Genomic DNA, 282,925 nt, shown 5'->3' with positions numbered 1-282,925 from the left:
CGAGTAATTTGACTTTTCAATAATCTTGCCATGATCCTTAACAACTTTGTCTGAGACCCTTACAGAGACACTGGCCCCAGCTCTCCCATGGAACCTGGCACCTGTCACCCTGCCATCGCCTAGATGTCCCTAAGCCGAGCAAGTACAAAGAGACACTGCTGTGGCTATGAATGCTGTGGCTGATAAGAGCATGAAATAGCAGCCTCAGTAGCCCAGAAAGGTCCACCGCACCCAGCTCTGTCGAAGGAACTCAGGACTTGTTGGGACATTGGGAACTCGGGGGAGGGGATGCCTCCCTCCAGAGGCTTTGCGGGTGTTCCTGGTTGTTCTGCCATCCATTCACTGTTTGAAATACTGCCACAACCGTGGACCCTCACTGTCAAAAATCAAAATACACTTTCCCCACTCATAGACAGGGGAAGAATGATTCCCACTTTGGTTAGTTCCGAGTAAACGGAGGAGGCCTTCTTTTAAGGTAAATTAGGGGGAGATGTTGCAGTGGCTAAGTCCACTTTACACCCCCCAAGTTGCCTTAAAAGTGGTCTCTCCTTACAACACTGTGCTAGAAGGTTCTCCATTTGTCTAGATCCTGCTGGTCACTGGCCCTCTCCCCCTCCCATCCCTTTTCCCATTGGCCCCTGTTATGCCATTCAACCTCGCCTCTGCCCCCGAGCCCTCAGACCATTGGTTTTGGATGCTCTGCCCGCCTTTGGGAGTTTTCGGGATAAAAGTGGCTCGGGCTTTCGGTTGTTGTTCTTTCTTGCCTCTGTTGGCTTCGGGGTGTTTGAATTGCATGCAGAGAGCCCCTCCCGCCTCTGTGTCTCCGGTTCGTGCCCAGCCTGTGGCTGTGAGCGGCTGTTCGTGACCACCTGCGCAGGTGAGGTTGTGTGCACGCGTAGGTGCCAGGAGAGCGCCGCCTGAGCGCTCCACGAGGGACCCGGCAGGGACAAACGCGGCATCCATCCACCGAAGCCCTCACTTCTTTGTCCCAGGCCCTGTGACTGGAAGCACCACCCTCCAGCACTTGTGCTGGCAGCCCAGGGCAGGACAGAGCAGGTTCTCACAGAGCACCACAAATTCCCTGTGGATGACTGTCCATTCAGTACCTGGATGAAGGAAGCAAAGATGTGGCCCAATAGAGATTATCACTAGAAATGTGGTGGCGCTGGGACTGTGAGTAGCTTTAGTAAGATCAGTAAACTCTTTTGAATGCCATCTAGTTAGAAGATGAATTTTTCCCTATGTTTGACTTCTGAGAGCATTGAACCACACTGTAATTCAATTTGATCTGACAATTAAGCTTTTCAGGTATTACTATACTCTTGTCTGTACAAAGTCAAGAGAAAGTCGAGTCTGAGGACAAAACCTGCTCTTCATTACGTCAAAAAGCAGAGGTTCTGCCTTGTGTTCCTGGCAGGCTCATGTGCACTGTAAGCCAAACCATGCTGACATCTTTCAGATGTTTGAAAAGCTAAATAGGGTGTAACAAGATGCTGCATATGTGGCATATGAAATCAAATAAAAAATGAGTGTGCATGATTCCTAATGAACCAGAATATATTGTCATAGATCTTTACCGTTGTCAGGACTGCAGGAATATTCCATAAAGTCAATTCTTCAAAAGCTGGTATCTTTAAATAAACAACCATGTACTTAATTAGAAAATAAATCTATGGTAACATAATAAAGCCTTTCTGAACTCTAAAAAGCAAAGCATGTGTGTATAGAATATATAAGCCTATATATATAGCTGATTTTTTTTCAGAATTTTATGGCCCCTACAAAGGAAGCAAAGAATAAACAATTGGTGTAATATTAACTACCTCAGCTTTCAGCTTTGAACATTAATAACTTATTTGAAATAGCTCAGCCTCCCGTATATGAACCACCCTGTAGTGTTTCAGCTGATTCTGATTCTCTTTGTGCAGAAACCTTTTAGCTAATCATTTTCATCTCTGTGTGTCAATAAATCTTGCATCTCTAGGGCAATGACTTTTACTCAGCAAATGTTAAGCAGAAATAAAACCGCCCGGAACAGTCTAAGCATGAGAATTTCAATAAGAATTCAGCAATATATTGATCCACTTCTCCCCCTTCTGACTTTTCATTACTATGTCACTTTCAGCTCCTAAATTTAATAAGATAAAAAGCTCAAATAGCATGTGACTCATGGACTTCAGTCAACCCTACTAAAATTATTTTCAATAGCTTCTTCACCAACAGTAAGCTCAAAGAAATGGTCAGTAATCTGTTCTTGAAGGGAAGAGTTGGCAATCACAGACTACAAGAGAGTGACATCATCTAGAGACAGAATAAAAGGTAGAAATTAGAAAATAAAAAATTAATATACGCGATAGTAGGAAAACAATGAAAGCAATTAAAAGTCATGTTTCTATGGATTTCTAAATGTAACATATTTGTTAAATTGTAAATGCCCTACATTTCCTCCTTCTTGGAAGCCAATTGACTAAGTACCTACATTTTACATTGTTTCTTAAATGAAGTAAAATTAAGTTAAAGTAACTCTTATGTAATTATTTATAAGGATCTACCACCTGAAAGCCACTTGGTTGTGTCAAATCACATTTCCTGCACACCAGATGAACAAGTACTATTTTATTTCCCTTAATATTTATCAAAAAGAACCAGAAGATAATCAATAGTCACCCAAAAAAAAAAAAAAAAAAAGATTGAAAACCCACTCTGCCAGTAAAAAGGGTCATTGAAAAGCTTCTCACTACTCTTATTTTCCAAGTTTAAATTCTAGTCCAAACAGACAGCAGAGATACTATGGCTCTTCAGCCCTAACATCTGAGTGTGGTAAACAGTAATGACTACCAAATCTTAAGTCCACAACATAGATAATTGTCTGTTTTCATGGTCATCCTGACAACTGAGGAAATGTCCATTAACATTTCATAGACATTTACTGCTATGGTACCCTGTGAGAGGCTGAGGCACAGATCAGGGAATGGATGTGACAACAGGATTGGGAAAATCACCATGCTCTCATCAACAACCTGCGGACTGTGGCTGAAGTAATGTACAGTTGCATTAACAGTGGCTGCCAGAAGAATTAAAGTATATACTGTATAGTGCCACAGAAAGAGATGTTAAAAATTTTTAAATTATGTTCACTGATAAAAAGAAGTAACAGTATAAGTTACTTTGAATCATTGCCTTAAGAACACAAACTTCATAGAAGTCAGCATACTTAGCTTCTTTTTTTTCCTTTTTTCTACTCCCCAACATGAAAATAACTCACATTATCCAATTATACAGGAAACATTTAAGAAAATAATTTTTTATTAAAAAAAACCCATATAAAATCATTTCCATCTATGTAAACGTGAAGTCTGGGCTTCAAGATACATCCATGTCACTGTATATTGCACCTGGCAATATAACAGAAATACTGGGGGCAGCAGTTTTCAGCAGGTTTTGCAGAAAGGTTTGCCCAGACAGCAACAGATAACCTATAATCTCGCTAAGATCTAACATGACCAGTGTGACTGACCATCCTCTGTCAAACAGAGCCACAGAACAATTTCACAGAGATGGTGAGTTCTGGGACAAGGTCTCTTTCCTTTCAGATATAGAGCAGACCCATCAGACTGAGGTCATGATCCAAGATTTATACCCCAAAAAGTTTTTCCTGAAAATATTGAAAAAATGGCAATGAAAATAAAGGAAATTGGCCATTAAATGGAGTTTGCAATCCAAAATGTAGGAAAATATAAAAAATCCGAAGTAAAAAGTAAAATTTGTGACCTTTTTACGAAACCTTAGAAGTAAAACTTACAGTGTTCATAGTGTCCTGTGTGTTTTATGACAATGGTATCACTTTGTTTCCCAAAGGACAGAGGACACAGAGTTACATACCTGAAGTTTCCCAGAATACACGAGAATGAAGTTCTACACAGCAAAGCAGCCACAGGAAAAATTATGTTGGGCTATCACAGACCATTTTTGTCAGCAACGTGTCAGTTTAAACAAAGCTACGTTGAGAATTATTTTGGAAATTGCATTGCTTTGTATCCTGAGATGAAAACAAAACATGGAATTCAGAACATCCCACAAACTGAAAATTACAAGTTTGTATCAGCTCCATTCTGTACAAAAAATGCCAGCTAGGCACTGACTGAAACCTCCTCACAACATCGTTATAAACATAAGTGTCAGTAACGCAAAGCAATCTAGGTTTGTGTGCTGCAGTCAACCAGAAGGTTTCCAACCCAACTTCACAATGGTAAGTTGATCTCATCCTCTCCAAGCATCACTTTCAGCCATCCAAGTGTTGATCCCATTTGTCCTCATACATAACATTCCCACAGAATGCATAGCAATGGGGGCTTTACATAAATATTCAGAAAGGTTCCCTGGTGCATTTACTTTTGCAGCACTTTATGCAAACCTGTGTATTAGTTCATTGATTTTGGTAGATATCTTGCCCAGAAAATACCAGGAATGGTTTTTACTTACTTGAGGAAGAAATGAGAAAATGGGCTTAGAGTTGCTTTGCCTGTGTTTAATTACGAACACAACCATATTTTCCAACATCTTTGACATGAGATTTCAGCTTTGCTTTTCATAACAATGGAAATGTCAGGAAGAAAAAAACAGATTCTGATATCCCAATAATTTTTTATAATACACGTGATATGGTACCAATTAAATTACAAGTATGAGAGAACATTTAATGTTGCCCTCTCAAATAAAAGCTAAATGCACCTCAGGCTCCTGAGCACCTGAAGTATTTTTCAAGATCACACTGCAAATTCATAAACTTAACCAAAATAGAAGTCCAAATAATCTGAAGTTTGATGCAGAGTCTTTCACAGATTGTTCCCGTAACATTCTCACATAACAAAGGAAATTATGTAATTAGTCGTGACAATGGACTTCTTAAAAATGCAAATTTAGCTGCAGTGTCAGTGCACTTTATTAGTTGCAGTTCAGATGCATGAGCTACAAAGTCTGCTTGTTCACTCACTGTATGTGTCCCTTCTGAGACTGGGAAAAAGAACAATCTAATTAGAAATAATCCTGCCAATAACAAATATCAAAGAAGAAAATCTAGAAGAAACACTGATGTTTTTTCCCTACTTGTCAGATGAGTCCATTAACTATGATGTGGACTGTGGTCTTTATCTCATGCAAAGATGCATTAGGCCATTTCACAACTATTTGGTTATTATATCTTTTAAAAATATTGTGATCTTTTCTAAACATACTGGGACCTGCACAAAACCTGCTGACTGTTATAAAAACCTAACAGGACACGGTGTCAATGCATAGAATATATTTAACACTAAGTAAACTGAGCTGCAGAGAAGAAACAAGTTTTGCTTTATGTAATGTTGTTGCCTAAACTCCAACTCTTGCAATGGGAAATAAAATGCTTTTTATGAGGTTCTAATACTTCCAGCTATTTGGTAATAATGACTTAACAGCAAAGTTTGAAAGTAAACCCAATTTTTAAGTGAGCCAGAATCCTGGGTCTTTGGAGATTATCACTGGAGATCAAAGTCAGTAACAAATATCCAGAGCTGAGCAGAGAATGTCAGGGTTGTTTTCTTAGTTCATAGAAGCTTCTGAGTTTTATATGGTCTCCCTGCTAATTAAGATTCAATATACCAGTTAGATGTGATCTGTGGTGTCTTCTACACCTGAATAATATTTTCTGACATTTAAGTCAAGCTGAGTGTCTTAGTGACAGTAATGAACTGTATACTCAGAACTATATTAAAAGAAGGTTTCCCAGGTTGGGTTTCCTAAGTTTCTTTTGTAAATGTGCAGGTAGCAGCAGACTGAGGTCCTTTCCAGCTAATCCCATGACTTGTTACAATATTTCAAGATTAAAATAAAAATCGAGTGTATCTCTGTAAAGAAAAATGTCAAACCTTCTGAAATCTGGTTTTTATTTCCTATTGTACAATGCAGTGTTTCTACAAGTAGTACCAAAAAAAAAAAAAAAAAAGCCTTTTTTAAGACTGGAAATCTGGGAGAGACAACAAATTCAGTCCAGCAAAAATCACTTCTTCTATCAAGGCATAGCTCTTATTTCATAATATTTTCTATTATCATTATCAAAAACCATAACATCAAGTTCTTTCTTTTGACCTTTACAATTCAATGTATTAGTCAGAAATAACTCAGAGAAAGAGGTGTGTGAAACATTGTCAGATTCTGAAAAGGAGACCACTGCTTTTAAACACTTATTTTAGACTGATACTAAAATAACAGAAAAAGTCAGGAGAAAAAACAGAAAAGTAGGAGAATGTGAAAATTAAAAAGAAGGCACAATAACTCTCATACCATAGTATAAATTTTTTCCAGCAAAAATATAAGCCATTAAATTGCAAACTCAGGAATAACAACTTACTCAGCAGAACTGTAGGGCTCCCTGCCAGCTCTTGAGTCATCACAGAGTCTTGGTGCCACATGTTTCTCACAGCAGCTGAATTTTCATCAAACTCTGCAGTAGAGCAGGTAGGAAACTATCACAGTCAAAGGAAAAAGTCAAGTATGTGTAGACAGTGATATGGAAATCACATTGGTCTAACTATGACCATAACTGGTAGATCAAACCAGTAGAAGGAGAATTAATCAAAAAAAGGGAACATGGCATTTCCTGAGATGCTTCATTTTTTGTGTTGGCAAGGCTCGAATTCTGACTATTTTATTCCTAAGCAAAATCACTCAAATCAGAAAAATTAAGCATATGCTACAGAAAAGTAGATTAAGTGCCACCTATAGAACAGATTTCTCAGACTGCAGCAGATACTGAAGATGTCCTTGCCAGCTTGCATGATTCACAAAGATTAGATTTTTGTATTGATGGTCTTCTAAAAAAGAGGCAAAAATGTAACATTCCAAATTAATATTTGACATATTTTTTTTTAAAATGCATATTGTAACATTTCAAAAGTTTTTAAATTGTGAGAGGGAGAGACTTACTAAAAAATAAAAAGGATTGCACCTAGAGTTTCAATTTAATAACCGAAGTTCCTGCCCTGTAACTGAAGTGATATATAACCTCCCATGGAGAGAATAAGTGCCTCTCTCAATTACGTTTGCATCCTTACACGTTCTCTGCCACTCAGTTCATTCAACCCTCCAAATAAGTAGAAAAATACTGAGGTTTTGGGGTGGGGAGTGGTGTTTGTTGTTCTTTGGTTGGTTGGTTGGTTGGTTGGGGTTTTTTGTGATGGTTTTTTTTTTTTTTTTTTTTTTGAAGGCTGTGGTTTTCTGCTCATTTAGTCAGATTTAGCTGCATCAGCTCATGATAAGTGTCAGGTGAGTCCCTGAGCCAAGGGAAGAAGACGAAGAAAGGAACATGTTGATTACAAACATGCAGAAAAAAGAAGTAGGAAGTGACATTGCTCTTTTAGAGGCTGTGAGTTCCTGCTCTGGCTCAGACATTGCAAAGCTTAATACCAAAAATGAACATCTATTAACCTGTGCAGGAAAACATCTGAGGATTTTTTTGTTTCTTACAATTTATTGTAAGCCCCAATTCAATCTCTTCTTCCCATGATCCCTAAGAACAATGCATGTTACATTTGATTTGTCCTGAAATATAAAGGATTTCTGGAATTTTAAATTAAAGTAACAATAAGCCACACAACTATTATCATGAGGAAGGTCGCTATCCTGAGGAAAATTCTCGAAGCAAATTCTTACCAGCTTCTTGTGGCTTCTGTCCTGTTCATGAGTATAAATTAAATTTACTTCACAGAGATTTGGATCTCATATCAATTATTCAGTGCAGAGATTGAAATTTTGATTAGCAAGAACTAAAATCACTTGGTTTTTTGTTTCCTTCTCTAAAAGCAGGGATCATATCTTTAATTAATGCCAGTGAAGTTCCTCTTCATAAAGCAATGCAAATTTTAGTTAAGACAGCAATGTGATCATGACACCATCACCTCTGCTCACTTAGAGACCATAAAGGAGGAAGATAAATACAGAAGGCAGAATTGAGGATTAAGGCCCAAATTTCAGACCTAGGCACTACCTCCAAACTATCGCAAAACTGGTTTTAATAAATTTCAGAGATACTTTAGGCACAAAGCAAGTATTTCCCTTTGGACTCTGTGCTCAGTGCATCTCAGAGCTGCTCTAGAAGTAAAACTTTACATAATGAGTTGTCATGGTTTAACCCCAGCTGGCAACTAAGCACCATGGAGCTGCTCACTCACTTCCCCACCAGTGGGAAATCAAACAACTGACTGCTCTGATTCTGATCTAAAATTGAATTTAAAAAGAAGTTAGCTAATTAGGAATCTCTACAGAGTGTCATAGTCAAATAAAATGAGATTTGTATCAGAAACTACTTCGAAAAAGTTAACTTGCACCTAGATCCATAGCTCCATTATTGTTTTGTATCTGCACTAAGCAGAGGCTAGCCTGAAAAAAAAGCTGTATTTATGATAAAATAGTGGCCATGGCTATATCAGGAATCAAACCGATTTTTCTTTAATTGGGTTTTATAAAATATGAGCACAGTGGTGAGAAAACATAAGTCATAGAAGGAAAAAAACAGAACTTTTCTCTGTTATGCTACAGTCCTTGTCTTCCAAATTAGTTCAAAATCTTCTCTCACATCCAGTTAGTTCAGGACAAAATTTTGCTCTTTCCTTCCCTCCATTTTTCTTATTCTGGGATCCATCATATCTACATAATTTCTCAAGCAGTTAAGGATTTTGCAGTTCAGCCTCTACAAATAACAAATAACTGAAATACTTTACTTTCCAAGACACATAATGAGCTGAAGTTAGAAGCCTGTGGCAAATTTAGTTCATTTTGGTTAATGAAAATTTATAGCTTTCACTGTGAAACATTTTCTCTACAACCAGACATAAAAGTAACTTTAACTGGAAGCATTCCAATTCAACAGCAGCGCTTTACAATAATTTTTTAGAAACAGTGGCATTAAATATATATCTACTTACCCAAACAACATTAGCTCTGGTCGTGCCAGGCATGATACATGCATTTAGTAATACAGTGAGAAGTCCCTGTTCCAAACAGCCTGCAGTCTACATAGACAAAATTAAGGAAGATAGTGACCATTCTGTAGAAAGAAAACTAAGGCAAAGTTTGGAATCATAAACAATATAAGTGTCAGGATATAAATAAACTACCTCAGACCTGGGAATAGAACAAAGATCTAAGTTTCCCTGCAGTGTCTCAGCCATAAGGCTTCTCCTTATGAGTACAAAGTAGTATCACTTAATAGTAAACTGTGAAGTTTTTTAATCAAGCAGTTTCTCTCTTGCATATAAACATAACATTTTCTCCAAAAAGCAAAGCCAACTATTTTTCTGACACCATGAAACTCCTCAATGACTTTTCAATTTGCAACTAAAATACAACCAATATAACAGCCTTTAAATCCCATTTACTCATCTTCTTCCACGGCATCTCCAGATTTTCTCCTTTACCTGAAACTGGTGGTGGATTTTTAAGAAAGAAAACACCAAGAAGTAACACTGAGGTCCTGGGAGGGGATGCCCGACTGGCAAGAACCATCATAATCGGAACTTTTGGGGTTGCACCTGAAATGTCAGTCTGTTGTGAGAGTTCCAAGACAGCAGTGGTTACCCACCAATATGATACAGTGAAAGAAAAGATCTTTTCCTTCCGTGTTTACAGACTGCATATGGCAACCCTGACACAGTTAAAGACCAAAGCAGGGCCTCAGTATTATGTGACAGTGCCTTGGGTGGCCTCATGCTTTCAACCATTATAAAGCATTGATCCAGGGGAGATCAATACCAACATATCCTGGCAGTACTGGAGTTGAGAGCTTATGAATTCTGACAAGATCAAAGCCTGAAGTGATAATTGGCAGAGAATGTTGGGATTTTTTATTGCTCTTATTGTATTTAAAAACAAACATGTTTTGTTTATGTTTATTGGAAAAACAACAAAATTCTTCAACTTAAGCCTTTATTACTACATTTGGGCTTCACATTTTTCTTCCTCACTTCAGCCAATGAGCCATTTTCAGATGAGGGTTTGGGGGTTTTTTTGCTTTTTAAAAGAGGTCCTGAAAATTTTGTTACAGTTACTAATACTAACACTATTTCTATTTCTAATACTAATAGTTACTAATACTGAAACAATTTCCAACAGCAGTCAGGGCAATGTGTAAAATCTTCTGAAATTATTAGACCAAAAAGGAAAAGGAAAGATGGAAGACACTGTATCTTAACAGTGGGAGGCCAATTACCACTCTGTGTTAACAAAACACAGCCATCTACCAGAGGTGTTTTTGCCTCCCCACTTGCACAAAGTGGCAATTCAATTAGAGGTCTTTTTCTTTCACACTGCTAGAAATTTTAAACAAGTTTCACCTACAAAGATTAATAATCTCCACTTTATTTCATTGAAGCCATCATTACATTTCTTTATTGCCACCCAAGTTATTATAAATTATGGTTCTTTCACAATTCCGTAACTTTCATCTTTGTGTGCTTTTAAGGTTCACCCCTAAGAAAGTCTGCTGTAGAAAAAGGAATTCTCTTGATTATGTGAGATAGTTTAAAGAGATCTGTGTTACATCAGGTGAGGTGTCAACAGAAATTTCCCATGGTATGCACTTCTAACAATGCCACCTGTTGCACACTAAATGTATTTGGCATTATTAGACCCTCCTATTTTTTTTTTCCTAGCTGAACCTGTCATGGTTCCTTGGTTGCTCTGTTTCTCAGTATTTGAGGAAGGAAGTTATATCTGCCTATATGACAGTACCATCAGCATCCAAGGTTAATGTGTAAGTCAGGAACAGTATAAACTGAGGATCCAAATGGAAAAAATTGAAAAATAATGATTTGGAGGTTTCTGGGGAGGTTCTGCTGTTGGGCATATGAGCCTTCAGTCTACACCCACATCTTGTTTTCTCTATATTCTTTATCTAAAGATGGCTGCTTCAGATACAACTCCTAATCCCAAAGTCTCTGATCCATTGGTTACTAGAAGCTTTTGGGATTTACCAAAGCAATGCTTCCTCTTTCTATTTCTGGTCCTTTTTGCCCCTGTGCTGGTATGATGCCAGGAGTCCCTATGACGAAGAAAAGATGGAAAGAAGGATCTTTAAGATAAAAACACTCTAGTAGTAACTCTGTCATCTGTTTTGCATCATCTGTTTGCACATCTGCCATGTGGAGCCTCTGTGAAGAACACAGGGCAGGCAGAAAACTGGGGGTTGAACAGAACATCCATATAGGAAGTGATTCTCCCAGCATACAATTTGGAAAATATGAGCTGTTTCAGTGCATTAAATCAGCAGAAAAACTATTTGCTTTTGTTGTATTAGTTTTCTGCTAACTCAGTGCACTGAAATGGCTCAGCAAGCCAGTGGCCAAGGGAGCTGAGGAAGGGTTTGGCCAGAGGCAAGAGGTGGCAAGAAGGCAGCAAGCAGTCAGATCGCCTTGGGGTGCTACAGAGCCCCAGCCTGCATTTCCTGCTGCTTTGTCAGGAGGCTTGTCAGGAGGTCAGATGGGGAGCAGTGCTATGTAAGGAAATGGGAACACACAGCTGCAGAAAAAGGAGAACAGCAGCACTCCAGTGGCCCTTTAAACTAGTTTAAACCACTAAAGTGACTACTGCCCTACGTTTTTCAGTTGTTTCCGAAGGTGACATGCTTACATATGATTAATTCCCTGAAATGGATTAGTGAAGATATTTCAAAAGGATTTCTGGTGAGAGATCACTAAGCAATCTGACTGTTAACATCTAACCTGCCCACTCAAGCTTCCATCAAGCTCGGAAAGGCCTGACGAGAAATTAGCCTAACCTGTAATATGAGGGGAACTGATAATAGAGACATGGTGAAGCTGAGCTGCACACCTGCATTAACCAAAAGCTCAGGTTTCCCTTTGATTTTGTCAATGACTAAGGTGCTTTTGTACACCTGTGAAACACATAGCTCATTTTTTCCCTTTTTCACCCCATAAAAATTCCTATTGAATGAAAGGGTCTGTGAGCTATCCCTAAGTGTGGTGTACCAAATTTAAATTACAACTCTGCAAGGAAAAACACTCTGAGGAAGGAAAGGAAAGAAGAGAGAGAAGATATTGTTTCTATTTAAAACAAAGAAAAGTCTAGCTAAAGATTTATTGACTTCACTTTTGGTTTAAGTTCTCTAAATATCTTACTAATTAGTATGCAGTGTCACTCATAGAGAAATCAGAAAATGAGAAAATCAAAGGCAGCAGAAAAGTCAGGAATTGCACTTCTCACACTACTAGTTAACAATCTTTTCCAACTCTGCACCTTACAGAAGGGACTCAGTCATAAAACCTCAATTCTTTGTGGAGAAACCTGAGCCAGTTTGTGCCACATTGTGCCCTCAAGTGCATGACTACAGTGTCACCAGAACTGCATGCAAGCACCTAAATGTTCTTTAGTTTATGGATAATGGAGTCCATTTTTTATGAACTTCCAGTATTTGCTTTTGAAACATGATTAAAATTACTACAGTGGTTTTGTATAGCATAAAGGTGTTTTTCTAAACTTGTCTAGGGAATATATAATTTTTTTCATTGGCTGATATAATAACTAACAACATTTTCTTATGCAATTTGCATAATTTGTTACACTAATAGAACAATATGAGCCCATTTCTTCAGCTAATTAAGTCACATATAAGTATTCTCATGTGTGTTAGTTGAAAACTGCATTAAGTAGCAAAAATGTCAGCACATTTCAAAGATACTGTGTTCATATCTTACTAGGATTTGGCCTGTAATCACATTTATAATTCCTTTGACCCTATGCCCCTCAGTCGAGTCAATTTACAGCACTTTTATAAAACCTTCAAAATCGTGCTTGATACAAAACTGTCTGCAAGGAATAGTAGGAAGAATTTAAAAAAAAAAAAAAAGCTAGTAAGAACTAAAAACACAGGAAAGGAAGCAGGGGGGAAACAAAACAAAACACAAACAAACAAACAAACATACAAAATACAAACCCACAAAATAGATAAGCCATGAAAAATTTACCCAAAACCACACAGGTCATGAAGTCTAGAAATTAAACTGTTTAAACAGATGTGCTCTGACTTCTAATTTAGTCTGTAGACTGGACCAAATTATACCATTTATCCAAACCTTCCTACTCGTAACGTCCTTGGAACATTATGTAACAACTACTAACAGAAAAAAATCTTTCCTAAAATACTACTAATTTCATAATCCCACATGAAACTCTAGAGCTGGTAAATGACCCTGATACGTGAACAGGTAGGATTCCATTACTCCATTAGAGAGCATTCCTGGACACTCATTCAACAGTCACAAATTGAAGCTCCTGTAAAAGAAGCCAAGCAACTTCCCCCCCACAGGTCTCTATTAGCACGGCCTCTATCACAGAGCAGCTTCAGGGGTCGCTTGTTTCTTTTCTTTTTCTTGGGAGCTCTCCGGTATTTTCTCAGGTGGCTGCACAACGTGGTGTTCGCTGGGCGTTAGAGGCTTCTCTGTGAATGAAGTGGTGCCATAGTGTCACCTACTGGGAAGTTCTGCCTCTGCCTCTTTTTACAGAGCCAACAAACGTTAAATGACTAAAAGGAAAATTGGTGTGTTTGTTTTTTACCTTCTTTCTGATACTCCACATTCTAGTCCTCGATACTCCGATTAGAAGATTTTTTTTTTCTAAAATCCAGGCAGTAGTTCAGAGTAGAACAATAAATACACGGGACTTTTCTTCAGACTGTCATTCAACATACATCTGGTGGGTATTTGGTCTTACTGGCTGATTTCAACTTATACTGAGTGAGTTGCTGGTCTTTTGATCCATGCCAACATCTCAAAGCAAGTTTCTCTTCCGTATTTTACTGTCTTTTCCTTTATTTACTACAATGACACACATTTCCAGCTATAAATATTTCCATGTCCTCTTAGGGACTCTAACGGTTTTAGAAAGGAGTTTCAAACAGATGATTCTGTCAGCACCAATGAGTTTTTGCAAGGATGGCACTAGCTGGTGCAGTGGGATCAGGGAGCATAAAGCTGTGGGTTTAAATTTTTTTTTTAAATATTTGACTCAATACAGCTGCAATGACACAACTGGAATTTTTGTTTTTCTTTAAATCACTTTTTAATTAGAAGTGATAGGAAAGTATCTTAACTAATTAGCTGCACTAGAAGTAGAACAACAGCTAAAACTGTCATCTCTAATTACTTAATCACTGTTATAATGGAGGAATTTATTCTTGGCTTTGGAAAGTGTTGAAGGTCTGGGGTTTTTTTGATGATGTCCTAAAGGAAACATGTTATCATTTCCTAATACTGTTTTTCCTCAAGTGGCACTCAACCCAGTACCCACAGGGAAGAATGTTTTAGTGGTTTGAGGAATGGGGAGGGAGAGAAGAGTACAAGGAACTGCTTACTGCTATTTGATGCCACTGCAATTACTGGGAAGTGACTCTGGATGGCTGCTCGGTGTCCATGCACAGCTTCTTGCCTCCTGCTTGCACAAAGTGGTGGCTCAGGACTTGTGGACGCAGCTCTACTCAGCAACCACTGAATTCTTCTCCACAAATACTGTGATTTGTATTGCTCTGTAGAACTTCTATAATATGCTGTCAAACACATAACACACCAGGGTTTGGGGGTTTTTATGTTATTCCCAACTACAGCCACACTTGGTATTTATTCCTACCAGCCTTTTAAAGGTCAAAAACTCAACTAGATCATTTGTAATATAATCTGTTTTGCTGACTGAAAAAGTTATAGAAATGCAAAGTATTAATAACAGCTAATCACAAAAGTTTACCCTTTAGCACACAGTGGCATTTTGCTGTTTTTAAATATTTATATGTATGATTAACTCGAAATGTTAAATGGCAAAAAAAGTTCCTTAAAACATTGTTCCAAAAAAGCAATAAATATGAGATAAAGAGGAATTAACCAAAGTAACAGTCTTGCTAAGTATCATTGAATAAGAATTAAGTTTCTCCTATTCTGAAATTATCTTCCATTCTGCTAACCACACTTTTGTATTAAATGTACAATTTCCTGATTAAAATAGGAATTCTTTCAGAATAATCTTTTTCTATACTTTGAATTCACTATTTTTTTAGGTATTTCAGAAGTGAATTTTTATCCTGTCACATAAGAGTACAGAGAAGAGGGAGTAACAGTAAAACCGAACAAGGCCATGCAAGATCTGTATGAAAAAAGAACTGAACCTTCCTTATCTCAGCTTCATAATGGTATTTTTTCTTTAGAAGCACCTTGATTTCTAGGGTTAGGAAAAGCAAAACATAGTAAGTGGGTCACTTAGTCCGCTGACTAACTTTTCGATGAGCCCTAACTATTTTAAGTATTTTTGTGATTACACAGAACTGACGTTTATGACAGACCTAAACTAATCACAAAATGGGCTTTCAAAAGAAAATATTGCTCATCTTCACCTGAGTAGCAAGAGCTGGACCAGTGGTCTGCAAAAAGAAAACAGTGGTGAACTATCATCATCTGCAGAAGACAAAAATAAGCCCAGTCTCAAAGCTAAAAGCAAGTAGTGTTATTCATGCATAGTGCCCCTCTTTGATAAATCAGTGAACCGAAACCAAAGTTACGTCACTTATGGTTTTGAGTTTTTTAATTTTTTTATTTAATGTGCTTAAAGTTGTATTCTGTAGTAACTTCACCCTCCTTGGCTGCCCCAAATGACTCCTTAGGAAATTGTACTCTGTAAGCAAAACAAATCTCTTTAACTTAGGGCTCCCTTGCAATGTCACAAGACTTCTTGCTTGCCTTAAAATAAAAAGTGTGAGGACAGAGGGCATTTAAAGCAATCAGTGGCTGATTAAGTAATTTTGACCAAATAGTAGTAAGGGAAGCAGAATTAAATCATGTGTAGCAAAAGTTTTAGCACATTTATTATGCACAGTATAAACTTTCCTCATCAGACATCTGAAATAAAATGATCAAATGTTTCTTTAATAATAACATAAGAAAATATAATCACAGACTATGTGATAGCTTCATATTTTTACAAAATAGCTCATTGTGAGGCTGTAAAGAGAAGTCTGGGGCATCATTATCTTAAGGGAGCGACATAATGAGGTAAAGAGGAGCCTTGGTTAACTCTTATTTTCTCAGCCACAAAACTTTTTATGCCCTATTCCTCAGATGCATTGGAATAAAACCTATTATTTTAATGCTTAGAATTCTGCTTCTAGCCAAGACTCTGATTCTCCGCCCTGACTCTGATACTGGGTAGTTAATGAAAGGCAGAAAATCGCTATCAAGTCTTACTCCAGTCAAGAGGTATATTCATATATTCAACTGCAAGATAACAACCTGCAGAGCTGAGCTGTTCCTTTCCAAACAGCCCAATACTGTTGGAGTCCACAAGATGGAGCAGAACTTATCTCTAGCAGCCTTTAGCAGAAGTAGCTTAAAGCCTATACTTAGCTTATCTGAATCATGCATGAATAAGAGGCTGCTGATCTCTGAATTCTCAACAAAAATACAAGAGCTTCCGTGTCCTTTGTGTAACACAAGTTGTTAAATTCTCAGTGTCTAAGAAGCCAAGAAGACAGAATCAATCACAAAGTAGCTTATATTAGGAAAAAAATAAGATATAGACCTGAAGATTTATATTGCTGCAACACTAAGCAAATTGACTTTCAACTCTCCTATCTCTCCTATTCTCGCCTCCTTGTCCTATTTCTTAACAAAAAAACCAACCAAACAAACAAACGAAAAAAAAACCACACAACCCACCACAAAACCCAAAAGATTTTCCCCTATATAGCACAAAAAGCTCATATGCAGCATCTAAAGCCTCGTGACTAACGAGTGACAAATCTCAAGCACATGCAGTTGCTGGATGGAAAAACAATTAACAAGCCATACATCAGTACGCTACATCCATATTTGCGGCACACAGCAAGATCAAATTTTCATACTGGGGTAGTTTCAGTTCCCCGTCATGATAGGTCTTTCTACCAAACACAGCCCACATACATTAATGAAGTGGCTTTACTGAGTAGCTGTGTTTCCATATCAGTGACGAGGACAAGCCCTTTTCACAGCAGTGCACCTGTCATACCAATCCTCCACTTCAAGTTACAACGACTTGAATCACAGGCAGAATAATAGAGATCTTTTAAAGCTGTCACAACTTAACTGTGTAAATCTAAGATGTCAAAACACATGAATTTTTTATTTGAAAATTATGTCTGGGGACACAGATAGCAGTAAAAACCCGTGCTTTTTCTTACTTTCCTAACTTGTTCAAAGGTAAACTCTTCCTTCATCTTTCACGCCCTTTAACTCTGAACACCAAGCGAAGTGCTCAGTCCAGGGCGGGCCTGCCTTGCAGCCCTGCCTTTGTGTGCAGCTGCTTCACGCTGCCTCCGGGACATGCCCTGGTTCCCGGGACCTGCCCGGGTTTCAGCACCTGCCCCGGTTCCTGCCCGGCTCCAGCACCAGCCCCCATTTCCCGGTGCCCTCCCGGTTCCCACCCCTCACCCGGGGCGGCGGCGCCTTCCTCGCCCCTGGCCGCGGTCATGTGACCTGTCCAAGATGGCTGCTGGGGAGCGCCGCGCCGCGCCCGCCGCGGGAAAGGAGGAAGACTTTGAGGTTATTGACAAAAAACAGCTCCCTGACGCGGCCGAGCTGAGGAACGAGGAGAAGGCGAAACCGGAGGAGGCGAGGTGGTCTGCTCCGATCTTGTCGCTGGCCAAGAAAGCCTCGGAAAACTTGGCGCTGAGCTATGGAAGCGCCCTGAAGTCCGCATCCCTGGTGGGATTGGTGTCCAAGTCCGGCAGCAGTGACAGCCCGGCAAAGACAAGTACGGCTCCGCTTCTTTAGTAAACTCGCTTTTGTGGTGCGCAAATGAGTTCGCTCCCGTAAGTGCTGCTGGGTCGTGTCAGTGGTGCATGGGTGTTACTTTGAATTTCTTTTTATAGGATGCTGCAGTTTTATATTGAAGTAAAATTAAACAAGCGACACAGATGTAGAACTTCAGAAATGCATTATAACCAGAAGAAACCTAAACTCTTCTATTTGAAGAAATTTGCTTTTGTTTTATTTGCTGCCTTCTCTCCTTCTCCTTAAAGCTCCCCTCACCATCAGCCTGGCTGCACTGAGGGATCTCTCAAAATTCCATATCCTCCCTCGTGTGCTGCAGGTTCCGGGAAGGAATTTGCTGTAACTTTCCTGTCAGAGACTAGACAAGCAAACTAAGATACAGATTTGTTATAAGTTACTTTTTAACTATACTAAAAATGCCTTCAGTTTAACCACGACTTGCTTTGTTCAACATTGGCATTTGTGGATCTAGCAGCCCTACAGATTTGTGGAACAGGTCTCTTAGAACTGAACTAAAAGGGCTTTAGTTGAATCATATGGAAAATAAATCTCAGTAATATTCATAAAGAGGAAAAAAAACCCAAAACCATTCAAATGCAGCAGAAATTGGGCCTGAAGCCTTGTACTCCAGAGTCTCAGACTGGTGCTTAATTGTTCTGGAGCACTGGAGCTCAGCTTTGCTCTGTTTGGTGCTGACCTTTTTGATTTTAATGGTACTGAGTATTCAAAGGGAAGTTCCATGGGGCTGAGTTGGGACAGCATGGGGAAATGTTACTGCTGATGGACTTCATTTTCTGTAAAAATTCCTCAGTGTTGCATAGTCAGAGTTGAAGATTAATTGTCCTGAAAAAATAGACTCTTTTCTTTTCCTGCATCTCAAAGTCTCACACCAAACTTCTCGCAGGTTTGTTTCCTCGGTGCTCATCTTGCGCACCTGGGATCTAACCTGACAAAGTGCAGAATATCCCATTTTCTCTGTTTGCATTTGGAATAATGCTGTGAATAGATGTCATTCAAAACAGCATACAGCATTTGCCAGGGAATAAAATATTCTCTTACTTGAAATGAAGCTACTACACTTAATGGAACTTTTACCATAATCTTTCAGCTTCTTCCTTGTAAATTAAGGGAACACACCACCACCTCCAAAATTGTTCAAAGGATTTGGATAATATGTTGATGAGTTTTATGGAAAATTCTGTATGAAAAATCTGTTAATAATTTTATATGAAATGTGAACAGGCACTAAGGCACCTGTTCTACCTGTTCAATATTATTTACCTTTGACCAAGCACTATAAATTTAATTTAAAGCAGGTATTTTTAAGAAATAAGCCAAGGCCTGCAAGGCCACTTGTGGAAAGCTTGGAGCTTGTTCCCTGCTGTCATCTTTTTCCAGAGATTGTATACTCTACCTGCTACTTCAGATCTATTGATCACATGTTCTAAACACATAAACCCCATTCTAAAACCAGTGTCTTCCACTGAGGAAATTGTGTCCTGCCTTGCAGAGAGGCCAGAAGCTCCAAATCTAAAGAAAACAAATCAAGAAAGACTTGCAGTCCCAAAGACCAAGGGATGGAGAACTGTGAGCTTTCCTTTGTGCTTCAGTGTTTTCTGACTTCAAAGTGTGCTGAATAATTACAGTAAACAAGGCATGTGGCTTCAAAAAGATGTTGAAACAAATCTCTTGAGTTGAATAAGATACAAAACGGTGTGACTGCATTCTTAAAGATTGCAGCATCATGTCTGTGATCTTTTGCACTGGCATAACCTGGTTCCTAATCTTTGATGCTTGGCTTTGGTAGTGTGTCTAACACCTGTTTATTTTGCGTGTACCAACCTGCACAGTTTTGCAAAAGATGTGCTTGACTGTGTAAATTTGCAACAGTCTAAAAAATACTGTTCAAGTAATTATTTAGCTTAATGCAAACCCATATTAAGACCCTTCTTAGTTTAAAATTGTGTTCATAAAGAGCATTTCATTCATGGTATTTTATTTTTTTAAGTCTTGTGGGTAATACGTGTATCTTGAGCAAGGCATAGAGGGAAAGTATTCCTGGTAAGTAAAAATTCAAATTCAAAAAACCATCAAAATGGTTAGCAATGCTTTGAAACACCCCACAAAACTCACTCATTTTCTGTTTGTGCAGCTTTTTTTCCTGTTCCTAATGTGTACCCTGACAATATTGAGATCAGAATTGTAAATATTACGGTGCTTTTAATCCTGAGCCTCATGTCAACACATTATATGCAGTTTTGAGGTATCCACTGGCTGTAGACAATATACAGTATACTCTTTATATATACATATGTATATATAGAGTATACTGTATCTTGATTATACACTATATATACTATTGTATATAGTGTGTATAATATATATACAATGAACTATACAGTAGCCTGCAGAGATTACAGCATTTTGTGTGTATTGTAGATATTAAGGTCAGTTAGATTAGAATGACTCTGTTTTCCATCTTCTGACACAAGGAGGAGTTTTGCTCATTTTTAACCCTAAATTAGCATTGTGTGCACAAAAAGAAAGGTAAAATTAATGCCAGAGACTTTTGCATGGTCTTAAAAACGGTGTTAATCATCTTGAGTGTGACTGACACAGGGCTGGGGCTTCTGCCACTGCTGTTGCTGCAGAGTGTGGCCATGTGTGACCCACAGGTGGCAGCAAGACTGTCCTACTGAAACAGCAGTGGCTTAAAACGTGATTTTGGTGGCCATTGGGCTGTGGTTGGCAGTTCCTGTCAGAGCGTGTAGGTGCCTTAAGGAGCAAGGGGGCTGGTCCCGGTCTTGGTCCCACTCCTTCTGTTGCCCCAAAACAAGTTCTTTCACTTGGTCTGCAGGAGGCCAATCCATGCGGAGAGTGGAGGGGTTTGATTTATTTACAGTTTTGTACAGAAAAGGGGGCTGGGTGGTAAATCCACAAAGCCAGCATGACTACCAAAACTTTTCACTATTTTAGCAAACAAAGGTATTAATGTTCATTGGCTACAAATTCCTGGGTTCTTTTATTAATTTCTATTCTATCTTCTATTGGCCAATGATATCCTCGCTTCGCATGCTCAGTCTACCTATTCTTTTGGGTCGGTGGGTTTCTTGGGGTCGGTGGTCACAGTCTGCCCCTGCCAGAATTACCTTCTACCCAGTCGGAGCAGATTGAGCACAGTTGCTGAAATGGCTTTATGAGTTTCTTCCTTATCTCGGAGGTTCTGCCAAATGTCATAAAATCATAGAATATGCTGTGTTGGAAGGGACCCACCAGGATCATTCAGTCCAACTCCTAGACCTTTACAGGACCATCCCCAAGAGTCACACCATGTGTCTGAAAGTGTTGTACAAATGCTTCTTGAGCTCTCTCAGGCTTGGTGCTGTGACCATTTCCATGAGGAGCCCTTTCCAGTGTCCCACCACCCTCTGGCTGAAGAACCTTCTCCAGATCGCAACCTAAACCTCCCCTGACTCAGCTTCCGGCCGTCCTTGCGGCGCATGAATTCTGCATCCTTTGAGTCCACTACCAGTGCTAACATCCTTTTCTTAACCTCCCCTAGGTCTGAGGTCACTAAAGCATGTCCAGCCCTAAACCTTAACAAGGCAATTCTACCGACAAGTGATTCGCCCTTGTAATACCTAGGCGGCACTTACAGCTTGCTCGTTAGCTGATATTTCACGGGTTAAATCACCCTTCCTGTTGCTTAGGCTGGAAATTGTACAAAGATCGAAGAACATCCTTTCTTAAGTAAATCTGTACATACTCCACATTTTGCAACACGCCCCGGCCGGGCCGAGCCCGCCCCGCGCCCCTCACACTGCTCTAAGATGGCGGCCGGCCCGCCCCCGCCCCCGCCGCGCGCGCTGTCGCCGTGGTAACGCGGCGGGCCGGGGTCCCTCAGCCCCGCGGGTCCCCCCGGCCCGGCCCCGCCGCTCAGGTAGGGACCCCGCGGGCCGGGGGCTGCGGCCGCGCTCCCCCGGGGGCTGGGCGCGGCACTGCGGGGGGGTTTACCCGGCTCGCCCCCGCCTCAGGATGGAGGCCCAGCGGGGGCACCGCGGCGAGGGGTGTCTAAAAGCTGCGCAGCGTCTCCGTGCAGATTCTCCCCAGGTACCTGGAAATGGGGAGGCCACACCTCGAGTGCTGTGACCAGTTCGGGGCCCCTCAATGCAGGAACGACATTGAGGGGCTGGAGCGGGCCCAGAGAACGGCAACAGAGCTGAGGAAGGGTCTGGAGCACAAGTCCTATAGGGAGCGGCTGAGGGAGCTGGGGATGTTTAGTCTGGAGAAAAAGAGGCTCAGGGGTGACCTTATCACTCTCCACAAGTCCCTGACAGGAGGCTTTAGCCGGATGGGGGTCGGTCTCTTCTCCCAGGCAAACAGTGATAAGAAGAGAGGATATAATCTTAAACTGCAGCAGGGGAGGTTTAGGTTGGACATTAGGAAGTATTTCTTCACAGAAAGGGTTGTTATACATTGGAATGGGCTGCCCAGGGAGGTGGTAGAGTCACTGTCCCTGGAGCTGTTTGAAGAAACACTGGTCTGGTACTCAGTGGCCTGGCCTACTTTGATCATACATTGGACTCAATGATCTCAAAGGTCTTTTCCAACCTAATTGCTTCTGTGATTGTAAAGCAGCTTTCCTTTCCCCACCCGTGTGCCTCCAGATACACGGTGTCACACCATGGAGGAGCGTGCCAACCTCATGAGCATGATGAAGCTCAGCATCAAAATCCTCATCCAGTCAGCCCTGAGCCTGGGCCGGACCTTGGACTCCGACTTCCCACCACTGCAGCAGTTCTTCGTGGTGCTGGAGCACTGTCTCAAGCACGGGCTCAAAGGTGGGCAGTGGCTGCCAGGCTGAGGAGAGGCACGTCAAGGAGTCTCTGTCATGTCCTGATGTGGCCCCAGCTTGACTTCTGAATGACATTATTAATTCTGTAAACATACAGTGCTAATTAGTATTACAGATACAACTATGTGGTTACCCTTGTAAACCCTGTATTTAGTGCCTCCTAAACTGTCAAAGTGTTTTTAATGCCCCCTTTCCACAGACACTTTATAAGCTGGTAAGACAAGGTGACAAAGTAAAATTTATCTAAAATTCTGGAATTGGAAGCCTGTCATTTTTCCTCACAAATGTCTCTGTATGCTCCCTTTAGTGAAGAAGACATTTATTGGACAGAATAAATCGTTTTTTGGTCCTTTGGAGCTAGTGGAAAAACTTTGTCCTGAAGCATCAGATATAGCAACTAGTGTTAAAAATCTGCCAGAGTTGAAGTAAGTTAATTGTTGGGGATGATGCATTTTGTTTATGTGGCTGGGAAAAGGAATCCTTCGTGTAGTCTCTTGGCTTCCTTTAACGAGCTCTTGTTACCAAAGAAAAAAAAATAGGGCATGTAGGAGGCATTGACTTCTCCAAGAGATGAGGAGGATATCTCAAAATAATTCAGAGTTTCTGACTCAAACAATGCTGTGAGATTGAAAACAGCATTTGGAAACTTTTATAACCTTGCTAAAAGTAACTAAAGTCTTCACAGGTATTTTTTTCTTCTTCTTTTCCCCACTTTCATGATTTTATGTCATTTTGTGCATGTGCTGGTAGTATTTGGTTTGAGTAATTCAGGATGGTTGAAGTAGACTTGATTTTAGTGCTAAGATGTATCAATGGTTGGGTTATGGTGCTAATAGACAATATATATGGTTTTTCAAATTAGGAAGATTTTACAATATACTTTCCCTGAAGAATGGAATATACTTAAATGCTCTTGTGTTCTGGAGACAACAGTTCATTTCCCCAGAGATTTGTTGTTGTTGTTGTTGTTGTTTTTAGTAAATAATGTCCTTCCCCTCACTTTGTAAAGTGAGAATTTTGAATTGCACAAATCTAGTTAATAAAACACCTTGATTTTACCGAAACATGCAACTTTTCATTTTAGGACTGCTGTGGGCAGAGGGAGGGCTTGGCTGTATCTAGCACTCATGCAGAAGAAATTGGCAGATTATCTCAAAGTACTCCTGGACCATAAACATCTGTTAAGGTAACAGCACAGACATGTATTCCTGAATTCCATTGTATTCCTGAATCCCTGACACCTCCTGTGGCTCCAGGGAGAGTCATTAATTGACCAGTTTAAGCTTGTTCTTGCAGCCTGCAGAGGAGCAAGTGGTTAATTATTTTTGCAGTGAATCTACAGAGGAACTTGCAGAGTATTTTCTGAGAGAGTTCTAAATCTTCTGCTTTATTCAATGAATTAGTGAGAGCTCAGCTGAGTTTTGTAAAGGCTGCATTATGGTTCATATGATTTCAGTGATGGAAGTGCCATTATAATTGTTTGATGTGCAGTGATGCCTTATACTATTTCTTCCAGTGAATTTTATGAACCTGATGCATTGATGATGGAGGAGGAAGGAGCTGTTATTGTGGGTCTGCTGGTTGGACTGAATGTTATTGATGCAAACCTCTGCTTGAAAGGAGAAGACTTGGATTCCCAGGTGAAGATTAAAGCTTAAATAGGATCAGTTGGTATAAGATTCTAGTAGAATTAAGTACATCTATAAATACTTTATTGAGATGGCTCCAGATTTCTTTCCAGCATGGCCTGTGTTGGAGCTTCTTGGGTTTCCCTCAGTGACTCAGAAGTATGTAAGTCGCAGTTTATGGAAGTACTGTCAAAACTAATAACTGCCAGGAAACTGGTCACACATAATATGGTTACTTTGATGCTTTTATGACAAATACTAGCTTGCATATTTGCATCAGCTGGGAAGAATATAGGTATTATTTGTCTCCCTAAATCTAAACCTCAGATTTTTATCATTTTCCAAATATACAATAATGCCTGCTTCTTTGTGTAATTGCACTGTGAAGGTCTGTTAATATCTTAAATATATTTTTCAGGTTGGAGTTATTGATTTTTCCTTGTACCTTAAGGAAACTCAGGACAGTGATGGCAAACAGTATGTATGGTGAATTAATAATTCTAAATCATTACAGTTTTTGTAGAACAGACCTGTCAGTCTGTGGGAGGATGGGAGTGCTGGAGATCTCAAACTATTAATCATCCAAAAAGGAAAACCCAAACCATATTTTGTTACCTAAACAATTCAGAGACTGAATTTGTGGTAGTTTTAACAACAGTTTGGAGAGTTTGAGTCTTGAGCTGGGACCAAATTAAAAGTACACAAAATATTAGATTGTGCTTTTATTTGGTTTTAGAAGAGATGATTTGCAAGTCACCCATTGCTAACTCACTGCTTTGTTTGTAAGCACAGTTTCAGAAACCCTGTCAACTAAGTAGCTGTCTTTGAGGGAGACATCAGTTATGGGGGGGAAAAATGTAATTTTAAGTGAAATATTAGATTTGAGACTGCAGTTAGCAGCACTGGGTCAGGTCTTCTAAGGTCTTCTAAGACGTGTAGCAAATGAAGGGATCTTCATATTTTATGTGTTTCTGTCACTTCAGAGCACTTCAATGTGGAGCTGCTGAGAAGCAGCCAAGGAGCTGCTTCGCCTTCCTGGTACTTCTGATCCAGCTCAGACACAAGTATTTTTATAAGGAAAGGATATAAGATTTTAGCTCTGTTTGCAGGTCTGTGCTGAAAGCCCTAGTACAAAATAGCACTTTAGAATGAAGGAGTTTATTCTCAATCAATAAATTCTCACTTTTGTAACTAGAGATGGAGGGATTACAGCTGTCCTTGACCAGAAGCATTATGTGGAAGAACTGAACCGACATCTAAGGTGGGATTTTCATCTATTCTCATATACAAAGAGTTGTCCTGTTTAGCCTTTCCAGCATGACTTTGAATGTCTCTGCTGTCAGTCTTGTAGATTTTGGGTTGATATTGAAATGCCTTTTCTGATTATTTCCCAAAAATCTTTGTTTCATTTTGTAGTCTTACTCTTCTGCGGGCACATGCAATGCAGAAAGCAAGTGTGTGTAATAGTTTACTTTTTTGAGACTGATTAACAGAATATTTCGGAGCTATTTTTTTCAAGAGAAACTATTACAAGTGCACCTGGAAATTCATTCCTTGGAGAAAGAGTCTTCCCCCATAGGTTGCTCAGTGGGAGGAGCAGATCTCCCTTACCCTCTTGAGCAGGAGGGGTGTTAAGACTGCGAAAGCTGAGACAGAACAGGGCTGCCAGCAGAAGGGCATGGTCCTCTCAGTGCTTAAGAGGGACAATTGTTCTTCCTGAGGACCTTTTCCCAGCTCACCAAAGTACTTCGTAGTTAACAAATGCAAGACTGTAAAAATACTGTTGGAGGATAGGAGTAAAAGTTAAACATTGACACTTCATTTATTGTTTTTATGCATCTCTCTTCTTTGCTGCAGTTGCACAGTTGCAGATCTCCAGAACAAAATAGACTGTTTAGAAAAGACCAATTCAAAACTCCAGGAAGAGGTTTGTGTCTGGTGTGTTAAATATTCCTCACAGCTCTTTTCCATCAGAGACAAAACTCCCTAAGACTGTACCTTACACCTAAAATATTTGAGTAGATACTGGTGAGATGTGGGGACTGGATGGACTGGCATGGGTTGGCATGGGTTGGTATGGCTCCTAGTTCATACCACAGATCCAGGGTGGGTATTAGCCTTTTACACTACAGTGTGTTTCTTTGCTCAGTTAATATTTAAAAATAATTGATGAGGATGTGAAGCAGAAGATGGTGAACAAATACTGGTGGGCATATTAATTTTGGCTGACAGTGGGTACAGCTGCAGAAGGGTCAGGCAGCTCCTGGGGAGAACAAAAGGGGAAGTGAGCAGAGAGCTGCTGCAGAGACTGAGCTACTGACTTTAGAATTGCTCCAGATGCTGCATGATTTCACAGTGATTAGATACAGATCTGTTCTCTTCATACAGCTCGCAGCAGCTACCGACCGAATTGGATCCCTTCAGGAGGAGCAGCAGCAGCTAAAACAACAGAATGAATTAATTCGTGAGCGGAGTGAAAAAAGTGTAGAGGTGGGACACCTATTTAGAGATGATGAGGATCCTTAAAATAAGTGATCTCTTTTGATCAGCTGTAGGGAGTTCTCCCAAACCTGCTGTGAACTGGAACGCTTAGCACACTTGAGCATGTTGCTATGCAGGTCACTGGGTTTGGGTGTTGTATGCTCAGGCATTAGATTTTACTGTTCTTTACTACACACCCAAAAATACACTTGCAGAAGGAAGAACAAATTCAAAGTATTAGTAGTAAAGTAAAAAGTATAAAATATTAATGTATTTTTATCATTACTGTATCTTTGAAATTTCAGCTTATTAATGTTTGCCATGTCATTGATTGTAAAACAGTAGGATTTTACTTGAAATAGCACATTGAAATACTCCTATTACACACAAGAATTAAAGGGATACTTTAAGTACTTTGTGATCTTATGTAGCTGATGTTTCTTGTAGGTAACAAAAGAGGATACAAAAGTAGAACTGGATACTTACAAGCAGTCACGCCAGGGTCTTGATGAAATGTACAGTGATGTTTGGAAGCAGTTGAAAGAAGAAAAAAAGATCAGGCTGGTAAGGAAACTTAACTATAGAAGTGAAGTGAAAGACACGGGATTCAGCCTACTGTAACATTACAAATACAAGATGACAGCTGTGCACCTTTTGCAGCTGTTTGGAATTCATTGAGCAATTGCAAGCAAGATGCTGGGCATTGGTCGTTAATAGTGTCTGTAAGGTACTGGGAATTGGGGCTTTTGGAGTATTGGAAATAACAGGTCTCTTTTTAAGAAACCACTGGCATTATTACAGCAAAGACACAGTTTGTGTATGGGATTATCTGGGTTTTATCCCTGACATATGGCTACGTAGCAGTAACTAGGAAATCTCTTTGTAAGGAACTAGAGAAAGAGTTGGAGCTACAAATTGGAATGAAAACAGAAATGGAAATTGCCATGAAACTTCTGGAAAAAGATACTCATGAAAAACAAGACACTTTAGTTGCACTTCGCCAACAGTTAGAAGAAGTGAAGGCCATTAACTTGCAGATGTTTCACAAATCTCAGGTGTGTACAGGGGGCTGGGGATGGTTTTTGTGGGGTTTCTCATTTGGGTGGGTTGTGGTTTTACGTCTTCTTTTCAACTGGATGAAACTGTATGGTAGGCATTTCTACAAGGATGTAGAGTAGTGGAGTAGTAGTAGTAATGGAGTAGTAGTGCTCACACAAAATATACACGGCTTGTTTCCATTAATGAAATAAAACTTTAACTAGCTTCTCCATGCATGAAGTAAGAGTTCAGCAAGCCTTCCTCTCCCACCCCTGGTGCCAGAATTCCAGAGGGGATTTCTCTCCATTTTTATGGCCTATTTCCCGATGCCTGTTCAGACTTTACCCAGGTCTTTGCCTCCTTCCCAGACACTTGCAAGACAACAATCAGTGAAACCCCAGTGCTGAGGTGTGCCTTTACTTTTGAAAGCAGTATTTATTTGGGGTTATTTTTTTGCTTCGTGGTTCCATGCCCACTGAATGCAGTTGTTACATTCAAATCATCATTGGTATTCTTACCCTGTCAATTTAATCTGATCTTATTTCTTCAAGCATTTTCTGAAGAGAACATTCTGGCTTGTAGCTGATCTCTTAGGTCAAAACTTAGTTAAGGTGGTTTGGGTTTTTCCGAGGTTGTAACAAAACAATTGGAGCAATGTCTGCTCTGGCATTATCAGCATTTTGTTTGCACATTCCAGTCAGACCCAGGCATGGCCTTTAGCAAGCTGAACATTCTTTTTCTGGTGGCAGACTTTAAACACTGTTCACTATTTCCTACAGAATGCAGAGTGTTCGTTACAACAGAAAACAGAAGCAATATCCTCTTTTGAAGGAAAAACAAATGAGATGATGTCCTCTATGAAACAAATGGAAGAGAGGTAATAATTGCAAGATCAGAAAGTCAACGCTGAAGTCAGTAGAAAGTTTCCAGTATAAACCTTTATAGGATGACCTTCCATATGCCCTATAGCCATTTGGGCCTATGTGCCAGCACGAGCTTTTTCACTTTCTGCTCTTCATCCCTCTGTGCTTGCTGTTCTTTCTTCCCAAACATGCCCATAACTGACCCACTGGAAAACCATAGTTCTTTCCATAAGCAGGCTGTTGAAAAACATGTTCACTTCACTTCAAGAACAGGTGTGACTTTGGTTTTGGGGTTTTTTCAGAAACAACTGCTTTCAAAAGTCTTTTTTTTTCTCCACTAGCATTTTCAGTTCAAGCTTTTACAAAGATCTCTGTGGTAACTCTAAAAGAAGAGGGTGAGAGGGTGCAGGAAAGGAGTGAACTAGAAACAGATGTCCGTGTTCCTTCCTGTGTAGGCTGCAGCAGGCGGAGAAGGCCAGGCAGGCAGCAGAGGAACGGTGCAATAAGATGAAGCAGGAGCTGGCTGGGAGGCTCAACTCGTGTCGGCAGCAGATGGCCCAGCTGGACAGCAAATGGTATTTAATCTGAGCAGGTGTTTTCCTTCCCTTTGCCATTTCTTTAAGAAGTGTTTTCTCCTCATTTTATGTTCAGGTCTAAGGAGGGGTAGGTTTGAAATTTTGTTGGCTTCAGCACTGACAGACGTATGCAGGAGCCAGGGAAGCACAGCACTTCTGTACAGTGCACAGTTAGCATCAGGATTTTGACATGTTTTTTCCAGAACATCCAATTTAGAGCACAGAGTGGCTGCAAAAATCTGCCCATTCCAACTAGCAATGGAGCTTTCAATTGCTTTTTTAATAAATCAGGAGATAGGTATGGTCATGCTTGTAGGCTAAGCTTAGAACTGACTGTGATCCAAAGGGACTGGGATTTTTGAAGGGACTTGTGGGTGTGTTCTTAGGGAATGTTAATCCTCTAAAGATTTCTAATACCAATAGAAAAAGCTTCTTTCACTTCAGGGTAGGGTGTCCCTTTTAAACACAACAGTTTAAACCAGGTAGTGAAATAATTACTCGTGGGGATTGGTTTCTTCGGGGGTCTTTTGGTTAGTTGTTTTTCTTCTAACCCTTTATTGCTGTTTGTTTTCTGTGACCTGAAGATGTTAACATATGTTAAATGTTAACAGTGTTAACATTTTTGATGTCTGCTGCCTGTTCTTTCCTTTCCCAGAACACCCCTCTAGTTTTTCCCTCTTTTGGACAAGATTTCTACTTCTTACACTGTTGCTATCCTTAAGTGCTATAGGATATTCTTCTGCTATAGGGTTTTTTTAGAATGAATTATTTTTAAACAGCTCAACTCTGGAAAAGGAGTTAAAATCTGAAAAAGAACAGAGACAAATTTTGCAAAAAGAACTGCACCAAGAGAAAGATGCAACCACTCTGCTTAAAACAGAATTGCAACAGATGGAAGGACTGAAAAAGGTATGCACAGTTTCAAGCATTCAGAAAAACTGAATGGGATTTATTTTTTAAGCATGAACATTCTTCTTAACCTGAAGAGGATTTGCTGCCATGCATGGAGCAGTTTTGGAGGACACGATTGTACCCCTGTATCTGTCTGTGTGCTCCTGTGTTGGCACAGGACTGCCATGTTCTAGCTATGTTCAAGGATGTTCAAAACCTGAAAATCTTCCTCTTTTTGGTAAATATGGTTAAATGATTCTATTGTTTGTGCAGAACCTGTGGGTAGTTCCCCCATGTAATTTTAAAAGTCAAGCCTTATAAATAGGGGGATTTGCAAAGGAGCTGATTCTCGTGAATTGCTTGAGTAGTTTGGGTTGACTGATGGAGGTTATAGGTCAAACAGTGCACAAAAACTTGATTTTGTGCTTGATTTTTTAGGAACTGAGAAAACTGCAAGATGAGAAGCAGCAGCTGAAGAAGGTCCGTGAGGAGCAGGAGCAAGCTCTTCAAGAAATGGGGCTTCATCTCAGCCAGTAAGTTCTAGGGAACAGAGCTCCTGTAAATGACATAAGCTGGAGTATCAGACTAATACCAAGAATTTTAAACCTCATCCGCTTATAAAAATGAATTGATGTGAGCATTCTAGGAGGCAATTACTATGTATGGGAAACTAAAGAGCCATGAAATGAAAGTGAGGGAGGATGTTGTCAGAGTGACCTGGCTGAGATGAAACATTAAAGGAAATGTTTAGTTCTTATAGTGAAACTGTGCTTTTCCTACATTCTTCTGCTTATACTGAAAAAGGGGCAGACCCTGAGTTGACAGTTTCCCAGTGGTAGTGAGTGGTTCAGAGGGGTAAGAGGACTGAAGAATTGGGCTTTGGGTTCAGTGGCTGGACAGTGGAATGGCAGGATAGACCAAACATAACTAAATTAAAAGTCATGCAGGGCACAATTTTTTTTTTCCAGATCGAAGCTGAAGATGGAAGACATTAAAGAAGTAAATAAAGCACTAAAGGTACTCCACATCTTATGGATATTTTGACTAAGCATATGAATTTCATTTAATACCTTCAAATTTCACCTGGTTATTCTGCTTTAAAAGGTAGTTTTGTAAAATACCAACAACGTTGGTAAAGTTTATTTGTATCTCCAGTGTGGGTTTCATTCCAATTTTCCAGGGTCATACGTGGCTGAAGGATGATGAAGCAACACACTGCAAGCAATGTAAAAAGGAATTCTCCATCTCAAGAAGGAAGGTGTGTTGTTCAGTGGATTATTTTTAAATAAGCCATGGAAAACAAAAGTGGTGCTGTTGCATACTTTGCTAGGAAAGACTGAACCTGTTCAGTTCTGAGTCTTGTTGGCATGATAAATACATAGGGAATAATTTGGCATTTACCACCCAAAAAAATATTACTGCCCCCTGCTTGGGTGTTCTCTTTGGTGGGGAGCTGCTGTGGCTGTGTTCAGGCTCCCTTCCCGGCTGAGCAGGTGCTGCTCAGTGCCCGGCCCCTCAGTGTGGGACAGTGCGGGGACCCGGCAGCCGCGGGGGCCGGACCGGGCGGGCTGCCCTGGGCGCGGGCCTGGCCGGGCCCGCTCGGGCTCCTGTTCCTGGCTTTCCCCGAGCCGGGGCGGGGGCAGCTCTTGACCGCGGAGGGAGGGCGGCTGCGCCTGGGATCGCACCCTGTGCTCGGCCCTGCGTGGGAGGAAGTGCTGCTGGGAGGGACTCGGTGGACTCGGACGCAGTTCCCGAGGCCTGACTTCTCTCTTCCTGATGCTGTTTGTAGGCAGCTGTGCTCATTCTGACTCTGTTTTTGTAGCACCACTGCAGAAACTGCGGGGACATCTTCTGCAACACTTGTTCCAGTAACGAACTCGCGCTGCCATCGTACCCGAAACCCGTCCGTGTCTGTGATAATTGTCACACGTTACTGCTCCAGCAGTGCTCCTCTAACTCCTCCTAAGGCTCTCCCACCCTTGACAGAGCCACTTTAACATTGGAAAGTAGCCATTATTTTTTTAATTCTGAATTGCAGGTGTCTTCTGTGCAGCAGACTGGACTGGCTGGTCTGATAATTTCCACTGTAAGAGCAGTGTAAATTAATTTGTAGGGATTGTGCAAGCTAATGCTTCTCCAACTGGAATAATTAAGAAGCTTATATCAACTGTAATTTCCCCTAAAGTTCTATTTGAAACTAAGATACATTTTTCTGATTTTTATAGATATTTGTATTAAAATTTGTATATGGCATTTCTACATTTATTTGATCCCTGTAGACATCACCGTCTCGCTGTACATGAACTTCATTTCTTTACCTTCACTGTAGGTGCTCCTGTGTGTTCCCTGACTTGTGTACAGTTTTGTATTTGCTCTAAGTTAGAGAGGGAAAAGGTCAATTTATGAATTGTCTATAGAAAGAGCTTTATAAGGAGTGTCAATGAATGTGCCTTCAGTTCACTGCGGAGTCAAAAACTGCACATTATACTTGTTCTGGAAGTCGCTGTGACCACAGTGCAGTAGTTACACAATAAAGTCTTTTGCAAAAACTGAAAGCAAGTGAAGTTCTAATTTTTAACACCTGTCAGTCACAGATCCTAGAAGAGAATGTCCTTGTCATGTGCCATGCACATCCAGGGTTTAAGCTAAAGATACCAGAACGTGTCTCAGACACCTGACCAACACTGTGGCATTCTCCTGGAAGGTGCTGGATGGAGCCACTGCTCTGCAGCTGCAACTGCTTTCACCCTGTTCCAGGAGAAAAAGAGAGCAATGACTCCAGCTTGCTGCATCCACCCCCGGGACAGAGAAGAGCGGCTGCTGCCCCAGCCCCAGCAGTGTTTATGGGCACCTGCTTCCTGTTCTGCCAGGCCTGGGCTCGCCTGCAGCAGGGAGCCCAAAGCAGTTTGTGTTCCATGTGCCAGCACACAGGGCTGTCACCTCACACCAGGAGCAGGGTGAAGGCAGCACTGTCCCCAGGCTCCAACGCAGCTCTTTGACCAAGTGAGCTTCTCCCAAAGGCTCCATGTGCAACACTGCAAAGCCAGGGGTGATGCCCACTCTGCCCTGAGGCTGCTCAGATCTCCCCAGCTCTAATAGAGGCACAGCAAGGCCACGAGGCGATTGAACTGGGCTCAGTCAGCATTCCCCTCAGGAAGCCGGTTGCTTTCATGGCAGACACCATTCCGCCCTTGGAGCTCCCCTATTACAGAAGAGGAGGACATTTCTGTCACTGTAGAAAGGGGCCTCAGGTTCCCAACCCTTCAGGAAAAACGGTTCAGTACCAAGGGCAAATAAAAGTACTACAGGCACTGTACAGAAGCAGATTCCATTATTGTTTCAGGGGAAGTTGCAGTGCTCAAAAAGTTGTAACTAAGTTGCTTACGAAACCACATCTTTAAGCAGGATGTTTGACAAGTTGCATTTATTGAAACATGGTTGCAGTAAGCTGCCACGTCCACTGATGCCTACAGGAAAGTACAGCATCACCTCGCACCCCCCCCAGCAGTTTCAGGGCCCAGACCCCTGCCCAGGGCACAGCCATGCAGTGCTTTGAACCAACGCACACTGGGCACCCCCAGCAGTGGGGGTGGTTTCCTTTGCTCCCCCCCAGTTGTCACAGTAACACTCTAAGGGTCAGTGCTCAGTGAGGAGTCACTGCTCAGCAGCTGCATGGCAAGAGCACAACAGTCAGAGGACACGGGTGCAAGTGTAGTTACAAGAAGCTGGAGGCCAAGAAGGAGTGAGTTCCAGTTTTTAAAAGGAAGATTTATTTAACAAGTTTCACTTAGCGCAATACACCTAAAAAGGAAATCACAATACAATGAAAGATTAAATCAAGGCCTCAGAATTTTATACGAACACCAAGACCAAAATCCTAAAGTAGCCGTATTGCGTCTCAACGTTTCCCCCATTAACTTAAAAAAAAAAAGCTTTAACATGCCTTACAGGATATTAAAAGAAATAAACTAGAACTAACATGCCAAATGTTCACTTTGATTTTCAGACACAGCTCCTATATCGGTTCTTTACAAAAAAGCATGTCTCTTTCAACATGTATTCAAAACAGTGTTGGATGTAATATGGTATAAGAGCAACATTTAACATAATTCAAACAGCTTTAACCTAAATACGCTTACTGCTTAAATACACTCCTACAACAAAACTAACTTGAGAAACGCTCCAAATTGTTTAACAGTTATAGTCTTTACTTGGTTATTACATCCTAGATGAATGTTCATGTCTGTATGTTCAAAAATACTGAACCTGAAAGGTTTTAAAACAATCCTGAATTCACTTACAGTAAAGCATAAATCACAAGCTCGTATTGCAAAACTGTTAAACTTAGTTTTTTGTTTTTTTGTTTTTTAAAAAAGATGTGACCAAAAGTCAGCGATTGGTTACATTCCCCAGCCACCACTCATGTTGGACATGTTGGACATGCCGCCCATGCCGTTCACTCCCATGGATGCGCGGTTCCCACTGCTGTAGTAGCTGCTGTTCATGGCGCCCTGGCTCCCGGGGTCTGAGGGGGAAACCGACAGCAGGTTCACAGCTGCCTCAGGCCGACTCGAAGCATCCTTGCCCCAACGCCTGTCCTTGCTGGGCCACCTCGTAAATACCGTCTACCGTGCCCAACGCTGCAAAGTGTCAGTTTACAGCTCCGTACCCAAAGTCAGTTACCGGATGTTCAACGACAGCACGAGCTCTGCCTCACCACCCCCCTTCCCAATCCAGAGCTTTACCACTGCTCTGGGGGAATAGGGAGGACCCAGCCTCCCATGACCCCCTCCCCCACTTCTAATGTGTTTAAACAAAGCTGGTCTCCAGCTTTCAGATTAAGAAAAGAAGTGACCAGAGCAATGCGAGTCTGGAGACTGGCATTTCCTGTCCCTTCCAGAAAAGTTTTCCACATTTCCCCCCTCAGCTCCCCATTGCTGCTTTGAATCGATTCCCCCCCAGTTCCCCAACATTCACAGTAGCCACATCTTCAATTTTCAGAGCCTGTGCTGCCCAAGTTATAACAGAACCCTTCAACACCAGTGAAGGGCATGTTAAGCCAGCTGCACCTGGCCCAATGGAAACCAGAAAAGAAATGCTCTTACCATAGCCACTCATGCTGCTTTGACCTCCATATCCTCCTCCGTAACCCCCACTCAGCTGCTGGTTGCCTGGAGCACCATAACTGGATTGGCTCCCTTTTAAGTTAAGAGTAAAAACATTAAAAACTTGCCAGTCAAGATCTGCTCATCATCAACAAACCCAGCCCTCACCCAACCAACAGCCCCTGCACTCTGGCACTACCTTGCTCACACCAAGGGAAGTTTAACATGCTCAAGGAAAGTGATGGGGTTTCTAAAGACATCCCTGCAATCAAGCAGCAACAAGAACTTTAGAAGTTACTTTTACAATTTCTATGGACTATAGTAAACAGGACTGATCTGCACTGTAACATACCCCAAAAGACTTAAACTTGGCTTTAAGTGACCTCACACAGGAGTGTTGCCCTTCCAGAAGCACAGCAGCCCATTAACTGGAGTCACTCATTTGTACATGGCCCTGCAGACTTACTCCTGCTCCAGACTGGTTGTGCATCACATCACAGCAGTGCTGTGGTTTAGCACCCAGACGCCTCTGTTTAAACTAACAACTGCTCTTCACCTCATCACTTGTCTACACTCCTTTCTGTAGTTTCAGTATCAGCATTAAAACTTCAAACATTTTGTAACCAAGTACTATAAAAGCAGCAGTGTACCCACACACCCCCACCCCAGCACCCTCAAGAAAGGAGCCCCCCAGAAACCAACCCCACCTTCATCTCTGAAACCAGCCCAGCTCGGTGTCAGGAGGGTATCTGTCTTATAGGCACAACAGCAACAGGCATTAAAGACTTGTGCTGCAAACACACATTTTATATTTTTAAGCGATTTTGAGGTTTGCCAGAGCAATTCAGACAGTTTCTCCCAATTCCAAATCTCTCTCCCTCACCACCAAGACTCAGCTTGAATGGCAGGTCACGTGCCACAGATACATCCTCCATCACCGAACTATGTTCTGGTGTCCCCAATAGGGAAGGAGAATAAAAAGGACAGGCATCTCCCAGAATTTCCACTACCACATTTCCAAGAAGCCACGCATCCCACCAGGCACACCACGCTCAGCACCACAAGTCAATTCAACCTATTAAAACTCAAATGTATTCCCAAAAGGTTCATATACCTGGCAATGTGCTAGTGTTCCAATCTTGGACTACCCCTTCCGATTCCTTGACTGTGTGATTAAGACAGAATGTTGAATTTCAGTTTTGATGCCAGGCACACAATAAGCAGGAACTGTACAAAACGAGCCAGCTTCCTTCAATAGGAAGTGCTTGTTTGGAAGTGCAGTGAGACTGTTACATACCCATTGCTCCCATCATCTGACTGCCATAGGCACCACCAGTTCCTCCTGCTGTAGAATTCAGGAAGAGTTCTACGTATCTGTGTTCTGGAAGAAGGAAGTTTTCCTGTGAGAGCATTTCACACCAAACCCATGCAGCTCACTGCAAGTGAAGCTGCAGTAAAATCTTTGGCACTCCAGTTGCAGGAGATTCACTACAGTGCAGTGCTGTCAGCTCCCTAAAGCCACCTATTCCGAGCAGTCAGACTTACGCATATTTGCTTTGTCTTTGGACATAGCAGCCACTGCGTCCTCGTGAGTGGCAAATTCAACGTCTGCCTCTCCAGTTACTCTGCCATCTGGTCCGATTTCAATGTGTACTCTTACAGGGTTCAGAGGTGAGAAGAACTACACACAGAACAGTCACACAGATTAAAACGCACCAATGCAACAGTTCGGGTTTACAACAAGCCATTTTCTCCGGAGGAACACTCCAACTGCAGTGCAGCCAGCATGTCCCACAAGGACCCTGGGACCTGAAGCCATGCACTGGGGAGCAGCATGTGGCACTCACATTGTAGATGTCGTTCTCCGTGGCTCTGTAGGGCAGACCTCGCATGTGGACGCAGTGGCCGGTCGTGCTCTGGAAGGTGGACGATCCGTCGCCGTACCTGTGGTCCGACATCCCTGCGGAGAAAAGAGTCCATTCTAGGTCTTTCAGATGTATTTTAGTTTCTTTTGGGACATGTCGTAAGTTCAGTTACTGTTCCTATTAGAGATCTCTTACCTCTTCCAAATCTATCAGAACCAAACCCATAGCCATCATTATACCCATTGTAGTCATCATAACCTCCATAACCTAGAAACAGATTGGACATGTTCATTTCAACTACACAAAGATCCAAATAAATTTTCATTTCGACTACAGAAAGATCCAAATACACAGTACAAACTGCAAACAACAACTACAACAACATTTCATTTCTTCTACAAGAATTAAGGCCAAGGACACATACACAGCTGGGGAGACACTACCAGGTCCAAGAGTTGCTGCTTTTCAAACGAGCAGCTCCCTGGGCCTCCGTGCACTTACCTCCTCCGTAGGCTCCACGCCTCATTCTCTCCAAGCTACTTCCTCTACCCAGACTGTTGTATCCGCGCGTCAGGCCGGGCCTGTCGTACGGACCAGGTCTCTGCATTGCCAACAGCTTGCGGGGAGGGTCGTAGTGAGTGCGCACCTCTGCTCGACTACTCTTGAAGATCTCAATGTACCTGCAAGTGTTTGCACAGGGAGAAGTCAGTCTTTGCTGCCTTCCAAAACCACCTCACAACTTCACATTACAACAAGCCATTTAGTCATAGCCTTGACACTGGCAGTAATTTTAAGCCAGGTTTCCTTACATTATGTAGGCAATGACATTCTATTAAAAGCACTACACATTACATTTAAATCAGGGTATTTTCAAGAAATTAAAATTACTGAAGGGTTTATGTGCTCCTCATACTTTGCAGTATCCCAACCTTAAGGGTGGGGGAGCAATACAGATTCCCCACCCACCTCCCCCCAGTTTAAGGTGTTAGTCAAACAATGTAGGAGGGACTGGTGTCCACTCAACTCAGCACTGTTGCTCAAGGCAACGGAAACAGAGGGTTAAAAACCCGATCTCCACCGAGAGTTTAACCCATCAGAATGCCACAAAAAGCTCTGCATGTACTACTGAACCCAGCCTATGCTTCAGTGATTCAGCATAGGCACGAGGTGCATGCTTCAATGAAAAATAGTCACAAGTAAAATAGAATAAAAACCCTTTGTGACAATTTCTTGAAAGCTATGCTTATTACATTGAAGATTAATACAAGTAAGTAAATTTGTTACATTTCAACTTATAAAACAAGTTTAGAAAGTATCACATTTTCTTATGGTAGTAAGAATACTGTGCATGTCTTTAGAGCTAAAGGCAGAATTGGTGCTATTTGAGAAGTTAAAGCCATAGTCTCTCAACTTTGTCATTTCCAAGCTATAGTTTTGAATGCCTGTTATTACTCATTTTCCAAAATACATTTTAGTTTAGCCCAATTTTATCTTGTATTTTTGGGTAGATCTAAACAGTCTGTGCCACATGCACTGTAGCAATCAATGCCTTCAACTCATCACCGAGTTAGAGACCAAAATACTATTTTGATTTGGCTGTTAACACTTTCAGAAGAGAGAATATGGATTTAATTGTTTACCATAAGAAAAGTGACAGAGCCAACCAACCATCCATCCCCACCTGTGCCCTATTCTTTCCTTGTGTTTCTTTAGAGCCTTTTCAGCTATTTCCTGTGAAGCAAACTGCACGAAGGCCTCCCCCGTACTCCTCCCCTGGAAGTCCACCGGCAATGTTATCCCATTTGGCACGATTTCCAACCCTTCAACCCAAGGACAAATAACCCCAGTAGGGGGGCAATATTAACATCACAAGCCCAGTCATGAGTTTTTTCTTATAGCTTTAAAAATACCAGAATTTAAACACTTTTAAGTGAATGGTATGTTGATTCTAGAACACCAGAATAAAAAATGGCACGTCAACAAAGAGCTCCATGATCACATACCATTCAGTTCAGGTTCTTAACCCACCCTGCAGAGCTCAGAAATGCTCTGAGGGTCAGGGACAGCCCCTCAGAGAAGGCATCTAATGCAGGGTGTGTTAAGAACTTCACACATCATTACAAACCTCGTCAATTCTGTGAAAGTATTTAAGATGAACTTTTAAAGAGAACTTAAATTCAAACACAGCAAGTTAAACAGCTTTATACAGAACAAGTAATTTACTAGAAGTCACTCAGATAAAATAATTAAGTCTTATGCAAACATCAAGTTTCAGCATTGATTTTTTTTAAATCTTTAGAAGCACTTAATTAAGAAAAAAATCATGAAGTAGTTTTCAAGTATTAGTTCCTGAATAGAAGAGACACATTTTGCATATTAAGTACATTAACAACTTACAAAGCTTGAATTACTTCACCATGTAAGGAAAAAAACAGCTTAAAATGCATATGCTTAGAAATTGCTCTTGTTCACATCACCAATTCAGAAAACAAAAAACAAGTTCTGAGATTTTAAAATTGGAAATGTTTCTACTGTATTTTAAAACAAAACAGTAAGCTCAATCATATCTTGTTATAGCAAAACATTTAGAAATCTAATATTTTGAAAATAATAACAAGTGAAATCCTAAACAATCAACAGATTTAATTCTTAGACATTTTAATGGTCTAATTCCAGTTTGTAAAACATAAAACAGCTGCAAAAAAGTAAAAATTAGTCAAAACAAGACATTATCTCTTCATCCACAAAAACTTTGAGCTAGGCAACATCAAGGGTTTGGTGGAGTTTTTTCCCCACAGGAAGAGAAAGGGGCAAATGTGGAAATCTGTTCTTGGGTAGAGTTCAGCAGGTCGTTTTTCTCTGGAATTTCATTCAATACTAACTCTATGTTGGGAAGAGGTCATGGGCCCTTACTGAGAACCTGCTCCTCACACAGAGCCCAGTGGTTAGGGTATTCTACATCCTTCACTGATCAGGGCCAACCAGCCAAGACTGAGGATGGAAATATCCTCCCACCTGAACTGTTCAGCTTTACTTGGAAAGCAAGACACTTTTCTACAATCCTTACTTGGAACAGTATGTCTCACAGAGTATAAATTAGAGCAGCTTTTTGGCATTCCCTAAATTATTTAATTATCAAGTACTTTAGGTTAGGAAGTGATCCAAAGGATTCCTCAAGCCCAGAAAATTAGTGCAGAATTGGTTTATTTACTTTTAACACCCATGATAATACTGTTGGAAGTACTACTGGGCAATCCATGCTTGTTTGGTTTGCTGGGGTTTTTTTAGCATAAACCAGTAGTGCTATAGCTACTACTTTTATCCCACATACCTGAAAAAAACTGTACAATTTCTTCTTTACTACAGCCAAATGGGAGTCCTCTAAGACGTACAAAACCATCATTAGCTGTATCAGGGCTGTTGGGACCAGTATGCTTCAGAACCCAATCCATTTCAACGTTGTTTGACTTGAAAACTGTAAAAGGCACTTAGAATTAATGCATTCTGGAATAAGCAAGAGTTTTTAAAGTCATTTGCCTTGAAACTAGTCAACTTATGATATGCAAGTCCATTTGTCCTTTCACATGCATTTTAAAGAGACAAAAAAGCAGTTAACCAAAAACCCATCAAGCACAAACACAACGTAGTCAGTTACTAGACCAACTGAATCAAACCTTCAACATATCTGTGTCCCATTGTTTCTCTGTCTTTTTTCAGGGCCAATTTCACATCCTCCTCTGACTCAAGTTCAGCAAATGCTTCTCCACTTGGTCTGCCCTCCCTGGTGTAGATGAAACGGATACCCAAAGCCCCGTTCAGAATTTTGCAATCTGAAAACAAAACAGGAAGGCCAGAATAAGGTTAATTATTACAAGAACAGTATTACTTTAGAAGTTTCAGAGAGCCTAAAAAGAAAAATGTACTGAGTATCAGTTATATCAATGCAACAAAACCAGCAGCATTCTTGTTACAACTTTTAAATGAGCAATTAACTAAAGAGACGAACTAAAGTTACCCTTCTAGTCAAGCCTACAGATCAACATTAAGGATGACTGCAAATTAGCTATTTCCAAAGCTTTTCTGCCTCAAGTTGAATGTACTACCTGCTTTTGATCATAACTTTCTTATTAGCACGAAATAAGAAATAATAACAATCAGTGTAAGTGTAATAAACTAAATCAGAACCAAATCCAATATGCCAAATTCTTGACGCAGTTTTAAAAGCTCCAGTTTCTGCCAAAAGCATGTATTTATCACCGCTATTTACTACTGCGGAATGCTAATAATCTGGGGAAGGACACACACACACTAAACACTTAACAAGAGAGTCTGTTGGGACAACACCAAGAACTAAACTGATTTAGCTTCAAAATTCTTGCTTCAGGTTGAACTTTAAAATGGAAGCTTCTCTCTCCTGGTTGCTCAAGCAGCAAAGGCAGCTGTGGCTATTCCAGCAACTCTGAGACTAAGCCCCTTTGTGTTGAGTTTGTGCTAGCACAAGCGTGGCTTTGCATACCAGGTTCTGGCTGAAGCACTTGTTGCACTACAAACTTCACTGAATGCCTGCTGGAATCACTCGCTACAGTGCTCCCACTGCCACAGTGCCCCTGGGAAGGGACCCAGAAGTGACAGCAGAGCCCGGCCCCTCTCCCACCCCTCTTATTCCCCCACAGCCCCACTTACCGGAGAAGAACCTCTGCACCTCCTCGGTGGAGCAGGACCAAGGCAGCCCCCGGACTTTCACCACATATCCCTCGCTGCTCTCCGTGTTAAGCATCACATTGGGAGTGAGGCTCTGCTCCGTCTCGGCTTCTGTGGTTGCTGGAAAGACGAGAACGGGCCCTTTGAGATGCTGCTCAGCACGGCCGCCACCCGCACCCCCTCAGAGCGCCCGGCGGCCCCCCTGGCCTATGCCCCGGCCCTCCCCGAGCCTCCTCTGCCTCGGGCGCTGCCGCCTCACACACACGGCGCCGCTCCCGCCCCCGGCCCGCGCCCTGCCCCTTCCCCGCACGCACACATGGTGGGGCTCCGCGCTGGTTCTAGGGCTCCGAGCCTGATCCGCTGTCCGGAGAGCGCCTAGTCCCGGTGAGGCGGCAGCGAGCGGGCGAGCCTGTGGCGAGAGCGCGCTAGGAAATGGCGGCGGGTGCTCCCGCTTCCGCTGGGCCGGGCCTTCCGCCGCACAAAGAGCGAGGTTCCAGACGCCGCCCTGGCGTGCCCGCGGCCCCCGGCGATGGCGCAGCGCCCGCGGCCGGCTCGCAAATAACGGCGTGTGGCGAGCGGGCACCGAGCACCGCGGACCCTGCGCCGAGCACGGAACCGGCTGCGGCGTGGCCGGGGCGGGTGCGGGGCGCGTGTGCACCGGTGGGGCCCGGCCCCGCCCCCGAGACCCCGCGCGCCGCCCGTGCGCACGCGCTGCCCGTGCCCGCGCGCCGCCTGTGCGCACGCGCCGCCCGCCCGCCGCGCCGAACAAAGCCCCGGCCCCGCGCGCCCTGGGCGCCGCTCGCCGCACTGCGCATGCTCCGCGCTCTGCCGCCCCCGCCCCGACCCGTCCCGGCTCCCGCGTGGCGCGGACAGCGGAGCGCTCTGGCTGCACACACCGTGTGTGGGAACTAGCACTTACCAGCTTCAAAGGCTGACGCTACCCCACGTGAAACAATCTGCTCGCTTCGGTCACTGAAGCCTGGTGTGTTTGGAGGAGATGGGGAAAGAAGAGACAATGGGTCACAATTATCATAAAATAAAGGAAAAGTTAATTCCCTCCCATTTCCTCCAAACACACCAGACCTAGCTAGATTTCACCCTGAATCTCAGTATTACCGAGGAGGAAAGAGGAAACTGGAATAACTCATCATCTAAGAATCCTCCATCCCCTTTCCCCTTGAATAAGCAGCTCATGTTTCAACTTGTCTACGCGGGTGATAGAGGGCCCATGCCTAGAGTTATGCAGGCTCCTGGAGCCCCTGACACGGATATTTGGAGCCCAGAAGCTGCTCTGAGCAGTCTCTGCATGAACACCATTCACCCACGAGTGTTTCTTCTCCAGTTAGTACCAAAACAGACTGAGAGCCTACACTGCGCCACATCTCTCACGTAACTGACGTGTTCCGGACTACTAACTCCCCCACCCCCACAGCTGGAGGCTTCCTGACAATTTTTTTTTTAACTGCATGCTCAAGTTTACGTTAAGTAAATCAAACAACATGGCGAACTTGTTTACAGTAATGCAAATTAAATCAGTGAGTGGAACCTTGCTACAGCCACTTCCTGCACAAAGCTCTCTTCTCCATTTCACTTGCCGAACGCCCATTTTAAAACACCGCCGCGGTAGGAACTGGGCAGGAGCGGCAGGGGAGGGGGCAGCGCCTCCGCCTCTTCCCGGGGAGGACTGGCGGGAAGCGGCCATCCCGCCCACCGGCTGGCGGGACGCTTAAAGCGCGCTGGAGCATCTGGGAACTCCTTAAGTTCCCGCTCGGCACCGCCATGTCCACCCCGGCCAAGAGGCACTGCCAGAGCCCAGCCGGCTCCCTCGAATCCAGCTTCCAGAAGCGCCTCAGGAAGGTTTCCATCGAGGGGAACATCGGTGAGCTGGGCGGCGCGGGGAAGCTCAGAGCGGTAGGGAAGTCGGAGGAGGGATGGGAGGGCGCCAGGCCGGGAGCACCCCAAGGGGCTGGGATGCTGGGGGAGATAGAGAGAGAGGCGGCTGTGGCGCTCGTCAAGCCGGCTCTGCGGGCAGCGGGATGCTCTGCAGGGAGAGCCGCACCAGGACCCAAACCCGGAGCACGGCTGGGGCGGATGGGGAGCCCGGCGGGAAGAGTGCCCATCTATCACACCGAGGCGCAGGGCGGACTGGGGAGCACAAACTCCCGGTGCCCCCTGGCCCGTCCCGGGCTGCAACGCCCGTTAGCGCGCGCCCGCCCGCGCCAAGTCCCAGCGCCTGCGCGGCCGCTCCCCCGCTCCCCCCCCAAGCTCCGCCCGCCGCCGCAGCTCCTAAAATGTCGGCTGCGGCTCGGCCGCCCTTATCGCCCGGCCGGCCGGGCGCGGCCCCTCTGGCGCGGCAGATTAGCGCTGTTTGCTCCACGGCGCACCCGGCCGACCCCGCGCCCCAAGAGCCGCTAACAACCCTCACAACTGCCCCCCCACGTCCATCGGTAGCCCCAGAGCAATCAACCCCCACCCCTCTCTGAACTGCTGTAAATCTTCCGCAGCTGCGGGGAAGTCAACGTTTGTCAGGCTGCTGGAGAAACACAGCGATGAGTGGGAGGTCATCCCCGAGCCCATCGCTAAGTGGTGCAACATCCAGACAGCTGAGGATGAGTATGAGGTAGGTGCGCAGGACTTGGGTCGGAAGAAACTGCAGGGAGTTACACAGCCAGGGAGCTATGCCAAAATCCAGCTATACTTAAGTCTGCAGCAGCCAGAGTCATCCCCGCTATCATACCACAGTTGGTCAGACATTCAAATTGTAAAGGCAAGATACTACTGAATGTATATTCCAAATCACATCACCTACTCCACAGGAATCACACTAAAATCTGGAACTCAAACAAGTTACTCAAAGAAGCTGTTATGAAAACCACCATCACCTCAAGAAAAAAAGTTCCTAAGGTCCTATGCCTAAGCATTTTCTTAGTGATAAAAAAAAGGCCATGAATTCTTACATAATACCAGAATTCAGGATTGAGAAAAGCAGTACGTTCATATCAACGTTTTTTCTCGTCTTCTAGGAACTTTCAACATCTCAGAAGAGTGGAGGAAACTTACTTCAAATGCTGTATGACAAACCCACAAGATGGGCATACACATTTCAGACTTATGCTTGCTTGAGCCGAGTAAAAGCACAATTAAAACCTGTCTCAGCCAAGCTACACGAAGCAGAACATCCAGTGCAGTTTTTTGAGAGATCTGTGTACAGTGACAGGTAATTACTCTCACAGCACAGTAAGAACTCACATTAACAGCTTCCAGGTCTTTAAAAAGATGGAGCTGAGGAAACACTTGATATTTAAACTAATACCTGCAAGGGAGCAGGCTTGACTAAAGCATTTTTTTCAGTATCATCATTCTGTTCTAATGACAAGTGTGTTTTGGTAGTTCACTTTTGTCATTCCTGGCATAAGACTGATGTGTTTCATTGCAGATACGTATTTGCTTCTAACCTGTTCGAGTCTGGAAACATTAATGAAACAGAGTGGTCTATTTATCAGGACTGGCACACATGGCTTTTGAATCAGTTTCAATCAGATATAGAACTGGATGGCATGATCTATCTCAGAACCACACCTCAGGTATGCTCACTAAAAATTAAGGTTTTTTTAGTTCCAACTTCATTTTCCAGAGGCTTAAGACGGTGTAAAAAATTATTCTAGATTTAACTCGTTTATGCTCAGTCAAGCATCTAAAATTAATGCTCACTAATATCTAGCATTAGTCCTTCCAAGTTAAGGACCACGTGATCCATTTAGCTGATGACCTACAACACATGATTAATGACCAGGTTTATACTCCTCTTTTTTTTGTTTCAGAAATGCATGGAAAGGCTACAGATGAGGGGAAGACATGAGGAGCAAGGAATTGAGCTTGAGTATTTGGAAAACCTCCACTATAAACATGAAACCTGGCTTCATGAACGGACTATGAGGTAGGAACCCATTTTCCGTAGCAAGTTTCAACTTGCAGGCAAGGCTCTTTCCTACCTTAAACCTTAGTTTTATCAACTTTAGCATTTAGTCTAGCTTCACTCAGGCAGCTGGATAGACTTACACCCACTTCAGGCTTCAAGACACAGAACTTCATCTAATTTAAAACCTTTGTTAAGCATTAGCTTCAATTAGGAAGCTTTATAGTTGTAACTCCAGCAAGGATATGGATTCTCCTAATTGGAAGGACACAGGAGTAGGACACTTAAAATGGTGTTCAGGGGCCAATCACATGCATTTCTCACCAATTTGTGTTGCAATGTAAGGGGCACACAAGACCCCAACTACCTTTAAACTACCAGGACTGTATTTCACCGAAGTTTAAATATTAATCCTAACTTCAATTTAAACAATAATCATAAAGGCTTTTGGCAGACCTGTTACACACAAGAAACCTAATCAGCAACTGAGTGATCTCTGCACACCTTTCCTCAACTTCCTTATTGATTCTTACTGGCTTTCCCATCTAAGGAATCTCTAAACATGAAAGCAGACTCTACATTTTCCCCTAGAGGAGCTCAAAATAGTCTACTGAATGGGAAGCACTACAATTCCAGGAGAAGTACATTATCAGTTTGATCTACTTGCTGAAGTTTCACACAGAATGACCCAAATGCTTAGGAGACAGTGCATACTGTGGAATTTTGGGAATGTTTACATTGTGTCCTCATCCCAAACTTGTAAGCGAGCACTTCCTGTGTTTGTAGTAGAACACTGAAGTCCGCAAGCACAAGTTAGAATGTTGTTCAGCACACGTACTGCATTTTAGAAATGCCTTCCACTCTCAGAAGAAAGACTAACTACTGCTTCCCATCTATTCCTAAACTGAAGCCAAAATGGTCTTGCTTATGTCCAAGACATCTTAAATACCAGTCTTACAACCTGTTAAAGAGGTCATTCCCATGATAGGAAGCTTTAAAAATGCACCTTGGTAAGTGGATTAGGTGAGGGAGACACAGATCAAGGGAGATTTTTAAAAAAATACTCCATCTTACAAAATCAGTTCCTGGTAATTGATTCTGTGACCAGAATGAGAGAAAGGAACTAAAGGTAAAAACTATCTTTCCCCCCACTTGTACATAAAAGAGAGATACTAAGAGTCCAGATTTGTGAAATATAAGAAGAGCAATTAAGGGCAAACTTGACATGGGCTTTATATTTACATTATGGGCATCAGCTTCAACAACTCGGGTGTACGTGGTAATCAAGAGCAGAGGTCTTGTACACACAGTATTTTATGTAGTTTTTACTCAAACTATGTTCTTCCATTTAACAGAGTTGATTTTGAGAACATTAAGAAGATTCCTATTCTAGTTTTGGATGTTAATGAAGAGTTTAAGAACAATAAAATTAAACAGGAGTACCTAATTGATAAAGTAAGTATCAAACGTTGGGGGATTTGTATCTGCTTTTCTTCTGCAGTTATCATGCATGCAGTGACACCTCCAGAGGTGGGAGGGAGAGTAAACAACCATTTAAGGAAACAAGGTGGTAATACAGAGGTCACTTCAGTCAAAACGATGTTTATCAGTTCCAAGGAAAGGCAAGACTTAGGAAGTAAATGTCAAAAGAAATTCTTATGGAGTTGTTTGGCCAGTCCATGGGAAAAAAAACACCTCCTCCTAATACCTAAATGCATGAGGAAGTGCTCTCCTAGCAAACCCTATAAACCATTTTCTTCATCTTGCTCTGGGTCATCAATTTGAGATTACTGAAGAATGACTCCTTTAAGCCAAGCCTAATTCCCTCAATTAAACAGCTCTAAATAAACTGGGAAGGGGAGCACAATGATCAGTTGTAAAGGTATTTGTCATTACATCCTCATGGAAACCAGCAATTAATAGCTTCATTTTGAACAGACAATGAGGCATGCCATCTTCTACCTTGACCCTCTGAAAGCCCACATGGATTTCAGGTCATGAATTAAATATAAGAGCAAAACATCACTGGAAAACTATAGTAGCAAACCATTTTTTCCTGAAAAAAGGGAAAAGCCTGGTACTTTAGCTTTTAGTGCACCAAATAATACAAATGCTTTTTTCTGATAGGTCAAGTCTTTCCTGACTTCTTTAGAAGATGAAAATTAATTTGAATAACAAGTTACTGAAGTTCACCCAACACTCTGTGTGTTCAAAAATTTGAAAAACAAATGTATTACTTGTATAGCTTATTTTAAAGTAAGCCTGAAATGTTAATATATGGTTTGGTGTTTGATTTTTTTCCCCTTTGTATGATCTGTGTGGGTTTTGATAGAATTTTTTGTACAGCCAAAAAAAACAAATATGGGGTGCTTTGATAATGTTTTTTTTTCTGTATATTCTCTGCTCTTTAATAAAGATTTAAAAGTCATATTGCCTCACGAGTGGCTCTCCCCGCGGGGGAGCTCAGCGGTTGTCAGAGGCCGACACCCAGTAAACAGATAGCAGGCGCTAAACAGGGTTGTTTTGCAATAACTGGCACGGGTTCACCATTTTAAGACGAAACTGTTATGGCGTCCAGAAACCTTTAGTTTCAACTTCTGCTTTACTGAGTGGCCGTTTCCACCGGATTTACGTTAGTTAAGGCTGGACGTTAGACCTGTAATAAACTGTAGTTTACGCTTATCTCGTTTGCGATCTCACCCCCACCCCCCCCCCCAGCCCGGGGAGGGACCCGCGGGCGCGGCAGCGGCGGAGGCGGGACAGCGACCCCGGAGAGCCCCCGCGGCCCCGCCCGGCACGACGCACGCGGCGGGGGGGGGTTGAGCGGCGCACGCGGCCGGGCCCGTCCCCGCCGCCCCCCCTCCCCTCCCCCGCGCCATCGTGAGGCCTTCGCGGGGCCTCCGCGTCACCGGGCCCGGACAGGCGGCACCGCGACGGTCAGATCGCTACCCCCCTCCCCCCCAGGTTCCCTCCCGCCACCCCCTCCGCGCCCGCCGTCGCTGGGTCTTACCCAAGCCGGGGATCTCGCCCTCGGTCTCCTCGGTGTGACAAGGGTCCATCTTGGCCGCGCCTTCCCCGCAGGGGCCGCAAGAAGAACAAAGCTGGGCGGGGGCGCTCAGGCGCTGCGCGAACAGAAACAAAAGCTCAACGGCGGCCGAAGGGACGCTCAGGGAACGTGGATCGGAGATCCGCGGGGGGTTTCTCAGCACTCCCGCGGGGATGGGCCGCGATGCAGCCGCCGGTGCTCCCGGTACCACCCGCTCGCTCCGGCTGCGCAGCGCCTGTTCCGCGCCTATAAATGGCCGCCGGCCGCGCAGGGCTGCGCGCTGACGTCACGCGCCGCCCGCCCCCGCCAGCCAATGGCCGCGTGACAAATTGAACGCGGCCAGTCACGTCCAGCCCCCCGCGCGCGCGGTGGGGGGGGGGGGGGGGGGGGAATCATGGAGGGGGGAGCGCGCGACCGCCCCGGGGGTCCCGCGAGCCCCCGTGCCCCCAGCGCCCGTCGCTGGCCCTGGGTTCGAGTCCCCGGGGACCCAGGTTCGAGTCTCACCCCCGCCTTGGCTCCGATTCGAGTCCCGCCCCCGCCCGTTCCGCTCCCCGGTTCCCGAACAGGGTGGCGGCCTTGTCCCTCCCCCCCACACCCGCACCGCCGCCCCCTCCTCGTCCCCGCTCCCCCGGCACCCCCGCTCACGGCGAGCTGCAGCCGCGGGGCTCCGGCGGCGATCGGCGGCTCCGCGCACTGCAGCACCGCCCGCCGCCGGTGTCAGCTGGGCTCGGCTCCGCCTCCTGCCGCGGCGGGGGCCGGGTACGGCGGGGCTTGCGTGGGCCTGGCCGGGGAGGCCTTGGGGGCTCATCCGCACCTTTGAGGGCCTTGTGTATCAGCCCGGGCACGGGGAGCGGAGCCCGGCCTGAGGAGGCCCCGCTCGGGCACTGCTGGGGCTGTTTGGGTTTGGCGCAGGCGGTTCCTGTGCTGGAGCTGCCCCTGGGAATCCCCGAGTGGGTGCTGGGAATGGCCGCTTCCCACACGCCCTCTGCGCCCTCAGATCACGCTCTCCCAACCAGACCGCAAAGAATCATGAGCTGAGGCAACTTCAGGTTAAAATAGCTGCAAGGGAGCCGGTGGGATTGAGCTGATAACAGGTGACTTTAGGACTGTGGAGGTGTGGTATCGATTCCCAGCTTTGTTTCTGGCCGAGTGTTTGTGAGTGTAAAGCAAATCCCTTTGCTAATCCCTGTTGAAGCCTTCGCGTTTCTAGCAGCAAGATAATTATATTTTTTGGCTTTTTATAGTGTGTACTAATATTCATACACTGGGGTACATTTACTATATGTCATTTTACTAGTCTTGATTGGTATTTTTAGTCCCCATTACTGCATTTGAAAAAGGACAGAAATTTTTTTGTTGTTGTTTATGCATCATGATCCATGTGATTAAATGGCTTTAAAGAGAGCTGTAATGGCCGTTCTCTTGCTATCTAATTTACAGTGAGAAATGAAGCCTGATTTGCCTAGTATTTTCTTGATGTTTATTTAGTTAAACAGGATTCTGATTTAAAACCTCTCCTTAGAGGTCTCTTAGGAAATTAAAATCATCCCGTGTTCACACTGACAAAAATTTCTGGATATCCTTCCAGTGTTAGAAGAAAGGTCATATGACTTCTTTTGGCAAATATGTAACTGCTACAAATCTTAGGCAAAAACTCAACCTGCCTTTGATATATCCCACAGTAAGTTTGGTACAGCCACTTCCAGGGGAAGAACATGACTGTGAGCAGCAGGGGCAAGCAAAGACATAGACAGTTATCAGAAGAGTTGTGATTAGCCAATGTATATGCTGTGTTTGAAAGACAAAAAGTAATTAACAATTAAAATGGAATTACTGCTGACAGAGCAGCCCTTTTCCTCAGAGGCCCTGGCTGGTTAAGTGCTTTTGCAAATAGGGGTGGTCCCATGATATGTGAGCACTTGCAGAGAGGGACACAGGAGATAAAAATCTTCCTGAAAACATTGCTACGGGATCTTCCTTCCATGATTTCTTCTAGAACTCAAGCATCGTGTTTACCTGGCTTTTTGTTTTATGGTGCGACCCTGACGCACCTTCCCCTCCAACAGAGCCAGTTGAACTCCAGTGTGTGTGTCACAGCTCACGCTGCAGCTCTGGATATATGTTAATTTCCTGAAAGGGATTCAAAATTTCAGTTTCATTCCTGCGATGGGGAAGGCACACCTGCTGTCCAGACAGCAGGGGAGAGGAGCTGCTCTCATTTTCCTATTTGCATTCCCAGAAGGTTTTGCCTCATTCAAGTCAGCTGGGGCACTGAGGGCTGTAATCCAAGCTGAGCTCAGCCTGCTGGGTGTTGTAGTGCATCAGGTAGAAAATGGGCAAAGAGATGGCCTCCAGAGCAGAAATCTTCTGGAAAAGCAATCTGTCAGATAGTCACAGCCCCTGTGAAACATCCCAAATTCCCTACAGGTTCATGGAGAGGAGCCCCAGTCCAGCCTGCAGAGAGATGCATGAAGCTGACTACACATGTGGAGTGTTACACTGGACCAAAGTAAAGCTCTTGAAACCTGCTACCTGTTCAAGAATTTTCTGGTTTATACCAGTCTCTCTTTGTTATCTTGCTTACGCTTCTTTCCAGGGCAAGAAAATAATGGAGAAAATCTGCAGCTCTGGTTTAAGGGTTCCATAGTCATGCAAGCATATGGAGACACTTTGTGTGTCTGGAAGTGAAGCAGATGCTCATTTCTGAGTAGGTTTTGGAGATATTTTTGCAATGCAAAAAATAATTACCAATGATTCTTCATGGTTCATCATTTGCTATTACAGGGAGAATTGATCAGAACTTAAATACCTAAACTGAAGAGATGACAGAACTCATTGTCCATCATCACTGCATGCACCTTCCCTTTCTTTCTTAGCTAAATGTTATCCTTTTCTTCTGCTGCCGCCATCACAAAGTTAATTTTTCATGTCTCAGCTACATGTGTTGCATGTGCCTCATGTTTGCATGTAAGCACCTATAATTCAGGATCTTACAGTTAATCTGCAAACCTGATTAACTCTCAGCAGCTGACTGAAAAGCAGCTGACTTGCTTTTCATCTGGGATCTGAAAACAGGGAATACATGGAAGTCTTATACTACCAATGCTTTGTATGTTTCTCTGTGTGTGTGACCTCCAGTCAAAAACCCTACCATTCAATTATAACCTTTCTGTTATTTCCCATGGCTTTTGAAACAGCCTCTAGCTGTGACGCTGTGACAAATAGAAGCTAAACAATGCTATTAAAAATGCATGATGTGTGTCCTGCTATATTAGATAACACGGCCACGTTCATCACCCACTAACGCTGCCAATTCACAGCCTTGCCAGTGCAGCCTCCCTCCTATGTTTGCTTTGGAGAATTTAAGAGGATTTTTGACTACACTTCACCTTTCTTCCTTTTCACCCTTTTTTTTTTTTTTTACCTTTATTCATTATTATTCATATAGCATATTATTATTCATATAGCACAGATCTGATAGAGCTCATGTTTCCCAGCTTTCCTAAACTGTAATTCACTAAGAAGCCAAGCTGGAAAACAGTTGGGGAGATTAATAAACACTGGTTTAGTGAAAAGCAGAATCCCAAGTCCCTTGTTTTCTCTGGGGCCACTGCTGCACTGTTTGAAGCTATCACCCTTCTCTTTGTGCCAGCAGCTTATCCACAGCTCGTGCTCACCATCCTTTGCCATCGTGAGAATGACGAGTTGTCTCTCTTCTACTCCCTCGATGGTTGCACCCTCTCAGGGCTGGGCTGAAAGTTTACCAGCCCGGTGTTTCTGCGTTTGTCAGTGGAACCCAGGCCTGTCAACGTTCTGGTTTTGCAGCATTAGAACTGGGCAGAACACCTGGTTTTTACAGCTGGAGCTGCCCCGCTGTGTGAGCAGGGCCAAGCGGGGTGAGGTGTCTCCTACAGCGTGCTGCGGGTATCTGCCTGTTCTGCTGCCTGAGCTCTGTGGGCATGAGTCAGCTCTGGTCCAGGAGCCATCTGGCTGAGCAGCGCCGTGCTGAGCTCATCAGGCTGCTCCCGGGAAAGGTTTCTTCACTCAGGCAGAACATTAGCAGCACCTTGGCAGTTCATCTGTGTGCTGCCCGGAGAGAGGTGGGAAAGTGGCCACTCACATACCTCCAAGGAGCCTTGTCTGCATTTCTTTGTGCCCTCCCAGAAGGAGAACGAGCTGTAAAGCTGTAGATACTCGACGGTGGGGTGACTCAGTCCAATGCTGGGAGAGAGTGTGCTGTGGTACTGTATCAGGGCAGGCAGCAGTCCTGAGCTCGTTATCCTGGCCAACCGCATTCATGAAATGGATCCTATTTTAGCCACTCGCCAACTGCAGGCTCAGAAGTAGAGACCACAACAGCTCTCATGATGATCCCTTTTACCCCTTGCAGGCAATGTCGCCTTAGTAATTTGGGGTCACCCAGCTTTCTCTTGTCAACTGTTGCAACATCAAAGCAACACAGCCGATGCACATGCTCAGGCACAGATCTTTTATTCTCTCACTCCAGAAGTGCTCTGTGAATCCTCCTGAGTGCTGACCCTTTTGCTCTTCTTACATAACTTTTACCTTTAGTCCCTGAACAGAGAGCCTGGCACAGCATCGGTGGGGGCTGGAGCTGGGCATGCACTTCTCTAAGGTTCCACAGCAGGTGGTCAGTTTTCCTTTGCAGGGAGGGCATTCACAGAGCCCTGTCCATCTTATGTATACTGTGGCTCTGCCCTCACCTGGGGAAAGGTGAATTCTTGGAGCTATCTTACAAGTGGTAATTGCTGGGAGGTAGAAAACTGATGAGAATGAGGCAAATTGTAACTTCAGAGTGTGGATTTTCCTGGCCTCCTGACCTGCTAACATACGGAGTTGCAGATAGCTTTGGTTTTGCTTAGACTTTACCCCACTATCAAGTGCAGGAACGGTTTTTACTGCACTGGGTTATGGTCTGTGGTTAATGTAAAGGGAGAACTTGCCTACGGGTGAGGGGCCTGCTCTCACTGGCCTGTATGAAACACCCTGTGCCTGCATCCGCTGCTGCATCTCCTCCGTCATGGTGTGGGGGTGATGTTTAAGCCAAGCACGGTGTTCTCAAACCGCAGGTATGACACAGGTCAGCCACAGTCATGCTCTTCACCCCAGTCCATCTCAGCCTCTCCGGTGAGGGTTATGCTCTTGCACCCTCACTTTCCAATTCCCACTCCAAAGCGCTCCTTCCCCTGACCTTGTTCTGTTACAGGCCCAGCAGGTCTGTGTGTCCATATGTTTACTCGGATCAAGAGGGTTCTGGATCTCACTGCCCATAATGTTCTTCCTATTTTTGGCATTGATGGACACTCATCCATCAATGATGGCTCAAAACGACTGTACTGCAAAGCAGGCAACCCCCAAAATGCTGTGACAACGACAGTGAGGCCTCTGCACACTCAGCACATAAAATGGGTCACTAGCAGGAGCATTCCACTCACACAGCTCCCTGTGCCCGCCTTTCTTTTTCCTTGCCCTTGAAGTCATTTGCATGTAAACAAGTAAAACCTAGACAAGGGGTAACAAAGTGACGGTGAGGAAAGGTGAGGGGAAAGGAACGTGTCCCACAGTCCTGCTCTGGAAACTGTATCCTCACAGCTCCTGCCGGCTGGCTCCCCAAAGCTCTGATCCTGGTGCTGCTGCAGAAATAAAGGCCCATTGAGAACTCTGGCTCCAAATTAGCATTTGAATTCCCTTGTAGCCCGTTGTCAGATGGGCAGGAGGTGGGTGCTAGTCTCGGTTGCTCAGCGCTGATACACAAAGGTGGCTTTAAAAGATCCTTATTTTTCTGAGGGAAAGATATGCATTGCTCAGACTGAGCATACTTTGTGTTTTCCTTTCTTTTCGTTTTTCCTTTCCGTCTCCCATTCTTCTCCATTTCACCCCTTTCCTGGAACAGGCTGAGGCACAGATATACACGTCTGGGTATTGTTAGCCCTGTCTGACCTACTTCTCTCCCTCCCCTTGGCCCTGTGTTATGGATGCTGGTGCTATGGAAACCTGGTTTACATGCCAGTGCCAAAGCCGGGGCCACCAGCTGCACCCTCCTTTCCCGGCCCCACCGGAGTTTCCCTCCCAAACACCCCCCAAAGAAAGTTAGCAGCCCTGCTTCCCGGGGAAGTTCAAGAGTGTCCTCCATCCGTCCCACCAAGCCGTGCTCCGGAGGGACTGGGGTGCTCTTCTGTGGGCTTGGGGGCACCAGTGCTGTTCTTCCTCATGCCAGGGCACAGTATTTCAGCCTGGCGGCCGCTTGTAAAGCCACCACTACCCGCACTAGACCTGTCCGTGCCCGTATCCGGCAGGGGCCAGCACGTCACGGATAGGGAAGTACACGTGGGTGCCCTTGAAATTTTCAAGATAATAAGCTACAAACTTCTGCACCGTAATCCAAAAGTCTTGCAGGAACCTGGCTGGGATCCTGGGAACGCGGCGGTGGGAGCACGGCGATGGGAACACGTGCGTGCGGCGGTGCCTGCGGCGGGTGGCAGCTGCTCTGTGCGGGGACGGAGCTCTGCACTTCCACCGTCACTCGCGTGGAACCCGCCCCGTCGGGGACTGAGGCTTGTTTACAAGTCCAGCCTCTGCATCTCTTGTGATAAAAAAGTTCTCGCTGGTTCTGCGGGTTTCCTTTGCTCTCTGCTGGCCTCCCATCCGGCTGACTGCTTATCCTGGGAGCCTGCGGCACTATCAGAGTGGATTTGCTTCCAAATATCGCACGCCAAACGTTTTTCTCCCCGTTGCTGGCAATGAACTGGCAGCCGTAAGGGGAGGAAGCAGGAAGGAGCTCTGGAGACCGCAGAGCGGTTTGCAGGGACTCTTTATGTCTGTGGTAAGCGTCCCAGGAGATTCCTGCGAGGCTCCAGGACTCACCAAAGGCGAGAAGCCAGAGCCTGGCCCAGCATGGATCAAACTTGAAGGAGGCGGATTTGTGCATGAGTGCCAGAAGCCGTGTCTGTGCCGGCTGCCTGGTGAGCGCTGCCCCGGGCACCTCTCGGGGTGCAGCCAGGGATGCTGGGGCACAGGTGGCGGGCCCGGAGCTGTCGGTGGTCGCTGTCCTTGGACACCCCCGGGCCCCCCGTCGCCCTCGGCCCCCGCCCTCGCTCAGCCGCGGGGCACCGGCGCCCTCTCCCGACGCCGGGGGGAAGCGGCGGGGGCCGGGACGGCGGGAGCGGTCACAAATCCCGGGAGGAGGGGGGACAGAAATCTCGGGGGGAATAGGGACACGAATCCCGACAGGAGCAGGGCTGACGGCGTGGGCCTGTCCCCTATGGCGGGGGCAGCGGTGGGACCCTCCCTCTCAGCGCTGAGAGGGAGGATCTGAGCCCACGGAAGAGCAGCAGTGCCGCTGGCAGTTGATCGCTCTTAGACTGGTGCTCACAAGGGTGGCTTTCACACCTGTGACCCGGGGTGGCAGGCGCAGCCCCCCAGCACACCCTGTGCCAGCCCAGCGGCTCCTCAGCACCTCTGCAGCAGGTGCAAGTGGGCAAACTGGTGCCATACAGCACCAGCACAGCGTGCTGGGCAGCAGCAGCATGGCTTGGGTAAATCCCAAAATCATTGTCTGGTTGAGCCGTGGATCGGCGTAAAGTGGTTTTGTTCGACTGATGAAGCAGCAGAGCAATGACAGCAGCCCTGGTGGAGGGGAGCAGCTTCTCTTCTGCTCAGGGCACCTGAAATGGCCCCTCTGACAGTGGTTTGAAGGGCTGATGATGTGCCTGTCAGATTTTCTGTGGCAGAACTGGTGATGGCAGCCACCAAGGCCAGAGCCTGACTGTGCCGTGCCAGGATTTTTAATGGTCTTCTGTGCATCCAAGGGGAGAAGGCAGCTACAATCTTACTGCTGAATCATTAATTTCCCTCTCTGAGTCATCCTGCGGCCCTGTCACACACAGAGCGGACACAAGCAGGGCTGAGGTGGGCAGTGGCTCCAGGTTGATACAGCAGGTTTAGAAAACTGGTTGTAGGATAAAAGACAGAGATTGTGTCTGCAGAACGAGTGAGCACCCAGTCGGACTAACCCCAGAAAGCAGGGTTTTGACATGCAGTCAGGACCTGCACCAGCAGCTGGGGCCGGTCCTTCTGCATTAACTCTCTGTGAGGTGACTGGTTATACTGGTAAAAAGGTGAGGACTGGAGGCCAACTTCAGGAGATGGTAGGACCTGTTAATGCAAAGGCTAAGTGAAATCTCCCTGCGAAATCTGTTCCTCCCTGACCTTGCTAAGGCAAAGCCAGGGTTAAACGATGCTCAGACTTTCCTGAAATGTGTCACCAAAGTTGTCAGGAGAAAAAGTTGTTGTTTGTCTTGCTGTGACATCTGAGGATTCCTGTGAGGATGGGGCCCTACTGCACTGAAAACTTTGCAGAGACAAGTGTTATACAGTTATTTTTGTTTGGCTTTAAGCCTTCCCCTGCAGTGTTTGCCAGTTTCAATGCAGCAGCATGACTCCAAGGCAGGAGAACCTGAAAGGGAAATGGACTGGGGGCTTTGCTGGAGAAGCCAGTTTAAAATGCATGGAAGGAAAAGAAACAATGTGAAAAATGAATCAGTTCCTCCAAAAAGCCCCTGTCGTTTGTTCTTACAGTCCAGATACGCCTACTGCTGGGAAAAGGAGGGGAGAGCAGTGGGCTTTACAATGTGGTTGGACTGGCATCATGCTCATGCAATTACTTTCAGTCTCTGGATTTGGTGTGAATTCCCCCTGTGATGACACACAGCACTGCTGGCATTTCCCGAGCTGTTGCACCAACATGAGGGCACCAGTGGCCAAAAGCATCAGTGTTGTGAATACAGGACTCGTGAAAATCCAGCCTCTCCTGATGCAGGTGGGACCTGAGCACTGGGCAAACCACTTTTTGGTGCTGAGTGGCTCAGCACTCAATCCATGAGCTCAACATCTCCAAAAATCAGCTTCTCCCTCCTCAGAGCTCTCCTCCCACGTCTCCCAGGGTTGCAGGCTGCCTTGGACTGCACATCAGAGAAACAAAGGCAGCCACCTTGCACTCACACACTCATGTTTGTGTTCTCTGCTAGCTGCAGACTCACAAAGAGACACCCACTTCAGCAAGTTCAGTAACCTTTTATTTGTGCCCGTTGTCACTGGGCTGAGTTCGAAGTGGCACATGCAGCAGTGGTGATGAGTTTGCATAGTCCGATTTACAGCAGTGGCTGATAACCAGCATGAGGGCACTAATAGACTTTTACACAACATGTTGGTGGCTGCTCCAGTTTATCCCTCACCTCTTTTGTTATGTCTCAACCCACATCTAGTTCTAAACAAATACGTTCCTTAGGTGTGGACCTTGGAAAACTGGCATGAATCCATGTTCTGTGCCATGGGCTGAAGGCAGAGCTGCTGGAGAATAGGCAACACATGGCACTTCCCTTTGGCAACTCACTGGGAAACTCAGACTGAGAAGAAATTGCTTTTATATGTCCAGTTTTTCTAAAACTGTCCTTGTTTTGGATTGTTGTTTCTGCATCAGACACAATGGAGCCACCACATGTGGAGCACTTGGCACACAAAGTGCCATGGGGGAAAAATATCCCCCGAAGAGCTCAGCAGTTCCTGCCAGTGCTGGGCAGTGAGCAAGGAGGTGTTAAAAGCTCAGGTGAGGGTGGATTTCTCACAGGGGGCTGTCGATTTGCAGGTGGTCTGTTAAGGCAGGCAGGAGGGAGCAGCACTTGAAGATGAGGACAGTGATGAGGGACAGAGGAGTGGGTCATGCTGTGAGAAGCTGGAGGATGTTCAGCCCTACATAGTGAGAGAGGAAGAAATGCAGGATGCCCAGGGCTGACATTGCAATGAGAATCCAGAGAACTCCAGCGCTGAAGTACATCGGGGCGAGCCTGGTGGGAGAGAGGCAGCTGCTGACACTGAGCTTCCCGCCTGGGAACAACCCCTTCCTCCCTGCAGAAGTGGGGTGGAAAGGCAGCCCCTGGCTGTCCCCTGCCTCCTGCGTGGGGTCCCATGCTCTGCTTCCACCTCAAGGGAGCAAACACACATACCCAAAAGGGCTTGGGGAAGCTCCAGCCTTGTCCAGTACCTGTGTTGCTGCCCAGCCCTGTATCCATGTTCACATTATGCCACAGAGACAAGGCTGAGTCATGCAGGAACCCCAAAGCATCCAAGAGTCCTGAGCTTCCCCAAAGCACATTATGTTCCCAAATACAAACCCCTCAAGGGTTACCCTGTGCTCCCCTGAGTGCTGCTGTATGCGTGTGTGTGTGTGTGCAAGAGTGTATCAGTGTGTGTGTGCAAGAGTGTGTAAGTGTGTAAGTGTGTAAGAGCATGCAAGAGTGTGTGTGACTGTTTTCACCTTTCTGAGGATGATGTCTTGTATCCCATAAAGTAGCAGTAGCGGGCGCAGAGATAGAGCAGACCCAAGGCTGCAGCCAGACCTGTGATTAGGAGAGATGACAGTGACCATCTCCAAAAGCTTTTCAGAGCTACTTGGAACCAAGGAGGTAGCCCAAAGTGAAGGAATAGAGACTCTGTGTCCTCTGGCTCTACCCTCCCATCAGAGACAGAATTACTGCTGAATTTATTGTTCAGACATCGAGCAGGACCTGAGAACTGAGGCAGCACCCAGGGGAACAGATCCAGTGACAAACCAGGTAATGGGATATTCTCACCTTGATGGAAGAAGAGCCCAGCCTGCCACAGAAGTGCCAGGAAGATAGGAAAATACTCAGAGGAGTTCACCCTGGCAGGAAAGAGAAAGGTCATAAACTAGGGAAAGGAAGGAAGTTCTTCCTCTTTTGCTTCCCCTAGCAGTTTCCAGACCCTGGAGGCTTTTGCTTTTTAGACCTGATGTTGTCATAAAAAGCCTCCAGGCTTGCACCTTTCCCCGCAGTTCCTGTCCCAGCTTTATTCACAGAAATCAAACAGTGGAAGGGTCTCCAGGGCACAAGAAATTAAGTGAAAGATTCCCAGGTCTGACTGTGCACAGAAAGGCTCTATGAACCACTGCCACTGCCCCTTCCCAAGTTCTGCAGCTCAAACCCTGTTGTCAATGCCCCAAAGCCTTGAGCAGATAAGGCCAGAGCAGCCTGGGCTTTGTGCAGGAGTTGGAGGGAGCACATAACTGTTGGGATTGTTTGAATGCCATGCCCTGTCCTCCCAAAGGCACAGTAGCACCAAAAGATGCTGGATGAAGCTGAGTCTAGGCTGGTGAAGGAGCAAAGAACGGGATGGCTGAGGGGATCCAGCTCCAGCTACTCAGTTGCTTTTTTTCCAGTGGTCAGCTACAACAAAAGTGGAAGCTCCTCCCTCCCCAGTGCAGCCCTAGCACAGAAGTCACAGCAGAGAAGCTGGATTATCCTCATCCCAGCTCCAGCTGAGATCTCTCTGGGAACTTGTCCTTCCCCGTGAGTGAGATTCAGAGCAGGGCTGAAGGTGCCTGAGGTTTGGACACCACTTGGACAAAACCAACCTAAGTCTCAGGCACCAAGGGTTATGTCTTTAGGAGCCCTTCACTGTACAGCAGATTCCTGTGTAGTTTCTATCAGCAATGGCTGGTTTAGGACTCAAGACCCAACCCAATCCTGATGTTGACTCTTCAACCCATTAATTAACCTCGAGGGAGGTGAGTAATTGCTTAATTACAGTCCCAGGAAAGGAATAGCAAAGCAGGGGAAAGGCAGTGTGATTACACGAGATCTGACAAACGTCAGATAAGAGGAGTTTCTTACTGTGCTCGAAAGATCCTTTCAAATTCAGGAGGGCCTGAAATCTTTGGAGGTGAAATGCCAAACAGCCTCCTAGAATAGATCACCTGGAGGAAGAAGTAAGCTGCAGCAAAAGAGAGAAAAGTAGCAGTGGTCAGTCAAGGTGGGGTCAGGAGCTGGCCAGAGGCTGGGGAAAAAGATCTGCAGTCTCCTCCTAACCCCACACCCCCACATAGCAGAGAAAGTTAGAGTAAAGTCCCAGGTACCTTTTAGATAAGCAAAAGGAATGACCCAGAGCTATACTGAAGCAAGGAATATCAATCACGTACCACCAGTGTTATCTGCTTTCTTGCATAACCTGCAGATGGTAATTTCTACAGAAATTGTTACACAATTCAGATGCACTTTGTTACTGACAATTTCAAGGTTTTTTCAATCTCTGAATTTTTTTCCCCTTCTGTATTCTGATATCTGTGTAGGGATGGAACTAATGCCGCAGATAAGCCACCCAAACACTGAATTAAATTGTCATGCAATGTGGACCCATGGCTGGGAGATGTTCCATGTGATCCACCACAGCCCATCCTTCCACCTTTTCACATCGCAGAGCTCTTCGTATGCACACATATTCATGCACTGCAGGAGCTGCTGTAAGCCCAAAGAGGGAAAGCCTACATGTTTGTAGAGGGAAAGATCTACAAAAAAATTTCTGAATGGAGGGGGTAGGTCAGTTCAGAGAAAAGGCTTCCTATTCACCATTTGGTTGAATGTTTTCCAGAACCCAGACAAGATATCAGTTCACTGTCTGAAAAGCAGTGCCAGTGCCACAGGAGACATTAAATATGAAAGGAAAAGAAAATCAGTGCAGTTACAGCAGATTGATCCAGCAAGTATTTGAGCACACACATCCGATCATCCCTACCTTGCTCCAGGACTCCCAGGACTGTCACAGCGGCCAGCCAATGAATCTGATCCAACATACTGACTTCTCCAGACCCTAGAAAATCTTATTTCTTGATCAGAAGTTCCTCTGGCCAGGTTCAGTCCTTCCTGATGTGGCAGTTGGCAATGGTAGCTGGCAGCCTAGGTTTGTTCTAACTGAACAAACAAAGCAAAGATTTTGTGTGTGTTACTGACACCCAGGAGGAGCCTGGCTTGCCCATTATCATATGCACTGTGGAAATGTAAATCAGTGGAGACAGGCTTAATGGAGTATTTCCGTTCCCACCCACCCTTTTCCAGGAACAGAGTTATGAGGAAGTGGAAAAGCCAAGAGAGAGACGAATGTGAGAGATAAGGGAACTGGGAGCTGAATGGATGGACAAATCTCAATAGCCCACTAATCCACTCCCCCCAGGGCATCTGCTTTAGGCCAAGGCACATCCCTTTCGATGATGTTGCAGGAGGTACCAAAGCCCTGCTTGGGCTGTTAAGTCACGCCAGAGCACAGGCAGCATTCCAAGGTATATATCCCTGTGTACATAATCCGACGTACACTCTGGGTAGCATGTGTTGGGCACAGAGAATGACTTCGGGCCACAACACTGAGACAGCCTCAAATAAAGCCCCTGCATGAAAAACCCTCTGAGAGGGTAAGACAGGATGTGATAAAGTATAAAAGGTCTTTAGATCTGTCCTGCACAATGATGTTTTATCTGATGATGGGTCCTGCAGAATGACTGTCACCCACCAAGGGAGTTTCAGAGCCAACCCTTGTCCCAGAAAGGCTGGGAGATGTGCACTTAAGGCTTCTGATCAATCCTCAGCCCAATGAATTCTCATCATAAACACCAGAGTGAGTTCTTTGTGGGGAAAACCTGCAGAATTCATCAAGACCTAGCAAAAAGAAAATTACATTTTCACGTGTCAGGAGAGACCCATTTATTTAGTTCCCATCTAACAGCACAAAGCTGGCACAGACAAAAGCTGCTGGGACCACCAGGTTTGTTTCCTTCCTCTCTCTTCATTTGAAGAATTCTCCCACCAGACCAGGGAAAAAGGAAAGTGGATTAACACAAAGTGATCGTTGAACACCACTATATAGAAATTTATATTAAAGCAGTTTACAGAAATTACATCATATGCCTGATGTCTTTGATAGGCTTTCTAAGAAGCAATATGCTGGTTCTGGTTTTCTGCCTCTCTATAAGGTGTAAAGGCACCCGAAATGGCTATAACAATGTCCCAGCTTAGTATTTTTCCAAATATCAAATACACGCCCCATTGTTTTTCAAACACCAGCTCTAAGATTAATTCCTTTATTTCAGAATTGAACCTTTTTCATTGCAGTGACTGTTTAGAAATATGAGGAACATTGTGTTTTGTTTTCTTCTATTTAGTTGTCAAAGAAATTAAGAACTCCCCTGTGTCAGCTCAAGAAGGGCAGAGGCCTTGCAGTGCATAATGATGTTTGATTTCCCTCTGCTCCTGTCTGATAACAGACTGTTAGTGAAAGAAAATAAAGAAAACAACTGAACAGAAAAGATTTGAGTTTACACCTCCATCAGATGACAGTGCAGTGTAAGCTGCATCAACAGTGTGAAATGTGTGTAACGGAATCTGGGCCAGGAGGAGCTGCACAGGCTGCCATAGAGCATTCCTGGTCTCCAGATCATCATCAGACACAAAACACTTCTAGTGTCATCATCTAGCATGGTCTAAATATAATAAAGGCCAACAGAAATATGAATGAATAAACAAGCACAGATGTCTCCCCCCTCCTCCTCCCTCCTCCGTAAGCATAATTTTTCAAGCTGTTTTTAAACTCCTGAAGAGCACAACGTTTTTCTTGTCCCTGTTTCTCACCATCAGAACTCATTTTATTTTCAATTCTCCCTCAGTGCTTACAAGGAAGAGGCACAAGTATCCCGGTCCCAGCACCAAATGCCCCTGGATGACAGGCTGTCGTGGGTGGGCAGCCTCCGCACCTGTGGACCGCAGCGGATTGCAAAACCTTACCTTCCGAGGCTGACACGGACCAGTTCCCTTCTAGGCAAAGACAAATCCTGCAGTCCTAGGTGCACCTCAGGATGGATTTGTTGAGCAGGAGCTACTGAAATGCTGTAACCCTGTCCCAATCCCCAGCTCTGCACTCCAGGTTATGCCCTGTGAATGTGTCCCTGCATCAAACGGCACAGACCAAAGTCCTCATACCTCCCACTGAGTCATCACTGGAGGCATTACTCTGTGCCCACGGCTGCCTCTGCCACCTCTTCCTGCAGCTAGTAATCCTTTCTGCCTCCTAATTTTCACTTCAGGGATGCACTTTGAGGTGGACTGCGACACCAATAGGGATTAAAAATCATCTTTGGGGAGAAAAATGATCAACACAATGCCTTGGAGGAGTTTTAAGCATCCATAGAGTTTGCAGCACCTATTACTTGCCCGGAGCAGCAGGGCAAGGAGAAGCCAGCAGTGCTGAGTCCAGCACCATTACATGCAGTAAGATTCCCTGGAAATGTATTTCAGGAGCGTACAACAGCTTGAGAGTTTTCTGTCAGTGGAAGGGAGAACAGTTTGCAGATGAGCAACTTACCCTTCAGCTGTGAAGCATGGAGGTGCCTCGTTCTTCCAATCCTATCGCACAAATATGGAAGTATTTTCTAATGCAGGTCATACTTGTGCTTCCTTTCCTCCGAATCCTTTTGCAGCCACTGTGGATATCCAAACCCGTGACTGTGGAACTGCTTGTGAGAACAATTACTGTCTTTGTAACAACCACACAGAAAAAAAGAGGGGAGGGTTTATTCAAAAGAATTTTTTCTCACAGAGAAGAAAGAATTTTACTAGTTCAAGAGAAAGAAAGAGAGCTCAGCTCCCAGCAACTCAAGTCTGTTCAAGTACAGCTCCTCAGGGTGGGGTGGTGGGGTTGGCGATGCGCCTTCCTGAACTCCCATTCATTCCCATGGAGGCTTCTCTTAAACTCAGACTAACGTGTTGAGATTTTCATGGAATTCTTGGATTTTCCATCTGTGAAAGGAAGGACAGGCTAAAGATATGGCAAGAAAAAACCCCAATTCATTATTTTTCCCCTTAGGAACTGGCCACATGTTCCCAGGAACTGCAGAACAGCTGCATACAATTTCTGCTCTGTGATTCCCAACAGGACTCAGAGGAAGCCATGAGCTGGCTGAGATCTCCTGAGTGCTTTGAAATGTGTCCTGGGTTCTGCATTTTGATATAACCATAAAAACTCTGCATAACAAGAATTACCATATCTTCCTAAAATGAGCATCTATCCAGAGGTTCCTCCTCTCACAAAGTAAAAGAGCAGGTGGTTGGTTTTATCAGCAACATCCAGGTTGGCATTATACAACGCACTTCTTGGAGTACAAACTCAGTGTGTATTGGAGATGTGCCTTAGCCTGTTCATCAAGACTGATTTCAGACCATATTCCTGGCATTTATATATCTATGGTGGATCAAAGCGATCACATAAATGTTCACAAATATTTAGTTACAGCAAAATTTCTAGGGGCCAAACCAATCTCTGGGCTGTTTGAATGCTACTACTGCATGGAGCAGGACCACAGCCAAGCACCTATTGACAGCACTTCTCATCTCAGTAAAGGTGAAGGGCTTCACTTTAGAGATCAAACAGGGAAAACATACAAAGTAATTTTCTAAAAAGCAAGATGGAAAGCCAAGTCTTTGGAAAGAATATATATACTCATTTATTTAGGGATAGTTTGGAGATATTTTTTTAAAGCTTTCTTCTGATGGAGTTTGGTGAGCTTTATCCATACACACCTTAAGTCTGACTGGAGGGCACATCAGTATAAAAGCAATGCCAAAAACTCTCCCCTTAATTCATCATCAGAAGGCACTGGTATATGCAAATGAATTATATCCCTTCATTTATGATCAACATCTGTTAAAAATATTAATTAAATGTCTCTCTTGCCCTGCCTTGTCTTGTGTTATTGTCACACAAGGTAAGCCTTTTCCATGTGTTTTGCCAATTTTCCTACCTCCTGTTCAACAGAAAGTCAGGAATAGCTAATAAACAAAAAGGAACAATGCCAGAAAGTGGCTAGCTCGAAGAATAAATCTCTGGAGTGATAAGTGCATATATCAGGGAGGGGACGGATTTCCCTTTGCAGAGGGACAAACAAGCCTTTCAAACATCTTTGGAAGCTCTTATGTTAACATACACTTAGTATTATCCTATAATGATGTGGGGGGAAAATTGCAAGTGTACAGGGTACATCAAAATACATCAAAGGCTGCAGAGTGGTCATGGAGTACAGCTTCCCTTTTCCTAAATTATAGAGGTGAAGAAATAGAGCTGTTTAGCATTTCTATCTTGTTTGGACCAGCACACCCAGATGCTGGCTGGCCCTACCTGGTTATGAGATAAAGCTGGGAAAGGCATTGGAGAGGGGCAGAGTGAGGACAGCTCTAAGGAGACATTTTTCAGGGGGAAGATTGGAATTCCTAATAGGTCTCCTGCTAAGAAGAGACTCTTGGCTTGTCAGAAACAGGGAAAGAGTCAGGGGAATTTGCCTGAAGTGGGGAGGTGTTGCTGTGCAAGGTCGTATCTTCACGGATGGGGCAATCAGGAGGGCACTGGTCCCTCTGCATTATGGTGACTTTTCACACCAAAGTTCTGTGCCTCATGGGGTTGGGGGAAAGGAGATGGTTTGGGGGGAGATCTGCCATAGGTCCTCACTGGAGATGCTCTTCTGTCCTTGCTTAGTGCTGTGGGACTGTGCCTGAACCCGAGTCCTGCTGAGTGTCCTGCCCTCTTGTCACCCTGCCCATAACACTGGGCCACAGCTCAGCCAGACAAAAACAGAGGATAAGACCACAGACTGTCCAGACGTCAGCATGAGGCCCATGGACAAGCTTGTGCAAGGGCAGAAGGCACCAAGGGCAGGAAACAGGCATGTTTCTGTAAAGCTCCTCTGACATCAGCAGTCTCAAAAGTTTTGAAATATATCTTCAGAATGAATCATAGGCAAATGCTGTGGATGAGAGTAGATCATAATTTGGACTGTTCTTTTAACTCCTTTACTGTCATGCCCCCAGAAGATGCCCCAAGTGATGTGCTGGCAGGGAATGGAGCCCAGGTACCGGGTGGGACACTGCCAGTGAGGTGCACACACACCGTGCTGCAGCTGTGAGGCTGCAAGTGCAGTGGAAGCAGAGTGAGGAGTCTGCCTGGGTTACATAAAGCCCTGAGCACAGAGGAACACAGGCTCTGTTTCTGCTCTCATCTCCAAAGGAGAAATTAAACAGAGCCAGCCACTACATCTGCTGGCACAGGACCAGGGAGACAGCAGCAACTACGGGTCCTGGGAGCAAGATGTGAGTGTGGGAGCAGAAGGGTTTTTGGTTCCTGGCCATCATTTCCTGTGGCCTTTGTGTGTCAGAGACTGGCCAAGGTCAAGCTGCCCTGTGTGTACTTGACGCTGGTGGCAACTGCATGGAGGGTGGGGCAGGGGACAGTCCCTGGGGAGAGCTGCCACAGGAATGTGACTGCTCCAGCCTCATATGGAACCCAGATGCTGTGTGAAGGCTGACCCAGCTCTGCTGCCCCCCAGCAAGGGCAGGTAACTCCTATCCCCAGCATCTCAAGTTAGGGGGCACCATTTAAGGTATCAAAAGTGGAAACTTCATCTGAGCCTTTCCCTTTCTGTCCCAGCTCCTGGGTTGCAAAGTTGGGCTAAGAGCAGTCCCAGAGGTGCCACTGGGACCAGACACCCATGCTGGCACCAGTCTTCTTCCAGCATCTTCTGAGCAACTTCAGCCTCCCCAGCTGTGGGGGTGCTGGCCCACAGATGCAGGCAGTGAGGGGCTGTGCCCTGGGATGCCAGGACAGACAGACAGGGTTAGAAAATCTTTCTGTTCCCAGAGGCCTTTAAGAAGTATCAACAACAGGGAGCTTTGGCCAAACATGAGAAGCCACCTCTCAGCAGTCGTAAATTGGTGACCAATCCCACACTGGGACAAAGGACTTGCTTTAGAAAAAAGCTGGGTTTATTTTAAGGGTGTGAAATGGTTGCATGACACAATAGTGTAAAAGAATTTAATGACCAGAAACAGTGCTAAATACCAGACTTGCCTGCACACCCTTGCTTTTAACCACTGGGAGGCTGAAATGGCAGTTGAAGCGATGCTAATTTGGTCACTCTGCCTCCCAAAGCCTGGAAGCAGGATAGATGGTGTCTGTAAGTGCTCTGACAAGAGGAGGATTCATTGAGTGACATGGGGCTGTTATTGAGCTCCTTGCTAGAGCTGTTCTACTGGCACCCTGGACCTCTGCTGGGGAGAAAAGCAGAAAGAACCTGCTGTAACTCCAGAATTTCCTGTAGCCTTTACACAAGAAGTATTCCACTGTTCCAGTTTCCTGACATAATTCCACTGCCCTCTCATAGCGAGGTGCATTCAATGTCTAAGGAAGACTTTCTTAGTGATACAAATCCCTCAGAAGCCATCACGCTTGTCCTCAAACCATGTGGTCACAGTGGTTTAGATTTTTGCCTGTGAGGGCAATAAGGTGAGATGGACAGTACTGGGATGTCCATCCCGCTGCCTGTTGCGCCACACTTTAGAACACCCATTTTCCAGCATCCACCTATCTGCTCCATACTGCACAGGACTGGGATGCTGCCTAATTTGACATGTCTTGATGGTGGCCACTCCTGTTAGGAAAATTCTCAGTGCCAAGCCAGTGCTTGATGCCTCCTGGCTATGCCAGCTTCAGTCTGCAGGACAGCATCCATTCCCTGCCTCCCAGCACTGCAGGATTGGAGCAGGCTTTTATCCAGGGTCTGGGGAGGCAAAGCACAGTTCAGCACAGCACACAGGAGCCTGGGCTGTGCTGTTTGAAAGCCCTGATGTGAGTGCTGGTATTAGCTGTTTTACATCACAATTTAGTGCTTTTGTTCAGTACTTGCAGAGATGCAAAACGAATACAGTCTTTTGGTACAGCACTTATCAGGGACCAGTGTTAAAGTTATTACTAAAGCAAACAGAAAAATCTCCACCTATAATTTCCAGAGGTTCAATATTTACAATAACACAGTTAGCTACTATCTGCAGAACACTTTTTTTTTTTATTCCTGTGAAAATCAGCTAAAATCACTCCCAAAGTCCTCAAATGATCAACACTTCTGGAATTTAACACTTATCATACCAGTGGATCCTCTTCATCCTAAATATAGGGTTTCTTATCCAGATACATACAGGTAGACTTTTTTATGTATATATATGTTTTTAATATATATATAAAAATCTATGAAGAGCTGGAAAGCAGACCCTGGCTTGTAATCAGTTAAAAAAATTACTAAACAATTAGAAACAAATTTAATGCCAAATTTAATTTGGGGATTTTTGAGTTTGCCTCAGATTTACATCTGTATATTCATAAAAGGAAAAGGATCTCTGATTCTTTTTGGTGCCTTGTAAAAACATATCAGAAAACATCCTATAACAAAAGTCTGCCTAGGATTGCAGAAAGCTCACAGCTCAGCCCACTTTTACCTTGGATGGGGCTTGTCCAGCAGAAACAAAAGGAAAGGCCCTTGTCACTGAGTTGATGGACAAATTAAAAATGTACCCATGCACAGGACAAAGTCTTAGATTAAAGTACCCCAAGAAAATGAAGAGAATGTTGAGCTTCTACAAAGTAAGTCAGTGAGTGATTCCAGTTCCACGTATATGCACTTGCAGAAAGGAGAGTCTGGTGGGGGAGACATTTAGAACCAATGAAAGAAATGAATTGGAAATGTAAAATCAAAATAGTGAGCTTATTTAATATGCACTTGATAGTTATAACCCACAGTTTCTACAAAGTCGAATGAGGGGGTAGCTCAGCTCAGCCTCTTCATCTTGGGGGATTTAGCCCACTCTGAAAGAATTCAAGCTCTTACCTAGGCCAGTTTCTTGATGGAAAACTAAAGCACTATATTTTTGACTTTGGAATTTGTGTTTGAGAACACCAACATTCCCTAAGGCACAGCTGGTATTTTTATTAATCTTAATCAGATCTCTCTCTTCATTCCTCCTCATTCTTTCGAGTTTCTATTGAGCTTGGTAGCAACTTGCCTTTGTAATTTGATCTATTTCTTTCAGTTATAATACTTGCCCCATGATTAATTCAAGTCTCGAGTGATAAGATCTAATTCTGAGCTATTCGACTTGAAAATGAAAGGAAAGGCTGTCATGTTTCACTTGTGCAACCTTAACCATTCCCTTGCCTCTTGTGCCAAGCACGTTCTGTGACTGACTAGACCACCTTCATTTCCCTATCTGTCCAAGTAGTAAAGGAAGCCTCTCATCCCCCAACTTCTGCTTGCTTTAATAGCCAGCCAGTTCTAAATCACCACCTCTGCATTCCCTTGGGTTTCTGCATCTCCTAACTCTGCAGAGACTACTGCACCACTTGTTGTACTTGCACACAGCCACAGTGCTGCTTCATAATCCCTCACTCACCATTTTTCCTAGAAACATTGTTAGAATGGCCATGTTTATGGGGTTTTAACAATTTCCAGCTTTCCAGTCAGCTGCACTGAAGACTGGGGTGAAGCTAAAACCAGAACAGTAAAGAACAGCAAGAACATCACACCCTTAGGGCTATGCTGCTCAGTCTCCTTACTCTGAACTGGAAGAAAACCCTGCGGATCCCAGATTCTCAATTACTGTCTTCTTAGGTTGATATGCTCTTGCCTATATTTGCTTTTAAAAAAGGTTATTCGATTGCTGAAATAGCACGAAGCATTGTTTCCTTTCATTCCCCCTTAATCAAACAGCAGTGGCAGCAAGGCTCAAACTCAGTAGGTGAGCCTAGAGGACAGGCTCTGCTATTCCCTTGGAATGAGTCAGAACGGGCAGAAATGTTTGGTGTCAATACAGTTATCAGGGCCCTTGTCTCTACTTTGCCATGAACAAGCAGCTCCAAAGCAAAGACCTCTGGTGTGGAGTAGGGCTGCAGGGTTCTCAGGGTGATTGCTGGTGATGTGGACAGCCTTGGCTTCCCACCCAAAGGGTTTTCAGTTGTCTACAAAGATAATAAGGACACCACAAGCTGTATCTCAGGTTCACCCTACACTTCGAGGGCCTCCTGGGCAAGATACAATAAAAACATAGACATTCTCATAAAAGAAACCTCCAGCACATCTCCACAGTGCACACCTTTTGCCCATTTCTAGACACTTTTTGGACAGAAGTTCAGACTGACAACAAATGAATGAAAATAAATTTTCCTCTGTAACCAAGGGAGGGAATGCACACATCACTGTAATGTTATTTTGGTTTTGCCAGCCACAGCAATGCAAGAAAATGCAGCATATTCCCACAGAAAATTCCGGAGGATCACCAGGTTGGACCTGCCAAGGTTGCTTTCACTGCACACAGCTCCATGCAGTGGGTTGGAAGCAGGGGCTTGACGTGGTCCTTCCCTTCACCCTGCTGCCACATCTGTGTTGACCCACTGCTGTCCCTGGGCACAGCATGGCTTGGCAGCCAGGCATCAGGCAGTGACAAAGTCCTCAGCACACTCTTTGTTCCTGCTGGGCTTCGAAGGCCAGGCAGGCGTGGGACCACCTCCGGACCCCGCAGCTAATCCTTTCCTAGGAGATGTCTATGACAAATAAAAGCAGCAGCAAATCCTGTAAGCCCTTCACTCCTGGCTGCTTTGCTCCCAGCAACTGGGGGTGGAAATCTGTTCACCATTTCTGACCAGCTAACCCTGGGCATCCGGAGTCTCGGAGGTGCCCACACTTTTTGGGGATGTTGACAAAGGGCTGCCGGGAGCTGGGAGTTCCTGCGAGGCAGAGAAGCGCTGGAGACATGTCTCATTTCTGGAGGCAGAGTTGGATCCTGCAAAACACAGGGATTGTTTACCCCCTTCCTTCCTGGCACACAATAGAGCCTTTTCCTGCAGAAGAGAGGCGGAATTTTAGCACGGCTCTGCAGGGAGGGGAGGGCAGGCGAGACCAGGAAGGGTGTGAGACGGGCCCCAAACCACACGCCCAGTGCAAGTGCCTTGGCGCCGGCTTGGGAGAATCCCGGGCCACGAGGGAGAGCCATAATGCATTTTTGCCACCAGAAGGCAGCGGGGAACTGCGGCTGGGAACAGCTGGTGTTCTCAGGACCTGCCCCCGGGAGAAACAGCAGAAGGAGCTTCTGCCTCTGCTGACTATAACCTGCCATGTTACACTTCCCTCGTCTAGCCCCTTTCGCTGTCCTTAGGAAAGCACAGGAGACTACAGTTTACAGAGAAAGCAATTTTCTTATGAATTTCTTTGGAAAATAGATGTGCATCAAACTTGCCTTGCCCTCCCATCTGCTGAAAGCCTCCGGGGGGAGCATAGGCGTGGATTCCACCCCGGCATGGACCACTCCCCTTGAACAGCTGTGGCACTGCTGTTGTTTTCGGAGAGGGAGCTGAATATGCGAAGTCCCTCTGTCCTGCAGCTCCAATCTGTGACTCAGTGGTTATTAGGGATACAGTGAATGTACATGAAATCCTTGCTGGCTGGTTGCAGTCACCGTAGCCACAGTGCAGTTGTGCCGTGAACCCTCCCTGTGGGCACTTACTGCTCCCTACATCTCATACAGGATGGGGAAGGAGCCATTACTGGAAAGAGGTTTTCCCTGGGAGGGTTGTTTCTCAGAAGCAAGTGCCTCCTGCACCTTACAGAACTCTCTGACCTACCAAGCACTTGATGGCAATTTAGTAGGTTGTCAAGCTCAGTTTTCCACGTGGGCCATCCACCAGAAGATAATGCTCCATACCAGGGACAACTGAATAGGACATATGTCCCACCTGGGCCGCTCTGACGTATTTCAGCACTTGCCTTCATCAGCAGTTGCACTGGGCATTAGAGGTTCAAGTTCTCAAGTTGCTCAGGCACATCTACATCTGTGCTGCTCCTCAAAAAGCCAATTCTGCTTATCCAGCAGAGATCAAACCATGTGCCTTTTAGTTGATTTGCTTTCAGCTGGGACAGGTGCCCAACACCAGCCACGGAACTGCCACAAGAGCATGCAGGAGGAAGCCACATGGAGGGTGGAACGCTGGTAATAGAAAGAGAAAGAGGCTCAGTGTAAAACCACATGCAAGATTTAAGTGAAAACAGTAGGGAAGTATAAAAAATAGGGATCAAAAGGACAGCGTGCAAAGTACCGGCCACATCTGCATTTCTGTTTTCCTTAAAAGAAGAACGTGGTGAGGTTTGATCAGACACAGACAAAGACCCATTTAAATGACTGAAATACGTGTTTTCTGTTGTCCAGCGTCTTCAGCTGCAGGAGCTGATGAGTGCAAGTGGGAGAGTGGCCAGTCTGCAGAGGTTACTGAGTTAAGTACAGCTAATTGCTTGTTTACTGACTTCAGTAAATTGGGATTAGGATGGGCCAGGGTTCCAGGTGGTGGCCTTGTGCTGTTTACATAGCAAGTCAGGAATGCAGCAACTCTACATGATTTTGCTTGCTTTTTAAGAGGATGTGATGGGGAAAGCAGGCAGCTGAGAGGGAGCACAGTGCTGAGGCCAGCTCGGTAAGCCCAGAGTTGCATCTGGCTCCAGATGCCTGGCTTCTTGTGCAGGGCTGGAGCAGTTCTTGTCCCCTGAAGCCAAAGGGTGAGTGGGATGTGGGTGGGGGGCTCCTGGCCAATCCTGGCCATGGGGCCTCACCGTGCTTCAGAGTAATCACATGTTGTTATGGGAGAAGAAGATCCTTCCTTTCTTCCTTGCTTCTTTCCTAGAGTCAGTCCGGACATCATCCTGCCCCTCTTCCCCCTAAATAATAAACCCATTTACCTCTTTCCTTTCTCCCTGGGTTATTCTATGTTTTAATGGAATTTCAGTTGCCATTAATCACATCCAATCAGTCTGTCAAAACTTAAGACATTCAGCAGCTTGACCATTGAAAACCGATTTTGTGTTTGCTTGGGGGGCAGTTGTGGTTGGTTGTTTGTTTTTGTTGTGGGTTTGTAAGGTTTTTTGTGGGGTTTCTTGGTTTTTGGGTGTTTTTTTTTTTTTTTTGTTCCTCAAAACGAAGAACTGCTTCCAAACAAAGAAAGCACAAGCCCTGAGCCAGACAGCCCCCAGCAGTACCGTGCAAGGTGGTACCGACTTGTAGAGGAATTATCACAGAGCCATGAGCAGCTGGGGGAGAGCAGCTATTGTCAGTCACTCTGCTCCAGTGAATTTGAAATGTGTGAGCTAAAGTGGAAAGACTCTGTTCCAGCATAGTGTCTCTCTTTTGGCCTTGCTGCACAGCCCCTCTCTGTGTCCTGGCTCTCAGCTATGGGGATCAAGTGTTTTCTTCTTTGCAAAAGGTTTTGAGCATTGCTGATGCCCTCAGGACACCAAGGTGGTGGCACCTTCTTGCTGTTGCTGGCAAGTCTTCAGCTGGTTGGAGGTTAAATCCAAAGGGTAACCTGCATTTCCCTAGTGAGGGAATAACTCCTGTTGCATGAGTTGCAACCATGCTTGGATACAAATGCCTCAATTATGAGACCCTCAGGGAGGACACAATTCTGGGGATATATGAGGGCCACTCTCAAGCAAACCTTTATCAGGTCCATGAAAGAACTGGTGGAAAGAGGCACAGTAGAAGCCAAATGGTGCCCAGCAAACTGGTGCAATGCCTATGGGAGCCACAAAAGCTGTGTACAACCCATAGAAACCATCAGCATTTCCCTGCCTTATGTCCAGACAAAACCTACACCTACTGTCTTGTCTCGGGTAACTCTGAATTTGTGGGTCCCAGAAGTCTTCTGTAAAGTTCCTGTTCTCAGGGACACTTCCCAGCTTGCGCAAATGGTATCAGGTGGATAGATTGTCTTCTTCCACCTCAGTACTGTGTCTGCCTGTCTCCTTCCACCCCTCTGTGAGTGCTCTGCTACTGCTTCTCTGCTGATTTTTTCTTCTATTTATCTGCTGCATCTCATTACAATTAATTTATAACACTTCTTACATTCCTGTTTATTAGCTCTGAAAATGGCAGGACTTCATTATTACCCTTTTAGATTATTATCCTCTCCCCCTTGTGATAATGTCCGTGCATCTTTTCCCATCCTTTTCTCAAGCATGCTCTCCAGAGACGTCTTTGTATTAAAATGTGTTTTCATGGAAAGCATTCCAGGGCACATGGAGATGTGAGCTTGTCTTCCCTCCTGCAGTTCAAAGTTTGAAAGAGCAAAAGTCAGTGTTCTCTCACTAGTTGTCTGCCTTGACTGCCTGCTCTCTGCCAGTGTGGTGTCCTTCCTGTCACACTGACCTGCTGGATTTTCCACTCACTTCTTGCCAGTTTTCCAGAGGAGATGAGTCTGAAAAGATGTACTACTAGTGCTTGAAATGCAAGGAGAACTCTAGCAATGTGGCAGTGCCCCACAGGGATTAAGGAAGGAGAAACTCTTCAGAGACTGAGTTAGAGGGAATTAAAGTACCAGTGGAAAGCACATGAGGTTTCTCTGTCTGATAACACTCAGGACAAGAAACATTCCCCAAAATGGAATTATTTAAAGTTCTAGTGCATTTATAGACTGAGCATTGCCTCTCACCTCTGAGGTGTGCATATTCAGGCTCTGCCAGTCTCACCACACTCGTTGATTTCTGCCTTTCCAACTGTACTGCCAAAGTCAGAGAACAACACACTTTCCCAACTGTTTGTCAGTGGGACAAAGCAAATCTGCTGCAATAAAGCCTGAACACACAAAAATGTTTTTCCTTGACAATGTCATGTTTGCCATGTGGTATCTGCCAATCTCTTTCTCTCGTCTTCTCTGCCCTGGCACTGCAGAGTCTAAAAATACCACCTTCTCAGCTGCCAAAGCAGTTAAATCTCTATGCATGTTTCTTCTGTTTCCTTTACTCATCCATTTTGTTTTCCTTCTGGATTATCACTCTCTTGTGTTCATTCTGTATTCCTTTTATCTAAGTTCAAACATCTCGAAAATCCCTGCATAGGATATGCTTTTAGCAGATTTTTTTTTTTTTTTTTAACTTACATTGCTCTGTTCTCGTGGATGACAAAGCAGCACAGGCAGGAGCCAGCTCCAGGGCTGCCTGCCTGTGCCATGATTCAGCAGGTTGTAAAAGGAAGGAATGTGTTCTTTTTTGGGAAAGGGTGGGAGAGAAAGGGGAAGCACGCGTGACAGGCATGTGTGTATATTTGACTTCCTGGTGCTTCTGTGATTTCAGTGGGAGTATTATGCTGTCCTGCAGTGGTGTTGGAGTTAATAACCTGTTTCAAAAGAAAGGCTTGAAAGACACTTGGTGGAAAAATGGGTTTACCTAGATTGAGGAGGGTGCTTGCTAAAATATACCGCTTTGTTACCCTTTAAAGTATTTTTGCATGGTGTTTTTAGGTTCTTCTTTAAGCACTTGGTATCTCTTGCACTGCCTGTTGTTTGTGACTGTTTCCCTACCTGTCTGCATCTTCTGCTCAGTCTGGGTATAGCTCAACAGAGCAGTTTAGGAGCCAGCTTGGTGTCTTTCCGGAAAAATGTGTTTGATTCCAAACTTCAGTGCAAGCAGGGATTTGCTGATTTCATTTATGCTGAGCCTTATTTCTGAATGCTGGGGCCCTGCTTGTTTTGTCCTAACACGGTGGAATTTTCTCTGTGGGGAAACTTATACTGCTGACTCATTGCATCAACTCAGAACAGATTTATGTTTACAGAGGAAAAAAACACCACCCATTTCTTTCTTTTTCCTGCCCCTCCTAGTAATACTGGATTTGTTATTCCTGCAGAATACCTCCTATCTCCTGGAACAGGCTGCAGCCCACAGACCCCACAGAAGCTCGTTTTGAACTGGGTGATTCAGACACAGCTTTTTCCATTGAACTGTTCTCAGCTGGTGCAGCTCAGAGACAACTCAAAGGTGCTGTAATTTCCAGGGTACCAGGAGCCTGTTTTCCTCAGGCCGTGGGGCCGTGTTCCCTGCCCTCCCACATGGCTGCGTGCGTGGCAGGACATGGAGACTCCTCAAGTTTAATCTTGACCACGTTCATATGGTCCCATTAAACCTGGCACCTCCTTGGCCCGTCTGTCCCATCGGCACAGCAGGGACACTTATTTCTGCATTTTCCTGTGTTTCTGTACTGATTCGATGTACAAACATTCAACATCTACATGGTATTTCACCTCTAAAGAACTACATTACTTTCATTTTCAAAATACAGAACGGCTTAAAGGTTCCAGAATTGCACAAGGCCTTTGGGCAAGCAGCTGCTGAGCAGAACTGCCATGTTCCGAACACACTGGAGTGCGTGTCACTGTTCACTATTTTATTAAACCCACGGCTTGTAATTGAGGAAGAAAACCACCGGATACACTAAATTTTCTGAAGAGGCAAGAAAACCTGAACACCTTTTCTAAGGAACGAGAAGACATAAAGACGCCTTTTTAATACAACGGTATTTTTGAGGCAGAGGGTGAGGGACGTGAGGGGACGAGGGGGGGGGCTCGGGGAGGCCGTGAGGCGGCGGTGGCCCCGCCCCCACCGCCCCTTACCGCCCCCTACCGCCCGCAACACCCTGTCAGCCGCCGCAGAGCCCCAGGACCGAGACCCGTTGGGACCCCGCCCACATCCCAACGGCCTCCCCGCGGCACCCAATCAGCCGGCACTTCCTGCAACCCCGCCAACCAATGACAGCGCTCCACGAAGGGCAGCGCCGTTGAGGGCGTGGTTAGAGGCGGGCCGGCTGTTGAGCGGCGGCGACCTTAGCCAGTCAAAATGCAGGATCGGCGGCTGGGAGGGCGGGCGGCCGCGCCGTCCGCCAATGGGAGAGGCTGAGCGCCGTGAGGAGGGGGTGGGGCTGGCGCGCGGCAGATAGGCGGGTGGCGGCGGGCGCGCGGGCACGTGACGGAGGTGAGGGGAGCCCGGCGGCGGCGGCGGCCGGGGCGGTGGAGGGTGAGTTTGTCCGTCCGTCCCCTCCGTCCGCTGCGGCTTCGGAACATCGGGGCGGGGAACGGACCCGCCCGCGGCGTGAGGCAGGGGGGAAGCCGGGCCTGTCGGAGGGTGTGCGGCGGGGCGCTGCTGGGCCCTGGGGGGTGGGCGGCCCGTGCGTGGTCCCGGCCCCATCCCGGGGGTGGGAGGAGGCGGGGACCCCCGGGAGTCAGGGCGAGAGGGACGGCCTGGGGAGGCCCCTGCGGCCGGGGGCGGGCGCGGGGCTGCGGCGGCGGTGCCGGGTCCCGCTCGGCACTCGCTCGGAGCGGCCTGGGGGGAGCGGCGGCTCTTCTGGTAAGTTCTGGGAGCGCCGCTCTGGGCAGCGGCCGGTGCCAGGGCCGCGGGGTGGAGGCGAGGGTCGGAGGTAGATGTGGGCAGCGCGTGGTTTAGGTTTTATCTGGCTACGTGTTCTAGTGTCGGAAATAATGTTGAACGTGTTCCTCATGAAGCCCCGCAAAGGGAGAACAGGAGGGGCGTGCTGAGCGTGGCGTGGGCCTGGTTGGGGCTGTGCGAGGGGAAGGAGAAGCCTCTGGAAAGGGGGAGCTCAGGGCGTGGAGCTGGGGGCCCAACAGGTGAAGTGCGGGCAAGGACTGCAGCAGGAAGATCTGAGAATTTGAGGGAATTGAAATGCATGCTTTGATTTTTGTCCCCCAAATATTGTTCGCGTTGAGTGTCTATAAAATTGTGTATAAGTGACATCTCGGTTCTCATTTCTGGCTGAGGATTGTATTGTGTGCTTTCAAAAGAAAAAAAACCCACACCTTTGAATTAAAGCACGTACAGCACACTGCTTTCTTACCTATACTGATTCTGAAGAGTGAACTTACACATGCAGGTCTGTGGTTCAGAACTTTCTAGGCTGCAGAAAGAGAAATGCTGCAGGTGATTTGGTTGTGAAGGGAAAAAGACATGTAGTAATGGTAAAGGTCCAGACATCAGTATGATGAGTACTAACATAATTAATGCTGCAGAGCCTCTGCAGATCACTGTGGAAAACTCTTTCTGGAACTTATTTAGAGTATGTTAGATGTCTGAAAACTGGTCTCTAGGCATGTAATGTATTTCTAAATGCAGTGTGTTTACTTAACGTCGCCAAGTAAGCATACTTAACACATGGGTTTTATGGGACAGTTTTGCACATTGTGGTCTTGGTTGTTGCTAAAATACCAGAAAGAGACAGCAGAACTATAATAATGTATGAGCTAATGCAGATAAAATAATGGTTAAATTTAGGTTGAGATATGTGTATATATATTGCTCTAGGTTCATGCTGAGGTACCTGACTTCAAAGACCACCTTATTGTTAATTTAGCTGTATTTGATGGGCTTATGCAAAATACTTAATAAAATTAGGAAAAGCTTTGAGTAAAACTTCGTATTAAATTTTAATGTTTTAAAAAAAACAACGTTATGAAGAAGATACTCATACAATTTACAGGCAACATCACAAGCTGTGTATAATGTGTAAACTGCTTCTTGGGATCAACTGCCATCCTGGGAAGGGAATCTAATGTAAAATAGTAAGAAAGTTTGCGACTTCCATCAGATTACCCTCTCATTTGGTGTGCTGCAGTACTTTCCCCTGAGCAAGTGAATAAATCTTTTACAGAGAATACACTGAGACTTGTACTTAGCCCTGCCTTTTACTTCCTTTTCAGGCCTTTGGTTTTCTGCCTCTGGTAGTAAACGTGGTAGCAGCCTGTTCTTGCTGGAATCAGTTCTGTAGCAAGGCAAACTTCAGTCAATTTCTAGGTGTGATGGTCTGAAAGATCTTGGGGTGCCTCCAGATGTGCCCCCACCTAATATAATTTTCCTAGCAGCCTATCTGTTTTATGATCTAAAAAACTACAGTTCTGTCTTTGCCCTCCAAGGACTTCCAGTTCTGCAGGAAGGATATCTGTGCTGACAAACTGTATCTGCTGTTTGCTCCTGTACTGTATCTGCACTGTTGTACATTATTTTTAGAAACTGGCATATTTGAAATGCCTATTAAAAGCAAGCTTTGTTGCTGTCCCTTTTCACACCTAATCCCTTGCCTGGTTTGTGCTCTCTACAACCCAAACAGGAGGCAGCTTTTTTTGTGGGGCTCTCCAGGAGAGGTTTGGCTAATCCTTTCCAGGAGACTTCTTTCTCATGTAGCAGTGTATCTTAGCCACCCCTTACTTAAGAAAAAAATAAAAGGGGGTAGGAGGGCAAACCATGGAGAGTTATTGCCTTTTCTCTTGTTAGTAAGGTGGTTTTCTTTAGCCTTGTCTGCTATTGATTGAGTTATGATGTTAAAGGCAGAATCTTAGCAATGCTGGAAGTTGTCTAACTGTAAAACAGTATTTCAGGGGAAAAAGTGTTTGTCTGCATTATATGAGTTGTTGTATATACATGAACATAATTTTATTCTATCTCCTTCAGAGGTGTGCTGAGGCACTGTACTGGTTGTTGAAATTACAGTATTTGGCCACACAATGTTCAGCTTCACCATGGTGTCCATCCCCCAAGTCTGCCTAAAGACAGGTCAGGCAGGTGCAGGTGACAGGCCTGCACTTGAAACTGTGGCATTAAGATGACTCTGCTGCCATCAGCTTTATTTCCTCTATCCTTGGCTACTTACTTTCACTGATACTGCTACAACTCTTTCTGCTTTTGCTGCTGGATTGGCCTGGGATATTGATTCAGGGTTAAAATAACATGGCAGGAGGACTTCGAGCCTTCTTAAACCAGCGGCTGGTTCATCATGAGGCTGTGTAAACAGTTACCCTGGCACCGCAGAGGAGGCAGGATGTGGAAGGCAGAGGGATTGTGAGGTGTAGAAGAGATTTCCTCTGCTCTTCAGTAATTCTGACTTTAAGAAATTAGTACACTACCAAGTAGGGTAACCAAGCCTTTGCTCAAAACCCACAGAACTCTCATTTGAGAGGGAAGATGGATATCTGTGTCTCAGCCTTTCTGTTCTTGTCTCCTTGCAATTTTTTTTTGTGTTGTGATGAATCGTCTTTACATTTGACTTTAAATTTTTCTTCCCTAATTCTTGCCTTGAATGAGACTGCATTGTGCTTGTTTTCACTGGTGTGCTTCTGCTGTAAATACCACACTGAAGCCCAGTGTTTGGAACACAGGACTTTGCTAGTGGGTTTTGCTCTTCCTTTGCTTGAGTCACTCAGCTGAGACTTCGGGTACTGCTGAAATAGAAACCATTGATGCTCATCCAGTTAAATTGCCTAGGTGTAGTTCATAGTAAGTGACTTATTTTTATAAGGTCTATTTAGTCTGACTGTTAATTATTTTTTAAAAAAGGTAAGTAATAAACTAGATAGCCAGTAGCCGTTCAAATATATATTCTGAAATAATGCTGTATTAAGAACTGGCTTGATGAACCACTGAAATAGATTAGTAACCAAGGAGATGATTAAACTGGTTTTGCAGGCTCTGTTTGACCTGACAGGGAAGTTACTAAACAGTATGTTCTGGAAGAATGATAGCAAAGGACTTGAAGACCCTTTCTATGGGCAATTTCGCTCTCTTGTAGGGGACATGTATGTTAGGGAGAATAGTGACAATTGTCTGCTGTATGAGTGTTTCCAGTGTTGTGCCAATAGTAAAGAGGAACTTTCTCCTTTATCGCCAGAGAAAGGGGAATTCTAAATAAAACTTAATCTTTGAAGATGCACGACTTTCTTGAAAGCCTTGAACTCCAAAGGTAGTAATCACTTAACCCTACATGTTAGGAGTGCTGCTTTTGGGGCAAGAAGCTGATTCTGTTTCTGAATCTCACTCCAATTTGGTTTTGATTTTACTTTGTGAAAAAGTAAAGTCTGTGGTGCAGCTGTTCCAGGACACTGCTTCCAGCACTCTGCTATAGATCTTATAAATTCTGGGGTAAAATGTTTTGGCCTTTGGACGATCAGGTGAACAGTGCTTAAATGTCAGCTCTGAAGTTTTCTGGGATAGAAGCCGGCCATGGATATGTGCAGAGAGAGAACAAGTAATCTGTAGCACTGACAGTCTGAAACTCTCTTCCTTGTTAGTACTTTGGGATTACAGTAGTTGTCCCTCGGATCTGAGTGGTGTGCTAATGTCTGTAAGTGACTGAAGTCCTTATTAAAAAAAAAAAGTACAAGTAGTTGTTATCTCTGACTTGAAACGTTGTTATGGTGAAAGTGATGGTTGCACTGAAGTAGAATGGAGACATCAGAAGCTCTCACCTATTATGAAAGTGTTCTTTTGTTAATGGCTTTCAGCAATTGCATGATCAGAAATACACCAGCCTTCAGAAATACTGTACAGATAAACGTGAAGAAGGGAGGTGCAGGCAAAGTAAAAAATGGCTAAGGATGGTAATTGCTTGGAAATTGGACACTTGTATAAGGGAGAAGTCTGATCATAATAGAGTAGGTGTGTGTGTCTGAGGGTTAGACTACGTTTTAGGTGACTAATTGAACACCTGTAGTTGCCAGCAACTTAAAGTTCCACTGAAAAATTGATTTATGCCTGTTCTGTATAAAACCTGAGCTGCATCTCTCTCCCCCTCCCCTCCTCTTCTGTTTAGGAATAACCTAATTTACTAGGGCATAATTGTGTTTATGTTGTGTCCCTAAGGATTGAGTAAAGTGAATTTGAAATTTTCTCCTGTAGCTGTACATCCATTATGGATAGAAGTAGCTTTTTAAATATCAAAAATGTGTGCTTCACTTAAATTGCTCTTCTGAGAACATAGTGCCTTTTTTTCTATAATTTAGTCAGCTTTTTATATTGTTTCAGGTTAAACAGAATAAGGAGATTGGCATGATAACTGGCAGTTGCAGAAGAAGCTACCAGCCTGTACTCAAGGTATATGAAATGGTAGCTTATGTTGAATTTGAGGCTGATTTAATATGTAGGAAGTGTTCTAAGCAGCTTTCTGCAGGGATATAAACTTGTGACAACTGCTTGCTAATGACTGTAAAGAAGTAAGGATATGAAACTGGATTAGCTTCTCTTCAGACTTTTTTAGCTTGCTTTTTTTTTGGGAGGTGAAACTTGACCAGAAAATACTTTTCCCTTGAAATGAGGTTCAGCGAGGCCTCAAATTCAGACAGAGCATTAAACAGTAAGTGTAGACCTGCAGTGTAGATACCTGTGGCTGTGTCAGGAGCACGGACGTGCAGCAGCAAACTTCTGCCCCTGCTGTGTGGTCCCTGGCAGAATTGTCCAGTTTCACTGAGATGCTTTGACAGAAGAATTTCTGAGGCCATGCACCTTTGCCACTTGGGTGTGAGCATTTACCAAGGTCCATTTGCTGCTGACAAGTATTTCCAAAGGGTTGTAGTTGAGGTGGGATTGTGAAGTAGGTAATTTATTGCATATGGAGTCAGTACTGGCAGGAAAGTTGTGGGGAATGATTTAATTCTTTCACCAAAACTTTCATGCTGGTTGGCTACTGGTGAGATTACTTAAAGGATTACTTGCATGCTAAACCATTAATACCCTTTCCACAAGGTTGGGAGGAAGGGTGCAGAAACTCCTCCTTCCTCTTAGGAGAGGAGAGAATTGGCTCATTTTTAATCTTGCTATACTTTTAAGATTAACTTTGTTGTATCACTTTCCAAATCATGACATGCTCATTCTATCTTCATAGTATAATTTGAAAGCAGTTATAAAACTGTATAATCTTACTGAATTTAGCTCTATTTAAAAAATATTTAGTGGGGCCCTATTGGTAAGGTAAGACGAAGTGAAACCCTTTCTGTGGAAAGGTGTTTTTGTACCATCTCATCCATGGTTGCTTCAGTCACACAGGGCACATCCAAAGATCTAAAGATCACTTTTTCAGATGAAGTTTCAGGCTCTCATTTCTGTATTGCTTTCATGCTGGTGTGTATGAGTTTATTCAAAGAACACGTTATCTGTGCAAGAAGAATTTGCAGCTCCAAGGGTACTGATGTCTGACTGTTTTCAGTCCTTGGTTTTGTGTTGTGGCTCTTACACTAATATTAAGAGCTATGAGCTGTTGAGAGGTCTGAAACTGTTTTCAGTTTTGGCTGTACACTGTGCATTAAGCAAACAAGCTGTGCTCATATATAACAGCCCTTGAAAGTTTTTGTCAGCTATTCCTTCTGGAATGATTGTCCTTTTGGCTCAGAGGTGTTTGAGTGCAGTTGCCTGAACTGAGGGGGGAAGATCTGTGCGTATGGATTTGGACAATAATCCTCAAGGCCATCACTGTTGTTGGAAAACTGGCTGCAATTGCATGTTGCTGTAGTGACAAACTGGACATGACCTCAGCTCAAGTCTTTAAAATACAATTTTGTTGTAGTTATAAAACATCCTCTCTGTCATTAGAGGTAAGTTAAAGAATAATCTAAGAATGGTAGGTCTGGTATGCAGCATAGTTTTGGAATATTGGCTAGTGCTGATAAGCCTTTGAGAATGTAAACTCTTTTAGTTGCCTAAACATGCTTTGGAAAGTTGAAAGTTTGTTTCCTATCATGATCTTAAGCCCCTACAGGCACTGTTAATTCTGCTTGAGTTATGTTTGAACGCCTGCAAGGCTACAGCGGGAGGTAGGTGTAAGGGAAGGAGGAGGGGGTGCTTTATTTTATACTTGTTTTCAAAAAAATTTAGTCTCAGTTATAACTCTGGTTTTGGAAGGAAAATTTGGAGTGGGATTCAAAGGAGAAAAGGTAAGCAAGGCGCAGGTTGTTGTGAGGTTTTTGGGCAGATAAAACTGAGCAGTGTTCTAGGAGTGTTGCCTTCTGTATCAACATAAAGATGCAGTGATACTGTTTTTCTAGGTGGAAAGTCAAAACCCATTTTACTTACAAGGTATTTTAAGCTGTGGCTTGCCAATGTCTATCATATTTTAGGTGTGACAAGGTGCTGAGCACATTATGAATTAATTTAAGTGTGATATTTTAATTCTGTAAGGCTTCAGTTAACAGCTACTCTCTTTGGTCATCTTGTTAAATTAGAGATTGAAAGAAGGGAATTGAATCAAGTGGCAATTTCTAGGAGCTTCAACTGCTTATAGGTGTCTGGCAGTAGTATCAATGACTGTTGGCAGTAATTCTACAATAAAACCTGGGGAAGGAGTTTGATGATTGAAAACACCGGAGTTCTGCATTTGGAAGGACAAAAAGTATATTGAACAGCAGACGAGGACTGATTATTCCACAGGTTGCTCTCTGCTTGAAAAAACTAGGAAATTGTATTTCAATTTCTGGACTGAATGGAAGCTTGAGTTCCTGCATAGTGTATTTAAAGTCTTTCATAAGCACAAAATAGATTTTCTTTTTAGGCTTTTATAGCCATGTATGTTGTGGTGTCATGTATGTGTCTGCTGTCCTGCTTGTGGGCTGTGGCAGTGTAAGAGCAAAATTATGACACTTCTGCAGCATGATCTGCAGAATGTGCATATGTGGTTCTCCACTTAATTAACATCTGTTTGGTATTAAATACTTAGCTTTATGTTGTGTTCCTCTCCAGCTTTTAGAGCTGTCTCAGACAGATGCAGTAAATAACAGAGTTGGAGAGATAAGTTTGCACTTCAGCTGTTGCCTTGGATGGTCGGATTTGTACCAAGAAGCAACGCGTTGCTCTGCTTGCAGTGCTGGCTTGACCTCTTTGCCTTGTCTTATTTATTCAGAACATGGAGCTGAAATGGCTACTGTGTGTGACCCTGCTAGCCCTTGGGATCCTTGCTGCCCAAGCACATGATATGGATGAAGACAATGATGCTGATGATGTAGTTGATATTGAGGATGACTTGGATGATGGTATTGAGGAGGTAGAAGAGTCCAAGTCTGAAACAAGCAGTCCTCCTCCAGCTCCAAAGGTTTGGCATAGAACTTCTTTTAACAGTTGAATTACTGCTTGTGTTTCAGTTAATGTGGGTCTGATCAAAGTTGTCTTTACTTTCTTAACCTTTAATATGTTGTAATGTTATTAAAGATGTTATCTGGGAGTAGGGCTTGGAATTAAGGTTGGCTGCTTTGTTCCTGCTCTCGTGTCCCCCATGTTCTTCCACAAGACAGATCTAACCTTGAAATCTGTGATGTGAGTATAAAGAGTTAATGCTAGTATTTCCAGCTAGATATATACTTGAGTTTTAGTTGCAGACAAGAGCACAACAGCTTGGCACAAGCAGCAATATTTATGTAATTTCTGTATTTATGCTTCAAGAATGTCCAGGTGAGCTGTACTCAAGTGTAGGAGGGAGTGCGAGCTTTACATGCTTGTATTTCTGTGGAATAAAGAATGTGTCTTGAAAGGTGCATAAATGCCCCTCTTTTCCAATAGGTTACTTACAGGCCCCCCGTCCCAACTGGTGAAGTATATTTTGCAGAATCTTTTGATAAAGGAACTCTGGATGGGTGAGTATAATCTGAAGGATGATTCAGTACAGCAAATCATGTAAAATCTTGGCGAAAGGCAGAGAAACCCTCTCTGCAGAGCCCATGTTATTCAAAACTGAATCAAAGGACCCCTGTTCAGTTGGGATTACAGTAATGACTTCTTGAGGCTAGCTGTTCAAATGCTGAGTTAAATCAGTATTTCCTTAAGTTCTCGTAATAAAGGGGAGGTGAGGCCATTACATGTGGCTTTTTTACTTTCCTCAGGTGTTGTGAGGATGGTAAGGTGCCGCTCCTGTTTTTTTACGGGAGCGAGGCACTTGCTCCTGGGGCCATGGTCCTACCTGAGGGTGGGAAGTGGCAAACACAGAAAAGTTTGCAGGCTTGGGAATAGAACTCCTCAGGGGATCAAGATACTGGGGTGTAGTCCTGAGACAGCAAGGGCTGCCTTATCTTAAGGGCAGGGTTTTTAGTGTGTGTGTGTGTGTGTGGAGAATGTATGGTTTTCCAACCACTGGATATCTGTCTTCTAGATGGATCCTTTCCAGAGCCAAGAAGGATGATACAGATGATGAGATTGCCAAATATGATGGTGAGTCAAACCCGGGTTTTGGATGATAAATGTTTCTGATGTTGTTTGTCATATATAAAAAAGAGGTGCAAGACTTTTCTCTTTCTCAGCTAAAATTATATTCACTGAAGAAAATGGGGGGGGGGGGGGTGTTTATATAGCTGGCTAACAATATAAAACATAGTTCTGGTTTAAACAAAATAGCCACTTGGAGATCTTAAAATAAATTAGCGTTTGGTCAATTTCTTCCCCAGGTAAATGGGAAGTCCAAGACATGAAGGAAACTAAGCTTCCAGGAGACAAAGGGCTTGTAATGGTAACCCGAGCCAAGCATCATGCAATTTCATCCAAACTTTCCAAGCCATTTGTGTTTGATACCAAACCCCTTATTATACAGTAAGTAAATAATAATTTAGTGTTCTGTTGTTTCCAGGGTGACATGATAGCAGGCTGAGGTTAATTCCATAACTCAGCTTTTGTTGACTGGGGGTCTAGATGACACAAGTTGCTGTAACATATTATTACACTGTTTTGAGCGAGAGTAAAATAGTAACCCAGATTCCCAAAGTGAGGAGTTAGTAACACCATGGGTCCTTCTGAAGCCTGAAAAAGGAAGAAGTCTCTGCAAACTAGACTTGGTAACCTGTCTTTTGGCTTCAGTGCACTTGATTTAATTGTAGTAACAAGGTCAGGCAACTGACTTTTGTACAGCTAATTGTGGAAGTCCTTGTCCTTTTGAATGAAAGCTGGTCTGTAAATAGGTCAGTGCACTTCTTATGCAGTAAACTGCCCCTTGTTTCTGAGGGGAAGTGGACAGAGGGATAAAGATGCATTTGTTTCCTCCTTCCTGTGTCTTAGTTCATTTGCCGTGGAAGATTAGCACCTTACATAGCTCTGGTCATGACTGTTGTAGAAGAATCTACTTGCATGTGTGTTAGAGAAGCAAGTCGGGGAAAAACGTAATTCAGTGAGAAGAGTTGAATTGTGCATTATTAGCAATGTTATCAATTTTAAACAAAGAGTAAACTAATTCATGTTGGCACAAGATAATGAATTGGTCACTTTGCTTTGCACTGTTTAGTTTTGGCTCAAAATACAAGGCTAAAAATAAAGCTCAGTGGTTATCCACTCCAGCTGCTGGCATTGTGAGAAGATCAAGCATACTTAGCTTATTCCTGACAGAGATGTTCTGCCTGTTTCAGGCTCCTTGGCATCCCTAAATATAATGTTGTATGCATATAACCCTGAAGGGGCTTTTCCTAGAATCCAATTGTTTTTGCTTTGGTAGTCTTGCACATTGAGTTGTCTGTCTACCACAGTAGTTGTGGGGAAAAAAATTGGTTTGCCTCAACCCCTCTTGAAGTGTTACATACTGGAAAGCTTTTTCTTCCTTCTCTCTACTTGTAGGTCATTATCTTCTAGGCCAGCACTCAATTTCTTTAATCTTTTCTGTCAAGATAAGTCTTCTAAATCTTCAATTTTTTAACTGTTTCTCAACCTCTTGTGAATATTTTCTTAGTCTTTATATCTTTATATATCTGTATGTCTGTATCTTTAATATTCACTGGGTAAGTGATTCAAAGCAAACAACAACAAAACAGTGTTACTGTTAATTTGTACTGCAAAAATTGTAATTGTGCATTACATAAATAATTTTTCCTCATGATAACATATGTTCTCCCTTTTTCTATTCAAAACTAAAATTAGGTATGAAGTAAACTTCCAAAATGGAATAGAGTGTGGTGGGGCCTATGTGAAATTGCTTTCAAAAACCCCTGAGTTGAACCTGGTGAGTAATGCTACTAGTTTTGAGTATTAGCTGTGAAAGAACTTGAAATTTTTTCACTTTGCTTCTTCCTGAACAAACCCTTTTAGCGAAGGCAGTGGGGCCTGATTGCCCAAGTGCTTTGCACTCAGCATTTTCCCAGTGCTTTCAGTTGGAGAGGTTAAGTACTGAAACGTGACAGCCCCTTGAGTGGAAACTCTGAAGTTCCCTAATAGCTGAGCGGTTGTGCACCTTTGCCAAACTCTGCAGTACTTCAGATTTTCCTGGGTTCTAGAACCAAACAGGAGGTGCTTAGGAAGTAGCCAGCTCCTAAGGCCTAAGAACTGCTTTTTGTCCTCTCATTCGTTGCGTTGAAGTGGTTTAGCCTGCTCGGACAAAGCTGAACTGCTGAGTAACCTTGTGTAGGCTCTTGTAGCCTGTGGGTTTTCTTTAACCATTTTCCTAGACTTTATAGGATGTACCTTTTATGACTTGTTATCCATCTTTCTTTCCTTCTGCAGTCTCATTGGAGTTGTATTATTAATACAATTTCCAAACTATTAAAAAACTCCAAAACAACCATGAACATCCAAGAACACAACTTGGCTGCCTAATCCGTTTCATATATGCATTGAATTTTCAGATAACATTAGCAAGAACAAATAGACTTGAAGAGTTCAATGGTGATTATATCCAGTTAGATTGAGGCAGTGCCCCAGTTCACAAGTGTAGACTAAATGCAACTTGGCCTCACTTTTAGTGCTGCTTATCACTTGTGTGAAAGAAACTCAGTGGCCTTGCTAGTCTTTCTTTATTGCCAGTAACTGATACGTCTAATTGATAGCTTTTAAAATACTTTATTGTAATGTAGAGCTATGCTTAAACATTGTGGGAATCACTTACACTAATCTTTTGGATAACGCTTGAATAGCTGGTGTTTTCCATGTGGAAAATAGAGCCCAAAGGTGCAAAATGAAATAGCTGGGATAATTCTCAGCACATTATTTTTTTCTGGAGGCTTATATGAGGAATATAAGCTTTAGTGTGGGGACTTCATGGGCTTGATATCCAAGTTGCAGAATAATGTCTAATGAATTGGGAATTCTTATGACAGACAGTGACTTAAGTTGTATTTTTAAAGTATTGCATTGTTTTAAAAGGATCAGTTCCATGACAAAACTCCATATACAATAATGTTTGGCCCTGACAAATGTGGAGAGGACTATAAATTGCACTTCATCTTCCGGCACAAAAACCCAAAGACCGGCAAATATGAGGAGAAGCACGCGAAGCGTCCAGATGCAGATCTGAAGACTTATTTTACTGATAAGAAGACTCATCTTTATACTCTAGGTATGGTGACTGCTAACTATGAGTGTTAATAACTACTACATTTCCTGCACCAAAAGCTCATAAAGTGAGCCAGATGAACAGATGAATACTTGTGCCAATGCACCATACAACTAAAAACCACTTGAAAGCTTCAAATGCAAAAACTGATTGTCTATACAAAGGCTTATTTCATCCTTCCAGAAAGTCTTGATTCATGTAGGAAAGGTCATGCAACTTGAACTTAATACTTAAAGGAGAACTGAATTTCAGGGCAGTTGTAAGTAACTTGAACTAAGTATATTTGAAATAATTATCAGCATTTATAAGCTGCCTGAATGCTGCCTCTGAGTAACACTAGCTTTAGATGTAGAGGCATCATGGTTTGTTTTGGTTTTGTTTGGGTTTTTTTCTGCTTTCATGTATCAGACAAACTCAGGAGTTCTTGAAATAGTGTTTGGTATATTGGCTATGATCAAAATCTTTCAGGAAGTACTTTTAGGACTATCTCTAGCTTTTCCTGCTACAGAGACAGCAGTAGATAAAGAAGTGAGATTAAAATCCTGTCAGTAGTAGGAAGTCTCAGTCTCGAGTAGAATATGAATATATACATTCTTACTAGTAAAGCAATTCTTACTGTGCCAAGGTCAACTTAGCAGTGGTAACTGCTAAATCACTCTACAAACCTCTGTGCTTTTAACATTTAAAGTAGGACTTCTGCCAGGAGTCTGCTTTCTCACAGGGTGAGATGTGGTACATCATCACTAGTTGTATTTTGGCATAAGGAGAAAGGTTCTTAACAGTTCTTTATAGCAGTTGATGGGTAGGTGGTAGCTTGGGTTGTACAGTGCAGATGAGTGATGCCTTATGACTCATGCTTTGTATCGTACATGCAATGACTACTTCAACTTCTTTCCTTACAGTCTTGAATCCTGACAATAGTTTTGAGATACTGGTCGATCAAACAGTTGTCAACAGTGGGAATTTGCTAAATGATATGTCTCCTCCTGTGAATCCACCCCGAGAGATTGAGGACCCAAATGACCAGAAGCCTGAGGACTGGGATGAGAGACCAAAAATCCCAGACCCAGATGCTGTTAAACCAGATGACTGGTAAGGTGTTGGAAGGGTGGAATTTGAGGAGTCCTTCGCCTGATGATTTGGTGCTGATCAAAATGTCTTTCTCATGTGACTTATGGAAGGTTCTGAGTCTCACCCTTGTAATCAGTACACTGTCAGTTTAGGCATCTTAACAGCACTTCAATAGGCAGAGGCAGACAGGTTCCACCTGCTCTGGGAATTTCTGTTTAGTGCTCCTGTTCCTGTGTTGGCCACAGACAAAGATTTTAGGGAAATTCCTATGCTACCTGTTGCTTTCATCCTTGATGAGATCAAAAGATGAGCTGCAGAAGGTATAACTGAAGGATCTTTGTACTTGTTTGTGCAATGTATAGATAAGGTAATTGAAAAACCTGACTTCCTAAATCAGAAACTGATCCTGGCTTTCTGGCTTTGTACCTGTGCTTTGTAAGTGATAGACTCAATATCAAGCACAAATGTGTTTTTGCAGCTGTTGCTAAGAATGGCATTTGCTGTAATATGCAATTTTTAGGCTGGTTTTTAAAAAAATTAGTAGTAGTAGTACTTTGCAGTTGGCACCTTGATATGTCATGAGGCACATGTGTAGGTAAGGGATTGCAAGGCAATCCCTTTCTGAAATCATGGGGTGACCCTGACAGAAGGGAAGGTGGCTGGCTGTCTAGAGCAGTGGGCTTGTTCAGAGTCTGTAGAATCATGCCTTGGGCTTAAGAACTCTTACGTGTTTTGTATGTTAACACATAATGCTCTGCTCTCAAGGGATGAGGATGCTCCTGCAAAGATTGCAGATGAAAACGCTGTGAAACCAGAGGGCTGGCTGGATGATGAGCCAGAATATGTAGCAGACCCTGATGCTGAGAAACCTGAAGATTGGTAAGTTTGCTGCCTGTTGCAAATGGCAGCAAGTATTTCATGACTCTGGTACTGACGTTTGCAGTTCATTGTTGCTTACTGACAAAGTTGCTGTTCAGGCTATTTTTCTTCAAAAGTACAAGGCAGTGATCTGAGGACTCATGTCTTGCATTCACCTTTGCATTTTTCAACTCTTCTGTGACTGTAAGCAAAACAGCAGGGATGTTCATCTTGAGGTAGAGCTTCTTAGAAAAGACAGTGGGAGACGCTGTGCTCAGGGACTGGCTTTTGTTGATCTGTGCTTCACAGTCTTTGAAATCCTCCTTCCTTCTGCAGTATATGTATCTACACACTTATGCTATATAAAGTTTCAGAATCTCCATTTTGTGGTAGGAATTTTGATTTTTCCCAGAAATCAGACATTGCCTGAGCCTTACTCAGGGGTGAACTTCAAAACTGAGCTTGTCTTTTCAGGGATGAAGATATGGACGGTGAATGGGAGGCACCTCAGATTGCAAATCCTAAATGTGAGACAGCTCCTGGCTGTGGTACCTGGCAGCGCCCAATGATTGACAATCCAAACTACAAAGGCAAATGGAAGCCTCCGATGATTGATAACGTGAACTATCAGGTTGGTGTTTTTTTCACTGCTTAAGCTGGTGGCCAATGCAGCATTTCCCTTACAAAAAGCAAAATTATTTAGATTAAGCAGATGTAATTAAGAATTCAAGTGCTGTCATGGTTGTACTGTGTTTCAAGTGGACAGATTCAAAGTGCTTTCTTACCAGGCATCACTTAATTGTAGTGATTCCCAAAGCCTGGTAAGTTGCACCTGTAGATGTTGTAATTGAGTGCAATGGATTGTTATATCTCTTCATTCATAATGGGCTGAAAACTAAAATTTGTCTTCTAGTTAGTGAGTCTTTTGTCTTTTCTAGGGCATATGGAAACCTAGAAAGATCCCAAACCCAGATTTTTTTGAAGACTTGGAACCTTTCAAGATGACTCCCTTCAGTGCTGTGGGACTTGAGTTATGGTCCATGACATCTGACATCTTTTTTGACAACTTCATCATCTGTACTGAAAGAGCTGTGGCTGATGATTGGGCAAGTGATGGATGGGGACTGAAAAAGGCAGCTGATGGTGCTGCAGAGGTGAGAGAGGAAGGTTTAATTGTGTGCTGCTGAGTGGAACTGGCTGAGAGGAAGCACCTCCACTGTTCTCTCTCACAGCCTTTGTCAGTATATATCTGTATGTGCCAAGGCTGAGTATTTTGGTAATCCAGGTTTGAGCCTTAATTCATAATGATGGTATGTTAATGGTTGCTATAAGTAACTAAGTACTCGCTGCTCTCTTCTGAGTTTTTGCTCTGATATTTGGACTGTTTAGCCTAATGCTTAATTTCTAAGCTATGGGAAAAGTACTTGTGCAGGTTAGCTTGAGGGTTTTTTGAGGTCTGAAATATAATGTTTAAAGTTGCAAAAAGCCTGTTTGAAAATTCTGTAGCTTAAACTTAGCTGCTACAACTTGCTGTATGGGATGAAATTTGACAGTTCTTTTGGTCTTACAGCCTGGTGTTGTGGGCCAGATGATGGCAGCTGCTGAAGAACGTCCCTGGCTTTGGGTAGTCTACATCCTCACTGTGGCTTTGCCAGTGTTTCTTGTTGTCCTTTTCTGCTGTTCTGGGAAGGTAATGCATTTCCTCTGATAATTAGTATCATGTTTAAAAGGAGGTTCAGTAAAATGTGCCTGAATGTCACAAATAATTGCCTGGGTTTGATATTGCCTTTCAGAAACAGCCAAGTGCTGCAGAATACAAAAAGACTGATGCTCCTCAGCCTGATGTGATGGATGATGAGAAAGAAGAAGAAAAAGACAAAGGGGAAAAAGAAGAGGAGGAGGAAGAGGAGGACACAAATGAGGAAAAGCTTGGTAGGTAAACTAGATAATCTTGAACAATGTTCTCCTTGATAGAATAAACCAGCTGGATTTGCAGATGTAGAATAAAGCCAATGTGAACTGAAGATAAGTCAGAAAGGAGAATTTTTTTTTTTTTTCCCCCCTTAGAAGAGAAGCAGAAAAGTGATGCTGATCTAGGAAGTGCTAGTCAAGAGGAGGAAGAAGAGGAGGAGGAAGAAGACAGGAAACCTGCATCAGAGGTAAGAGTGCTTGATCTTTGAAGGAAGCTTGTGCATTTTCTTTCATAGGCTATGTAGAACAGGCCTTAACTACAGTGTTAAAAGTTAACCTGGCTCATGTCACCCCCCTCCCAGTTAAGAACTTTGGAAAACTTAGTCACCCTGAAGAATAGGAATTGCTGTGGCTGACTTCAGCAGTTGGGCACCCTGCTAAAGGCACTGCTGTAGAGCCTGCTTTGAGAGAGGAGTGGGACTGTTGGAAGGTGTCTTCTTGAGGCAAAAGGCTTACTCAGCTTTGAGTGCAGTCAGGATGTGACCTTAAGTGCTCCCCACTGATAAAATGGCTGGCTTAAAAACGGGTGGAGTGTTGCTTGAAGTTAAAGGATTCTCCCAGCAGCAGAGTGTTGAGCGCTCCCAACAGATAGTGTACATCCACTGTGAAAATGAGGAATTTGCCTGTTTGCCACAAAGTACTTACAGCAGTAGGTCTTTTCAAGAGCTAAATTCTAATGTAAAAGTGAAAGTAGATTATTCTTCATAGATTTTCTCAAAATGGTTTTTAAGGGTATATTTAGGTTTTATTTTGTTGATGTTTACACAAATTGCTTTCTTGCAGGAGGAGGAAACTGTGAATAGATCACCCAGAAACAGAAAGCCAAGGAAAGATTGAAAAAAGTCATAAGAACTTGATCTGTGATTTCTTTTTTTTTTTTTTTTTTTTTTTTTTTTTTTTCGGTTGTTGTTACTTTCAAACGGGGTTCTGGGAGAGGACCTTGGACACCTTACATTGAAACTTGGACAAACCTCAAGATTTCACCATCCACAGGTTCCAGTCACACTATCCAATGTAATGGAGTGTCTAGCAGTAAAATATTTGCAATCATCTGTTTTAAAGAGCATCATTCCTGTAGAAAGAAAGCATTTAATATAATGGGCTGTGGATTTTGGAATGTAACATAACTAACCTTTTCATTTTTGGTTTTAAATATTCTTTTCTGTTCTTAAATAGATTGGTAGAATTTTTCCAGTCTCAAACCTTGGCTTAATTTAATATATTAATTAGTGAAATATAACAATGAATCTTGAAAGTGCTAGGTGATAAAAATGCAGTTTTATAACTAGTTTTTTTTACAAATATGTAAATTCCTAAATGCACCAATGTCTTTATACCCCTTGAAATTTGGTAATTGTTTGAAGAAAAGTTGTCAATGCATTTGACACCCCCCCTGCCCTCAAAAGAAAAGAAAACTAGGGGGATGTATGGGGAAACCAGTAGTGAAACTCTCTAATCAATCAACTTCATTCTTTTGGGGGGAGGGGAAAGAGGAAGAAGGGGTGGAAGGGAAGGGGTTAGGCAGTCTATAGAATATATGCATACTGTGCATGGCTAAAGCCCTGTTAAGTGTTGACAAACAATCTAGGATTTCGAGTGGGTCATCTTAATGTGGCATTTATTCCTGCAGAGCTTGCAGACAACCAATTTTGTTTGTTCTTGAACTCTTTTTGTAAAGCTGAGGGTTGTTGGGGAGGTGTGGTTAGGCTACTTCCCCCTTTGCCCTCTGTTCAGCCACTGGTGTTTTCCTCTCTGTGACGATACAGCTCTTCCTGAGAGCAGCTTTGCCTCAGTTGCTGAAGCACTTCATGTTCAGCTCATTGTCAAACTCGATTTCTCAGCTAGGCCTATTCCTTTGTAGGGCCCAAACACTGAATAAGACAGTGTCCCATATCCCCTCACTGTTGTCACTGTATGTCTGCTGTAGAAATGGGGGAGGTAGGCAGGTAGACAAGTTGAACTGAGTATTTGTTAGGGAAAAAAACCCACAACCAAGATGTCGGTATTGTAGGTGGGGAAGGAGCATGTGGAGTATCTTAACTGGTATGTGAAACTGTTTTAAGTCCTTTTATCTGCTCTTCATGTAACAAGTGCATTCTAAATTATATTGTGAATGTTAGGAAGTTCCAATTCCAGCTGAATAAATTTTTTTAAAGTGTTGAGTCTACCATACTACACTGTTTCAAACACTTTTTTTTTTTTGTGGAATGCAGGTGAGCACTACAAGAGCATTACCTCTGAGGGTGAGATGGATGTAATTCATTACACTGTACCAAATATGTTGGCATTTGGATGTCTATATAGATAAACTTTTGCCTTTGTTTAGAATGAAATTAAATGTCCTGAAATTATTCTTCTTGCACTGAACTTAAACACTCCAGTGTTGTTTGGTCATATGATAAGGTATAGTGTGTGGAATTATTCCCAGGGGTTATGGGGGGAAGAGTGTTCCAATTACCTTGCAAAGAATCTAACCAATTACTAAAAGACTCTTGTTTAGGGTTTGGATTTTTTTTTTTTTGTAAAACACCTTTTGCTGCCTGTCCTTATGTTGTATCCCTTGGTTGTTGTGTTTGAAATATTAGTGATCACAAATGCATAGCAGGATTTCTTGATCTCTCTGCAGTGTACAAATAAACTATTGTAAGCAAGATACTGGAAGTAATTTCAGACTTCTGTTGGGAGCTATTGCATGTTTAGAATGCCTTTGCCTGTTGAACACCTGGTCAATACTGCTCCTTACTGCAAAAATAGCTTATACTCTGACATGGAAGATGTCATAGCTTAAGCATTGCTATTAGCTTGTTCTCAGGACTGTATTTTTATCAAGGAGCAGCTGCTATTTATGACTCTCAGTCCTTTGAGATGATCTATGTGTAAATGGTTTCAATTCAGCTAACATTTTGAGCACAACATAAAAATCTAATTAATCTAATGGTTTTTTTATCTTAATATGCAAATTGCCTTAAACTCCCAAACAAACCATGTGCATACATGTTCTTTCAAAGCATCAAAAGTGAACTTGAGATCTGCTATCAGCTTTTAAATAGTATTATATTAAAGCTAATTGTAAATCTACATTTGCTTCTGCTAAATCTCCTGAAAAAGTCTCCTGTCTGCATGTTATGGCTTTTTTTGATACCATAGTGTATGCTTTAAATAATTACTACAATAAATGAAGACTTTCCAAAATGGATAGACAACTCAAGTTACTTTTTATCCTGCTTTCTGGCTTGGGTGCCTCAGTTTGACCTTAGAATTGCTCTTATTTTTAAAGTCTTAGAGGAAAAAAAAAAAGCTACCTGCTTATCCTGAGTGCATAAAGCATAGCTGTGTTTTTTCGAGTAGTGAAGCTCCACCTGGCTGTAACCTGTGAACTGGGTTTGGAACTGTTACAGATACTTGAAGGTGTATTTGGGCCTTTTATGTCTGTGCAGCCAAGGGTGGCAGCTCTTGAAAAGGATGCTGAGCTTGACGTGCTGTGTCTGACAATAGCGGGGGAGGGGGGGGGGTTGTTAGGCTGAATCAAAACAAAACCCGTGGGCTCTGAAACACAAGGCAGAAGTGCTGAGAGCAGTTTTTCTCCTGGAGCCGATGCTTGGTAGGGGCAGTTCATAGATCACGTTGCATCTAACCAACTAACCCCTTCCAGCAGTGTCCCTGGATGTGATCTACCCTCGCTAGTGCTGCTCAGTACTGAATTGTCACAGCTGGAGGCTGTGACCTCTCCACTGCATTATGAGTGTCTGTTTTTAAGATTGACTCCTGGGCCTGAGGAGCGTTTCTTGCAAGTGCTGACTACTTGTACATGTCCATGGTTTTGTCTTGCTCTTTCCTTACTCCTTCCTCACAAACTCAGCTGTGGCTACGTACGTGGGGCTTGTGACTGCTCTGCTCATCCTAAACTGATGGTTAATACCCCTCTTCCCTCATGGTTTGTAAAGGGTGTTTTTGGTTGATTGGGTTTTTGTTTTGGTTTTTTTTGTTTGTTTGTTTTTAGTGTTGCGGGACACAACTACTGTGATTTCATGACCATTTCAAACAGGTACTTGTAGAAGCAACTTGAAAAAAAAAATGTAAAAACTAATCAATAAAGAAACTTAAATCTGTTTGGATTTCTTTGTCTAATTAGCAAAGCTGGATGAGTTTTCATCAGGGTGAGGGTGAGGTGAACCGTGCCTCTCCTCCAGGCTTTTGCCAGGTAAGCTCGCGCTTTGTCCCGAACGCAGCGGTTGTGCAGGGCCGAGCCGTGGCTGCAGCGGGCCGGCGGTGCCCGGGACGCGGGGCGGACACTCCGGCCGGGCCGGGCCGGGCCGGGCTCCGCTCCGGCGCCCGCCGGGCTCCGGCTGCCCGCCCCTCCCTGTCAATCACCCGTGGCTCCGCCTCCCCGCTCTTCTGATTGGCTGCGTCGTGGCCGCCCGGCCCCTTCCCTACCTGTTCCTTTTAACCGCGCCGAGCACCGCCTCCAGCTCGCCCCCGCCGCTTAATTCGCGCCTCCGCGCCCTTCTATTGGTCGGGAGGGGTGTCGGTCACGGCTCGTGACGCGCCGCGCGCCGTGACGTAGCCCCCCACCCAGGAAGCTCCGCCCATTTATTCTCAACTCGGCTCTGGAGGGGAAAAACAATTTCAAGATGGCGGCGGCGCGGACAACAATGGGGGGCCGGGGGTCCGGGCCGGCCCGCGCCTGAGGGCGGCGGCGGAGGAAGCGCGGCGGCCTCCGCCAGGCCCCGCGGGGCGGGCAGGGCTGAGGGAGAGGGGGGCAGCGTAGCGGCATCGGGTTCAGGGCAGAAGGAGGAAGTGGGGCGGGGGGGAGCGGAGCGGGCGCCGGGCCGGGCGGGAGGAGGACCCGGGGCGATCCCGGCGGGCAGCGCAGGTAAGGCCGACGGGAGGGGCGGCGGAGGCCCCGCCATGGCGGGCGCCGGAGCGAGCAGCCGGTGAGCGGCGGCGGCCGCCCCTTCGCCGCCCGGCCCATGGTGCTGCCCCCCTGCCCCATGGCGGAGTTCGTGGTGCCGCGGCACAGCGCGGTGATGGAGCGGCTCCGCCGGCGCATCGAGCTCTGCCGGCGGCACCACAGCGCCTGCGAGTCCCGCTACCAGGCCGTGTCTCCGGAGCGCCTGGAGCTGGAGCGCCAGCAAACCTTCGCCCTGCACCAGCGCTGCCTGCAGGCCAAGGCCAAGCGGGCCGGCAAGCACCGGCAGCCGCCCCCGGCGCCGCCGCCACCCGCACCCCCTCCGCCCGCCGCCGCCGCGGGGAGCGCCGAGAGGAGCGGAGCCAATGGGCTGGACGGTGAGGCGGCGAGCGGAGAGCAGCAGCACGGCCGCAGCAGCGCCCTGATCGCGGTAAGCGCCGCCCGGGGCCGGGTGCTGGGGCCGGGGAGGGACCGGCGGTCGTGCCCGGCTGGTACCGGGACCTCTCGTCTGGAGCTGGATAGGGGAAGGAAAACAAGCTCTCGCGGCTGGTGTGGTGGCCTGCGGTGCGAGGGCTGGGGTTGGGGCTGCTTTGGAGAGTACCCTGTCCGCTCTGTTACAACTTCGCAGCCGATAAGGGCTGTTTTGTTTTCGCTCGTCACCTCTGCATGCTGGAAGAGTAGATAAAAACTGTGGCATGGGGGGGTAGGGATAGTGGCAGGATTTCTATTGATGCTTAAATAATTCAGAATATTTTGTGAGTTATATTTCTGGCTAATTCACCTAAAATGCCCCTGCAGAAACTGTCAGAAGGGCATTAATACTGCGGTGCCTTTGGATTTTTGTTTGCTTAAGTCTTTAATTTGGGTTTTCAGGGTTTTGTGGAGTCATTTGATAAGGATATGCTTATTACTGAGGGGGAAGTTCTAAGACAAATAATGTGTCTGTTAATTTTGGTACATATTGGAAAGAATTTCAGTGGCAAGGCAGCTGCTTGTTTGCCACTCACTCTAGTGGGTGTGAACACTATGAGAATCCCACTCCACCCATTAAAAACTGGCTTAGCTCAAAATCTTAATGTTTCTCTGGCTTCTCTAGCATTTCTGGTTGTCGGGACATATTCACACAGCCCTGTTTGTATATCTAGATAGCTGTTGCTTAACTTATTCTAGGCCCTTTAAATATACTGCTGTGTGCTAATGTGTCAGTAATGTAGGTTAGTAGGATAACCTCTTAAAGGCTGCCTGTCCTAATACCTGTCTGCCTTAAAACCAGGTATTTTTAAATGGTGGCCTGCATGAAAATGATTCAGTACCTCTCTGAGCGTCTTTAAAAGGGGACACTGGATTAGCCTAAGACATCTTCAGGTCAATATATGGAATAAGTCGTATTTTTAAGTTGCTCTGTGTATTTGATTGGATTAGAAAGGAAGGAGGATATACATCTCTCTGTCTTGGACCTCATTTATTGTTATTAAAATAGAAACACGATAGAGCTTATTGTATACTCGAGTGTCCAGGGCATGATGTGAAATACTGAAACACCGGGTGTATCAATGTCATACTTACTGTGACCAGCACTAGGCAGCCTGGGTGCAGTTTGTAGTATTTACAAGATAAACTGAAAGCGTTACTTAACTGAATTACTTCTGTTCTTGCTAATACACCTATGAGACTCGAGGACTTGCTGACTGTTGAGAAGACTGAGGTCCTTGTGACCCAGTTAGAGCACTTCAGAGGGCTGCTACAGAAGGGTGCTTGAGGAAGAGAGGAAACCTCGTGCATTCCTGACATTGATTCTGCAAAACTTTACAGTTAGCTGTTGTTTAGCAGACTGATCTTGAATCTAAACTTGTGTCAAAACAAAAATTACTCAAACTTGTTTTTTATTATCTAAAGACTTGGTGGGAGATTCTGTTTATTTCCTGCTGGGCTCTGAGGCTTTTTGCATATGGGGCTCTACCCCTTAATAATGTGTATTTTCATTACAGTCAGGGCTCTTTAGCATGTCAAATCCTGTTGCTTAAACTGCCACCACACGACTTCATATTGATCTTCTAAAAGAAAGATGATTCTAATTCATTGGTGTTGTTTCTCTTAAATCACTTTGGATGTGGATTTGATCTAATTAGCATCCATTATAATGAAGGCTCTCAACAGCAGCAGGTTCTGAAGTGCACTGCACATCTGGGGAAACCCTTGTACAGGAAGCTGCTGCCAGTGGCCAATTTGCACAACAGAAGAGGGTTTTAGTGTATGAATGACTCTTCCTCGGGCTGGCCTGCTGTTTCCTTCCTAGGATCCATGACTGTGAGCTTAATTGCAGCTGCTGATTCATCGCCTCGTTACTGGGGTATAAAGTTGGTTTGCTTAGTAATTCAAGTCTTGGAAAAAAACACAACAACAACAACATCACTTCTGCTGCTAATTTAATTCCCGTGGCCCAGAAGGTCCCTCTCTAGGTTGGCATTTTACCTCTACCCATCATGTTGCCATTATCAAGACCGAGCATGTGCTTTGAATGAGAAGGACATGAGCTTGATTTCCAATGTTCAATGAAGTTTGGATGAACACCAAAATTATCTTGTGTTAAAACATCCTGAACACATTCCTTTCCAAAGAATGCTGCTAGCTCAGTGCAACGTGCATTATATCAGCTGTTGCTGCTGTAACAATCCAGATTTTTCTGTGAATCTGCATATGAATCTACTCTTGGAAATTGGTACTTTGTGTTGAACATTAGTGAAGCATTTATTTTGGTCCCTGAATGAGAGAGCAGTTCATGTAAAGGTGAAGGCTTCTTGATCTAGCATCAGAGGGCTTGTAGTAGTAGGACATGAAGCTGCATTGCCACAAGTGTGGACAGTGTGGGCACTGCCAGGTGCTGTGCTGCAGAGCACCTTCTGTAAATCCACAGTAGTCACATGGAACAGGGTGGCACCGCCACTTCCTCCTTAGTGTCTTGTATGATTTGTCACGTGGACAAAATCAGATATTTTCTCTTCCAATTTGAGCTATGGAAACTGAGAGAATACAGTATTGATACAGAAGTACCTTGGATTTTTTGTGCGTCATGTAGGCCTGTCCTTCCTTTGAGAAAAACGTTGAAAAACCTTCTAGCTTTCTACTTTTAAAAAACTTCTAGACCATTATTTAATGGGAAATCCAAATGTTGACATCCATTTCCCATTTCTGTTATTTAATATGACACTATTAAGGCTGTGTTCAAAGTAGAAGATGCTTGATATTTGGATAATGTGTTTGCTCTGTTAATCTTACATTTTTGAGAAACAAGGAAGCTGGGAAGAGACAGAGCTTGTATCCTAGAACAATTTTTCTCTGCCAGGTTCTGATACATGAAAGTTCATCTAATAATGCTGTTTAAATTCTCTACAGGAGAAAGGTTGACTTCCTTATATATCTGTGGTAGACTGTAAGGCAGTGTATGGCTCAGCTGAACCAAAGGCATTTCACTGACGTGAGTGAGGAGAATGGCAAGATCTGGATTTTCATCTCCTTGTTTTATGATGTGGTGTCTTGGAAGGAGAGCTGCTCCCTGTTTCTTACTGGGTTTTTTTTCCCCACCTGAGAGCAGTTGTTGTGCAGAGAGCTTGCTTTGTCTAGGACTGCCACAAAACCACAAACAGTATTTCTGGAATGAGCACTGAAGGTCTAGTCAGTGGCCTGTCTTGAGAATGCTTTGTGTTAAAGCTGAAGAGCAGCATTTATTTGGGAGTGATAGATGTTTTACATTAATATTAGTTAAATTCTAAATTAAGCAAAGGCACCAAGTAAAAAGTTTAAAATGAAATTTAAATCCGAGGAGAGCAATGCAGTGTTTCTTGGTTGAAAGACCTAAAGTAATAAATTAAGGGGAATAGATTGCCCAGAGTGTACTGACAAGCATTAATGACATTCCTCTAACGAAGCTCAGGCTGGTACTCTAACAGTTCGAAAGACCTCATTTTTGTGTAAGCTGTGGTATAGGGGTGTTAAATTGTGAAATTATGTTTTACCACAAAAATAGCAAATTATTTGCATGTTATTTATATATAGCTATGGTGCAGTGTAGTCTTGCCACCATTGTTTGTTTTTGCTGACAAGTCTGATAGTTTGTTGCCCAACAACTCAGACAGGTTTTTCTTTGTCTCGTTTTAATTCTCTGTGAGGTATTGTTTTATGTTTGAAACATTTCCCTTACCAGATTAGTTAGATATGCAGTGATGCTTCCTAAGTTGTAAGGATCTGGGAGTGACTGAGCTGCTGTGGCTGCTGTTTAAGTTCAAGTGAGGTGGAGGATCTGGCATTGCAGCTGAAGGCACAGGAGTTTTTTTGATTCAGCAGAACAATTCCTGTAGCAGAAGCTGCCCCTTGTGACTAATGCAGGCTTGGGATATTTATAGACATGCCTATCCACAGCCCTTCTTTGCTCCAGCAGGCAGTCACCCAAATACAAAAGTCTGCTGGAATTAAAGTAAAAATTAAAATGAGTCCAGCAGTTTGGTTCTGACAGCACAGTGGAATGCAGGAACACATTGGGTAATAAAATGCTTTCCTTGCAGGGGGAATGCATCTTTGGAAGCTGTGGGTAGATGCACAGTAAATGGAGAGTTCTTACTGTTGTGTGTACTCAAAATGTTATGTTTTCTATCCAAAATTCATACACTACTGTCTGGTATTTGCACTGTTATTCCAGCTTAAGCAGTTGTCATCTTTGTTGCTCCTGTCCTTGGCGAGGCAGGGGAGGAGAATCAGTGTCTATAGAGGACCTACTGTGAACTCTGGTTCATGGGAGCTTATCTGTGCTGCAATACTGCCACTTCCATGGCAGAAAAATGGATGTATTCTGATTTGGTTTCCTCTTCTAGATGAGAATGCTAGGAGCCGTATTTGAGCTAGTTTTTTATTATGCTTATAGGCTGATATAGCACTTCTTCTTTGAAAATGTCCAGCATTATGTTTCTCTTGCTGGCAGATCAGGACAAGTCTTTATAGACTTAATTCTGATATTGAAATGGTAAACTAATTTGAAGTAAAATACAAAAAATTGAAGCTCTACTGAATCCTGTAAGAATGTTTAAATCTCTGTAACAGATGCTTTAAAAAACTAAGTAAGAACATTATACAGAGCCTGAAAGGCACAGTATGAGTACCAGATTTTTAAGAAGTTTCTTCTCTGTCATGTTCACTAGGTGGTTTGGTTTTTTTTAAAATGAAACCTGCATGCAGTTTGTATTTTTATGTAGATATATTTACTGTCTTCAGTTACAGGACGCAAAGTATAGCAAAGTAGTGGATTTTTGCAAAAGGACTTTAGCTGACTGTCCTCAGTTTAACAGTCCTGACTGGTAAAGGATTTCTTGCTTTCAAGCAAACAATGTGAGCTAAACTTTCATGCTTGTTAAGTTCTAACGCATTGAAATGTCACTGGTTTCAGATGATTATCTAAATCTAGTTTCAGGTATTGAGTCCACAGAAAAATAGCCAACACCAAACAAACAAACAAACCTGAACCAAAAAACCAACAAAACCAATCAGAACAACTTTGTACCACTGTTTTGGTCAGTGATTCATGCCCCTTCCCACCAAGGCAATAAGAGAGCACTGCCCTGGCCTCTGAAGTTTTGAACTCGGCCAGTGCTAACAGACAAGCAATAGATAGAGCAATTTGAAGCTTTTCTGATTTCTTGTTGGGCTTCAGTAGTAGGTTTTGGACAGCTTTTACAAAGTCAGGCAATTTGCCCCTGCAGTGAGACTACAGTAGGGCTGAGCATCATTGTGGTAAAACTGGTGGGTTTTAGACAGAGATTGAATATATCAAAATGCTTTGTGTGCTGTCTGTTTTCTGCTGGCAGCCTTGTCATTTGCCTGGGCGTGCATCCATCTCTGGCATTGCGGGCCTGTGTCCTTGTCAGTGTGTGAGTTATATGGCCAGAGGCTGCTGTGTTGGACACCTTTTGTTGTCATGGATGGCACCTGGGTTTTGTCAGCTTGTGTTCTGTGCATGAGGAATCCACAGTTGGGCATGTGTGCTCCTGCCAAGGAAGTGTTTATGACCACATTGAGGACTGTGTGTTCTGCTCACGTGAATAAAATGCAGCTCAGGTGATGTGATGTGGAGGAGGTGCAGCCTGTGGCCCCTCAGTGGCTCTTTGACAAACTCTGTGTCCTGTCCTGGGCCAAAGGACGGAGGCCTGCTCACATCCCCTGCCTTGCATTGCTCCTACAGTGATATAAATACTTCAAATAAATGCTTTTGGGGTAATATTTTTAGGCATAGCTAGATAGCAGTGATCTCAGAAGTTCATCTTTTGTTGGAAAATTGAATACGCTGAGAAAATGTGAGAATACACTACTGTATCTGATCTTGTGACAGTGGAAATTATTGGCTCAGTGTTATAAATAGAATTGATTGATTCTGCTTGGGAAACCATGGACAGCGTACCAGAGGACCACTGTGCCTTACAGGATGGTAATGAACAAGAAAATGAAAGCTGAAGGGGTTTTCTTAGTGAGTAGCAAGCTATGCTTTACTTCATCCGTGTGTTGGTTGGTTTTTCCCTTGAGTTTTGGCAGAAGAGAACAGGTTTTTCTTGCCTTGAGAACTCTGTTGGAGCAGCTTGATATGTAGATTGCTTGCAGTCTGACTTGTATCTCACATGCAGCTTGTTTTTTCCCCCTCAGACCAGATTATTTGGATAGACACAGGCAAACTGGGGAGGAACTTAATCTCCCTTTTTTTTTGCCAGAGGAATACAGTTTTAGGTGAAAGGAGGATTTTGTCTCGAGCAACTTACAGTCAAAATGTCTCCAAGGGTCAGATATCTGAGTGTTATGACTGTTAAAACCCATAGAGATATGAGAGTTCCTGTGCTGGATATTAGGGGTCTGTATCTTTTTCTAGACTGCAGTGAATGTAGCTCACAAAACTAAATTATTACTTTTATGTAAGTTTTCAGGGAGTGGGTTTTTTCCCTAACTATTTAGAATTAAGGAGGACCCATTCCCAAACTTTGAGTAATTTGACTCATCATATAACCTTGGGCAAGTTACTCATCCACCTTGAGCTTCAGTTTTCCTGGTGGATATTAAGTAAACAACTGGAAACTTGCTGAAAGCCAAATGTTGTGATGGAGTTGAGCTTCTTTGCTCTCTGTTGTTTTGCCTTTTTGCAAAAAAGTAAATTTCCACTATTTTTTCAAGTTGGTATTTGAAAAGTTCACTAGAGAGCTGCTACTCTAAGCTGAAGACCTAATGTTTAACTTAAGAGATTTCAAGTTCCAGCCTCCTCTCCAAATGTACACCTCACCTCATCCTACTCAGTCTTCTGCTGATCTTGCTACTCTGCTGCTATTTCCATGAGCCATCTAGAAGATCACAGTCTCTGGGGAAGCTGGAGGCTGTCCCACAGATAAAAATACGACTTAGCTCTTACCTATGCAAGCATTAAACAAATAATGGGGATTTTTTGCTGTTACCTGTGCAGGAATTAAACAGATGGTCTGAGGTTGTTTTCCCCCAAAGAGCAGCTAACTGTAGACTGTTAAAAAAAAAAACAAAACAACTATTAACTGTGAACCAGTCCTTCTGTCTGTAAATCAAAGAATGCTGTTGCCCAGGCAAGTGTGTAAAATTCTTCTGATAATTTATGCTGGCCCTACATACAACCTCTTGCTTGAATGCTGAGATCTTGAGGTTTCCCATTTTTCCTTGGATGAGACAGCTTTCCCCAGGGGTTAGTGGACTGCCTTATGAAGACTGCAGGTAATATGAAAAGAACCATACTTGTCTTGAGGTTTGTTTAATGAGCTGCTTTCCTGCCATCTGAGAGGGCTGTTGTTCAGCGACCCCATGCCTCAGATGGGTAGCTCTTGGTGGGGATTCCTGTCGTGTGTCTTGCTGAGATGTACCACGGTGTCTCACCCGGGTCGGGAGCTGATGGCAGCTCCCTCTTTAAGTTCCCTGCGCTGTCAGAGCAGTGTCTCTGCCCTACAGGTTTGTCTGCGTTGGTGGAGCGTTCCAGCACCAGCAAAGCTCAATTTTTTTTATAGAATGCACCCGAGGGAAGGAAAAGTTTATAGTCACCTTTGATGTGCGCAGGAATTCTGTTTTCAGATGCTTTTGAGGTCAATAGAAAGAACTTTATATTTGCAAGAATGCTGGCAGGAAGGAGAAAAACAGGGAACAAAGGTGCTCAGGCTGTGGCTGTGAAGCTGCTGCTGTAGCTGCTGGTCGCTTCTAGGTGGCACCACGAGAAAAAGAATCTGTGCCTTCACCATCTGTGAGAGGCCAACTGTGGAGCTGCTTGGGGCTCTGGTGGTCAGAGCAGCTGGAAAATACTTCAGCAGAAAGGAGGAAAAGAATGAACTTGCTCTGCTGTAATAGAACTGGCTGAACTCTGAATTGCATTTTCCACAAGTGTGAAGCAATGGTCGCTAAGTGACAAATTGGTTTTGCTTCAGTGCCAAAAGTGTGATTGTTTACAAAATTTATATACACAGTTGTTCTCTAAAAGTTATCACAAGAGAATCACTTGTTTTTTCTGAATATTTAAATGTGAGACTGCTTTATAAAACAGTCTCATGGAACAATTACACGGTGTGTGTACATAGATCAAATAAAATATGGGGTTTTATTCTCATCTAAAATTTGATTCTTAACATTCTTCAATATTTTTTTCATTTTGAATAGGAAAAACCATAACGTATTCCAGTTCACAGCCATTTCTCAACTTTTTGTTGTTGTCAGAGTATATGGCACCTTTAGTTTTGTCTGAAAATCACACTACTTCTCTCTTTGAAGTAGTACATGTTTTTTGAAAATTTTCCCTAAGAGGTTATAGTGAGGAAGTCATCTCATGTGCTGACTTGTAAAACAAAATGTTACCAGAACAAAGATATAATCTTTGATTTTTTTCTGAAGTGTTTTATTCAGAGCTAGACAATGTTCTGGTAAGAGATAAAAATCCAGATCTATGTAACATAGAACTACATAAGTAAAATATTCCTTTTCTTTTTCAGCAGCTCCATGAGACTGTGAAAAGAAAGCTTGACAGTGCTGCTTCCCCTCAGAACGGAGACCAGCAGAATGGCTATGCCGATGTGTTTTCTGTGTCCAAGAAACTGCGTCGTGATGATGGTCTTGGAGTGAGTGGTTCTTCCAATGGAATACCCCCTGTGTCTCCACTCCATCATCTTGACAAGAAATCTGGCACTGGAGATACCTTACAACTTAATGGGAAACATCCGATGGGGCTCGATGGCATCAACAAGAAGTGTCTTCCAGATTCCAGCCTGCAGATGAATGGAGGTGGTGATGCAGATGACTCATTTCCTCTGAGTTTGAACAAAGAGCTGAAGCAGGAGCCCGTAGATGAGCTTCCCTGTATGAATCCTGTAGCAGGAGGTTCTATATCTCAGAATAATTTGATGCCTGATCTTAACCTAAATGAGCAAGAATGGAAGGAACTTATTGAGGAGCTCAATAGATCAGTGCCCGATGAAGACATGAAGGATCTCTTCAATGACGACTTTGAAGACAAAAAAGATGCAGATTCTTCAAATTCAGCTGCACAGACTCCATTGCCACAAGATATTAACATAAAGACTGAGTTTTCCCCAGCACCCTTTGAACAAGAACAGCTGGGATCTCCCCAGGTTAGAGCCACTTCTTCAGGTTCAGCATTTATTGGTGCTGCTTCTGTACCTGTAAGTGCTGCTTCTACAACAGTTGGTACTTCCCAGGCTATGTTCCCATCTTCCAGTCAGTCAATGACTGAAAATCCTAATCAGCCCATGATGCAGGCATCAAACCACTCTCAGAATGTCCAGAGGCCTGTGCTGTTACCTGGGAAGTGTGCAGGAAGTGCCAAAGAAATGTCTTCTGCTCATCAACTTCAGCAGATTGCTGCCAAGCAGAAGAGAGATCAGATGTTGCAGAACCAGCAACAAGCTTCACAAGTCCACCAAACAAATCAGATGTCTACGTGGCAACAGTCTGGGTCTTCCCATAGTCCACTGGCTGTCCCATATACCATGGAAAATCCCACTAGCCCATCGGTTTATCAGCCAGACTTCAACAATCAGAAACTCATGATGCCTAATTTGGGAAATAAAAGCTCACCGAGAGCTGGAGGCAATTACCATGTGAACATTTTGGGTCATCAGCAAAACAGCTTGAACCAGAACCCTGTGAATAGTCAAGGCTCTATGCTGGACTATGGGAACACCAAACCTCTTTCCCATTACAAAGCAGAGTGTGAGCAGGGGGTGGCAGTGCCTGGGCAGAACAAGACTCCCATGCTGGCATACCTCCAGCAGCGCCAGCAGCCACCACTATCCCACGTGAGTGATGACCAAAATGGGATGATCCTGTTGAAACCCAAGTCTGGAAACATTGCCTACCGACTGCCACATGGTCAGGTGAATGTCCTGAATTACCTTTGTTCAGTAGCAGATTTAAGGTTGTTGGGTAGGTAAGGCTGGAGTACAGATTCCTTGGTGTAGTTTCAAGTGTTTTCATTGATTTTAAAGAGAAAATTTCTGTATACAATAAGCTGAGACAAGAATCATAAGGTCTTTTTTCCACTGGGGACAGTTTTTAATATTGGGTTCTAGGTCATGTAACGTGTGATTTCCAGCTTAATATACTTTGTGGGCAACAAATTATGTCATGCTTCACAGAAGCCTCTGCTTAAAAAGATAAATAGATGCTTTGTAAACTTTTGACTAAAATAACTCATATAAAATGGTAGTGTTAAACAGTGTTCTCAAAGAAGCTTTGATTTCTTTACCTTGTTTTTAGTCCCTACTTGTGTCAGAGTTGGCTTACTATAAAAAGACCTACTTTTGCAGAGAGGTGGAAGTGGGGGCTGCATTCCTCATTTCTTGGGTGTTCCTTGGCACCTTTCAGTTCTAAGGATTTTTATTGGCTAAGTCTCTGGGCATTGGGGAAACATGGCATAGGAGAGAAATACATCATTAAGAATGAATAATAGTAATGTTTGTTTGCTTGAAGCATATGCTTCAGGTTTTTCTGTAACAGAAAATTCCAGGTGGTGCTCCTTTGCCTTGTATATAACTGTTACTACAGGTGTGCTGCAGGTGAAAATTTATGTAGTGGGTGGAAGTATAGACTCATTGGGATTCTGTAACATGTACCTGCAATGCACATACGAGAGGGCTTGTTAAAAAAAAGGTATTTGTTACAAGGATTAAAGCTCCTCCAGCAAAAGCTGTTTGAGATCCAGCTCTAGTCATGTTTCCCTCAACAAAACAAAAAACCTGTGAAAAGGCTCTCAATAGTCTGTGATAAAGACCACACCGGTGTACAAATAAAAATTTGAGATCAATGTTTGCTTCATAAAGCACAAAAAAAAAAAGAATCTCTTTGAAAGCTGGCAGAAGTAACTGTCTAACAGCATTTTGATGGAAGAAGGAGGGTAGAGACGACTGTGTGTGTCACATCTCCTCCTCACTGAAAAACAATGAGGGTGACCTTGCATCTACACTGCCACACTTGCACTGAACTAACAGAAATACTGATGAAAGCTTCTGGAGAATTTCTCAAAAACTTGCACACAGAACAACTTAGCATTCCTTCTATTTGGTCCATGATTCCTTGTGAAACTGCAAAGTGAGAGCCAACAGCCAAACCCATTAGCTAAATTCTTAACTTGAACATAACATTTGTTTGTGCAATTAGAGATGAGGCTGAACTGTGCTTTTTAATGATGAAAGCTGTCAAATTTCAAAGGGATTTGCTGGTACTAAGAGGGCAGTATCGGATCTTGAATGATAATTGTTACATGTTATTTTTGCTTATCCCAAGTTCCAGTCTCAAAAAAAATGCCAAAAAATGCAGACTTAAGAAAAACGAATACTATCAGACTTATCTTTAGTAGTATTTTTGTCTGTGGAGTATGGTGATGGTTGGGCTGCTGGAAAAATACTTTAAGACCCATTTTGACCAGTGGAAGCCTTCTCCCCTTCACCTGCAAATAGTAAATTCTCTGATACTAAAAGAAAGCAACTTTAGGGTGGGAGACATAAACACTTGCAGTATTAAATGTTGACAGAAGAGGCAGGATTTAAATAAATGTTTCATATAATGAAAATAGAAAATGTAGTGTTTGAAAAGCTGCTACCAAAGTAAACTAAAGCTGGGGTGTGTGAAGTGCTGTTTGTAACTGCCTGAAAAGGAGCACACAGAGCTATACTCACCTGTTTGAGCTGGAGTTTGGGAAGTACTTTGAGACTGAAGTTAAAGCCTCTCTTCCTAAATGTTGTGGAGCTTCTGACCCTAACTCCAAACTGGCAGTTCTGTGTCTGGCACTGTATAGATGGGTGTTTGGTTGTCTTTAATTAGCTGAGCTTCCATAAGAAGCTTCACAAGTGAAAAAGTTACTGCATTTCTGTAACTTTTTTTGCTTTTCCTGTGTTCTGCAGGATCAGAACCCTGCTCCTACTGTTCCTCGTGTTCCTGTTTCTGTCCCAGGCCCTGGGGTGGGTGCCCAGGCTCCAAACGTCTCCATGGCAGGTAACCACAGCAACCCAGCTTATCAGCAGCAAGCAGCAGTGATGAAGCAACACCAAATGCTGATGGACCAGCAGAAGCAGAGAGAGCAGCAACAAAAGCATCTGCTCATGGAGCAACAGAAGCAGCAGCAATTCCTAATGGAACAGAGGCAGCAGCATTTGCTGGCAGAACAGGTGAGAGCAGCCAGCTATCTGTTTTTTTAATTTGTGCTGCTTTGCTTTGGTGCATAAAATAGCTTTTGATGTTTTAGAATCAGAGAATGGTTTGCTTGGGAAGGACCTCAAAAATCATCTCAGTTCCAACATCTCTGCCATGGGCAGGGGCATCTTCCACTAGACCAGGTTGCTCCAAGCCCCATCCAACCTGGCCTTGAAGCATTTCCAGGGATGGGGCAGCCTCAGCTTCTCTAGGCAACCTGTTCCAATGCCTCACCACACTCACAGTAAATAATTTCTTCCTGACACCTGATCTGAACCTAACCTTCTTCAAATAGAGGTCATTCCCCCTTGCTCTATCACTTTTGAGACACCTTCCCCCTCCAGCCTTCTTGTAATCCCCCTTTAGGTACTGAAAAGTGCTCTAAGGTCTCCCTGAATCAGCTGCCCATCAGAAGCTTTAAGAAGGAAATGATACAGTCTCCTCTGAACAGAAAATATATGAAAGCTCATTTTGCGGGGGAAGGTTGTAGTAGAATCTGCAGGACTGTGGAGCTGTGGCTGTGCCAGGTCCTAGCCAATGGCTCTTTTATCACCTGGAGACATCCAGTTAAAATTGAGGTCTCAACAGAGGTGACACAAAAGCCCCTTCAGTTCTGGAGCCAGTGTAGACAAAACATAGTAATGTGGTTGTCAGTGTTTGAGTGTGGTAAAGATCTGTTTTTGATATTTGGGTTAAAACAATTTGGACTAAGGGAATACTGTGGGGGAATTACATTATCAAAGACCGAAAGACAGAGAATGCCCAGATCATCAATAAAATCACGTTTCTCCATGAGTTATGTGATCTGTGAGCTTAGAGTACTTTTTAGTAAATCAATCAGTCTTTGGTAACTTGTATGTTAATATCAAATGTCAGAAATGAGTAATCATTACTCTCCCAAAATGTTAACAAACAGGTATTCTTTGAGAGCAGGTGGGGAGAAAGGAAATACAGGGTGTGACCTCCTGCTTGTGATTTTGCATGTCTGGTGGATGGTGGTTATTAGAGCTTTGTTAGAGCTCTTAGAGCTGTGGCCCAGTAGGTTTCCTTAGGACAATAATGGACCTAACAGGTGTTAGATATCTCTGAACAGTGGGGAGATGATAAGTAGCATATCTCAAACACAGCATTGAAATATTTTTTTTCCTATCTGTTTGCTTCTGCTTTGCCAGCACATGTTGCTGCAGTAAATATCAGTATTATGAAAATATTTCATTCATGTCCTAGTAATGGTAACTACAACTAACTTCTGTAATTTCCATTTGTGTATAGTGATGCTGGGACTCTGGTCCCGAATAAGGAGCAGCTTTGCTTTGCAGCTCAACAGTTTTAGATACTGCATTTGCCACATTTATTGGCCCTGTACTGCCCAGTCAAGCTAGGTCTTGTTAGCATTCTGATTTGATGTTTTTTTCTTTGGATACGCATGATACTGGATGCAGTTTTACAAAAAGATTTCTGAACTTGCTGATGTCTACTTTGGAGGTTTGTAGTTTCAGGTAGCTTCAGTGCCATTCCTTGCCACTATAAATTTGTCTTTTCACTTGGTATTCTGCGTATTTTTTACTTTTTTTCCCCAAGCCAGGTTCTGCAGTTCTTGGTTTCTCTCAGAGCTATGGCATCTCTTGTTGGCTTCCGTGGTCAGCCTCTTTCAGGTCTGACTGGTCCTGCAAGCAGCAGGTCCTCTGTCAAGCGGCCTGCCCTCTTCATTCCTATGCATGTCTCAACAGCTTCGCAGCTGGAGACATTTGGGAAGGGTGGTAGAGATGTGTATCTGCTTTTGTTACATTGCACCAGTCTCTTGTTTAAAGTGTCTTTGCCCCAACACTCTTGGAAGGGAATTTCTGTCCCCTGCTGTGCTCTGTGTAACTTTTTGGATAAGTAGGTGGTTGTGCATTGTATCACTATGGGCCTTTCTCAGAATTTCAGTCTCGCTGAAGGTATCTGAGTAAGAAGAGACAGAAATGCTGTGCCTGATACATTTCGTGTTGTAAAAGCAGCCTATTGGCTCTTAAGACTGTCAAGATCTGAGTGTACTATCACTACATCTACACTCCCCTCAAGATTTTAAATTTCATTTTTCCCTAAAGTTTCCTAGTAGAAAATTCGTTTGGTTTATTTTTCAAATGGCTTGATCATAAATTTCTGTGCTCTTTAAAATGTGCTTTTAAAGAGGCACAATTATTTTGTGTCATGAGTAGGGTTTGTTTTAGTTGATCAGTGTGTTGTTAAGAAAGCGATTTGAAACAATGGTTGCAAAACTTGTATGACTTGTATTATGGACTTAGTTCTGCAGTTTTCCATAATCTTGTAGGAAAACCTGTGATCTATGATAATATGGATTTGTGTATATTTTTTCATATTTGCAGACAAGGATTAGAAAATATTTACATGTTCGGTTTTTGTATTTCTGTGTAATTTTTTTTATATTTCTGACTTGCACTTTTACTGGTTTCTAAAGAGGCATCTAAAATACATTGGAAATAAAGACCAAAAAAGTAAATGTTATTATTTTTATACACTCACTTTTGCTCTTTTTGTACCTGTACCTCTTTTTGTCTTTAAAGTGTTGCTAAAAGTGCCCGTTGATTATGTTACTGATTAGGCCACTAACATCTCAGATTTTCGAAGTTTGAAAGGCTTCAGACATGCACTGCAGTAACTCTTGTAGTGCATGCTGTTGTCTCTGAGATCCTGGTCTTGTCACTCATCAAAGTAAATTGACTGTGTTTGAGCCTTGAGAACAAAGCCTGAAGTGACTTTAGGGCTGCAGAAGCCCCTTTGATTACCAGCTGTGCATAGAAATATGCAGACAGCTTGTTTTTATCCAAGATAGCCCTTGGAAAAAGCTTGATTAGTTTTCAAATTGTCTTGCATTGGACCTTTCTTAGGAGAAACAGCGGCAGCAGCAGGAGCAGCAGCTGCAGCGGCATCTGACACGGCCTCCTCCCCAGTACCAGGATCAACCACAGAATCCATACCAGCAACAGGTTGGACAGTTCACAGGTGAGTAAACGTGGCAGTTGAAATAATAGCAGAAAAAATATCAGGAGTAAAAAACAAGGTGTCTTCAAATTTCCTGGATTGGGTAGCTTTTAATTAATTTACTACACGTCACTCTGCCTTGAAAGCTCTTAACCTATACTCTGATTCAGTTGCAAACAGCTTCCCTGGTCACAGGTATTTGGGACAACTTAAGCTTCTGTTTCTTAGTGTTGTTTGGGAAATGAGTAAAATTCTTCAGTACCTTTATTGTTCAACAGGCCTTTTTTATACTACTATTTCGTTGTGCAGGTTGGAAATTCTCTCTGTCTTTGATATATTAGGATTCAGAGGGTTTTTTTCTGAAGCCTGACGTCACTACTGCCTGTATCTATCACAGGCCCTCATTAAAGAAAAATAAGTGGCGTATTATTTCTCTCATCTCTAGGATGAGTTTAAAAGTCTCTAACGTTCTTATCCCTGCTACCTTTAAAAGGGAATGCAGTTTGAATTCTCTTCGTTACATGTTAAGTGTCCTTCGTGGGATTTTTTGTATGAGAAGCAGCTTAGTATGTCTGTAGTGTATTAACTCTGATAAAAAATGTTGTAACTGTTGATCTGGAATAGCTTCAAAAATGTAGAAGAACTAGAAAACAATAAAAACTCATCTTCTTACTTTAAAAGCTGTTAATTGATGGGGCATCAAGAAGTCACTTGCCTTTTTTTCATAAACCTAGAGTACAAGAATAGTGCTAATTCCCTTTGTTTTGTTTCCTTACTCTCCATGTTCCTTCAGAAATAAATACTGAAGGGGAAGGATGCAAATGGAAATGTAATACCTTCACCCTGGCAGCGTTCATGCCTGTGCAAGTGTCAAGTGCAGTTACAACTGGGTTTTGTTACTTAACTGAAAGAACTTGATACCAATACAACAGGATTGTGTGCTAACAGAGGGACCAGTAGCATCCTTCAAATATTGCACTGAAATATTTCTTTCTCTTACCACTTTTCTACAGAGATAGGCATACAGCTATTAGAAATAGAGTAGGTTTTGCTATAATGGACATCAGTATTATTAAAATTATTTTTTCCATGTAATGATGATTGTAACTATTTTTTGCACCTTAAATCCTGATATGTGTACTATCTTTTCATTGTAAATATTTTTATAGTAAGACTCTTCCCCCACCCATCCATTCCCCCAACACTGATCTTTTTATGATGTGCTTTGTTGATAATGAATTCAATCTAATTTGAATTCTATTTTAATTTGTTTTTGATAATTTGGTTTTTATTCAAATATAATAATAATGGAGAGCCAGTACTCCTTAGCTATCATAAAACATGAAAAAATTCTGCAGCTTTTTGTTTTGAAAGTAGAGAAATTGTGTAGGTAGGTTTCCCCTGGTCAGCTGTAAGGAGTGTGGAGGGTGTTACATGCAAACTTTACAGAACTGTTCTGCTATTTTTGCTTCAAGTAGGGGGCTGTTTCTTCTACAGGAAGAAACTTTTTAACTCAGAATTTGCAAAAACAAAGGACCGTATTTGGTTTACTGAGAAGACATTTTTCCAAATCACCTTGCTTGGTTATCAGCATTGCATATTGACATAGTGAATATTTCACTGTGGAAATCCAAAAGATAACTTGACGAAAAATTTCTGAATTAGATATTTCTGTATTAGATAAATAAAAGATATTCCTGGAACTGGGAAAATGCCAAACTGGCAATCCTACAGTTGTCTGATAAGAGATGCACTGTGTATGCATGGAATGACTGACGCTGTGTGTATGTGTGTGCAGTTAGAGGTATTTTTTAACAGCTTAGTAAATTGTGCATGCACTTCAAAGTATATGTGGTAACCTTTGTTCACAAAGAAATATCAGAGTCCTGCCTTTAAAGTCATAATTTTTTTTTTAATTAATGATACTGAACTCTTAGAAGTGGTATTCAGATTTTTTTAGGATGTTGGCATATCTGTGTTTGAGATCAAGGTGGAGGTGCTAACTGGAGCAACAGTTGACACTCTGTAATTAAACCCCTGCTTTCTGTGTGTTGCTTGCAGAGGTCAGTTTACACTAATGTAGCTGCACCTCCTTTCTGGGTTACTGTGCCTACAAGCCTGGCTTGGCTCTGGATGAACGTGAGGTATTTAATGTACAAAATATTTCTTCGTATTTCAGGGTCATCTTCAGCCATGCCTGGGGTCGGTAATTTAGGACAGTCCAGCTCCGGTAGTCCGCGGATGTTTCCTCAGAGCCAGAACATGATTCAGATGGGACCCGGCCACACTCCTGTTGCTCCACTCCAGTCGGGCTCCAGTCAGCAGGACCGGGGGGTGTCTCAGTACCCCAGCATGCAGAACATGCAGCGCGGGGGGTTGTACAACCTGGCATCTGGCATGACCCAGATGGTTCCCCAGCACGCGACTCCGAGTGCCAATGGACAGACACCGATGCAGAGACAGGGCAGCTTGGGCCAGGGCGCTGCTGTTCCTACTGGCTATGGGCAGAACACCTTACCAAACTCAAGTATTTCTCAGCAGCACAATAAAGGTGCACTGAATCCAACCTTATCTAAGCCACAGATGGCAAGAGTACCAGCTGCTATGGGGGCTCAAAATCCATCTTGGCAACACCAAGGTATCCCTAATATTAACAACCAGACACAAGCAAACAGTGGCTTAGGACCATTTACTGCCAACTCCTCTTTCCACATGCAGCAAACACATCTAAAGATGTCCAACCAGCAGTTTGCCCAGGGAATGCCTCAGGTAAGCCTAAGCACCAGCAGGCCCATGACCTCGATGAATGCTGCTGTCTCTGGGCAGATGTTGTCGTCGTCTTTGGGAGCGCAGCCGCGGACAAACCCACCCGCACAGCAGCAGGTACCCTCACAGCAAGTCTTGCCTGGCATGAACCAGACTGTTCCAGACCTGAATGCTTTCAACCAGAACCCAAATCAGCAAATTCCCAACAGAGGAAACCTGCACTGTAGCCAAGGGTACCCTGTGAGGACGACTAGTCAGGAGCTGCCTTTCGCCTACAGCAGCCAGTCAGGCAATAATGGACTTCAGAACTTAACTGGTGACACAGATCTGATAGACTCTTTGCTGAAAAACAGGACTTCAGAGGAGTGGATGAACGATTTGGATGAGTTGTTAGGAACTCATTAAAATGGGGCTGGGGGCGGGGGTTCTACTTTTTTTAATTATTTCATGAGATATAAACAACTGTTGGACCAAAAAACCTGTGGCATTGAGGAGACTTGCAGGCATTAGAGGTAAATGGTTGGGAAAAAGACTGGAGCTGCTTCTCAGCGAGTGTTGACACGTGGTCACGGCGCACCAAGCAGGTCTGCAGGAGGAGTGTGCTTTGTCTGCGGTCTCTGAGGAGTCGCACACTTGAACAGGTCAAAAAATACTGTGTCCTAGCCAGCCTTCCAGAAATTTCACTTGCAGTGTTCTAAGACTAAATTTTTTTAATTATTTAAAAACAAAACAAAAATTCCACAGAAATAGTGCAGAAAGAACACAAATAGTTGCACAAATTGTGTTTAGGGCTTAGTCTGCAGCTATTACTTGCAATAATTATTTGCTCATAGCTTGATATGCTGTTATAGTAGTGTCCATCAAACTTCTGACTTTTTATTTGAGAAGAGGCTGTATGCACCTGAGTATGCTTGCAAAATGTTTGGAACTGTTTCTTTTCCCCATTGCTGAAGCATGTGCCTGTACTCTCAGTAAGCAAGTGATATTTCACAGTAAATATTTCTAGATGCTGGTAATAGTTGAGAGAAAGTATTAAAACCTGGCCAGTTAGTCTAGATAGTCATCTTCATAGATTGTAGTCTTTTAAGCTGCAGTTTGCACTCTGTTGTAGAGAGGCACAGTTCCTGGCTTGTACCTTGTTGTGTTTAAAGGGGGAATTTCTTACGGGAGAACTTTTAAACTATAGTAGGTTTAACGTGAATTGTAAAGCCATTTACTTTGCACCTGTTTCTTCATAACTTATTTCCAAAGGTAGTTGTATTTAAATGAAGGCTTTGCTTCATGACAGCTCATCTAGTTTTCTTTGTTGTAAAAAGTAAAACTAACCTTCGAGATCAGTTCATCCCCCGAAGTTAGCAATGAGCACAAGACTTTGTCACTTCAGGATGAAAATGAGGAAAAAAGAATTTGGCTGGGAGGTGGAAAGTCCTTATTAGCAATAATAGCACAGGAAGCCAGGGAGAATACTTTTATCAGGGTTGCTCCAATGTGGAAGTCTCCCCCTTTAAATGCTTTGGTTTTTTAATACTGGGTTACAAGTTTGATAATCTTTCTATAGACTGGTGGATTTACTTTTTTAATATCCCTTGAAGCAGATGCTGGTTCTTCAGCTCAGCCCAAGGAGACCTCTTATCCATATGTTGGGGTTGGTCCCAGAAAGGACAACAAGAACCACAATGGGAACGAACAGTCAGTGTTCCGAAGTCCTTACTCTCTACCAAAAAAATCCCTTATCCACCAACAAACCACCTTGCCTTAACGTTTATTTTAAAATGAAAATAAAGTTGAAAGCTTTTGTTTTAAATGCACAAATACCTCTTCCCTTTCTAAATCCACTTTCTTGGAAAACTCCTCTAAACTTTGTAACCAAACCCAGCATAGTGATTTCAAAGCAATTTCCTTCAACACAGACTGGCTTCTCCAGGAGTTTTCTGCATTGCAGAATTGTGAGAGAGGATTTTTTCCAGAGGGGGTGAAGGGAAGTGAATGATATCATTGGTTTCAAAGAAGGAAAATATTTTACTGTATCTGCAGCTCCTTTATGAGACAATTTGCACTTTTGAAAACTGCTTTTTTAACACTAATACTTTAACCCTTTCCAAATATGCATGGAACATGGTTTGTCCAGCACACTTAACTAGTGTGGATGAATTCCACTCTGTTGATCAGATTTGCTGTTCTATCATATTGAACTGTTGATGAAAGATGTGCATTGATCAGTGGATCCCACCTTTGAACAGTGGATAAAACTTCACTGAAGCAGGCCTAATCCCTCATAGAGCTTTTGAAAAGATAACATAAAGATTGTTTTTGGATGGGAAGATGAAGGTGTTGGTGACTTTGGTTGTTGACACTTCTGATATTTTCTAGAATAAGTAGTTGAGATGCAAATAACTGATGCTAGCTTTTCTTATACTGGCAATCTAAGAAAAGAGCTAGTGAGCTTGGTTTACTATTAAGTTAAACCAAAAACTGGTCCAAGGTAAGTGTCATTAGAAGAGTATAGATATAAACTAGCAATGGCAGGGGAAGGAGTGTTTGCTGTATTTTTAATTTTAAGGGTTAACTTTGCACCAGTGTGCCTTCCCTTCCTGTTGGGGGTGCTTGGGACCTCAATTTCAAGTGGCATCCTTCCATGTCACTGGTTTTTTTCTCCCCCTTACAAACACTTGACAGAAATAACAGGGTGGTAGGATTCAGCTTTTCTTTCTCCCTGTTTAGGTTGTGGTGAAATCTGCTCTGTTTTCCAGTAGATTTTGCACAGACTTTGTTCTGAATAAGTCAAAATATGATCCATCCAGTTGTGATTTCTTAATTGGAGGACAAGAACATCTGCTGTTTGCATTATTACTACCAAAAAGGCAATCCAGCAAAATGTCCAGGAAAACGCAGGTGTGCTCTTTCCTCCACTGTTTCTGGAAGCTAAGGTGGATATTGCTCTGCTTGACCAGAGGGTTTGTTCAGGAAGGTATCTGGGTTTGATGACAGGGCCTTTTCATAGTACTGTTGGAGTAAAATTAAGTGTGATTCTAGACAAACTGGCTTACAATGCCCATTGGTCTCCATGTGTGAACAGGATCCAACAGCCCTTGGCTCTGGCTTTGGTCCCTGTGCACAGAACGCTGTGGGACCCTTGGGAATGCGGTGCCACTGGAACAAGGTTGGAACAGTTCAATGGAAATGAAAATATGGTTTTGATGTACATGGGTGCATGGGCAGGGCTGGGCTCTGCCCTCATGCCCTGTAACGTGTCACTGTCTGTGTCTGCACTCGGGCTTTCCATTTGCTGCAGCTTCAGAGCAATAAAACCAATCTCCCCTGAACTGAACCCAGCCGGCCGCCCATGGCTTTATTTATGAACTGCGGTTTTGGTTGGGCAGGCAAGGTGAGAGTGTCACTGTGCAACATCCACTGCCTTCCAAAAACCACGATCCAATTGAAAAGGGTGCTCAAAATTTTGTTATACACATTTCCTTTGTGTAAATAAATGTTTACAATTTTATATTAAAGATTTGAATAAGAGTTAGATCTTCTGACTGTATATTTTTTACTTTTTATAGATTTTAAAACTATAATTCTTTATATATGTGTTTGGGGGGTATTATGGTAAGTTTTATGCTTGTAAATGGAGAACAGTTGAATTTGATGCTAACCTTTATGAATTTTTGTCATTGAAATGTATAAAGAGTCCATTAATCCCCTTATTCTTTTACTACAATTACTGGTGCACACCAAAAAGAAATCCTTCACTTCTGTTTTATCATTATAAAATAAATATTTTGCTAGTGTATTAAATATACATGGTGTGACTTTATACATTTGCGTGAGCTGAGCAGAGTTCAGCATTGTCATTCCTAGCGAGATGGTTCCTTCCCTTCATCCCAACACACAATTTTTGCTCAGCCTATTACTAAGGCTCTCATTCTGCTGCTGTGTCTTACCAATTCTTACAGTTTCAGAAAGTCCATTTAAACAGGCCAGAACTGGATAAAAGGGCCTTAGAAAACTTAACTTTGAAAATTAAGCTTTATGCTACTCCCACTTCTTTCAGGCATTTGGTTCTTTTCTGGAATGCAGTTGTAGGCCTTAAGCTGTGCAATTCAACTGCAGAGGTGGTTGTTAGTAGTGAAAAAGATGTTAACTACTGAGACCTCACATGTGCAAACTATAGAGTTCCAAAAATGTGCCAGTTCCCTCAGAATAACAGCCTTTAAAGGTTCACACTGATTTCCTCAAGACTTGTCTGATGCAGGCACATGGCACACACAGGAATCCAGCTGAGACATGGGACACGTGCTGCAAGCAGGAGCTGATGTTTCTGAACAAGGAACAAAGCACTGGCAGCAATGTGTCTGGATATTTTGGCTTAAGGCTGGTGAGGTCCCATAGCCAGCTTCTGACATTGATGGATCATTCTCCAAGCCTTGGAGTTGCTGTCTTTGTCTAGCTGTATTTGCAGCCCCAGCTCAGCCTCCTGGTTTCCTCACAGCATCCTGACTTACCAGAGTGTATTTTTAGTGTATTCCTACTCTACAAGTTTTGTGTTCTGTTTGGGAGAGGAGGAGACCTGTAACTTCAGAAGCTTATAAAGAACCAAATGTAATAATAAGCAGCAGTACCAGAATCAGCTGCTTTTTGCCCATTGGGAACTGTGAAATTACATTAATTCTTGCTTTATTGTCCCATTGAAAATGCTGCATTTTAGTTATTGTTGAGTGAAACAGAAATTTTCCAAACCATCCCCCACTGAAATGACGTGTGTGGTTTTCCAAAGATTTTAAGAGTCAGTGGCAGCTTGTGATGAACCTTTGCTAATACCCTATTTTGATTATTTTTTTCTTGATGTCAGTGTTTTTCCTGAGAGTAATGGAAATCTGTAATGGAAATGCTTTCTCAAGCCTGAATTGTTTGTTGAAATATGGTGTAAGAAGACCCCTGGTGACATTTCCCCTCTGACTTTTATATTGGACACCCCAGATGCAATCTTTGGTCACCAATAGGTTCGGTTAAGGTTAATTTTTAGGTTTTAGTTCTATTTTAGTCTGAGCCTGCTGCACCTTGGAGAGTCTGAAGTTACATCATATGAGTGTTTTTTAGAGAAAGGGAGTGGTTTTGCTATTCTACATATGTGGTTATTTATAAAAAGTGTAACATTGGATATTTGATTCATTAACTGAAGTTTTCAACTTGATGAGCTGTCACAATGAGGTTTTGAAGTGATGAAGAGCCAAACCAGAAAAAAAACTTGCTGTGTCCCACTTGGGAGAAACTATAGATCTGGTATGTGCACAAATTCTGTAGTGAGGGTTTGTGTGTGTGACTGAACAGAGAGAAGTGCAATGGCTCAGCACCAAAATTAAGAGAAAACCTTCCTCCTCTTTGATTTCAAAAATTTTGAAGTCACAGTAGTCTTGTGTATAAAGTTGCTCAAAAACATAAAGTAACTTTTTGAACTGATGCCTGTTTTACTTTTGTGGAGCAGGGAGAAGAGTTACTCAGGGCTAAAACATTGGTTTTCAAATTTTATATTTTACAGTTATAACTCTGATGTCAGTGTAACATTTCTCAGGGTCTGTATGTTTCTACATCATCTGCTGCCTTCAGAACTGAGAACTTCTATTTTGTATGTTCGCCAGGAAAAGGTTTGTGTTGCTTTAAAACATTAGAAAACTACTAAGGGTGAGTGGGTGCTAGAAAAGACCTCCTCTTTGGTAAACTTAGAGTAGTAATGAGTAGGATAAAGTATCTGAATGTTCTTCTAAAATTACAGAATCTGATAACAGAATTAAGTTACTTCAGCTGGAGTGTATCAAATCTTTCATGGTCAACTCCACTACTTGAAATAAGAGCAGAAGGTCAAGTCATTAATTTGTAAATGCTTGTTAATAATTTTTACAACCTTGCACATAATTGAGATGCTTCAGAGCTCATTAAAACTAGCAACAAAAGGGCTGGAAAGAATTCCATCATCTTTCCATTGCTGGCAACATATAATTCAATCATGGTATAAAATCTGTAAATGTTATTAGGAGAATTTCATAGTTTGCTCATGCAAAATTCTTCCCCACTCCATTGGTCAGCTAAAGGCACTTGGCTGGAATAGGTATTTTCTCGTGGGTGGCTGCTTTGGAAAACCACGTGGTGTGGAGAGAGTTAAGGTGAGTTAAGGTGTGGGTGGAGGAAACACCTGTGCTCAGAGGCAGCTCTGTGGAATTTGGTGGTGGTGGGGAGATAGGATTGGGACGGCTGTACCCATCGCATCAGGTTGGGGTTTGCTCCACAGTCAGGAGCATGAGAGATCAGATAGACCTGCTGGCCGTGGTCACAGTTCTGGGAGTCCTGGAGCAAGGTAAATGTCCTTTGTACAATGCCAGATAGTATTCAGCTAATTATGTTAAACTTTGTGGGGTGTGGTTCCTGTATTTTCCTTGGAGTGTCTGTGGAGTGAAAGTCACTGTTTTCCAACGTGGTAAAATGATACAAATGTTTGGGTATCCATGGCAGAAGTGTCATGCCTGAGGGTGATCATTATTTAACAGGGACTGAAACGATCCTCAAAGCCAGCAAGTAAAACTTTCAGACTTAAAGCAATTTCAACAGGATGTTCTTAAAGTACACCAGTTTGTGATTGAATTCTAGTAGGTAATTTGTAACTTGCAGTGGCTGGAGGTAGCCAAAATAAGGGCAGGTTAGTAAATGTGCTGGTGAGGAGGTCAGTGTACAGACATGGAGGAAAGAGCCTCGTGCACACAGGTGTTTCTCTGTGGCCGATCCCCTTGTATGTTCATATGGCACAGCGTAGATGACAAGATGAACTGAGAGCACAGTAATTTGGAAACTAATGCAAGTTCTGGTCAGAAATAGACACAGAGCTCTTCAAAGGAACTCAGTGACTTCTAATTTAAATAGATGCATTGTGTTTAGACCATTTCGAAAGAAGTGTTGTTGCCAAGCTCTTTGTTTGTGGGTCCTTTGGGCAAAGTCTCTCCCTCTTGGGCTTCAGGACGGTCACTCCCCTGCCTGGGATGGGGACAGAGCCCCCATTTTATTAAAATCTTCACATTTCTATAAGGGAAAGTTTGTGGGGTTTATTTCTGTATTAATTCACCATACAGCTATCACATCTCTGCTTGCAAATGGATGTGAATCTATGAGCAGCCTGATGTGCTTTTAGCCATCAGATGATAAATCTCTTAATAGAAGCATTATTTAAAACAAAATATGCCACCTAAAAAAAAAGACCTCAGGACTTCTGAACTATCTGTAATTTCCACTCAATTTACAGAGAAATGCTGTGACTACAAATAGAAGAAACTTTTTTACTATGAATTTTTTTGTTATTTAACTAAGTGGAGGTGGAGCGAGTGTTTAGTGTGCAAAGAGAAGCCATGAAGAAAACTTGAAATTGAGTCACAGAAATCCTGCTGAGCCCTTTTCCTTTGGGAAACCCTCAGCAGCAAATCCGTACATAGCAGTTTTGTCTCAAATGTTTTTGTTTAATGAGAATTTCAAGTACTTTGTAAAGGTTGCAGCCTTAAGCATTTTCCTTTCATGGCATGCAGGCCAGGTGTGAAGCCAGCAGATAAATAGCAGGCATTGACACCCTCCTATCTGTGTTCGATCGGATAAAGTATCCTGGGTTTATGGTCTGTGCATGGGAAGCCAAGGAGCAATTGCAGAATCCTGTGTGTTTCCTTTCCATCCACTATGAAATACGTGTGCCTGTGTCACTGGGGTTCTGAGCTGTGCAGTGGCTTTCTCTGCATGTTTTGAAAGGGCATTTGTGTAGGTGAGTTACAGGTCTGGGGCTCGCTCTGAGCACGGACATGGGCTATTCCCTGTGACACTCCTCCATCACATCCTGGTGTGGGAGACGTAATTTAATGGCTGACCTTGGTACAACGTTGGTTGATTTTTATGTTTCCTTTTAAATTTCCTGGAATCCTGCAGTTTCCACATTCTTTTAAGTAACTTTCCCCTTTTTAATTTAATCATTCTCAGTTTAGTGAAACTCTTGAGCTTAGCGCTCTATAGATACGTGTCCCAGCCTTGTGGTGAACATTGTACCACAGAGCAAAATTATTCTACCGGTTTCCCCTTCCTCCCCTCCCCTCCCCCCCCCCCCCCCCCTTTATTTTATGGCTTCAAAGGAAAGAAAACATATGCAATGTCACTGTCAGGCCCCACAGGGCTTGTTTGCCAGGTTCACTCAAATGTGGCAGATAGCAGCTATGATATGATTTGACAAGTTTGTGGACATAATCAAATAGAGAATGAAGAATATTTCCGCTGAGGAGCAAAGTTCAGGGAGAGCTGAGCCCCTAAGCCACATGGGAATCCACACAGGTGATTAACCTCGAGACATGAATCACAAAAAAAAATAGTTTGAAGGGTCCTGCAGAGTAGATTGAACACTTTTTTCTAAAAGTCTGTGCTGAGAAGGCTCATGCAGTGTGGGTTTTTTCAACGCCTCATTCTGAGAAATGCTTTTGGGGACTGATTCTTCATCCTTAGTGCTTCACTGTTACACCAGGTTTGGGGAACAGCCAGCCATCCTCCAAAAGGCTCCTGCTCCTCTTGGGTGGTTATTTTGTATGTTACCCATCCCTAAGTGTCAGGGATCTGGGTAGGACTTGTCTGAATATTAACCCCTGTGTAGAAGCAAGATGCTAATTGTAGAGCTGATGGAGAGGTTTGATCTGAAATGACTCTTACCTCACTCATCAGTCACAAGAATCCTACGCTAGGAAAGCTGCAGATGGCACAAAGCAGGATGAAGAGCATTGCCCAGTGCAGTTTGGCTTATGCCACAAGCAGAGCTGCTCATGATGCTGTAACTTCAGCTCAGTCCATTTCTGGAGAGGAGACCGGGATGAGACCCTGAGAGCATCAGGGAGGAGGAGAGGTGATTACCTGAGGTGAGGAGGTAACAGGATGAGTCATGGTTTCATCTTATTCCCAGAGCTCTGCCAGCAGCTGCTGAATTCCAGTTGCGTGTTACATCTCTCTGGATACAGAGAGGGAATGCTGGGTCATGTCCCGCTGGACCTCTGGGGAAGGAGAATACCCTCACCCGTGACCAGTGCTCTACAAATGAACCCAAGAGGGGGGAGCATTCTTGTTTCTCCCCACCCTGCTCTGTCAGCACCTTTTGTTTAGGGCTGGGTCACCGTGGAAGACGCTAGAACGTGCTTAATTGTTCTTAAATGTGTCTTTAAAGGAATGACTGTTGGTATTTATGTTACTAAAGCCTTGTGATACACAAGTCACAGAGCATCAGATTATTTACATTTCTAATGCCCTTCTACGTATGTTCTAATGCTTTTCTGCAGGCACATGTCTTTCCTCTAATCTTGGAACATCTGTTCCTACTTCCCCTTCTCTATCCTGCTGTTCTGCTTTTATCTTTGTTACAATAAGACAGTCCCCAAGGCAGGCCTTACTCCTTGTCTCTATGTGAACTCTGGAAATGTTGCTACGCGAGGACTTTACTCACATAAGCATCTCAGTGACACCACCACAGCCACCAAAGTAATTGTTTTCATAATTTAGTTTTCTCCTATAAGTAAATAGGAGTTTTCAATAAAAGCAACAGTGTAGTAGTGCACCTAAATAAAACACTTGGAGCATCAGCAATTGCCCGTGGGAGTAGGAGATTTCAATAAATAGTGAAACACTCCAAATTTTCATATTGGCAAGTTTTCATTGTTTTGAAGTGACTTTCCATGTCCTTTACGAATGTACAAAGGACTGATGTAGCAGACACTGAGTCAGTGCCTTGGCTCAAACGTGGCACAGGCTGATAGCAGGCATGGGAGGCACCTCTGCTCCTTGAACTGCTGGACTCTTGGGGCTGCCCTGCAGGAGCAAGGGGCAAGAAAAAATTGCCCTCTTCCCCATTTCCTTTTATTGCCATGATTAAAAGCATCTCTAATTGACTTAATGATACCCCAGTGCTTGACAGTTTGGATGCTGCTCTGTGATGTGGACCATCCTTTGCATCCACTAGGAATAGCAGAGTTTTGCACATCATTCCCATCAGACTGGCTGAGGGTGCACGGATGCTCTAAACACAAAGGGCAAGATTAAGAAATAATTCTGTGACTCGGTGTGGACTTGGTAAGGTTTTATTCTTTGTTTGGGCATGACATGATGCAAAGTGTCATCCAGCACTGGTGCTCAGCTGGGATAACCAAACCTGAATTTAAACTGATGCCTTTTCCTGGTCTTAAAATCAAGAGTCAAACACGGTTAGAAGGGAAAAATGGATTTTACCTTGGTATTTATTTTAAGGATCCTTAGGTGCACTATGTCTAGGTCGAATGCACCTCCATGCGCACCACAATGCACACCCCAAAGATTGGGTATATCATTAAAGGTTTTACTAATTAGCACATCTATCAAAAATTCCCCAACGAGAGGCTCGAATGAGCCCCCTTCCCCAATGAGCCTTCCCCTGGATGGTTCTATCTTAGTTTACAGAATGTGTTTTGGAGAGGACCTTGGGGTCTGGGGCACACTGATCCCTACCTACAAAGCTTCTAAAATGTTTAGTCTTCTAGCTGAACAAACAAGTCCAAGAATGTAGGCAATAAGCACTAGGAATACAGAAGTTGTAAAAAAGTATAACAGGGGTATAAAAGGAAAGGCAAAAAATCTCCATGGCATCAAAACGTGAAATAAATGGCACATTTATTACAGGTCATATGTGACAGCCCTGGACTGTGGACCTAGATCATATTATCTCTTTTATTCTAACCACTTGCTTGATTCTAAGCCAGATAAAGCTTGGCTAAATAAACACTGCTGGTCTGTTACCATTCCTGTGTTCTGTTTTTAGCCTATTTTGCGATGCAGGTGATCTACACCCGTCGGAAGTACAGGATTTCCCCTCCTGAAACAACAGGTCACCCTGAATTTGAGCGGACCTTCAGAGCTCAGTAAGATTTTGACTTTTTTGTAGTGACTTTGTCTAGATAAGACTTGAGTCAACTGTCACTGTCGGGAGACACTGGTCACCCTCAAGTCACCTTTTCACTTACTGCTACTGGTATTAGATTTTTCTTTCAATGCTTTGTGTGCAAAGGTCTGAGTTTTGATTTGGAGCACTTTGGCTGGGGTGTTTCTGCAGATCCATGATAATTCTCCTTCTGGCATTGTGAGGCAGCCAAATTATGAATTAGTGGCCGTATGGAGGAGGTGCAGAGCATTCATGATTAGCATCATTAAATTTAATATTACCGTTGGCTCCAAATGGTGAGAGCAGCCAAAGCTTTATTAATAACCTGGTATTTTCTTGTAGTGTTTTGCTGTTGAATTGAAGCAAAGGGCTTTGCTGGCAGAACCAGCTACAAGAGCATTTTAATTTTTTCCCTTTCAGAAGCCATTGTACTGTGAGAGTCAGCACTCGTGGGGCCCTGCTGAGGGCTGTTTCTTTTTGCTCTGTTCCTATGGAGAGAGCAATGCTGGAGGTAAACTGGAAATGTTCACAGATCCCTTCGGCTTCCAACAAGCACCAGATTCTGTCTTTCATCTCAGTCATTCTGTTTTGTAAGCGATTGAAAGGAATTGGCTGGGGCTGGTGTGAAGGGTAGTTCCAGCACAGCACTAAATCCCGAACAAAGCAGCTGCGTTCCCTCGCCAGTGCACAGGAAGCATTTGTGGAGTGACAAAAACACCAGCTTCAGTCCTTCTGTGGTGCCATGGAAGGCCAGCCTGCCTGGAGACATCAGCCTCTGTGAGCTGGGGAGCTGCTGATGTGGCTTTTAATTAAATACTTAACTATTAAATGTGTGTTAACCAAGTCATGCCATGGGCTGTGGTGTTCTGGGAAGCCCTGGCTGTAATTGGCAGAGAAGGTGACCTCGGGGAACTTGGACTTGAGAAGGTATTGCTTCTTTGTGGGTTTTTCTCCTCTTTTCCTTGTGGAATAGTACACAAATGGATAAATTGATATATTGAAAAAAAAAAAAGGGGGAAAAGTGGTATTGACATACTACTCACTTGGAGAAACCTGGCAGCCTCCCTTCACTGAGGCTCAAACTGCATTTACAGCATAAGGTTCTACAGACTTTTTCCAGCTCCCAGCCTGGCTCCATTCTCCAAAGGTTGGTTCATTTTTGGCCAAAATTAAGATTAAATTGCCTAGGGAATAGTAAAATGTAGGAGAAGCAAAACCAGTGTCTTTAACAGCACAGCTCCTAGCCTTCTTGCAGAAAATCAGTATTTTTGCCACTAAAGGAAAAAGGAAGAAGAAAACCTGGCTGCAGATCTGATCACCTTCTGCTGAATTTTATCTGAGAGAAGTCTCCTTCTTAGAATGTGACGTGTCACTCCCAAATTTGGGCTGTGCTCACTTGAGGGGAAGAGAAAGCTCCTTAAATACTGACATGGAGGCTCTCCCGCAGCAGCTGGCGGTGCAGCAGCTGTCTGTGATGGTGCTGTGTACGGAATGGAGCCTGTCGCGGGTCCAGCAGAGACAAATCTCCATCTCAGCCACAGCTCATCATTCCAGGGCCATGTGAATGCAGGAGAGGTGAACACTGTGTGTTGTTTGGGTGCTTTTTTTCTCTTAAATACAGATATTGGGTGTTCTGGATCACAGAAAAGGCTCCTTTCCCACAGCACAGTAATGGTTCTTATCAGCTCTGATGTGAGTTTCCCATTCCCTACTCCAGCCTTGGTTATCCATGCTCCGACATATAAGGAGGCAATTTTAACTCTCATCTCTGGTTCTCACCAGGGCAAACTGCTCAGAGTACTTCCCAATCTTCATTTCACTCCTCTGGGTTGCTGGAATCTTCTTCCATCAAGGTAACAAGGATGTGGGGGGGAACTCCAACCCAAACCACGTGAACAAACAAACAAACAAAAAAACCCCAACCCCAGTTTAAATCCTATTGTGACTCAGGCACATTCTCTCTGTGCTTGTGAGGCTGTTGTTCATGGAAAACAAATTTCCCCTTTAGCTGGATTGACCATGAAGTGCCCCAGCTCCTGTTGGGAGCAGCTGAGCCCATTCCTGCCTGGAGGAGCAGGCACTGGCAGCCCTTGCTCCTTCACCAGAGCCTGGCTGTCCCCTCGTGCTGCTTCTCCTAGACAAGGTCAGGCTGTCCAGGGTGCCAGCAGCTGAGGCAGTGCTGTGTCAGAATGAGAAACCATAACCCAAACAGTTACTCATCCACTGTCTATCACTACCAAGTGAGTTTAGGGGATTTGGTTGCTGCCACAGGAAACTTGTGAGGAGAAATCATTTAAGCGAACGTTGCCAACCCAAGTCCCAGGGCAGCTCTGTGGGGCAGAGAAGTTCATCTCTCACAAAAAGGGAAGGAAGAAAACTCATTTAAACTCCCACAGTGGTTTAAAGCCAAATAACTCTGTATTTGGTTTTCTGGTCATGCCCCATCTGCTGGGGTGACAGTGCTGGAACACAGCAGTGTCCAGGCATCCCCAGCTCCCCTCTTCCCCACAGGTGTGACTGCGGCGTGTGGGCTGTTGTACCTCTACGCCCGCCTCAAGTACTTCCAGGGATACACCGTGGCTGCACAGGGACGGTGAGTACCTGACCAGGGCCGTGGGCACCCAAAACCAGCCCAGGGAGGCTGGGAGCAGGATGTGGCCCCTGAACAGGTTTCCTTCCCACGGGTGGGACTGCAGGCAGATTTTCACCACCTCCTCCTCCTCCTCCTCTCCTGCGCCCATGTGCTCATGGCTGTGTCACCTCTTCCCTGTCTCAAAGGAGGGTGGGGATGCTCAGCCCTGCCAGTGTGCCTTGTGCCCTGGCTGGGCTGGCAGTGCCTGACAGGGTTCTCTCCCACTCAGGTTGGCACCACTGTACGCCAGTGCCTGGCTGCTCTGGCTGCTGCTGGGTCTGGCGCTGGCCGGGCTCCTGGCACACTTCCTGTGGCCCAGCTCCTCCTCATGGATGTCAGCACTGGCCTGGCCTCTCCAGCTACGCAGTGCCTGGTGAGAGGGGCCACAGCTCTCCCAAAAACCACTGTTTGCCCCTGGCACAGGGGAGCCAGTCATGTGGCACCATCAGAGAGAGACTATTTCCCTGTCTCTGTGCTCCCCTCTGAAGGGAGGGGGATGCTGGCACTCCTCTGCTCTTCAGAGATAATTTCCCTTCTAGAAGGCAAGTGCTTTCCAGCCCCTGCTCCTGCTGAGGAGCTTCACCGCTGAGCTTTGTAGCACTGTCTGCTCTAAAATGCCTCTGGCTCTGCTTCATGGAGCACAGATCGACCCACATGCTGTCGTCTCTCCTCCTTACTGCTGTAATGATCTATGTTGAAGAATCACACCATGGATATACAAAAATAAATTATTTTTCTCACTAGAAATCACCTGTGATTGTCAAAGGTGCTCAGAGACTGCTGTGAGAATATCTGAGTTGGGGACTGTGTTTATAGGAAAAGCTGCTGTGACTAACTGAAAAGGATGGGTAAACTTGCCTAAAACCACATCCAAATATTGGGAGAAAAGCCTGACCCTAGTCCAAATACTAAAGTCTGTGTTTGGCATTGATTGAATGACCTTTACCTTGCCCCAGCCTCACTTATCTTCACTTACCCACCCTGCAGTAGTACTTTGCCCTCCCTGGATTACACCCTCCACTGTGAACCTGGGGTTTGCAGAAGCCTAAAGCAGCCCTGCTGCAAGTGACTCTCACTGCTGCACCAAAGGTTTAAATTTAGCTTTTATTACAGTGCACATTATTTTATATATTTATATAGAGAGATGTACTTGAAAAAATCAAATGTATCCAATAATAAAAAATACAGCACATTAAAGTAGTATAATGCATTCCAGTGTATAGCTGAAAGGACATTGGGATTTACACTAATCCCTACTATTTTTGAACTGGGCTACTTCTGCTATTTTTTTTTTTCTTCCCCAAAAAACCCACATCAATCAATAACTGAAATAGTTATTTTAAAAAAGACAGTTTCTGCACTCAATCTCAAGGCATGAAGACACTGGAGACTTCACCATGAGTTAAGGGGCTGTTGTTCAATGCTGGCAGGCACAGTGTGGCGTATTTTATTTTTTGTTTTCCCTGCCATAATCATAGCTCCAACCCCTTTGGATTCGTTCCTCCTCTGCTGAAGGAGGGTCAGTCTTTGCCCTCACTTAATCCTCAGCTGTGGCCAGGACTGTTGCCTGGGAGAGGGCAAGGCAGACCTTGGTCCCTGCCGCCTCCATCCTAGCGCGCCGGCGGGGTCAGCTGGCAGGACTCAGTGTGACCTGCTCTGTCCCCAAATACAGCCAAAGACTGCCCTGTCCAGGGCTGAAGGTGCTTTTTGTCCCCACGCTCGCTAAAGCTCATCCCGACCCCAAACTGTCCCGTGTCCGTGTCCCGAGCGGCAGCCGGCACCCTGAGGGGCCGAGGGAGCGGAGCAAAGCCACCCCTCTGCACAGGGGGTTGGGTTCTGCTTTTTGCTCCTCTTCAGGAGAAGTCGATGCCCGTCCTGGCCCCGCAGCCCCGCTGGGGATGGTGGGGCCGGCCGAGCAGCAGCTTTGCTGCAGTCTGGCGGCGAGTGCTGCCTCCGGCAGCCGGCCCTGCGCTGTCCTGGTCCGGGCAAGGCGCCGTGGGGAGGAGGGAACAGGAGGGAGGGAGCAGGACCAGGGATCCAGGAGTGTGTCCATTCTGCCTCATACATGTTTCATTCTGCTTTTTTGATAAAAATCTGAAAGAAGAGAGGGATGGGATGAGAGCGATGAGCAGGGCTGGGCTGGGCAGGTGCTGAGGGAGCTCGGCTTACCTCGCTCAGGATGATCCACACCGGGGAGTCGGTCTGGATGGACAGCCTGATGGCCTCCAGCGGCCCAAAAGATGGGTCCACCTCGCCCTCTGCGATGCCCTTGGAGAATGAGCCTGGTGGGGAGAGCATGTGGCTGACACAGGGATGGTCCTCTGGCATTGCCCCTTCACCTTCCCCTCTCCCTGAGGGGCACCACCAACAGCCCCAGCAGCCCCTGCCTGCCACTCCCCAACACAAGACAGGCTAAAAACCAGCAGCGTGGATGGCAATACAGTGCAAAATACCACACTTTGGAGAACAAAAATCAGGTAAACAAAACAAAATGGGGAGTATTTGGCTAGATATTGCTGCTGGGCGAAAGGGGACAGAGTGGCCTGACACACTTTTTGCGTGTGATTTGGTTTTTTTTGAAAATGCAACTGGGAGAAACCAGCCAGCATGCAGAGGAATAAGAAAATGGCAAAACACTACATGTACCAGGAAATTTTTCTTTTATTTGTCTACTTAATAAAAAAAAAGATATCTTAGCAGGGACACCAGGGCTGTACCACACACTGGCAGGTCTCTGGAGGCTGCAATTGCTCCTTCTTGTACAAGGGCAGGGCAAGCACTAAAACAAGCTCAGGTGGCAGGAGACAAAGTTTGACCTGCAAGTGCTGTGAGTACACAGACTGAAAAACTGCCCCTGGTGGAGGTTTTTAACCCCATCTTAAGCAAATGGATAATCTGCATCATTTGCTCCCAGCTCTGAGCAGAGACTGGCAGAAATGCAAGACTGTAAACTATCTGAGGAGGACAACCTGGTCTGAGAGGGAGGGCAGTGTAGGAGAGGAGACAATGACAATTAAATCCTGTTCCAGCCTGGCTCCTGGCAAGCAGAAATTACTCTTTGCCAAGCAAACAGCTCTAAGGTTCTTGACTGATGTGCAGGTGAGGACATGGGCTGTGTTATCAAAGCCAGCAGGCACTTTACCACCTGACACCCCGCTGTACCTATCTGGATGTAGCCATCCGCTGTCCTGCGGTATTTGACGACTGCGCCTCTTCCCTCCTGCAAGGCTTCCTTATCTGACTGCAGGCTCTGCAGAAGGAGAGGAGTTTTGTGCAAGGCCAGAGGCAAGAGTCACCCAAAAGTCCCAAGGCAAAGTAGCAACCCCAGAACTGTCCTTGCCAGCAAACCCTGGCATCCCGTCCCATACCTGGCACCCTGAGACACGTGCCCAAAAAAGAGGACATTTGCAGTCCTCATGCTGCTGCTTCCACTGCACCATTCTGGCTCCATCCCCTCCTCTGCAGTCATCCCACCCATTGGAGCATCCCCTCTGCAGGCAGGGATAGCTCACACAGACGTGCTCAGCAAAGCACCTCGCTCCCGAGGTGGCATCACACCAGGCATGACCCCCTGGCTCCCTGCCAGCACCTCAAAGAGGCACTCGAATCTTGTAAAGATTTTCCTGATGGCTTTAAGCAGTTCCCTTCTCTCAAGCTGCTTTTGCTTCCCACTCCACCCTCACCTCAAGTCTCAATCAAACCCTTACGTCAAACGGCAGAACCTCCACGGTCGTGTTGAAGAGTTTGTCTTCTGGGTGCTCGATGTTCCCGCTGCGGAAGAAGAACCTGTGACAGAGACCAAATCCAGGGAAAGGCACACTGAGCGCGGGGGCACATGATGGCTTTCACCCCATCCGAATCATCAAACAGCTCAACCTAACAGGCACCTTCCCGAAGAGCCCACAGCACGATTTGGCAGGAGACTTTCTGTACCAGATTAGTGAAACCATGGACTGCTCACAAGTGCAGGAAAGCAAAGGGCTCTGGCAAAGGTGGCCCCACTGAGAAAGGGTCAAATTGTCCTTCCCTTAGAAGAGCACTGCTCTCTCCTCCTGGGCAGCCAAGCAGGAGACAGGCAAGGAATTTGATTTAAATTGCCAGGAGAGCAAAAGTCAAGTGTCTCCAAGTGCTCTGGGGTGTCCCCACACCCCCCTGCTGACCCCCCAAGCACTGGCCTTTCGATACGGAGCGGTTTGAAGAATCGGAATCGGATGAAGTCTCCAGCAGTGGGAGTGAAGGCCCAGAAGAAGTCCTCCCGCAGGTAAGCCTTCTCCAAGGTGAAGTGCTGGTAGGTTTTCAGGCTGGTGCTCACCTCAGCAGGAGGGTTGACATGCTCTTTCCGCAGTGCCTGTTTTCCAAAGTCCTTGTCCTTCGTGGGCACAAAGCAAAAGGGCAGAGAAGGGCCATGAGCTGCTCTGGCCCGTGAGGGCCCCAGCTACAAGGCACTGCAAATTAAAATTTTGTGATTTGCTGGGCACAGAAGGATGAGAGATGGAAGTAATTTGGGGAAGGCATTAGGCAGGGGAATATCTGACTGGATCCCAGGACACAGCTTCAGGAGAGCCAGCTCAGAGAAACACCCCTGCTCTGTGCTCTGATCCAGCACACCAAGGAGCCCTTCATTGTCCAAATGTCCCTGAATGCCTGTTTCTGCCCCAGGAGCTCTGGAAACAGTCCTTACGCTTGAGGAGAAAGCGGCTGGGAGGCTGACAATAGCATAAAATGACTGGATTACATGGCCTGACAGCACTGCACTGTGATACAAACTGGATCATACCATCCATTTCCCTGGGGATCACACAGACAGCACAGTCCAGGGATGTGTCTCCATGGGCTCTGCACTTGTAGTTGTGGGAAGCTGCATTTTGTTCATGTTGAAACACACATCAACAATTCCAGCTCTTCCGCAGTGAGTTCTAGCTCACCCATCACCAAATCCCAGGAATACCGAGTGGGGTAGGAAGGAAGTCAGATCAACCCAGGAATCACCTCTCCAAGGTGCATCAGCAGATTCTTCGAAGTGACTTGCCTGGACCACGGGCTGGCACTCAAGATGGGTGTCCAGGACAGGTTCCAAGGCTTAAAATCTCGCAGTGACTCTTGGTGCATGTCACTGCCATTCTGAGGAGCAAGAGCTACCTGAGCTCACTGTAACTCAGAATAAAACACAACCACTGCACAGAAATCCAGCTGCCACCAGCTGCTGTCACTGATGTCCCCACCCAAAGACAGCCAGTTCCTGGGTGCCTGCAGGCCAGGCCACCTGCAGCTTGGGCAGCTGGTACCCACCTTCAGCTTCTGTATCTTCCCAGCCAAGGAGGAGTGGGTTCCCACATGCTGGAAGAGCGAGGGCTTGAAGCGGATCCTCAGGTTTGCCTTCTGCCTGTCACAGTGTTTCTGAAACGAGACAGCCCCACAGTGCCCCAGGCTCAAACCTCTGTGGGCCACTGTGACCCACAAGAGGGATGGACAAGGGCACAGGGAATGACAGACAGCCCTGCCCTCCATCTCTATGCCCTTCTGTGTTATTTAGGCTCTAATTTGGCAAGAGGGCTTTTAACCACACTCTGGACAAACTGGACTGTGACTCTTGGCCACTCACCCCCCAGGCTCTGCTGGGCAGTGTCCGGGTTCAAGTGCCAAATTTCTCCTTGCCAAGCATAGCTTAGAGCACTGAGCAAATCCCCTCTGTACTGTCAGGAAGGGACAGCCAGATAATTGAGTTTCCTTTGCCCTTGGCTTATTGGGAAAGCCTTTTTCCTACAACTCAGAGCTTGGGATCCCTGATGTCTGAAGGTACAGTAATCCTGGGATGATTCAGAGCCCAGGTGAACAGGTACCAAGTGCGGGCTCTCTCTGGATGGGCAGCTCCCAGTTTGCTGGCAGGAGCTGTGAGCAGATGTACAGCACATGCCATCATCAAAGCTGCTCGGCTGTTTCACGCCTATCCACCACATAAATAAACTTGGAGATGCAACTGCGATCCTGGCAGTGATTTACCGTGGAGTGGAGGGAGAGAGACGATGGAGAGGGAATAAAGGACAAAAGGGAAAATCACTGAGAGCGTGGGGAGATGAGAACTCACATTTTAAAATAGCTCATTTCTCTCAGTTTGGGGGAGCAGGACAAAAATACAGGTGAAAAGCTGTATGGAGAGGGTATTTGTTATCCAACTTTGGCTTTTTCCAAGAAAAGAAATGCCTGCACATCCCTAATGCCATCTGCTCTCTCAGCCTCCCACCCAGCAGAAATCCCGCGGAGGGCACGGCGTCGCCGGATGCCTGGAACAGACAGGGTGCCACACCAAGCCCCCACCACGGGCCAGGAGCTGGGAAATTCCAGGCATGACCCTTGCGAGCTGCAGAAGAGATAATCCCCTAATCCAGCTCACGTTACATTAGAAAATTAAAACTAGCCGTGCTAATGGGACAGACCCTACTCGCTGTCAGCAACTCTGGATGCAACTCCATCATGGCTATCTCACTCTGGATGGGGAGAGGAAGAGGAAAAGGGAGCTACAGCATCTCTTGATTTATCTTTCTCCCCTTTTTCTGTTCTGCTAAAGAAACATTTGCTGAAATGTTTCTTTAGCAGACAAGCCAGGAGGGGGAATAGCTCAGTTGGTGGTAAGAAGGTCATCCTTTCACACAGCTCTACCCCAGGTAAATCTAAAATTAGTTAAAAAAGAAGGAGCAAAGCACTTACCAAAAGCTCAGGTCAAACAAACTTTCAATCAAAAAGACAAATCCTCCCTGCTACCAATTTGATTCTGCACAGTGGGATTTACAAGAGAAAGTCATGTTTGAAAGGGCGCTGTGCAGAGTTAATCATGCAAACAGTGGGGGAAAGGAGCCAGAAATCCACATGGAAAGTAGGTTAATTTTTAAAAAGGCAACATGTTTAAGAGATTTGCGGTTTCCCCTGAGAAAACCTTGGTTCCATCAGGTAGGAAAAGATGAGCACAGATGAGTTAAGAAGAAGATGATCCTGCGCAGCAGGATCTGCATTTAATCAGTGCTCAAGCTGAGGATTTTGAAGGTGGGGGCATAAACAGCAGCATCATTCCCAGCTCCATCCCAGCATCCCACCAACTCGGCTTTGCCCACAGCGGTGCAGAATGCGGGGCTGCCAGACAGGCCTGGGGATTGCTCTGTCACACCTGAGCACATGGTTTGAACTGTCAGGAGTGACATCGCCTGAAACTGGTCCTGCTGCACAAGGGGTACAGGAGCAGATGCCACGTCCTCTACCAGGGATCAGGCCACATTAAACCACATCCTTGCCCCAGTTCTGCAGAGCCCTGAGGATGGTCCATCCCCCCAGCACATTAATACAATACTAATTCCCAGAATGACCACTTGCTCTGCCATTTGTCACCCCAATGTGGCTGTCACCACGAGGGCTGTCCTAAGCCACTGGCTCTGAGCTCTGCACAGGGACTCTGCTGCCTGTTCTCCACTGGGGGAGGAGGGCGAGCAAGTGTTTGAGTAAATACAGCATGTTCAGAGAGGAGACAGGAGAGTATGTGGTTCTGAGCTCATCTTACATCTGCTGCCGCACACACTCCCTCTCTGCCCTTCCCACTCGCTTCAGCCCCTTGCTGGTGGAGTTCAAACACAACCTCCACAGGGCACAGGGGCTTATGGCTCTGCAAAAGGAGTGGCAGCATGAAAACAGAGCCCCTTTCACCTCTCTGCACCCTCCTAGAAACCCTGACAAGAGCTTTGTATGATCTGGCTTCATTCTGCCAGACCGTGCAAGGAGGGTTTGCTCTGGGTCGTCTGGGGTGAGCTCTGGGCAGTCTCCATGAGTGCTCCAGGTGGGTACAGCACATGGATCCAGCGTCAAAGGGTTATTCTGGGGTTGTAGTCAGTGAGTGGGAAATGGCTTCAGGGAGAGAAGCACACCGGAATGCAAAACAACACAGAAGAATGGGGAATGACTCCTGTCCTCGAGGACTGGAGGAGAAATACCCTATTAGTGCTTAGATGCAGAAATAATGCCTTTTCTGGCAGCTGCAGACTACAAAAGCCTGAGCTCCCAGGTCTCCACTTACACAATCTACAAGGACACCCCGCGGCACGCTCCACAGGGATGGCACGGCACAGTGCAAAGTCAGTTAACACCAGAGCTCACAGAAAAGATCCTCTGGAGGCACAGCCAAGCATATATTTGCCCACACAAAAACAGAGCATTTCCCTTCAACAGAGATTGTTTACATACTGCATCTTTCTCAGGGTTGCAGACTTTCACCCAGAGGATGTGATCTAGCAGCCAGTCAATGGGTTTGTCCTTATAGAACATCAGGATGAATTCCACAATCAAGCTCAGATCCAGAGACTTGAACATTTTTCCTACAGCACAAAGAAAGAGAGAAGATAGAGAGAGAGGAGCTATGGTATAAAATGGTCAAGAATCAGAGCTGGGAAAGAAAAACTTGGGAGACTGGGCTATGGAGGTTAGATGTGTCCATCTCTCTACGTAAAGGAAACAACACGTGGCCCCAGTTTACGTACCAGCACTGCTGACACTGCTAATGCACTTCCGGATTTAATATTCGTCGCAGAATTAGAGAGCATTACAGTCTCGCAGGTCACAACAGTATCAAAAGGTCTAAAACTCTCTCATTCAGTAAAGAGAAACAAGGATGAAAACCATACAGCCAGCTGCAGGACAGACCATTTCCTGCCCCAAAAACTACAAGTTTTAAGCCAGTCAAACTAGTATCCAAAATAACAGATCAAGCTGCTACTGCAACCATGTACTGCCGTTCCCAAAATAGTTCTGGGCTGATGTAAACTTCCTTTTGCACACTCTTAGGCAAATCCAGATCCCATCCAGCCTAAAAGCTACTGGTCATATCTAAGCTGTTTGGCTGTTGGCTGGGCCACTCACCAGGTTTATTTTTACTAAAAGTGAGCATCAGCAGTACCAGCTGTGAGGATCTTTCTCCGATGTGCAAACATAAGGGTCATTGCAAAAATAGGGAGGGATCAAGTCCAAGTATTTTACCATCTTGAGGGGACAATTTCTTGGGCCAAGAATGTAGTGCTGGCAAGAGCCAGTAGGCTCTTGTGCCTTGTTCCTGATAGGACTGGGGTGAGCAGGGGAGAACATTACCAATGAACCCCAGCTGAGAGAACTCCAGGATCATCCACTCCTCAGAGGGCTGCTGCAAGGCAAAGTTCTTCATTGTGCTGAGATAGTTTGGTTTGGCCACAATATCATCCTCCAGCTGCAAGACAAAAGGACACAGTGCCAATGTCCCATCCAGGTCCCAGCAACAGTCTCTCTACGCAGAGCAATCACACCATAGACCAGAGGAAAGCTTTAGCACAGACCCAGTTTATTTTGGAAGGTGCTCCAAGCAGATTTTTCTCACTCAATCTAACAGGTAAGAGAAACAAGGATTTCTGCCTTTCCTAAGTGGGAGGCTTCCAAGTCTAAAAGTATTTTAGAAACCCAGCTTTTGAACCTATGTGGTTAAAACCTGCTCCCACTCTGCTGCATCACACAATTGGATGTGCTCTTTATTCTCTCTCAGCTGGCATGAGCCAGTACAGTGAACTCACAGGTACATCCATCTTCCCACCAGCACCAGCACCAAACCCACCTGCACATAATAAATGCCTTTGGACTGGGCATACATCATTAAAAAGCAGTAGTCCAGGTTCTGCTTTGTCCTCCACCTGCAAGAGACAAAGACAATGGGAGCACCAGTCTCTCCTGGGACAACGGCTGCCCTGGGGAGCCTGCCAAGGCTGGGTTTGAGATGGGAAGGTGACACAGCTCTGGGAGGCAGAGGGAATGGCATATGGCCTCTCCCTTTGGTCCCTGGTCAACTAAGAGTTACTGGAAACCTCAAGGAGTTCCAAAATGAAGGTAATTTGGGTTAAAATGAGCCCCTCACTTGGTGATGGAAACACCACAGCACGAGGCAAGCCTGGCAAAGCTGGTGCCAGTTCATCTCCCATCACCAAATCATGTCCTTCCAACTTTTGGGTAATCCAAGTTTAAAGTCCTTGCCTGGCCCTGCAGAAGAGCTTTCCCTGCTGGAGTCAGTGAGGAACTTGCTACAGTTTCTTAAATTCAGGGCTTGCTTGTTTATAAGCTCATCCATTCTTACCTGACTCTTTCCTTGGGGTCCCCAAAGGATTCCCGCAGGTGGGAGAAATCAGGATAGAAATGTGGAGATGGGGAAATTACCTCCAGGAGACCTGAGTGTATTTCCTTTGGGAATCTGAGGGAGAAAAGCAGCAGTAAACAAATACCTCCACGTCTGACGCAGCATTTCGTAGACCAAATCACTGGGTAAACACTGAGCCACAGAACCAAACAAACAGCACAGCCTCTAAGGTATAACTTCCCTGGTATCCAGTGCACTTCCAGGCCTCATCAGCAGACATCAGCAGGGATTGACAAGGGGTTTTTAAGCTGTCTTCTCCCTCCCACAGTCTCTAACAGCCCCACATGCACATGCTCCCCCCCAGCATCCTCCTCCCTTCTGCACATACATGGGTCAGCTTTAAAGACAGCCCTGAGCACCATGTACTCTTTATAAGCTTAAATGACCTGCAAGCTGGTTCAGCAAAGAAAGGACTTGGCCTTACATGCATTTCGAGATTTTCCAAAGGCATCAGTAATTAAATTAATCTTGCCGAGTTTTTGCTATACATTTCTGCTAAGTTGCTTAAAACACTGCTGTGCTGTAGTTCAGAGAGCCAGCAGGAAGTCTACCTAGTTCTCTTATGCTGATAAAATCAGCATCTACTTTTCCTATAATGCAGCTAAGAAGCCTTTAAAGAGTCAAACTCAAACAGAAAATAATGTCACCCATCTGAAAAGTAGGCACCTACATCAGCCTCGCAAGCAATACCCCGGGACTGCTCTAACTGTGAGAGGTAAGCAGGAAAACCAGTTATTTTTATACTGCCTTTTCGAGAACAGTTGGTGCAAGGCTGTTTCCTTTGTTTGTGCAGAGCCTGGAGGACGGGAGATGGGGCAGAGGGAGACAAAGCAGTGAGACTGCCAAAAACTTCTCACTTCTTGTTCCCTTCCTTATGCCTTCCTTGGGACTGGCAGGTCTTTCAGCTAACATTTTTCAAATCTTCCCTTCTTCAGGCAGCAGTGAAACAGCAGCTTCTCACTGAGCTGACAAAACACTGTGCTGAAGCAGCAACAGCTTTCTCCCTCCTGCGAGAAAAGCCCAGCCTGTCCTGGCCCCACACCACCTCAATTCAATTTGGAAGAAAAATAATTTCAGTGACTCGGGGAGGGGCAGGAGGCACTGGACAGGGGGATGATGAGAAATCAAATCATTAAGTCAATTAAAGTTTCAGGACTTCTACGCAGAGGCACTCTGCAGCAGAGCCCGGTAATTTCATCAGGATCCATTGGACAATCAGTCCATTATCCCTCGATAAGTGCGTCCTCCTGCCAGCAGGCACAAGGAGGGGAGCCCTGCCAGCTCCTGCACAGCAAGATGGAGGGCTCTGTTTCAGCTCTTCTGCAAGTGCCCGGGAACACAGCCCTCCCCACGCACGTCCCAGCCCCTCTCCCATCATTGGCTCGGGGACAAGGGGTGCTGGGAGGATGTGCTGCCCTTTCCCTTCTCCTTTGTACGGCGACTGCGATCCTTTGGAAAGGAGCAATCGCAGGAGCTGGACGGGAGTCACTGCCCCTTCTCTCACCACCTTTTCCCTTTGCCCCCAAGCTCTGGTGCCGTTAATGCCAGGACTGGCTCATGGTTAATAATCCATCACCAGCTTCTGCTTAAACAGCCACAGATGAAGCTGCAAAAGCCACTGAGGCTGCAGGACATAAATAGCAGCCAGCACTGTGAGAGACAAATGTAACTAGAGCCTGGAACAAGGGGAAAACAAACAGGCTGGAGCAGGAAGAAAGATGGATCATGGATTTTAAAGCAAAATAAGGCAGGAGCATTTGTGTGTGCTTACTACACTGCCCAGACTGCACAGAGCAAGTACAGGGCTGCAGTAGACACTGAAACAACTGCCAGGATCACTGGAAATCTAAACAATCCATCTCCTCACAATGCTCCAGGACAGAAGGAGCAAAACAGAATGAAATGACCATGTGTGTTAAATACTGTGAGCACAAAGCAGCCTCCTGGAAGCTTCATATGGGATGCATTTTAGAACAAGCAGAGAGTGGAAGTGGCATTAGCAAAGACAGCACAGAGTTTAAAAAGAGGAAAAAACCCCAAGCAACAACAAAATACAAAAGGGAAGCAGAAAAGTGTGTATTTTCTCCTTAATGAAGCTGTTCCCTGGCACAGGCTGTACACTGAAGCCATTTGGAAGTGCTTACAAGTTTTTGATATTTTCTGCCACTCCAGCTGTGTACTGCGGATCTGTCTGAAAACAAAAGAAAAGCAGTGTTAGAGCCTTCAGCCTCAGCTTGTGTCCCCCATGGCTCAGAAATCTTCTTCAACACACCCCAGGGTACTGTCAGCACATCTGTATCATCTTCATTCACCTTCATGTCCTTTTATCCAGCTTTACTGCTCTCCTATGCTGACAGGCTCCCGGGAGCCCTCCTCTGTGGTCAGTGTTAACCAAAGGCATCACACACCAAAATCCACCCCAAAGGACACAAGATCCTGCACATCTTCCCCACGTGCTCTCCTGGCACTTCTGCCCCTGCCAGCACCAATTGTTTGCACAAGTTTTAACCTCTGGGCTATTTATTTTTTCCCTACACACACTGGCTTGCATCCAAGTGAATACTTTTGGCAGCGAATACTCTGTACCCTTTGGTGAAAAAGAGGGGTCTATTTATAAGTTTTTCATTTCAGGTTCATTTTGACACTTTTCTTCCTGAAGCCCCAGTTTGTTCCCACAATCAACGTGGCAACCCATAACATTTGGCAGACAAAGGTCGTCAGCGCCGCTCGCTGCTGTCTGCGGGTGAGATAAGTGCAAACACAGGGACAGGCACTGCACAGAAACCATCTGCAGAGTGATGGGAAAACCCCCCCCCAGAACAAAGGGCAGGAGACCCACAAGCAAAAACTGTTCCTGTTTCCTGGTGGTGGCATTGTTTTGGGCAGCCATACGGATCATGAGGCCGCACATCCCGGGTGGATCTGCTGATGCAGCATTGCAGAAGCCAGGACCAGCTGCTGCTGCACTCGGTGCTGGGCGAGGTGAGAATCAGACACCGGGATGTGTGTCACAGGCTGAGCACAGCACTTCTGTGCTGGCACGGAGACAAGGAAGGGTTTTCTCGAGAGGAAAAGGTCCCTTTCTTACACAGGGCTCAGAGTCCCAGTGCTGGACTGATTTCTTACTTCAGCATGCCAAGAAAACAGCAAAGGGGAAAACAAAAGCAGGAAAGATGTTCCTGGCTCTGGCAGGAACCATGCAGCTCCATTCCAAGTGTCTGAAACAGTGGGCTGGTGACAGCCGAGCCAGCCATCTCCCCCCCAGGGCTCCCCTCAGGCAGCTGAGGAACCCCCTCCTCTCCCCGGCAGCCCAGCCACTGTGGATGACAGCAGTGACACCTGGGAATGAGAAGTCCCTACCCCAGAAAGGACATTCAGTTGCTGCACTTGTGCTGAGTCTCAAAATTACTCAGCATTTGCTTCATGTTCATACCACCCTCTCCACTACTTACTCTTTATCCCATGCTCAGGGAGCTCTAACAAGTGCAGGTACATGGAGAAACACTTTGGAAAGAGGCAGAGCAGGCACAGCAGTGGTAGACACTTGCACAGAAGGATGTTGTGCAGCTCCAAGACCAAACTTGGCCAGAGGGATCTACAACAACTGCAGTGGCTGTTACTGGGATGTGGTGTGTGTGCTCCTGCACTTCACAGGATCAGAATTCATTTATTTGTTGGTCACTTTCCCCATCATCACAGGAGCTGCCATCACAGCATGCACCTTACTTTCAAGTCAACTAAAATATTATTACTGCAGACCAAAACAGGAGCTGGTCTGGGTCAAGTTGCTTAAAACCTCTCAGGCTTCAACTTACCCACTGCACAGTCACCAAACTTGTCCTGGCTCCAAGGGAGCCAAATGATGGCCAGGACCAAACCTTGTTCTGGGCCCTTTGGGCTGCACCCATCTGGGCACACCTTCTCCCTCTACAAAATACCAGCCAGAGCCCTGAAGGCCAAATGCTACTCAAAATGTCAAATTATGGGTAAACAGGCAGCAAACCCAGACATTCATCTTTGTTCTGCTCCCGGTAACAGGCTACTGAGGTTTATCTTTCTCACTGGATTTCTGGAAACTAAGACAAATGCACTTCAGGCTCAAGAAAATAATCCTGAGAGGAAAGCCATGGAGAAAAATAACCATCTAAACCCATAGATAAAAGCAGCTCTTGAGGATTAATGCATCAAGGCTTTTCAGCCCTTGGATTCAGCAACTGATTCTGGGCTCCGGGCACCGGTACAAAGAGGCATATTAGTCTGAACCCTGAATCATTGACTCCTGGGTTTCAAGAAGGGTTTAGTGATGTCTTACAGGTATGTGGAGAAATGGATCTGCTCTCCTAGACGTGGCTGTGGGGCTCCTCCAGCCCATTTTGTGAATATCCATTCAAGCACCATGCAGGAGGCATCATGATTTAGGTGAGCTGTGCCACACCGGCAGCTGCCAATGGGACATGTTTGCCTGCTCACATCCTGACCCTCTCTGGTCCAACTGGTGTTTCATTTCGGGCAAGACAAACCTGCTGATCCTGCTGGACGGCAGCCCAAGGCCAGGCTTATTTACCCAGCAAGTGGCAGAGCTGGAGTCCGGGTGGGCAGCATCCTGTTTGGCACCAAGCCTGGCAGACAGAAGGATGGGGGCCAGGGAAAATGGGGCAAACTGGCAAAGCTCTGTCTTACCTCGGCAATGAGGACAACGATGACGGAGTCCTCCTTCTCCTGCTGCGTGAGCTCTGAGATGAGGGAGTTGAGGGTGTCAGTGAGGTAGGAATGCACCTCCCGTTTCACGCTGGGGATTCCCATCACGACGGACACTGCCCAGGGCCACAAAGAGATTTCAGAGAGGGGGCTGTGCTGGGCAAGACACTTTGCTCTGCTCCCATGGTTCACCTGGCCAGTGCCAGGCTCTGTCATTAAAAACCAGCGGTGAGCTGCAGGTTGGTGGGTTCCTGGGCTACACAGGGTTCACACACTCCTGTCCTCAGCCCAGTGCCAACCAGCAGAGCACCTCAATGTGCCAGGCTGGCAGGGCACCCATGGGCAGTCAGATATGCTCTGCATTTTCTCCCTGAAGGAATGATCTCTAAGGAAACACCCAAAATCCCTCCCCCTCCCAGGGGCCTTTTCAACCTGTGAACAGCAACTTCAAGACCACCTCTTGTTCTCCAAATCCCTCCCATGGCCAAAAGCACTCCAGTTTAGGAGGTGCAAGTCAGGTCTTTGGTGTTGGGTTGGGATTTGGGAGCAGGGGGGAATCATCAAGTAACCAAAGTCCCGTTCCCAATGGGATTTGTCTCCTTAGATGGGTTACAGTCTCCATGAAGCACCCTACAAACTATGCCTTCATCTGAAGCCCTTCCAGGCAAAGTCTAGAGCACTCTGGATATGGAAAGCAGCAAACAACATCTGGCAGAAGCACTGAGAACATTTTAGGGCCAGTCAAGAGCACAGACAGCACTCCCTGAAGACTTGCAGGCGTGACATGGCTCACCCACCCCACATGTCACGATAACCAAGGAAGCTTGAATGACGCATGCAGCCCTTCCTCCAGTCCTGCTCGTATCTGTGCCACAGCCAGGCCCGGAGGAAAGGGGAGGGACAGGCACCAAGGTGAGGAAGAGCACCAGAAGCAGCACTAATTCCCATTTACCTCCAGTGCGCCCCTGTCCCACATGCACGGCTGGCTGCAGACTGTTCTCCTTTGACAGCAAATGTGGCAAATGATGGAAGATGGTGGGAAGGTGCAGCACATTCTTGTTGGTGATATTCCACAGTTTTAACTTGGTTTCGTCTTAAAAAGGAAAAGGGAATCAATTGCAAGGCACGGTAGGTAGGAAGAGACTGCAAGGCAAAAAGCCTTTTTACAGCAGCCTGGCCACCCGAGACTACTGCTGGGTTATAAAGAATCAGGCCAACCTTTAACATGCTACCACAAACCCAATTAAAGTTCAGCAGGAGCCAGGAGGGCCTTAAAGAAGTCCCAAAATATTTGGGAAGGAGAGGGAAGAATGAAGATAAAATGAAGGTCAAATCAGATCTTTCTGTAGAGATCCAATTTTCTTCAACCGAGCAACTTAAAAAAACCCAAAAAAACCAAATAAATTGGCAAGGGGTGCTCAGCCAGCCTAACTCCTTCCTCCCCCCTCTCTTTGAATACCCATTTTCCATATGGATTGAATACAGCCATAGGGAACAGTTTGTATGACTTGCAAAGGAGAAAAAAAGCTTGCAAGCAAGCAAATTGGCGAATATCCTCGGCAGAGGCAAATCCGTGTTTAATGATGCATATGCACCTCTAATTAAACAGCAGTTTAAGAGCGCCCAAGTCCCTCTGAATTCCAGTTTGCTCGCACCGGGGGAGAGAAGAGCAGGTCCTGTCCGCAGTCCTGCACACACACGCACACACCTCTCTACCTCCTCATTAGCAACAGCTTCAGAACAGCCCCAGATCCTCAACGTCTGTTTATTCACCAGATAAGCTGCTCCAGGTCCGGTTTATATCCCGCAGGGCCTGCTTCTCCGACAGCGCTCTCTTGATCTCCTCCAGGACCAGGTTGAGCTCCTTGGAGCGCTTCAGGCTCTCCTGCTCGGCTGCGTGCAGCCGGTCCCGGAGCGCGAGGAACTCCCGCTGGTAGATGTCCACAACGTCACCTGCGGGTGGAGAAGAGAGAGAACCTTTGTCCTCTGTGCTAGGAAGGGTTTCACTCATGCCTCCCTTACCTCCTCAATCCTTAAATTATGGATTTAGGGAGCTGTGGTCCAACATGCGCCCATTGGCAAAAGGGTCACAGGGAGCGCAGTGTAAGTTGCTGAATTACAATAATAAAGCTACTTCCATTTTTTCTCTTTCAACTGGGGTTTCTGGGTCATGTAGAAATAGAATGATAGAACGGTTTGGGCTGGAAAAAGCCTCTTAGATCATCAAGTCCAACTTTTAACCCAGCAATGCCAAGTTCACCACTAAGCCACGTCCCCAAGTGCCACATCTACACAACTTTTAAATCTCTTGAGGGATGGCGATTCCACCACTTCCCTGGGCAGCTTGTGTCAGTGCTTGGCAGACTTCTCCTGAATAACTTTTTCCTAATAGCCAATCTATTCTTTTCTCCAGGGTGAGCCCCCCAGCTCCCTCAGTTGCTCCTTATCAGACTTTTGCTCCAGAGCATTCCCCAGCTCCACATAAATACAACCATCTCCCAGGAGATCCTGAGTGATGAAAAGAGAGATGTTGGCAAGGGGGAATGCTGCCCTGCAGTGAGACAAGGGTGCAGACAGCACCTCCTCCAGCTTTGGAAGAGAGCCCCAAATTTTAACAGTCAAAAGAGATTTTGGGAATCTAACCTCTCCAAAACATGTCAGGATAAAGAAAATCACATGGCAATAGCTGCCTGGTTGCTTATATAATTTCAAATGTTTGGATACACACCTTTAGGATGCATCCTAAATGTAATAAATATATTAAAAAACCTTCTGATAGGGTAACAAAGCCTTTTGTTTTGAAACAACATCTTATCCCGTGCTCTATAAACAGAGCAATAAAACTATCAAGAGCTTTCAGTCAGAACTAACTACAACAGCTGGGAGTGAAATCAGTGAGCCACTAACGAACCTTCCCAGGACTTTTTTTTTCCCAATATTAATGAAACTTCTCATTAAAAATACACTTTTATCTGTGGTCATTCATGTGTTTTCAGTAAGACTATAACTCACAGGACTATACCCAAAACAGATTTATCCACTGAATAGTAGACTCTTAACCCAAACACGACTAGGAGAGCTAATGATCAAAAATACTGCACTGGAACTTCCCAACGCAGGGCTAAATATAAATCAAAGCAATTGAAAAAGATACCCTGACTGCATTGAAAACTTCTATTTTGGGGTCCATGAAGAAAAAGGAATTTTGAAGATCAGACATATCCAGCTTCAATGCACAGAGTTTCCAAGACAACAGTGCTTCCCAGTCCAGCTACTGGTAATGCTTTTGCCTAGGAAAAGTTTCCCCTACTCAGTCTTTCCCCCAAGAAAAACCTCCTTAAAGACTCACTGCTTCACACAAGGGATGCCCCCAACGCAGTCTGGCTCCTATTAACCTTTTGACATTATTTTCAAAGCCACAGCACACGGGGAGGGAGCAGAGGAAGTTACACCCATTTGATGATTCCATCCATCTTACAACACATTATTCAGAGAAATTCAAGGGACAGACATAAACAAGACCAGTCCTTCCTTTTTCCTGTGTAGTGCTGCTCACTTTCCACTCCCATCAAGAAAACATTTTCAAATGTGCAGAAAAACAGGTTAACACCCAGCTTTGAGAGCTGCCACGGGAATTCACAGGAGGATGTCAGGCTCTAAAAACTCATCCCATGATGAGTGAGATCTTTACCTGCTGGTACCTCTCGGCATAAGAATACACTGTTCAGCTTTCCAGTACTCCACATTACAGGTTTTCCTACTTGTGTCTTTTACTGGCTGCATCTGGGAACACCAGCAAGGAACAAGACTCACTTTCTGTTTTTGCACAACATGATGGCTTGTGCAAGGCTGGAAGCACTTGGCTCTTGGCATCCTGGGAGGTTACTATCCCGTGGATGCTATCAAAGCTAAATCACAGCTAAAGGCTGCCATTAGATCTTGTTCTGCAATACCTGGAGCAGAGTAAAGGCGAGGCTTTGCATTTAATGGCTTTTTCCAGAGCACTGCACTTCATTTGTGTCAGATTTAGAAGGGAAATGTCACTGATTATTCAGTCACTAATGACCTGCCCGCCGAAGCCAAGAGCTGTACTTTCCTTAGACTGCAATGGCGATGTGCAGTCAACCATTTGCTGCTTTTCTGGTTAATGGTTGGAAGTGAAATTGTATTTGTTTCCAGCACTCTTGTCATATGATGTCTTCGTAGGCTTTCCATTCTTTAATTAAAATTTCATGAAATTTAAAAGCTGATCGATCGTGACTGGTTCCAATGACAGCCTGAACAATCCTAGACAAAGCCCGAGATGGGTGTACAGTTTCCCACAAATTTCCAGTAATTTCGCACTTGTTGGCCCGCAATGACACGTGGCTGCAGATCCGTGTCCTCACAAAAACCCTCACTGCTCAGCCAGGGAGGGCTCTGAAAACCCATGAAGGGCAGCAGAGGATAAGGGGGGGAGGGGGTGGACTGGCTCCCATCTCCACAAGCAAGGTTGGACACAGAAGTGATTTGCTGCTAATTAGGCTGAACAAATTTTTCAGCTAGTGTCAGTTCAGCACAGACCCTTTACTTACCTTTCAAAGCAGCAGCACTCCCTATCTACATATTTATTGTACTCCCTCCCAGCACAAGATAACAGAGCTCTTAAAATATCCCCAGACTCAAGCACTGCAGGACAAAAACTCCTAGCTATATCGAAAAAAAAAAAAGATTAAGCTTATTTTTTTCTTGAGAGATAACACATTGCTTTGGGCTTAAAATATACTGGTTTAAGAAAGAAAGAAAGTCAGCATTAGGTGACAGGCTGCAGGACTGACCTGGGAGACCAAAAACCTCTCAAACTTGCAGCACACATGTGCAAAGAACCCATTTCTCACCTTGCCAGGGCCCATACTTGCACTCCATGGTTTTTCACAATCTGTTTTTAGAAGCAGGCTGGCTGTGAGGCTCCAAGTGGGAATCAGGCATCCTCATACAAGCTGGTGCTCAGCAGGGCAGGGAAGCAGCACTGGGCACAGCTGAGTGCTAGGCACCATCTGTCCATGCTATGCCCACTGGAGCAGCTCTGAGAGGGGATCCCTGGAGGGGGGAGAAGCCCAAGGCTGAGGGACAGTGGCCATAGGAAGTGTCCGGCTGAGCATCACTCACTGACCGATGTCCCCCCACACAGCTGTGCCCAGACACAGCTGCCAGGCTTTGTGTTTTCAGCTGAGAACCCTGGGCTGGGTTTGCTGAGCAACAACACAAACCAGTAGGGAAGCAAAAGGCAGGGACAGATTGAACAGGCCCTTTCAGGAGTTGGACTTTGATGATCTTAGTGAGTGCCTTCCAAGCCAGAACATTCTGTGACCCCCCAGCAGTTGGGATGCAGTAGTGTGCAAGGGATGGGCACAAGCTGGTGGGGCTCATAGGCTGCTCCTCAGGAGCCTGTGGGTGCCCCACAGAGCTAAGCTCCTGCAGCCTTCCCAAAGGATTTATCCATCTAAGACAGCATCCCCTTAATAAAAAGCATTTCTCCATTATGGAGAATTCTGTGGCTTCATTCTTATTCAAGTGACTCTTAAGTGCAAACTATGTTTGCTAGCAGAGGTGAGGGCTGGGACCACTGCATCCACATCCATTTTCAGTTTTTGAGTGAAAGCAAAATAATCTGATCCTAAACCAGCAGACAGACACAAAATCAGATCAGTGCCAATAAAACCCCCACCCTGAAATCTCACCCAGTCATCCACATATGCATATATATATATATATATATATATAGTCAGGAATTTTATAATTCTGTATTTTGCATTTGTCTTTCCAATCACACTCCAACCTCCCAGGGAGTCTGCAGTGCGTTTTAAACACATCCGTATTTCAGTTCCAATTACTTTTGGTTTTATTCTCTGCTGATAACCTCTCCCAGAAGAGTGGACCCATGCCCAGCACCAGAGATTTCCCTCCAATTCAATCTTTTCAAAAGCAAACACACAGTCTTTGCTAGCTGGACTTGCTCCTCATTAGGAAGACTTTCAAGAGACTTGGTTTAAAAACTAAAAACAATCCTCAAACCTCTAAACTGTTTATCTCTGTAAAATCTTGGCTTCAAGAGTGTAACTGCACCTTTTGACCGCTGTTGCACAAACTCCCAAAACCAAAAGAGCAAGAAGAAGTGTGCTTCCCTTACAACGTAAATGAACTTGGAGCAGAAAATTCATCTGCCTACAGAAAATGTCTCTGTAATGACTGTTCTACCTCATTTTAGGCATTTTAGGCATATTTAAAGCACCTCTTTAAGAAATAAATGCTTCCCCCTCTAGCACTTGCAAGGGCCTGGGGGGACTGCAGAGCACAGGAACAACCACCTCTTCATGCTGGAGCATCTGTGTTATCCAAAAAATGCTAACGGGGAAGAACAGGAACCAGGCTGGTGAGCCACTGTCCCCATCCCAGCCAGGTACCTGTGCTGGCCCCAGCTGCCTCCAGCCCCAGCCATTCCCAGCAGCTCCTGGAGTTAGATGATGATTAGGGAATTTTATTTTTTTCTTACATTTTGATGTTTAATGATTTATATAATGCTGGCATCGCTCCACGTATTACACTCTAGATTGCCCTGATTGAATCGCAACATTCATTAGGTCTCTTGCTAACAGAATTTCACTGGACCATTAAAATGGATAGAAGGAGTTACTGTGCTGTATCCGTGAATTAAATTCAGCTCCTGGGATGCAAAAAAGGAACAGTCCTGCTTTACATGGAAATCTGATGGCTGGTGCAGCACACAGGTATGAGGCACTTTGCACACAGGGATTGCAGCAACTTCACAATAACCTTTTTATATTGTTAAAAGCAAAATGTAGCACTTTGCTTATTTGGTTTTAAAAGGTAGAAACCAGCTCTAGAGACTTACCATAACCAAATCCCCAAATCATCCCCCCAAAACCCACTGCAAATAGACCCTTAAGTAGCAGTAAGAAAAAGACAGGATAGTTTAGCATCCAGAATGCCCAAATATGAGCCCCTCCCCACCCCCCCACCAAAGGCAGGATGAAGACTGAGCGGGTCTTTTCCTTCAAATCTAAAAAAACCCATGAATGGTGCTCCTGTGAGATGAGAAAGCTGAGAGACACATCACCTTCCCTTCTGTGAGCCAGCAGGTCACTGCTCCCAGTTTCAGACTCATCTTTTAAAATCATAAATATTTTGGCAGCGTGGGATATATGCAGCCACTGAGAACCTGATTTGCATTGAGGAACTGAGCACCAAGACACACTGAGCAACAATTCAAACACTGTCAAGGGTAGAGTTTGGGGAGTGGGTGGTATCTGGCAGGGTGGGCCTCCCAAAAGGCTCCAGCAGTTGCAATTACCCTGTTGGGGGCTGATTCATCTGCATAGAAAGTGTGAGTGTTTCAGCAGTGCCATCACCACACAGCAAACACGGATGCTCTACTCAGTAAAGATTATGCGACATTTACGTCTCCACTGTGTCCCAAACCACCTGGATACTCAGTCAAAGCAGACATTTTCTAGCTGCTGCTTATAAATACACCCCAAGATTCTTTATTAGAAGGTTTTTACACCATTTTTTAAAGAAAAAAGGTTTTTAAAGCAAAAAAAGTTTTTAAAGAAAGTTTTCCAAGTTTTAAAAATTATGTTATAATTTATGGCTTACCACCAAGGCAAAAAGTAAGAAAGAATCTTTAGTACCACTAGAAAGCTGATTGTTATTGGGAAAATAGCTACAAGTGTGGAGAGTTTCAGGCAGGGCAGGGACTGGGGAAGGAGAGGGGTGGCATTTGGGCTTCCCAGCTCAAAGCAATTGGGCTGGGTTAGGTGGTGCTGGCACTGGCACTGATGGAGAGGCCCAGTCACCAGAGTCACGGAATGGTTTGGGTTGGAAAGAACTTTAAAGTTCATCTCATTCCACTCCCCTGCCATGGGTAGGGACATCTTCCACTAGAACAGGTTGCTCCAAGGCCCATCCAACCTGGCCTTGAACACTTCCAGGGATGGGGCATAATGGGCACTGGTGGTCAAAAGAGCTGCCAAAATCAGCAGCTATGGTTTAGTTCCTTGTGTTCATCCTCTGCCCTTTAATTACTCTTAATTTCAGCTCAGTCAGAACCTACAGCACGTGCTATCCTGAACAATGCATTTTGATGCCCCACCACCCCAATGCACCCCTCAGTGTCACCACTATGCTCCAACTTGGAGCTTGTGCTCAAGAGCTGTTCTGGAGCACCAGAGTCTACAGCACCTTAGAAAAACCAGTACCCACCCTCCACACCCAGTAAAAGGCACTGATTGCCAAGGTGGGTTATGGCAGTGGGAAAGATCCCCTCACAGTCAGTGGAGGCTCCTGTGCTGCCCCCGGGTTGGCTGCTGGATTTGAGCATCCCACGGCACCAGTGCCATGCTGAGAGAACTCATCAGCCAGGGCAAGAGGCTTATTAAAACTCAGCCTGTCTGAAAAAATGATCCTCAAATAAAGCAAGCGCTTTCCCCAGCTCCAGTCTGGTGTGTGTGTATGTTGTTTTCTTTAATATGGCCATTTAATAAGAGCCTGTGGTATATTTAACAGCATTTCAACCTTCAGCAGCTCCGTGTAATGAGAGAAATGCAATGCATCTCTCCACTGACTGTCCCTCCCCAGGGAATATGGGCACCTTTAAGTCACTATTTTTGCAGCAGTAGGTGTTGATCATATTTCTGTTGTGCATCTCCTCGCTGGAGTTTAATGTTGTCTCAGCACATACATCATCAGAAGGAGAGAGGAAAATTCATATCCCCTGCACCTTGTTATTCCAAAGTATGAGCTACTGTTTGCATTGGAGATTCAGTTCAGACAGCACGCACACAGATATTTCAAAAAATCAGCGTTTTGTTTTGCTTCCAAAGTCCTAAGTAGTAAGTTTTCAGAGATGGGGATGAGTAGATTTCCCATTATGGGGATGCTGAAACACAACACAGATGGTGAACATTACAATTCCCCATTCCAAGGAGGAGAGCAAGTCACAGGAGTGCCTGTGCCCAAACCCAAAGGCTCCTCAGGAGTGAGGCAGGCTCCAAAGCAAGGATGTAGAAACTCAGAGATTAGGAATGCATACGGCAATGTCCATCACCTCTGCCTAAAAGGCCTTGGATCAGGGCAGAGGAGGCAGCAGAAGCCATCAGACTGCTCTTGGGTACCTGCAGAGCAGGTTTGGGATCTCTTTCTGCAGCGCAGCTCCGTGGGTGAATCACAGTGAAGGATACAAAGGGCTCCAAGATCACTGCAAATCCCCTGGGCTTCACCTGCCAAACAAAAGCACTGGCAGGAGAGGAAATTCCCAGCAGGTATAAACCACCATCAGCTTCTGACAAAGGAACCAGTCCTTCTGATTTGTCCTGGGGTTTTATCAACCCATTCAAGGGATTTGCAAGATGAAGAAGATGGCAATTCATTTTGCTGCAAAACAGCTAAGGAGGAAAGGGGAAGAGGGCAAATGCTGCCATTGATCTAAAGAGAAAAAAGATGGGATTAAACAGTGAATTTTCATCATAGCAAAAGGTTAACTATCCAGAGGAAGCCATAAGGATTGGTATTAAACTCACCAGCTAATAGATTTAGTGAGGATCTGGGGAAGGAGATGAATTTGTGAAGTAGTCAAATATGGAGTGGACATGGAGATAAGCTCGTCAAAGCCAGAAAAGGAGCAAATCATCAAGAGAAAAGTCAACTAAATGGCAAAGCGACACCAAAACTGATAGATGCAATTTAATTGGGGGGGAAATCAAGGTATTTTTCACATCATTCTTAATTAACAATATCAACTAGGGAGGAGGCCGCAGCATCAGTGTCTGCAGCCCAATCTGCAGGCAGCAGCAATCCAGGGAAAAGGGGGGGGTAGGGAGGGAGGCAAACAAGATGTTAGTGTGGTTAGTGAACAGGATGGGGAATAATAGTATGAAGATTATAACATTATTAAAATGATGCTGCCTAATCCCAGAATAGTTTTCACATCATCTGAAAAAGAGTATTAATACAGACTTAAAAGGGGCTTTTGAGAGGGTGATAAGAATGATCAAAGGCCTGAAAAAACCCCCTGCTCTGTGAGGAAAGAAAATATATGTGAGATAATTAATCTTAGGAAGGGCATGATAATAGGGCTTATGATGAAAAGCATATAAAATAGAGAGATATAATGAAAATATACCACAGGCTTCCATTCTCCTGGAAGAATGGAGAATGGTTACTTACATAGCAGTAAGTAACCATTGCATTCAAATATTAATTTGAAACTGATAAAAGGAAATGTGTTGCACAGATAAAGTGTATTTTTTCCATGAATTCGCTGAGGAATTTAAACAATGTCAAAGAGCTGGAAGGTGCTGAGCCCAAGGTGGGGTAAAACAGCATCCTGCCACTGGTCCCTGGTCTCAGCTGGGTTGGGAGCCCCTTTTTCTCCCCTTTTCCTTGGGAGAAAGACCATGCATTTCTATGTCTCTCCTCACAACCTAATTAGGAACACTGAAGCTTTTGTCTTCAAAGCAAAGCTAATTCATTAGCAATCTAATTATTTACCTGTGTAGCACGAATACAGCTTTCGAAGCATTTTTCTCTCAAATGGAAAGTGAAGGCTTTGTATTTGGTGGGTTTTTTAATACCCTTTATTTGACTGGGGAATAAAAATGGGCTGAAAGTGAACAAAATAAAGCATTACAGAAATCACGGGTCATTAAACCTCGAAATAATTGCAGCTCGACAGGATTTTTAAGTGAGGACATTACACAGGCAAACCTGGGCAAGGGGTAGAAAGGAAGCGGGGAAAAGGGGAACAGAAAAGGATTTGAGCTGGTACATGTGGTCAATCCTACCAAGCAAACCTCTGCATGGTTTAAAAAGAGATGCATTTGCCTATGCACTTTCCTTACATGGCACGGGCATGGAAAATGCTCTTGGATGCACCTAAGGGCAGCAGGAACAGGTTGGCAGTGGAGAGGGTGTTGCTCTCCTGCTCTGAAGATGAATGTGCAGGAATCTGCAGCAGCCTCGTCTGCGCATCACCGGGGTCCAGGCTCAGCTCCGGGTACTGACCATGCCATGGGCCATGTCACTTGTCACTTGTCACGCTGGATTGAGAACCATTGCATGCAGGAAAAGCCCAAATCAGATTTGGCTCTCAAAGCCCAAATCAGATTTGCTTGGCTCTCACCAAACCCTCCGGACTGCATTTCTTTCCCTTTCACTTTGTTCTCACAAGCAGCAGCAAAGCCAGTGAGTAAAATCTCATGAACCAAAACAATCCCAAAGGAACAGCTAATGACTGGAGCGTGCAGGACCAAGTCCCCACGAGTGCTGGCAAGGCCCAGCTCTGGAGCTTTACAGAAGAAGAAAACCCTGAAGCAGAGCAAATGCCTCGAAGTCCAACAGGAAAACCCTTTCTATTATAACCTAATTAAGTTAATAGTGAAACAGAGACCTTGTTCCACCAAACCCCAAAGCCCCCACGCATCCTGCTCTGTGCTTAGTGCTAATGGCTCGCAAGTCCATCCAAAAGGAATCCCTCCAAGAACGGAAGTCAATCCTTGCAAAGGTCACTGTGTTAATCATCACGCCCTTTCTCTAGCAGCAGCTGTCGGTAATTGCCTGTGAAGGAGTCGAAATGAAACTCTTGTTAATCCTTCTCCCAACACTACTAAAATCAAACATCATCATTATCCCCCCCACAAATGACCCTGAGCCACCAGCACTTCGCAGCTGATGGACAAGCTCAGCCCATCTCAGGAGAGATGTTGCACTGGCGGGCAGAAAAAGCAGCTCCACTTTGCAAATTGAAGGTGAGTTTATTGATTAGCAGCAGTAAGTGCTGGTGCCTTGTATTTCCCCACCTCCTTGTACAATCGACCATTGCACTCATCATTCCACTAAAGTTACCACCAGACTCAGAGCAGCTGAGATCCTGGAACAGTGGGAATGTGTTTAATCAATAACATATGAAGCTTTTGGCAGGGTTGAGTGTATGAAAGAATTTTACAACAGTGAAATAAAGTATTGCTGTGTTATAAATCAGAGAACACATATGGAAAAGTTAGAGTGATGTACTAAGAGGGATATCAAGGAAATCACAGAAGTTCTGGCTGGAGTCCCTGGCCCCGCTGATGTTAATAGCTGAGAACTTCAATGCAAGTCAGGTTTGACTTCTTTTTCCAAAAGAGTAGCTCATTTGCAACACACGTGACTGTATTGGAGTGAAAGGATATTGAGAGTGCTCCCCTCGCTCCACTGTTTATGCAAATTGTACATCTTGTCTACCTGCAGATCCACAGCCACTACCAGATTCCAATTTCCCTATTGTACCAAATGCCTCATCAGAAGCATGATCATGCTCTCGGGTAGAGAAGATTTTAAAATCACCACATACTGATCACTGGATGAGTTGATCTAAATAGCATTTTGTTTTAGTAGTCTTAAATAATTTGCAGAATGCTTAAAATAAAATGCAGGCAGAACCTTTTAAAAATTACTCAGCATTAATATTTGAAATATTTATCCCCTGGGGTGCAGGCTTGTAACACGAGCACTTAATGGGGTACATTTCTTTTCCCCACAGGAAAAACAAGATATTGCCATAAAATAGCACACTTAGGCCAACTAGAGTTGTCGATGCTATCTGGGGGCTCTTGTTTCATTTTATATGCTAGGATAATTCCCGGGAAGAAAAACATACCACTAGAAGAGTAGGAAGACCCACTCCTCCTTTCTGTCATTCACCAGCCAAGAAAACATGAGAAAGGGTTATCAAATAATGTCGGCACCCTCTCTCACTAAGCCAGACCAGCTGCTTTAGAATGCATACAACCCGCACTTATTTCTTCCCCTTGCAAAAAACACATGACTGAAAGTACAAAGACAGAATTCCCAACTTGCCAGCAACAGTAACCTGCAGTAAATTAACTTTTCTCTATTCCAAAATGCAGGGACTAACCTAGAACCAGGAGGCCTTGGTTCCACCCCAACAGCCCAGCTGCAGAGCTGCCTGCCTGCCCCATGCCAGCAGCAGCAGCAGCAGCATTACTCCAGCAGATCAGCTCTGCTGAGAGGCAACACAGATGCTGGTGATGGCACAGCACAAGGTGGGGGTTGCAGGACATTTCAAGGGTAGAAAATAAACAGCTGGAGGGAAGGAGGATGCTGACTACACGGGTGTCCTACTGGTAAGACCTCTGGTTGCTTATTAAATGATGCCTGAAAGCCTCTCAACAAGATGCTGCTCTGAAATGTTACTGGCATCTCCCACTCCCCCATGCCGAGCTCCAGGAAAGGTGTCACAAGTGGCTTTCAGAGAGCCAGGAGTGCCAAAACAGGCAGCATGCTCCCTGCATCTCCTCAGAGGGCACCAACACCCAGACAGCCCCATGGTCCCATGGCCTGATCCAGCTGGAGAATTTAGCATCCTTGCTGCAGGCTTAATTTTGGGTTAGATCATTCTGTTGACCGAGCCAGTGATGCAAAGGAAGCACATGGGAACCAGGATGCCCTTTTGGACAACAGCCCAAAAAGAGAACAGTTTAAATGGCTGTTAAACCACATCCCTGCAGGTTTTGCTTTCTTGCAATGTCAGGTTTACCTAAAGGCTCAAAGGCAGTGCACTGAGCCTTACAGCCTGCTGCTTACCACCTCCCAAAATAGGTGTGATTCTCGGGGCCTGAACCACAGGACCATGGCATTTATGCTTAATTTCACAACTCTTCTTAGACTTCTTAAAGTGCTGCTGAGTCCTGGCAGAAGACACTTCACGCTCCCTGTGAGCAAAGACACGTTGTTCACACCTCACATTCCCTCTGAACACGTCTACTGAAATGGATTTGGGTTTTCAGTATTTCACACACCGTTACCTTTACCGGTGCCACATATAAGGTAACCTAATTGCTATGTGAGCTGCTGTGGATCAGTTTTTCAGACCTTCCACCCCGAGGGAAGCTTTGTTACAGAAATTTGACATAGGTGCTGCAAGGAGAATGCAAGATGGGCTGCCAGAAGCTGTGCCCAGCAAACAGCGTCAGAGCCCACAGGGAGAGTTTTCCATGATTGAACAGTTGCATCTCACGCAGCCCAGAAAGCACCAGTGCAGCCATACGTCCTCACAGGAGCATGTGAAGGATGACATCGGATCAGGCTGTCAACTCAAGGAGGTGTGAGGCAAAGACAAGAGAGGGCACAGAGCTCCGGAGAGGCTATGGCTGCTCAGCAAAGGCACAGGCGGGAGAGGGCTTTTGCACAACAAAAACCCCAAGCACAGCTGAGCAAAGCCACAGCTGGTACTGAAGGAGTGAAACTGCAGAAATCACAGCAAACTACACCAGTGGGTGTGAGGGACTGCAGGGCCTGTCCCAGGGATGCCAGGAGGTCAAAACTCAGGAAAAATCCCACAACAGGGGAGCAAGGCTCAGCATGGCACAGGGAAAACAATGTGACTCACCCACCAGGAAACTGCCCTTTAAACTTGCAGCATGACTCTGTAGAGCAAAATTTGAGCCCTTGTTCCCTCTCTACAAAGAGGTTTATTGGACTTCAGTGTCCAGGGAGGTAATTTATGTACTGAGGTGCTTTAGGTACCCCTGATGCACCTGAAACGGTCTCTCAAGGCCCATGGAGGCTGCTCAACACCTCTTGGAGTCCTTTGGAATGCCTCTCTGAGATATCCATAAAGCAAATCACCCTGAGTGAGTCCCCAGTTAATAACCTACCCTCACGCCCAGCTTCCCAAAGCTTCCTGCACACGGATCAGCTTTGTTACCCAGGATCACTGCTGTGCATGGCTGAGAAAAATTTAATCCAATTTCTCTCTTCTTTAGGAATAAAACATCAAGCGCAGGCAGTCAGTCAGACACAGCAGCAATGTGGAAGAAGTGGCAGCATGGCTGGGTTATCACTGGCAGCAAACCCATGTCTGAGCGAGCAGTGGATATGGGGGAGCTCCAGTACTGGCATGGGCTGGGAGGAGTGGTTCAAGACATACAGCCTCTTTTGGGGAACTCATTATTTAGTTTTATGACCATGGAAAACCCCCAAATGTGTAAACTATAAGATCATTACTTAGCATGTGGGTATTTATGACTACAAAGATACTCCTACAAGGAGCTCCCATGGCCATGTCCAAAGCCTGGTGAGAGCAGGGGCATTCTGACAGCCCTATAAATCCATACGCTGGAAGAAATATCATATTAGCCCTACATTGCTGCAGACTGGAGCAGCCCCAGCAGAGCTACCCAGTGCTCTGCACCACCTCCCTGGCATGGAGGGTTTTGCCAAGATACACATCCTTGTGCACCACCCAGAAGTGGCTAAACCACTTTAAAAGCCACAGTGGGGTCAGGATGCCACAGAGTGCTGCTTTGGCACTGCTGTGCCTCAGCAATGTCCCCTCTTGGGACCAAAACACACCCTCTGCCAAACCACCTCCAGCACCTCTGCAGCTCTGGCACCACTCATTGGCAGCCTGGCCAGTGCACACACTGCAGCCAATTCCCTGGGCATGCTTTCCTGAGGTCAAGCCCAGGAATGCCGTGTGTGTGTGTGTGTGTGTGTGTCTGTCTGTCTGTCTGTCTGTCTGTGTTTGGCATCAGATTTCAGCGAGGTGATGTTTCTACAACTCTTCCCCAGCACAGATTTAGAAGCTGTTGGACAAGCAGCCATCCAAGCACCCAGGAATGGGCAGGACATGAGTGCTATACCAGCCTTGAACACCTGACAAATCAATTCTTTAACATTAGACAGCAGACTATAAAGTGAAGCTATAAGCACGTATCACTGCACATGAAGGGAAATGTGTTCTGCTGCTAATGCCCATAACTTCCCTACTGAGGGTAATGGATGCCAACAAAAGAAGAGACATCCAAGAGCGCCAAAACGTGCACTGTTTTTTTTCTAAGCCTGTGTTGGGCACACTACTTGAAATACAGAACGGCTGAATTCTATTTTCTCCCCAACCCTCGAGCCAACATAAAATGCTCATGTTTTAATAGTGTCATTAACCATTAGGATAAATTACCAGGGTTATAATGAATTCTCAGAAAAAATACTTGTGTCTTCAGAGCTGTGTTCCAGTTATACACCAAGCTGTAGTTCAGATTAAATAAAAAGCAACTCTTGTGATGGGTAGCAGATAAGAAGTCAGACTAAATAATGCTGGAGGTCCTTCCCACCTTTGAAATAAAAAAACCCATATGTGTTATTTATGATCAGTGTACTACAGGGCCTGGCTGATTCTCTGGAGCTGGAAAGGAAGAGCTGGATGATCTTCCAAAGGAGAAGCGGGAGGAAAAAAGCCAGTTAAATTTCCCAGCCAGGGAAACAATTCATGGATAGGAGCATTTTTTAACTTCAACTTCTTCAGCAAGGAGGCCGTGCACACTCATCTTGCTGTTCAAAGGACATCTTGTGCGTATGAGCAAATTTGTCCAAACCGTTTTGGCTCCGGCCGGGGCAGCATGTTTAGTACACGATTTCCAGATGTGCTTCTATCCCCGTCAGTCCGGCTGCTGCCTCAAGCCAAGAGAGTTATATAAGCTGCAAATCTTAATTGGATTATTTAGCCCAAATCTTTGGCCAAGAGGCAGCAGGGCCAGGGAACCGGACGGGCAGCCTGGAGAGGAGCTGCATCCCCACTGGCTTGCGGGGAAAGGGAGGAGCAGAATCCAGCAAATAAAAAGTTCATTAAAGCAAGACTGGCCTCTCCCTCTGTCTCTAATGTTTTCTCACACTTCCTGTCCCTTTTACAGAGGAGGTAGTAGTTGGTCTTTTACTAGAGCCATGTTTTCCTACTATAACAAAATTAAAAAAGAATGCAAGGAGCATTTAGAAGACATGAGCATTTCCTCTCTGCACTAACAAGCATTTCCTGACTGTGCAGCTCCATAACATGGAATACCACATTTAGCAACCTTGTTTTCCCACAATAATATTTTTTTGCCCAAACTTTGGCTGTTGTGGGGGCTTATTTTCCATTTAAGGGCATAATCCTGCTTGCAGGATAACCCATCCCAGCACATCTTCGTAGATGTAATTATTAGGGCAAAATCCTAAAAAAGAAAGTGTTGCGACTATTCTTGGGAAGAAATCAGGAAAGAGGAGAGAGAGAAGCTGAAGAGCTTCCAAATGCTGTAGCTATCAAAGTGTGCCAGAATGATTTTATTCCTTTTATTTTTAACAGAACTGGAGAGTTAAGTCAGAAGTTAACACAAGTATATAAACTCACATTAAACTTTGAGCAGGTCGCCTGGTCCATTGCTTAAACAAAAGGTACATGCATGCTTGACAGCTACTCAAACCATTGTCATGAGGCCCTGGATGGACTTTGTATGGCTTTACTACAAATAATAATAAAAAAAAGCAGCCTGGCATCCTTCTCTGCCACTGCTGACAACATTCCCACCACTCTCCACCAGGCAAAGTGCCACAGATGAATTCAACAGATTAAAACAACCAGAACAGTACAACAGACAGGGATGTGCTCAGTCCTGCTGGAAACAGCTCCACAAACACTGCAAATCACACGCAGAGAGGGAAGATGCCTCTCACTGCTCCTCTGGTCCCCAAAGCATCATGCACACAAGAACCCCAAAATCCAGAGCATCACTGCTGGCATCTACACTGCAATTCCTGATGAATATTCCTGTCAGTGAGGGGCTGCAATTAACACGCTGTACAGAGTCATAGTAAACAGCGGCAGTGACCAAAAAGCTCTTTATAGAAGGGCTCTCTGCTACAATACCATGATTACTAGTTATGGAAATATTGCAAAAAAAGGCAGACAAAGAGATTTCCACAGGGCACAGCGAGCCATCCAATTTGTGCTGTGCTTGGACTTTGTAAATCAAAATGCAAGTGACATTTACAGCACTCTAGCTGTTCCTTAAACTTTATTTTTCTTTACTGCGTGCATTTTGTGCCCTCAGTGAGCTGCAGCCAAAGCTCTGTGTGACTGATGGGAAGGCGAAAGTTGGCTGAGGCTGACTGGGCAAAGCAGCCTCACCCCCCTTCCCCGTTATCGGCATTAAGAGCTTCAACAAATTTGTGTAACACCCAGCATTATAGAAATGGATTTCCAACCAGAAGAGCAGTTGGCAGGATTAAACAAGTAGAAAAGCACATGCACATAAAAAATCAGGAGGTCTGCACACGAGCTAATGGAGCAAGCAGAAAATCACTGGGCATGCTCCCTGGGCTGGAGAACCACTTCCTTTACGACAGACAGTAACGTCTCATTACAGGAGAAACAAATACAATAAAGATGAATATTCCATCTTCCCCTGGCTACATTTTAAGTGTTAAGCCAATACTAATTCTCGGGTTATATTTCACAAAAATAGCTACTCAAAAAAACCCTGCTGGCAGCGCAGCAGAGCAAATTTCATTTGAAAGATAAATCCTACATTTTTGTAGGCAGATGTGAAAATATATCAGACTTTATCATAACAGCCCCTCCCAGGAGCCGAAGAAGCCACAGAGTAATTGCAACAAAAAAGTTGTTTCTTTTCCCTCCTTCCCCTTATATTGCTTAACTCAACACAGACAAAACTACGAGCAAACCAACTGCATCTGGTAAACAGAGGCCACACACTCCCCCAGCGCCACGGTGCTCTGCAAAGTCAGTATGGAACCAACCCGGCACTTGGGATCATCAGTAAAACACTTGGATGGTGGAACTGCACGGATGCTGTAATTACTGTCATCACAAAATGACCATTCAGCTCCACTCCTCCACCGAGGCAGGACCGTACCAACCCTCAGCGAACAAACACGGCCTTGTCGGGGTGTCTGGGCACGAAGGCGCCTGACACTGGCCAGCGGCTGCCAGGAGGAGGCTGCTGGCAATTTCAGGAACGCTGCCAAATGCTGAGCTGGAGCAGGACATTGTAGCATTGCTATATCTGGCTGATAAAAGGGCAAAATCAAGCTACCTCCACAGTTTAGTGAAAACTCCTACAAAGCTGACATGTGAAATGATCTTAAAGCTGTTCTTCAGCGCAGGATTATAAATCTGCATCAACACCATCTTCCCTCCCGCTGCAAGAACATTGCACTGAAGGGTGATTATCCATCTCTTACCAGGATGGGGCAGGGAGCAAAGGAAGAAGCATCTTTAATGAATTAAATCCCAGCTTGGTCAGAGTGAGCCAATCCCTGCAAAGAACATCCCATGGCTGCTCCCACAAAGCAAATGAAATTCCCTAGAGAAGGTGTTGAAAACGGAGTGCAGAGAGACACGCACCCTACCCAGGAGTGTGAGGGATGCTTAATCATTAAAACCTGTGGTTCCATACAGGTCTGCATCTGCAGTTCTCACCTACCCCCTCGGGAGGGGATGGATTAGGGGATGGGAGCTGGAATTGCCCCAGGCAGTAGTAGCACCAGGGGTCTGAGCATGACTTCCAGTCTTGTGCCTCTTGCAATCTCAAGAAGACCTTTCTGGATTCAAAATACTTTTAATGAGGACTAAATAGTTTATTATGACTACTATTTTTAGCTTTAATGAAACTACGAAGCAGATGATCACTTTTAACTCAATAACTAGTAAAAAATAAACCAAAAAATATATATCTAAAAGAAATCTGATGCATTTGGCAAAGCTTTCCTGCTGCATAAACCAGGCTCAGTGATGGCCTGAAGTGCAACAGAGCTATGCAAGGGGGGCAGCTCCTGAGATTTGTAGTTTTGGCCAAACTGACTACAAACTGGAAATCCTGCTGGCCTAAAGTCCCCTGGATTCAAGAACTGGAAGCAAACCTGCACCAAGAAGCAGCTGCTTCTATGGAGCGTAGCTTGGAAGAAGAGCTTAAGCTTTTGAGATTGCTTATTTTTCTTAAAGTTGGTTTACACATATTTATTCCTTCTATAATCTCCCCTTGCCTTGTATCTCGACTTTGAATTATTTATCATCAGGTATCACATTTATTTGCATACTTTATGAGGTACAAACCAAATGATTAGTCATTACATATTAGACTTTTCCAAACCATCTGTGCCAGGTTCTGCAGCAGTTTGGCTTTGGTTTTCTTTAGTACTTTGGGGGGAAAAAAAATTCAAGGGGAGAATACTGGTTTAACTTGAAACACAGAGTAAAACAGTCCACGTTTGTGGATAGTAAAGCTTTATTACTCTGCTAGAGCTGTGCTCCTCCAGGAAGGTGCAGATGATCATCTTCAGTGTAATTTAACCAGTGATACAAATTGCAAGCAGCATTATTTCAAAGACCTCTGTTTATTGATTAGAAACAAAAGCCTTCTCCTCTTCCTGCTCCCTCCTTGAGTGGTGCTGATTGCACACAATAGAGAGCTATCACTTAAAGAGCCAATTAAGTCAACTTCTGAAAGGTAATTGAATAGCTGGAATTCTTAGTGCACTATTGTACTGCATTATCTTGATTGCAATGAAGGAAAAACAAAGCAGCCAGAGCAACGAAAATTAGAGAATGAGGCTCTGGCCATAGGTAGGAATACTGAAATGGATGGGCCCACGAACCCTGCCCTCCCTCCCCCCCACCCCCATCCCCCCCAAATACTTTCTTTCTGTTGCTACTTCTAACTCTTGCTAGAAGTGTGAGAAGGCACAGAAAACTTGGTCTTGTTTATTTTCTGCATTGGCAGGACTTTACGAGGGATGGGCTGAGCTACTGACCAGGCAAAGAGAACATTGCTGGCTACAGCCACCCCAACACACCCCACCCCTGCGGGGAACCCAACATCTGGACATCCTGTACTCAACCAAAAGCTTTGATAAAATAATTTCTTGTGGCTCGGGCTACGAAGATAACACTTTCTGTACAGATTCACCTATGCCTGATAGAGCCATCAACAGATCTCTCTTCTGCTCTCCTGGCTACCTTAAAAACAACCAGAGGACTTTAGATCACCTCTGGGGTTTCCATACCATGGCCTACCCGGGTTGAAGTGAAACTACAAGGTTGAAAGCTGTTGGGAAGAAGGACACTGTTTCAGTCCCTTAGAAAAAGCAAGCTTATAAAAGCCCCAGTGATTGTAAGCCTGCCAGCACTCAGAATTTATATAAAATAACTCATTTAAATGCAGTAAAAAAATGCATCACAATCTGTGAGAAGAATCCTCAGAACTTGAAGGCACTGTCTGTACATGGTCAAAATTCACCATCAATTTTTGAGCAATTACTCAAAGTACCCACAGCTCTTGGGTTATAAAGCATTTACACAGACACATAAAATAAAACCTTTTTCCAAAGTAGGAAAAGAGGCGCCACAAAACATAAAAATCTCCCTCTTTCTCCTGCGCTGACAGCAGCCTGCGGCGTGACCTTCCACCCCTGGCCCTGGGTTTCCACAGCAGCACAATCAATCCACCCAACTTCTAAGCACACTAATGGCCAACTGCTGCTCTCCTCGAGCAGCTTTGGCACCAGCTGCCTCCCCACGTGTATTTTGTCTGGCACTGGAGCCTTGCTGAAGAACACAGAGCTGAGCAGGGTGAGATGCTGCAGAGAGGATGCTCGCTCCGTCTGCCCTCCTGGCACAGCCTGAAGTTCCTGCCCCGAGTCCCACAGACTTCCCAGCCCAGAACAAGTGTAGATATCCCAGAAAATCCCAATAAATGCCATTCCTCCAGTAACAAATATGCCAGCAGAGAAACACAAACCCATCCTTCTGTAGACATGGCTTCTGTGTTTGAGGGGCTGCAGGAGAGATGCTCAGAGGGAGGTTCCAAAGGGATTATGCACCCAGCAGGTTGGGAACCTCTCCTGTGTCCCGATTTCCCACCTGTGAAATGGGCTGCATGACACCCAGCCAGCCTTGTAGAGGGCTTTGCTTTCCATCAATCCACTTCCCTGTCTAGAAGGCAAGTAACACCACCTTCACCCTACTGCTGTGGGGCCTCAAGAGCTGTCAGTCTGAATGGAAACATCCATTAATCCATTGGGAATCTGGCAGTACCACATAACTAACCTCTGAAATACATGTGATACCAACGTTGGCCACTGTGACCAGAAGAATGACTTCAGCACACAGCGAGTCCTACCCAAACTTCTGCCTCATTCATTTTTGTCAGCCTCTCCTCAGTTTACTTTGCAATTATCTCTGCAATTCTTCTTTCAGAAGACAGGACACAATTTAAGGAACTTAAGCAATTCTTTCAAACTTGAATGGTCTCTATCCAAAAGAAGCCAGAAGGAAGCCCATGCACTCAAACACATCCCAAGAGTCTCAGTCCTCAGACAGTACTCTGTAAAGTGGGAGCATTAGGCTTTCTTCATTAGCAGGCTGAAAGCCCATCAAATACAGCAAAGCACCAGCCTCTCCCTGGCCATTCTTTACTTGAGACTTGTTCTATCTTTTCAAAAGCTCTTTTCAGTTACACAATCAAAAAATTCTTTAAGGACTATATCTATCTATCTATCTATCCATCTACCTATCTATATATCTAGAACAGCTCTAAAAATTGTTTGCACTTTCCCTGAGAGCTCACGTCTACTTATTGGATGGAGGAGCCAAGAGGAGAGAACAAATATTTCATGGAGCAGCCATTGCACATAAATACTGCCCCTGACACAGATGTGCCATGAATACAATTGCATCCTCACATCAATTACTAGTACACTCTAGAAGCTACATTTGTAGAAGTCAAATAAATAAATGTAGGTTTGAAATAAAAAATTATTTAAATTTCCAGCAAGCCGCTTCACCTTATAACCATTCTTTCCTGTGACATGTTGTGCTGGTTCCTATTCTAATAACACATTCATGTACCTGCACAGGTACAAGGGATGTATACAAATCACATCTTGCAGAACAACTGTTGGCAAAGAGCAGGATTTGAGTATTCATTACTCACTGCTCAACAGTTACATACATTTTAATTCTGACCTCAAAACACAATTTGGACCATGGCAGATATTTCCTACAGCACAGGCTGCCTTCAGATGAGAGTTAATTCAGTTTGAACATGGCAGCAATGAAGAAAGAGATTTAAACTCTTTCTGCTCATTCTCCAAGCTTAGTGCTGCAGAGGTAAAAATGAGGGAGGACTAAATTGGATGGCTGAATTTGCCTCTCTCAGCCTCAGCTCTGAATTCAGACCAGCCGGGTGAGGCCGCGCCTCCCTGTCACCTCTGTGACATCAGCCTGTGTCAAAAAGAAATTAAATTATTTTAATGAGATTCTGCTGAATGTACACTGGTGGAACCAAGAGAAGAATAACCTCTAGTTTTAAGCTGCTTAATTTTCACCAAAAGAAGGGGACACACTCCTCTGCAAAACTCTTCCTCCTTTCCTCTTGTTACCCTGAGCAGCTCCCTCCTGCTATTTGACATTAATAAGTAGATCATTACTTCACCAGCCGCACTTAAAATCTTCCATAAGGTAAGATCCAATTGCAATTTTACATCCACATAGCTGCCCACACTGAAGAGCCCTGAAATGCTCTTAACGAGTTGTGTGCAGAGGGATCGGCTCTTCACACATCAGCAGAACAGGCTTGGGAAGCGACAGCTGCTTCCATAGTGCACAGGCAGTGGAGCAGTTTAAGGGGAAGAGAAATGGTATAAATAATTGAAATCACAGCAAGAAATGTAGGCAGAGCAGAGGGAAAGAGGGCAAGTCCAAAGAAGCTGGCAGCAGGAGAAGAGATAAGGACTTCTCCTGGAAGCCAAACTAAACAAAGTGCATGTACAAAATCCACACCTTCCTGCCGGTGTGCTATGCCACACACCAGCAGACAAAAGAATTTCTTGACCTTTTCTGCACTGGCTGGCTGTGATCCGAATTCTACCCAACTACGAGCGCTCTCTTTTCAACATCTTCCCTTTCCTCCTCTCCATCAAATCCTGAAGTCTGATGCAAATGATCCCCATGTATGTCGCAGCACTGCAGTGACCTTGGTAACCAAACGATGCTGATGAGTTGATGTGGATTTCAAATTCTGCCACTGACAACCACCTCACCTACAGGGACCCACTCCTCCTGGCCCAGCTTTTCATGGTGAAGCTCTCTGGGAGGCTTCCCAGTGCACCCAGGACATTCAGGGCACACCAGAGAGGATCCTGGTCTCAACTGGGGCCTCTGAGTACCATGAGCCCCTGCAGAAATGGCCACCTTTGGTTTGCAGGCTTGCAGAGTAACTAACCAGCACTGTGGAACAAGAGACGAGTGCTTAAAGTTTCAATCCCAGGAGTAAAACACCTCCTTTGATGGCCACAGCTGCTACAAAGGGCTAAAGGTGTAATTTTGCCTGACCTTTAACTATTACAGCAATACTCCTCGACCTGCATTTTAGAAGTTATGAACAGACAGCACAAGCTAAGTGATCTGCCACTGTCTTGACAGATTTCTAAAGAGACATGAAATATCTGCCTTTCTGTGTGTGTGCATCGTGCAAGTCACTTGAGAGATGTGCAGACATCCGGAAAAAAATCACAGTTTCTCTCTGGGTAGCGCTCACCCAAGCAGGAGATGGCAGGAGATCGTTTATAATGCTCTGTGGAGGTAACACTTGGCATAACAGCTCCAGGAGCCGCTCCATCACAACACTGGGTTGGAGAAAGGACACTTCAACTCAGCTAACCAGACACCTTTAACAGAGCAAGTAATGAGATTTCTTAATGAGTGGTTCATCTGAAGGGTGTGCAGTGATACCAAGACCCAGGTGAAAATGCCCATCAAGATCTCTGTGCAAGTCACGAGTGTGTAGGATGGATATCTTATTTTACACAGCAATCAATTGACTTTTAGGAATCAGCTGTCAGACCTTGCCAGACTCCTCTTGCAGAATGTCAGTATTTTTAGGCAAAAGCCTGCACCAGGCATCACTGTTAAAGTTCAGCCCTGCTCCTAGAGCCACAGGGCACACAACTCTGATCAGGAGGTGAAGAAACCTTGATACTGACTTCTGTGTGAGCATTTCAGCTTAAGAGTTGCTGTTCTAGAACCATGTCACCAAAACAAAAAATGACCACATTTTTTAAACATGACTCGTTTCCTAAAGAGCCTTCCAGAGGCTGCAAGGATCCCACGTATCCTCTTCTCTACACACAGCCCTGCTTGGCAAGTGCTTTATCGGGGTGTGCCCAGCTGCACATCACACCCTTGTGCAGCCTACCTGTCCCAAATCCAAGCCTGATATGGAAGGGCTGAGCTTCATGTGCCTCTAAGGACATCCTCCAGATGGGACAGGCAAGTGACAGCTCACAGTGGTGTGAACAGCAAATCTGGTGTCAAGAGCAACTTACAGTTCACAGCAAAAAGAGACACACCAACCCCTTGGATTTCAGCACAAAACTGGCCCTTGTAACCTCTCTCTGCCACAGGAGGGAGACTGGAAACCCAAGTCCACCTTGGACAGGACAGAATTTCTTCTTTGACTTCTCACAAAGAGCAAGGAAGCCCTTCTGTACTTCTAAAGACAACTGAGCCCTAACAATGCTGCCATGACAGCAAGTAAAGATGGGAACCTTGTGGTTTCAGAGGGTCTGACACTGAGAAGCTGCATTTGGGTGCTCTCCAAACGAATGATGGGACTCTTTCCTGACAGAACAGCCATGAACAGCATCTGTCCTCTGCAGTGCAAAGAAATGGTGCTGACTGCCAATCTTCCTCTTCCAGCTGGAGGACAGCTCGTGGGCAGCCGTCTTCAGCTGAGAGTCTCCAGATTGCTCCCATTGTGGGACACACAGCCTGGCTCACCAAAAGATGCTGCAGCCAGCTCAGACATGCCTTAGATCACTTGGGGAACACTTTGTGTGAGGCTGGAGAGAAATTGCTCTCTGACAGCTGGAAAATGCAGCAGCCTGAGCAGCTGGGGGATAATGAAAAAGCAGCCACTTCCTAGAGGTGCTTTGCTGTCACCCACATTCTTAGAGGTGCATTTGTGCTGCCATTTCCTCTGACCATGGGGTCTCAGAGGACAGAGTTTCTGTAATGCAAAGCTTTGAATGCTGTTAACTGAGCCAACCCCATCCAAATGTCACGGTCTCAGTCACTACAAAACTGTTCCTTTCTGCCATCCTCCACTCCATCCATGGGGTATCCATTAGGTTCAAACACGAAGAGCCTACAACAAGAGCCTCATTAGCTGACTGTACAACTGGATTTGTTTTGGAGCACAGCGCTGTCCCCCACACTGCAGGACAGAGCTCTTGATGGGGAAAAAAAAATGGATCAATTAAAAGAATATCTCACATACCTTAATATTACATGCAGCTCTTCTGTCAGACTTAAAACAACAGCACTACCAGCTGTAAAATGGGAAAAAAAAACCCCAGGAAGTCTCTCAAAACAGCAGACCAAATGAAAGGAGAAAAAGATGAAGGAGGTTTCAAATCTGCCCTGGAGAGAACGTGTGTCACAGCTTTAACCTGCTGTGGGGAGGGGGAAAAAACGAAACAGGGCAGCAGAGACCAGAAATCAGATTTATTACGACCAACCAGGTAGAAAAAAGACAGATCATCACGAAGAGAGGATGGCTGTGTTGGAATCAGCCAGCTTCTGAAAATGTCTAGTCAGCTTTAGCATTTGATACACATGAACTTGGTGTCCACACAAGAGTATTCTCCTGAAAGGATGGGATTTAATGCAGTCAAGATAATTATCTAGATCCTTCTTTATCCCATTAGTGGTTTTCATTCGCATCCTGGAACACCATAAGCGGATTGTTCAAGAATTATTTGCCATCCACTGTTTCAATCCCGACTGGAATTATCTTTATACCTCAATACGAAGAAAAAAGATTACATCCCTGCCAGGGCTTGCTGGAATGCCCTCTTTTCTGAGGCTCCCTTTATCATTCTTGTTCTATAAGGTGATGAAACGAATCAAAAAATAATTGTCATGGACATGATTTTGCCCTTTCCTCCTCTTTCTTCCTCACACAGGTGTTTGGGAGGAGGAGGAGGAGACGCTCTTCCCCCCATATCCCCTGCAGGAGATGCATCGCTGCACCTGCACAGAGATGAAGCTCAGCAAGACTTACTCATAGAATTACCCAGGACAGGATCCAAAAATGCTCCCAGCTTCCTTTTGCACCACGATCCACTAATAAAAGAACAAGGATGAAACTGTTAAAACCAATTAAACGTATCACTTGATGCATGAGCAGGAAGCAGGATTCACTGCTAGAAATCCCAGGGGCGTATGCTAAACGTCACCTCTCGTGCTCCCCAGCAATGTATGCCACTGTGCAAGCTCCGGTGGAGATCAGGCCAGCGTCACTCAAACAGCCAACACAACCCCTTGCTTCAAGGCCTAAAACAACAAGAAGACAAAATTCCCCTCCCAGCTACTCTAACTGCCTGCCAGGTTTTGTATTAATGGAAGGATTACATCTCCATCCAGGTATGGCAAGGACACAGATCGTCTCCTCACGGGCAGCCCTGACTCTGACCAGCAGTGAGCAAAGATGCCTGGATACCACAAAAACCATCCCTTCTCCTTATGGAAAATGAAGGAGGTAGGTATTCAGACCTGACATGAATAGGAACGCATGTATTTTTTAAAGAATCGTGCTTTATGGCTGTGTAATGAGATCTGTAGGAGAGTTATCTCTATAAACAAGTTATTAAAAGGGGGAGGAGGGACACAATAATAGCAGGTGCCAATTACTCAGCTCCCAGCAGAGACTCTTCAATTTCTCACCTTCCCCCAAAGCAAGATGTGCCTCTGTATGGCACCACATTCACTTGCAAGTGTGAGACCCTTTGGAGTGTGGCTTCTCTCCCTCTGGCAGAGCTCCATTGCCACCGGAGCAGGGCCGCCCCTTGCCCCACCAGCCCTGCGCCAGAGCTGGGACCAATACACCATGAAATTAATTTGGAAACTGAATGCAACCACATTTTTATTTGACTTCGGAATCTGGCCACTCCTCCCATCAAGAGGAACAGCAAATTTGTGAGCTCACTGCAACTGCCAGGTTTGCATCTCTGCAAGTATCTGCTTAGTTTTGGGAACAAAACACCAGTAATGATTTTGCTATTTTAAGATGGCGGCATCATTTCAGACAGTAAATGTCCACCTGGAGCTGTCAGAAAGAGCCCATCCTTTGAGGCAAGCACACCAAGGTAATGATTAATATTACAAAAGTAATTCAAGCCTCTAAAATCATTGTTTTCAAGATCAGCAAATAATTACCAAGGCATTCAGCAATCAATACCCAAGATAAATAGAAGATTAAATTGCAAAAGAAACAGAAGAAAGTACTTAATATTTGCCAAACACATGCCAAATACACTTTTTCATGGTAACCAAATACTTCCCGTAAATAGATATTTTAGCTCAGTGGAGAGGCACTTTCAGAAAGTAATAAATTAATCCAATAAAACAGACAGACAGGGTGGAACCAGACATTAACGAAACACAAACTGATCTATACAGAGCCAACCCACAATCCATGTCCTAATTATGCTCATCCACCACTCTGAGTACTTACCTCCCCCACCCAGGTCAGCTCTTTAGCTTGGGGAAAATACATGTTTCATGTGGATTCACTGGCACGACAAAGTGGAGAATTTCAGCCATCAAATGACGAAGCTTGTGCTCAGCTAGAATTTGCATTTCCAGTTTTTTTCCTAAATACTTCTCGCTCCTCAAAGTCAGTAAATCAATCTCCTTTTAAACACAATTTTTGCCTTTCCTTCAATTTAGTTGAAGCTCTATATATGACGTGCAGGAGGAGCTCCTGCTGCCCATCAGCACCAGCCACCCACATGTGACGCCTGGGGAAACATCCCCACGGCATATCCTCACTCTGGAATCAGGATGCTATGTCCTGGGGGGCTGTGCCTGGCCTCACCACCACTCCTGAGACCCAGATGGACTCAGAGCAACCCCTGACACTTGGTGCAAAGACCAGCACCATCTCCTCCCCAGGCAGCCTAAACCAGCTTCTACCCAAAATCATTGCTTGGTGTTAACGAAGCCACACTATTAGGTGAGTATCTGGTAAAGTTCTTCAAATAGTGGATAACTTGAACTGGACAAGGTTAAGAGAGGGAAGACATGGGAAGATCTCCATCCTGGTCATTTTCTACAGCATCAAAGGAAGAAGAAAGGGAGGAAACTGAGGGAAAGAGAAGACAAAGAGAAAAGATATCAAAGCCAGCTCCAGAGAGTGCAATGAGAGATGGCACGAAAAAGGAATAGTTAAAACATGAAAGGCGAGATCAAATAAAAGTAAAAGATCACAGTCTGGGCACAGAGCAGAGGGAGGGGAGACCACCACAACACTTCTGCCAGCATTAACAGAATAATTCATCCGACAGGTACTTGTCTGTGGCAGTGGTTGAGTCTGAGAGAGCTCAACCACCACCAGATCCATCCATTCACCTGGCAAAGGATACAGACAAACACTGCTCTTGTTCTTCACATGGGGACACTGCACAGCAGCTCTGCTCCCCTGAGTGTCTGTCTTTTGGAGAGGAATAAAGAAATTTAGTTCTCCCTCAGAAAACTTCTCCAGCTTCTGTGTGCAGTTCTTGGTACGGGCAGGGTTGGCCTCACTACTATGCTTTAACTAAACCACTACTTGTTTTCACAATATAAAATACATATACACAGATCTTTAAGGAGCTCATTTCTCAGGATTAGAAGCGTTTCTTTGATTATTTACAAGAGCTTCTAAAGGCTACACAAACTTTTGGTACCACAACCTCTGGCTCCTCCCTAAGCCATGACATTCCTCAGAATGTGTGACAATTCACAGGAGATTTCTTGCCACGTACGTACAAGCAGTGAGTGACAAAAAAGGGTCTCCAGGCTGAACCTCCCAGAAAGCTCTTGGCATCGCAGGGAGAGAAGAAAAACCTAAGTGCTCTAAGGCAGACTTGAAATGTGATCAGGATGATCTGAAAACTCATTGAGGAACAGGTATGGACTAGGCAGCAGCACTGCCACTACCAACAACTCCTGAACAACCAGAGTGACAATTATAGCCACGAGTAAATGGACACTGTAACGCAACAAAACTCACCATGAACTAAAAGACAGGTGGAGATTAATTCTTGCCCAGAAGCTTCTTTAAAGCCTAATGATTTACATTTTAATGCTACTGCTGTCCACTTTAATATAAGCAGAAATGAAAATATCTTGCACAAGACATTTTTGTGTGCATGTCTAGTCATTTCAAAATACAGATTAACCTTTAGGTAAGTATTTATCCTGTACGTAGCACAGGAGGGGTGGAATATTTAAATACTGGGGGAGTCACTCCAAGGCAGGGACAGGCAGGCAGGAGAAGAGATGGAGTTACAGAGCCATCTGTGTGCATCAGAGACACATCCATGCTAATGCACTGATCCTGAGACTCAAATGTGACTTGACACCAGGACAAAACAGAAGGAGAATTAGCCAGTGACACAAGTAATGCAGAAAGAGATTATTTAATACAGGAATCTGCCACTCCCAGACTTTCCTGCTTTGCAGGGAAGCCTGATGTGAGCTCGAAAATAAACCCAAGAAGGGCATTGCTGAATAAAAAGCCCCCTAAGCTGCAATTCAAATGGAAAAGGTAGAAAAAATTTATTTCCCTCCATCAAAGACAACAATCCTCTGCCTGCATCAGGAAGCTGCTAAGCAGATGCTTGATCAGCCCTCCCTGAAAAGCCTCTCCTCCTAACAGTGCTAACCTGCCTGCCCCTACTGAAGCTCTTTGATTATTTTAATGCTTTCCACAACCCTTTAATTTGCCCAGTGAGTTCTGCCACCACAGCAGCCCTCTTCACCCACCCAATCTCCCAACCTCTTGGTCTCCGTCTCATGAAAAAGAAAACTTCAGCATTAGAATTGGCACAATAATGATATGGAAAATTTTCACCTAGAACATTAAGCATCATCTCCAAGTATTTTTAGGCAGGTTTTATTTTGAGGCTCAGCCTCAAGGGTTTCCTTCAATGTCCTGGTGGCTGTGGATGCCTGTGCTGAGCCAGGCAGCCCAGTATGGATATTTTTTTGTGTTTCTTTACACCACAATCAGAAAAACTGGTCCTTTGGTGGCTGGTTTGAGTTTTGTGAATAGGGAGGGCCATGGATAATCCAAGCCTACCTGCAGCAGCCTTGTCCATCTCTTGCTAAAGCAATTTGTCCAGCACTTAGTGGCTTCAAGGCTTTCTAGAGATGACTGGCAGCTTCACTTAAACTAGCCAGCTATAGATGTGTTTTACATTAAACACTAAGTGAATAATCAATGAACATTCACGATATAAGTACAAATCAATGATTTGTTTTAGATGAATCAAAGGGAATCACAAATGAGTTTTGTTCTGCAAAAGAAGTAAACCAAGAGAAGTACTTGATATAATTGGGGGTGTGTGTGTTAACCTCCTCTGACTGCTCCTGTCCTACGCGCTGACACAGACCCTGCTGTCACAGAAGCGTGGCTGTGTCCTCCAAACCCCTGTGACAAGAGATGTCACTGTCCCCAGAGAGCAGATGGGAACTGAGGAATGAAACCAGCCAGCTGACTTTTCCAAGACGGGGAGGGACACAGCACAGCAAGGACACGAATCCGAGTCTATGCTGAAGAACACAGGCTAGGAGAAAGCCCTTGTAACTTCAACTCCATCACACAACCACAGCTCTTACTGTGGGAGCAGCAACAGGACACAGCAAGTGCACACACAGTACAGGTCAAGAGGCCCATTTAAAGGCCTTTAAAAAACCTGCAAATAAATAAAAACAGAAGTACAGGTGACTTCAGACTATGAATTACTTATTTCGATAAATGCATATCAACAGATTGCACAGTGCCTCTTGCTCTTGGGATGAATTTGTTCAAGTCACAGGTGCGATAATTTTGCAAATGCTGCTGCATTCCAGCCACCAATTTCCCACAGTGTCTGCTGAGCATCACCCAGGCCACGTAAAGTCTCTCAGAAATGCTCCTGCACATCTTTTTAATCACCATGCATTTTAATGACAGATTTCTACACTCCATGGTTCCCTAGCCAGGTCCTCGCCTGCACCTCCTCAGCCCTCAAAAGCATTCGCTGGGTCTCCTGCTGGTGTCTCTCCTCCTGGGAAATGCTTGCAAGGGTTGCAGTGAAATGATCCCAGCTGAAACCAGGGCTTTCACTCGTATCCATTTCGCTGCAGGCAGTGCCCAAGACCTCAAAGAAACTACAAAAACCTGAAGTCAAGCTGGTGCAGGCAACAGAAATGAAAAAGCAGCGGGAACCCCACATGCCGCAGGACACGGCTCGTATTTAACGGTATCAAGCTTTGACTCTGCTGCTTCCAGAGCGGATTAGCATTCACGGCTTTTATGCACTATAGAAGAAGACTTTGTAAACACACTCAGAGGAACGTCCCTCTGGGACAAAGTTTGCTTCCCACAAAGGACACCCCCAGCGGCGGAGCATCCCGCCGTGTGCGGCACTGCGCGAGCGGTATTTCCTTACCGAGATGCTGCCTGAGGCCTCCCTGCTGCACCAGAGCAATGTCCACGCTGCAGCCAGTGCCCCACAGCCACCAAACCCAGCATCCTGCTCCTCACCACGCTCACAAACCAAGGGAGAGACCCTGTGCTCAGACCTGCACCAAGACACCCACCCGGGATGCGTGTGGCGAGTCCTTCAAGGAGCTGTGCACGCCTGTTCTGAAGCGCTTCCACAACATCCATGGGAAAAACAGCTCCCACAAGGTAAGCGTCCAAAATACCACACAGTCACAATTGAGCCTAAGGGTGTGAAGCCACCATGCAAAGGGCAACCCCACTTTGCAGGCAAATCTACAGGTACAGAGTTGACTGCAGTTGGGATTTTAGAATGGAAACCAGGAGCTGGCTGGCAGTGGGTAACTAGAAATCATTAAAATTTGACAGAGAGAACACTTGCCAGGGGAAGCCTGCACAAAAACATGGATACAGAGCCTGCCCTGAGCTACACAGCCATACTGAGGAGGTACAATGTCAACCTCTACATTGGAAATGTAGCATTTCCAATGGGCGGCATGTTGGGAGTCTCCTAAAAGGTTCAACACAAGGTTTAAAATTTCCTATTCAATTAAAAATCAAATCCCAACACTTAAAACCCAAATATCCTGCAGCATTTATGGCTCTGGCATAGGCTGCAAGGGGCAAAGAGAAGGGCTGTATAAGCAGCACATGGCTGCTCAGTCAGTCAAGATAAGAATAAACATTATGGTTGAGAAATGAACAGTTTTCACCATTGGAAATGAAAAAAACCACAACAATTTAATTGCAGGTAGGTTAAACTGTTTGTCTTCATCCCATCTGTACTAGTGACTTACCTAAAGTCATGAAACCTTCTTGGTTTTACTGATCCCTCAGTAAGTCCTGAGTCCCCTGGAGTCCCCATACTGGGCACACTAACACCCAAACCTGCCTGTGCCTTCCCGAAGGCTTGATTCTCCACCCTTAAACCCTACATATCCAACACCTGACACCAGGTTACAAAGGAGCTCTCTGCATGGCAGCTCATGGTTTTGGGAAGTTAAACCACATTTAAATCTAAAATCAGCAAAGAGAATATCAGACTTTGGCCAAGACACCCACCACCGTGACGCACAGCACGTGGCCACCTCCGAACAGCCCATGATGCTGGACACCGGCTGCCTGGGTGAGTGGCTGTGCTATTTGAGGCTGCCCTTCTCTTCCCACTCCAGCAGGCTATTTCAAATCCCATTTATAATTGGAAAGAGGCAGCATCTGTTTTTGCAGACCATGAGGTCAAAACTTTACTAATAACCACAGCACGGCAGAACACCATTAGCAGGTAAACAAGCCCTGAGTTGGTCTCAGAAAAGCAGCTCTATAGATGGTTTGTTCTGGTTTATTTTCTTTCAATTAATTGTTTTGTCCTCCCAACACAGAGTGGGAAGACAAGCAGACTCTGCAGTGCATTACATGTGTTTTAATATGATATTATCCCCCACTGGAGGCAATGTGGACACCTTGCCAGAGTTCCCCACAACTCAACGACATCAGCAACTCCAGAGCACTGGGAATTGTCTCCAGTCACTCACAGGGGATGACTGATGTTACAAAGGACTGGAAAACACAAAGCCTATCTTTGAAAAATACAGGGATGGGAACAAGGAAGCAGGAAATTATAGAATAATCAGCTTAAGTTCAATTGAAGTGCTTAGAAGACAAGGAGAACTTGAGCAAGAAATAACCTCTGCTCATCAAGAACAAATCACATCAAATCTCTCTTTCTGTGACAGGGTGTCAGAACTTGCAGGAAGGGGAGAAGAAACAAAGATTTCAGAGACCTGTGATAGTGTCTGATGGGACATGCCCATAACGTAGCCAGGGATGCAGAGACTGGCCTGAGCTGTCTGAAGGTGGGACCACCATTGCTGGGAAGACCACCCAGGAACAGGGCACTGCTCTATGAGCACAGACTGGGAGGACCCTACTGAAGCATCTTCCAGCAGAACCCACCCCACCAATTGGTGTTCTCATCCATGACTTGGCTGATGGCAGAGAAAACAGGCTGATTGCCCTGGAAGGCTACACCAAGCTGAGAGGGACTGCAAGCATGCAAGAGGACAAGAATTCAAAACAATCCCAATAACTTAGAAGAAGCAGTCTGGGAAAAAAAAAAAAAAAAAGGACTCAGTTCAACAAGGACAAGCATGAGGTAAAGCAATTTGGTAAGAATAATTAACCAGGCAAACACAAGATAAGGAATGAAAAGCAGGAAAAGTTCTGGAGAGGAATAGTTGAAAGGTTGATGGGATAAAAAATATAAACACGAGTCACCTATGGCAAAAGTGAAAAGCACACACAGTGGGATATATATAAACAGGATCACTGTTTGTAAAAGATATGAAGTAACCCCCAGTCTTCTGAGCAAAAATACAGCAGCACCTTCAGCCCTTTATCCCAGGTTAACCATCACTCCTCACCAAGGATGATGGTCCAGAAGAGAGTAACAAGAGGCAGACCAAGAATACATGACCTAAAAAATAGTGATCAAAGGAACCAGTGTGGTTTAATCTGTATTAGTAAAGGAAACAGTAGCAACTTCCAAATATCTACTGGGCTGCTGCAAAGGAAGGAAGGAACTTTTCTGCCTGTGCCCAATAAATAGAAAAAAGAAGAGAAATCCTGAAACTAAACTGAAGAAAAAGACATTTCTGTACGAATCATGAGAAAAACCTAATATGAGGGCTGCTAAATGTCAAACAGATTGTCTGGGGAGCTTAGGAGTCCCTGTCATTGGAGGTTTTTAAGAATGAATACGACAAACATCTGTCAGGAAGGGGTTGGTTATCAGCGATCCTGTGGAGGGCAGGAGATGGACTGAATGACCTCTCAAGGTCTTCTCCAGCTCTGTATTGAATAACGGCCTGATACGTAAATGACCATAATAGCCGGAACCCTGCTGTGCTGACACAGCCGGCCCGTGTTGGCTGTGACCTGTTGTAGCCATCGCCGTGTGCTGCTGACAATCTGTTGCTGCCAGAGGAAACTGCGCATCCCGGGGAGGGTCCTGCCGAGAAGGACAGGGACAGTGGTACCCAGGGTTGTTATTTCGGCACTTGCATGAGCCACAGGGAAAAGCTGCTTGTTAAAAAACAAAAGTGTGTCAAAGGACAACACAGCCCAGACAGCACAGACTGCCTAGTGGGGTTGGCCACCCTGCTTCTGAAAGCAGGAGGGGCTGCTCGGAGCCCACACAGCGCTGCACGCTGCTTTTGCTTTATTTATGAGAGGAAGCTGCAAGCAAAGCCACTGCTCAGGGGTAACCACAGGGCAGTTCTCCGAGCGTTCCTCTGCGCCTGAACAAGTACTGTGGTCTAGCACTTCTGTCTGAAAGCAACACACAACACCAACACCTGGGTATGCAAACATTTTGGCCAGCTAAAAATCTGACCAGCAGAAGCAAACCAATCCACCAGTACCAAGGCAGCACCCCTGCCTTGCAAACGCTTGTCACCCAAACCTCTGCAGGAGGCAGCTCTGGTGGGATTTAAACAACCTTAGCAGCACAACAGGAGAGCCTTCAGTGACGAATGAGGCAGAGGAGTCCAAGCAGCCACCTGTCAGACACCTGCAGCTACCAGGAGTAAATCGCACATCCCCGGCACTCCTGCCCTGCTGCCAGGGAAGGGGCTGAATGGGCTCATGTCATCCTGCCCATCAGAGCAAAACCTTCCCCCAGAGCTGCCTCAGCCCTGATGCCAGCCTTGCACCATGGACAAGCTGCACCTTGTGATGGTGCATGGTGTGCCACAGGATTCCAATTCCATCAAGTCACAGCTTACACTCAAAAAAAAGCTGCTTCTCAGCTGCAGCAGGGAGAGATGCTTATATGCCAAATACAATGAGAGAGTCAAGGGCTGGTTGGTCAGACCACACACCTTTAAAGACCTCTAAAAGTGCAGCAACTAGAAGAGCTGAGCGATTACCACAGGCGTAGGAGGCTGCACACTCATACACAGTACAGAGACACAATTCAGAAGCAACTGTCAGAATTGTCCTCCAGGCCAGGATAAGTCCAGTGCACTGCTTGAGTGACAGACTGGGTGGAGAAAAGCAACTGTTGTGTTGTCAGGAAAAACCAGTAGCAAGCATCTCTGCAACATCTGCACAGGATTCCTCCACAGCCTCGGCGGGACAGGGCCCTGCACCTCTGCTCTGCAGCTGCCTACTCAGTGCAAAGCCAGCACCAATATTTGCGTGCTGAAGCCACAGTCCTCACACCTGTCCCACATCCACTGAAGTTACTGGACTCAGCATTGAGCCACAACAGATGCATGCAGGAAAGGCAGAGCTGCTCAGATCTCCGCTCATCAGTTTGCCCAAAGAACCCCCAGCATTTGAGAGCTCTCCATAATTGCTGGTACCACCATCCTTCCACGCAGATTTGACCCACCTGGCTCCCATCGCCCATGAAGGTTTTGGCCATAAACATGAGGGTGCAAAGAAACACATCACCAAAGCCAAGCCAAGCGCACCCCGACCCAGACAAGAGCCCGTCCATCACCCCACATCTCCCCGACCCTCCGTGGGCACCCCTGGCCACAGCGCGCCTGGGGAACGAGCAGGGACCCCCGGCTGGGGCACCTCCCGCCCATCTGGGCACGGGCAGTCGGCCCAGGGGTCCCACAGGTCACGGTCCCCTGGGGGCCAGGGAATACCGCGGGGCCAGAGGCACACAGAATCGCGCCGAGTCCGCACCCCAGGGGTTCCAGCAGGATCCAGCCCTTGGGGATCCCCCAGGTCCCGCAGGATGCTCACCGGGTCTGGATCCCAACGCACCCCCGGGGTCCAGCCGGGCCCGACTCGCGGAGTCCCTGCACCTCCTCCCCGGCGGCGGGGCGGCGGCCGGGTCCCCGCGGAGGCGGCCGAGCCCCCCTTACCTTTGTGCCCGCCGAAGGCGCCGTACCAGGAGAGCGAGAGCAGCGCGCACAGGCAGCCGAGCAGCAGCGTGAGCGCCGTGCCGCTGCGGAGCCTCATCGCCTCCTCGCCAGCGGGGGCGGCCGCATGTCCCGGGCGCGGCGCGGCCTCGGCGGCCCCGGGGGCCCCGGCGGAGCGGAGCGGGGAGCGCGGAGCCGAGAGCGGGAGCGGAGCGGGGCGCACCGCCCGCACCTCCCGCACCGCCCGCACGCAGCGCCCGCGCCGGGCCCGCCGGGCGGGCGGGGCGGGGCCGAGGGCGGGGCTGAGGGGCGGGGCCGAGGGGCGGGGCTGCCGCGAGAGAAGGGCGCCCCCGTGCGGGGGAATGCGGGACTGCAGAAGGGCGGGGTGAGGGTGAGAGTGAGTGTGTGAGTGTGTGTGTGAGTGTGCGTGTGAGTGTGAGTGTCAGTGTGAGTGTGAGTGTGTGTGTGAGTGTGAGTGTGAGTGTGAGTGTGTGTGTGAGTGTGAGTGTGAGTGTGAGTGAGTGTGAGTGTGAATGTGAGTGTGAGTGTGTGTGTGAGCGTGAGTGTGAGTGTGAGTGTGAGTGTGTGTGTGAGTGTGAGTGTGAGTGTGAGTGAGTGTGAGTGTGAATGTGAGTGTGAGTGTGTGTGTGAGCGTGAGTGTGAGTGTGAGTGTGAATGTGAGTGTGAGTGTGAGTGTGAGTGTGAGTGTGTGTGTGAGTGTGAGTGTGTGTGTGAGTGAGTGTGAGTGTGAGTGTGTGTGTGAGCGTGCGTGTGTGTGTGAGTGTGTGAGTGTGAATGTGAGTGTGAGTGTGTGTGTGAGTGTGAGTGTGTGTGAGTGAGTGTGAGTGTGGGTGAGTGTGAGTGAGTGTGTGAGTGTGTGTGTGAGTGTGAGTGTGTGTGTGTGTGTGAGCGTGCGTGTGTGTGTGAGTGTGTGAGTGTGAATGTGAGTGTGAGTGTGTGTGTGAGTGTGAGTGTGAGTGAGTGTGAGTGTGAATGTGTGAGTGTGTGTGAGTGTGAGTGTGAGTGTGTGTGTGAGTGTGAGTGTGTGTGTGTGAGTGTGCGTGTGAGTGTGTGTGTGAGTGTGTGTGTGTGTGAGTGTGCGTGTGTGTGTGAGAGTGTGAGTGTGAGTGTGAGTGTGAATGTGAGTGTGAGTGTGTGTGAGTGTGAGTGTGTGTGTGAGTGTGAGTGTGAATGTGAGTGTGAGTGTGTGTGTGAGTGTGAGTGTGAGTGTGTGTGAGTGTGAATGTGAGTGTGAGTGTGTGAGTGAGTGCGAGTGTGAGTGTGTGTGTGAGTGTGAGTGTGGGTGAGTGAGTGTGAGTGTGGGTGAGTGTGAGTGTGGGTGAGTGTGAGTGAGAGTGTGAGTGTGGGTGAGTGTGTGGGAGTGAGCAAGTGTGAGTGCGCATCTGTGTGCGTCTGTGTCTGTGTGTGTCTGAGTGTGTGTGAATGTGTGTGTGTATGTGCGTCTGTGAGCGTGTGACTGTGTGAGTGTGTGTGAGATTGTCTGAGACTATGAGTGTCTGTGTGTGAGTGTCTGTGTGTGCATGTGTATGTGTCCGTGTCCGTGTCCATCTGTGTATGTGTGTGTGTATGTGCATCTGCGTGCACATGTGCATGTGTGTGCAAGAGTGCATGTTCATGCGTTACATATATAAAGGTACATTCTTGTAATCCTTTGCTTATTCCTGTCAATGTACGCCTGCCTCCTCATGCCCATCCATATGTTCCCACAAAGATACAGATATATCAGTGGGTGCCTGCGTGGGTCTGTACGTGTGTGTGTGTGTGTGTGCATGGCTGTGTCCATATGCGTCTCTCTGTGTGTCCATATGTCTGTGTGTGTGTGAACATGTGCCCGGGTCCATCTGTCTGCAGTGTGTGGGGGTGTGCACGTACCTGTGGCTGTGCCAGGGTGACGCACATCCCCCCACATGGACCCCCGGCAATGGCCCAATCCCTGCACACGTGGGTGCCCCTGGACAGAGGTGTGTGCTCAGCCCCTGTGCACAGGGATGTCCCCACGGGGTGCGCACAGCTGGGGGGTGCAGGATCAGGTCGGGGGCAGCAGTCCCTGGAGTCATGCAGGTATCCTCACTGCCATTACCACAGAAGTGTTTCATCTTGGTTAAGGAAACAGCATCCAATGTTTATTGAGAGTAAATCGAGGCCAGATGAATATCGCAAAAAGAAGCTGCTGCCTGGAAGGATATTATCCCTCTTCCAAAGGACCTGGCAATCAAGGGTTATGACCTCAAGCTCATGCTTGCCTGGGTGAAGGACAGAAGAAATCAGATTAAAAATTTTGCTTCTGTTTTCTTCTGTTAATGGGTCCAGCTTATTTCATTATAGACTGTACAGTGAGGTCAGGCTCCACAGGCATTTATTTGCCTTCATCATCTGAACTTGGTTCTGTGGGTGCGCATGAGGTCAGGCAGCTCAGGTGCCTTGTACGTGGGTACATAATTCCTGAACCAGTGAAAGTTGCCATCTTCCATTCCCCAGAGCTCTTTTAGCAAGTAAATATTTCTCAGACATGTAAATATTGTAGGACTGGCTTCCAGTGATCAAAGTCTGTTGCTTGAAATGTTTGGATCAATTAGGGTGCAATGTACAGCAAGGCACGTGCCCGTGCCAGAGGCAGGAGTGGTGATGCAGGCACTCAGCAATGCTCAGACACCGCCCCAGAGATGTCCCAAGTGGCAGGCAGGGATGAGCTGGGAGCCAGCCACCGTCTGTGGGCACATCTCCTCCCAGCAACACTCCAGCAGACATGGGAATCCTCCTGAAACAGGAAAATCTGGCGAATGGGTCCTCAGGCCTCTGCTCTGTTTCCTTCTGGAAAAGCGAGCGGCGAAGGGAGCCCAGGAGGGTGCGGGGGCTGCCTCCAGGTGCTCTGAGTGCCTCGTTGAGGGCCATGCACATTTATGAGGAAAAGCCCAGGTCGCCCATTTCTGCAGGTTATGGTTTTGTCTAACTGCATCCTTAGAATCTTCTCCAGTTCATGAAATAAACCACATTTTTCAAATCTTGAAATGGCCTCTCCCGGTGATTAGAAGATGCGGGAAGGAAATCGGCAGAGGGAGCCCTTTGGACGGCATCAAAGGTTTCTACCTCCCTCCACTGACAGAAGCCAGGGAGGAGCTACAAGGCCCCGGTACAGATCACTGCTCGCACCGGGCACAACCCCGAGCAGGGAAATCCCTGAGCAGAACTCTCTGGAATGCTGAAAAAACCCCAGGGGCCGGGGCCTGGACCTGTGCATCCTGACCTGGATTTTACAAAGCATTGCCCAAGCAACCATCCCCCTCAGAACATGAGGCAGCAGCAGGTCCCACGTCTCAGGGCAGCCGAGCCCTGCAGCACTTGTCCAGCTCCATGGTGAGCTCCCACATTCCCAGGCTCAGCCTCCAGCCCAGCACACCCTCTGCCAGTGAAGCCTCCACCACAGCAGCAACAGCACTTGCACATCACAGCAAAGACCAGGGGCTCTGTCCCACCCAGCCCACTTGAGTTCTTACCTCAAACCCACGTGTCAAACCCAGGAGCCAACAGAAGGTCCACAGGAATTAATGGCAAAACCCCCCAAGAGGTGGCAGACAAGTAAGAGCTGCTGGTGGGGAAACGTTTTAGTCCATTAAATGGCTATTTATTGGCTGTTTATTTTCAGAGGTGCAAACTGCTCCCACCGCTCGGAATATGTGGTGTGTCTGCAGCGGAAGAGAAAAGAGGAACATTAATAATTTCTCCAAGACAATTAATTAGACTCTTTCCCAAGGATGAAGTTTAATCTAATTTCTGCTGTTATACTTTGTCTTCATAAAAGTCTGAAGAAATTAACGAGCTTTATACCACCCTCTCATGATAAAAACCTTGGGTTCTCTTGGAAAAAATTGCAGTACCTGCCATTTTTCTCTCAGACCTGAAAAGGTCCCTTTTAATCTTGAAGTCCATCCCTCTGCTCCCAGTTTTATCTTTTATTCTGTTTTTAAAGTTTTGAGCAAATTTTGACAAGTTTTGAGAAGTTTTGAGCTTTGGTCCTTTTTCAGAGCAAAGATTAAAATGTGAACTGCAGAGACACAAAACTCCAGCAGCAAATAGAGAGAAAAGGTTTTCTTAAGGTGATCTCATGATCTTTGAACAGTTGATGTTGGCAATGTTGAGCGTGCTGCAGAAATGAGGACCCTCCATGGGAAGCACTCCCATAGCAATCCACAGGTCCTGAGGCCACTACAAAAATTAGAAAGAGAAAACATTTATTATGCCTAGGTAGAAAATGTAACCCAGATTTATAGCTGATTTTATCTAGTGCTCTAAAGAGCTCAGCTCTGTAGTTTGGCCCATCTTCGGGCTTGGTCCTTCCCAGGCTGCTTTATGCAAGAAACAAAATAATTTCATTTTCTATGTGTTTTATAGGCTGCTGTGTTCAAACATCACCAGGGTTTGTTTCACTGCAGTATAAATGTTTCCAAATCTCCTTAGCCACGAGAGAGGAAGATGACAACAGAGTGCTTTACCTTCAATGTGTTGACATGTTGATGCTTTAATTCAGGGCAAAAGCTACAAGTCAGGTTCTCAAAGCAACACTTGCCCCAAGCAATTTGCGTAGGTTGTAAAAAGCTCTTTCTCACCTTCAGGAACACAAGATCCTTATGGAATTGCATGACACCCCCAGCGTGCTTGTACCTTGTGCCTGCTCTCCACCTATTCTTCTATCTGCTCCTCTGTCTCAGTGAAAAAACTGTCCCAGAGTTTTCTGCCCTTAAAAGTTTCACGTCACAGCAATGAGAAACGCTGCTGAGCCTGTGTAAACACCTGACATGGCAAAGGTAAACTTCAGGAAAGCATAGCCTCAAAAATGAGACAGCAAAAAACTCCCTGCTCGGCTTTCTGCTCTGCCTGTGCCAATGAGGAAGGAGGGTTCTGCTTCCGAGGCATGAACAGTGTTTTCACTGGGCTGGAGGAGGAGGGAAGCGGTCATGGGACCGGGCTGAGTCACCAGCGTCTGACCCGACATGTCTGGAGCATCCTGCACCTCTCCAGAAGCCTCTAGAAGGAGCGTGTAGGATCGCAGTGTGTGGATGGGGCACTTGGTGCAGCCTGGAGAGCTACACATGGTCCCTCCATCACCACACACTGTCCTGCCAGAGCCGGGGGGCACAGGGGCCAAATCCTCCCCTTCTCACCAGGAGTGCTGGGACAGTGATGGGAGCCTCGGGCTGGAGCAATGATTTGGGGGAAAATTTCCTCTGGAAAATCCTCATCAGCCTCTGCTGTGGTTTGCAAGCAAGGAAAAGATTTGACATCCCCCTCCCCCACCCCACCTTGTTCCCCCCCAGGGTTTTTTTACAGCAAACATGCAAAGTTTGGACATAAGGAGTATTTCTGGTGATTGTGCCCTCGGAACAAAAAACTCATCAAATATTTTTAAACATTTCCCAGCAGAAGTGGGTGTAGAGAGAAAGCAGAACACTGAAGGGATGCTAATTGCTCCTTTTTAAGCCTTTCCTCTCTAACTTGAATATTTAAACTCCAACAGCTTTTTTCCTGTTCCTTTTATTGTTCCTTTGCTACACCCATCTGTGAAGCTGGTTGCTCAGCACCTGGGGCCAACAAGCCACTTTTTGGGCAGGGGTTGCTGTGCTGCTATGGGATTCCTATGGAACCATAAGAAAATATCCACATAGCCACTGCTTCACGCTGAGAATGCCAAAATCCAGATCCACTTACAAACAGAGGGAGAAACTTCTCAAGTGGATCTGGGAATACAGCGCAGCTCCTCGTGTGGCTTCTTCTAGGGGCTGAGGAACCAGCCAGAGGCAGATTCCCGGGCTGGAGAGAATGGGGGAGAGTGAGATCGGAGCTGAGAAAGCGCTTGCTGGGAGGAAATCCCCGACCTCGAGGAGGAGACTCACTGAGTCACCCCTGTCCCGTGATCGGTGAGGTAAGCCAACAACAGACCGGTGAAAGCCTGTTTTCCTTATGTTTTGTAAAAGTGCATGATGTCATACCCAGAAAGCTGAGCGTGACTCAGCATGTCCCACCAGGAGAATTGGATTAAAGTGGACACAGAGGAAAACTCAGATTTGTGATTTTACTTCAGCGCATTGCTTGATAATTATAAATGCAACAATCAATTAGCCTGGAGACAGAACTGACATGAAAAGACACGGCAACCTGAGGACAGCCCTCCGCCTCAAACACCACTCAAGCACAGGCAGGGGTGGAGAAGGGAATAGGAATTGGTGCTGTCTGGGACAGTGGCAACTTGGAACCTAAGGAATGAATGTGCCGGAGCTGGGTCTCAAAATACGAGTCTCTGGCATTATAGATGAGATCAAAAGTGGCCCTTGGGGTCTTCAGAAACAGGGCATGAGATGAACATGCTGGAGGTGCTGCATGGTGAGGCAGATCCAACACTGGCAGAGTGTCCTGTACTGCATGTCCTGCTTCTGCTGGTGCCACAGCAGATTTTATGGAGAAAAACCATAATCCAACAATGTCAAGTCATCAGCTTTCAGACATAAGGATGCACACAGCAAACAGGCAAAAGGGAAGGTGAGTGCAATACAGGTTTGCTGCCTACCCAAACCTTTCAATACTTCCTGCTGTAAAAGTCGCTGAATCATTTCCTATATCCATCCTTCATCCGCGCTTCCACCTGAATCTGCTGGTGTTTAAACTTTAACTCACTGCTTTGTGGTAGAAATATTAGCCATGTCATACCTAGAAACTGAATTTTCTAGAAAACATTTTGACTTAAATGGGGCAAACTTTTCCACTGTAAATACTATTTTCCAGGAAAGGGTTGCAATTTCAACATCGCCACACATATGCCAAAAATGTCTCTACATGAAGGGCCAAGTGTTTTAACATATATACTTTAGGTCAAGAAATAAACTACCTTCCCAATGTGGAAATTAAAATGTATGCTTCTCTTGATTACAGATGATAAATCGTGACACAGTTTCTCCTAAGTTCTTAGTATCTTAAACCAAGAAATACAGCACCGAGAGTCAGAGTGGTCAGGCCCTCGGGTGAAAGGAAATTAACACCAACAAGGAACCTAATAATCATTGATCCATCATTATTTAATTATGCTTGGACAGCACAGACGGTGTGTTCTGCCAGCTGAACCCTCCTGTGGCTGGATTAAGAGGCCTGTCAGCTGTATCTGATCTGCAAAAAAATACTGCTGCCAACCAGCTTGGAAAGGCCTCAGCACATCCTCCTGAATGTCAGTTGTGTTTACACCAGTGTCTTTATTTTTAGCCCCCCTTCCAAAACACGGGGTTCGGGGGAGAGTTATTTATTCCTGCCATGCTCGGCACGCAAACCCCTCCGGTGGGTGCTACACGAGCAGGGCTGGCGCGTGGCTCCCCACCTCTGTTCCCCGGCCGAGTTGGCCCTGTTTGCCACGATGGAAGGGACGAGCAGGGCCGGGATGGCCAAGTGCCGCGTTTGCACGTGGCTCGGCGTATCTTGGTGGCCGCTGCCGAACGGTGATGGGACCAGGACAGCCCAGAGCTGCCCCACGGTGCGATTGTTTCCCCACCGATGTGTCTCGGAGGCCACCCAGAAGGTCCCTATGCCGCACTCACTCCCCGCCGCCCAGGCCCCGCTGGTGCTTTGGCGACCACAACAACCCCGTGCCCCCAGACCCTCCTGGCACTGCCCCGGGGCGCAAACCCGGGCACAGGAGCTGCTCCCGGGGGCCGAGCAGGGCAGGGGGCAGACACGGGCATTTGCACGTATCCACAGGTTTTCCCGGCTGCAGGAAAACGTGCCTTGAACGCTTTCCCCTCGGCGCTAGATGGGGACGGACCGGGCCCGGGGGCAGCAGGGGCGGAGCCTGGGCAGCAGGGGCGGGGGCTCCCGGGGCGGGGCCTGTGCCGTGGCGCTATAAAAGCGGCCGCCGCGGGATCGCTGTAGCAGCTGCTCGCTCCGCCCTGTGTCTGGCTCTCCGGCTTTCGGCCGCAATTCCTGCTGCGCCACAGCCATGGCGGCGCTGACGGTGAAAGCCTACCTGCTGGGCAAGGAGGAGACGGCCCGCGAGATCCGCCGCTTCTCCCTGCCGCCGCCCGCCCGCTACCGGGCCATCTACGACCGTGTCGCCGAGCTCTTCCAGGGGCTGCTGCGGGCCGGGCCGCCGCCCGCCTTCCGCATGCACTACAAGGGTGAGCGGGGCAGGGGCTGCGCTGCGGGCCGGGCCCCGGGGGGGTGTCCCGGGAGTGGCAGGTGTCGGGGTGCGGGGTTCTGGGTACCCCGTTACCCCCCGTGGCACCCGACCGGGCCCCTCATCCTGCCCTTCGCCATTTACAGATGAGGACGGGGACCTGATCGCTTTTTCCACCGACGAGGAGCTGGAGTTGGCGATGCCGTATGTGCAGGATGGCGTATTCCGTGTTTACATCAAAGGTACGGCCGCGCAGCTCCGGAGGGTTACAGCGGGTCTCGGCTGAGCGCTTCCTGGCAGCGCTCCCAAAACCGGACAAGCCAGCCCCGGACCTTCCCCGTGTCCTCAAGGGCCTGGTGGAAGCTGCGGCCTCTGCGGGGAGGTTAAATAAAGGGCAGTGTAATATGACAGAACATGAATCTTCCCCGATGAGGTGGGATAAACAGACCACAAGTTTCCTCCTTGCCCTATCAGCTGGTCCAGTGCGAGGCTCTGTTGTCATTCTTGTTCCTTGGATACACTAAACTGGCACTGGTATTTTAAATATTCACAACAACGTGTTAGCCTTAATTCCACTCTCCCAGTGCATAGTTGCTTGATAGTACCTTATGTTCAGGTAGATGCTTTCAAAGCTTTATCTGCAGTTCATCTAGTGAGCCACACCTGTTGTCCCTGTTCTCATGTTATGCTTCCTGGCGTTCGCCTTCCTAATTCCTTCTCCAGAAACATTTTGTTCTTGCAGCGCTTGGGAAAGTAGTATGAAAAGCTAGATTAGGTGGTGCAGTACTAATCTAAAATAAGCATGCCAAGAGATATTTAGGGTAAGGCATGCTTGGTTTCAGGGGAAGGTCTCTTTGCAAAACCTCTTTGCATGTGGTTTAAGGTGTCTTACATGAGCTTGGCTTAGATTTGGCAGCCAGTGTAAAAATAAACTAACCTAGTAAGTCAACATTGCTTTGATGGGCTGTTTGTGCTTCGTCTTCTGCCTGATTTCCAGCCTGTAAATAGTAACCTGTTCTTGATGCAAAGTTTCCTTTTCTTAACAGAGAAAAAGGAGTGCAAGCGGGAGCACCGCTCACAGTGCAGCCAGGAGCCTCCCCGCAACATGGTGCACCCCAATGTCATCTGTGATGGCTGTGAGGGACCCGTGGTGGGGACCAGGTTCAAGTGCAGTGTCTGTCCAGACTATGACCTGTGTAGCACCTGTGAGGGGAAAGGAATCCACAAGGAGCACAACATGGTGATGTTCCAAAGCCCACTGCTTAATCCATTTGAGGTGAGCAAAATCTATGGATGGGAACTGATGAATGGGAGATTACTCAAATTCACATTCTGAGTTTCAGTTGCTCAGAACGTGGTTGTGTGAACAGTGTTACATGAATGTTACCCTTTACAGTGGCTTCCCCGAGGACGCTGGCTCCGTAAAATGCGCCATGGTGTTCCACCCTTCCCGTGGATGCACTGCTGGGGGTATCCTGGGCCTGCAGCTCCCTGCCAGAACTCAGAGCAAGCTGAAGCCACTGCTGCAGCCCCCAGTGCACCTGCTGCAGAAGGTAAGAGGTGATGCCCTGGTAGACAAGGTGGTAGTGGTGGAGCCTCAGACTAGCTGAGGTTCTGTAGCACAGGGTAGAGTCTGGGTGGGAAAACAAACACAGGAACTAATCTAATTTGCTTGAAATAATTGGCACAAAGTACGATTACTTTAAGGTGTGCTTGGGTTCATGCAATCAATGAGGATACAGATAAAGTATCTGGAACCAAACCAAGCCAAGCTGTTAGGTCAAGCATGTCACTATTCTACTCCAGATCTGCCTTTCAGCATGGCTAATGAGCCATAACAATGCTAGTGCTGGCTTTCTGTTCCAGGGGTAGCTCAGTTAGTTTTTCTCTGTAGTGCTTTGTTGTGTGATGTATGTGAGCGACAGGAATGAGCACTAAGCTGCTGTGGGGACACACCCTCTGTAGGTGCCCTTTCCGTCTGAGCTTGTGTGTGCTAACAGAAATTGTTTTTCTAGAAGCTTCTACTAACAGCCAGCCTCAGGACCCCAATGTCACCTTCCTAAAGAATGTTGGGGAGAGTGTTGCAGCTTTTCTGAGCCCCCTGGGTAAGTGACTTACAATTTGTTACCAGTCCCTGACACTGGTTTACAGGCCTGTTTAACAGGAGCAGCAGTCAGCTGTTGTGACTGGTCTTGGAACCATCTCCTAAGCCTCAAAGGCTTAATTTAACTTGGATACTAATAATGCCTAGGCTTAGAATGGCCACTTTGAGACAAAGTGAGGAAAGATTTCATAACATGTCAGCACTGTAACTTCAAGTCAGTGGTGACTGGATTTTGCCTGGTTTATGTGGACATAGATATAACTTCTGCTCTGGCCCTTTAAATATATGGCTCGTCTGTGTAGACGAAGATGATGATACGGTGCTTAGCTATTCTTTATTAACGAAGGCTTTGCATTTTAATTCCTGCATGTTACATGGCAAACTGTAGGATGTGAGAGAAACCTTAAGAGTGTAGAGCAGGAATTGATCCATTTAGGATCATTTAGGCCTGTGCTTTGGAAAAATCTCTTAAGACTTTGTCCACCTCAAATGCATTTCTAGGTATTGAAGTTGATATCGATGTGGAACACAGAGGAGAGAGAAGCAAAGTGACTCCCACTTCTGCCAACCAAGAGAATACCAATGCTGAGGCAACCAACAGTACTCCAACCCAGAATGTTCAGACCAAAGCAGACTGGAATAATACAGACTCTGCTACACAAGTAAACGTTGTTGCAGAACAGATACAAGACATGGTGATAGATCCTGTGCCCACACAAATGGAAGATGGAAGCTTCCACTCCCAGGTACAGGAACTGACAGTAATTGAATATCATCACTTAGCATGCATGGTGGGAGTGAATATTAAAATGAGAGCAGATTAAATTATATACAGCACTGTTACAGGTGTAAAAGGTGGTGGGACTTCTTGTGGATGTAATTCTCTGTATTAAAGGCAGACAGGAGTGTGCATCCTGCCTGAAAAGCACTACAGCACCTGGACCTTTTTTCTATCCATTTCAGGAGCACAGTGAGTCCAGCAGTTCATCGGGGGGTGAGGAGGACTGGACCCACTTATCATCCAAAGAAGTGGATCCTTCCACAGGTGAACTGCAGTCTTTGCAAATGCCAGACACAGATGGTCCCAGCTCCCCGGATGTGCCTCGGGATCCTCCCCAGCCAGGACCTACAGGACTGCGAGAAGCTGCTCTCTACCCACACCTCCCCCCAGGTAGGAGAGTGTGTGCAGGTTTCGTAGCTGAGAGTAGCTCTGGCTTGGGAACTGTCAGCTTGGCCTGACACAAGCAGACTTGTTACAGAGCTGGTAGAAACGAAGGTTGTGTAAGTTAGAGCTAAACCTGTCCCTGACTTGGGCAGGTTTGGCAGCTCTTGTACCCTGTTAGAGGTGATCAGGTGGTTCTTCTCTTGAATGTTGCTAAGTCTTAACCAGATGTCTGACCTTAGGCTAATACACCATTTGAAAAACATGAGATAGGTGCTGTCCTCAGTTGTGTCCTTGCTGTGTACTGCTCAAGAGAGCTGTTTAATGCAGGATGGGGACCAGTACATCCTGTGGCTTTAGGGCAGCACTTTTCTGGTGGGAGCAGTAACAGTATCCAAGGCCCCTTCACTGAGATCAGCAGCACTGAGTCCCACAGCAAGGCCAGCTGAGCCTGACTAAGCGGTTTCCTTAGCTCTGATTATGTATTGTTTATCTCAAACATCTGCACTTGTGGGAGACACAGAAGAGCGTGTCTCCTCACAAAGTGCTACCAGAGCCTTGCCTGGTTTGCCAATTACATGAAATAGCTGAACTCTCAACTATTACTCTCTTCACAGAAGCAGACCCTCGCCTCATTGAGTCCCTGTCCCAGATGCTCTCCATGGGCTTCTCTGATGAGGGTGGATGGCTCACTCGGCTCCTGCAGACCAAGAACTGTGACATTGGGGCAGCACTAGATGCCATCCAGTATTCTAAGCAGCCACCTCAGTTGTAGTAGTAACAAAAAGCAATTTTCTAGCTGAAAGCAGATAATGCAGCACAAGCTACTGTGGTTAATCTTTCTTCCTACTCTGGGTTTCTGTCTCATGTTATTCAGTGCTTGTAGAATGGAAGGAAAAATAAATACTACTGCATGTGATGTCTGTGTGAGCATTTCAGTATCACAGCTATGTTATTTACTGGACTAGGCTAAAACCACAAAGCATATCTGCTAAAGGTAAAACCACAAAAAGGCAGATCTGCCTTTTTGCACATACTTTGATGTGCACTTAGGGCTACACTGAAGAAGAGAAATGCAATCCCTTTGCTGGCTCTGGAGCTTGCTCACAGCTCTGGAAGAAAGGGTTGCTATGGGAGATCAAAACAATGATGTAGTCCAGGGAAAAAGAGCTGTAGTTTGTAAGGAGTCAATCACAGAACTTAATTGTACTGGCCAGGAATCCTTAAAGCCTGGAGCTTTCTCTCCCGAAGCTGACCTACTTCCATTCCTATTTCTAGCTGCTGAGGTTGCTAGACAACACCGTAACCTGAGAGCAACAGTCTCTTCCCCCTCCTTCCCTTCCCCCCAAACACAACCATCAAGCAACTAACCAACTTTAATAGTACAGTTCTCTATGGCTTTGAGTGAAACCACCTTCAGTTCAGAACTGTGCCTCAGTAAACAACATATCAAATGCATTAGAGACAATAAAGGCATGCTCAAGATGCCTGTACTTCTCACAGATCATCATCAAACTCCTCACCTGTGCAGAAGAGTTGCTCACAAGAAATGCTGCTCAGCTTTGGCACAAGGTTAGAGTTAGTAAGGGTGTTTGCCCTCCCTGTGCTACCCAAGCAGCACCTTCCTGCAGTGGTCTCTGCACCAGATCCTGCCCTTAGCACCTGGCTCTCAGGTTCTCTGAGCACATCCTCAACTGAGCAACTGCTGCTGGGTGGTCTTGAGGCCAGATCCTCAGTGCTAGCAACACACTTTTTAAATTCAAAACCTCTACCCTGAGGCAGAGTTTGTCCAGCCTGTCCTAAGCACCTCCAAGCCCCACCAGTCACGGTGCTGTCCAGCCCCACACCTCCACTGCCCTCCTGTAGTGCCATGGCCACTGCACCAGCATTTTCACTAGAGTTGTCAGATGCTGAGAGAAATTTTCTCCACTTGGACGGTTTGGTACAAGGAGTTGAAGGTTGTGTATTCTCCTCAGGCACTATAGACTCACAGACAGCAGGAACCACACTGCCTCCAGAACCAGCATCCCCATCATGTCCATCAGGCACTGTTACAAAGCATTTCTTGTGCTGTAAGAAGGGAGAGAACTTAGTTATAAATGCAGCACAGAAGCATTAAAGGTGGCATTGGCTTTGTCTGAATAAAACCTTTCAGAGAGAAACCCCCAACATACTTTTTTTCTCCCCAGTCATTCATTGGCTTGCTTGGAGAAGAGCAGAGAAAGCCTCACAGAAATTCAAAATTATGATGATACAGAAGAAGTCAGAAGCATCTTCTGTAGCTAAAGTACCTCAGTGGTTTTAACCTTTTTGGCTTGGTAGACGAGCTGAGACACTCTACTTTCTTCTGCAAGCTCTGGAACATCACTGGAGAGGAAGCGCTTCTGGTGTTTCCTGGCCAAGAAAACCATTCATAAAGAGGACAGATTAGATCCACTGTGATTCTTTCCACAGATCACCAGAGAGGTTCATACAATGCATGGCTCTTTATCCCCAAATGCCAAACCCCTACTCAGCTCAGGTCATACACTACAACCTGCACTTAGCTCAGATCTCAGAGATGAGCTGCCTCCCACACCTCCTAATCAAGTGTCACCACTCGGGGGCAGGAATTACAAAACCAAGCTCTCTCTGTACCTTTGTTCTCCCACAGTATTCTTTCTCTGGGAACAGAACTGTTGCCTTTCTAGAGCTGCCTCCTCCTCGTCGTCTTCCTGATCCTCACTCTTCTGGTCCAGATATTTACTCCAGCGACTGCCTTCTGTCCTTCCCTCCTACAACACTGGAGAATTACTAAAACCAGCAAAACATGGGGGTTCTGATATTGTTTCACATGTGCCAAATGCCTCAAATCATGAATCAGTTTAGGACGCGTTCCTGTATCACGTTCTGAGCGAAACGGTTTCTGTGTACATCTCCCTCTGCAGGAGCCTCTGCTTTGATACACCATTTCAGCTGTCTGAACCACATCAAGGGATCACTGGTTTCACTGGGATTCACCCAGGACACAATGACTTTGTAGGGATCTTACCTGCTGGACTGAACTGTCCTCACGTTGTGCTGCTCTATTTTTGCTGTCATTTACAGATTCTTCTGCACACCTAAAACAGAGATTTAAACTACTATTTCTAGAACACACTCCTGTCTGTTGATTTATAGGCTTCAACTCACCCAGTCATAGCACAGGGGATTGAAGAGAAAGCATGGATAGGAACGCTGGATAGGAGACATATCAGAAAAAACAGGATCTATGGAATAACTTAGGCCAAATGAATGATTTGCAAGATACATTGCACAAATACTTGATTAAATCTAGTCAGAGGGTAGCCCTCCTTGTTGCTACACAGAGTTGCAAGTTTGATCTAAAGCCACTAGTCATGAAATGACAAATTTTAATTGAGCACAACTAGGGATGTAACAGTGTTTGTTTGGTACAACAGCTTAAACTCACTAATTTTATCCCATGAAAGCAAGCAAAAAGGGAAGTTGTTTCACAATGTTTTGAATTTCACAATTCTTTGAGAATAAAAATAGCAACACTTTTTGATAAAGTGAACAATGAGTTTTCTTCCCCAAGCTTAGCCCTGAAGCACTGTGTAGTCAGAACTAAGTTATGTAACTACCCTTGACTGATCTCTGAAAATAACTTTGCGTAAAAAGGAGGCTGGACCAGTTCAAGACCACGTCCAGATTGGATGATTTATAAGCAGATTCAGGAATGAAATAAACAGGAAGGTGTTACTCAGATTTTCCAGCCCAGCAGGAATTACACTGAAGTGTTTGCACTGAACCAGTCTTTTATCAATAGCAGCACTGATTACTCAACAGATTTACAGTGTGAACCCCTTAAATGCCAACAGTTAGGCAGCAACTTCTTCAAATGGATGTTTTTTGAGGATGTAAACTGTAAAATGGACGCCTCCACAGTCAGCTCATCAAACAGTACTTAAGAAAGACCAAATTTTAAAAAACAACACAACAAACCCAAACCCTATTGCATATGTATTAATGAATAAAGGCCTTACCAACACATGCTACTGATCACCTAAAGTTACATGAAAGAAATCCTTGTCAAAAGAAACATGCTGGGACACTAAACCTTGCTCCTAATGAGGTGAGGACAAAACTGGCACGGTCAAGGCTTCTCAACAGGCCAGAAAACCCTCCCGTGACACGCTCAGGTTGGGCAACAGGCACCCAGAGTGTGAAGGTGCACATCAGCTGCAGCACATCGAAAGCAACGAGCAGGTAAAGGTTAAACACTGTACCAAGATGTCCAACCAAGCGCCTCCTCTGCTTCACCCTGCAGCAAGTTCAGCTTCTGGACGTGGCGCCTGCACTCCAGGCCCGAGCCCTGGCCATAGACCTGCAGGGAATGAATGAGCACAAGGCTGAGGGAGCAGCCAGAGGGGCACAGCGCGAGGTGAGGCGGCACCCCAGGTGCCACCGAGGTGCGAACCAGGGCCAGAACACGCGGCTGAGGGTGTGGGGCCGCCCTCACCTTCTGCACGGCCTGCCGCTGGCCGCACACGCTGCAGCTCCACCGCCCGCTGCGCTTGGCCTGGGAGAGCACAGAGGGGTCGGTCAGAGCCCGGAACCCACTGCCCCCGTCCCGTCCCGTCCCGCCCCATCCCCACCTGCTGCCCCTGGAAGCGGCGGCAGCGGCAGCACCGCAGCACCCAGAACCGCTGCGCCATCACCGTCACGTGACCCCGCCAGAGCCGCCAGCGCCCCCCAGCGGCGGCACCGGGCAGCGGCACCGGGCAGCGACAGCGGCACCGGGCAGCGACAGCGGCACCGGGCAGCGACACCGGGCAGCGACAGCGGCACCGGGCAGCGACACCGAACAGCGGCAGCGGCACCGAGCAGCGACACCGAACAGCGACAGCGGCACCGAGCAGCGACACCGAACAGCGGCAGCGGCACCGGGCAGCGACAGCGGCACCGGGCAGCGACAGCGGCACCGGGCAGAGACAGCGGCACCGGGCAGCGACACCGAACAGCGACAGCGGCACCGGGCAGCGACACCGGACAGTGGCACCGGGCAGCGACACCGAACAGCGACAGCGGCACCGGGCAGCGACACCGGCACCGGGCAGAGACAGCGGCACCGGGCAGAGACAGCGGCACCGGGCAGCGACACCGAACAGCGGCAGCGGCACCGAGCAGCGACACCGAACAGCGGCAGCGGCACCGGGCAGCGACAGCGGCACCGGGCAGCGACAGCAGCACCGGGCAGAGACAGCGGCACCGGACAGCGGCACCGGGCAGCGACACCGAACAGCGACAGCGGCACCGGGCAGAGACAGCGGCACCGGACAGCGGCACCGGACAGCGGCACCGGCACCGAGCAGCGGCACCGGGCAGCGACAGCGGCACCGGGCAGCGACAGCAGCACCGGGCAGCGACAGCGGCACCGGGCAGAGACAGCGGCACCGGGCAGAGACAGCGTCACCGGACAGCGGCACCGAGCAGCGGCACCGGCACCGAGCAGCGGCACCGGACAGCGACAGCGGCACCGAGCAGCGGCACCGGACAGCGACAGCGGCACCGGGCAGCGGCACCGGGCAGCGACAGCAGCACCGGGCAGCGACAGCGGCACCGGGCAGAGACAGCGGCACCGGACAGCGGCACCGAGCAGCGGCACCGGCACCGAGCAGCGGCACCGGACAGCGACAGCGGCACCGAGCAGCGGCACCGAACAGCGACAGCGGCACCGGGCAGCGGCACCGGGCAGCGACAGCGGCACCGGGCAGCGACAGCGGCACCGGGCAGAGACAGCGGCACCGGGCAGCGACACCGAACAGCGACAGCGGCACCGAGCAGCGGCACCGAACAGCGACAGCGGCACCGGGCAGCGGCACCGGGCAGCGACAGCGGCACCGGGCAGCGACACCGAACAGCGACAGCGGCACCGAGCAGCGACAGCGGCACCGGGCAGAGACACCGAACAGCGACAGCGGCACCGAGCAGCGACAGCGGCACCGGGCAGAGACAGCGGCACCGGGCAGCGACACCGAACAGCGACAGCGGCACCGAGCAGCGACAGCGGCACCGGGCAGAGACAGCGGCACCGGGCAGCGACACCGAACAGCGACAGCGGCACCGAGCAGCGACAGCGGCACCGGGCAGAGACAGCGGCACCGGACAGCGGCACCGAGCAGCGGCACCGGCACCGAGCAGCGGCACCGGACAGCGACAGCGGCACCGAGCAGCGGCACCGAACAGCGACAGCGGCACCGGGCAGCGGCACCGGGCAGCGACAGCGGCACCGGGCAGCGACACCGAACAGCGACAGCGGCACCGGGCAGAGACAGCGGCACCGAACAGCGGCACCGGGCAGCGGCACCGGGCAGAGACAGCGGCACCGGGCAGCGACAGCGGCACCGAACAGCGGCACCGAGCAGCGACACCGGGCAGAGACAGCGGCATCGGGCAGCGACAGCGGCACCGGGCAGAGACAGCAGCACCGGACAGCGGCACCGAACAGCGACACCGGGCAGCGACAGCGGCACCGGCATCGGGCAGCGACACCGGGCAGAGACAGCGGCACCGAGCAGCGACAGCGGCACCGGGACGGGCTCTCCGCTCTCACCACCCAAACACATCAAGCCACCCGCCGGAGCCCCCTTCCCGAGGGCAGACCCCGCACAGCTTTGCTGGGCCGGCTGGCGGTGCGTTAACTTCGTGTCTGCACCTGCATCGGCACCGGTCAGGTTTGCACCTAGCTGGAGATGTGCTGGTCTGTGTTATATTAAAAGTAAGTATACAGAGAAATAAGGAAAGGGGGAGAGGGGGGAGAAGAGGGGGAAAAAGAATAGGGGGGAAAGAAGGAAAAAGAAGGGGGGGAAATGGGGAAAAGAAAGGTGGGGGAAAAAAGGGAATACAAAGAAAGGAAAAAATAGAGAAAAGGAAAAAAGAAAAAGGAGAAAAGAGAAAAAAGAACAATATGAAGAAAATAAATTAAGAAGAAAGAAGAAAAAATGAAAGAAAAAAGGAAGGAAAGAAAAGAGTACAGTCACACCAAGTCCACTTGTTGGGAAATATACCAAGTTTAAAATTTTTTACATAACTTTTATCAGGGGTTTTGTTTGCCTTTTCCCCAGGGGAAAGGAATTTTCTTTTCAAAGGACTGTTTCATCACTCAAGGCGTGATGAGCTTAACATCTCAACGGACTGGGAGTAGCACAGAAGATACACAGAAGATAATGACCATTAACGACCATCAGCTCCCAACATCACCCCTGGCACGGTCAGCGAGACCTGGTCCGGAAAAGACTGATAAGAGAACCAAGGAATGAGGACATTAGCATCGGAGGCAAAGAAATCCATAACCAATAAAAAACCAAATACTAAGAACTGTGTAACTTGGGACCAGTGAACACTGAACCAATGAATTTCTATGGGTTTTGACTGTATTGAGTGTCTGAAAAATCTAGTAAAGAGCCATGTGTCATGGAATGATTTTCTCTGCACACCCGGGCTATGCGTGGCTGAAATGATTTCTGTTGCACATCCTGGCCAGAACAACATCCTGGCCAGAATAAAGTAATGCCTTGATTCTCTAACACTAAAAATGTTGTTGGAGAGTTTTTGGTTTTCCCGCAGTTTTGGTAACACACTTTTTCTGATAACTGGGTAAAGAACCAGCAATATTCCATGAGCTCAGAGAGAAATAAAAGACAGCCAAATAACCTATAGGATTCTGATTCATTTATTGTATACATGACGAGTAAGACAGTGTAAAATCACATGTATTATTTGTACTTTAAAAAATTACAATAAATTACTGAATAATTAGTAAAAGCAGTTTTACTAATGGCTGCTCTCCAGTGATACAGGACAGAGGAGGCAGAGAAATAAGAAATATGTACCAGCTGTGAATACAGACCGAAAATGTCACGAGGATGAATTAACACTGAGTAGCACACCAAGTAGTGTTAAATGGGAACATCCACATGTGTACTTCCTACCTTTAGATCCCAAGTGCCAGCCAAAAGCTGGATCAAACCTTGCCTTCAGTGCGGGCTCTGTTCTGGCCGAGCAGCAGCATCTCTCGCCCTGCCCCTGCAAGGCCACTGCCTCTGTGCTGAGACAAGTTTGTCTGTAGTAACAGCATTACTTCTCCTTCCTTGGAGAACACACCCTGCTACCAGAAGGGCAACTCATAGTTTCCTCTGGTTTTAATTGATTTAGAAGAGCACACAGTCTCCCAGTTATTTTGTCTCTAACTGGAATGAGCTCTGGTATTGAGGTTTCCCATAAGGGGCTGCTGGCAGAGCCACGCTGCTCTAAATTCTTCCCCTTTAGGTACAAATGCCCTTGGATGTGCAAGTAGTTTCTAAGAGCATGTCCATTGCTAGACTCTCAAGAAAGGAGACTGAGCAGCAGCGGGTGACACAATGCTCCTGCACAACTTCCAGCCCCAAGCATTTGTGAGGGCTGACTGACCGGAGTATTCTTACAGGTCCTCCTAAAAACTGGACCCATCACTAGCTAGGAAAAACAGGGAATCAGCAATAAATAGTAAACATACTGACAGGGAAAGTCCAGCAGACCAGTGAGCCACTGCCCTGGAATGCTGAGGCTGATTCACTGACTTCTATTTTAGGAACTTACTCCCTCATTATAACCATCATGAGCCCATTGATTGACTCAGTATCACTTCTGCACTGAAGCCAAGGAGCTTGTGGCTTCCCAGACAAACTAAAACCAATGGCTTTCAAAGAAATAGAAGAGCAAATGCTAGAAAACCAGGTTTGCCTGAAAACTCCTGAATTCTGAAGGAGAAAGTAAGTGATCGGACACTATGAATATGCCAAATCATATGTGAAAGAAATCTGCAGGTCTGAGCAATATCTGTGTTTAGATCTTAGGGTGCTGGGAGCAGTGGGGCATGTTTGCTTTATAGCTGCTGAGTCACAGAACATCTTACAAGAACTTACAAGATTATTTATAGGTCAGAGTCCTACAGCACTTGACTACACTGCAATAGCTCTCAGACTGGCAGCCAGAGGTGAGCATGGTTTCAAGCCAGGCTGCATCTGCTGTGCAAGTTACCCAGGAACCTACAGCAAACAAGGGCAGGCAAGGAGCAGTTACTGTCTGAAATAAAACTTCATTGAAATAAAAGATAGCAAAAGGCAGACATGCATAATTTATGGTGGTAATTCTATATGTCAGGGGCTATTAGGTTCTAATGGCTCTCAAGAATGTAAAACTAATTCTCTCAGCCAGAGTAGCCAAAGAAACACCTACACAAAACAGTCACTGTCAGAAGCCCCATATCAATTGGATTCTATTGTAATTGTGTAGTTACTGGTCTGGGAATAAACAAAAAAAACCCCAAACAGAAAATACCAAACCATCTTGCCATCTGCCACACTATCTTCCTGTTTTGTCTCCCAAAGACAACTCCTGCATTCTTGATTTCACCCTGACACAGAGGAAAGTTCATAGTCACTGGATGAACTGAACTGCCTCTCTACCTTCTTCTGATCCTTGATCTTTTGGAGAACGTTGACTTTTTTCTCAAAGTAGTTTACAAGGGCTGTTTCTGTCAGCATGGAGGCCAAGATCTGCTCGAAGGAGATGGACCAGTCAGTGTCAATGGTGCTGCCATACCTGGCAGCCCCACTGCTGCCTTCACAGCCAACCAGCACCGTGTCATCTGCGATGTCTTCGCACTGCAGGGAGCCTGTGCTGACCATGGAGTAGGAAGACATGGACATATCATCTTTGGTTTCATCATCTGATAGCAGCTGTAAAGGAGAGCCTTGTCCTTCCCCTGACCCATCTCCTAGAGTGTGGTTTTCCTGCTGTATTTTTTCAGGCAGAGCATCAACGCTGGCTTTGTCCTCATGGTCAGCTTGGGGTTGCTGCTCTACTGCTGAATTCTGACTCTGTTCAGATGTTGGTGACTCCTCTTCACTCACAGGATCTTGGATATTGTTTGCTTTGCAGTCCTCAGACTTCCTCGCGGGCCTGTTGGAGAATTTCTTCCCAACTTCCCCAATCCGCAGAAGGAGACTGGCCACAGTGGCAATGGCATGGTACAGCTCCTGCTCCACAGGGTCCTCGCTGAACATGTTGTAAAGGGTCTTGCATAACTCTATGAACTGTTCCTTTAAAAGACAAAAACCAAATAATCATGTATCAGGCTGAAAAAGTTGTCAGTGGCAGATGAGGCAACAGGGACCATCTCAAATGACTCATTGCTTATTTGCCTCCCCACTAAGTTCAGAACAGTCTGACACAGGCAAACTCTCCCCTCTCTGTTGCAGCTAAATTGAGACACAGCTGGCAATTTAATGTGGTGGGTTTTCTGCTGACAGATGAACAGAGTAGTCACATATTCACTAATGCTAAGAAAACCTGAAGTTTTACGTCTATTCTGCTACTCTTCTGTGGTCAGCTTCTAAGCATTTCTGAACTGGTTTAAGTAGCACCCACCAAGGAAATTAGAGACTGCAAAGATCACGGCAGTCATCTGACTCTCTCTTCTGTAACCATATTCTTCACTTTCCACCAAGCAGCTGTAACTCGAAGCAACACAAAACCAAAAAAGCTGAACAAGTTTCTGTGACTGGTGGCATATTTGAAACATCCTGCTCTGGAGGGAAAACACAGAGTGCAGTTCTTATAGGAAAAACTGGTGTGTGAGGCAGAGTGAATCCACTACATTTGACTGGTTGATAAAAAGCAATTTGTCCATATCCACTGCACAGCTCAACAGAAATGTGTGGAATTAGAGGTTCTAAAGCTCACCAGACCAGAACAGCAGGGAAAACTATGGGCAAGTACTGAACATGCTGGCACAATGGCTGCACATACTGCAGAATTCCACTAAGCTGCCAGTGATCCAACTGGAAACCTTCATATTCCTTTCTTACCTGGCTCATTTTGGGGAGATCTTTAATTGTTTCTTTCTTGGATTCTTTTTCCTTGGCCCACATTCTTAGGTAGTATCTGTAGTCCTGTGGACTGGTACCCTTCTCCTCTGCAAGGCAAGAACAAGCCACTAGTCAGGTGGTTTATGGTTTCAGACTTTCAAAGCAAAAATCAGGCTTGAGGAAGGGGTTATTGACAGCCCACGAAAGCATCTACCAGGAAGACTGCATTGTTTACTGCTGGTTTATCTGATCCAGCTCAGTAGAGCAAAAAATTAAACAGTGCTGCAGCAGCTTGACTTCTCACAAGTGAGCTGACAACTTACCCAACATGATTTACAAATGCTGTGATCTTGGTATGTAGAAGAGTCGGAGCAGTAAGGCATAAGGGATACTTATTTCTCAGCTCACCTCTTGCTTTACCTCTGTCCACAAGGGACACTTTGCAAGGTCTCTTTGATCAGCATAAGACAATGAACAAGTCATAATACGGGAGAGATGAGATTAGAATGTGGTCTATTGATGATGAAATTACCTTTTTCTGGACCATTCTCATTTCTCCTTCCTTTATCTTCTTGGGTTTCTAAAAATTATGGAATTATAAAACAATTAATAGCTGATTTTCAGCAATAAAACACACAAAGAACTTAAGACAACTCAATATACAAATTAAAATTATACAAGAGTACGTTTAATAGAAGTTACATCTCACACTCCTATATCATGGTTAGAGGAGTGAACAGAACAGGATGGAAGCAAGAGGCTGATGGGATGAGATGGATAAAGAGCCACACTCAAAAAGCGGGTTGAAGAGCTGAGGTAGAGGGCAGAGGTCTTAAAAGAAAGCGTGAAAACACAGATATGAAAGATAGCAAAGCAATGTGATGGCTTAAAGACAAGATGTTCAGTCATCCAAAGCAAGATAATGAATGGAAAAAACCCAAACCACTACTGAGCACATATGTGACTAATGCCTACACTCCCAATCATTCACTGCCTGAACTGACATTTTGGGAGCAATTTGCAGTCCAACTTCACGAACTTCACTTCTGGTTCCCTATATTGTCATTAGAGCAAACAGGAAGTCTTGGTTCAACTCAGACTGTTAAATCAGCCACCTACACCAAACTGCACAACTACCTCTTGTAGTACTCAGATTTTTTGGAGCATCATTGTATTCTGGTAAATATTGAGCATGATTGACATACTTTGATCTCCTATCTGACAATCCCCAATGCTGTATTTTAAGAAATGCAGTAAACTGGTCTACCAACAGTTCGGCAATTCAATGGCATGCATCCTTATTCCTTTAAAATGGAAGACTGTGGAGTAGGCACAGGAATCACCTATCCAGGCCAGCAAGCCTAGTACCCCCCCCCCCACCCTGTTCTGAGCTTCTTTCTGACCACCAGTTTCTAGGATGAGATGAATTCCACTGAAAGAAGCCAGACAAAACCTATTTTGACCAAGGCTGAAACTCAACAGGCAGAATATACTGAAAGATATTTCATTACTTATAGCACTTTATTAATAGTGACAGTTTCATGAGAGAGGAGCAGCAGCAATAATTTCAGAGTATTTACATCAGCACACTGGGCTGGCAGGTGGTATCAGCACCACAGCCATGCTCAATGCATGCACATAATCCATGGACTGACCTTGAGACTCACAGTGCAGGCAGATATCCAGCTCTGAGACAAAAGGAGATACTTGAGCAGCAGAAAAAGGGGTTGAGGGGACAATATCCCAGATAAAACAGAAGAAAAGGTCAGACATAGACAGACACAGAGAAGAAAACAAAAACAAGAAGAGAGACAATGAGACTTGCATGAAAAACCTAAATCATGGTGGGAGACAGGGGCTGGTGAAAGCACACTGCTCCTCCTCAGCAGTCTGTGCCCATGCTTCAGAGCATGCTGTATCCTGCATGGAATTGGCACTGAGGAGTTTTAGCTCCAAACTTCTTCCCCATCATGCAACAAAGACAGTGAACTCAAACACACTGGCAATCCTAACACACTGCCAGCACAGGACCATGCCTTGCACAAAATCACTGTTCAGAGCACATGGATCTATGCTGCAACTCCTGCCTAACTGAGAGGTAAAGGCAGCAGTGTTGCATTACCTTCTGTTGTCACATCCTCTGTGAAATAACTTGTGGCCTCCAAAGCAGACTCTGTCTCCTCTGGATTCAGAGCTGTATTCACACAGAAGCAAATGTTAAGATCTCTAACCTAATTCAACAGCAGTACAACCCACTTCATTAGCAAAACTCATGAGGCACCCCATGTCAATTGATGTCAGAGCAGCCCGTGTTCAATAGCAGCAGTACACAGAAGCAGTCACTCACCAGGAGGCAGGTGCAGTTTGTAGAGTACTTTGAGTTTTTCAGTGAGGTCACCATGGTACATCCCACCTGGAAAGAAAAGAAAAAAGTTAAGAAAAATAGCACTTTAATGATAAAGAATCAGCCTCTGCTTACAGGTTCAAACCAGAATGAATTCCCATACAATGACTGCTTGAAGTCCTGTGCAGAATCAATAATGAAATCCACACCAGAAAGGCATATTTTGTCCAGCTTGAGGCTTCCTGTCCTCCTCCCCTCACGACAGTGAACACACCATTATCTCCTTTTAGTTCTCTTCTTGGAAAAGGACAGACACATTTTTTGCAGCACTCCATTTTCTCCAAAAACACCACTTACTCATTCCTGTCACAAACTCCTTGAAGTTGATGAGAGAATCCCTGTTCTCATCCAGGAGGCGGAAGAGCCGCCCTGCCAGCACAGGGGTATGTGCCCCACAGGCCCAGGGGGTGAGGCTGATGAACAGCTCCTTGAACTGCTCCATGTCTATGCGATACTGCTCCAGGTAGGGCAGGCTCTGGTCCCGGCGGGCAGCAGCCGCACGGTTATTCCCCCAGTAACAGCTCATCAGGTACTTGGCCTTTGGACAGAAAGGATTAACAGAGCAGATTATGCTGCACCACAGGATTGGAGACTGTTACAGCTCAAGAACAGCACCGAGGGAGCAAAGAGGAGACATTTCAGGGAACACGTTATCTGCCTTGTTATTCCCAGTGTTACTTCACTACAAAATAATACGAAATGAAGGAAGAGACAGAGATTCCAGGAAAAACACAAAGAATAATTTAAAGTGAAAAATTCAAAATATGATTTCAGGTTTTAACAAAATGACATTCAGGCTTTATTGCAAAGGGAGCATGCCGGTTTTAGATCTAAGCCTCTCTTTCTGAGTCTACAGCAGAGCACAACTGAGTTTGGTAAATGACTTTGGTAAATGCACTTGGGTAATACCATTCTTTTAAAAATACATATGCTGACAAATAGAGGCAAAGCCCTTAAGTAATCTTGTCACAATTACAGATGAGGTCAATGGAAAACTTGAGAATAAAAATTGAGGTACAGTCAATCCTAGTTCCCCATTCTCAGTGCTACATGACATTCCTTTTCATTGGTTCCACAGTTTCTTTCTGAGGATTGTTCAACTACTGTGAATGTGGCTTGGCCACCTTTGGGGGAAAAAATTAAAAATAATTAGTCAGATAGTAACAGGGCCAGTCCTACTGGCACCATGCGTAACAGAATGCCACATCAGTTTCTGATAGGTCACATTAAGAATTAAAGCAAAGTCATGGCCTCCCTTTCAACATACTTTGCTATTTGTGTCACAACATTCTTCCTCACTCTCAAGAAAGGCTTCTTACCTTGAACACTACATACAGCTCTTCTAGTTCTTCCATAGAGAAACCAATGTCACCAGACACAGCTCGGACCTGTAGTTACAGGCAAAATAGAGTGAACAATTTACTTCAAAAAGAAAAGTTAAATACAACTCAGTGAAAAATCTGTGTAACATAGAAGAGAAGAAAACAAGTGCAAGGAGATATGACACAGAATGGGAAGGAAAACATCACCATTCTAATACCCCTGGAAACCAATCAGGAAGGCAGTTTGCAGTCAAGCAGAAACTGCTGATGTTTTCAGTAGTTTACTGTGCTTATTTCCTGTTTGTGTAGACCTGACTGAGCAGACTGTGTTGCCCCTCCTCCTGTTTTTATCTTCAAAGGTTTGACTTGGGTGCATTAAAGAACAACACTGAAATAAACACCCTGATGAGATTCTCCACCTAGGACATGGGAGATAACAGCAATAAATATGGACACATCCCTTTGGCCATGAACCTTTCAGTAAAATTCCCTAATGAACTCTCTAAATGGCAGTAAAATAATTATCTGCTAGCAAGCTTTTCTCAAAGATTCCAGGCAAGCAGTAAAACAGACAGCACTAGGCAGGGGAGACTATGTCAAGGCCTACAGGTGTTTTTTCCTCTCTCTCCATGCCAAACATCTCATTCAATCATTCTTTCAGTCACTTAAAACTTGGTCTGCTACAGCACGAAGTTTCTTGATGCTCACAGCAAAACACTTTCCATAAATCTGCCATTTGGTAGCTCATTCATTCTGGGAGTCACATACCACACTCTTCTTGGCTGTATCCTCCAGAGACTGGATCACTTTCAGCCTTTGTTTGAAACGCATTTGTTCAATGTCATCTGCCTTCAGATTGCTAAATTTCTACAAGAAAGGAAGCAGATCAGGTCAACATCATCTCCTGAAGAGAGAACAACCAATCTTCAATTAGGCATTCTTTAACAAGTGTAGTATCCCCTCAGAGATGACCTAATACCACCACTAGAAGCCTTTTACCAGCAGCAAGATGAGAAAAAACTTGAGCTCCATTCCCTATTCACTCCTGTCCTGCAAGAGAAATAATTCAGAGTTCATGAGAAATCCGACATCAGAGGTCTCTAGAGAAAAACTGAACAAGGATCTGTCAGGACTGACAGAAATACAGGTCCTGTACTGTGGCAGAGATAAGAGAACAGACAGGTTGTCATTCCTTCCAGCCCTGTCTTTTTTTCCTCTAGGACGCCCATGAGATTCAGCCAGAAACACCATAGTCAAGAAGCTTTTCTATGGACTAGGTCACACAAGTAATATGAATTTGGTGACACTCTTTTATAAAAAGAAACCAAGAACAAACAGAGATGGCAGATCTGAAGAAGCAAACAAAACACCCAGGGAAATGACAGCTGCCTGAGTGTGAACAGCCAGAAGGGGATGGGGTGAAAAACAGGAGATAAAGAGGGAAACGATTCCACACTTAGCAGAGAATAGCAGAGAAGAACTGCCAAACACCAGTTCTTTCACCTGTGTTCTCTCCATCAGTCAAAAGCAAATTTCTTATGAGTTTGTGCTCAGTGTGAATAATGAGGAACACCTCTATCAGTGCAGAGGTATTTTAACAGCACTGGCACCTTTCTGGGGTCACCTTCCTATTACTATAATGTGGATCACAGAACAGGATTCCCATTCATGGGAACTGGGATGCTTCCATGTTTCTGCAGAGAGCTTCACAATTTTTACCCTGAATTTCCCCCCTTAACTCCCTAGCACTAACAATCCTCAAATAGAAATAACAATGGAGACTTTTTTGACAAAGCAGGAAGAAATCTCTAGTCTGTAACTTTTTCCTTATTTGCAGTCTTCATTTTAGTCCCTCTGGTGTTAGGCAGACTCTTCGTAATCTGCAATAGCCAACAGTGTCAGGTTCTACTCATACCAAGCAGGTGGAACAATGGCTTCAGCCTGCACTCCTTAAGCACCTCAAGCTATGAACATCGCTCAGAATTCGGCTGCGCAAAGTATAAAATGGGATGTTAGGCAAAAACCAAGCCAGAACTTTACCTCATATGAAGTTTTGATGAGTTCAAAGATGTCAATTTCAAGTGGGGGGTCATCTCCACTGGTCAGCAGTGCGTGCAAGTGGGGAATAGGGGGAGAGACACTCTGTCTGTTAACTACGTTGTCCAAATATCTGTGGACAAAAACGAGAACAGATGCAAGACTCCAGGATTAGTGTCCAGGAAAAGAAGTAATATCCCATATGCATTACTCCCAACTTCTTTGTATCATTAATCTAAACAAGAAGAAGAGTTTAGTTTTTCCCATCTAATCTGCAATGCTACCCTCAATGTAACCTGGAGTAAAATTGATTTTTATCCTATTTTGGGGGTATTTACTCTTTTTAAAAAGTGGGCTTCTAGTCATATGCTGAAGATCTTACTACACATAAAAGAGATTCCCATTTCAAACAAGCAAATCTTACATTTACTAGACTTGGGAGATATCTGCTTGATAATGTTTTATGTTTCTAGAAGGTGATTCCTGCCAGAATCTATTCTAACTAGTAAAGCAGAATTATTACGTAAATTTCAAATAAACAACCTTTAAGAGTTCAAATTCAAACTGAGATGCAGGAATGCATTATGCTGCAAAACAGCCTCAGAAGTATGGGATTCCTCCATAGCTGAGCCAACAATTAATTTCAGCTGTTGCAGAAAGCAATAGCAAGCCTCTCTGGAGCTCAAGTTTCATCTTAGAGTGTTAACTGTGACCTGCTATTAGGTAGAAAGAGATGATGACTAAAAGGCCACTGTAACTATTCTGTTATAAATAAGAACAGTGAATGGTACCTGCCCAAAATAGTCATGGCTTCACCTTCATCACAGCACTGTAATAACTTCTCCATGTTGGCATCAAGTATGGCCAATGACACCTGCAGGATAAACTTGATTCCCTCATAGAAAAAACAGTCAACAATGACCACGGCACTCTCAAAGGGCATCACACTGAGGAAGAGAGTGAGAAACCAGGAAAGGGATATGGTGGAGATCACTCCCAGGTCCTGCATCTTTTCTGACAGCTGTGGAAGATACTCTCGTGTTAGTTCTTCAAAGATGCCTTGGTCCACTAATGCACCTGAAACAGACAAACGAAACAATGGTAGAGCTCAAAATGGTGGTGTCATGGTACCAAGCTAAGCAATTATTAAACAAAACAGTGTGAGATCACTGAATTTCATACAAGCCTCTGAACATCATAACTAAAATTAAGACATTAATTTTTTTCCCTGTTCTCAATAAAACCAATGAGACTATTCCTACATTGCAGAGCATACACACACAGAACCTCTCAACACAGAACCTCTCATTAATTTGTGCATTTGCCCTGAATGAACGGGCGGAGGATTACTGATACTATGGTATTTACACCAAACTATACTCAATTACACAAACCAACTTTAAAAGCCCATGAAGTGGTGCTTTCACTAACCTTTCCTGAAAGGCTGTTCCAAAGATTTAATACATCATTCAGATGCCTCCAGATGGGGAAAACTAAAACGCAGTAATTTTCTGCTAGATATGCCTCCTTACTGCCAGTGATCCCTCCTGATACCAATTTTTAGTGACTTCATCTTCCCTGTTACTACAAGGTAGTACCTACTACCTTGAAGGCCTGTAGTGTCTCTTCCTATGTCTCCATCACACCCCTGCCACCTTAAAAGGAACAGAGTTGTGCTTCATTATCTTCAAAATGCATCACATTTAATTCATTCTGAACAACAAAATGTTCCTGGGAGATGCTGGTGCAACTGTAGCTGAAAATCCAGGCTGCAGCAGGAATCTGACAAGGACTCACCCACTACTCTTGTGTTGTAGTAATCTGGCAACATCCGCTCGCACAAAGCCACCAGGAGCCAGAAAGCCTCTTCCTCATTGCAGTACAGCAGCAGCACCGAGGTGACAATGTTCATGGCCTAGGAGCCAGCACAGCAAACAAACAGGTGCAGGGAAAAACAAGGAGGACTTCATGAAAGCTCTGCTACTACAGACCAGCTAAACTTAAAAGCATGAATACAGCAAACTGTCACTAAGAGTCATATCTATTTCCAGCTTCTACTGGTATCTGAGTCAATAGATGACCTTAAGCCAATTTTTCTTCCTGTTTTCAGTTCCTCTGTTCATGAGGCAGCAAATAATTTGATGATCTTGTGTCACGCACTTTCAGTAAACAACATGAACAAGAATAATTTTCAGTCTTCACAAAAATCTTTGTAAGAATTTGGTCATAACAGAACAACATTACAAGAACCTGTAACACCATAGCAATACACAAAATGAACCTGAATTTCCATCAAGTTGTTTCACAAACCAGCAAATGGCTTAATTTTCAATATACTGTCCGTGTGCAACATCACTTATTTGATTTAATTGCTCCTTTTAATGAAACTAGATGTTCTTGCTGAACTATGTAAAAGCTCTGGCAGGAAAACTATTAAAGACACTGACATTACATCTAACAACAATGTGAAAAGTCTATTTAAATACTGTGTTCAAAGGATATTTAAGAGATGATGCAGCATAACTTCTTTCCTACTTTCTCACCACTACATAGACAGCATGAAGAAAAAACTTGAAACTGAACAAAAAACTGCAGAAAAAGTCCAAGTCAATCATGGCCACTGTGTAGGAGTAACAAGCCTAAGACTTCTTTCCTACCTGACAGTACCCAATTGTTGGATTTCTGAATGCATAAGCTGTTAAGACTCTCCGGAGGGCAGCAATTCCCAACTCATTTTGGAAGGCAGGATGTTCTGGCATAGAGCGGTGCAGATCTCTCTCAATTTCCTCTGTAGCGAGATTGTACCTTCCCATTGACTTTTCTACAAGATCTGTATAGTAACCAGGATGAGTCACCATCTCATTCCAAGCCCCTGAAATGACAAACAAACATTGCTTTACCTCTGGTGCTTGGAAATACAGATTCCCAGTTTCAGAGATGAGGGAGACAAGAAGCACTGCATGAACTCATGAACTACAAATAGATGTGAAAATATAGCAACAAATGCATCGTTAAATGTTAGAGTCTAGGTGCCAACACTGAAACAGAGACAAAAGACAAACAGCTAGTAGGATAATAAAGAAAGCCACCACAAAGTACTATTCAGATGGAACTAACTTGTCATAAATTTTTTCTGAAATGAGCTACGATTCTTACTTTTTCCTTTGAGATGTGAAGAAAGCTAATTCCTGCTGCCAAAATATGCAGCACAACATCCTACCTGAGAAAAGGAGCCACAGCTCTCCACGGAGATTCTCTGGGATTCCTTTCTGTACCAGCTCCCTCGTCTTGGCAGTGCGGTACATACACATCCCTCGCCCATATTCAAAGAAATGAATGTTCCAAGACTCTTCCTTCATCTTCTCCTTTGCCTTCAAAGGAACAAATATGGCTATTTTAGGGGAATATTTCATTTTTATGTTTGTAGGACAGGTGATTTCTGGATATACTCAGGCCTGCACTTCAGAAGAAAAAATATTGTGACATTTAAAGCCTCTCTTCCTTCTGCTAAAGCAAAGAATGTATATACTAATCTATCCTGTTCTTAATCAGTTATGACCTTGCTTAAAGTCAAGTTTTTAAAACTACACCTTGCAAATCTCCACATAAATGCAAGCAGAATCATGGATCATGATGAGTAACTAACAAGCAGAGATACCAGTTCCCTGCTTTCTTGCTCTGAAGAAAACTTGCTCTTCAAAGTCATGAACTCACATCCCAGAACACTGGTAACACTCATTTCTCAGCCTCTGGTCAAGTATCTCAGGTATGTCAGTACAAACAGAGTAAGCTGACAGTCAAGTTACCTCTATGCAGCACTAGCACTGTGACACACACAGCAGTGATACTGAGCAGGGATAAAATACATTTCCATTCTAGAGCAGGCCAGGAAATCAGCAACCTACTGCAAACTATTTAAAGTCAATTGTTTTACATAAAAATATTATTTACCCCTTTGGGTCCAGAGAGTTCCTCAGCATCCCTCCTGAAGAGTTTGAGCAGTCCCTGAGAGGCTGTTGGCACTTGCCCAGCACAGAAGCTGACAGGTTGATGGCTGAGAGCAGACGTGGGGCTGACGGCCAGGGGGCTGCTGGAAGGCAGCTCTGGAACCTCCTGGACAAGAGAACAGAAAATGTCTGAACTCAGGCTCCCTCCTCTGCTCATGGCCTAACAGAGACAGCACTGGCTGGTGACGTAAGGAGCACTGCTCTGAAAAGCTGATAAAAGTTCCTCCCAGCTATTTCCTTAGTACCTCGCTGCTGGGATCAGCCACATTCCACTTCCATTCCCTGTCGATGCTGCAGGGTTTCTTAGATGGTGTTCTCTGCAGGAAGTCAGAGATCCTCTGTACCAAGAAATCCCGGTCTTTCAGATTGGCGAAGAGGAAGGTCATTTTACTCTTAGTGCTGATGGACAGAGGGCTGGGCAAGACACTGGAACTATCTGCTTTCTCAACTATTGTCACCTAGAACACAAAAACAAGGGCCATTCAGATCTAGCATGTTCTCCATTATCCATAAAGCACAGCACAAAAGACAGAAGGACACAAAAGAGAAGAGAGGCCTGTAGTCTTAACATATAGCTAAGAAATCCCCACCTCCCTGAGAGGAATGATGAGATGACAGGCCTCCTCTGCCCTGCTGGCAAAACAGATGTAATTGTTGGAAACAAACATCTGGCCAGGAATATGCATCTTGTTGAATGGTGTCCACAAGGTACAATCTGTATGTCCATCCAGGCACTCATCCTTGGGCAACCGGAAAGTGGCACGGTAGCACTCATTTTTGGCTCGAGCATCCAGGTCTCTGGGGAAAAGTAAAGGGTAGTACCCTGAAGCTTTCTTACTCATTGGAAAAACCCACTCAAGCACTAATGTCAAATGTTCATTCCAATCACAACCTTCAGACTGTGCTGTGTATTCTTAGTATTCCTTTCTCTAACTGAGATGCCACCCCTCCTCTGACTCCACTTTCAGCCTTCAGACATGCCTCCCTGACAAGGTATGTCCTGCAATACAAGATAAAATATGCAAGTGCATCTGCAAAACTGAAATGTTACATCAGATCCTGAAACTGCAGAGAACAGTCCCCAGTGGGAGGATTTATTACAATACAAATCTGTTTCTTTTTATAAATCTTTAACTTCAGACAAAGGGGCTGGTGTAATTTTCTTCCTTCACCTTTTATTTTACATATGAACTTCAGCGGTTTCTAAAAAGTCCTTCTGACAGTGCCTAGCCACGCATGAGAAACACACAAGGGTGTGTGTGAGAATTCAGCTCCAATTTGGGATGGGGAAAAAGAGAGAACAAGCAGAGGGCTAATGACTGAAATAAGTGATGCAGCCCCCTAGAGTGAGAACACCCCAGCAGCACCTGGGAGCTACAAAATAACGCAGATTTATTTTTACAATCCCCTGTTATCTATCTTCTTTTCTCACTGCTGAGAACATATACATACCTTTTTAATGCAGAGATGTTCTTAAGAGGCCTCCTGGGCTTGGGGAGAGACTTGTCCTGTAGGAAGCTCTCGTTATCCAGCAGCTGCCGCATCGCAATGTTGGCCAACTGCTCCATCAGCTTGAAAGTCTCATTGATGTTGAGAAACATGGAAAAGTAGAGTTCACTGTCCCTTGTGCTTACTTTAATGCACTCAGGGAACAGCAGTGTAGCATTTTTTTCTAGCTGGGTTACATCCACCCACTGGATCACCAGTGTAACTGAGAAAAAGAATTTAAAAAATACTATTATTACAATTGAGGCAAAACAACAACCGAACAGAAATTAAGGTCAAGCAGCCTGTGAGCCCTCAGTGGAGCAGGATTTCCCCCCCCCCCCATTATACATGGACAGTTCTTTTCTTCACAATTTTACTGGGTTCTCCAAAAATACTTGGAAATAACCTTTGGGATTAACTAGACTAGAAATAGTCCGTTTGGAACTGCTTTATCTCCCATCCAGTAAGTGCTTTCAACTACAGTTACTGAAGTTTTCATTCTTTCTTTCCAGCAAATTAGCTTTGGACTCAGGAGTTCAAGCTTTGTAAATACTAGGTCCTGGCAGGTGTTCCAGATAAAACTCATCAAGGTAAAAATACTGCTTGGTTCTCTAATCCAGTCAGTCTAAAATTTGTAAAAAGTAATCCAGTTTGAGTAAAACAGATGTACGACTTGAGAAATGTTTTAAAAAATGACTTGGGCATTCAGCCTAAACAGCACTGAATTGCCTGTGAGAGCAAGAACTGATTTATGTGCTGAGCCAGGCAGAGCTCAAGGATTCCTAAAAGGAAAAAAACCAGTCAGCTTAAAAATGAGTTCACACAAAAGATCAACTGCATCAAAAAGATCATGGGAAATGACAGAAACACAACTTGCAGGCTCATAACTCACCCTCTTTGCCCAGCAGGAAAGAGTAGAAACAGAGGTGGTTGACGGTGAGGTACAGCCAGCCCTGCCTGGGGACACGTCCCTTCCAATAGCTGCAGGAATAGTAATTGACCAACTTCTCCACCTCAGGCATCCCAAACTGCTTCCGCATCTTTAGTTCAGCCTCTTTGAATTTACCTGGATCCTCTTCACTTTGGGGCTGCTCATTCTTGTTCTCCTCAGCAATAATGCCCTGAAAGGACAAGGGAGGAGAGAGGAGAAATGGAAGTGAATGTGTCTGCCAACAGAAATAATGTACAAAGCAAAGGGTCACAGCAGTAATCCAGAAGGCACAAAGGAACAGGACACAGCACTTATCAGTCCTCCTGTCATGTCAGAAACAGCAAAGACATGCAGAAAGGGCAGTCAGATACTGTGGGAGTCTGGGATCCACTCCTGAACACATGCCACAAGCACTCATGTTTAATGTTTGACTGAGTTCCTCATGGCTGGCTTGGAACACTTGGAACACCCTGCAGGAGAACTGAAGTCTCTTTTCACTTGCACACATGCTTCTTCAACAGGAAGAAGATCATCTGCTAGGAAGGGCAAAACTCTGCAATCTGTCAGATCTTGACTGGCCAGAAGGAAAAACAAATGACCACAATCTCTCTCATGCACAGACACACAGAAGATAGAAAGAATCTGACAGGAGAGCTGAAACAGATGCAACTTCTGCAGTTCAATAAAGAACTGTAGTTATAAGTTTCTGCTTTGGAGGATTTGTGGGCTGGGAATCTGAAGTGTGTTAACTGCACAACCAGCAGACACCAGAGTCCAAAGTCAGTGGAAGTTGGGGTGCAGTTCCTTTACAACCTGGGTGCCTTTCAGACTACTGGCAGGGCAAATACACTGCTTGCAAACTAGAATTCTCTCTCCTCCATCTGTTGCTAGATGAACTCTTGTTAAACATTCTCCCTGCATCAAAGGCATAATTGGCATGGATTTTAAAGAGGTATTATATTTTGATTAGTAGGAACATCCTAAGCAGGCCGTTCCTTGAGATCTACTGCTCATAACCCTTTCCTTTCAAATATATTTGTTCAGTGTTCTGACTGTGATCTGATGTTGACAATGCTGTATGCATTCCATGACATTTCATACCTATGTACGACTGAAAAGGGTAAAAAATTCTTATAACCATCTCCCCATCCTTTCTCAGGACCTCGAAGTTCTTCAGGGAAACATGTCACTTACATGTATCTTGCCCTTGACAAAGGTGGTGATGTCTTCTTCATTGTCAAAGATGGACAGAGTCTGCAGTAAGTTATTCTCCAGCCATTCCCAATGCTTTGTGATCTCTTTACGAGATGATCCTAGTTGAAGGGGAGAAAGATGATGGCAAGAGCAAAGAAAAAAAAATTAGAACAACGCCTTTTTTCCTCCAAGTTCACAGGAAACTAATCATTACTGAACAGTGATTAGGATTAATCACACACACCAACTGTGTACATGTCAAGGATATTTTAGGTATACCAGCATTATGTTTCTAATAAAATGTCCCCACCGTCACCAAGGATAATCAGCACACAACCAACAGATCAGCCTGTTTGCCAATGCACACCAAACACAGCCTTTTTCCCAGACAAAAAGTATTCCTATGTTTCCATCAAGAATCATTCTTTTGATTTCTGGCATTCTAAAACAAAGATAATGAACGACCAGAAGAACCTTAAAATTTCAGAACAACTGGACTTTTTACACCTACAAAGAGGTTCCATTTCCCAGGAGCAATGGTCAGCAGGGAGCCTACAACAAAATATTTATGTCAAAAAGTTCTCTGCTTTCTTAAGTAAAAAATTCTCAGCAAACTTTCTATCCAATGGTTAGTTGTCTTTAACCACACACCTACAACAGTTCACAAAGGATAAGCTCCATTCTGTAACCAATTTAAATAACTTTTCTTTAGAAAGTTGCCTTAATTTCCATTAATTATTTCAAGTATTTGTCTTTTTTTCCTCTCTGTTGATACCTATCACAATACTGTAGACAGAAAAAAAAAAAGCAGAAGAGATAAAAAAAATTCAGTTTTTTTAACACAATAAGAAACATTGTTAAAAGCAGATGAAAAGAAATATTTTTAAATGCAAGTCATAGACATTTTTGTTTCTCTTTGCCATATTTCAGTAAATTTACCTTCTAGTTTCATACTTATGCAGTGGGATACATAAAAATATCATGCCTGTCACTACTCAGTTTCTCTATGAGTACATTTTACCACTGTGTGGTTAATGACGGAAAAGAAGAAAAACAAATGACACAAACAGTTGCCTGGGAGGCAGCTTCAGTCATGAAATCATCTTCACATATTTGTAGCTGGACACCAAACCATAAAAACCCAATGCTAGCTAATCTGAGAATAAAACTAGAAGCAAATAAGCTGTCCTGTCTGAAAGAACTGCAGGGATACGAATTTGGGTTTGTGTGTACAGCCCAATGTGCACGACAACAAAAGTTTTTTCTGTTGCCTCTGCATATAAATTTACTTGACATCTACCACAGCATCTGACAATGTTTCTAAAGCATAAATGATTTTGAGTAATACAAAATAGTTTATTTTAAGGGCACAAAATTACCAATTATAGGATGCTGTGATTGTGAAAAAAACCCACAGGTTCAGCAACAACAGCAGTGGAATAAAGTCTGTGTCCTGTTTTGTTTCATGAGCTGCCAACTCTTACCAAGTGACAGCAGACAAATTGCTAAAATAAGCCTGGCCTCAATAACTGACATCTTTGTAAGAACAACATTAGAATGACATACATGAAGGAGTAAAAGTTTACAATTCCTACAAGGAGGGTTATAAAAACAAAGTGCTGAAGAGCTGAAGCTGCATGTGTGGCCAGATTGCTGCCCACTAGTATTTACACACAGTGAATTGTAAATAAAATATTTCCATTTTTCAACTAGAGAGCAGTATACATTTTATAACTTTAAAGGAATACCAGTACTCTTACTTTGACAGCAGAATGAGAACCAGATATGATAAAAAAATACTTTGGATGAAGACAACATATTTATTCCAGTAGAATAATTTATCAAACTCCATTTGGGTGTTACCCAGCCTCACTTTTACATGCTGCATTGCTTAGAAGTAACTGAGATACAGTGGGTATCAACTAAAACACTCCTGAAATTGAACAAAATAACTTACTGAGTGTCAAGATACCATAAAATTACAGATCTGCACTAAATATTCTCCTTTTTTCTGTGCAGCTCCTGATCTGCCATTTTGTTTACTGTCTTTCTTAATTCTCTGCCTCCACCCTCCTCAAAAGGGAACCTGAGTTTCTGTGAAACACAGCAACAGCTAAAGCTCTCCTCTGCAGAATTTAAGTAGCTCTGCAAGGGAGAATATTGTGTTGGTTGCCTGGGGAGAAGGTGGGAACAGGAAAAACAAGACATCAGCCTCTGTGGGCTTAGCAAATTATTCCTTCATGATCAGATTTTATGTCTCCACCACAAAGTGAGAAGTGAAGATTCTTATTATAAACGAAGTTGGTCTAACAAATATGTCTGGAGATATTTCCTCTTTAGCAAGTATTAGGACCTAAAGCTTTAATCAAAGTTCACCAACAGGCATCAGACGGTTGCATTATGATATTCTAAAACAGCAGTTACATTTCTCAAGTAAAAGAGGCCAAGGATCCTTGATGTTAAAAAAAATACTGTTCTAATACATTTTACAGATCTATATACACATCTATTCCAGGCCAGAAATAACAGAAAAAACATTAACTGGACCAAGACAGTAAAGAGGTTCCCCAAAGAACCTCTGGTACCTTGAACAATGTTACATGTTCCCACCTTGTGCCATGCTCCTGGTAAGTAGGAGCACAACATTCATCATCCCACCAAAACCAGCACATTTATTCCCTGCACAATCTCACTACAACCTTGCAAACACAAGGTACATCTTGGAAGAAAGAAAATTCCTAACATCTGCAGAAACAGAACCTTTTGCAGAGCTTCAAGTTCCTCAATTACAGTTTAAACAACACTGACTTTTGTCATTTCTGGAATCTTCCACTACACCATCAGAAGCTCTCGCAAGTTTCCTGAGCAGTCACAGGATACTCCTATGTGGGATAACTGGTCATCTGAACCATGAGAACAACTCAAATCTAGTCCCCAACAAGAGTCACATACCACAGGCTACTGCCCAGTACACTTGAGAGTCTTGAGTCTGGTGCAGAATCCGGTATGGGGCAACTCTGGCACTGGAATCCAACACCACGTCTAGTGTTCCCACAAGGAGACCTAGGAAGCACAGAGAGAGAAATTACAGCAATGTAATACCAAAATAAAGAACTGGGTTAAGCAAAAGCACGGGATCATCACTGCAGATGCTGATATTCAGAGTCTGTGAACAGCTGTGATGGAAGTGCTGTGGCACTCGATTGAGAACATGAAGATACTGCAGGTAAATTACCTAAAAACCAACTGCAGCCTGTCCTACTGGCAATGGACAAAGTTTAGATGGCAATTAAGTGCTTATGAAGCCTCATTATAATCCTCAGCCTTCCTAGGAGAGTTTTCTGATGGAAGTGAAACTTATTTTCCTCTGCGGGGTTTCTGTTGCTAATAGTGATTTTTAAGCCTACCAAGCTAAAAGACACAAGAGTTTTCAATACTGTATCTTTCAGCATCACCAATGCCAACAGCAGATAACCTGTCCAAATGGAATCAAGTAGATCTAGAAAAACTGGTGCTCACAGGTTTCAGGGTTGTTTCCAGAAGTACTTTGATTAAACAAAGATGTCAGCAACTCAAAATTTGGCAATACAGAAGCAAAAAAAAATTGTATATATGTTAAAGAAGAAAGGAGACACTTCCCAGAGTAAATGCCGATGGACCAGACTTTGCAAAGCAAATCCATTTACTTCAATTAAGTATTTATTTCAATATCTAAGATGATACTTTGCTGTGTTATTCTAGACAATGCACTATGAGCATCTTTAATGCAAATTAATTTTGCAACACACTCAAGGTTAAAAGTTCTCTAGTATTAGAACTTGGAGAGGGAGCACGGTTGCTCCTTGGGCTCTGTCTTTGTGGGGGGTCTGGTCTCAACTCCCAGCTCTCATGGTTTGGGTAAGCCTGTGCCAACCGTACTCATCCCTATCTGATTCTTTATCAAGAAACATGCCACTTCCGCTGCCTTATCTCTCTATGTATGTAGCAATTAGCAAATTAAGAATATACCACTGAGTGTCCTTCCACTGAAACATTATCCACAGCAAGCCCATGTGACAAACCTAAACCAAACAACTATGTATCCAGCACAGCAGGATCTATTTGGGCTCTGGGTTTCTTGTGTAGTTTTAGACAGGATAAGGATTAAAAGTTAATTTTGAATCCTTCCTATGACAATACTGAACGTGTCAAATATTGACACACAGACCGGTAATGAGATGTTTAAAGAACTTGAGCCTGACAGCAACTTAAACACTCCTCCAGCTCAGCTGAACATCCCACTCTAACTCTGAGATGTCACTGTGCACCTGAACAGTTCCTTAAGGACACGTGGCTTTTAACCTCCAGGAGCTCTGAAGAAGACTCTCACTGAGCCACACTAGCTCAAAAAATAAACACAGCTCAAAGCTTCAACCCATTGGGAACACATCAGTTTAAATGTTCCGAGAATAGCACCAGGCATCATTTCTTCTTGGAAAAAAATGGAAAATTGTAGAATACAAGTACAGGCCTATATGCAAAACTGCACAAGTTATGTGATATCAAACAGAGCAGTTCAAAATAATTTTGAGCACTGTGAAAAGATGAATTATGTTGAGGATGTTTATCAGATGCGCCATTTCTGTAATTTGTCTAACAGGGCTAATACATGACACTGGCTGGGTGTAATTCACAGAAGTAAAATGCATATTTTTGTAATTCACATAATTGAAAGCATTCTGCACATAAATGGGGTCTTTAAAAGTGAGGGGATTTGTTGTTGTTGTTAACATTGTGCTTTGGTGACAGTCATGTTATTTTAGCAGTTTATGTCACAAACACGGTTGTCCCCCACACACAGGGGTATCCACTGGGCTGGACCCACACAGCTTCACCCCCGGCCCATGCACAGCACAACTTCCATACAGCTACTAAATATAAACCACGTCTTATTGTCATCCTCTACATCTTGAAGAAGCACATACACACACAAAATATGCAAATAAACCACCTTAATAATTCAAGGCAACGCGAGCAGGGCTGAGAAGCCATTTTTGACAGGGGAAGAAGACGGTCCCAGGCACCCCATCAGTTATGCGAGCTCCCCGGCAGCAGCTCCCCGGGCCTGACCGCTGACAGCCCCGGCTCAGCCCCGGCCGGGGGCGGACACAGGCCCCGGGCGGACACAGCGGCCGAGGGGCTCCGGAGTCACACACAGCGAGGAGACGGGCGGAACGCGCCTCTCTCCCCCCGCCGGGCCCTCCCAGCCCCCGCCCCGCGCTCACGGACCCCGGGCCGGGCCGGAGCCTCCCCGCGGCCCCGCCGCGCCTCACCCGTGAGGCCGCCCCCTTTGCCGTGTCCCCGCCGGCGCTGGAGCAGGAAGAAGGGGTTGGCGCGCTCGGTGACCCACAGCGCGCCGGCCAGCAGCACCTCCTCGGGGCCCAGCCACATCGCGGCGGGGCTGCGGAGCGGCGCGGAGCAGAGCCGCCCGCGGGGCTGGGCTGGGCCGGCCCGGCCGGGGCGGGAGCGGCGCGGGGGGAGCGGCCGGGCCGGGTCACGGGGCCCTCACCGCGCCCGCCGCCACGGCGCCCTCTGGCGGCCCGGCCCCCTCACTGCCTCCGCAGCGCCGAGGTCGCGGGTTCGAGCCCCGTGCCCGGACGGCGCCCGGTGCCACCTCCCTGTACTGTCCTCGGTGGGCAGTCGGGGGTCACCTCCGCGCTCTGCAAAGCTCCTCTCCCTTTGGGTGGCACATTGTGGCTGCATTGAAAAGACCTGAATTGAACGGCCTGAAGCTGTGTCGGGGAGGGGCGAGGGGGGTGTTAAGTTGGATATTAGAAAAATACCCACCCCAGAGGGTGGTCGGGCACTGGAACAGCAGGGACATGTCCAGCTCTCCTGCCCAGGCTGGCGATGCTTCAATGTCCCCTCTGGGAAGATGGGAATTAATGTGCTCTTTTTGCTCCGAAGAACATGCACTTCCAGCATCTCAGCCTCGTGAGCCCAGCGTGGGGGTCCTGGCATCCCCCTCCTGGCAGCTGGTTGATTTTGGTCCTCACTTTGCAGCTCCGGAGCCCTCTCAAAGCTTGTGGCCCAGTCCGAGGATGACCTTTGCAGCACACAGGACAGCGGGAGGTGCAGTTCCCTCTCCTCCCTTGGCTGCAGAGCAGCCTCCCAATAATTTAGTGAAATGCTATTCTTGTTTCGATAACCATTAGAGAGCCTCCAGGCAAACTCTGAAAGTGTTACACCAGCAGAAAACATTGACATCTCCCATCTCTGTGCTTATTGCCCAGCTCCCAGGAAGGCGGGAATGCAGTGGTTTTTTTAGGCCAGAAATCCTTTAACCCTGGATGATCTATCTTCTTTGTTAGTGCAGTGCCCTAATCCCAGCCAGAGCCTTTGTACACTACTGTAATATAAATATTTATCAGCTGGCTCAGCCTTCAGGGCTTTGCCTTCTCCTCAATGGCACAGCTGTTTTTGGGGATCAGCGTGGTGGTTTCTGAAGGCTGGGTGTCCTGTAGGAAGGGTTTGAGCACTGGGAGAAGATGCTGAAGAATCCTATGTGCCATCTTTAAGGTGGCAAAAGCTGTGGGAAAGTGGATTAGTGTCTCCAGCATACTCATAAGCCACTTTGAACCATGTGGCCCTTAATGGCCTGGGATTTCTAGGCATTAGTACAGCAAGATAATAAAGTATTTACATCAGAGTGGGAAAAATCCTCTCTGAAAACACATCTTTAGACAATGTTGTTCCACACTGTCCTCTAAGACAGCTCTACAAGAAATGCTGGAGGGACTGGAGTCACTGGGTGATGCTTTCATCCTCCCATATTTTCAGACACCAGACTCACAAGCTGTGTATTTTTAAATTGCTTTTTATTGAAATGTAGTACATTAGCAAACCCTAACTAGTCGGTATACACTATGAACATTTCGGCATATACCACGTAAATACAATACAGTGTTATACTTACATCAAAACATGTCAACAAGTTCTGCTGCTGGCAAGCTACACTTCCACAGGGGCTGGAAAGCTCTGGCTGTCAGGAGGGCACCGCGTGTGCCCGTGTCCCCACAGTGCCCCCAGACCCCTGGCAGCTGCTGGCGTGTTTAGGTTACGTGGTCACACTGGTGTGACCCACCTGGCACCAAGCCAGTTCAGACTTTCCATTCTACCCGCACGCAAATTGGGGTTTTTGTTGTTGTTTGCTGCAGTCTCCTGTGCCCAAAGGCCGGGGTGTCCCCTCTCTGCCGGGATAAAACGATCCCGTTTTGGTGGATTCAGTGCATAGTTAGCCATGGCCTTGAGTAGGTGATCCTGGACAGGCACGGTCATACAGAGCAGCTTTTAGTATTTAACATCTACTTGCAAACTGCAGCAGGGCTGATGAGACAAGCAGAAGAGTGATGCTATCACTCATTTTGCTCCGAAAGGTTATTCCCCGTTATAGGAGTGGGCTGACAGACCTTACCAGTGCTGGGAGTTAAGCCTAGACACAGAGGGTGGGAAAAGTCTGCCTGCTGATGTCGTGGCACAGGGAAGGCCTCTCGTTCATGTAGCACCTTCCAGCACAAGCAGAAAGGGACAGGCTGGGGCACTGCCTTGCTGGGACCTCACAAACCTGCACCACGAGCTTTGCTTTAACAGCCCCACTCTATTAAACATTCCTGGCTTAACAGCAGCAAAGAACAAGTTTACTTTCAAGCCCAGACTTTTCTGTGCTGGAGCATGGGAGGGTTGCTGAGCTGTTTTCTGTATGATCCTCTCTCCCAGTGCAGCCCAGGTCTGTGGGAAGGCTGCAGGCAGCTATAGCTCTTACTGCCCGAGACACTCTGAGGGTGTTACAGACACAGGCACAGGGGATCGACAGCAAATCTGATGATCCATGCCTTAACACAGCCCAGCAGAGCTGCTCTGATGGGAATTAATGGCTCTTATCCCCCAGAGGGGTTTGGGCAGCTGAAGATCAAGTCAGAGCCAAGCAAGGGCCAGCCCCCAAGTATATGGGAAGCAGAAAAAAAAAAAGGCAAATGGCACATAAATGCACACAGCTGAGCTCAGGGAAAAGAATAAAAGCTCCTGGTTCCTGAGAAGCTTGTGCATACAAGTGGAGAAAGGAATAGCCCAGCAGGAGTGAGGGAGCCTTCACATACATGCCCAACTGATTTCTGGACTGCAAACCCCCAGTCCTAGCTGTATGACACTAACTGATGTTACACCTCAGCCTTGCATTGAAATCACTCTAAGTAGCTTCAACTTTCAATAAAACACTATGTAGTTCTTACTTCGTAGGAATATTAATACTTAATTATTAACTCCTTAGGAAAGGGACTATTTTTGGGCAAAACTTTATACCACAGGGCCCCAAAGCCCAGAGACCCTGGACATTATTGCCATAAGAAAGAAAAAATATTCAGATGTTATTGCACAACCTACACATCCATTTCTCTTCATGTGGGCATCACCACAAGGCTAACGGGCAGAAAAGCAAAAGGATGCTCCATTCAGGGATCCAGAGAATGAGCATCCCACAACAACAGCCCACATCCCACACACCCTGCTGTGGCTGAGCACAGCCCACCAGGAACCTCTGTGCTCCCACAGACAGTGACTCTGGTTTGGAGGGATGCTGGCATGGTGATGGCACAGTGAAGCGATGGCACAGTGATGGAGAAGATGCTGGAAAACAGGTGGACAGCAATGTCTGCACAACAGGGACCTTCACCCTGCTCTCCAGAGGAGGAGGAAGCCAGTAGTAATTGATGGAGTGGAAAGCTAGAGATTAATTGGGAGAATTAAGAGTGTCTGGGAATGTTGCAGGCTTTTAAAAAGACTAGGTTAATGAAAGGATCAATTAACTGACAGATAACAAGGTGTCAATTGGTGGTGCTTTGCAAAGGCCCTGTGAGCAGATTTCATCCCCCCAAAGCACCTTGAAAGCACCAGGTAAACCTGACATGCCCTTGTGAAGTTGGATTTTTTGGTCAACATCTCAGGACATCAACTAGCTGGGGCTTACAGAGCATCATGGCCCTGCATCAGAAGAAAAATCCCATCTGGAGCCCTGCTCTTGTCACTGCATCCCACAAGGAAGGGGTATGGAGTACCGCTTTTTCTCTTAATTATTTCAAAGACAAGGGAAAAAAGCAGAAATGAGCACCAACACAATGAAGTACTGTCTACTTCTCCCCTGATTTCCCCCCAATCGGTTTAGTTGGAGTATCTTTCCCTCTCTCACTCCCTCCCCTGCTCACTAGTTTCCACCAAGTGTGCCAGAGCTGAGGCTGCCCTGCGGTGCAGCAAGTCTAGCAGGAAAAGGAAAAAGTGAAGATATCTTTAAATATAACAACACATATGCAAGCTGTCATGGCACATCACACACTCTTCTGCACCAGTCAGGCTGGAAAATTAGGTCAAGTATGGCTGGGTAACACAGGGTGAAAAAGGAGCAAAAGCTTTACTTGGGAAATTGAAGGTGTTTCCTGAGGTCTCTGCCCTGAGCTCTCCTGTCCTTCTCTCCCCACCCTGCAGGGCTGGCAGCAGCCCCATGGCTCTTGCCTTTGCCCCACTGTGCCTTGGCTTGTGAGCTGCTGTGCTACTTCTTATGCTGTAAAAAACAAACGACTACTAGCTAAGCAAAATAACAAATATTTTTAATAATTAAGTCAACCCACTCGCCAGTAATCAGGCTGCAGAGCTGCCTGAACTTCAGCTCAACCCTGGTGCCCTCATCCTTCAGCTCATGACCTGACTACCTCAAACCTAAACTGGACGGAACAAGTCCTGGAGCCTCAGTGTGACCCATGTTTCCTGCAAAATCCCCTCTGCTAGTAAAAAGCTCTTGGCTCTCCAGAGCCTTTGCACTATTTTACATGAATGTGTTTAAAGAAAACAGATGTGTAAAAGTCTCACAACATAGTCCTAGACATGTTTATTAAACTATTTGTGGTCTTTCTTTGGCTAATGTAGGATACCTGGCTATTCCTATAGCATCCTCAGGTGCCAGGGCAAGCATCCTAGAGCAAAGGGACAATGCAGATTCCAACACATGAGCTCACTGGATGGAGCAGTTGTGAGGGTCATTAGGTAAATTTTAACATGCTTCAAATTTAATATTTAATGTGGTGTATTATAGGTAAAAAGCACATTTACAGTCTGGTTTTTTACTGGCAATTATCCTCTAAGAACACAAGCAAATCTTGATTTTACAAATGTCTTATGGGAACATGCAAAACTTTCATAGAAGAGGAAGCCGAGAAAGGGAAAGCGAAGTGTTGGGGTTTAAATAGTTTAGGAAAACACTTGGAGATAAAAGCTTTTTTTATATGTAGAAGTCATAAACTGAATGTTTTCCTGTTAAAAAGCACTTTTTTTAAACCTTAAAAATTATTTTCCAAGTTACTGGCACTTACAGTCCTTGGTAGGTTGCCATATATTTTACTTCTGTGAAATGACTCAACCACACACAGCACCACTGCAGCAGAACAAGAACAACGATGCTCATCAAGCTTTTTTTATATACTGATTAATATTAAAAGGAAAACCTCAAACCTGCCAGTACAGCCCAGAAAAAATCACCCATGTTGCTGAGGTGCCTCTTCCCCATCCTAAACATGACTAACTGGGGGAAGGCCTGCTCCAGCACGTCCTGGCACGCACATAGGGACCAATTGCTTGAACAAGCTTTTAATTTTTCCGTTGCAAGATTTCCCAAATCCAGGATGTCAATTACAAATGTCAGCTGCCCTGTCCAAGATGCTACAGCACAAATCCATTTTTACATCACTATGCCAGACTCTGATCTACACTGAGGCAAACCTGCCCTCCCCCTGCTTAAAACCAAGATGTTCGGTTAGAAATAAGATTTAGCAAAATACAAATTGCATTATTTATTATATTGTCTCTGAGGGCTTTGTGCTTTCTAGTTTTGAAATTTAATTTCTATGTCTGTTCTAGCTTTTCTGTATGTTCTGGCACACAGCTCGTGCAAACCGGCTCAGTTGGAGCTGAGAAATCATCAGTTTTGGTTTTGTGCTGAAACTGTGCCCCAGTGACATTCCCGGTAGCCTTAGGGGAAATCTTAGGGGAAATCCCTGTGTCGGGATGGGGCAGCCCCTACAGGAAGGATTTGCCCGGAGCACCAGCACCCTACGCAGTGCTACAAGAGCCTGTCCTACCCAAAACCCCACCGAAGCAGCTCTGTGCTGGTCAGAGACACCAAGACATGTTTGCATTTAACCAGGAACACCCAGGTATCTGGGTTTATCGTAACCTGCCTGCTCTCCACAGATAAAAACAAGCCCCATAACATCCTTGAGAGACGGTGGTTTTCCTCTCGGGCGTTTGCGTTCCCAAGGCGCTGCTCCCACGTGTCCCCGCTGTGATCTCGCAGATGCAATTACGAAAACAGGGGCTGCTCAACCAGCGCTTCTGCCGGCCCCGAGTCCCCTCCGGCTGCAGCTCAGCCAGGCCGGGATGCAGAGCTGGGCACGGGCTCGCCGGCCGTGCCCGGAGCTGTCGCCGCCTGCCTCACACACCCGCCAGCAGAGCAGGGATGCTGACCACGACCCGCTGCTCCCCCAGCCACTGTGGCACTGCCTGTGACCTTCACTTCTGCTTTGTAGGAGAAAGTGGGTGTCAAAACTGTGCTCTTTAAAAAAGCTTGGGGCTTCAGAGCATTTCCAGAGTGAGCTGAATGGCAATAAAAGTGCATTCGGTAAATATCAATGTGGGTATTATGAGAAAAACCTCCCTACACTTCACACCACCCACTCTGGAATTATCAGATTAAATAAAGCTGATGCACAGCAACAAAAGTCAAAGCACGCTCAGCAAAGAGGCTCATTTCCTCATTTTACAGAGCTGGGTTTTTCTTTTTCTCTTGAACATCCATGTTAAAGACACAGCTGAACCACACTTCAGAAAAGGATATATGTTAAGCAGACTGCTATACAATTAAAAATATTATAAAGGAGGGGAAATTCCCCTGCTTGTAGCAAAAGCAGGTGAAATTAAAGCATGGCAGGATGAGTCTTACCTTTCTTTTTGGCTTAACTGATTTCTCAAGATTCCTATACAGAGGGTGAAACTGTGTTTCACATTACAAGGACACAAATGAGTTTCTACACCTACAGTAACTAAGACTGCAATGGAGAAAAATCCAAACATTCATTAACAGCTATGCATTGTCTGGTAGGAAAAGGTGGAGCAGAAGCGCTCGCTCCTCCACGTCGGCTCATTTGAGGAACGCTGTGGATGACTTAGCTCCAGAGGTTCCTCTCTCGCTCTCCATTTCTGCATTGTTCTCTCAGAAGCTTGCAAACAATATCCATTTCCCCACCGCTTTTGTCACATGCCAGTAAAAATTGATTTTTCCTGCAGTGTGTCAAAGCAGTAGCTGCTTTCCTTTCTTCTCCTGCTTTTTGCATTCCCATTATTGATGTCAGTGGGAAAGGGCACAGCTCAGAGAACGTATTTGTTAAGTAACTGTTGCAGATCTCAACAGGAGAGTGGGATAAGAAGCATACTTCTTTTCTTCTCTGTGTAATGCCAACATGCTGGCTTTTAAAAAACCTCAGTGAAAAATTTGGTGGATTTTTTTACCCCCCACCCCCCCAAAAAAAAGTTACGTGAGAAAGAAAGCTGATTCGATTCCTGCATATTTCAAAAAGTCTAATGGTTTTCAGGTAGATCAAGTGCTGGTTCTGGGAACGTCCTCTCTACAGAAAGAGACTCACTTGACTTCAGAACACAGAAGGACCAAAAGTATATTCTGTGTATACCATTCTTCTCCTGCTTCAATCAAATGGGAGAAAAAACCCAAGCATCAAGTTCCTGGAAATCTTTCTGCAAAGGCAGGTCCTCTCTGCATCTTGAACGTCAGACTGGCTCGCCAGTGTCCGGGGTTAAGGGAGTTGTAGGAAACTCAATGCACTTATAAAGGTCCCTCTCAGAAGGGGCTATTTCACAGTAGGGTTATGGATTGACCGAGATATACGAGTGCTTTTACCAGTCACTGGCCATCTCCTCTACAACCAGTTCCCTTTCTGACATTGCGCAACCATCTGGACAATTAAAACATTGGAATCAGCAGACGCCTGTGTAAGAGACGCATTTGCAGTTCAGCATAAACTCTTAGGGCCACCGTAAAACCTCTCCTGCATCGCCGCGGCTGGGCCGACACAGCTCCCCATGCTGTTACTCAGCAATTTCCATCAGACAACCTTGCTTGCACACAACTCTTTGTCAGCTCAGAGATGCCACCCTCAGAATCCACCACAGCTGGTCTTCGTCTGTGCAATCGAGAAGGCGGGTTCGTGTTCTGGAAAAAGCAGCTCTTCTTCAGACAAAGGAGATCCATGGAAAGAGTACACAACAATAGGAATGAGAAATGAAAAAAACGGAAAAAGGGCCAGGAAGGAGCATGGATTCCTTTCAGGTTTTGTTCTCATCGTACATGTCCAAGGCAGGCTCGATGGTTGAGAACTCGCTCTCGTAGACCAGGCTTCGAGGGGACAGAGAGTTACGATGGAAGAAGTGACTGCCTGCAAGAGGTAGAACAAAACCACATTAGCAACACACATGAACAATGGAAGAACTGAGTAAAGCATCCTCATACCTGTCTGCTGGATGCAAACACAGTACACATGGAAAAAACAGCCACCCTTTAGCATGAACCAGTAACAACCATATGAAACATTTTACCTCTGTTCGTGTGCTCCCCTGCCAATTTAAAGCAACTGCTTTCCATATGCATGAACAGTCCCACCTTAAATGGCTCTTTCAGATAAAACAGGTCAAGTCTGAGCAAGGCTGGGGCAGGCCAGAGATTCACACTCGGTGCCGGCTGTTGATTTACAGTCTTGTAAAGCAGGGATGTGCTTCCTCAGAAGACCCAGAAACCTCTGGTCAGCACCCAAACACTGTGCCCTGCACCAGCACAAAGTGCTTCAGCTCCAGGTCAAAAGGAATGAGCAGGCAGAGTGAGGGCCTCCCCGAGGATCACCTCACCGATGCTGCTGGAAGCCCAGCCTCCTCCAGAGCTCAGCAAACTCCATCCACGAGTCACCTTCTAGAAACAGCCACCTACAGATTTCCTTATGCATAACCAAAGGGGACCCAACTCTCTTTTCCAATGCTGGCAATACCCAAAACAAGCACAACAGGGCTGTTGATGAAGTGGGGAGTGGAAGTTAATTTTTTTCCCTTGGTGGTCTGGCATTCCCATGGTTCTCTGAATCCACATATGTGTTTTTGCAAGGAGCCCAGCCCTCCTGCTGTACAAACGATTCTCTCTGAAAGCATCTATCATCAGATCAGGCCCTTGGCCAAAATGCTTCATTACCTGGTTTCTCAATCCCAGGGGGGATTAGCTGAGAGCAAGGCTGCTTAGATTACAATACACCAGGCAGCTACATTGAGCCAAACTGAAGGCAACTGAAAAGCTTTCAAGTTCATCAAGAAGGCATTCAACAAACTAAGGTGCCTCCAGTTTCAGGCATCAGTGAAGCAAGATGCTTAGGGAATTGTAGTTTTAGCCCTGGCAAATTTTAGCTGCTTAAATCCCCCTTTCTTTGCCAAATTTTGAGCCCAGCCCATTCTGAAACAAAGACCTTACAGAAGACATAAGAAAAGAAGAATTCAGCTGCTACTGTCCAAAATGCCTTTTCTCCTTCCCCACTCACCCAAAAGACACAGACTTTGTGTGCCCAGGTAAAATCCTTGCTAAGAACAGCAGGAAACTGGAGCTGGGCAATGGATCTGCTGCTCTTTTACAAGCAAAAGTCAGTGCACACACTCACTCCACCATTTGCAGTGAGAATGGGAAGTTCTCATAAGCAAATGAATTTTTGATCTCGTAGTTAACTGAAACAAGAGTGGAATTAGCAGTTACATTGCACAGGAGTGAACTGTTCACTCTGCCAGGAGCATATATCCAGGTACTTGGAACAAGTGGGCTGTCTTGGAATATACTTCACAGAAGCAGTCAGTGGGGAATGATAAATGCCCATTTTTTGGATCTGAATCGTCCCCCAAACTTACAGGTTTTTAAAACTGGGCAAATGCTTAAAATAAAAGCAAATAAATAAATAAATAAATGAAGGTCGAGTGTTTGAGAAAACATAAAGCTGGAACTTTATGGATTCCAGATGATCACGGTCTGTCTCCCAAGAGCTAGCCTCGATGACCTTAGAGGTCTTTTCCAACCTTAATGATTCTATGATTCAACCAAAAAAACCCCCTGAACCTGCTTTGAAATTATACCAGGTAAAACTGATTTCAAACCTGTATTATGAGTCAGGATCATCTGCTTTTTGATGAGCGAGTCTCATTTTGCAGCTGAAATACGCCGTGAATATTGGATATTTCATCTCCCCTTCCTCCACCTGCTGCAATGTAATGCACAACCAATGCTCAAACAAACCAAAGGGATTCTAAAAATTTGAGGCTGCTCTTGTTTTTATTACACAGAAATCAAACCTGGGATTAGGAAGCAGACAGCCCAGGCTGTCATTTCCTCTGTGTGCACCCAGACTTCCACTCTAGCAGGTTTGAGGGAGAGATTTAATCAACAGGCAGACAGGTCATCTGACAACAAATATTTTGTATTAATCTGGAAATAGGCAGTGTATATCCAACACCTCTAAAATTCTTTACTGTGATGTTTTTGTCCTTCTTGGCAAAAGAAATTTAAGCCACCCACTTCCAGGGAGGCTGAATGTTTCCATACAGATAGACATCTCTTGGCTTCCATACCACTTACGAGACACATCGTTCCTTCCTTTCCTAAGTGTCTACTCTCCCATCCAGAGCAGCCAGCCCAGAGCTAAGAATCCAGCTGCTGCTCAGTATTTTCCACCACTCAATCTTCAGGTGCTCCATTAACCAGGAGCATTGCCCACAGTTTACGGCTGGAGCAGCGGACTCAGCAGGGCACAGTGACCCAGCCACGCTCCTCTTAATGCAGAAAATTGCTACTGTTTGTTTAAAAACATGGCATCGGTCCAGCTGATAAATTTACTGAATAAATGTATTTTAAGGACAAGTACAAACATCCGCAGTTCCAAATTCAGCGTATGAATCTGTTCTTCCTATTTTGCACTTACCAAGAAAGATCAAGGTTTATCCCTTAGGTACAGAAAACAAATGGGAAGGCTGAATGCAGTTTTAATACATGAAAATGAATCCTTCAGTGCTCTCTGCCACTATTCTTCTTATATGCTTTAAAACAACTTTTCAGATAACTTGCATTGAGTCTGAAAATAAACATACTACCCTGGAATTGATCTTTATACCTACCATAGGATGCCACCAAAGCAAGCACAACACCAAGGCCAAAAACTCAAGACACAGCACTGCAGGTGCACCAGGATTAAGCATCACCTGGTGTTCCTTTTCCACCTGAAAGTATTTTAACACCCTTAGTCATTAATCAGGGCCATCTTCTGCCACAAGCTGCAGTCCCTTCCACAGCTCCTCAGGCACAAAGACATCTTATGGCGGAAATCTGATCAGAGCACTCCCTACCTCAATCTGTTTTAGACACCATCTCAGTTAAGGAATAACGGAGTGGGACTATTTCATAAAGCACCCTTTCCTCAAAGCCAGCTTAGCACGAAGACCATGACATGGTTGCCATTGTGGAGACATGGTGGCATGACCGGCACAAGTGGAGTGCTGCAACAGATGGCTGAAAACGCTTCAGAAGGGACAGGCAAGGAAGGAGACACATTGGGGGAGTCCTGTGGTGCTCACAGAGCCACCTCCCATGATTTACCACCAGTCCCACCTACCTGGGGAGGTCCCAGCTCACTGGAGGTCAGCAAATGTGACACCCAGCTACGAGAAGGGCTGGAAAGGGGGTCTGGGCGACTGCAGGCCTGTCAGCCTGACCTCAGTGCCAGGGAAGGCCATGGAACAGATCATCTTAGTGCCATCACACAGCCCATCCAGGACAAGCAGGGGGTCAGACCCAGGCAGCATGGGTTCAGGAAAGGCAGGTCCTGCTTGACCAGCCTGGTCTTCTGTGACAAGGTGAACCACTTAGTGGATGAAGGAAAGGCTGTGGATGTGTCTACCTGTACTTTGGGAGAGTTTGACACCATGTCCCACAGCATTCTCTTGGAAAGTGGCTGCCCATGGCTTGGACAGGTGTACTGCACATGGGTTAAGAACTGGCTGGATGGCTCAGCCCAGGGAGCAATGGGGAATGGAGTCACACCCACAGGGCTCAGCACTGGGGCCAGCCCTGTTTAATGTCTTTATCAATGATCTGGATGAGGGGATTGAGTGCAGCCTCAGTCAGTTTGCAGCCAAAACCAAGTTGGGTTGATCTTCTGTAGGGCAGGAAGGCTGCACAGAGATCTGGATAGGCTGGGTCAAGGTATTTAAAAAACACAGATGTGGCACCTGGGGACATGGTTTAGTGGTGGGCTTGGCAGTGCTGGGTTATGGTTGGACTTGATCTTAGAGGGCTTTTCCAACCTAGATGATTCTATGATGCTATGAAAAACTTTGGGGATTTCCTTCTTCTGTCTATCCAGAGTAAAAAAAAAAAAAAGAGTTTCTGGGATGATGCAGAGTTCATCTTTGAACATATTTATTTCATTAACAGATAAACATGCACTGAATTGCTTGACCTCAAAGTAACCTATCAAAAGTTATATCATTATTAACATTTTGTTGAGACAGTTGTTAGAGGCTCAAAAGAAAAACTAGAAAAGATGATGCTGAGTTACTTAAATCCTCCATAGAGGGAAATGCACTAAAAAGTCCTGTCAACCCTTTTGTTCCAAATATCACTCAACTTCTCCTTCTGCTGCGGTTCTGAAGAAGAAACACGAACCAGAACTATTATGGTGCCTTTTGCATCTGGGTCACTGCTCTGCTCACGCTGTTCCTGTGCAACAGCATGAAATCACACTTAAGAAATTTTGTTTCAGAAGACAAGCACAAACTTATCAGTTTTACTACTGCTGTTGAGAGATGAGTGAAAAAACATGTATCGTAGCTTGTTCCCTAAATTCTGCTCTAACCACATTCCTCCATTTTTGGCAACAACACTCAGTTGAAACATGCTGTACGTTACATGCACACAGCCCTCAGACACAGAATGTTTGAGGTTTTTTTCTTCTCATGAGTAAGTCCAATGGGGTTTTCCAGTCTTTCAAAATGCACTTACTGCTCTATTGATTTGTTTTCATATTTCTTTCAGAATTTCACAAGGACACATTGAAGAAGAATTCTATTAAATGCACTGAAGCTATCACATTCTACACTGCTTATTATAAAAGCTGCCTTCTCAGCTGAAGCCTGATGGACAAATAAGAATTAAGAAACTATTTTAATGTAGCATCTGGCTGTGTTCCTAAATTCTAGAAGTGCCTATACATAAAAATAAAATTAAATTAAATCCTCTAGTTCCCAGTACACAAAAAAATTAAATCTTACAGCAAAATTGCTTCTCTCTGTTCATTTAATTAAATTAGAAAGCATTCCATTTCTACATCTTGATCCGAGAACAACAAAAAACAACCAAATGCAGAATAGTTTTTAACTTCTGTCAATTCCTTTTTCCTTCCCAACTTGTTACCTTCATTTACCCATCTCATTAAGTCAAGCATTAGCACTTGGCTGCAACTCAGGCCCGCGTGTTTTAACTGACTGTTGTGAATTACTCACACAGAGCTTGCATAACTTGTGTGAAACAGCCGGAATGAGGACAGTGAGGGGAGCTGTTTTCCCTCTGCCTCCTTCTCCTTGCCAGCACAGAAGCTGTGGCAAGAAGGGACATGCTTGCATAGAGTTTCTACATTGAAGAGTGTTATCAATCTTCTATGATCTGAATTTGAACCAAAACTAACCCCCACCATTGATATCAAAGGAGGCTTCACGCATGGCAGTGGGGGAAATGCTGCGTTTTCACTTGTTATTAGGAAGGAAGAAGAGGTTTAGAGCAGCTTCACTATTATCAAAAGGAGGGTGGGGTAAAAGTAAAAGACAGAAAAGGTTTATGATCTGTGTTTTGAGACAACAGCATTGCAAATCTCCAGCAATGCCCAGCCTCAAGGCAAAAATCATACTGCAGTGCTCCCAGGGCGACTGGAGTGTTACCGGAAGAGAAACTGAGAAAATGTTTTTATTTCAAATTAATTCCCAGCTGGAATGGTAAGTCCATTATAGCAGAATTGACACCTCGACCCAGCTTTTTTCCCTAACAAGTTGGTGTGGAATGATTGCTAACACTTGTTTGTCACTTCAGTGGCAGTTAAGTCACTTCAGTGGCATCATAACAACGACACTCTATGAGATTTCCACTACTACACTACTTCTGTCCCAAATGAATGGAGAATAACAGAGACCTGCAAAGATTGAATCATTCAAAGGAAATAAAGCACCTTTTAAAATTTACAAAATGCTCTCAGACTTGAGTACTAACACAGAAAGCCCAAGAAAAATGAAATTCTCACAGAGTAAGATTTCATAATTAAAGTTTTTTTATTTCTCACTTTTTCTTTAATACAAAGCTTTGGCATCAGCAAATTTTATGAAAAAATAGAATGTACTAAATAATTGCTTGTGCTGCATGATCGATAAATGATGCATAAAAATAGGTGTCTCTCTCCAAGGCAATTGGCCGGAAAGCGTTTCTTCAATAGCATTCTGCTCTGCAGGGCAGAAAAAAAAGGAACAAAATATTTATGTTAAAGTTAATACTGCCAATACAAAAAAAAAAAAAAACAAAAAAAACAAAAACAAAAACAAAAAAAACCTGTAAAAGTAAGCTAGTGAAAAATAACAAATTATACAAAGCCAGAGCATTAAGAGACATCTGTATTTGTCACATCATTCCTACAGGACAGCCAGAGGTCTGAGCACTTCTAAACTCTTGAGGACACTCCATCTGCTACTGAAAACTTTCTGTAAGTGGTCCAATCCAACATTTGGGCTTTTTGGGCTTAAACCCACACTTACACAGTAATTTCTGACCATTACCTAGGAAGCAAGCAAAATGTGCTGCTTCTGTTCCTTTCAAACACTGCCTAAAACTTTTATTACTAGTACTGCAAGGTTATTTTGAGACCAAGAGAAAGCAGCTGGTTCCTTATTTTCTTATCACTTAGACGATGTTTACTTTTGTCACAACTATTTAAAAATGCATGTGTGTGTATTTATACATACACACAAACATACATACACACAGCTAAACATGTATATACTCACAACTCCGGAACTATTGCTCTAAATAACTATGTTTAAGCTGTGGGAAGGACATAGCAAAAAACCAGGTACGGGATATGGTTTTAGGTGAGTTTTAAAGCAGAATTTCAAGCCTTTTACTTGCATCAGTGTATTACATGGCCTCATTCTTGCTACTGTTGTTTTTAAACAATAAAAATGCCTCTGGTTCCTCTTGAAATACTATCATAAAAAGGCAGGGTATGCCAGCATTGCTTTTTACATGGAGAGCAACATAAAAAGCAGGTATGTTTAGTAGAAAAAGCAATGAGAAGGAGCTGCCATATATCTGGCGTGATATTCAGCACAGGAAATTCTTTGTCTGGCACTGGGAAGGTGTCAGTGACACAATAAATCTCAGCATTAGTGTCATTTTAACTGTCTAAAATGAGTAGTCGAACCCAGCAGCACTTGTGGAGGCTGCTCAGATCCCAAAGGATTCAGATGAAGAGCTGCTGAGGTTGAAGGCCACAGCCAGGAACCTCAGTTACCCAAATAAGTGATTTTTGAAGCTCTGGTTTCTGTGGCTGTGAGTTTTCTCAAGTCTGTCTCAAGTACACACTCGATGTGCTCGCATTTTAATTCCTGTCACTCAGAAAAGGAGCTCTCCTCGTATCAGCACACCCTTTGTTTGTACTGAGGGAACATCAATGTGAAAACACTTTGCTGGAGGCCCAAAGTCCCTGCCAATGTGCAAGCTTGTCCTTGCAGTAAAAACAGTCCCAGAGCAACAAAAAGAGGAGTTGCAAGGCAAGGCAGAAATGCAGCTGCTATCAGTGCCCACATCTGGATGAGACTTCATGGGCTACAGCTCCTCCTCCTTCCCAATGACGTGCAAGTGCCCAGCAATGCAGACATTCCTGTTCTGCAGCCCATCCTGCCCCATGCCTTCCCAAGCTATTTTTCCAGGCAGATTAACGATGTTCAGCTGCAGCCATGTTGCCAAGTTGCTGGTTGATGGCTGCAAGTTCAAGAGTTTGACAAATGGAAAAAATAATAATCAGTAGACTTGATAGGGCTATTTGAAGTTCTAAAAGTTTTCTTCATGAAGCCCTTTTGGAATAAGCATATGAAAAGAGGAGGAAGATTTGCAAATTAGTGGTAATGAAAAATCTCTGATGACCAATATTATGGACCCTCCTGAAGATGATTAGCTGAGATTGTCTAAAATTTTACACTGGAGACTATTAGACATGTTTCCATCTTATTGAGAAGGACACCTTATACTTTCCAAATAGCAGTAAAAGTTAAAAAAAAAAAAAAAAAAAAAAAAAAAAAAAAAAAAAAAAAAAAATCCAAACCCCTTCTTTCTCTTATCTCAAAGAAAAAAAACCAAAGAAAATGTTTTTAAAGCTGCATTTCCAGGCAGCATTCCTTTGGATCTCACCCCACTTCTGGTTGAGAGATCAGCACTTTAATGGAAACTCAGCTGTGTCAAGGTGTTCAGAGACAAAGAAAGATGTTGACACTTTGCCTTCACAAATAAATAATTAAATTATGATTAAACATATATCCTGAGCCCAGATATTCTGTAAACCTACATGAAAATAGCTAGATGTACCTAGTTAATAGATTTGCAGAACAGATTTATACTTGCCCACACATAGAATTATAAAAAAAGACTGGAAGTCATCTGCTAGGGTAATTTCTTGTCCAGCCTGTCTGAAGGGAGGCTGGGGGTTTCTATATAGGTTAAGAAAGCATGGAAGCAAGCCTCCCTTAATTTAAGAGAGGAGAAACAGTACTGCATTCACTGCTTTCATCTCTCCCTCACCTAAGAAGAAGATAGTTTTCTATTTAAACACCTTTTTTTTTCCCTTTAGCTGAAAGTGTGCCAACTAGGAGTACAGAATTATTTTTGTTTAATATGAAATTTGACTATAAAATTGAGGTGAAAACTGTCAAAGGTAAGTGCTGGTAGTAAGTTTTACTGGCAGGTGAATTTTGAACATGGGAATTTAATGGCAGAAATCTAATGTTTACCTAGACCAGTGATCAGAAACTGAACATAAATATTCTCTCTTTTCCCCTTTTCACATCTCCACTTAGCAAAGAGATTTCCTCAGGTAAGCCAGCTAAATATAAATTAAGAGGGACTTTACCCTGAAACCTGCTGTTAACAGACACTCAACATTTGAGAAAAGCAGGAAATTTGATTCCTTGAAAACTATACATTCCCCCTTCTCTTGGTATTTTATTCCCAATGTTGTCCATGACACACACCCACCAGAAATGCACAGAAATATCTGAATAGTTACTTACTCATTAGCATTCAAGCTAGCTGTGGCTTTGATGATCATGTAGCAGAGTGTAAGGGCACTGAGGAGGCCAAAACTGGCAATAATAAACCATTCTTCTGTTGACAAAGGAAAGGGAGGAAATCACTCGTGGGAGAAAGCGATGCCAATATTTCCCTCAAACACCACTGGCGGAAGGCAAGAGGCTTCTAAGCCATGACTGGCCCCAGGAGGTGAAGCAGAAGGAGGTTAAGCCACAGAGTTACTGACGGGAGAAGGCTAGCAAAGAAGAAGTGGAGAGAGGTGCAGAAAAAAAGCATGGCACAACAGTATTTCCTGGCTGAGCCCAAGGGTTAGTGATAAAGAAAAGTTACTTAACAATGTAAAGTGAAATGCAGGATCAAGGGAAAATGTAATGAAAACTCTGTCCACCCCCAAGTCAGAAAGACGACTGTCAGGTTGGGTTAGGTTTGGTGAGATGCAACTCTTTCACATAAGCACACCCAAAGTACTGTTGTACTTCAACTGTGTCTTCGCCCCCTCCCTCCTGAATTTATGTTATAGTGTTACTTAAAACCCAACAAAAATCAGGATAGATTGCTCAACAGTAAAACATAACTAGAGTTTTCCACTTAATAGACAGATAAACCTGCAGAAAAATAATTTCAACACTGGAGTAGACACACACATATTAAAAAATAAAAAGTAATATAAAGAAGTCTATTAAAGAATGTTCACTATTCAAAATTCTCCCCAGGATCAACCTGGCATAAGTAACAGTTCAGAATACAAACACAGTTGTTGAATACAGCTTTTGGTTTAACTCTCATGCATCAAAGAATTCATGTGTCACCCATAAAATACAAACATTTCAAGAGCCCTTTCTAAAGCTTTACTTTATAAACATTATCAGAATGAACTGTTGGTGGTTATTTCTTGTTTTACCCTGGCATCCCATCTGTGCACAAGCAGCACTACAGCTGGGAACAGACAGTAAAAACACCTTCTGAAAAGGCAGTTAGTAAAAAGAGAAAACTACAGTTTCCCACCCATGACAAGGAAGCAGCACAGCCACAGATCTGTTCTTGTTCCACAAGACAACTGAGTGCAAGGTGAACCGGAGGCTGAACTCTGGATGGCAAAGTGACTTACTGGCTTTGTGGAGAATCCAGATTTTGTAGGTGGATTTTCCCATCTCAGATCAGGACATTTCTAGATATAGACTGTGTTTTCCATAAGGTGAGGGTTTTTTTTAAATGAGACATTTACTTTGCTACAGCATCTAAAGAAACACTCTAATGAACTGCATTGGTTTCACTGCCTCATATAGATGTATCAGTGGCAACCAGTGCCACTAAGTTCAAAATCTAGATCACATATGCACATAAGCAAAATACAAGGAGAACATTAGACTCTTGTACTGCATGGATTCTGTTTTTTGCAATTCATCCAGAAAAACAACCATTCATGCATCAAGTTGAGACTATACAGCACATGGAAAACTGATGCCATAGTTTTGTATTCATTATAGTGCTATTGTACATTAAAAACCCTAGGTAAATCCAGTAAGTGGAAATTTTCCATGCAGCTCTTATGGATAAGAGCTTTCAAGCAGTGCAGGAACACTTTTCTGATGTTATAAAACACTTGGACAATACTCAAATGTTGGTACATCAAATGCTTCTTTAATTCACAAATTTTATAAGAAAAAACACCTGCTAAGTGACATCAGAATTCCAGTAGCAATGTTCTCAGGGGAAAAAATGTCTGCAGAAATAGCAGTCAGCTAAAATATTTATATTTGTATAAATTATTGCACGTAAAGTATTCTGAAGGGATAAATAATAATTTTGGCAATCCAGCCTCTCGTGCTGGTTACCGAATTCACGAAGGTTATTTTGGTGCCATTTTAGTTCATCCAGGGTTCTTTGCATGCGGATCTAAATGGATATACCATTAACAATGGAAGTGTTGGCACTGTCATACCTAAAGTTATTGGTTCCAGTAAGGAGCATATGCCTCTTGCAGAGGCACTGAGGTCACCTTTGTCCCTGCAGGGACATCCATCACCAGGGCCCTGCAGCACAGAGGGACACACACACCACGGAATCCGTAGGATGGTACTGGGAGCCAAAGGACACTTACTTGTCACTGCAATGTTGATCTCTCCTGACCTTGGTGTCAGCTCCCCGTCCTGTGGCAGCTGGGACATGCCCGAGGTGCGCAAGGGCTCCAGGCTGAGGGAGCTGTCGGTGCCGAAGTCGCCGAGCGCCGAGCGCCTGCTCGCCGGCTGCCCCCGCGTGAGCCTCTCCATGTCAAAGGCTACATTATCTGTGCATGGCACGTTGGGCTGGGCAAAAACACAGCTCCATGTTACAGCAGTGAACGTTCTATGGGTAGCAAACCTATACATTGAATAAACCCACCCACACACACTTCTTTCAGCCACTGTGGCTGTGCTGAGGTCACACAGGAGAGAAACGCATGAATGAACAACTTCTACCTGAAGTCACCTCTTTAAGAGGAGAAAGAAGAAGCAGAAAAAATGATTGAGATACAAGGATGGGACTCAAATACACTTGTATCATAGCCTATGCCTGTATGGTTTACCACAACCATGATAAACTCTGAATTCTACTGTATCCTCTGCTAAAAACCCAGGTATGTTATTAACTGCAAAACCAGGTCATCCACAATATATCTGCTACTATTTCTTCGGAAATGTGCAAATTTGCAACTGACGCAGCTAAAAATGGAGGCCTGATTATTCTCACTGTCTTGAATCAAAAACTAGTTTAGACAGTCTCTCCATATGTTCTTCTCCTACTCTGAAAAGAGCATCACTCCCACTTTATAATTTTTTCCTCATACAGGAAAGATTAAAAAAATCTTCTTTGAGGTTTCATTGCTATCCCTTTGTGAACTGGTCAACCAAAGCATAATGTCTTATGGGGATCCCATAAGACATGACCTGCTTGAGGAAAACTCACTGCTCTTGGCTACGGTGGGGCTTTTAATGTGCAAATTTAAGACTGTCTACAGGAAACCACGAGAACACGAGATTCACAGAGTAAATATAACGAGGGTTGAAAGGACTTGAGAAAAGGGAAGATTACAGAGAATCTAGCATACTTCCAGCAGATAATTGCCATAAATGCAAATATAACAATATATTCTCAATGACCAACCAGGGAAAGAAGGACCAACAACAAATCAGCAGCAAAGAAATTGGTAAAACCCCCCTAATATTTTCTCAGTAAGGGTACTAGAATACCCTTACCCCTCTCTCCCCTAAAATTATTCTTCCTGTTCTGGGTCTCAGACATGGGAGAAAGAAGAGCTCACAACAGAGCAACTTACCACAATTCCCAGTGCCTTCAAAATGTTCAGTTTACACATTGGACACGTACAGTGCTCACTGAGCCATGGATCCACACAGACTTTGTGGAACACGTGCCTAGAAGAACAGAGAAGGTACATACATAGTTTGCAAACAATTCTATTTTATACAATGAAAATGACTTAAAATTTTGGATAGTTGCTTTTTTTAATTTTAAAATACATGCAAATCTTAGAATTGCCAGTATTCTGTGGTAATTGCAGTAATTAAAAAAATTTGCTTGTTGTTGTCACTCTTTACTAATAGTTCAATTAGGAGGAAACACTTGAAGATTTTAATTCCCACCTCACACCCCCCTTTTACTGTGGATATGAGTAGAAGATGTAAGGTAAAAGAACCAAGGTAATGCCATTCCCACCATAACTTGTCTACAGTCTTGTCTCAGTTTTGATGCAGAATTTGACCATAAACTGTGTAGGAAGAGCATAGATCCATCAGCTGTCAATTTTGTTCACAAGTCAGTGGAACCAACCCAAACACATTCCTGTTTGACTTTGAAAAGGCTTTTATAATTATCATATCGAAGTAAAAAGAAGGCTTTCCCCCTGCCATCAGTATTTCTTGATATCAAGAAGGAAAACATGTCCATCATGATATGATTGTCATAAAAATAAAAGGAGAGGCAAACTGGGCTTTCAGAGGTGGAAAGGCAAATTGTGCTCCTACTTGCACAGCAGGCAACTCTGCAATAGGCAACAGTCTGCATTGCCTCCTACACTGCATTCAAAGTCTTAGTCACACACATGAATATAATGTAACAGTGTTGGGATTGATATAAACCAGTATAACAAGAAAGGACTATGCAGAGACCAAAACAAGGTACATAAATTAAAGGAAGTAAAGGAAATGAATGCTCTCTTAGCTTTCCAAAAGGCAAAGAACTTTTCAGAGGATATTCATGGCAGGCATGGGTATCACAAGACTGTCTACCCAATATAGATTCAGCAAATACTCATAAAAACCCAATCTGAGTAACTGCCTATGATAACTCCAATGATAAGAGCCCTGATCCTTCATTTCCAGTGGTGCTGACTGCAGAGCAAGAAGCCAGTAAGAGCAGGCACACCCAAACACGACAGACTGGTGATCATGACAAAGATCAGCAATTACAAGGGCTGCTTAATCAGCGAAGAGCTGTGCTCTGGAGCCAGCAGGGAAAGGGGCAGGGGCAGAACAAGCAGTTCTTGCCATCTATTTGAGGCATCAGCAGGGTCTGCAAGAGGTGGTCGTGTGTGCCCCCAAGGCAGCATAAAGCTGAGATATTCTCTGCCCCCTCCTTGCTCGGGTTACACTTGTGCTCTGTGCCTCAGAAAGCTCATCATGGAATCCGGGAGCTCTTTGCTCCCTGTCCTTTGGGATTTTAACACCAGAGACCAAACGAGGCACGTTGCCAGATTATCTGCTTTTAAGTCTCTGAAAGGCCTCCTGGAACTGTTAAACATTGCAAAAGACAGTATATAATTATGTTCCATGTCTTCAGACTGATGCAGGGACTAAAGAATATCAACATTACGAAGTTCTAGGCAGCTACAGCTCTATGTCCTACCTGTACTAATTAAAGACGCACAATTAGGGTGTAAAATAGTCAATAGAAGATAGACAGGGAGCAAAAGAATTTTGCTTATCTCTATCCCAGATAACGCAGGAATAAAAACTTAAAGAACCTCAGTTAGTCACTTGGCTGGCCTGTGTCCTCTAGCAAGATGGCAATCACAAAAAACAGGGTATGTACAGCGACTTGTGTTCAAATCATCACCCAAAATAGACTCACTTCTATTATTATTCTTAATGCATTCCCTTCATTACTCACAAAACTACAGGAAACAATGTTTAGAAACTCTGGGTGATACAAAATGGTTTTAAATATTCTGAAACATACAGAGATGCTATTTTTCTATGTTAGGCAAATTATGACTTTTATTTGCTTGTTTTCTTTTAAGTCTCTGGAGTCTGTTTTTTTAAAGTAGAACAAACCTGAAAATCTAATATTTTGGGCAAGAGCAGACATCAAGACTCCACAGAAGTATGAAAACAGCTTTATTATATCATTATTGGCTAATCAGTGCTGTAGAAGCACTCAGATCAAGTGAAGCAGGCGACTGATGTAGATGCCAACATGCATCCACTAAATATTATAAGTTATTTTAAAAAGCCATTAGCACTTTGATATATTTATATACACAGCCGAATTGTTTTTGTGACCCCCTAATTCTTTGCTTTTAGTTCCTAAACCTTCATGGGTGTTTATTAATGTGTTTCAAAGAAGTGCAGCTCTCCAAAGGTTCTTGATTTAGAAATCATGGCTCTGCCTACTACTTACAGAGTTTCTCTACCTCTTAAAAAGTTTGCTGATAGCATTATTGTGGCTCAGGCTCTGTCTGGATTTGTCTGTTTGCAAGAGTTAAAAAGGAGTTATACAGCAATGACGACAGCAAACAAGAATTATTTTCAAACCTCACACTGACAAAGTAAGCCCTTGCAATTTCTGCTCTCATAAACCTTCCTCCTCTTCCTATTTCTGTCATTGGTATTCAAGGACCATAAATCTGAAGAGTTCCCAGCAAGTTGCTCTTGGTCACGACAACTGATGATGTTCTCTCAGGAGCCACACGCTGGGGAGTCAGGCGTGACACAGCCTCTGCTGCCTCTCCAGCCTCAGGCTGGAGGAAGCAGGGCTGGCAGCCAGGCTGGCAGCACTGATGGAGTCTCCCATGCAGGCACAACTCCAGGCAGGTGACCTGCAGGTATTTTTCCACTCTGTCAGCACACCCAAGCCAGTTGCCCTCCAGCTGGTAATAAACACCATAACACCAACTCTTGTACAACATGGCTTCTTTGCAGCATTTCACAGGGGAGAAAGTGAGTTAGGAATCTCTTTTAGTGGTGTAAGGCCTCCAAATTTGCACATCACAGGAGGAGAAGGGTTGAATGATTTTCAAGTGCTGTTTCCCTAAAGCTCACTACCCTTCCCTGCTCTCAGTGCAGCATCCCACCAAAGGAACCTTTGCTGTTGCAAAGAGCATCTTTGGCTACTGCTGGGGGCAGCTGCTCCCCTGGCCCTGGGGTCCAAGGCACTGCAGGAGGCAGAAAGGATGCCATCAAGACTCTGTGTTAATTTGGTCTTTAAAAGAAAAAGGTAGCTATTTGCAGCAGCACAGAATCAAACAGATAAAAATATGAAAATCAGGTTTAGTCACTTTTGTCACTTTCCTCCTTCTTGCCCAGGATAGAAATTAAGAATTTGGCTCAAAAGCCATCTATTTTATAGTATTCACAACTCTTAATTCTTTTGCTACCTTGTTAATTCCTTCCTTCCCAGGATATCTTTCTGCCCTTTCCAATGTCATTTTCTGCTCTTCTCTAACCTGTCACTTTGCTCTCCCCATCCCTTATCTCTCACTAATCCTTCACACTACCCACTCCTGATCACTTTCCACCTAGTGCCTGTTCAGCCCCTAAATGCAACAGTGTGATGGTAGAATAAAATTACCTGAAGAAAGAGAATGTCCATGAAGTTTGTCTTTTGCTAGGATCCCTCTGACATTTGCTTCCTCTACTTATTTTTCCCTTACGTAATGACAGTCACAAAAGACACATTCCTCAAGCTTGGAAGCCTGAAACAGATGGCTGCTTGTCCCTCAGTGCACTAAAGCTATAGGTATGTCCATAGGCTGCTGGTACTAAACATACTTCTCTCTCTAAAGCACAAAATGAGCTATTGCAAACAATTCAGTTGAATTTCTACCATTTTAACCATACTTTATTTTTAGATTGGCCACAATTTCCCGCACGCCATGAAACTTTACATCACAAATGTGGTGTTTCACCACAGAATTTTAGGTGCAGCTTGCTCAGCTGCTGGTAGATTTTGCCTGCTGTGTGTCTGCCCAGATTCCTCTGCTGAGGCACAGAGTGACAGACCATACTTAACTGCAGGGAATAACTGTGGTACTAAAGGGAAAGGCTACTTTTAAATTGATGAAAGCAGCAAGGATGCCTCATGCCAGTGATTCCTACTGTCTAATGATTACAGCTTCCCCAACAAGCACAGTAAGAAGAATTTCTAGCCTTTCATTTGCTTTCTCTTGGTCAAGTAATTTTCTCCACGGTTTTCTTGCAATTTATTTTCTCATCTGGCTTAGAAGCTCTCTTGTAGGCTTTGTTTTATAGTCTGTGCGCTGTTTGGGTTGTTTTTTTGTTTAAACTAACATTTCATGCTGTGCTAAAATGGGAGGTTGAAGTATGAGAAAGTAGAAAGGAGTTAAACCTCCAAAACAAGGTTTGGGGAGAAGCATTTCAGGCACTGAAGACTGAAAAATCTTACACGGAATCTGATATTTATTGGGCCCATCTCTGCAGGTAGTAGTTGGCTTTTCATCCACAAATATAAAAATGTCTTGTGGAAAGCATCCATCTCACTGTTTGTGTCTAGCCTAGATGGTTTTGCACTCAAAAGCTGAGCTGCAGCAAATGAAAAGTGAGATGTAAAAAAGAAGTAGAAAGTGAACATAAAAGTTGTCATACAGCCTTCGGCAGGAATGTAATCTGAGCCTTCGCTGACCTTACATTCTTGTGAAAAACAGAACCGAAAACGATCTACACAAGAGCCTTGATCTCTCCCTTACATGGGAGACTGCACTGGGGCAGGTTGTGCTGAGGTGGCAGCCAGGTGCACCTGCATGCAGCTCCCTGAACAGCTGTAACTATCCCTGAGGGCCCAGAGCTTCCTGCCTGCAGGACTGCAGCTCACCAAAGGTGTATGAAGGAAAAGGACTTTTCTTTCTTTCTTTTTTTTTTTTTTAAATTAAAAAAAAGTATTAATGATCACCTTGTTTAAATGGTCTGTATTGTATCTGTGGATATGAGCAACATATCCACTGCTTGGACGGGGGCAGTTGTTCAACTAAGGAAGTTGGCTTTTAATCCCAACTCTGCCTTGTGCTCAGTGGGAAGAGTTGTTTTCCTATGGGGGAAGACTCATTCTCTCTTCACTGGCAAGGACCTCCTCCTGCCTTTTGTTTGGTATCAAGAGAAAGGCACAGAGGGGTGGGACTTGTGACCTTTCATTCCACGTCCTTGAGCCTCACAGTACCACCCTGAAGTACAAAAGAGATGCTTTCTTAAGAGGCAAACAATCATCTCAGTGGTCCAAAACTGGTGTGCAGTTTCCAGAAGTTCCTCCTCTAATTTCCGACTAAGCTTCTGCATAACATATCAAAAGAGCAGGGCTTAATTCACCTACACAAACTTCACTTGAGATTGCAATAAATGATGTAACTCTGAAATCTTTACTTAACACTTGGGAGTACATTTTTTAGAGCAAGAGGACATCAACTTTGAGTAAAAATGACCGAATTGTAAAGAAGAAACACACCCACACCCACATGATTAAAAGCTCCCAAACCTTTACTAATTAAGACCAAGCTCTTCTATTCCTAAATATTTTAATTGGAGTTTCTAAATAATCATTTGTAGAGTATGTTAACTAAACAACATTAAGAATCTAAAACACATCACTGTTTCCTACTGTCCAAGAGGTAAGGAACACAGAGAACAGTAAACTGAATTAGATTTTTGGCTTCAGAAGTATAATGCACACATATGTTGATCAATAAGATATAAAATAATAGTGTTTTCCTTTTATGATGATGGAAATACACTGCACATTAGAAGATATTCCAGCTATTCAGAACAGCCTGCAGGAGGATTTAGAAGACCAATAATGAGCTCTTACGTGCTGCTGCTGCCTGACTGGAGATTGACTCCAACACATGACTTTGTTGCTTCTGGAGTATCATGCAGAACCATTTATGTATCAAGTACAAGCCAAGTTACTGGATCTTGCTGCATATACACAACCTAACTTACACATGGTTTTTGTGCCTGGAGATGGGGAGAAAGCTTTGCATTTCAGAACACAAGGGAAAGATGTCCGTGGTAATGCCTGAAGCTACCAAAATGTATGATGCATCAAAATCAGCCACCAGGTGGAAAAGTATTTAAAAGCATCTCTCAAAGAGAAAATGTCCCAAAACAACTCAAGAATGGAAATGGAATGGAAACAAACTGAAAACCTGTAAGTGTCAACACAGTGCCATAAAAGGGGTAGAAGTTGTTATATTTTAAGCACTAATGCAGAATCACCAGCAAGTACAAATCTTCAGACACAAGCCAAGATCACACTGCACTGAAGAGACCAAAGACAGATGACAGCACAGAAGCTGACTAATGTCAGGAGGTATGAAGGTTGCAAAGACTGCATTTCTATTTCCTACAGTTTTGGAAACCATCAGCCAGCTGTTGCACATCTACTGTGCAGAATGCTGCAGCTGTACCTGGCTCCTTATACTGAAGTTTTTTGAGTCTGCCCATGACTTGGTCCTTAAACCTGCACCCCCCTCCACCTCACTGCAATCTCAATAGCTCCGCTGCCAATATCTTTAATATAATTCTGTTTAATCTCCACTGTCCTAATAGTGCCAGCACCCACACTCACACTTTCTGGCACCATAGTCTAAAATAAAGTGGCTGTTATTAGGACTGAAAACATCCAACAAATGCATTTGTGAATTACAATGCACATGAAATGAAGCAAAAGAGCACCAACAGATAACAGTTTCCAAACAAAGCAACTTCATTATCTTACTTGCATGGCAAAATGCGAACAACATCGTTCTGCTTGTAACTCTCAATGCAGACAGCACAATGATCAAAGTCTGGGTCTGTTTCCTAAAATGAATAGAATGAGAATTCAAGTCAAGAGTCAAAGCTATGACAAATGTCAAAGTAGTTGTGACTAGTACATGAACTGCTTTGTGCCAAGTAGCTGTTACCAAGCTATAAATCCAATGACTGCATTATTATACTTCAACATGACTTAAGCAAGAAAAGCATCTCCTACATACAAAACTCCTATTTTTTTGAGCTGGTAAATCACCATTTGAAACATAAGCTAAGGCCTAAATGATTCCAATGTTCATTGGAAATCATTATAAAATATAGTGGAATTTTTCCTAGATTTCCTTTTGTTTTTTACTTCCAGCTTGGAGATAACATTTATCCAGGGCTATTTCATCCAGGGATTTTTTTGGTTTTTTTTTGTTGTTGTTGTTGGGTTTTTTTGTTTGTTTTTTGGTTTGTTTTTTGTTTGTTTGGTTTTTGTTGTTGTTGTTGTTGTTTTTGTTGTTTGTTTGTTCTGGCAGAATAAGAATTCTGGGGCTCATTTTTACAGCCAGAACTAGCACATATTACTTATTGCAGAGTAGTCCCATATTTGTGTCTGCTGCTTACTTGCAGAAATATCATTGCTCTTATCCAGACATGAACATGAGGATCACTGATTGACTGACTCTTCTCTTTTCTGTTTTCCAGAAGTTAAGATTTTTTAAAATTCTATTTTAAAATACGGTATTTTTAAATTCCAATTGAAAAAGATGGGACTTCATTTGGATATAGATATGGCATCAACAATACATATTTAAAATGTTTGGGCCTGTGACAAAAAATAGGCTGTTCCTTCTCTTAGTTCAACGTCACTGTTCTTTTTGATGCCAACCAGCTACAAGCCAGACACCAAGACAGGGACCAGAGCAAGGCCACAGCCACTCCTGGTCAGCAGCAGCCAGGGCAGCACACAGAGAATCCTGATGGCTCTTCTGAGGAAAAAAAGGTTTTTCCCACTCTGTTCACCTGCATGTGCACCTCATGCTGTCTGCACTGCAACCTACACAGCACTTGACAGCATAAATTCAGAACTGGCAAGACAACAACATTTTTTAACATGGAAAAGTTCCTCTAATCTGTATGTTCTCCCATTCCAGAAAAGATTTAGTGCAGTGGGCTGTTTTGAAATAAAACTACATAGGGAGGGAGGAAGAACAGAAAGACATTTTCTCTGCCTTCTCTCTGGAAGCAAATTTTCCTATCACTTCCTAATCTCCCACTGCAGATAGTGTTGACAAGAAAGATAAAAAGGAATCACAATACAAAGGCCCTAGGAAATAAGATTTTAAAAATCAAATCATAGCCAGAATTTCCCTGCCTTTTGAAAATTAAAGCTAAAAAATTAAGCAAGATTAATGACTATTTTTTCTTTTCAGAATCAAAAATAAAGTAATACTGCTCATAAAGTGGAAAAAGCTTTCAACGTAACACACCATATATTTTAGTTTGTATACCAGCAAGAAATGTTCTTGGAGTAACATTTACTGAAATACCTCTTTATGCTCCCCCTTAACTTACTGAATAGTTGTATTTTACTTAAGAGATATCTTCAATTATCTGTCTTTTATATTTATTTTTCCTTTACAGAACCTATATATGGAAAGGTTCTAAGCTTAAGAATTCCACATAAACAATGCCAGCCCTTATGTACTCACGCCAGGACATCCTCCCAGCCAGCACACAAAACCACCCTCAGTCACAGCTGCCAGATGGAGTGCAAATAGTATTTAAGCAAGAAAAACTTCTTTGAAATATACAGACTTACAGCACACATCAGTACTAACAGTTACACAAAATATTGTGCCACAGGACAAAGTAAGCCTCCAACAAGGAAGGCAAAGTCATAAATCAGAAACTGAAAGAAAAAACTGAGAGTGTTTCCCCAGAAAAAAAATAAACATGACGCTCAAGTTTATCATGTTGAAATCTTATTATTATACCTTATCACCCTTCTTTACTGTCCTGGTTGTCAATTTACCAATGGCTTTCTTGGCAGCATCTCCAAGTCGACGCTAATAAAGTGACAAAGAAGAGAACACAAATTAACCCTGATAAACAAGCTTCATTAGTGTCCTTTATAATGACTTATTTGGGCTCAGTAATACCATTGCAATACACACTATGGCAGCAGGCCAACACATAAGACAAAATGCAAACACAGCAAAGCACTGAGATTTGTTGAGAAGGAAAAATAGCCAACAGCTGAATCCTCAAATGCTCTCCATAAGCATGGGCATACAACTCAGGGACTGTATAGAAGTCCACAGAAGTGAATCAGCACTGATGTGCAAAACTAATCAAAGCCAGGTTGCAGGATAAAAGCTGAAGCAATGTCCCCTCCTGATGATTTCCATTGTACTCTGTTCATACTGGTTTTTATTCAGTGTGCTGTAATACACTGTTTGTTCTCTTAAGCTTGAATTATTTTTATATTTCCCCCCTGAGCAGGCTGATCTTATTCTGAGATGCACAAGATCCTCCCAGCGTAACCTAGTTTCTCTCTTGCTATTACCCAAAACCACCACAATCTCATAAAAGAAAAAAATGATGGGTCACGAAATCTAAATAAGCCAATACAGACTTAAATTAAGCTGAAATTAATACTGGTTTGAAGATAACCTCAATCTGCATGCAGAGGCCAAACTATTTTTCTGCTGTTTATGTTGCTTCATGACCACCACAGTTAGATGGAAGGAGCCTTTTCTGACATTCAAGTGCTGATTCCTACTGAAATGCCCAGTTCCCAGCCAACAAAGAATGGCTGTTTGTCACTGTTTACCCACTGGGGTCCCAAAGGTGGGCACTGAATGAAACAAAGATCCTGTTGTCTTCCTTCAGTGACATGAGACATCAGACTTGGTTTAAAACTGACTTAAAAAACAGAAGTTCACGTATCTCCTCTTTCCCCTCCAACCTGTACCGAGTACTCCACCTTTGAAAGGGATGGGCTGCTTCTGAGAATGCAGCTCTCAAAACCTTTCCTGCAGCCTGCAATCCATGTGTGGGGTTTTGTGCCCACCTTCTATGAAACTGAAACCCAAATCCTTCATAAGGTGTACCCCCTGTATCACACATTTCCCTGCACACAAACTGGAATGAAAGTTGCTTTTATTTGAGAAACACAATGATGTCACAAGTCTGCATCGCAACTGACTGTACCACTTATTCTAGAATTACATAAGCACTTTTCTTCCTTGTGGTTTCACAGAACAGCAGCTCTAATTTTGTATTTTTTAGAGCAAGGATTTGAAAAAAAATCAGATACACAGTCCCAGCTACTGAAGCATATCCATGTAGGAAGCACAGCATCAGAAGCAGAGCTGGGATAGGAAATTATATGCTTCCTAGAGTCAAAAATCTCACCCTAACTTCAATATGCAAGAATTTGGTCAATTTAAGCAGATCTAAATTACGTGCCCTGGAACAAGCATATTGGCCTGAGAACTTAATGACACAGAACACACTGGGCACACTGCTGGAGTAGATAACCATTGCATAACCAAAAGAGTGATTACTGAGAGGAACGAGGCTGAAATGGCATTTAACTCAAATGCTCAACACTACCAGCCAAGTAAATGTGGGTAGTATCTGTATTTCATTCCACTGCATGTGATTGTATATGCACTACAAGAAATTTTAAAGATTATTTTCCCACTGAGAGCATAATATTTCAGCAGAATTCTTCCAACATATTGAAGTTCTTTTACGTAAATAAATTTGCTAAATAATAACTTTCATCTCTTCCGTTGAAGAGGTCAATCTCTTCTATTTTCTAATTTTAACAAATACTCTTTCATGCTAAGACTGGAAACACTCAGAATTTGCTATTTTGCTAAGTTAGGGCACAGGCACAGACCATATGCTTGCCTTTAAAAACCACAACCATGTGGATGGAAAAGGTCACTTCCACATGCAAAAGAGTTTCACACCTCCAATGGAAGCACGCAAGAATAACCATGTGAAATACCAGTATCTGCTTGTGTTATCTACAAAACACAGCAAGTTTTTGATGGCTTTGATTTAAAAAACAGAAAAACGTGCGCCTTGACGTAACTTAAAAACAAGATCATAGCCTAAACCAAGTTATTTCATCACTAACAGTACAGTCTTTGTGAAAGCTCTCAAAGCTCTTTAAAAGTAAGCTGTAGCTGTCGCCACCTTCTTATTAAAGTTTAATAAGCTCAGCTTTTTAAACCACATAAAATTTTCATCAAGTTTCTCCTGACCTTTGTAAAAATTTAAAGAAAGAAAAAAGGTCCTAAGAGCCCTTTCCCAATGGAGCAACTGTTTTGAAACGTGGACATTTGGAAGAAGCCTAGAGCCATGTAGGGGACAGAGAAGGCACAATTTAGTATTTCACAGACATTCATTAAGTTACAGTTATATTTAAACTTTCACCATCCCAAGGGACCACACTAAGTACTGGCTACAGTGTGGTCATTTAAGAATGACATCCTTAGGAAAATCTACAGGATGCCCATGGGACCTGCAGCATCAGACACTATTTATAGTAACTGAAAAGGAAATCCTGTGCCACCACCAAGGCTTTGTAAGCTTGAATTTGTTCTAGGTCTGACAGAACACCAAAGAACTGCCTCACAGCCAGCTGCTGTGTATCACCTGTAATTTGGGGGAAAGGGGGACAGTGACTAGAGGTCAGGAGGTTTTGACTAGAGGTCAGGAGGTTTCTAAGTTAGCCTTGGCAGAGAGACAGGGCAAAGAGGACACTATGGATTTCCCAAGGCTTACTGACCCTTCTCAATAAAAGCCAAGGCACACTATGGAAGGTCATTAAGTCCACACTAGTAAAACATTTACTTCTAAAGTTTAATCTGTGTTTGAGTTGACAATTTGATTTAGTCTGGGTCTCTGAGTATGGCCATAAGAGTTGAAAAGGAATATAAGCAAGGTATATTGGACAAAATTTTAGTTAAAATATATCACCAGGAGAATTAGGCACTCCTTACCAAGGGTGATCTTAAATAAAGTTGAAAGTCAACACAGACCACTAAGCAGCTCTACACCTTAGTTTTCTTACCCTAACATTCATGATAGATTATGATTTAGGAATACTTTTATACAATTTCTGAATTACCTTAACTATTACAGAAGGTATCCTTAAGAGCATAGAGAGAATTAGTAACATTTGCTCAGTGTTCCCCCATACTACACAAGTCGATTCATAATTTAACTTTCTTCCCCATTCCCAACATACATCCAGTACATATTTACTCAGCCAACACAGAATTCATCTTACTTTTGGACTTACACTAACTAAAACTCCAAGTATTTTGCTTCAGTTCTATTCTTTCCTGTCATGTATTAGGATCTATACTGGTGCTGCTCAGGTTGAAAACACTTTGCTATATAAAAATCCTTGTCTGGCAACATGCTCTGCCTTGGAACAAAGAGGTTCTGAACACCAGTTTGATGGGCATTCCTTAGAAACCATTTGTTCTCTATTGATTATTGTATACAGAAATATTATCTCCATAACTTAAGAGAAAAGAAGAGACCCCTTACCTGATTCCTGTCACGTGCACTTGTGTACCTGATCTTCTGGATGAAGTAAAATATTAACCATGCTGAAGAAATGATCATCAAAACAATGAATGATATTGACACGAAGACTAGAGAGCCCCGACTGAAGTTCTTCGGAGGAACACGGGACCCCACTGCTATGGCCATCAGGACAGAGATATTCTTTTCCAAGTAATTCAGGATCTCCTTAACCTTCGATTCTGTAATCATGACAGCAACAATGTCTCCAGTTCCTATAAAAAGGGAAAAAATATTTAATTTATATTTAAAATTAACATGGCATGCTGCTCACAAGATGAATTTTCCAGTTTTCCAAATGGAAAGCCATTTGACAACTTGAGGTTTTAATCTAAGCCATCTGTGGCACATGGAACATGCTACTGGGCACTCTACTCATGCCTTGTCCTTCAAACCCAGATTTTCAAATTAGGGCATTAACATGCAAACTCTCTGCAGCTCCACACATAGTAACAGATCTCTACTGCTGGTTACACAGTACTTCCCATATTATAATTACTGTGTGCAGTCCGAACTAGCTTTCAAAAGTACGTTTGTTCCAGATCTGAAGCCATGAATACCTAAACAGGCAACTCTCAGAAAAACATTTAGGAGATGAGTGAGAATATGAGAATATTGCTCGAGCGCCCTTAGCACAGGCAGTGCTGTGGATGTTGCTGGGAAGAGTTATGCAAGTTCCCCAGCGTGGTTATGTGTCTGCAAAGTAAAAGAGAATTGAAAAACTTGGCGGAAGTTTGACTGCTGATTTTATCACCCATACAAAGACACGCTTGATAGGATCGCAAAGAGGCTGTCAGCTTCATCAGCTCCATTTTCAATGTGTAGCCCATCTGTTTTCATAGTGTCTTGCCTCTAGACTATTTCCTGTCCCAAAGGGAAAATTATTGGTACAAGGATAATAGGAAAACCATAAGCCTTGCCGAAAAAGAACAAAATCACCTGTAGAGCAGAGAGAGCACCCACGTTTTAATGCAAAGACCCCATTAAAAAAAGAGGATTTTGAACACAGGGTAATTATAATTTCAAAGAAAGGAAAGTTTTAGAAAAACCAAAGCCAGAAAGAAAAAAAACCTTGCGAAGTTTCATTCTTATTCATCTAGACTTATTTGCTTCCTATACTAAAAACCTTTTCAAGACCTATTTTCAAAATGCTTGCAAAATCTGCTCATCTGCTTGTTCCATCTGCTTGCTCCAATTCACATTCCCTCAGAGAGGAGCTGTATAAGGCAAACGACTTCAGCACCAAGATTCTGGATTTAGAGTGGATTTAAACTACAGAGAACCTAGTGTGACAGTAGAGAACATGAGGTCCTATTTTAACACAAGGCATTTGTTCAAAGTCTTTTAATCAAAACCTAATTTTTAAGAAGCTACTGTATCCACAAAATGATGTTCAAGAGCCAAAAGAGCAGCATCTTTGAAACCCTGGGCACAGGGTTTTTCCACACAGTTTTTCCACAATGGGGACTTTTTAATAGAGTTGTGCAACAGCCTTAAATGTTCTCTTATTACACTTTGCATTCACTATGCTAAATAGTAACATTTACAGCCACTATAATCAGTTTTCCTATTAAGTTCACTAATGCTGGTGATGTGAATTCTTCTGACAGAACTACTCAAAAGAATCAAAACTTATAATCTCAGAAATTAAAACTTGCACAATAATTGAAAAAACATTCCACAGCCCTCAAATTGCTTTCCTCAAGAAATTTAAACTTTTCTTTATTTAAAATTGAAATGGCAAAGTCATTCAGGCCTTGTCCTGCTAACATGGGGCTAAATAGGGAAAGAAAGTTCAGTGTTTCCTTCCGAATATTTTTGAAACAGTGCCACAGTAATTCAAAAGCTTTGAATAGCAATGAAAGCTCAACACAATTTATTTAATCTCTAGTATAGCACAGACTCACACAAGACCAATTTTAATCCAGCTCTCAAGAGATATTTCAGTACCAAGTTTGGTTTCATACAAAAATAACCAAGATATTTAATAGACAGCAAAGCTCAGAGTAAAAGTCCATCACTAGCTTTATTTTCATGGAAATCTACCCAGATTCCTATTTGTCCATTTGAGAGGACAGTTCCTGCCCTGACTTTCAGCACATTTTTACAGCACAAGAGACACCCTTCCTACAATATCCTGTATGTAGATGAAGCACATGCTCCTGCAACCCCAAATCCCTGCAGCTCAGATAGCGCAAGATCAATCAAGAGCAGATAATTTATACTGCTTGGTATTTTCCCCAGACTTCACTTCTGCTCTTCGTATCTAGTTCAGGCAGAGAAGAAAAGCAGGGAAGGGTTCAGGAGGACTGTATTCCCCAGAGCACATGCTCTGCTAAGCTTCCCCAGAAGAAATTTATTTGCACTGAGAAATTATGTTAGTATGAAAATATCACGCTGAAGCACTCAATGTAATATCCTAACATGATTTATAAGTTATCTGCAACGCAAAGATGACAAAGATTTTCTGATACTAGTCCAGTGTTATCTGAATCCAAAGCTGAAGCCTCTACCTATTCCCTGCTGCCCAGGGAATGTGACAAAGCTGACAATCTGTCACGCATTTTATATAAAGCCCAGCACAATGGGAACCTCTGGCATCACTGCAAAGTGATTTGCATTCCAAATGACTCAACTGGGAGCAGCCAAAGTGCTACTGCTGCTTCTGACCCCGCCAGAGCCAAGGAGAACTGCAGAAAAGAAAAATAAATTGTGTCTGTTTAACATACTGAAGCTCAGTGGAAACTGGGACTTGGTTCATCCATATTTTTGTCAGGGGCATCACCCTAAATAATTTTAGCAAGAACTCCCTGTTTGAGAACAATTGGGGGCAGGAGGAGACAGTGACTCATTTATTTTAAGCACCTTGAAACCTTTTATTTCTGAAACTTTAGCAGAAAAAAATCCTCAGGTGAAGACAGAAAGACTGTTTGTGAAACTCAGAGAATATGGTCTTACTCCATAATCTTTCGAAAAGCAAGATTCTCCTCAGCCAAGAACATAGAGTCCAGAGAAAAGAATATGGATTGCTTACTAAAGCCAATGAACTACACATGGAACCACAGGTGACAAGCTAGGACAGACAGTAGACATAAGATAAATATTGATGCCTGTAAACATAAATCATTTAATTGCTATCATCCAAGCCCAGGCAGCTCTTTCCAGCTTGCAATTTTATCATGCGCATGTTTAATTAGGATAGTTATACAACTCTGTGTATGAAAAGGGATGAAGTTGTGACTAATCATTAAATCTGTGTAATGTTACATTGTGAGAGCAGAAGAGAGAAAAACTTAAGAGCTGAGAAGACACTAAAAACAAGACTATGGGAAAAACAGCAACATCCAGAAGTTTCCTGTAGAGCTCGTAAGGAAACTGCTTTGCTCTCTCACTGACCTATTCATATGTCCTAGCAGTTCTAAAAGAGCATGCTTACAAAGTCAATAAAAAGTAATCTCAAAGAAATGTTACAAGTGTCCGCACAGGCAAATATTTGTGGTGCTTTTGTTGTGTTGGGTTTTTTTTTTTTTTTTGTTTGGTGGGTTTTTTGTCGTTTGCTTGTTTGGTGGGAATTTTTTTGGGGTTTTGTTTGGTTTTGCCTTTTCTTTTTTTTTTTTCCTTTTTTGTTTGTTTGTTTTTTTTCGTTAATTCTTGACTACCATATGTTTGTCTGAAGCTCAAAATATGGATAACTATGTCCAGGATACCAAGCTGAAGCTGAAGACAGGCATGGTTCAAAGAGGAGACTTCAGACACCTCCACCTAGCACCCACTAGGGGTTGCAGGGAATGGCAGCCTGGCAAAATGCACCTGCCAATCAGGCTGCAATGCTTCAACCACCTTCTCACAGCTGGGGAGGGCAAAACCTTAGATCCCATCTTGATTGTGGAAAGGGTCAGACCACCTGTAAAAGGCACTGAACTATTTTGATTTGATGCAACAAGGTTTGCAGAGAACTGAGAATTAAGTTAGATACTCATAACAAAGGTCAGTGATTTGCTAATGGCTGATATTTAAAGCTGAAGTCCTTGCAGTAAGTCTCTGATAGTGGCTGCTGATGCTGCAGACACAGCATGAAGCACACAGACTGCACTCATCTCATGCTTGCGAAAGAATATTGTCCTCTCTTTAAACAGCAGAGAATATTTAACTGCAACTGAATCCGTTCATCGCTTCTTTCCGAAAACCCTAAACTTAGCAGACATTTACCTGAATAATTCTGCTGGTGAAAATTTCAGAGTACTTCCTTAGAAAACACAAACAAATTCCCCATTTCCTGATAAAGGTAAAGAATGGTCCAGACAGTCACTTGAAAGCTGGATTCAGACATTAAAATGCCACTGCCGTTCTGAGTGCAGCAATAGGATCATCATCATGATCACTTAATTGGAAATAAAACTGCCAATCTTCACAAACCAGACTTCCCTAATCTTCTGTTAAAATCCTGTAGCTGTGTGCTAAGCATTTCTGAATGCATTATATCAGAAATAAAAAGACAGCAATACCTAATATTCAGTACCCAGGAAAAGGATCAATCCTAGTACTGTGAGCGACATATTTCTTGGAATAACATTAACTAACAGTGAAACCACTTCAACAGAATTTGGGAGCCCAGAAAGTGACAAAGCAAGCAGGAAAGCACTAATGAAAGCTATGGCTGTATATGAAATTTTGAGAGACTGATTGTGAGTTCTGTGAAAACACCAAAAGACATCTGAGCTGCATAAGAGCAGAGGCGAAAGCAAGGATTACCTCTACCAGGGAAGGGATTCAGCCATAAAGGATATAATCCATGAAACTCGTGAGGTAAAGGATAAGGAAAAGGCATGCTGACCTGTACGCAAAGCTGTGCCACTAGAAAAAGTGGGCTTGGGGAGAAGAGTTTTTAAATAAAAATTCCACAGCATTTAACAACAGTGGGGAAACCCACAAATTTATCAGGTACCTTAGCATTTTCATCTGATGCAAAACAAAAAAATTTGTTGTGAAGAATAACTCTTACATTCTAAACAGGTTTATGGGAAAGCAGACACCAAGAGAACGAGCCTTGGCATATCTTCAGAGTTATTAAAACTGGTCTAGCTGCACATATTTTTATTTTGATCTAATCAGAAAGTAAACAAGAGCACATCCAAGCTGTCAACACATGAGCAATCTCAAGAGTAGAATATGTTGTTTGAGATGTCCCAAATCAAATACAGAAAAAGCCCATAATATTTGCCAGTTATTGCATTCTAAACAAGACAAGAATTTAATGCCAAGAATATACATTAATTTTAAAATGAGACTGGTAGCATTTTAAAATATTTGTCTTCCTGTTGCCTTAATAATATTGAAAATGTTGAATTCTTGCCTGTATGTAAACATTTACTTTAGGATGCCTATTTTATGTAGTGTCAGACACCAGAAAAGATTTTACAAAATTACCATGAGAAAAATCATAAAGGGCAGCAGCATATGAAACTATTACCCAACCGTCAGGCTTTTAAAGGTGCCTCAGTTAAATACAACCAGTGAAACAACTTGCTATCCCAAAACACTGAGCAGGTATTTGCAGAAATCACAAGTCTCTTTGCTGCACAAACCCATTCAAAACAACCTAAAGAAAAAGCTTCTGAAATTAAAACTTGAATTCTGTCTACTCAAGAGGACAAAGAAGTAGGTATTTCAAGTTCAGGGAGGAACAGGCTTCTATGAAATACTGTCAATGTATATCTGAAGAGCACTCAGAACTTTTCTTTGTAGCAAAAAGCTACAACAGATTTCACTCTGTCAGGTGAAGAGAGGGTCCTGCTCTGTGCCCTCTAAACATGGTTACACACTTCAGTGTTCTGGAACATGCCAGGCACTGCTGTACTGCAGACATGATGGACTACCACAAAGTCTGCTCCTTTAAGAAAAGCAGGCATTGATTCAGGCATAGGATTAGAAAACCAGAAACAGCAACAGCAGCTTTTCAAAGATGGGTGTGACACAATTAAATTCAAAACAAATATTAAAGCTTAATCAGATTCTTGTTGTGCTAGCCTGCAGCACATTAAGTCCATAAGTGATAAATAATAAACTTATAAGCCTATCCTCCTTTGTTAAACAAGAAACGATGCCTCAGTATAATGTCCTTGCTGTATTTTTGACCAGCTTTATAATCTACTCTGACCAAGAGTTCCTAAAAGGAGAGATAAATTGCAAAGTCAGTTGAGAAAACTGTTGGGCTGTATTTAGGTAACAACTACTGACACATTATTTCATAACCCAATTGCTCTATTCTGACACTCAGGGAAATGTTTCTTATGGAGAAATTAGCATACAATCAAAACAGGTAGTCACAGCCACATCCTGATTCATTCACAAGTCCAAATCCTGCTGATACACGTGAGCTGGCGAGCTATGCCCCTGGATTTCCTCAAGCTCGTCAAGGTCAAGCTGACTCTCTCCTGCACTAACACACTCCAGAAAACCAACACTCACAGCCTCTCAAAGATACAACAAAACTTCAGTATGTACAAAAGAGGCATTGGGCTTTGGCTTCTCGGCAGATCATTTCCCCTCCACCAGCCTCACCCAGGGAGCTCCTCTCTGTCTTCCATCCCAAGTCATATAACACTAAGCACTGCTAGAAGAATTAAGATTCTCTACTAAGCTACAAGATGCACCCACCTTTTTTGTAAGAGCTCCACAAGTTCCAGAATCTCTGCTCAGTCTTTAAATATGCTATTTCAATGCTTCTGGATGGGCAGCAGGAGGACAGACCCATGGCCAGGCCAAGAAGGGGAGAGAATTTATAAATCCCTGGAATGTGAACTGCAGCAGAGTTCCCCTAGAATGGTAAGGACACTGGATTCTGGGGCTTGGGGTTTCTTGTGCTCCCCTCTTTTGAATTGCCTTGATAATTCCACTTATATCACATATTCCCTTTCTGTGGAAGACATGTAGGTTCTGGGAATTACATTTTTATATATATATATATATATATATATATATATATATTTAGTGTATGTGACTTCTTAGGTTCTTTACACTAGGGAAAACCAAGCCGAGACAAGAGAAAAGCAGATAGACATTATAATGACTTTTGAGATATTTCACACTCTTTCCTGTCTTAGCAATGCCTCTTTTGCATCTGCTTGCACTACAGTTTTATCTTTTTTAAAGGAAACGGACATTCCACCTAAATAATGCCGGAAGAATAAAAAAAGCTCGGCACAAAGAAATGTGTCACTTGATCATCCCCTTTCCACAATCTGTGCACAGATTTTTTTCTTCTTTTACTTAAATTTTTACATAGCGTTAAGCAAATTTTACTGTGAATAAACTGATTTGCAGCCTCTTTTAAAGAATAAATACTTGCAACTGTTAAGGTATTAGTATGCTAACGAAGCAGACCAAATTTTATATTCAAACCTTGAACAAATGCAAATTAATAAAAAGCTGAAGGATCACTTTAAGTTTTGACTAGGGAAACGGTGTACTCCTAACAAATTACACACCACTGCATAAAAAGGTTCCTCGTGTCACAGTTTCACACATTTCTGAAATATCTATACCTGCCTATCTTCAAAAGATATTTTTGCTAATTTGAAAACAGCTTTTCTTCACTTTCTATACTTTTGAACAGTGTCCAAAACCTGTTATGGTGTCACATTCTTGATTCATCAATAATATTAATGTAGCGTAGACATCACTGGTCCATCATCAATATAAGACACACCTGGATTTTGATAATTGTCTTGCATTCCACAGTGTGACCAGGTGCTAGCAGGTGGCTTACATTTTGCCATTTCTGGACAGCAGTTTGTATTCCCACTAATGGATGGTGCAGCTAAAAAACCCAGGCATTTCTAAAATGGGCAATTTGTCATGCTCAAGTATTTTCTTCTATAGACACACAACTTCTCTACAGATCTATCTATCTGGACATGGACAGTCATTGCAAACAAATTCAGCAAAGCACAAAAGAGAAATGGCAAGATAGCCTTACCCAAGGACACTACAAAATACTTTGAGAGATTTACAAAGAGCATATTCATAGATTAATATCATAAATTTGGTTCTACTGAGTCCATAGATACAGGGAATTACTCTACTGCTGGAGCTCAGACTTTGGATAAGAAGAAGAATGTAATTACTTACAGTCACTAACAGTCCCGTGGGCCTCTTCACAGTCACAGAACTAATTACCCTTTCAGCTGGCTGAGTTAAAATGAGCCCGACTTCTGTTATTTTAGTTGTGGATGAGGCATGTATGACACAGAAACACTGGTAAGGAGTTCTGCAAGGCACCAATGCTATGATGGCTCTGTAAAGGGGCTTCCCTGGATTGCCTTGAAGAGAGAAGTGCTTCCTTATGGTCCAGAATCAGCATGTCAAACATACTCCTCTCCCCGTCTCTAAGTGTCAGACACCTCCATCTACTGTGTGACAGACTTTCCTGATTGATACACCTCCAAGGAATGTAGTGGGAAACATGATCAACAATAAAGCTGTTGACATTCATCCTCCATATTTTCAATTAGCAAACATAACCAAAAAATGATCAAATATATGTAAGCTATGGTTAGACTATTAATTGCTTGGCCCTTTTTAAAGCTTCAGCTTTAATGACTCAGCTCTTTCCTTTTCACTAATATTCTGAGGTAAATTAATAATAACACATTTTAATAATAATATTGTAATATACAATAAAATTAGTTTTGACCTGTGGATTCAAAGTAGGTCTCAGTAATCCAGGGCAAGTTTTGCAGTGGATTTGGTACAGAGCTAAAATATTCGTCAGTACACATCTGTGCATGATAATCTGCAGTACACCCTGCCAGAGCTTTCACGCATCAGTTCAGCTCAGAGTTACATAAAGAGACATTTGTGAGAAAAAGGCAAGCAGCAGAGTTAAGAGATGAGCTGCTCAGGGATCAGTGCCACAACAGAGGACAGTGGCACCTCGACCGCCGGCTCTCTGCAGTCTTTTGTACTCACTCCGAATGAGGGCAAGAACGTGGAAGAGCCATTAGATGGCAACAACTTCAAATTGCTTCCTGTCCCTCCTGCTTCTGACCCACTGACCTAAAACAATCCACAGAACATATAGGCAGTTTTAGCACAGTTCAAAGCAAGTACAGCCCCTGCTTCCCATGCTAGTATGCTTTCTAAGTGAATAGAGGGCCATGAAAACTCTTTCCCTTAGAAGGAACCTGTTTCTGGGAGCCTATGTTGGACACCTCTTGCACAGTGCCATGGCAGGGGAACATCACCTGTGCACATCATGGAACAGAAACAAGTTCCTCCAGAAAATTAATGAGTTGTTTCATTAGAAGAGCAATGAAGATTTATCTTGATGACACATCTGCATCTTGGTTCTCAAGACCTTAAAAGATTTACCTGTATCAGGTAAATCTTCTAAAAACAGTGTTATATTAGAAGTTGTTTATATACTTCTGGAAATTTCTTAGGTGCTGATAAACCACAGTTACTGGAATCCAGCAGCTTCATTTTGACACACTCTTCTATATGTGTTTCTCTTTTTCTGTCTGTATTTGTTCCATAAATTCTAAGTATGAAATTTGAACTTTGGAGGCTTCTTTGGATTTTATTCTTTTCTGTAAATCCAAATAAAAGTCTAGATTTTAAGAGAGAAATTCAGTATCATAAAATCAGAGAATGGTTTGGGTTTGGAAAGGACCTTAAAAATTATCCAGCTCCCACCTCCCCAGATTTAACTGTTTTGTACTTAACAGGATTGTATCCATCACACACAAACAAGAAAGGAATTAAATTGTTATTTAACCTGCACTGTCTTCCCATTCCCATAACTGCTTATAAAGGAGACAGCAACTGCATATTTTCTCCACCACACAGGCTCTTTTTTACATTAGACAGTAGCAGTTTTGCTTTAACAGAAGCAGCAAGCAAAACCACTCATAAAACTGCCTTCCTGCCAGTGACCTCATAGTCTAAGAAAACCTATGCTGGGAAAGATGTCCTTTGCTTAGGTTGATAGAAGACATCTACAGGACTGTGTAAAATAAGTATACAGTAACATACAAAAGAATATGCACAAAGAAAAGAAAATAATGTTGCAAATAACATTAACAGAAGTACAGGTATTAAAAAAAAAGTTAACCAATTCCTGAAGGTCATTACCTACTTTAAAACTCAAAGGTGAAAACGAAGGGGCAGAGACTTGGTGGACTATGACACAAGAGAAAGCAAATTCTGCTATTAGCAGCAGAAACTGTTCATTTGACACAGTGATGATAGACTGACTCCACAGTGACAGTCGTTATCCAGCCTCCAGAAAGAACTGCCATTCTGCTAAGTAATATTTTGAGTACGAACAAATTTCCATAAGAATAAAATTTTCAAATGTGTATTCAAGCATAAAATAGCTTGGATAAAATATTAATCCTACAGGTGAAAAGTGCTTCCTAAGCTCTTTTCACAGGGAATCACCTCTCTGCAGGTGGGCAACATACATCAATCTGTGTAATGTGTTATTTATTTTTGCCACAGACACTGTCTAAGCAGGTGATTGGAATTCATGCAAATATCCAAGCAGGAAAAGCTTGCAGTTCACAGTGTGCATTATAAGCAGTTGCTGCTTTCCTCTCTGCTCCACCTGGAAGATGGAATATTTCTAAGGCTCACTATGCAGCAGTACAAAGATTATGTTACAGTAATACAAAATAACACAAGGTCTACTTTCTCCTTTGTCTATGGAAAGAAAATGTAGAGTCATTAAGTTAGTCATCATAATACAGCTGCAAAATTGTTTCGTGAAGACTGCATTTTTAAAGAAAAGAGGAATACTGCACAGCAATAGACATCATGTGGAGCTAACACCAACTTGGTGGCCCACCTTCCTTCTCACTTGCTATCAACTCTAACACATATTAACTTAATCACTGCAGAACAGCTATCAGATACACAGGGTCAGCTCCTCCCAACCTTTAGGGACAGAAAATACTAAACAGAAGTGATGTAGTGCACTGGAATATCTAATTAGCAGACCACACAGATTGACACAGAAGCAGTTAGGTTGGAAGAGACCTCTGAGATGACGTGGTTGCTCACCACCTAAAAAGCACACAGTATTTGCTTTGATATGGTTGCATATCAAATATGATATGGTTGAAAAGGCAGAAATAGGAGGACCAGGGAATGTGTGCAAGTCTGCTTTACACACAGTGTTAGGAAAGACTCATCCCACAAACATAGATTCAAGAATCTATCTCCCACTTGGAATAACTCTCAAGAAGGGGAATGCTGGGTTCCAAACCCTCCCTCTGCTGAGGCTAACACCAAAGGACCAGTCTACATCTCAGTTACACACACTTGCAGTTCCTCCATCAACCCACAGAGAAGTTAGTTGCAGGAAGTTCTGCAAAGTGATTTCTGAGGAAATCCCTTACGTGTCCATAACACAATCAAAACAAAGGCTGTGGAGCAGTATTTCTCTTCATTACAGCTGCTACTTCAGTTCTAAAAAACTACTTTTAGCCTGTCACGTAGTTTGAACACTTCAAGTCCAATATTAGTTTTGAGATAGAGCCTTCAGCCCAAACCAGGACAGAGATTCCAAAGTAGACTGAACACATGCACCTAAAACCCAGTATTTCAAATACACAAAGCTAAAATATCATCTCCAGTAATTACATTTTTTTAAAGCTTACCATAAGTAAGAGCAAATATTGGGAACTCACCATGCCAAAGACAGTATTGGACTTTCCCCCAAATATCAACTACCCAAACAGCTGCCTGGATACCTTATAAGACACTGTTTTAGCCACAGCAGCTCTCATATTTTACATCTTGAGATGGTATTTCAACCAACCAGAACTACTGGGCCTACTGATAAAGTTTCAAAGGCAAAACACTGCTCTTCTGAGATGAAACAGGGAGGGAACAAGGATTTCCTAATAGAAGACAGACACCATCCTACTGCTGTGAAAACCAAATCTAACAGCATTATGAGAAAGAAGGTATTAAAGTTATAATCAAACCCATTATATGATTTAACATGTAATAGAGCCAACAATGCCAAAGCTGTATTAGTAGTAGTAGCCTTTTTTTCCTGACACACTGAGGTACTCCAGGCCATGGGAAAACTCACAAATCATTGTTAAATAGAGACAGCAGAATTTACATTCTTACAGGTAGTTCAAAGAGTCCAGAGCTGAAGGTTTAGGAGGGCACTACAACTGTAGAGAGAGAAGTGGGGGGGCAAAAAAAAAAAAAGTAAAAAAAAAGTAAAACCCAAAAATTGGCAAAAAATGTTTCATTAGAATATAGGACTTTTCGTCTGCAGATTACTTGTAAAAATGTCTAAGGAAGGTACCTGAGATAAAAATCAATTGTTAACAGGCTTTGAATTGCTACATGGAGGTCAAAACCCCCCTGCAAAATTCCTGTGGCATACAGAACTGGGAAGGTCAAACTCCTGTGAGACATTTTGCTTGTTAAAAAAAGGAAGAAACAACCATAGCATTTCTTCAGTAAAAGAATTCAATTCTAATTGTGTGACAATATGCATAGCAATAATTAAGAAATTCTAGTTTCCAAGCAACCCCTTATGCTAAGAGACTGAAAATATTCTAAAAAAAAAAACAAACCAAAAACCAGCCAGCAGTACCACCACCAAATATAGAGATATGCCTTTTCTGGTTAAGCTAGATAGTTCCAAAATAAAAAATCTTCTGGAAAAGGAAAAAGGTAGTTATCAGAATTGCAAAAATAATTTTTAACCAAGGAAAATGTTTACATATGAGGCTTCCAGCAACAAAAGTAAGTCACTAGGAACAGTAAAATTTTAGACATAGGCAGCTGTAAGCAAGTAGAACTCTCCAGAAAAACAGATTTCCAGCATTATTTTAGACAATTTACAGAGGCAACTGCCCTCCAAATCACTGTTTTGTTGACTCCTGTATGGCACTTAGACTTTGATTGTAGAAAGAGAATGCTCTGTAAACTGTCATTAAAAAAAGCATGCAAGCTTAGATCCCAAAATACATCTGTTTTCATTTGGAGGTCCCCACCAGAACGACGAGTTGAAGACACGCTGCTACAGAATTCTTCAGGTACAGATTCTTTGTTAAATTCTAGATCTTCCATTATATCTGTATGTTAGCTTCTCTTCTGCAGAAAGGTTTGAAAGACTGCTCCTCAGATCTTACTGGCATTTCCTCACTCCAACCCACCCACATCCCCACTGCAGAGGAAAAGCGTTCCTCATTGGATAAGCGTAGGCTAAAGGAAAATAACTTTTCAGAATTATTGGCTTATTTCACTATATTATATACATGTAAATATCATTAGGGAATGGGCTACTTCAAATACCATCTGTCCAATGCCAAGGGCTCTTTAACAATAGTTTATACGGCAAAAGCATTATAGTGAAGGAGATTACATTTTATTTACCTTGATGTGTCATTGTGACAGGCTCTTCACTGGACACATTGTTGTAAATGACCACAGCTGTGGCATTATGTGAAGCTGCTCGCAGTATTTTCTCTTTAAATGTACAGTTTCCTCTCTGTAGTAAAGCAATCCACTGCTTGGTGTTTGGTGGGACCTGGAAACGTGTTCGAGGGTCACAGCCCAGACGATCTGCAACTGAAATGGGAAACAAATTTACACAGACGCCAATTTCTTCTAACAGGAAAAAAAAAAAAAATCCTAATTCCAAGTTTGCTGAAGTACTTAAATGCTATACACTAGGAAGCCACTATCCTCTTGTTTAAAAAGTCTAAAGATAACTGTATTCTTAGGAAAAAAAGATTTTAAAAAAAGCAGTCTCCCACATTGAAAGCTATGACTATATGCCCGAGAATTAGGCTCACTGACACACGCTATTTTTAACTCCAGTGCAGCTAGAACAATGAATTCACGTTCAAATCAATACCTGCCTAGAGGCTGAAAAACATTAGAATATGGTTCATTTGCTATAGGCATTTACAAAACAGCTGTTTATCAGTCATTCTGGGGAGTACAAGTCTTTTCTTTCTAATGCAGCCATAAATATCGCTGCAGTGGGAAGTACAACTAAACAAAGCAGGTTGTGAAAACAAGATTTCAGAGTTATCTGCCATGTGCAGGCTACTGTAAAAAAGGACAACATTAAAAGCTGATCTTGTACAACCCCAGCAGCCAACATCAGCGTTTTACATATGCACATTTTGTCTACAAGGAAATGTATTCAAATTCATAGAGAAACAAATGGGTTTGCGAACGCAATGCACTCGTCAGCTAAACAGGTATAGATGGTATAAAGGAAGGGTAACAGAAATGGCAAATGCCAGATGTCTGAGTTCAACAGTGTGCAAAGCTCTTTTGTCCTTTCTGACACTGTAACATATCCGGGAACAACCCAAACCCACAGAGCTGTGTACAAAAGGCACAAAACCCAAGGCAGAAGATAACTTCACAGCAGCTGAAATCGCCAAAAGACAGATCTGTTTGCACAACACAGTTTAGTCTGATACACTGTGGTCATATCATTAAAGGATTTTATAAATTTAGAGCCATTGGCAGTTTATAATGCAAATATATTTATCCTTTCAAATGCCAAGAGTATAAGAATCTTTGGCTACTAAAAATAGCTGGGATAAACAGTGATTTTTTCAAGACAAACAAACAATTTATTTGCATAATAGCTCAGAAAACATTACAGTTCTGCAATGTAAGAGCAATTCAAATGAAGTGTCCCACAATTTTTTTTCCTTCTCAAGAAGTGAATTCAGCACAACTATGAGATTTCAGCAAAAAGTCTACCACCAAAAAAAATATCCAATTTAACATATCAGCTGGAAACAAAACAAAAGGTCTTTTTAAGTACTCTCAGCTTAACATAGCTGAGGTTAAAACCTGTAACAAAGGAGAGTCAAAGAGCTAAAGATGTTTTCTGAAACAAGAAAGAAAATTTTCTGCTTGCCTAAAGAGAACTAGTGCAGATGAATCTATACTGTGGCAGACGTACAGGAAGTCATTGCTCTTAATTTCGACAAGAAGTGCCTCTCCCTGTTCCCCTGGAAGGAGGGTGGGGAGCCAGATATCAACACATCCTTTTCACAATTGCTTTTCAAGCCTGTATTAGACATCTCAGACATGAAGGGCTATTTGCTGTATTTTTGTTTCATACAGGCATCAGGGAAAGTCTGAAATACAGATGCCTGAAGCCAAATTTTATAGAGCGTTTTCTTCCATTACCCTGACACCATTACTTGAATTCCTGTGGAAATTGCTAGCTAGCACTGATCCACACATGTTGCTTTGCAGCACTGGTGATGGCCATCACGAACATCACCAATCAAAGAAGAGCATGTTCATGCCCACTGCACTTTTGCAGCTTGTCTTTGTAATCTTAAATTTGAGAACAGTATGTATTTTTAAAGGGAATTACAGTCCTTTTTGAAAATGTGGAAGAATCACAACACAGTGTATGAGCCACCAACCTTTTTGCCCTCTGTTAAGATAAAAGCTGTTTAATACACAATTCCCCCTTGTTCTGAATATTTTTGCTCAAAAACATGGAAGGGGGAAAGCACCAGCAGACTGCGATAGGAAGTTTCCCAAGCCCTGAAAGCCAAAAAATCCCATCCTTCTCCCATGATATCATACTCAAGAATCTCAGGTATGATACTTCTGTTGGAAAATACCATTTTCTAAATGGCTACAATTCCACAGAATCCCCTCAAACTGCCAAAAATAACTCTGAGAGTAGACACTATGGCCAACATAAATTTACCTAAAATATATGGGATTATTAAAAACAGAAATCCTACAGATTATGTACTGTTTGCTTCAGTACAATCATGATCAAAACTAAAATATGAAGTGAAAACAAAAATGGCCACAAGAACAAGGTAATGGGTTATTACAGTGAAAAACCATAAAAGCAACAAAGAGCACCTTGAATGAGGAGGCAGCATTCTCAAAATTCATGTAGGCACCTTGAATTTGTATGCTTGAAAATTTTTAGCTTAAAAAGCAACAGAGAAAGCAGTAAGAGATAACAGAAACTGCATCTGTGGGAAAAGTAGTACAAAATTTTCTACCACAGTGGAGATCAAAGTCTCTTTCAGCTGTGGACAGAGCTATGAAATGTTACTGGATAAAGCAACAGAATTAGGAAACAAGATATTAAGAGATTAAAGCTTTCCAGATATAGACCAACAAACACCACTCAAATGCTTACAGCATGTTATTCCTGACGAGGTGTATTCAGCATACCCTGATGAAAATTTAACAGCTGACAATATTATCTCAGTACTATTTAAGTAATAGAGAAACACTGATGAAAATCTGGTTGGTTTAGATAAACCTGAACTGAGTGTCTGCAAGTCACTTGAGATTTAATAAAAAGTCACAACCCACTTTTCTTTGCATTAGCATTCTATTACACCACACAAATGTTAAGTAAAATCTTTCCACTTTTAACTAAATAAAATTCAGAACCAATAGTGAAAAATGTGGGGTGCTCTGCTTGTCTTTTCAATAGACTGAAGATAGTCCAAAAAAGTGTGGAAGTCTTAGAATCACAGTCACCTTTCTAGAATAGTGAGATGGTTACAATAAAACATCTCTCGTGCAGCTCAGGTGCCATGGATATCAGTGGGCACTGCAAGAGACACACATGAACAGGGTCAGCCAGAATCGTCATTGACAGCTCTTCACTACCCTGCCATCTATGATCTGGTATCCAAAGTTCAACTAGAACCAACAACAAATGAGTTGCAAGTATTACCTGGATGATCATAGAATTGTTTGGGTTGGAAAAGACCTCTAAGATCAAGTCCAACCATTAATCTGGCACTGTTGTGTTCACCACTGAACCATATTCTTAAGTACCACATCTACAAGCCTTTAAAATCCCTCCAGGTATGGTGACTCCACCACTGCCCTGGGCAGTCTGGTTCAGTGCTTGACAATCCTTTTAGTGATGAAATTTTTCCTAATATCGAATCTAACCCCCTCCAGGCACAGCTTGAGGCAGCTTCCTCTCATTGTGCCACTTGCTACCTGGGAGAAGAGGCTGAACCCCACCTGGCTCCACCCTCCTATCTGGGAGTTTTAGACAGCAAGAAGGCCCTCCCTGACCATCCTTTTCTCCAGCTCCCTCAGCCTCTCCTCATCAGACTAGTGCTCCAGCCCCTTCCCCAGCTCCTTTGTCCTTCTCTGGACACATTCCAGTACCTCAATGTCTTTCTTGTAGTGAGAGGCCCAAAACTGATGTTACATGCCAGAATGAAAAGCAACTTCACATTAAATTATTCTAAAACAGATCACTTGCACAGAAAAAGATATGATCAGAAGCCACTCATGGAAGTTCAGAAGATAGAAGCATACAGAAAGCCATTTAAGTAAGTTTCCCTATAGGTGTACTACTCTTCTGGCTTATTTGAAATATAAGCTATTTACCCTGCCCGTCTCTGTGTTCATCTATGCGTCATGTGTTGGCAAAACCCCAATTTTCTGTTAGAAGTGGCAGCCTGCTGGGTTAAAGAGCTATGTACAATGTTGTCATAAATATCTCCCTCCCTACTGTAAGTCCCAACACCACAGAAGAGCCTCTTTACAGAAGAATCAGCTGTGATTTAAGTACCCACCATTGGGCTTGTGTTTGTTTTCTGCTTTAGGAGAGCTTAGTTTCCTTTTGCAGAATACACATGGTGGCTCAATTTTTATAACTGTTTCTCCTTGAGCATTTTTTATAATTCAAGACCCTTCCTGCTGAAGGACTAAGGTTTCTGACAGCATTTTAGGGATTCATGTGGAAAAAAATAGTTAATAATGCAACAGATCCAACCAAGGCTCCTCAGCTACTGAAGTAGTAGTGGCAAGCTCACATCAGCACAGCAACAGTAGTTTCCTCCTCTTCTTTTCCAATTGCTTGACCATGTTTTAACCTTCTCCCTCTCAGAAGGAGAGCCATTTTGTGGGAGCAAAAATGAAATGACTAGAGCAGCTCTCAGGCTTTGTCAGAAGTGTATACCTGTCCGAATGCAGACTGTCCCCTAGTTCTGAACTGTGGCTACGTTTGTTCTTTCTCACACCGTGTGTTCCTGCTGCTCTTGCATCACTGTGAATGCAACTGAGACACCCCCCTTCAGCCAAGGTTGCTGCACTGGCTGTTATCAGACTTTGTCCTCTTTTCACAGAAATACTCCACTCTCTGGGCATTAACCATTTTATTCGATGCCGGGTTTTTTTGTCTTTTTTTTTTTTCCCCTCCTTTAAAGGTCAGATATCTTGCTATTGATTTCATCTTAGCTAATACTGTACTCTCTGAAGCCAGCGCCAGTTGCCAGAGCTGGTCTGTCTCAGCTACACATACAGAAATCATTTAAAAGTCTGACCTTCAGTCACTGTAATACAATAGCTGGAGAGACACCACTAGTATTTTGAGGGACAGCAGATCAAGAGGCTTGTTGGGAAAGAAACCACAGAGGAACACAGGAAGGTGCAGTGCCATGCAGGCTGCACCCTGAAGCATTCCCTCCCTACAGTTCTGCTGCCCAGGTAGGTCCTATGTAGAACACCTGACAGGTAAAATAAGACAGCTTTGTGCAACACATTAATTATAAACCTGTGATAAAATTTCCAGAAAAGGAATTCAGCTGGGAAATTCAGAGGCAACTCAGCAGTTCTGATTGATTCTTACTTCAAGGAATGGTACTAGTTATTTGCTATCCCATTAGGGCTTAAAACATACGATGAACATATTTTCTTTCAATGCATTACTGTTATTATCAATATATTATTATCAATACAGTCCTTATTCATGCCACTCATAATTTCTACTTTATAAGGTTGTGCCAATGAATCAATGTGTTATGTACAGCAACGTTTTATTTTCAACAGCTCTTTCAGGTAATTGCTTTGACTAAAGCTGGCTTTAGCACGAAAAGAAACTCTTTGAATGAGAGGTAATCTGGTTTCAGGGAGGAAGTTAAACAAAAGAAAATCACTGAAGCTTAGAAGAGTCCTATAATAGTTCAGATTTAATCTTGTTAGCTCAGTAAGTATGCTACAATTATGGTGATAAACTCCAATATATAACCTCCCCTTTTGCTATCAATTAATGACTACTAATTAAGCTGGATACCAAGACCAATGATGAAGCACAGAAGCATGGCACAAGATTCTTCTTACCCTATTCTACTGGTATATCTGCTTGTTGCATTTTCCTAAGCTTTACTGGTTTGGATTCTGGGCCAGAATTTCTGTCTGAATGCTGCCTAAAGCTCTGCAGTTACCAGGAAACTGGCATTTCAAATCTTCTGCAGCTAAAACTTGTTCACACAACATGTTTATGAAGTGCCAGATGCTACAGAATGCTGTACTTACAGCACCATGCACAAGATATACCTCCTTCCTAACACTGAGCCAGTATTGTTTCTTCCACACTTCCACCTTTTTCTAACATACATTTTTCCTCACATTCTCAGCCTCCTTGCCCAGCCCCAACCCTTCTATCCCTTTGGGAGAGCTCTCCTTTCTAGGAGCTCTTTTTCCAAAGCGGCTTTCATACAACCATCACCTCCCCACAAGCCCTTTAGACTCCATCCCTTTCCACTCCTCACCCCCTTGTTCCTGACCTACTGGCTCAGTGAATTTTAACATTTTCAAGTTTGACTCCACTGCTTTTCCCTTCCTATCAGCCCCACTCCCAATCATCCTGCCTGCTTCCCAGCTTCCCAAGCCAGCCAAGGTGCACAAAACCTTACCTCCCAGCAAGGTCTGACCACCTGTAAGGGGACTCTTGAGAGCACACAAGACTGACATTTCCAGCCCTCACACTGGAATCCAAGCACAACAAGCAGTAACCCAGACTCAATAGCCACAGAGTCCTGTTTCCCATGGAGAATGTTTCTGAGGGAACTAAACCACAAAGCACTGCAGTTTCCACCAAGAACCATTAAGGCGAGTATTCAGTGGCTTCTAGCTTGGTGTGCCACGGCAAGAGGAATGTGCCTGACACCTAAGGGTCTGCACTGCAACTGGTGTCAGGCACCCAGTACCAAAGAGGATTAAAAGCACAGGTCATTGGAGTGGCACAGGGCTGAACACTTGCACGGTGCATGTACAGACATCCAGGAGCACCCAGGCAGCTGCTGTGAGAGGACTGGGCTGAAAGTTCAAGGCCATGTTGGACGAGGCTTTGACCAACCTGGTCTAGGAGGGTGTCCCTTCTCAAGGCAGGGGGCTTGGAACTAGACAATCTTTAAGGTCCTTTCCAACCCCAAACTGCTCCAAGATTTATGAAAATGTCTGCTTGCACAAAGTCACAAATAAAAGAGTAAGGGACTGAGCGAGAAATATTCTGGAACCCCCCTGAAGGAATACTATAAACCTTTACTAAACTATCAGAAAACCTGCATCAGGCTTTCACTATTATCCCTCCATGCAGAACAAGAAGAGTTTTTTTTTTCTTTTGAAGTTGAAAGCATTCATATCCAGAAGTGGTTTAAAACACTCTTCTAATAAGAAATTAAGTCATGACAAGAGATTAACAAGTTAGAGGAGGTAAGAAAAAGAACTCAAAGTAGAAGAACGGAAGAGAGATTAATAAAAAAAACTATGCTATCATGCATTTAATGTACTCGGAAAAATATGCCCACACAGGTGCTAAATGTACACCCAGCAGCCAACTGTGACCAAGAGCTCACTGGAGCTGCACTTTCACAAGTCACATTCACAGGCGGTCATGCCAATTACTGCCACCCCACTCCCAGGGGAACATTGCCTTTGAAAGCCCCTATCAATTTCATACAAGCTCTATAAAAAGAACACGGAAAGAGTTTTAATACATGTATTAACATGACATGGTTGAATTCCATTAAAGAAACCCTGCAAAAGAAACGGGAGAAGTGATTGACTGTCATGCTGCACTGAGATTTAAAGGATGGGTGATCACATGGGACTGGCATCTTCAAAAAGCAGTACATAAAATATCGGGAATATTCAAGAACAGAAGTCAGAAAACATCACAGAACACTTAAAATCACAGGCTGTACTATTACAAATGGTGTGTGGTCAGCAGCAGATCATTGGCCCTAAATCCTGAATTAGTAAACTCATTTATTTCCCTGCAGGCAATGAGTAAGGGATGTAATAAGATGCCCCATTCCTGGAAGTGTTCAAGGCCAGGCTGAATGGGGCTTTGGGCAGCCTGGTCTAGTGGAAAGCATCCCTGCCCATGGCAGCGGGGTTGGAACTTGAGGATCTTCAAGGTCCCTTCCAACCCAAACCATTCTGTGATTCTATGATTCTTTACACAGCATGCAAAAAAGTGAAATTAAGGACACTTCAGCTCTAAAACAGTCCATGCCATCAAGGTGCTAACAGATCACCCACATGTGTGAAAATTTCAAAGATAGCCCATAAATGGGTGAATGCTTGACATCAAAGCAGTTTCAAATCCAAGGTATCCTCAAATAAAGTTGCTAACAATTGTAGAGTCCTTTTCTTCTGAGGATACATGAAAACTGGGGTAGAGCACTTACTGCTCTAACAGCAGTGGCTGGCAGCTACTTGGGTTTAGAGCTATTAGAAAAAATTTTGCAAACGAGTTCTACAGCAATATTAACAGGCTGATAAAAAAACCATTAGAGCAATTACTTTCAGCAAGACTGCATCATCTTTTATCAAATGTGAATATAAAAAAGCAGATGATGTTCAAGAACAGCTTAACTAAAAGCATAAAATATTCCAATCTTTCTTACTACATGGAGCATTTTTAAACCACAAGCACCTCAGCAAAATTAAAACAAAATATAAGTATGTAACAACCTACACAGAACAGTTCAGAGTATATAAAGTAAGAAAAACAACTGCTGTTGAGCTTGCTTTAAGTTGTCTGTTGTGAAACAGAAGGGCAAAACAGAATTTCCCCAAAAACTGGTAACAAAGTTTTAATGATTGCACCATGTCAAACTATGTCAGCGCTGACATTTTCACATCACCTTCTGTGCTTTCTCAATAAAGTTATTCATCGTAGTACTTAGCAGTAGGTATAAAAATGCTGTTTATGGACTGCTCATAATTTCATTTAGCTCTTCTCATTATTAGCTGCCTGTGAAAATGCTGTCAAAGCCTCCCTCAGTGTTTTAATCACACCTTAATGAAGGCATTTCAAAGGAAAGCAGAAAAAGTTACAGCAGCATATTAAAAGGAAATTAGTATCAAAAGTTTTTCTTGACAAATAATGCAGCTCTTAAAAAATAAAGTGCTTTGATACTTTGCATATATTAAAAGGCTGCATTTTAAAACCTGTAAAAATACTACTTGCAATAACAGTGTTTACATGCCTGAAACTTTCAAGACAGACTCCTGATTTCACGGGGGTTGTGTGGGAATGTAAGTGAGGAATATCAGGAAGCGGAAGAAAGACTGCAACATATTTAATGATAGCTGGTAGACAAGATTTGAAGTACAAATAAAAATCGTTTTACAGCAGACCTCCTCAACAATTTCTGCTTCCTCACCCTTCCACCCAAAAATCCACCCCATTAATATATTCTAGTTATATTTTGCAAAGCTAATGAAACTGAGCTCCAGTGAGGCTGGCAAGCACCTGCTGATGCACAACCTGATCCATCCGGACCAGAAGCTTACAGAGGCTGCCTAGCAGGATGCATTTGTTCTGAAGAAGCATCAAAGTATTTTCCTGATCTTAAGATTTGGCAAATTCTCTGAAGCTTCTAATAATACAGTAGTTTTGTGCTATCAATTCTTCTAAAACACTCTTTGTATTCACCACTTAGACTCTACTTTTAACTAACTACAATATTTCACTTAATACATTATTCAGATGTTTACTGTCCAGGAGACAGGTTGGGACCACTGTATTCCATCAAGTGGTCCATTTCTTAAAGATGGCAGTCTAGACAATGTCAAGAATGGTTTTTAAAACAAGATACTACTAAAACGACATCACTATTACTGAAGAAATCGGTTTCACTTCAGGCAAAAATCATGACAGTATTCTCAACTGCTCAAATTAGTGTTCTTTATAAACCCCAACATTTATCAAAAAACCAACTGATACATAACAGCTTCACTTAATTAAAAGAAAACTATTTGGACACTCTATCCAATGTTCAGTACTGCAAACAAGTGCATTCTGGGCTGTTTATAAGAGCAACAACTTGATAGCTTCAGTCCTTCCAAGTCTCGATGGGTAGCTTAAACAGCGTTTTTAGGAATCGCACACTGAAAAACTGTGACTTCATGCAGGTGCCAAAGCTATCCAGATGCACAGCGAGATGGCTATGCAGCTGTTCTAAGATTCAAGGCAATGCTGTAACCAAACACTGTCAACTATCGCTACCCTCTCTGTAATTAGTTAAGGAATAACACCTTCACCAGTCAATACGCCCAATCTACTGGGATCCATGCTGGAAAGCATAGTATGCTTTGCAGAGCCGTTTTTCAAGCCAGCACTCTCAGATCATGGATTTATGTTATTTTCCTCTGGGCAAGCTCTTCCTCCTGGTTTGTCAAAACTGTCTAGGAAAGCCTGCTCAGCCCAGGCAAGGACCAACCACCCGGCAGCGAGCGAGGGAAGCGTTACCTCCGTTGATGGGGACGGGAGCCACCAGCAGCCCCTTGACCTCCACCTTGGGGGAGTCCTGCCCGTAGCGGCCGCGGTCGATCCGCAGCAGCGTGGGGCCGCCGCGCTCGGGGCTCAGCACCGTCACGTTGATGAGGGCGGTGTAGTACGCCTGGCTGGCGTTGTCGGCGCCGGCCGGCCGGACCCGGCCGTGCCACAGCAGCAGCGGCAGCAGCAGCAGCACGGAGGAGCCGCCGTTCCAGTGGTGGTGAGGCCACCGCCAGCTCATCTTCGACTCCAGGCGAGCCGACGGCCGTCACCGGTTGCCTCCGCCGCTCCCCCACGGCAGCGTCAAGCCCCGCACGCCCGGGTGTGTCCTATCCCATCTGACAGCCCGGGAGCGGAGAGAGACCAAAAGCAGGCGGAGCGGGGAGGAGAGCTCGGGCTCATGCCATGGGAGGAGCCAGGGGAGGCATGGCAGGTCCCAGCCGAGTCCGATCCGCCGCCGCGGCTCCCAAGGGAGGCTGCTCGGAGAAAGCGGCGCTTTGCCGGTCCCTCGGGGCTCCGCCGGTCCCTCAGAGCGCCGCGCTCATACCGCCCGCCCGCTGCCGCGGGGGAGCTCCCGCCCGGCGAGGGGAGGGGAGGAGGCGGGGGCGGTGCCGCGGCCCCCTCCCCGCGCAGACCCTCGCCAGCCCAGAGAAGGCTGCTGGCGGAAGCCGCCGCTACCGCCTCAGTCGCGCTCGCACACAGCCGCGGGGGTCGCCCCGGACTCGGCCCGCCGCGCCGCCTCGGTTCGCCTCGGGGCTCGTCGCCCACTTAGTGCGGCGGGCGGCGCAGCTCAGTGCCCAGCCCGGCGTCCGCAGCCGGCAGCCGTCGCTTCATGCCCGGTTCGCCCCGAGGGCAGCGGGGCCCCCGCACCGTCCCGCGGCTCCGACTCCGCGCCCGCGCCTCGACTGCAGCCCCGCGTTCTGCGCAGGCGCCGCACGCCCCACCCCGCGCCACGAGGACGAGAGGCGGGGCTTGGGCGAGGATCACGCCCACGGGGCGGGGTCCGGCACAGGGCGGGGGCACGGCCTATGATGTCATTGTGGGCGCTGCGAGCTGCGAGCGGGGGCGGCCGGCATGGTACCGGGCTCCAGCGACCCGCGGTTCCATAAGGAATTAGGTCACAGCATTACAGAATCAGATAGGTTGGAAAAGACCTCTGAGCTCATCGAGTCCAGAGTGGGACCAAACACCAGCATGTCAACTAGACCATGGCACTCGGTGCCACATACATTCTCTCCTTAAACATCTCCAGGGACAGTGACACCACCACCTCTCCCGGGCAGTCACTTCCAATATCGAATCACCTTTCTGTTAAAAAAGACTTCCTAATGTCCAAACTAAACCTTCTCTGGTGCAGCTAAGATCTAGGGACACATACAGGCTCCCATGGCTCCTCAGCATCTTTTCAGAAAAATATTTCCAGTTCAGGAGCGCTGATCACCAAAAAGATAAAGAGTTTTAAAGCATGTCAGAAATAGGGGGTGGAAGAGCTGTGTGTGTGTGAAAACGAGGTGGGATGTGTTCAGTCTGTCCAGGTAGAACTGAAAGAGCTTTTGGGGCAGGAACAGCACAGCCTCTGTGTAAGGATTCAGTCATCCCTACCCAATTTGGTGTTACTCACTTCTGACATACTAAAATGGGAGGGAAATTGTACACTCAAATATTCTTAATAAATATTAATCCCAGGAAATACTATAAAACATGGTTTGATGAATGATCAACTAACATAGTTTTAAGGATTTCAGCCTCTTGGGAGATGTAACAAAATAGTATAATGGCCTCCTTGGATTTTGAAAGGCAAACTAACTGAAAATTAGTTACAACAAAGAGAACAATTACTGCAGGACTGTGAGTTAGGATATTTTCTAAGTTTCTGAAAAAAAAGGCTGTGGAGCTGTTCTTTTGAGAAACGGTCTCCTTAGTGACTTCCCCAGCTGCATGGGAAGGCCCTCAGATAAGCCTGGCATTTAACCTACACATCTTATTAACCTGTTTTCTTCTGGAAGCTTTTGTATTTTATTCACTTGCGATGCACGTGGTCAGACACGTACGTAAGATTACACCGTCGAAGCAGAGTCTGTTTATTTCATTGAGATGTAAGTAGTTTAATCCTGTCCTTGGAGAGACCTCTTCCATTTCCGAGGAAAGCAGCATGCTTGCAAACCTGCGTCTTGGAGCAGAAAGGACCTACGGACTCTGCTAAAGGCATGTGTGGTTCTGTGAAATCCTCTGAGAAGCTGTTTCTGCAAAGCTCTGTAGAAATGTCAATACAATCCAGGAAATTATTTTGAAGCAGAAACTGAATGTTCTGCTTACATTTTTTTTAAATTTAATTTTGCTCTTCTTGGTAAATGCTGGCTGAGGAAGCACATGCTATTGATTGCCTCCTCATTTCACCCAAACATTCATCCCAGCCGGAGGATGAGAGCTGTGGCTGACACACTGATACTGCAGTGTGCAGAACATGTTTTGGAGCTGTTCTCGCTTTGATTTCTCAGCACTAAGAGCTCTGCATCATTCTGATGCAAAGTCATGTGCTTTATTGCCGAAATGTCCTCAGAAGGGACCAAGAAGTCCTGGGAGCCTGAAGGATTCTTCGCTATCACTGCGCTGACCTTCGGAGAAGGATCTCAAAGCACTTCTGAAAAGCATTGAGGAAGCATTCACTGGCTATGTTAAAAGCAAAACAAGGGGCCAGAGCTTCGCCAGTTCTTTGCTAACGGCATGAAATGGCTGGTTTTTATTTTGCCCTGTCTGGTTCCCTGTGGGCTGTTTCTGCTGCAGAGAGGCGCTCCAATGCCTGTGTGAGGGCTGCCTCCTTGGTTCTATCCCCACCTCAATCCCCATCCTGATCCCCATCTCTCCTCACACAGTTGGGAGGCTGCTCCTCACCCGCCTCCCAGCCTGTCCTATGGATGGCCTATGGATGGGCTGGAAGGCAGGCGAGGAGCAGCCAAAGGGGACTGCTCATGGCCCCAAGAGAGAAGCAGCCAAGCACTGCTCCAGGATGCACCAAAA

At 44.4% G+C, this 282,925-nt stretch overlaps 12 protein-coding genes and 1 long non-coding RNA gene across 41 annotated transcripts; 6 read left to right on the top strand and 7 right to left on the bottom strand.

Moving 5' to 3' along the window:
- Nucleotides 1-17,531: 17,531 nt before the first annotated feature.
- On the top strand, nt 17,532-32,720 carry RUFY1 (RUN and FYVE domain containing 1). 5 transcript variants are annotated; one of them, XM_032125128.1, is made up of 18 exons: nt 17,532-17,814; nt 22,502-22,675; nt 22,997-23,114; nt 23,774-23,875; nt 24,206-24,329; nt 24,736-24,794; nt 25,513-25,578; nt 26,175-26,244; nt 26,706-26,807; nt 27,246-27,362; nt 27,686-27,853; nt 28,616-28,713; nt 29,155-29,274; nt 30,054-30,183; nt 30,604-30,698; nt 31,134-31,182; nt 31,346-31,423; nt 31,988-32,720. In XM_032125128.1, the coding sequence occupies exons 1-18, from the start codon at nt 17,547-17,549 to the stop codon at nt 32,129-32,131; spliced, it is 2,082 nt and encodes a 693-aa protein (XP_031981019.1). In that variant the 5' UTR covers nt 17,532-17,546; the 3' UTR covers nt 32,132-32,720. The 5 variants fall into 5 exon arrangements, with proteins under 5 accessions (XP_031981019.1, XP_031981020.1, XP_031981023.1 ...); XM_032125129.1 differs by having other exon boundaries at nt 17,787-17,872; XM_032125130.1 differs by lacking the exon at nt 17,532-17,814 and adding an exon at nt 21,671-21,774.
- A 1,188-nt stretch (nt 32,721-33,908) lies between these two features.
- HNRNPH1 (heterogeneous nuclear ribonucleoprotein H1) lies at nt 33,909-49,542 on the bottom strand. 12 transcript variants are annotated; one of them, XM_032124480.1, is made up of 15 exons: nt 49,444-49,542; nt 48,763-48,874; nt 42,756-42,815; nt 41,819-41,956; nt 40,810-40,965; nt 40,467-40,610; nt 38,817-38,955; nt 37,637-37,815; nt 37,331-37,402; nt 37,118-37,257; nt 36,816-36,951; nt 36,568-36,651; nt 36,385-36,435; nt 35,271-35,363; nt 34,217-34,690 (listed from the first exon to the last, which is right to left on the bottom strand). In XM_032124480.1, the coding sequence occupies exons 2-15, from the start codon at nt 48,809-48,811 to the stop codon at nt 34,566-34,568; spliced, it is 1,566 nt and encodes a 521-aa protein (XP_031980371.1). In that variant the 5' UTR covers nt 48,812-48,874; nt 49,444-49,542; the 3' UTR covers nt 34,217-34,565. The 12 variants fall into 12 exon arrangements, with proteins under 12 accessions (XP_031980375.1, XP_031980372.1, XP_031980379.1 ...); XM_032124484.1 differs by lacking the exon at nt 49,444-49,542 and having other exon boundaries at nt 33,909-34,805; nt 48,763-49,056; XM_032124481.1 differs by lacking the exon at nt 49,444-49,542 and having other exon boundaries at nt 33,913-34,690; nt 37,118-37,251; nt 48,763-49,054.
- LOC116451269 (deoxycytidine kinase-like) lies at nt 43,423-48,408 on the top strand. 2 transcript variants are annotated; one of them, XM_032124494.1, is made up of 7 exons: nt 43,424-43,715; nt 44,341-44,456; nt 44,860-45,053; nt 45,273-45,420; nt 45,658-45,773; nt 47,108-47,207; nt 47,880-48,408. In XM_032124494.1, exons 1-7 carry the CDS (start codon nt 43,616-43,618, stop codon nt 47,916-47,918), a joined length of 813 nt encoding a protein of 270 aa, XP_031980385.1. In that variant the 5' UTR covers nt 43,424-43,615; the 3' UTR covers nt 47,919-48,408. The 2 variants fall into 2 exon arrangements, with proteins under 2 accessions (XP_031980384.1, XP_031980385.1); XM_032124493.1 differs by having other exon boundaries at nt 43,423-43,715; nt 47,108-48,408.
- An 8,329-nt stretch (nt 49,543-57,871) lies between the features above and the next one.
- On the bottom strand, nt 57,872-64,272 carry LOC116451267 (leukotriene C4 synthase-like). Of its 2 annotated transcripts, none has more exons than XM_032124477.1 (6): nt 64,018-64,272; nt 61,405-61,580; nt 60,507-60,606; nt 59,448-59,518; nt 59,132-59,213; nt 57,872-58,661 (listed from the first exon to the last, which is right to left on the bottom strand). In XM_032124477.1, exons 2-6 carry the CDS (start codon nt 61,460-61,462, stop codon nt 58,535-58,537), a joined length of 438 nt encoding a protein of 145 aa, XP_031980368.1. In that variant the 5' UTR covers nt 61,463-61,580; nt 64,018-64,272; the 3' UTR covers nt 57,872-58,534. The 2 variants fall into 2 exon arrangements, with proteins under 2 accessions (XP_031980368.1, XP_031980369.1); XM_032124478.1 differs by lacking the exon at nt 64,018-64,272 and adding an exon at nt 63,441-63,942.
- Nucleotides 64,273-77,287: 13,015 nt separating this feature from the next.
- On the top strand, nt 77,288-97,405 carry CANX (calnexin). Of its 3 annotated transcripts, none has more exons than XM_032124679.1 (15): nt 77,288-77,353; nt 85,005-85,193; nt 85,658-85,731; nt 86,244-86,302; nt 86,536-86,677; nt 87,989-88,070; nt 89,207-89,399; nt 90,299-90,488; nt 91,233-91,346; nt 91,800-91,956; nt 92,264-92,479; nt 92,896-93,015; nt 93,119-93,257; nt 93,393-93,484; nt 94,080-97,405. In XM_032124679.1, exons 2-15 carry the CDS (start codon nt 85,008-85,010, stop codon nt 94,131-94,133), a joined length of 1,818 nt encoding a protein of 605 aa, XP_031980570.1. In that variant the 5' UTR covers nt 77,288-77,353; nt 85,005-85,007; the 3' UTR covers nt 94,134-97,405. The 3 variants fall into 3 exon arrangements, with proteins under 3 accessions (XP_031980570.1, XP_031980571.1, XP_031980569.1); XM_032124680.1 differs by lacking the exon at nt 77,288-77,353 and adding an exon at nt 77,576-77,683; XM_032124678.1 differs by lacking the exon at nt 77,288-77,353 and adding an exon at nt 82,187-82,210.
- Nucleotides 97,406-98,024: 619 nt separating this feature from the next.
- MAML1 (mastermind like transcriptional coactivator 1) lies at nt 98,025-120,487 on the top strand. 2 transcript variants are annotated; one of them, XM_032124866.1, is made up of 5 exons: nt 98,025-98,635; nt 107,226-108,623; nt 110,649-110,912; nt 113,829-113,943; nt 116,102-120,487. In XM_032124866.1, exons 1-5 carry the CDS (start codon nt 98,267-98,269, stop codon nt 117,091-117,093), a joined length of 3,138 nt encoding a protein of 1,045 aa, XP_031980757.1. In that variant the 5' UTR covers nt 98,025-98,266; the 3' UTR covers nt 117,094-120,487. The 2 variants fall into 2 exon arrangements, with proteins under 2 accessions (XP_031980757.1, XP_031980756.1); XM_032124865.1 differs by having other exon boundaries at nt 98,026-98,635; nt 107,223-108,623.
- A 2,386-nt stretch (nt 120,488-122,873) lies between these two features.
- Nucleotides 122,874-131,112, top strand: LOC116451492 (leukotriene C4 synthase-like). The gene is made up of 5 exons (XM_032125010.1): nt 122,874-123,037; nt 127,529-127,628; nt 129,431-129,501; nt 130,160-130,241; nt 130,510-131,112. Exons 1-5 carry the CDS (start codon nt 122,980-122,982, stop codon nt 130,655-130,657), a joined length of 459 nt encoding a protein of 152 aa, XP_031980901.1. The 5' UTR covers nt 122,874-122,979; the 3' UTR covers nt 130,658-131,112.
- A 253-nt stretch (nt 131,113-131,365) lies between these two features.
- On the bottom strand, nt 131,366-182,729 carry MGAT4B (alpha-1,3-mannosyl-glycoprotein 4-beta-N-acetylglucosaminyltransferase B). 3 transcript variants are annotated; one of them, XM_032125007.1, is made up of 15 exons: nt 182,471-182,729; nt 146,938-147,117; nt 146,117-146,257; nt 145,147-145,280; nt 142,611-142,657; nt 140,407-140,520; nt 139,894-139,969; nt 139,401-139,515; nt 138,504-138,634; nt 135,570-135,677; nt 134,456-134,649; nt 133,988-134,066; nt 133,443-133,530; nt 132,450-132,562; nt 131,366-132,374 (listed from the first exon to the last, which is right to left on the bottom strand). In XM_032125007.1, the coding sequence occupies exons 1-15, from the start codon at nt 182,565-182,567 to the stop codon at nt 132,351-132,353; spliced, it is 1,641 nt and encodes a 546-aa protein (XP_031980898.1). In that variant the 5' UTR covers nt 182,568-182,729; the 3' UTR covers nt 131,366-132,350. The 3 variants fall into 3 exon arrangements, with proteins under 3 accessions (XP_031980898.1, XP_031980899.1, XP_031980900.1); XM_032125008.1 differs by lacking the exon at nt 182,471-182,729 and adding an exon at nt 150,042-150,084; XM_032125009.1 differs by lacking the exon at nt 146,117-146,257.
- Nucleotides 182,730-186,494: 3,765 nt separating this feature from the next.
- Nucleotides 186,495-187,702, bottom strand: LOC116451722. Its single transcript, XR_004243310.1, has 2 exons — nt 187,093-187,702; nt 186,495-186,691 (listed from the first exon to the last, which is right to left on the bottom strand). It is a non-coding gene; the product is annotated as an uncharacterized LOC116451722 (long non-coding RNA).
- Nucleotides 187,703-190,386: 2,684 nt separating this feature from the next.
- Nucleotides 190,387-194,822, top strand: SQSTM1 (sequestosome 1). 2 transcript variants are annotated; one of them, XM_032124532.1, is made up of 8 exons: nt 190,387-190,638; nt 190,784-190,879; nt 191,684-191,913; nt 192,034-192,190; nt 192,653-192,742; nt 193,243-193,487; nt 193,705-193,912; nt 194,521-194,822. In XM_032124532.1, exons 1-8 carry the CDS (start codon nt 190,461-190,463, stop codon nt 194,676-194,678), a joined length of 1,362 nt encoding a protein of 453 aa, XP_031980423.1. In that variant the 5' UTR covers nt 190,387-190,460; the 3' UTR covers nt 194,679-194,822. The 2 variants fall into 2 exon arrangements, with proteins under 2 accessions (XP_031980423.1, XP_031980424.1); XM_032124533.1 differs by lacking the exon at nt 192,653-192,742.
- A 439-nt stretch (nt 194,823-195,261) lies between these two features.
- On the bottom strand, nt 195,262-199,178 carry MRNIP (MRN complex interacting protein). 2 transcript variants are annotated; one of them, XM_032124531.1, is made up of 7 exons: nt 198,541-199,178; nt 198,405-198,464; nt 198,172-198,269; nt 196,935-197,004; nt 196,541-196,677; nt 196,210-196,297; nt 195,262-195,973 (listed from the first exon to the last, which is right to left on the bottom strand). In XM_032124531.1, exons 1-7 carry the CDS (start codon nt 198,598-198,600, stop codon nt 195,401-195,403), a joined length of 1,086 nt encoding a protein of 361 aa, XP_031980422.1. In that variant the 5' UTR covers nt 198,601-199,178; the 3' UTR covers nt 195,262-195,400. The 2 variants fall into 2 exon arrangements, with proteins under 2 accessions (XP_031980422.1, XP_031980421.1); XM_032124530.1 differs by having other exon boundaries at nt 196,195-196,297; nt 198,541-199,098.
- Nucleotides 199,179-201,601: 2,423 nt separating this feature from the next.
- TBC1D9B (TBC1 domain family member 9B) lies at nt 201,602-223,670 on the bottom strand. Of its 3 annotated transcripts, none has more exons than XM_032124527.1 (22): nt 223,491-223,670; nt 221,131-221,241; nt 218,179-218,297; nt 216,946-217,174; nt 216,018-216,276; nt 215,156-215,363; nt 214,811-215,023; nt 214,510-214,671; nt 213,779-213,929; nt 213,216-213,430; nt 212,356-212,473; nt 211,350-211,635; nt 210,562-210,691; nt 209,290-209,388; nt 208,519-208,587; nt 207,497-207,737; nt 207,143-207,208; nt 206,918-206,989; nt 206,451-206,501; nt 205,328-205,375; nt 204,796-204,902; nt 201,602-204,027 (listed from the first exon to the last, which is right to left on the bottom strand). In XM_032124527.1, exons 1-22 carry the CDS (start codon nt 223,606-223,608, stop codon nt 203,335-203,337), a joined length of 3,765 nt encoding a protein of 1,254 aa, XP_031980418.1. In that variant the 5' UTR covers nt 223,609-223,670; the 3' UTR covers nt 201,602-203,334. The 3 variants fall into 3 exon arrangements, with proteins under 3 accessions (XP_031980418.1, XP_031980419.1, XP_031980420.1); XM_032124528.1 differs by having other exon boundaries at nt 206,451-206,483; XM_032124529.1 differs by lacking the exon at nt 206,451-206,501.
- A 1,348-nt stretch (nt 223,671-225,018) lies between these two features.
- On the bottom strand, nt 225,019-280,829 carry RNF130 (ring finger protein 130). 3 transcript variants are annotated; one of them, XM_032124614.1, is made up of 9 exons: nt 280,237-280,403; nt 279,881-280,171; nt 269,725-269,919; nt 256,282-256,532; nt 252,699-252,770; nt 250,682-250,764; nt 243,996-244,092; nt 242,781-242,985; nt 225,019-231,704 (listed from the first exon to the last, which is right to left on the bottom strand). In XM_032124614.1, exons 1-9 carry the CDS (start codon nt 280,307-280,309, stop codon nt 231,595-231,597), a joined length of 1,377 nt encoding a protein of 458 aa, XP_031980505.1. In that variant the 5' UTR covers nt 280,310-280,403; the 3' UTR covers nt 225,019-231,594. The 3 variants fall into 3 exon arrangements, with proteins under 3 accessions (XP_031980505.1, XP_031980504.1, XP_031980503.1); XM_032124612.1 differs by lacking the exon at nt 225,019-231,704 and adding exons at nt 237,642-237,827; nt 240,661-240,754 and having other exon boundaries at nt 279,881-280,827; XM_032124613.1 differs by having other exon boundaries at nt 279,881-280,829.
- Between the last annotated feature and the right edge of the window lie 2,096 nt (nt 280,830-282,925).

This window comes from Corvus moneduloides, chromosome 15 (assembly GCF_009650955.1).
Source record: "Corvus moneduloides isolate bCorMon1 chromosome 15, bCorMon1.pri, whole genome shotgun sequence".
NCBI classification, from domain to species: domain Eukaryota; kingdom Metazoa; phylum Chordata; class Aves; order Passeriformes; family Corvidae; genus Corvus; species Corvus moneduloides.
The sequence above is the reverse complement of the archived record's forward strand: the minus strand, read 5'-3'. Positions and strand labels throughout refer to the sequence as shown.

Coding starts and splice junctions, on each gene's coding strand:
- RUFY1 (XM_032125128.1), top strand. CDS start 17,547: ATGGCTGCTGGGGAGCGCCGCGCCGCGCCCGCCGCGGGAAAGGAGGAA. Junction 28,714..29,154: donor ATGAAACAAATGGAAGAGAG/GTAATAATTGCA, acceptor CTTCCTGTGTAG/GCTGCAGCAGGCGGAGAAGG. Junction 30,699..31,133: donor ATGGGGCTTCATCTCAGCCA/GTAAGTTCTAGG, acceptor TTTTTTTTCCAG/ATCGAAGCTGAAGATGGAAG.
- LOC116451269 (XM_032124493.1), top strand. CDS start 43,616: ATGTCCACCCCGGCCAAGAGGCACTGCCAGAGCCCAGCCGGCTCCCTC. Junction 45,421..45,657: donor ATCTCAGAACCACACCTCAG/GTATGCTCACTA, acceptor TTTTTGTTTCAG/AAATGCATGGAAAGGCTACA. Junction 45,774..47,107: donor CTTCATGAACGGACTATGAG/GTAGGAACCCAT, acceptor TCCATTTAACAG/AGTTGATTTTGAGAACATTA.
- HNRNPH1 (XM_032124480.1), bottom strand. CDS start 48,811: ATGGACCCTTGTCACACCGAGGAGACCGAGGGCGAGATCCCCGGCTTG. Junction 40,611..40,809: donor GGGACACAGATATGTTGAAG/GTTTGATTCAGT, acceptor TGCCTTTTACAG/TTTTCAAGTCAAACAACGTT. Junction 37,258..37,330: donor TTCTGATAGATTTGGAAGAG/GTAAGAGATCTC, acceptor TACATCTGAAAG/ACCTAGAATGGACTCTTTTC.
- LOC116451267 (XM_032124477.1), bottom strand. CDS start 61,462: ATGTTGGATCAGATTCATTGGCTGGCCGCTGTGACAGTCCTGGGAGTC. Junction 59,214..59,447: donor TGGGCTCTTCTTCCATCAAG/GTGAGAATATCC, acceptor TCCTAATCACAG/GTCTGGCTGCAGCCTTGGGT. Junction 58,662..59,131: donor AAGACATCATCCTCAGAAAG/GTGAAAACAGTC, acceptor CTCTCCCACCAG/GCTCGCCCCGATGTACTTCA.
- CANX (XM_032124679.1), top strand. CDS start 85,008: ATGGAGCTGAAATGGCTACTGTGTGTGACCCTGCTAGCCCTTGGGATC. Junction 88,071..89,206: donor AAACCCCTGAGTTGAACCTG/GTGAGTAATGCT, acceptor TTGTTTTAAAAG/GATCAGTTCCATGACAAAAC. Junction 93,016..93,118: donor TTTTCTGCTGTTCTGGGAAG/GTAATGCATTTC, acceptor ATTGCCTTTCAG/AAACAGCCAAGTGCTGCAGA.
- MAML1 (XM_032124865.1), top strand. CDS start 98,267: ATGGTGCTGCCCCCCTGCCCCATGGCGGAGTTCGTGGTGCCGCGGCAC. Junction 98,636..107,222: donor GCAGCAGCGCCCTGATCGCG/GTAAGCGCCGCC, acceptor TTTCTTTTTCAG/CAGCTCCATGAGACTGTGAA. Junction 108,624..110,648: donor ACCGACTGCCACATGGTCAG/GTGAATGTCCTG, acceptor TGTGTTCTGCAG/GATCAGAACCCTGCTCCTAC.
- LOC116451492 (XM_032125010.1), top strand. CDS start 122,980: ATGAGAGATCAGATAGACCTGCTGGCCGTGGTCACAGTTCTGGGAGTC. Junction 127,629..129,430: donor GAGCGGACCTTCAGAGCTCA/GTAAGATTTTGA, acceptor GGTTCTCACCAG/GGCAAACTGCTCAGAGTACT. Junction 130,242..130,509: donor ACCGTGGCTGCACAGGGACG/GTGAGTACCTGA, acceptor TCTCCCACTCAG/GTTGGCACCACTGTACGCCA.
- MGAT4B (XM_032125007.1), bottom strand. CDS start 182,567: ATGAGGCTCCGCAGCGGCACGGCGCTCACGCTGCTGCTCGGCTGCCTG. Junction 146,258..146,937: donor GACCTGGAGCAGCTTATCTG/GTGAATAAACAG, acceptor TTCCTTTTTAAG/ACGAAACCAAGTTAAAACTG. Junction 139,970..140,406: donor GACCCCAAGGAAAGAGTCAG/GTAAGAATGGAT, acceptor TGTCTCTTGCAG/GTGGAGGACAAAGCAGAACC.
- SQSTM1 (XM_032124532.1), top strand. CDS start 190,461: ATGGCGGCGCTGACGGTGAAAGCCTACCTGCTGGGCAAGGAGGAGACG. Junction 190,880..191,683: donor ATTCCGTGTTTACATCAAAG/GTACGGCCGCGC, acceptor TTTTCTTAACAG/AGAAAAAGGAGTGCAAGCGG. Junction 191,914..192,033: donor CACTGCTTAATCCATTTGAG/GTGAGCAAAATC, acceptor TACCCTTTACAG/TGGCTTCCCCGAGGACGCTG.
- MRNIP (XM_032124530.1), bottom strand. CDS start 198,600: ATGGCGCAGCGGTTCTGGGTGCTGCGGTGCTGCCGCTGCCGCCGCTTC. Junction 198,270..198,404: donor AGCGGCAGGCCGTGCAGAAG/GTGAGGGCGGCC, acceptor CATTCCCTGCAG/GTCTATGGCCAGGGCTCGGG. Junction 197,005..198,171: donor GCGCTTGGTTGGACATCTTG/GTACAGTGTTTA, acceptor TCTCTGTTTTAG/GTGTGCAGAAGAATCTGTAA.
- TBC1D9B (XM_032124527.1), bottom strand. CDS start 223,608: ATGTGGCTGGGCCCCGAGGAGGTGCTGCTGGCCGGCGCGCTGTGGGTC. Junction 213,431..213,778: donor GCTGTGGCTCCTTTTCTCAG/GTAGGATGTTGT, acceptor TTGTCATTTCAG/GGGCTTGGAATGAGATGGTG. Junction 210,692..211,349: donor GCCATGACTATTTTGGGCAG/GTACCATTCACT, acceptor TTTTGTCCACAG/ATATTTGGACAACGTAGTTA.
- RNF130 (XM_032124614.1), bottom strand. CDS start 280,309: ATGAGCCCGAGCTCTCCTCCCCGCTCCGCCTGCTTTTGGTCTCTCTCC. Junction 244,093..250,681: donor GTTCGCATTTTGCCATGCAA/GTAAGATAATGA, acceptor CTGTTCTTCTAG/GCACGTGTTCCACAAAGTCT. Junction 231,705..242,780: donor GATCAACATTGCAGTGACAA/GTAAGTGTCCTT, acceptor TACCTCTTGCAG/GCAGTCACTTCTTCCATCGT.